Genomic DNA, 288,358 nt, shown 5'->3' with positions numbered 1-288,358 from the left:
GACTTGCCCAAAGTCACACATAATACGATCATAGAGCTAGGGCTAAAGGTGACCATTGAGTCTGATCCTCTTATGTCTCAGAGGAAGAAACTAAGACCGAGGGGGTTGGGGGAGTGGCTTCCCCAAGGTTATACAGCTACTGTGTAAAGAACAGGTTTTCTGATTTCAAATACCCTGCCGTTCTTCCTCTTTTCACAGCAATTCCTTCATGATCCCAAACCTAGCCTCAGGGATTTGCTAGAAATCCTTCACTTTTGGTCAAGAAACCACCAAATGTATGGAGGAGACCTAAGCAGTCAGCTGATTCCCCAAGCTGCTCAGCCTGAGACTCCTTTCATTTCAATGAGCTCTACACCCTATCAGGGTCCCCCACCCCCTCTCCAGTTACAAGGCGGCTCTTATCAATTGCTTTCTGGTCCTCTGGGAATAATTAGAATTGGCTCAGCCCTGGTGGCCTTTGAGCAGGATAGTACTTTTTCCTCTGCTCCTCCACTGGAGACAGGAGTCTTCTCACAATGAATCAGGTTCCATCCAAGCAGCATTTAGTAAGCACCTACTGTGCACGAGGCACTGTGCTAAGTGCTGAGAACATAACAATCTTACCACCAGGTCCCCAGTTAAGTATGGTGCAAGGTGGAGTGTGATAAGGTCAAAGGGGAGATTTAGGCGAGTACTAGGAGAAATATGAGATGAGAGGGAGCTAACTCAGAAGACATGAGCTTGAACTCCACCTCTGCCACTTACTAGCTATATAAGCAAGCCACTTCTGTCTTTGTGCCTCAGTTTTCTCATCTGTAAAATGAAGCTAATGATATTTGGTAGCATTGGTGGTAGTAGAGAGTGAGCCAGCCTTGAAGTCAGGAAGATCTGGGTTCAAGTGCTGCCTTTGACACATGTTGGCTGTGTGACCCTGGGCAAGTCACTTAACCTATTAATGCCCCAGGCAACTCTCTAAGACTAGAAATTTCCGAACAGTTGCCCACTGGCTTTGATAGAGGAAGTTTCCCTCCAGGGAGTTCCCTACAGCAATGAAATCCCTAGTCCACCCCCCCCAAAAGATACTCCCTGTCTCTTGGGTTTGTAAAGAGGAAAGTGCTTTGTAATCTTTATGAAACTATGTAAAAGGAAGATTCTTCTTATCTCAATAGGTCAATCTATCCATAGGTCAGTAAGCAGCATTTTTAAGGCACTTTCTGTGTGCTAGGTGCTGAGGAAACAGATAAAAATGGAACAATTCCTGATAGCATCAGTATGTCTCTGACTCCTTCTGGCTGTGTGACCCTGGCCAAGTAACTTAGCTTCTCAATATCCCAGGCCACTCTAACACCCTAAACCATAGAGTAGGTGCCATCTTGCATTAGTGGAGGGAGTTCCCAACACCAATTGGTCTGATCCAAAATATGTGTGTCTATGTGTGTGTGTGTGTGTGTGTGCGTGTGTACACACATACACACACACACACATATATATACACACACACATATACATATATGTATATATACATACCCATTTTGGACAAATGATGCCCCAGCCTCCTAGAGGGGAAATGACTTGCCCAAGGCCATATAGCTAGAAAGTAGTGGGCCTAGGAATGCTCCCCACCTGTAGTATTATTGATTTATTACTCATCATAATATATGATGTTGCTGGGAAGTACCTTTTGTCCTGAAGGATTCAGAAATGATTTAAAAAACAGATTTGCTCACGAAACTCCCTTACTTGCCACAGCAGTCCAGCTGCTGCTGAGACAGAACAGAGCAGCTGTGGAAAAGAGAGAGAGAGAGAGAGAGAGAGAGAGAGAGAGAGAGAGAGAGAGAGAGAGAGAGAGAGAGAGAGAGAGAGAGAGAGAAACTGCACTCCGGCCTGAAGAAGGAAGTCTAAACAAACAGTGTGTTGTTTGAAACAATGGGGAGAATCTAAGAATTCTGAGAGAAGGGTCCCCCTGAGGTCCTTCAGTGTGGCTAGCCTTCCCCGGTTTGATTCAGGGCATTTGTTTCCCGGCACATCTCCTATTTGTTCCTGGAGCTCTCTGAAGCTAGCCCGGCTAGAGTGGATGGATGACATCACGGAGGAGGTTCCTGAGTTCGCTGGATCCTGCTGTCTAGCTCAGCCTAAGGATTTCCAGGGGCAGTTGTCACAGAGAAATGGGCTTCATCCTTCCCAAAGCCCCTGTCAGGAAAGTTTCTGAACTGGCAGGCACACACAAAAAAATCAGACTCACCAGTGTTCTTACGTAAAAGAACAATAAGTTTGCTGATTTTTAAAAGTCATATGACACTCACTCTTTCCTTTGACCTGTAAGGGTGGGATGACACAGGCAAATTTCTACTGTGGCTTTCTACTTTCTGAAAGAGATGAAATAGAGAGAGAGAGGGAGAGATGGGGGGGGAGAGACAGAGAAGGAGGAGAGGGAAAGAGAGACACAGAGAGGGAGAGGGGAGATAGAGACAGAGAGACAGAACAGAGACACAGAGAGGGAGGGAGAGAGAAACGGAGAGACAGAGACAAGGGGGGGGACAGAGGGAGAGACAGAACAGACAGAGACATAGGGAGGGAGAGAGAAACAGGGAGAGACAGAGACAAGGAGAGGGGAGACAGAGACAGAGGGAGAGACAGAACAGACAGAGACACAGGGAGGGAGAGAGAAACAGGGAGAGGGAGAGACAGAGACACAGGGAGGGAGAGAGAAACAGGGAGAGACAGAGACAAGGAGAGGGGAGACAGAACAGAGAGAGGGAGGAAAGAGAAGGAGAGAGACAGAGGTAGAGAGGAGAGGGAAAGAGAAATAGAGGAGAGACAGAGGGAGAGACAGAAGGAGGAGAGGGAGAGAGAGAGATACAGAAAGAGGGAGAGGGGAGAGGGAGACAGAACAGACAGAGAGGGAGGGAAGGAGGAGAGGGAGACAGGGTGAGAAGGGGAGAGAGAGAGGAGGGGGAGACAGAGAGATAGAGAGGGAGAGAAACTCCTTTAGTGAGTCATAGAAGTGGGCGTGTTCTCTGGAGAAGTAGCTTTCATAACACCTCTCCAGGCCGTCACTAGTGGCCAGAGAACCCACATTCACAGCATTTACTCTAGCAGAAAGCAGACCCGATAGGGCACACTGCAGCTCTCCAACATGGATTTCAACAGATATTTTTCCATACCTCCTTTACCAATTTCAAAGGAAAAGTGAGTATGCAACTATTACCTTCTTCTCCTGGGGTGTGGAGTGCTCGGGATAGTTGTATGCTTATGGGACCGAATTCATTAGCGGGGTTGTAAATGAGTTCAGACAACGGAGACTTTTCGGAAGGATGTTTGGTTAGATCAGACAAATGGGCTTTGAAATCAAATCACTCACGGCGTTTAACATTTCAAACCCAAGAAATATGAACGGATGGTAAAGTTCCAGGAACGTGTGAAAAATGTGCCCAGCAAATGTTCTGGCAGATGAGATGAAATGTAGGGTGTGAGGTAGAGCAGAAGTGAGCAGGGTCCGGTAGGGAAAGTCAGCCTCTTTGCAAATGAAGCTCCGCTTCCTAGTTTTTCTGCCCTTGCTTTGATGGGCTTTGCTCTGTTCCAACATCATCTTTCAAAATGCATCTAAGATTACAAACGAAACCCCTCACACCTAGGATGAGTCTGCTGGAGAGAGAAGGCTCGCCTCTGGGGTTGGTCTGCTTTGTTTATAGATTAATGGAATAGCAGACTTTAAGAGGCTTGGAGAGTTGGAGTGGAGTGATATCTTTTTTACAAACCGGAGCAAAAAAAAAAATCTCTCTTTCTTCCTTGCTGTTATCACCCAGTGTTACTACCTGGGAGCCATTCTCCAGCATGGGAGGTGGGCGGCTAGAGCGGGAGGGGAAGGGAACGGTGAGGCAGGTATTTGTCTTCTTCGTGGTATAATTATTGTTGTATATGATTAGCTTCATATGAATTAAAAGGGAGAAGGAGTCAGCTAATTTAGGCTTTTCACAGATTGACTCAATGCGAGTATCGTTCTGGTTTTCAAATCAGGAAGAGGTTACCTGATAGTAAAGGTTGGATGAAATCTTTGCCTCCCAGTCCCCTCAACGTGCTAACACTTTCCCTGTCTGCAGGTCACTGCCCTTCTTTTCTAGCTGTACCTGAAGAGAAAGGTACAGGATTTATAAATAAGGCAGGCTCACCCCTCAGCAGCCCAAACCTAATCAGATTAAGTAATGACTGGGTGCAGCCGGAGCTGAGAGACAATCTGTTTTCTTCATTTGATAAGCTTAAAAATGTTCCTAGTGGGCTTCTACCACACCTGCTTTGCTTGTTTTTTCACAAATTCAGTTCTACTTGTATCAAATATCATTAACTGATGTGGAGGACCAAAGCAGTGGATATTAGAGTCATAGAATGTCACAGCTGGAAGAATATAGAATATCACAGCCAGAAGAGATTTTAGAACATGGAACATATACCTGGAAGGGACCTTAGAACACAGAACATAGAATGTCACAACCAGAAGGGAGCTTAGAACACAGAACATAGAATGTCACAACTGGAAGGGAGCTTAGAACACAGAACACAGAATGTCACAACCAGAAGGGAGCTTAGAACACAGAACATAGTAATGTCATACCTGGAAGGAACCTTGGAACACAACATAGAATGTCATACCTGGAAGGGACCTTAGAACACAGAACACAGTATGTCACACCTGGAAGGGACCTTAGAACATGGAACATAGAATGTCATACCTGGAAGGGACCTTAGAACACAATATCACAGCTGAAAGGTATGTTAGAATATATACTGAACATAGAAAATCAGAGCTGGAAAGGAACCTTTGAATGCAATGTCAAAACTAGAAGGGACCTTAGATGAGAGAATGGTGGAGTTGGGAGCAAGTTAGTGGGAGAACTGGAACTATCACCCACATCCCCTGCTTCTCCAGTGCAGTACGTCACAATAGTATTCACTTATTCATCCATTCACTTCATTTCATTTGTTCATTATTTCATTCATTCATTCATTCCTCCAGCCAATAATCCCTCAGGTCTTTTGGTTCTTTTCAACCTGGTTTCTGTATCACTCCTGAGAGTAGCAACTCAGGACAGAGCTGTGTACTTTCCTAATGACAAAACCAGGCTTGTATCATACTGTTTCCCTTCACACACTCTCAGTTCTAGTTCACTGGCCTGCTGCCTAGTCCTGTGCACAACAATTCATCTTCTACCTCTGCTCCTTTGCCTGGGCTGCTGACCTTCTTCCCTGGCCTGCCCTGCCTTCTTACCTTTCTACCTGGAAAGACCCTGAGCGTCCTTCAAGGATCAGCTCATGACCCACCTCCAACACAAGGCCTCTCCTGAACATTCTCACCCTTTTGGAATCAATTACTCATGTGTGTGTGTGTGTGTGTGTGTGTGTGTGTGTGTGTGTGTGTGTGTATGTGTGTGTACACATGCATATACAGATACATATGCACACACATATATAGATACATATGTATATACATACATATATACACACACACACACACACACACACACACACACACTTTACATCCACTGAGCCATGGAGAATGTCAGCTCTGTGAGGGTAAGGAATATTTCATTGTTGTACTTTGGACATAGTAGATTCTTAATAAGTATGTATTGGAGTGGTTTATCTAGGGCTAAGCTAAGAAAGTTGTGCAGTGGTATGGAAAATTCACACCAACAGAAATCATCCCAAAATCTTTTTTTGTTTGTTTGTTTACATGGCGAGTGGGGTGGGGGGGGGGGAAGAGGCAGGCTTTGTTTGGCTATACTGTTTGGCTAACATTTTAATATTTGCGTTCCCTGGGTTCATCATCCACCCGGGGATTGTGAGTGGGCTACAGATAATCCACTGTGTGAAAAATCCAGAGTTGGCCCTTTGTTAACACCTATTGGAGAGTCGGGGGTGGGGGTAGAGAAGCCAGTTTGGAATCTGAGATGATTAGCCCTACTGGCCCCATTCTTGTGACTACTTAGCTCCCCAAACACTTAGAGCAGCAGGAGTTTGGGTTCTATGCACTTTGCCAAAAAATGTCCTGTCCCTATATAGATAATTACTCAGCATATTTTTAAAAAGAAAAATTCGTTTCTGTAGTAGCTTCTGAGCCTGTGAAATTGCTCTGAATGAATGTGTGGTGAATAAACTCTATTTTAAGAATGAAGGCTTGGGGCTGGGTTGGGCTGGTGGTGCAGGGAGGCGTCTGGGCCGGTCTACAGGGAAGAGGAACAGTTCAACAAATGTTAGGGGCCTCCCTGGCCTTCCTCGCTTGTTCTTATGGAAAAAATTCCTTGATGGCTCATTTTTCAGTATTTCTATGTATGTGTGCCTCGGTTTCTGGAAAAGTCAGATCTGCCTTGCCTGGCTTTTGTTGACTTTGTTTTTCCTTATAGCCTTTTCTGACACAGTGAAAACTTAATTACTGTAGCTTGTAATAGGCGGATGGAATATTTTAGAACCCTAGATCTAAAAGGTCATCCAGTCAAACCTTCTCATTTTAAAGATGGGGAAACTGAGGCCCAGGAAGGTGACCTGCCCAATGTTACCCAAAGGAGCCTAGATCTATAGCTGATAGGGGCCATGGAGGCTAACTAGTTAAACATTGCTGTTTTACTGTGAGGTCCAGAGAGGGCAAATGACTTGTCTGAGGATGAACACTGATGATGATGACATTGAACTTTGAAAGAAAAGGGTTTTTTTTCCTCCCAACAATACTAGAGGACAGGGATTTGTAAATATTATTATTCCCATTTTACAGAGGAAACCAGCTCATAGAAGGGAAATGACTTGATTAAGGTCACACAGGTACTAAGTCACAGAGCTGGGACTTGACCCCAGAACATCTGGCTTTGAGGCCAGTGCCCTTACCACTTTCCCATGCTACTGGCAAAGCCAGTGGTACCTTAAAACAAACTCCGTACAGTTCTAGAATTTCATATGACTAAATGTGACTTACCCACATGTGCTAGTCCTTCAGGATTTCTTTTATGTGTTGTTAACCAATAATAATAAAAAATGAGGGTACTTGGCAGCATCTGTCATAAATCACCTTCATATTTGTACAGTTATTCATTTCTTTTTATTTTTTCCACAAGTCAGTCAGGGTTAAGTGACTTGCCCAGGGTCATACAGCTAGTAAGTGTCAAGTGGCTGAGGCTGAATTTGAACTCTAGCCCTCTTGACTCCGGGGCTGGTGCTCTGTCCATTGCACCCTCTAGCTGTCTCTATTCCTTTCGCTTTACCCAGTTTCATTGACTTCATTTGTCAGCTACCCATACTAATAGTTGTATTAATGATAAGTATGAGCTCCTGACAAAAAAACAAAAAAAGCAGAGATCACATCTTTCTCTTTATGTAAATAAACAAACCAGAGGAAGGCATTCGTTCGGCACCTTGGTTGGAGCCCTTATAAAGGAGTTAGAAGAAGACATAGATAGGCAAGAACAACACAGGATGAGAAGATGTGGAGGGGTCACTCTCTGCTTCCAAGAAGTTCACGTCCTGATGTATCCTTGATATTTCAAGAATCCTCAGTTTAGAGCTATAGGGGCCTCGGAGGTCAGCTAGTCAATCCTCCTTATTTTACTGAGGAAACTGAAGCCCAGAGAGGGCCTTTCTTTGGTATGAATATACCTTCCGCTAATCCAAATCCCAGCCCCTCTGTGCCTTAAGAGATGGTCTTGGTAAGTTACAGTGGCTAAAAGAAATCCAAGTGATGGCATTCCTGATGATGACCTCTCTTGAGCTAGCTCAGGTGGGCACCAGATTCCAGAAACCCCATCCACCACCATGCCCATTCTCATAGCCTTTCCAGCTATTTGGGACCTCCACTGGCAGAGGCTCTGAGAGTGTAGGATCTCCTCCATACTTTAAGGAGGAGTTGGAGGAAGCTTTAATTCCAAGGCAGAAAATTAATCTCCTTAGAATTAATATTCTATGAAGGAAAGTGTCCCCTTCCCTCACTTCCCTCCCCAACCCTCCACCCCCCCCCCGGGCCAGTAGAACTAGCATTCTAAGGGAAGGATCTTGGACCATAAAACATAGAATACTAGAACTGGAAAGAACCTTAAAACATAATATTGGAGCTAAAGGGTCCTTAGAGACCATCTAGTCAAATCTTTTCCTTTTACAGATAAGGAAACCGAGGCCTGAAGAGACCAGAACCTCCCAAGGTCAGAAAACAAGTTAGTGGCAGAACCAAGACTACAACCTGGGTCTCTAGGTCTCTGTCCACTATACCAGACTGTTTTCCAAGTTGTTATAGTCGAAGTTCTGTTTGTTGATTTTAAGACAAATGGCTACTATAATTTTTTAAAATGTACTAGTTCAAGATCTCTGCTGATAAATCCAAGGTGTCTTTTACTTGACTTATTCTCACTCCTTACTACTTCAGAGGTGTGCGGTAGAAAATGTTCCCTTACAGCTGCTAGGAAGATCAAAGGATTTGGGGTTTTCTCTTTGGTGGGGTTTCCCCGGGGTTTGACTTTAGTATTGCACATGTCATACTCTCAACAGGTTGTTGGCCTTCAGGAAAGAGGACTGCTTAGCTTTTGGTGTTGACTCAAGGGAAGTCAGAGCAAAAGAGAAAGCGATTTGATTACTGTGGGTATTAATAGACTTGAGTGCAGTCTTCGGTAACTAACCAGGGGCCACCAGTGCTTCTGGGTGACTGTCACATCTCGTGTGCACCGCCTCCCATTCCTAATGTAAATAAATAATTGGCTTCATAAGCAGTTGCTTTAGACCTCGGTATGCAGAGCTGGCCCATCAAACAGCTCCGCCGCACAGATTGCAGAGTGGCAGAGCCAGGCCAGGCTTCTGAACCTTCTCTGCAGCCTGGACCCCTGCAGGGAAGACTAGGGACCCTTTTTCAGAATCATTTTTGAAAATAAAGCAAAAGGAAAATCGCAATATAGCTTTCAAGATATTATTTGAAAAACACCCCCCCCCCAAACCTGGAAAATGGAATGTCCCACATGCAAACGACTTTAGAGCATAGAACAAAGAATGGCAAAGCTGGAAGGGACCTTAGAACACAGAACACAGATAGGCAGAGCTGACAGGGGCATTAGAACAGAGGATATCAGATGTTCAAAACAGAAGGAATCTTAGAACATAGAATACAGAATGTCAGAGCTTGAGGGGATCTCAGAAGGATGAGATGGACAGGACTTCAGAACATAGAATATTTGAACTGGAAGAAGAAACTTTAGAACATAGAATTTGAGAGATGAGAGCTAAAAGTCTAGTCCTAAATCTTCCATTTTCCAGATTAGGAAATTGAGGCCCAGAGAGGGGTAATAGTAACCCTGAGTAACACAGGCAGCAAGTGTGGTAAAGCTGGGACTGAAGCCAGGGTCCCACAACTGCCAGCCCAGCCCTCTTGTTCCACCCCACCTCTCAGTGCTGTGACATTTCGACCGGGACCTATAAATGTCTAACAAACTGAAAAAGGGGAAACGTGCTTCAGATTTTGAATAATCAAGATCGATGGAGAAGTGAAAGTGAAGCAGTATCTCTGAGTGTTCGTGAATACTTTATTAGAAACTTCCGAAGTCATGTGGGGGACTGTCCTGGTTTCAGGGGGCATGGTACCCAGACAGAGTGAACGTCTGCTCTGCTCCGTAGGCAGCTTCTCCCAGGCAATGGCATTAACCCTTTGTATTCATGGAGGGTTTCCAAAATATCTTCTTTACTAAAGGAGACCCACAGCTACTCTTGGAGATTCCCAGATGCTGTTGGCAGTACCACTTCCTGTTTATCCAGACTTGACTGAAATGAGGGAAAGGTAACTAGAAATCCCCGACAAATTTTGTTTGTAGAAAAAGGCTTATTTGGGGCCTTTTGGGGCCCATGAGGGCTCTCCAGTTGGCCCTCACTGATGCGAAGGTTGGAGGGAGGAGTCAATCAAAGCGAGTGTCTTGTTAGTGGTTAACTTTGCATTGTATAAATCTGTATGTGTGTATCTGTATATCTATATTGTGTATGTGTAATATGTGTGCACATATGTATTGCATGTATATATCTGTGAATTGTGTATTGTATACTTGTATATGTATGTGTGATATGTGTATTTACATGTGTATTACATGTGAGTGTATGCATTGGTGTATGTGTGCATGCATGTGCATAATTTATATATGTGACATGTGTGTATATCTCACATACAAATATATACACAATTTCTAATGTTTGCCCTTCTAAGATTATCTTTGAGTCTATATGTATCTTACATGGACCTACTTTTGTATGCGTGTCATCTCACATTAGAATGTAAGATCTTTGAGGGCAGGGAATGTCTTCGATTTTTCTTTGTACCCCCAATGCATAGCATAACACCGGGCACATGGCAAGCACATAAATGCCTGTTGATTGAAATACACATGCTGGGGTGTTTCTCCCCCACATGGATGTGGTCTAGACCTGTGGTTTCCTTGGAATAAAGAGCTCCCAGATAAGGAAGCCCTACCAATACAATACCTTCTCTGCTGCTTACAGGCTTTAGAAAGTTCTAGTTTGGCCTGGAACTATTATACTTCATTGTCGTAAGGGATTCCTTTGTGGGGTAACTATCAATACAGATTGGCAACGATTCAGTCTTAGAGTTGCCTCTGGAACTGAGAAGGGAAGTGACTTGGCCAGGGTGACATGGTCATTATGTATTGGAAGCAGGACTTGAACCCACGTCTCCTTGGCTCCAGTGCCAGCTTACTATCTGCTATGGCATGCTGTCTCTATATTATGTTATATTACTTTGCCTCAAAGAGAATTGTCCACACTTCTCTCCCCTTCTTCTCCAAACTACAGGTATAGACCATTTCTTATACTGTCAGACTTTAAGGTTGTATTTGTTTTTGCTAAACTGCTTCATTTTCCTTTCCTTCTGGTTTGTTACAAGGATTGGCTCAACGGGCGTGGAAGGGTCGGGAGGAATCTGTTTGGAAATGAAGGTGATATAAAAACAAAAGACATCAATAAAAATGAAAAGATGTTTAAGGGGTTTTCTGGATGTTAAGAAATAGTCTGTTTCATCCTAGATTAAGATATGGTAGATACATCATAGACTGTCAGAATTGAGAAGGCTCAAAGTCCACCACATACCCACAGGGGTCTAAAACATCTCTGATAAGTAATCATCCAGTCTTAGCTGAAATCTAGGAGTCAATGGAATATAACAACAATAACAATAATATCAGCTGCTCGCATTTATGTGGCACTTTAAGGTGTGCAGAGCTCTTTATATATGTTAAATCATTTGAGCCTCACCAAAATTATGCCTATTTTACAGATGGAGAAAGTGAGGCATAGAAAAGTTAAATGACTTGCCTACGGTCATATGGCTAGTGTCAGAGGCAGGTTTTGGACTCAGGTCTTCCTGACTCCAGGTCCCACATTCTACCCAACTAACTGCCTTATAATGAAAAGAATCAGAGACCCTGGATTCAGATTCTGGCTCTGCCACTTACTGTGAGACCATGGACAAGTCACTCAATTTCTCTGGGCATCAGTTTCCTGCTCATTAAAATGAGGGTTGAGCTCAATGACCTGTAGGGTCAGAAGGTACCAATAAACATGTATTAAGTGCCTACTCTGTGTGTGTTAAGCATCTGATTAAGTGCCAGGGATACAAAGAGAGACAGGAACTAGACCCTACTGTCTCACAGAGCTTATGATATAAGAAAGTTCTTAGGTGTTGTTGTTTTGTAAATTTTGAGCCAAAATCTGGCCCCCACCCCTTATAACATCTACCCCTTTGATCTTTGTTCCTTTGTGAAGGAAGGATTCTTTTCCCCTCCTAAGCTCCATAGAGAAAAGGTTAGTTTAACTCTGGGCTTTGCTACTAGCTCAGTGTTTGACCTTGGGCCAGTCACCCTTTCTGGGACTCAGTTTCTTGCTCTGTAAAATAAGGGAGTTGAACTAAGTAATCCCTCAGGTACCTTTAAAATTTGGCACTATAGATTTTTTGTTCAAAAGGTCTTTCCATTGATAACATTATAATATGCAGTTCCAAAGTCCTTTCCATATCAGACATTCTATTTTCTAAGGTTTCTCCTAGCTTTGACATTTTGTATTCCGAGGTTCCTTCCACCTCTGACGTTCCCTTTTCCAAGGGCTTTTCCAGCTCTGACATTCTGTGTTCTAAGGCCCCTCCCAGCTCTGACATTTTGTGTTGTAGGTTCTGAGGTTCCCTCCAATTCTGCCATTCTAAGTTCTAAGGTTCTCTCCAACTCTGACATTCTAGGTTCAAAGGCCCTTCCCAGCTCTGCCAGTCTAGGTTCTGAGGTCCCTTCTAGCTCTGACATTCTTTGATTTTGAGGGATCTCCAGCTTAGCCTCAATGACATGACTGTTTGAGGAGATCCCATGGGTGTTCATAATATTTTTCACATGCAACAGTAAAATCAATATTGGGCCTTATTTAAATTTCTGAAACCTGAAGTTGTTAGTATTGACATTTTTAAATTGTTTTATTGCTTTTATTGTTTATTGTTTTTTATTGTTTGTTTGTTTTTTGCTAGGCAATGGGGTTAAATGACTTGCCCATGGTCAAAGTAAGTGTCAGGTGTCTGGTCTGAGACTGGATTTGAACTCAGGTCCTCCTGACTCCAGGGCTGGTGCTCTATCCACTGTGCCACCTAGCTGCCCCTTTTTGTTTTTGTTTGGTTTTTTTTTTAATGACCATATTTTAAAAGAAAGTTTCTCTTTTTTAAAATTTTCATACAACAAGAGGCAAAGTCTCACTTGTCACTTAACATGCTTAGTCTTTCTAGGAAGATATGGGAACAGGTTGTGGGAGCAAGAGAGGAATGTTTTTGATCAGCGATGGTGGGGCATGGAGAAGCTCCTGAATTCTTATAGACCTCGTTGTCTTCAACAAATTATTACACTCTTGTTTTGATCTGCTCTCCCAATCATTTTACAGTTTTGGTCCATATTTTGCTTTCTCCTTTCACTGAACAATTTCAACAAAGAAGCCCCACCCTGGATGGATGCTCTGGAATTCCCCTCTCTATTTATGACCCACTACAGGCTATTTCACATGGAAGCAATTCTATTGGCTTGTGGGTCTCCCAGATGAGGTTGTCTGTAGAGGAACAGTGAGAAAGAAGGTCATAACTTTTTGAACTCTGGGCCTGGTCTTAACTAGAAGGAATGGATACAGTAGTTAGTAGAAAAGAAGGCAGGATTTCTAGAACTTTGTTACTGCTTGGGGTTAAAATTTCATGTTTCACCTCCCCCAAAGTTGTTTCGACAAAGGCTTAACTTCAACTAGGAATTTACTTTGTGAGCAGAAGCAGCCTCATTGCCACCACTGAAATTTTCTCTGTCCAGGATTGTTGGAGAATAAGGTAACCTGGGGTTTTGTATATTTTATTTTGTTTTAATTTAAGGACGATTCCAGACGGTTTAAGCTTAGAAATCAAGAGTCCAGGGAACCATAATGTCTTAGAAGTAAATTTCTGCATTTCAGACCTTTTCCTGGAACTTAACTCAAATTAATTGTTGCATATGTGTGTTAGTTTTTAGGAATCTTTTGGGGGATCTGTGTATACTTCAACAGACTGAGCTGGAACAACAAACCCCTATCTATACTGCCCAAGTATCCTAAAGAACGATCTTGACTATGAAGCCAAAGCATTTTGGGGAGTGAAAAGGAGGAGTCGGTACCCCTGGCTGGCAGCTGAACGGGATGACGGTCTGGTTCCTGGTGAAGATGCTAAGAATGAAGAAGAGATCTTCCAAAGAAGGGAGGAACCCTCAGCAGGGAGCCACCAAGGACTGTAGCATCGACTCTGATGACTGGACCAGCTCTGAGAGTGAGCCAGAACAGCTGGGCTTGCGGAACCCCAACCACCCCCAATGGCAAGAACGAGGACTGCCCCCCAAGCCACACCGGCAGCTCTGCCGCTCCCCTTGCCTGGACCAACCCAGCTTCTCTCAGAGCAGCACTCTGCAGGACCCAAAGCTTGAACAGGACAAGCAGCCCCCTGTGGACAAAGAGTACCAAGCCAAAATGGACTTCGCTTTAAAACTCGGCTATGCTGGGGAACAGATTCAAGCCGTTCTGAGCAAACTGGGCTCAGATGCCCTCATCAATGACATATTGGCTGAACTTGTGAGGCTAGGGAACAAGAGTGAGGAGGAGGGCCAGAAGAGTGGAGGGGCAGAACATGGCCACGCTGCCAAGGACGTGGCCAGCCCAGAGCTGTCCCTGGAAGATGAGACTGCAGACAACACTGAGAACCTGAGACCTGTTGTCATAGATGGAAGCAACGTGGCCATGAGGTAAGGCTAACATTTTTTTTCTTGTCTGAGACCAACCCAGGGTAAGGAAATGTCCTCTGTTGGTCATTTGTTACTAACTTAACATTTATTAAGCACTCACACTGTGCTAAGTACTAGAGATACAAAGAAAGGCAAAAGCCAGGCCCTGTTCTCATAAAGAGCTTACAGTCTGATAAGGAAAAGTCCACGGTTCTGTGGAAAGTGTGCCAGATTGAGAGTCAGGAGCCCTGCATTTAAGTCCCTGCTACTTGTCACCTGCGTGGCCTTGGCCAAGGTATTTCTCCTTTCTGGGCCTCAGTTTTCCCCTCTGTAAAATGGGAAGGATAACACTTAAGCTTGCATGATTTCCTTAAGAGACTTATTAAGATTGAACTGTTTACATTCCTGCATGGAAAGATGATATTTATAACTCATGAGAACTTTGTCAGTATTAGGGTAGTTGAAGGGAAAAAATTATATGTATGTATATATAGATAGATAGATAGAGGGCACAGGGTGAGCTGAAGATTAAGGGGTCATATCTGGAGAATAAAATTAAAGGATGAGAGAGGATGATACACGGAGAAGAAGAAAGGGAGAGGTAGAATGGGGTAAATTATCTCACAAAAAAAAACAGAAAAGAAAAGTCTCTCACAGTGGAGGGGAAACAGGGGAAGGTGAGAGGGAATGAGTGAATCTTATTCTCATAGGATTTGGCTTCACGAGGGAATAACATACACATTCAATTGGGTATGGAAATCTGTCTTACCCTACAGGAAAATAGGGGGAGAAGGGGACAAGAGAACAGGGGGATGATAGAGAGGAGGGCAGATTGGGAAAGGGGGTAATCAGAAGTAAATACTTCTGAGGAGGGACAGGGTCAAAAGAAAGAATAGGATAAATGAGAGGGCAGGATAGGATTAAGGGAAATAGAGTTAGTTTTTCACAACATGACTACTATGGAAGTGTTTTGCATAACTGCACATGTACAACCTATATTGAGTTTCTTGCCTTTTCAGTGAGGGTGGTTGGGGAGGAAGGAAGGGAGAAAATTTGAAACCTAAAGCTTTAAAAAACATATGTTTCAAAAAAAAATGTTTTCACATACTACTGGGAAATAAGAAATACAGGAAATGGGGTACAGAAGTCTATCCTGCCCTACAGAAAAATAGAAGAGGAAGGGGATAAGAGAAGGGAGGAGAGATAGAAGAGAGGACAGACTAGGGGAAGGGATATTCAGAATGCATGCCATCTTGGGGTGGGGGAAGGGGGGAGATGGGGTGAAAATTTGGAACTCAAAATCTTGTGGAAGTAAATGTTGAAAACTAAAAATAAATAAATTTGTATTTTAAAAAAACCTTGCATGATTTCAAGCTTAGAGAGCATCTAGCTTTTGCTCATCTGCCCTTCACTTTACAGGAAAGTAAGGTCTAGACAGGTCATATGGGATAGGAGTGTGGTCCTTCTGTGTGGGCACTGTTGTGATGAGAGTACTTGGTTGGCTTGAAAGCACAGTCACAATATGAACTCGTTCCTGGTGCTGTCCATGTCACTGATACAGGTTCATGTTACCTGCTGCTGTTGCTGCCTCTCTTCCCCAATTCTCTCTCCTTGGAAATTATTCCCCTTTTTTTGGGCAGGCATTCTGAAACAGCCATTAGCATAGAGCAAGGTAGATGACTTTCTAGTCTCTGCTCTCTCATTCTCTCTCTGATCCCTCTTGTACGCAAAACTAATCTTCCTACCACCACTTTCATCCTGTCTTCCCATGCCCCCACCCCACCTTCCTGCTCAGGAAGCTACATGAGCTCCCCATTACCAATGGGATGTTGTAAAGACCATTGGACGGGAGTTGGGAGATCTAGGTTCAAATCCAGGCTCCAGCTCTTCCTAGCTTGGTGGCCTTAGGGAATTTTCCTAACTTCTCTGACTCTCTGACCCTCATATTTCACAGGATTGGAAAGAGGAAGGAAAGTGCTCCATAAGAAATTGAGCACAATTAAAATGGGTATTATTATTATTATTATTATTATTAGATCTCTTCCAAACTCTATACTTTGTGTACAAGGTCCTCCATAAATTGCTCCCAACCTGCCCTATCCAACCTTGTGTAAAATTTCTAGGATCTCTAATTTCATTGGTGACACAGTGACCTTGGGCAAGTCCCTTCACCTCCCTAGACCTCAGTTTCCCCTTCTGTAAAATGAGGACTGTGGACTAGATGGCCTTTAAGGTCCCTTCCTGCAACAGAGCGGTTGCAACCCCTTTATAACTTGAGCAGATGGTTTTTTGCTATTTCTCTTTCTGAAAAGTTCGTTTCCCTGGGACTAGTCTGTACCTCTGCCAAAACTGGGTCTGTTCTTGCTGGTCACCAAAGCCTAGGTTCTTCTTAGTGTAAATGTAACAGTGTTCTTTGCCAGACTCATGAGAAAATGACCATTGAATAAGGGCAGAACATGAGAGGATCGAGGCCCATAGCCTAGACAAAATTTAACTAGAAAGGCTAGACTGAGAGGTGGCTCTTAGAACCCTAGAATGTTAGAGCTAGGAAGGATCCTATAAAAGAGAACATCTAAGCTGGATATAAGGAGAGACCTTAGAACACAAAATGTCAGGGCTAGGAGGGACCTTACAACAGGGAATGTCAGTGCTGGGAGAGGGCTTAGAACACAGAATGTCACAACTGGGAAAGGGCTTAGAACACAGAATGTCACAGTGGGGAGGCCCTTAGAACACAGAATGTCAGTGCTGGGAGGGGCCTTAGAACACAGAATATCACAGCTGGGAGAGGGCTTAGAACACAGAATGTCAGGACTGGGAGGGTCCTTAGAACAGAGAATGTCACAGCTGGGAGGGGCCTTAGAACACAGAATGTTACAGTTCAGAGAGGGCTTAGAACACAGAATGTCACAGTGGGGAAGGCCTTAGAACACAGAATGTCACAACTGGGAGAGGCCTTAGAACACAGAATGTCACAACTGGGAGAGGGCTTAGAACACAGAATATCACAATGGGGAGGGCTTTAGAACACAGAATGTCAGGGCTAGGAGGGGCCTTAGAACACAGAATGTCACAGCTGGGAGAGGGCTTAGAACATAGAATGTCAGAACTGGGAAGGGTCTTAGAACAGAGAATGTCAGGACTGGGAGGGTCCTTAGAACAGAGAATGGCACAGCTGGGAGAAGGCTTAGAATACAGAATATCAGAGCTGGGAAGGGGCTCAGAACAGAGAATGTCAGGACTGGAAGGGTCCTTAGAATAGAGGATATCAGAGCCAGGAAGGACCTTAGAACAGAGAATGTCAGAGCTGGGAGGGACCTTAGAACACAGAATGTCAGAGCTGGGAGAGGGCTTAGAACACAGAATGTCACAGCTGGGAGAGGGCTTAGAATACAGAATGTCAGAGCTGGGAAGGGGCTTAGAACAGAGAATGTCAGGGCTGGGAGGGTCCTTAGAATAGAGAATATCAGAGCCAGGAAGGACCTTAGAACAGAGAATGTCAGGGCTGCGAGGAGCCTTAGAACACAGAATGTCAGAGCTGGGAAAGCGCTCAGAACAGAGAATATCAGGACTGGAAGGGTCCTTAGAACAGAGAACCTCAGAGCCAGGAAGGTCCTTAGAACATAACTTTCTAGATCTTAGAAGGGCCCTTAGAATACAAGAAGTTAGGGCTAGAAGGGACCTTAGAACATGAAATGTCAGAGATCCAGAAAGGACCTTTGAGACCATCTAGCCCAACTACCTTCATCTTCTGTAGGAGAAGATTGCAGGCTCAAGGTCAGGAATGGAATGGCTGGAACAAGAAGCTCGTTCTCTGGTGCTCCATCTAGGCTCTTTGCATTTCCACTGCTCTCCCTGTCACTGAGGCCTCTGAACCATAAGCAGCACGTGCTTGGAAATAGGAACAAAACCGTATTTAACAAAGCGTTGTTGTCAACGTATGGATGTTCTGTTATCTTCTCAGAGCTCCCTTGGTCTTCGAGGCCACCTGCCATGTTAGTGCATTTCTGTTGTGACCTGATGATTGATGAATCCAGGACAAATCTGCAGTCCTAGTGTTGAAAGAGCTTTGTCACCTTGTGGGAGGCTGCTCTACATACATACAGTACATACATACAGTATGAGAGAACTTGTTCACACGCACCATCCCAGTCAATTAAGTGTGATTTATGTCTTTTGTGTATATGTGTGTGTATGTCATGGCATGATCTCCCTTGTGTTGATAGTCACAGATTCTTTGAGACAAAAGAGACTTAGAGTCCTTGGACCTTTAGTCCAAACCCAAGCCTCCCATTTTCCAGATGAGGAAACCAAGGCCCACAGAGAGGAAGTGACATGTGCTCAAGGTCATGTAACAAGTCAGTGCAGATCCAGGACTTAAACCCAGGTTTTCATAGCCAAGATGCATGTATGTGACATGGTTCCCCCACCCCTGCCACCCAGTTTTTAAGATGATGGCAACAAATAAAATCCTTTTCCAATCCATGTCCTAACTTTTTCATTCTCCAGTTTCCTTTCCAACTACTAAATTCTGTCTTGGTTCTCATTCTTACAATAACAGTGTAATTAACATTTTGCCTCTCCTTGGGCATTGCATAAACAACATGAGTGGTTATGAAGGATTCTCAACCAGTTGTCCCTGTGATGGAGATGTTGGCCAATAGGACGTAGTACCATCGGTGTCCTTGAGATCCTGGACAACTGTTGTCAGTTATGAACACCCAGAAATTGTAGACCTTGAGGTAGTTAATGCAAAGTATCAGAGGTGGAATCTGAAGACCCCCAAGCCTGGTATATAGTAGGTGCCTAATAAATGTTTATTGATTGATTGAGCCCCATCAATATAATACCTAGTTGATCCAAATATAGACTCAACTTCTCCCCCACATACGGCTTTTTATAATCCCTTAGTGTGGCCTGTCAGGAGTGTTATTTTTCATTGGCGAAAAATTCATCTAGTGAATGAATTTTATTAGAAATTTCATTAGAAATTCATTAGTAAATGGAGGGCTGGCTTCAGAACCAGGAAGCCCTGGTTCTGCTTCTGACATACCCTGGCTGTATAACCCAGAGCAAGTCACAGGGTACCAGCCTGAATTGGTGAAGGCACTTCCTTATCCTGGAATTCCTTATCCCCATGGAATCACAAGTCTAGTCCATTTCCCTTACATATATATCTACATCTGTTTTTATACAATGATACCTTACAGATAATATCTATAAACTATATTATATATAATATATTATAGTATATAGATTGTGTGTTATATATCTAGTATATAGAATAGATGTTATTTTAATATCTATCGTATATAATAGATATTACATATAATATGTATATATTCTTTTTCCCTTTTACAAAAATCTACCATTTTAGAAGTATAGTCTATATTTTAACCAATAGGACAGTCCCTGGCCTATTTAACTCACAGGGCCATTAGAAGGATCCATGGATATAATGGAGGAGAAAGAAAGGGCTTTGTAAGTGCAAGCAACAAACAAATACTCCAATTAATCGAAGAGGTATTGTATTTAATTAAAAACAAAATAAAGCTAAGCTCTTGGCCTCCTCCCCGCCCTCCTCCTCCTTCCCTGGTGTTTTGCCTTCCCAGACTGAGAACCCTAGCTGGGCTAAGCCTTTGTAACTAAGGAAGACGGAGATCTATGTATCCATTTGCGAATTGCTGCTCTCCCATATAACTTTCCATATTCTTTCAGCCATGGGAACAAAGAAGGCTTCTCCTGCAGGGGAATACAATTAGCTGTGGACTGGTTTCTGGAGAAAGGCCATAAAGATATTACGGTATTTGTGCCTGCGTGGCGGAAGGAGCAGTCCCGCCCTGATGCACCAATTACAGGTAATGCGTCTAAAAGACATTTATTCCCAGCTTATGTCCGAGCTTGGCTTGTTGGCTGGGAAAACGTATAGGGAGAGCAGAGCAGTCTGGGCCCCCATACACTCAGACCCCATTCCCTAAAAGAGTCAGCCTGCTGGCTTGAGGCAGAGAGCAGGCCAGGGAAGGAAGGCTCACACAGTTCTTATGGCTGCAGACATTCACATCTGTTCTCTGGCTGCTATGACCCCCACAACAACCCAGGGAGGGACCCAAATAGGTTAAGTATTATTCTGCCTGTTTTACAGATAGGGAAGTTGAAGCTCACAGAGGGGAAGGGAAAACGTGTGTCAAAGCTAGAGAGCAAGTGGATTTTGCCATTTCCAGACCTCTTTGACATTGCGCCCTTGTTGGACGATTATAATCCCCCATGAGGGGGGAGATTTGAGTATGATTGTCCCCATTTAACAGAAGAGAAGACTAAGGTTCAGAGGGTTCGGGGAGCTGATATAGGTCATGTAGCAGACAGTGGAAGAACCCAACTTGAACCCAGGCTCTCTGATAATTGGCCCAGCATTCTTCCTATTATGTCATGATGGAAGGAATAGCCCTTGCCCTGGAGAGATCAAGGGGCCAAGAGCCCAAAGGTGTCAGTTAAGATTACCCCGCAACACGTCATTAGGGTGGCCTTGGGCAAGTCACTGCATCTCCCCCAGCCTCAGTTTCCTCCTTTGTAAAATCAGAAGGGACCAAGGTAGGGAAGGGGTTGGGAGGGATGTGGGCAGGGTTCTACTAGATGGCCTAAGGTCCCTTCTTGCTCCACCTGTGATCCCATCGAAATGTTCTTCCACCAACTAGCTGTGTGACTTTGGGTAAATTACTCCCCCTCTCTAAGCCTCAATTTCTTCATCTGTTAAATAAGAAACTTGAACTAGACAAAAGTCCCTTGCACTTTTAACTTTCTAACATTGTTCTGAGGTCCCTTAAAGCTCTAACATTCTGAGTTCTAAGGCCCCTCCCAGCTCTGACCTTCTCTGTTCTAAGGCCCCTCCCAGCTCTGACCTTCCCTGTTTTAAGGCCCTTATTTCTCTGACATTCCCTGTGCTAAGGTCCCTCTCAACTCTGATATTCTCTGTTCTAAGGTCCCTCCCAGCTCTGACATTCTCTGTTATAAGGACTCTCTCCCAGCTCTGATATTCCCTGTTCTAAGGTCCCTCCCAGCTCTGACCTTCTCTGTTCTAAGGCCCCTGCCAGTTCTGCCATTCCCTGTTCTAAGGTCCCTCTCAGCTCTGATATCCTCTGTTCTAAGGTTCCTCCCAGCCCTGACATTCTATGTTCTAAGGTCTCTCCCAGCTCTGACATCTTGTGTTCTAAAGCCCTTCTCAGCTCTGACAATCTCTGTTCTATGGTCCCTCCCATCTCTGTCATTGTGTATTCTAAGGTCCCTCCTAGCTCTGACATTCTCTGTTCTGAGATCCTTCCCAGCTCTGACATCCTCCCAGCTAAGACCCCTCCCAGCTCTGATATTCTCTATTCTGAGAGTCCTCCCACTTCCGCCATTCTCTGTTCTCTGGTCCCTTCTAGCTCTGTCATTCTGTGTCCTATTGTTCTAAGACCCTCCTAGCTCTGTTCTAAACTTTTCTTTGTTCTAAGGTCCCATCAAGCAGTACTATTCTACATTCTCTGACTATCCAAGTGGACAGGGGACCAAGGGACAATGTTGAGGCTTGAGCTAGTGACCTCTACAGCAGCTGGTGGACACAGCCCCTTGGGAAGCCTGAGAGGCTGCTTAGGAATCTTATAGAATGACCGCAGCTGCAGCCCAAGTGGAGATGGGGATGAGGGTCCAGTTGGCTTTGCCCTTGATCCATGGAATTATATATAGGGGCTTGTATGCAGGTCATTTACTAACTCAGCTACAGTAATGTTTTCTCCTAACCTCCTCAGTATGTAGCCAGACAGAAGCATTTCTTTTTTGTTTTTGTTTTTGTTTTGTTTTTGGCTAGGCAGTGGGGTTAAGTGACTTGCCCAGGGTCACACAGCTAGTGTTACGTGTCTGAGGCTGGATTTGAACTCAGGTCCTCCTGAATCCAGGGCCAGCGCTCTATTCACTGCACCACCTAGCTGCCCCCAACAGAAGCATTTCTTCAGGCAGGTTGCGGCAGCCAGCTATTCTCATTCATGAGGCTGACTATGCCATTGTTTGTTCTAACTTCTTCTTTAGTCTGCTGGAAATCTTATTAAAATACAGGACTAGAAATATAACGTTTTAAATGAAGTCTTAAGGCTAATAGAAAAGCTCTGCTTTGAAGTATTTAGAACCATAGAATGTCAGAGCTGGGAGAGGCCTTAGAACACTTAATGTCAAATCTAGAATGGACCTTAGAACATAAAATGTTAGAGTTAGAAGAGGCCTTAGAACACAGAATGCCAGAGCTAGGAAGGACCTTAGAACACATAAGGTCAGAGCTAAGAGGAGCCAGCTAAGAGGAGCCTTAGAACACAGAAGGTCAGAGCTGAGAGGGGCCTTAGAACACAGGATGTCAGAGCTGGGAGGGGCCTTAGAACACTTAATGTCAGATCTAGAATGGACCTTAGAACATAAAATGTTAGAGTTAGAAGAGGCCTTAGAACACAGAATGCCAGAGCTGGGAAGGACCTTAGAACACATAATGTCAGAGCTAAGAGGAGCCTTAGAACACAGAAGGTCAGAGCTGAGAGGAGCCTTAGAACACAGGATGTCAGAGCTGGGAGGGGCCTTAGAACACTTAATGTCAGATCTAGAATGGACCTTAGAACATAAAATGTTAGTGTTAGAAGAGGCCTTAGAACACAGAATGCCAGAGCTGGGAAGGATCTTAGAGCACATAATGTCAGAGCTAAGAGGAGCCAGCTAAGAGGAGCCTTAGAACACAGGATGTCAGAGCTGGGGAAGGGTCTTAGAACAAGGAACGGCAGAGCTGGGATGGAGGAACCTTAGAGCACAGAATGTCAGATCTGGGAGGTGACTTAAAACATATACTGTCAGAGCTGGAAGGGCTCTTAGACATGGAATGTCAGGGCTGGGAGGGCCCTGAGAATATAGACTTTCAGAACAGGGTGGAACCTTAAGACAGAGAACAAAGAATGTCAGGCTCCCTAGAGATCATCTAGTCCCAACCCTTCGTTTTCCAGGAGAGGAAGCTGAGGTCCAGAGATAGGTAAAGACTTGGCAGCAAAAAACTAGTAAGTGCCAGAGCCAGGACTTGAACTCAGGGCTCCTGACTCCCAGGGTAATACTCCTTTTACTACCCAATTTAGTACCTATTTCAATTAGTGTGTGTAGAACCTGCTTCCCGGCTGGTAGAGGAGAGAGTTTCAGGTGATCCCAGCAGTTTTTCTGTAACTAGAGACAGGTGTTGAAGGAGGAAGACCGTGACTCCCAGGGTGGGCATGGGCAAGGCCACTTGGAGTGGTTCTAGGCTGTGCTGGCAAGAGCTTTGCTAATAATCCCAGCTCCCTCCCCTCTGGTGCTTTCTCATTTACAAAAGCCCTTGACTAAACACCATCCCTGGGCCATAGGTGCTCCAAGGGCTAGTATCTGTCACAACAGATAGGTTAAGAGAGAGAAAGTTATTTTTTGTTCGAGGACTCACAGCTCATGAGGGGGCATGAGCAGCATTTGAATTCAGATCTCTGGACTGCTCTTGCCACTACCACACATTACTCTGATGTTTCAGGGACTCATTATGTCCTTACTGTGGGTACTCCCTCCACCAGTGCAGATTGCAGCCCATCTCTGCCTTACCAGATAGCTCCACGAGTGTCTGTAACTGAAACTGCTGTTGTCTGGTGGCCAGCCTTCTGGTGGTAAGCTTCTCTGTTCATTGTATGGCAGATTCAGTTTGGGGTGCCCCTGGCTTGGTCTTCCAGAACTCAGTGGCAGCGCCACATCATGAAGATGCTTTGGAGAGACTTTATTTAGTAGTTTTTCATTTGGATTGCTATCTTTAGTTTTTAATCTTACCTTCATTCCCAAGTTTATCCCTTCTCTTCTTTGCCCTTGGAATGAAGAATAAAAGAGGAAGATAAAAGCAAGTCTGCAAAACTGATCCGCACTTTGGGACAGCTAGGTGACACAGTAGATAGAGCACCAGCCCTGGAGTCAGGAGGACCTGAGTTCAAATCCAGCCTCAGACACACAGTACTTCCTAGCTGTGTGACTCTAGGCAAGTCACTTAACCCCAATTGCCTCACTAAAAAAAAAACAAAAAACAAAGGAACAAACAAACAAAAAACTAATCCACACATCATCTGAGGCCAAGTATATACAGTATTCCACACCCATAGCTCCCCACCTCTGCAAAGAGGCCAGGGAGATACATTTTCCCAGCTCTTCTCTAGGACAGAGTGTTGTCATTGTAATTCCTAATAGTTTGTTGTTCTTTCTGTTGACCTTATTGTATTTCTTGGGTGGGAGGGGAGACCTCACATGAGGAGTAGTGCAGGTTCATCAATAACTGGTTGGTGCTTCCCAGTGAGGGAAGGAGCTCCCCACTGTCACTGACATGTACTGTGTTTGTCCAGCCTCCTGAGTGAACAGTACGTCTGCCCACCCTACGGCTCCTGCTGAAGGGGTCTTGACTCTCTCTGTCCCTGTTCCCACACCTACTCTCCAGCTTGCTTTTTAAGCTATCATAGCCTGCTCTTCAGTTGCCTGGCAACCCAGGAGAGTGAAAAGAGCATTGGCCCAGGGGCCTTGAGACCTGTCTTTGTGGAGTTGGCACACCCCCCTCTCTGGCCACCTCCTCCGTTGGAAAAAGGGGAGATCAGCCTTTGCTGACTCCCTCCCAGAGGTGTTCAAGTGCCCAAGGGGAGGATGGATATGAAAGGACTGGCCTTCCCATTTCTAAAGCATGGCCCTCCCTGTAGGCCTCCTCCTCCCCTGCCAGGTGTGTGGATTGCCATTATGAGGAAACTGAGGCTCAGATAATTTCTGTGACGCTCTACAGAGTCACTGCTAAGAAGTGGCGGAGCCAGAACTGAAACCCTGGTCTCTTCATTCCAAGTCCAACATCTCTCCATTCCCATATGTGGCTTGTGGCTTAGAAAACACTCTAGAACCATGGACTATCCCATTGAGGAGTTGGTTGGTTTTACTGAAATGCTTTTCTATTACCAGGGATGGCTCCATGGGAGGGAAAGGGAGAAGGGTATCTATTCACAAATGAAGGTAATCTGAAAACAAAAGATAACATTTTCTTGAATATGTAGATGATCTAACAATCTTGGACTTCCATTCTGGACTGTCTCATACCATCTAACCTCTTTGACAGATCAAGATATCTTACGTAAACTGGAGAAGGAAAAAATTCTTGTCTTCACCCCATCCCGAAGAGTGCAAGGCAGGAGGGTTGTCTGCTATGATGACCGTTTCATCATCAAGTTGGCTTTTGACTCTGATGGCATCATTGTGTCCAATGATAACTACCGGGATCTTCAGAATGAGAAGCCTGAGTGGAAGAAATTCATCGAAGAGAGGCTACTGATGTTTTCCTTTGTCAATGACAAGTAGGTTCTGGACCCTGGGGCCCCAGAGAACTCTATTTTTTTATACTTTAAAAACAGTTTTAACATTTCATTTTTAAAAATTTTTAGTTCCAAATTCTCTCCTTCCCTCCAGCCCTTCCCCGACCCACTGAGAAGGCTAGCAATATGATATCAATTATACATGTGAAGTCATGCAAAACATATTGCCATATTAGCCTTGTTGGAAAGGTAAAGAGGGTAAAAAAGCAGGCTTTGCACTCTAGAGTCCATGGATTTTCTCTTTGAGCCCGATTATCACTAGGAATACATTCACACCTTTCTATTGTGATGATTAAAAAAGTCTGAGAGAGATAGTTTCTGGGTAATTTAATCATTTTATGAATAAGGCCAGCATGTTATTAATAAAAGGATGGTTATTTGGCCATCTCTCTTAGACCAAGACCTCTTATGGTGGTGGGCTCACAGTTTATATGCCGTTTGAAGAGGAGGTGTTCCTGAGGGGTGACAATCAGCTCTGATTGGTTAACACAATGGGAGGTGGGCTATCTTGGGGTACCTGACTTAGGTCACTCAAATTTTGGTCAGAGAGACATCAATTTCCATATCACTTGTTAAGGCAAAATAGAGGATCCACATTTTCCCTGACCTGTCCAAGCAAACACAATGAGCAGGAATACACCCATTAGCCCAAACTTAGAATTCCTTTTACTGTCTGATTAGATCTTGGCCTAGGTAAATCTCTTAAGAGATTTCCCATACTGGTTGGTTTCTGGATGAGGAAGTGGAATAGGGGGAAAAAAACCTTGCTCCTGATTCAATAATTAGTTATTAAATATGAGGGAAATAATTAATTTCTTATACTGTATCTTCCAGGTTTATGCCTCCAGATGACCCCTTAGGGCGCCATGGCCCAAGTCTGGAAAATTTCTTAAGAAAGAAACCTGTGATTCCTGAACATAAGAAGCAGCCATGCCCTTATGGTAGGTACTCAGCTGAAACACTAAGTTATATGCCCAAGAATCCTACTAATACTCCCATGATTTTAACCCTTTGCAGTATGCCAAGCACTTTCCCCACAACAGCCTGGGAAGGGACATGGTGTGGTGTCATTATCCCCATTTTAGAGATGAGGATACTGAGGCTGTGCTTTGGCATTTTTCTCCATTTTGGCATCATTATGATAACAATTGTTGCCCTGGTGATAATTAAGAATAACAGTAATAACTCATGTTTCTCTGGCACTCTAGAGTCTACCGAGTAGTTTTCTCATAATGCCTCTTCAAAGTAGGCAATGCAAGGGTGATTGTCTTCATTTGACAGACGAGAGAATTGAGGCACAGAGGAGTAAAGTAGGTCAGTGAATAATCCCTTGGATGTCTTTCTCTTTTTGATTATTATTACCATTCCAGGAAGGGCAGTGTGGCCTACTGGCCAGCTTTGGGGCCAGAATGATCAGGTGCAAGTCTGTCCCGTGATACCCAATGGCACTGTGATGTTAGACAGGTCATGTAACTCTCATTGCCCCAGCAACCCTCAAAGACTATTAGTTGCAGAGTAGTTGCCAATACTCATTGGTAGACCTGCTCCCTAAGCCAGAGAAATGGGGAAGAGGATGGATTAGAAGTCAAAGGATTTGACTCCAAATCCTGGCATCTGGGCCTCAGTTTCCTTTTCTGTAAAATGAGGGAGTTGAACTAGATGGCCTCTGAGGTCCCCCTTTATAGTTCTAGATACTTGAGTTTGTAGAGTGACTCCCTTCCTAAGGGCAGCTCTGGTAGAAGGCACCTCCGATGCCTCAATGTGGTGTGCAGGTAACACTGGCATCTGGAAGGCTCAGACAGGTCCTTGCAAGAAGCTGGAGAAGCTTTAGGGTTAAGCCCAGGGAGAGACTGCATGGCTTGGAGAGGACCATCAATTAGTCAGTAAACATTTATTAAGTGCTTACTATTGGGCAGGCACTGTGCTAAGTAATCAGGATACAAAAAAAAAAAAAAAGCAAAGGCCAGTCACTGCCCTCAAGGAGCTCACAATCTAACGGGGGAGACAGCATGCAAACAAATATATGCAAACAAGCCCTATACAGGATAAACAGGAAATAATGAACAGAGGAAGGCACCAGAACTAAGAGGGATTGGGGAAGACTTCCTGTAGGAGGTGGGATTTTAGTTAGGACTTAAAGGAAGCCAGAGAAGTCAGGATGTGGGGATGAGGAGATAGAGCATTCCATGTATGGAGGATAGCCAGAGAGAATGCCCAGAGCGCAGATGGAGTGTGGAGCAGCCAGGAGGCCAGGGTCACTGGGCCAAAGAGCCTGGGTAGGGGAGTAAGGTGTGAGAAGACTGGAGGAGTAGGAGGGGCTAGGTGATGAAGGCCTTTGAATGCCAAACGGAGCATGTTGTATTTGTTCTTGGAGGCAATGGGGAGTCACTAGAATTTATTGAGTTGGGGGGAATGATATGATCTGGCCCTATACTTTAGGAAAATCACTTTGGTGGCTAAATGGAGGATGGACTAGAGTAGGGAGACACTCAAGGCAGGTCCTGCTATTGCTACTTCAATAGTCCAGGTGTGAAGTGATGAGGCCCATACCAGGTGTATTTGAAAGATGTTACAAAGGTGAAATCAGCACCCACGGCAACAGTTTGAATATGGGTGAGAGATAGTGAGGAGTCCAGGATGACTCCTAGCTTGTGAACCTGAGAGACTGGGAGGATGGTGTTGCCCTCTATAGTAAGAGGGAAAGTAGGAGGAGTGAGGGTTTAGGGGGAAAGACAATGAGTTCCATTGTGGACATACTGAGTTTGAGATGTCTGCTGAAAATCCATCGAGATGTCTGAAAGGCAGTTGGAGATGGCAATGGAGGTTAGGGCTGAGAATCATTAGCATAGAGATGCTAATTAATCTGTGAGAGCTGATGAGATCACTATGACTGGGAGTTATTTTCTCGGCCCCCAACATGAAGACCATCACCCAAATTCATGGAGGGGTAGAAGTGATCTGTCCCAGGTAATACAGCTAGTAGGTGCTGCAGTCAGGACTAGAACTCAAGGCTCCAGCCTCCTTCCTCCAGTGCCCTTCCCACTACTGAATGTCCATGTGTTAAATTCTGCCTCTGCTTCCATTTTAGCCTAAGCAGAATGGTACAACCAGAGGCTCTTCTAGCACCCCTCACCCCTTCCCCGTAACAACGAAATGTTTTCTGTGTTAAAGCTTTTGGCAAGGACTTCAGAAGAGAAGGTTCTTGTTCCCTGAGCAGAAGGGAATCAGGCCAGCCTTTGAGTTCCTTTTTTTTTTTTTTTAAGGCAATTGGGGTTAAGTGACTTGCCCAGGGTCACACAGCTAGTAAGTGTCAAGTGTTTGGTCTGAGCCCGGATTTGAAGTCAGGGCCTCCCGACTTCAGGGCCGGTGCTCTATCCACTGTGCCACCTAGCTTCCCCCCTCCTTTGAGTTCCTAAGAAAAAAAATGACCCATCTTGTGATTGACTGGCGCTTACCTATGTAGCACTTGCCCCTTTAGGAGTGAGGATCTTTTTGTGGGGATGTAGGGTGCCTTAGCAATGTGGGAGTCCAATTCTCTGCATAGGCCCTGACATTTGACCCTGGTGAGAAGTGCCCAGTGGCCTATCCCAAGGCTGAAAGACTGGTTCGAGAGCTTGGGGTGTTTAGCCCCTTTCCTGATGTGTAGGAATCTCTTCTACAGAATCAAAAACTTCCCCTTGCACCCCCATCCCTCCCAAATTCAATAATGAGGACTTTGAACTTCAAATCCAAGGTCCCGATTCCCATCCTAGCTGGGTGACCCTGGGCAACTTATATCCTCTCTCTATGCCTCACCGTCTTTGTCTGTGAATTGGAATAATAACTCTCCCACTGCTTGCTTCCCAAGCCTGTGGGGCGGAAAGTATTTTGTAATAGCCTTACAGTGCCAGAGGCATATGCGTAATCATTCCTGGTTGGAAGTTGTCTTTTCTCCTACCAAATGCTATCCAATTTCCATTTACCTTTTAAATCTAATCTTCTAAAGGTCGTCTTCTGATACAAAACTCATAGGATCCAGGGTTTGGAGCTGTAAGTGACCTTACGAGGTCCTGCTCCTCATTTTATAGACCAAGGCCGATGGAGATGAGATGACTTTATCCAAGGCCACCTAGGTAGTAAGGGTCAGGGGTAAGATTTGAATCCAGGTCCTTTGGGGCCAGAGCCAGTGTTTTTTCCCCCAATTTTTGTCTGCCTGGGTAAGGACATTAATATTTCAATCTGGAATAGTTCTTAGCTTCTTTTGGATATGGTTACAGCTTGTGACACATCTTCAGAGACGCACCTGAATCCCAGGTGTAAGAAGTGGGCTAAAAGTTTTAGATCTGCAAGTATCAGCTAGGCCAACCTCCCTCTGGCCCCCATTTTACACATGAGGATACAGAGAGGTTAAGTGACTTTCCCACAGCCACCCAGGTGGCAGTGTCAGGATTTGAGCACAGGCCCTCTGGCCCCCAAATCCATGCTCTTTCCATTGGGTCACATAATTGAGGTCTCCCGCTACACACAAGGCTGTGGGAGATGATACTTGGTTTTTGCTTGACCCTAGTGGGGAGAGAATTGAAGGGAAACAAATTTCAGCTCCTCCAGGGTGAGAGTGGAGGGGGCATATTGGGATATTGGGGGGATGGGGTTTCCTAACAAGAGCTATCATAACGGAGTGGACTCTGGTCTGTTAGGTAGTGAACTCTCCATCACTAGTAATGAAGGTGCTCCTGCAGGGTTGGGTGACCATCTGTCAGGGATTGAACAGAAAGGGATCCATGCCCTGGGCAGAGCATTAGACTGTGTGACCTCTGAGATTTCATCTAACTCAAATGTACTGTGATGCTCTGGCCATCGCCTTTGAAAATGCCGAAGGAAGGCCTAGGTTATTGCTATGGTGTAGTAGAGGGAAACTTACTCCAAGCCCTTGTTTTTCAGGCAAAAAGTGTACATATGGCCACAAGTGTAAATACTACCACCCAGAGCGTGCCAACCAGCCACAGCGGGCGGTAGCAGATGAGCTCCGCATCAGTGCCAAACTGTCAGCTATCAAAACCATGAGTGAGGGAGCATTGGCCAAGGGTGGCAGCGCGACCCCAGCACCTGCTTCCAAGAGTGAACCCAGCTCCGAAGGGAAGCGTGTCACTCCCAAGCGCCAGTCAGATCCCAGCATCCGGTCTGTGGGTGTGGAAACCGAGGAGAGGCTGCCTATCATTCGTAAACCTGAGACCAATTCAACCCCCTCCCTGGTGACGGCACTGAGTGTCCCCACACTTCCGCCTTCCAAAAGCCATGCGGCAGGTGCGCTGAACACCCGCTCTGCAAGCAGCCCAGTGCCTGGTTCCTCACAATTCACCCATCAGAAATCTTCCCTAGAACACACAGCCAGTATGCAATACCCACCCATCCTGGTCACCAATAGCCATGGCACCTCTGTCGGCTACACGGAGCAGTACCCAAAGTACGAGTCTTTGGGGGACCATGGCTACTACTCATTGATGAGTGACTTCTCTAACATAAGCATCAACAGCGGCCGTGGTGCAGACTACTACGGGGCTGAGCCGGACCGTCACACACGCAGCATGTACTCTCACAATGCCAGCCCCTGCCATGACAAACACATGAGCCATACAAGTAGTGATCCTTATTCCTCGTACAGCGATTTGTATTTGGGTGTAGTAGATGCCAGTCAGGAAGATGCTATGAAAGTGAACCGACCGTGCTCACAAAACCATCTCCAGCCTTTTTCACATGGTTACCATGAAGCCTTAACAAGAATACAAAGTTATGGTCCAGATGAACCCAAACAGGCTCCCCACAAACATCCAGCACCCCGATTAGTGTTGCATGCCCAACACCCAGTAGTTGGAGCCCGATCTAGTTGTCCTGGAGATTACCCTGTGCCTCAGAGCATCCACCCCCCTGGCACAGCTCCACCAGGCCGAGCATTGGTGATGACCAGGGTGGACAGTGTTTCTGATTCCCGCCTCTATGATGGCAACCCGATGAGGCAGAGGCGGCCACCCCTGTGCCGGGAGCAGCACGCCAGCTGGGACTCTCTGCCCTATCCTGCTGCTGCCGACTCCTACAGTTATCACTCTTACCCTTTGAGCGCCAACCTCATGCAGCCCTGTTATGAGCCGGTCATGGTGAGGAGCATGCCCGAAAAGATGGAGCAGATCTGGAGGAATCCTTGGGTTGGGGTGTGCAGCCAGCCAAGGGAGCATCACATGATCCCCGAACAGCAGTACCAGACCTATAAGAACCTCTGTAATATCTTCCCGGTTGGCATCGTTCTCTCGGTGATGGAGAAGAATCCTCACATGACTGATGCACAGCAGCTGGCAGCCATAATTGTGGCCAAATTGAGATCGGGACGCTAATGGGGGCGCCTCGTCTCCCATCCTTTCTTGGGGTGAGCGATCTGGGAAGAGAAGATATGGGGGAAAGGGGCTATCCCATTACTAATGTTCTCTTCCTCATTGATTCCGTACAGGAAAAAGGATGTAAATGGTATACTGAAGGCAGATGCTGAAAGCACCCAGATCAGATTGTGTTGTATATAGGTTTAATATTTTAGGGTTGTTTTAAAGTAAGAATTTCAAAAGCTATGTGAAAGGAGATAGCGTATCTTATTGCATGGATAGTTGACCATCAGATATCCTTAATGAACCAAATGGGGTCACAGTTCACCCTTGAATGCTGTAAGTGCAAGCCTATCGTCAGCAGTTATATTGCATGTTTGAATGTATATTTTCTGGGGTGCGTTAAGTGTGTATATATATATATGCATATATATATATAAAAATATATATAAATACTATTTTCTATTGAGATATAGATGTGCCCATCTATATCAGTGTATGTCTCTGTGTGTGTATACATATATATATAAAAAATGTGTTTATGTGTGTGTGTGTGTATATATATATATATATATATTATATATATATATATATACATACATACACACATATATGTGTATACACACATGCACACACGCATACACAGTCTTGGAAAACGAGCTCTGCATGGTCCTGAACCTACACTCAGCCATGTAGGTGGAAAGGCCAACTGGGCCATCTTTGTTGCATGTCACATTAGCAAAGAGTATCAAAGTAGAAGGGGCTCACCAGCAGTGGGGGAGATTGCTGCATTTGGTGACAGAACAAACCAGTTCCCACCCCCTCCCACAGCCCTTTGTACTTTTTCAAATGTCAACCCTTGTTGACATTTCTTTAACATTTGAAGTCTCTCGATGATTTCACTTGATAAAGCTGAGGTCAGGTTGCAGCATCCCTCTTTGGAAGAGCTGATGGAAGCGAATTTTGTTTCCCGGGCATCCCATGTAGAAGCCATGGAGCTCTGGGCTTCAGAGGCTTCCTGTCAAAATCAGGTACCATTGCATGACCTAGTTGGTGAAATGCCTGCCAGCACAAAGCATCACATTTGAAATAACTGGCATTTCAAACAAGTATTAAAGCTCGCTGGCAAACACGCCCTCATTTGGCTGGCCGGCTCTATGTTATTTACCCCTCTGGGAGCAAAAATGAGGAGCTGTAGACTCCTAGACTATGGAGGGCTGGGAGGGCCCCTCGAACATGGAATGTGATTGCTAGAAGGGACAATCAGAACATGGAATGTTAGATTTAGAAGGGACATCCGAAACCATCCAGTAAGCCCCCTCATTTTACATATGAGGCATCCGAGGTCCTGAGAGGGGGCCTAAGTTGTCCCTAGTCCCACAGTTTATAAGTGGCAATAGAGCCAAAGCTGCATCCTGTTCCCTGGGTCCCAATCTGTTGCTTATTCCTCTCCACCGCCCAGCCTCTCAGTGGGGTGGAGTGTGTGGACAGGTGGTTAGTTTTACCTTCTAGTTCAGTCATTGGACAACAGTACCAATGGCTGGTGGCATGGTACTCTCGTGTAGACCCAAAGCAGGGCCATTTTCTAGGTATGAACAACCCAGCTTTGGGAAGATAGATGTTTCATCTCTGACTTGCCATCACAGGTAGCTTAGCTTCTCACTCTAGGTCCACACACCAAAGGTGTACAATTTGCCTAGTGACATTTTTCAGATGCATTATTTGGGAAGGGATGGGAGGGGGGGCATGGCTTGTGCAATTTGTATTTTGCTCAGGGTGGAATCCTTTGTAGCGAAATGCCTCCAGCAGAGGCATCCATTGGGGATTTTGTTGGTTTTTTTTTTTCCTTAAGCTGCACTGAATGGATACCCTTTTTTGAATCTAATATATATTTCAACATTTTAAGCCAGCTCTAGAGTTTGGGAGCTGGAAATTGCTGACTTCCTACTGTAGTTTTTTCATGAAAGTTGAGAAGGCCTCACCTGGGCCTTTTGTCTCTTCATGAGAAGGTGTGACACTGCCTAAATGTTTCTTACTGTGAAACACACGGATCGTGAGGCTGCCGTTAGGGTTGTTTCTGGTGTTTTGATAAAGGCTTCATGTGCTGCTTTCTGTGTCCTCTGTCCTTGCCCTGAGCAACCGCACAGATCACTCCCAGCATGGCTTTTCAGCTCCCACCATTTACAGAGGAGAAGAACCAGTTTGAATTCTGACTCCATCCCCAAATGTGTGTGTCCATTCCATCTTTCAACCTAAATAAATCACTCCTCGAAATATCCTTCATGTGCAAAATGCATTCTCTGTCCAACAATGAAGGAGGCCAGAAAGCTGGAGTCTGGACCCAACTCTGACACTTACTGCGTGACCATGGGCAGGTTCTTTTCCTTACCTGGGCCTCAGTTTATTCATCTGATAAATAGGGGTAGCAATACTTGCTAACTCCCTAACTCACAGAATTGTTATGATGAAAGCAATCCACCTTGAATTTTAAAGTACAGGAATGATGTTACTGTTAATGACTCCATGAAAACTTACTATTATAACTCACATGTTCATACTTCCCATTGACGCCATTTCACATAAGATCACTGGATACTTCAAGGCTGGTGCCTCCAGTCAACAAAATTGAAAGATAATACTGCCTTCATGCCTAAACCGTTGAATTTGTGAAACTAAAAATCATGAAGTTTTGGCCAGCTGAGCATGGGCAGTTCTAGTCATTGAAACATCTCCATTAAAAGATCTGTAAAACCCAGTTCATCCCATTAGCTACCGTTCTTAAAAGAAGCCAAAGGCACTGATTGAAAATATATTTATAAACTCACTGCCTCATGCCCCACCCCCTACACTTCACCTTTCTTTTCACCAACATCTGTATTTCTGACCTCCAGCAGCTGTTCGTTCTCACCTCCCTCTAGCTTCCCCCCCCCCGACATCTCCACACCCCCATAGCATGTCTGGATCCAAGCGGCTGAAAGCAACACCTCAAATATCCAGAAATGACCTTTCGTTTGTTGATACAAATTGTATCTCTTTTTTTCTTGATTGTATAAAACAAGCTTGTACAAAACTCATCTCTAAACTAGTTACAGTATCTCTTGTTCCCACCCGCGATGTTTGTGACACTGTGTGTCACCCTGACCTAGCGCAGGAGTAATTTTTATTTACAGGGCTTTTTCTTTACAAACGGCACTTGTAGCTAACAGACAAACTGAGTCAACTTTTCCAGTCCCGTTTAGTACCATGTTCACAGCTAGTGTGTATATAGTTTTGAGCACAATATTGTCTACGTTCTCTTTATTCAGCTCAATGTGATCCTTGCAGAGGGATTCTCTCTAACAAATGGTCCGTGCTAATGAATCATCCATCTGCAGGTGTTTAATGATGACACCCTATAGCCACGATGGCACCAAGCCCGGCTTGGATTTTTGGCAGGTGGGGTTTCATTGCAACGGGGACTTCTTGATAAATGAATATGTGAGAGAGCATTTGTCCCCCTCAGCTCGCTTGAGCATCCGATAGTCAAGCTCATGGCTGGGGGCCTTCAGAGCCCTTTCTTTTTACTTTTCTGAAGGGGCTTAACACTTGCATGCCCTTTGGGCCTTGCTTTGGGACATGGCAGGGGTTTCAGCTTTCTCCCTGCTATACCCCACCCCAGCCTGAAAGGATGCTCCAGCCTGTTCAGGCCTTTGCTTTGTGGGGTGTGGGATCTTTGGGGTTTCTTCTTCCTCTTCTCCTACTCCCACACGACAGGAGGGAGAAGTGGGGATCTGGAGCTTCCTCCCTGAAGTTGGGGTTCCCTTTTGTTAAGCTAGCTGAGAGAAGCCAGGAATCTTTAAAAAAAAAAAAAAGAGGCCAAGCTGGTCTGCCTGGTTAGAGTGAAGGCAGCTGCAAAAGATGGGGTTAACTATGAGACACTGTCTAAACAGCTTCTCTCTCTCCCCATCTTCTCTCTTTGGAGGAGCAGCAGAACATACCCTGTCACTCTCTTTTTCTCTCTCAGTGGATCCCCATTTTTCTAGTTTCAGAACAAACCTCTTTATATAACCCCAGCCACCTTGACCTTCAATTTCACCCGTTAGTACTGGGGTCTCTTCTAAGGTAGAAGAGAGAAGAGCTGATCTCTAGAACCCCTCAGTCAACCATCTCAGCTCCCCTGTAAATATGGGCCTTTGTACAAACCCTCTTTTTGGAGACTCTAGTATCAAAACACGTTTTGTTTCTTTTAGTATGTGCACCAGGTCCAGGAGGTAGAAAACATTAGGTGCGCTGATTTCTCTGAAGACCCTGCTCAGACCTCCCCACTAAGCTATCTTTACTTTCCCCTTTAACCTCCGGCCTTTCCTTGGGCCTCATTTGAAGAGCATGGGTAATCTTCTAGGAGAACAGCATGAGGGGCTTGAAATTGGAACCAAAAACCCACTCTGTTCCTGGGTTCCCCTCTTGGCACCAACTCAATAGCCTTCTAGAATTCACCCCAACAACTAGCAGTCACATGTCCTCGTATTAGAGCTTTAGTGCGTTGTGTACGTGGACACGTAATCTGACTATGATTGGTCCTGGTGCTTGTTTTCTTGAGCTCTGGTATTTTTCGCTTGCTCCATCTGTTAAATTAAATGTTACTGTGTAATTGTTAACTTTTATGAAACCTCTTTGGGTTCTTTGGTCAACCCAAATATAATGTAAGTCTCAATGACAAGAGCAATGATGACAAAGCCAAGCACGTGCACACTCCAAACACACACAGAGGCCAAAATTGCAACCCATGGGTGAGTGCAAACAACAGTGAAATGAACCCCGACTGTGGTGTTTGTAAATCCCTCTGACGCATGCGTGGCAAGGCTTTTCCCCCTATACTGCATGGCGTGTTCCCACTAACCTGGATGTGCTGTGAGTGCTGTTTCACAAGGTTCTAATTTATTTTCAGTTTTCATGATGGAGAGATACCGTATGGTTGATGACAACTGTGAACCATGCTGCTCCTACCTACCATATAAAATTTTTGGTTAAAATTCACTGACTTCTATCTCTGTTTCTTTAAGACAACACTGAAAGGGGGGATGGGGGAACCACATAGGCTTACCTCTGACCACAGGCGGGCAGAAGTCAAAACAGTGTCATTGGGTAGAATTTGAAGAATGTATTTTGCAAAGCTATAGAAATATAAGTAGGCCAGTTCATCACAGATGTAGAGTTGGCAGAGACCTCAGAGGCCATCCATCTGATCCAACCCTTCATTTTCTAGCTAAAGGAATCAAGGGCTAGGGTTGTTTGGGGTCTTCCCCAGCGTCACACAGAGGATCCTCCATCTAGAGCTGGCAGAGTAAGTTATACATAACTGCAGTTAAACTGAGTCCCAGGAAGCATAAAGCAAGCCAAGATGAGGCCAGTTCTCCTGATTTGCAGTCCTGTGCCCTTTCCACCCCAGGACTGGAACAATGGAGTCCCCATTGCTGTGGTATTTTTCCTACTGCCACCAGCCCCTTCCTTTCCCCTCTTGCCTGTGTCAGTGCTCCCTAGGCCCTCACCTTGTTCCTGAACAATGGTTGCAGGTCCTCAGCACCTGAGAGCAGGAAAGAAAATCATGTGCCTTCTGGCCTCTGCCACGCAGCCCAGACTACATCCTCAGCTTAGGCACTGCTGAGTCACAATGCTGGGTTACACTTTGTGGCTACCAAGATGAACGAGGCTCAAAGTTTACCCTCAAAGAGCTTACATCATAGTAAGGGAAGAGAATGTTCTGTGACTTCATCATACATCAGTGTGAGGCCTCCTTCCCCTTGTGAGCTGTCCTCCTCTTAGATGGTTATGGGGATAAGGACTAGCCCTGGGAGCTCATTGCATTTGTGATTTCCAGGCATACAAACACATGTGGGTCCATACCTTCTCAGGAACTTAATCAAAGAATTACTTAGAGAGCACTGAAAAGTTTAGTTACTTTCCCAAGGTTAACCAGTTAAGGTGTCAGAGGTAAGGCTTGAGCTCAGGTCTTCTTGACTCTCATGAGACATTTTCTTAAGAGAATAAAAAAATGTCCTCTCCTGGTAGCCAACATCGTGGTGAGGATGCTTCTTTCAATTAGCTTAATTGGTACTAGGATTACCAACACACACAGTCTCTTGCTGAGTCTGAACTCAAAGCCTACCTTCCAGCTTGGTAGGCTGGTATCAGTGGGCATGTACACGAAGAACTAGAATCCAGCTGTTGTATGGCTGAGTTGGCGACTAGGCAGGCAGATGTCAATCACTCTTCTTCCCCACCCTGACCCCTTCCTCCCCTTGGGGCATGGTTTACTGTCTAGCCACTCCCTTAGCACCTCCCCCCTGGGAAGCTTTCTCGTCTTAGGGGAGGGGGTAGGAGAACGATGGATGCCCACTGGTTCTGAATCATTTGCCTAGAGAAACCCTGGTAAGTGTGTTCTCTCTGCCCTGAGAAGTTATAAATAGGAATCAAGCCAGAAGTCATGTTCTGGCAAAACACCACAGGTTTAGATTTGTCCCTTTCCCAGGCATTCCCAGTTACCCTTCTCAATTCCAAGGGTAGCACAAATAATTAAACAGCACAGTTGGTTAAAGCCTTTATCACATTTGCTGGCATAAGAAAACTAAACTTCTGAGACACTTCGACAAGTCTCCCATGCTCCAGAGAAAGGAAAGAGAGGGAGCAGGGAGAAAGAAGGAAGAATTATGGATATCCGTCTGCAACCTGAAAGGGTTTCAAGAGCACAAGATCCATCCTTATCCAACACAGCTCTTGGAGGGTTGGCAACTACCCTTTCCATGGCTGCCCCTCCATGGGACCAGTATTTCCCATTTTTGTGCCTTCTTCCCTTCCTCATTCTAGGAGTCCAAAGAACAGGAGGATCTAGTTTATGAGGCAAAATCAACCCCTACGCTCACCAGTCTCAAGTTCAGAGAAAAACTCTCCAGGGGTCAAAGAGGAAGAGGCTGGGAGATTGTTGCCCAAACCAATGGGCATCCATCTTTAACATCCTGATCTCAGCAATGCCTGTGGTAGGCATGGCCAAGATGGTGTTACACAAGGTAATATACTAAGTAATACCCCAGGACAGACTCAACAACAGTAGGCATTTACATAGTACTTTAAAGTTTGTGTAAAACTTTACCTATAAGGATCTCTTTTCAGCCTCACAACTCTGAGATAGATACTGAAGGCATTATTAACCCCATTTCACAGATGAAAGAGTTTCAGAGGTAAAATGATCCTAATGCATAGTCAAATAGTATCTGACCACAGTGATGTGAGCTTGGGGAGGGGAAGGGGCAGGGAGGAAGGAAAGAAGGAAGGCTTCCTGAAAGAAGTGGCATCCTAGAAGGATGGGTAGAATTTCAACGGCTTGCAATCACAGGGAGAAGAATTTCAGGTCTAGGGGATGATGTAAGCAAAGACACAGGTGGGAAATTATGATAGCTCCTTTCTCTCTAGCATTATAAAGTTTACAAAGTGCTTTCCTTGCAACAATCCTATAGAGGGGTTAAGGCAAGTCTAATCTCCATTTTATGGAGGAGGAAACAGAGAAGGAAGAAAAGGAAGGAAGGCATTTAAGTACCTATGTGCTAGTTAAACACTGTGCTAAGTGCTTTACAAAAAGGATTATAGAGGCAGCTAGGTGGCACAGTGGATAGAGCACTGGTCTTAGAGTCAGTAGGACCTGAGTTCAAATTAGCCTCAGACACTAACTAGCTGTGTGACCCTGGGCAAGTCACTTAACCCCAATTGCCTCACTTTAAAAAAAAAAAGATTTCATTTGATCTTCACAACTCTGAGGTAGATGCAATTATGATTCCCATTTTAAACATGGGAAAACTGAGGCACAAAATGGTTAAGCAACTTGCCCAGGGTTATACAGAGAGTAAATATTTGAACTCAGGTCTTCCTTACTCCAGGCCAATGCTTTAACTACTGTGTCCTATTCACTTACCCAAGTGAGGCAACTTGCTCAGGGATTGAGATTGTGGAAGGTCTAGAAGAGCAGAGGAGAGATTAAGGGTAACCCAGCCCATCACTGTACAGCTGATAAGTGCCAGAGTCAGGATTTGAATCCTGGTCTTCTGGCTCTTAATTCAATTCTTTCCCCAAAAGGTAGCCACTACCTTTTCTCAGAGCTTTTTAATTGTATCACTTGCCCTTTTCCACTCCCCATTTAGTTTGTGTTTAGCATTTGGGGGAGTCTGCATTTCCCTTGTGCTGTTGCTAGATCTCCAGTTTTCTAGAACAGCAGCTATCTGGAGTCATCTTAGAGATGTCCAAGAGGAAGCCTTGGAATTGTCCATTGCTACCTTCTCTTTACTGACCTTGGAGGCAGAATGCACCCTGCTTCACAAATGGGCAGTGAATGTCTTTCTGGGTCACCTCAGAGTTACGGATTGATCTTACCACTCAGTCTGACTGGGCCAACCACCTCAACTGACATGAGGCCAGGGGAGAGCATTCCCGCACTGAGAAGACCAAGGCTGAATGGCAAGCTTTCAAAAAGACTGTTAGGTGGTGTCAGAGTGCACAGAGCACTGGGCCTGGAGTCAGGAAAATCTGAGTTCAAATCCAACAGGGGAAAAATAGGGTGGAGAGAAAGACACAGTAATCATAACTGTGAATGTGAATGGGATGAACTCTCCCATAAAATAGAAGCGGAAAGCAGAGTGGATTAAAAACTAGAATCCTACAATATGTTGTTTGCAAGAAACTGATTTGAAGCAGAGAGACACACATAGAGTAAAGGAAAAAGGCTGGAGCAGAATATATTATGCGTCAGGTAAAATAAAAAAAAGCAGGGGTAGCAATCCTGATCTCAGACAAAGTAAAAGCAAAAATAGATCTAATTAAAAGAGACAAGGAAGGAAACTACATCTTGCTAAAAAAGTACCACAGACAATGAAGTAATATCATTGTTAAACATGTGCACCAAATAGTATAGCATCCAAATTTCTAAAGAAGTTAAATAAGTTACAGGAGGAAATTGACAGCAAAACTATACTAGTGGGGGACCTCAACCTTTCCCTCTCAGAACTAGATAAATCTAGCCACAAAATAAACAAGAAAGAAGTTAAGGAGGTGAATATAATTTTAGAAAAGTTAGATATGATAGACCTCTGGAAAAAATTGAATGTAAATAGAAAGGAATATACTTTTTTTTTTAGTGGTACATGGCACCTACACAAAAATTGACCATGTATTAAAGCATAAAAACCTCAAACTCAAATACAGAAGGGCAAAAATATTAAATGCATCTTTTCTCAGATCATGGTGCAATAAAAATCACATGTAATAAAGGGCCATAGAAAGATACATTAAAAATTAATTGGAAACTAAACAGCAAATCATAGAAACAACCAATAATTTTATCAAAGAGAATGGCAATAATGAGACAACATACCAAAATTCACAGGATACAGACAAAGCAGTACTTAGAAGAAATTTTATATCTCTAAATACTTACAAAATAGAGGAAATGCAGATTAATGAATTGGGCATACAATTTTAAAAACTAGACAAATTAAAAATTAGAAATCCATAATTAAACACCAAATTAGAAATTCTGAAAATCAAAGGAGAGATGAATAAAATTGAAAGTAATAAAACTATTGAACTGATAAATAAAGCTAAGAGCTAGTTTTATGAAAAACCTAATAAGATAAATAAAACTTTGGTTAATTTGATTTAAGAAAGAAAGAAGAAAACCAAATTACCTGTATCAAGAGAGTGAATTCACCCACCAAGGAAGAGGAAATTAAAGAAATAATTAGGAACTATTTTGCCCAAATGTATGACAATAGATCTGACAATCTAAGTGAAATGGATGAATATTTACAAAATATAAATTGCCCAGATTAACAAAAGAGGAAATAAAATACTTAAATAGCCCCATTTTAGAAAAAAAAAATAAATTGAACAAGCCATCAATGAACTCCCTAAGAAAAAGTCTCCAGGGCCAGATGGATTTACAAGTGAATTCTACCCAAGCAGTTAAAGAACAACCAATTCAAATACTATATAAACTAGTTGGGAAAATAGGCAAAGGAGTCCTATCAAATTCCTTTTATGACACAAATATGGTGCTGATATTTAAATCAGGAAGATCCAAAACAGAGAAAGAAAATTATAGACCAATATCCCTAATGAATGTTGATGCAAAATTTCAAGTAAAATATTAGCAAAGAGATTACAGCAATTTATCACCAGGATAATACACTATGACCAGGTGGGATTTATACCAGGAATGCAGGGCTGGTTCAATATTAGGAAAACTATTAGCATAATTGACCATTTCAGTAACAAAACCAACAGAACTCGTATGATTATCTCAATAGATGCAGAAAAAGCTTTTGACAAAAAACAGCACCCATTCCTATTAAAGACACTAGAGAACAGAGGAATAAATGAAGCTTTCCTTAAAATGATAAGTAGTATGTATCTAAAACCATCACCAAGCATTATTTGTAATGGCGATAAGCTAGATGCCTTAACAATAAGATCAGGGATAAAACAAGGCTGCCCATTATCACCACTATTATTCAAACTATTTGGTACTAGCTAAGAAATAGAGTGGTGGATCAGTGAAATAGGTTAGTAGTAAATGACTACAGTAATTTACTGTTTGATGAACCCAAAGACTCCAGTTTCTGAGATAAAAACTCACTATGTGACAAAAAGTACTGAGAAAACTGGAAAGCAGCTTGCCAGAAACTAGGTATAAGCCAACATCTCACACTATACACCAAGATAAGGTCAAAATGGGTACATGATTTAGACATAAAGGGTGATATTATAAGCAAATTAGGAGATCAAGGAATAGTTTTCCTGTCATATCTACAGAAAAGGGAAGAATTTATAACCAAACAAGAGACAGAGGACATGAAATGCAAAAAAACAAAACAAAACAAAACAAAACAAAAACCCAAAACCCGGAAAATGAAAAACCAATGGAATCAAGATTAGAAGAAAGGAGAAAGTTGGGAGATAATTTTTACAGCAAGTATCTCTGATAAAGGCCTCATTTCTAAACTATGTAGAGAATTAAGCCAAATTTATAAGAATACAAGTCATTCCCCAATTGATAAATGGTCAAAGGATATGAAGAGGTGGTTTTCAGCTGAAGAAATTAAAGCTATCTATAGCTGTACGAAAAAATGCTCTGAATCTATTGATTAGAGAAATACAAATTAAAACAACTCTGAGGTGTCACTTTGCACCTGTCAGATTGGTTAATATGACAGAAAAGGAAAATTATAAATGTTGAAGAAGATGTGGGAAAATTGGGACACTAATGCATTGTTGGTGCAGTTGTGAACTGATCCAATCATTTTGGAGAGCAATTTGGAACTATGCCCAAAGGGCAATCAAACTGTGCATACCCTTTGATCCAGCAATACCACTACTAGGTCTGTATCCCAAAGAGATTATAAAAAAGGGGAAAGGATCTACATGTACAAAAAATATTTATAGCAGCTTTTTTTGTGGTGACCAAGAATTGGAAATTGAAGGGATGCCCATCAATTAAGGAGTGAATGAGCAAATTGTGGTATATGAATGTAATGGAATACTATTGTGCTATAAGAAATGATGAGTAAGATGCTCTCAGAAAAATCTGGAAAGACTTACATGAAATGATGCTGAGTGAAGTGAGCAGAACCTGGAGAACACTGTACACAGCAACAGCAATATTGAAAGATGATGAACTGTGATTGACTTAGCTCTTTTCAGCAATACAATGACGGAAGACAATTCCAAAAGACTCATGATGGAAAAGGCTATCCACATCCAGAGAAAGAAATGATGGAGTCTGAATGCAGATTGAAGCATATTATTTTCACTTTCTTTGGTTTTTTTTCATTTTTTCCCTTTTGCTCTATTTCCTTTTTCACAACATGATTAATGTGGAAATGTGTTTTTCATGATTGCACATGTATAAAATTTATCTGAATGCTTGCCATCTTGAAAAGAGGGGAGGAGGAGGGGAGGGAGGGAGAAAAATTTGGAACTCAAAATCTTATTTAAAAAATGAACGTTGAAAATTGTATTTGCATGTAATTAGAAATAATAAAATACTATTTAAAAAAAAAAAGTAGAAATGGCCAAGTGGAAAAAAAAGGCACAAAAATTCACTGTAGAAAAGAACTCCTTAAAAAGTAGAACTGGCCAAATGGGAAAGTAGGTACAAAATGTTACTGAAGAAAATAATTCTTTAAAAATTATAATTGAGCAAAGGGAAGCTAATGATTTTTACAATACATCAAGAATCAGTCAAACAAAATCTAAATAATGAAAAATTGAAGGCAATATGAAATATCTCATTGGAAAAATAACTGAACTGGAAAATAGATCCAGAAGAGGTAATTTAAAATTATTGGACTACCTTAAAGTATGTGATAAAAAAAAGATTTAAAAAATCATCTTTCAAGAAATACTCAAGGAAAAGTGCCATGATCTTCTTCTGGAACCAGAGGGTAAAATAGAAATTGAAAGAATCCACCAATCATCTCCTGAAAGAGATCTCAAAATGAAAACTCCCAGGAATAGTAAAGTCAAATTTCAGAGCTCACAGGTCAAGGAAAAAAATATTGCCAGCAGCCAAAAAGAAGCAATTAAAATATCAAGGAGCCACAGTCAGGATAACACAAGATTTAGCAGCTTCTACATTAAGGAATCAGAGGGCTTGGAATATTCTGAAGGACAAAGGAGTTAGGATTACAACCAAGAATCACCTACCCAGCAAAACTGAGTATAATCCTTTAGGGGGGAAATGGATATTTGATGAAATAGAAGACTTTTTCTGATTTCCTGAATTACGAATTCCTGATGAAAAGACCAGAGCTGAATAGAAAATTTGACTTTCAAATGCAAGACTCAAGGGACAGCTAGGTGGCACAGTGGATAAAGCTCCGGCTTTGGAGTCAGGAGGACCTGAGCTCAAATATGGCCTCAGATATTTGACACTTACTAACTGTGTGACCCTGGTCAAGTCACTTAACCCTGATTGCCTCACCAAAAAGCAAAAAACGAAAAACAAAACAAATACAAGACTCAAGAGAAGCATGAAAAGATAAACAGGAAAGGGAACTCATAAGGGACTTAATAAAGTTAAACTGTTTACATTCCTACATGGGAAGATGATACTTGTAACTCATAAGAACTTTCTCATTGTTAGGGGAGTTAGAAAGAACATATATATGTATACTCCTATCTAAAAAATGAAATTAACGGGTAAGAGGAATGAACTGGGAGAAAGGGAAAGGGATAAGTAGAATGGGGTAAATAATCTGACATAAATAGGCAAGAAAGAGTTTTTACAGTGGAGCGGAAGAGGGGGGAAGTGGCAGGAAACATTTGAACCTTACTCTCATCAGAATTGGCTCAAAGATGAAATAAAATACACACTCAACTGGGTATAGAAATCTGATGTACCCCCTACGTGAAAGTAGGAAGCGAAGGGAATAAGAGAAAGGCAAGAGGGTAATGGAAGGGAGGGCAGATGGGGGGAGAAAGTAATCAGAAACAAAACACTTTTGAGGAGGGACAGGGTGAAAGCAGAGAGAGAAGAGAATAAACAGGGGCAAATAGGATGGAGGGAAATATAGTTAGCAATCATAACTGTGAAATTTTTTTTAATTTATTTTAAATTTAAGTACAAAATAAGAAAAGAAAAAAAGCATTACCATTTGCTCAGAAGAACATAAGAGCAGATTCAAGGTAGACATCAATAGATTTCCATTTCAGGGCAGCTAGGCAGTGCAGTGGATAGAGCACGGCACTGAAGTCAGGAAGACTGGAGTTCAAATCTGGCCTCAGACCAAGCACTTGATACTTACTAGATGTGTGATCCTGGGCAAGTCACTTAACCCCAATTGCCTAAATACACACACACACACACACACACACACACACACACACACACATATCCATCTTTTCTTTGCTTCCTTGTAGGTTTTCTTTTGTTCTCTACCGTGTACTTTTTACTTTGTTCTTTTTTTCCCCTTCTTCTCTGCCCCTCAAAAAGGCTACAATTACATGCATGCATGTGTGCGTGTGTGTGTGTATATACACATACACATGAACATACAAATATACACACATACAAACACACACATACACTTACATAGATATCTATAATCATACTCATAAATAGACATATCATCTATGTAAGACCATAACATACTTGTTTGTCCTCTGTTTCTCTAAGGGTGGATAACCTCTTCCTTCATAAGTCCAAGTCTTTTCATATTTTTCTAAGTCCACCAACTCATCATTTCTATACCACAACAATATTCCAACCTTATGTCTAGTTATTTTAAATAGCCTAAAATAATATTGATTAATATGGCTGACATATAGTGTAGTTCCTCTATTTTTCTCTTTTGATTAAATCTAGTTTAGCTTTAATTTTGTCTGTGATCATGATTACTACCCCTGCTTTTTTTTCCTAATAAATTCTATTCTTGATCCTTGTTTTATGTTTCTGTATATGTCTTATTTCCTATCCCTCCTGACTCCTCTACTTTACTTCTACCCATTGCCTTGCCTTCCTATTACTTAACCTACCCCCCTCAAAGATCTCTCCCTTATCCTCTCCCTCCCACCCTTTCCCCTTACCACCTTGTTTCTATCTGAATTTAGAAAACTTTTATAGACTTCTAAATATATGTTATTCCTTCTTTATCTCATTCCCATTAATCTAGACACCCTTCTATACCCCACTTATCCTATTCCCTCACCCTCTAATTTCTTTATAAATTTAGAAAACTTTTATTCCCTTCTAAATATACTGTATATATTGTTCCCTCTTTAACCTATTCCTGATGAGAGAATACTATAAGCCTTCCTCCCCCAGCTAATTCCTCTGTATCAGTTTTTTCTCTTACCTCATTTATGTGAAATGATTACTCTTTTTGCTTTTTCCTAAATGGTTTTACTTTTTAGAATCACATCATACTCAGGTCTACCCCAATCTTTGTTTCGAACTACTCAATTACTAATAAAAATCTTAGACATACATTTTACATTTCTTCATATAAAAATTAAACAGTCTGTCATTACTGAGTCCCTTGTAGGGTGGAGCCAAGATGGTGCAGAGAAGCCAGAAAGTTGCCTGAGCTCTCCCCAGTTTCCCTCAGAAACAATGTTAAATCAAGACCCTAAAGAGATGCTGGAGCAACAGAACCTACAAAAGGATGGGAGTGAAACAATTTTCCATCTTAAAATAACTAAGAAGAACTTCAGGAAAGGTCTATCTCACTTGGGTAAAAGGGGAGCCCAGTACGGGCAGTGTCCAGGCAAGCCAATGGGAGGCTCTTAGCCACAGCACAGATAAACAACCGAGGGCCCTCAGTCATCCTGTCTCAGCAGGCCAGCAGTGAGACCTCCAACCCCAATGCAGAAGGCTAATTGCAAGCTTCAGAAACCAGGCAACAACAGGTGTAACTATGCCAGGCCACCCCAGTGTAGTGGGCAAGCCTCTAGCACCTGAGGGCCTGGTGGACAAAGCCAGTGACCAGGCTCCTGGCCTCCAGTACAAGAAGCTTGGGACAGTGCCCCCTGTGCCCCAAAAGCAGAGCTCAACTTTAAAAGTCACAAAATAGGTCAAAAAACGAGCAAGAAGCAAAAAAGAACCTTGACGATAGAAAGGTGCTATGGTGACATGAAAGATCAAAACAGAAACTCAGAAGAGGACAGCATTGTCCATATACCTAAATCCGAAACCTCAAAGGGGAATATGAATTGGTCTCAAGCCCAAAGAGCCTTCTTGGAAGAAGTGAAAAAGGATTTTAGAAGTCAAATAAGAGAGGTAGAAGAAAAATTAGGAAAAGAAATGAGAGATATGCAAGACAGAGTCAACAGCTTGGAAAAAGAAGCATAAAAATTGACTGAAGAAAACAATTCCTTTAAAAATATAATTGGCCAAATGGCAAAAAAAATCCACTGAAAAAAACAACTCCTTGAAAAGTAGAATTGGCCAAATGGAAAAGGAGGTACAAAAGCTCACTGAAGAAAATAATTCTTTTTTTACTAATTAATTTATTTTTAGTTTTCAACAATCACTTCCATGAGCTTTTGAATTTTAAATTTTCTCCCTCTCTTTCCCTGCCTCCCTTCCCAAGGCAGCGTCAAGCTCATATAGGCTATACATATACATTCCTATTAAACATATTTTTACATTAGTCATGTTGTAAGGAAGAATTAGAACCAATAGGAGGAACCACAAGGAAGAAGAAACAAGAGAAAACAAGAAAAAAAAGAGCAAATAGTATGCTTCAATCTGCATTCAAACTCCATAGTTCTTTCTCTGGATGTGGATAGCAGTTTCCATCACGAGACGTTTGAAGATGTCTTAGGTCCTTGCATTGCTGAGAAGAGCTAAGTCTACCAAAGTTAGTCATCTCACAAAGTGGTTGTTACTGTGTACAACGTTCTCCTAGTTCTGCTCACTTCACTCAGCATCAGTTAATACAAGTCTTTCCAGGTTTTTCTGAAGTCAGCCTGCTCATCATTTCTTATAGCACAATAGTATTCCATTACATTCATATACCACAACTTGCTTAGCCATTCCCCAATGGATGGGCATCCTCTCAATTTCCAGTTCTTGGCCACCACAAAAAAAAGCTGCTATAAATATTTTTGTGCATGTGGGTTCTTTTCCCATTTTTATGATCTCTTTGGGATACAGCTCTAGAAGTGATATTGCTGGGTCAAAGGGTATTCACATTTTTATAGCCTTTTGGGCATAGTTCCAAATTGCTCTCCAGAATGGTTGGATCATTTCACAACTCCACCAACAGTGCATTAGTGTTCCAATTTCCCCACATCTTCTCCAATATTCATCATTTTCTTTTTTTTGTCATATTGGCCAATCTGATAGGTGTGATGTGGTACCTCAGAGTTATTTTGTTTTGCATTTCTTTAATCAATAATGATTTCAAGCATTTTTTCATATGATTATAGATGGCTTTAATTTCTTCATCTCAGAACTGTCTGTTCACAACCTTTGACCATTTATCAATTGGAGAGTGGCTTGTATTCTTATAAATTGGACTTAATTATCTATTTTAGAAATGAGGCCCTTATCAGAGATACTGGTTATAAAATTTTTTTCTCAGTTTTCTGTTTCCCTCTTAATCTTGGCTGCACTAGCTTTGTTTGTGCAGAAAGTTTTCAATATAATGTAATCAAAATTATCCATTTTGCATTTAATAATGTTCTCTATCTCTTGTTTGGTCATGAATTCTTCTGTTCTCCATAAATCTGACAGGTAAACTATTCCTTGCTCTCCTAATTTGCTTATAGTATCAGCCTTTATATCTAAATCATGAGCCCATTTTGGCTTTATTTTGACATATGATGTAAGATTTCAGTCTATGCCTAGTTTCTGCCATACCCTTTTCCAGTTTTCCTAGCAATTATTTGTCAAATAGGGAGTTCTTATCCCAGAAGCTGGGCTCTTTGGGTTTATCAAACAGTAGATTACCATATTCATTGACTACTGTGTCTTGCATTCCTAACCTTTTCCACTGATCCACCACTATTTCTTAGCCAGTATCAAATAGTTCCTGGTGATTGCTGCTTTATAATACAATTTAAGATCTGGAATGGCTAGGCTGCCTTCCTTAGTATTTCTTTTCATTAGTTCCCTTGATATTCTGGACCTTTAATTCTTCCAAATGAATCATTATTGTTTTCTACCTCTATAAAATAATTTTTAGTAGTTTGATTGGTATGGCACTGAATAAGTAAATTAGCTTAGGCAGAATTGTCATTTTTATTATGTTAGCTCGGCCTACTCATGAGCAACTGATGTTTTTCCAGTTATTTAGATCTGACTTTATTTCTATGAAAAGTGTTTTGTAATTGTGTTCATATAGTTCCTGGGTTTGTTTTGGCAGGTAGACTCCTAAATATTTTATAATGTCTACAGTAACTTTAAATGGAATTTCTCTTTCTATCTCTTGCTGTTAAGCTTTATTGGTAATACATAGAAATGCTGATAATTTATGTGGGTTTATTTTATAACCTGTAACTTTGCTAAAGTTGTTTATTATTTCAAGTAGTTTTTTACTTGATTCTCCAAGATTCTCTAAGTATATCATCGTATCATCTGCAAAGAATGATAGCTTTGCTTCTTCTTTGTCTATTCTAATACCTTCAATTTCTTTTTCTTCTCTTATTGCTAAAGCTAACGATTTTAGTACCATATTGAACAACAGTGGTGATAATCGACATCATTGTTTCACCCCTGATCTTATTGGAAATGCTTCAGGCTTATCCCCCTTACATATGATACTTGCTGATGGTTTTAGGTAGATGCTAGTTATCATTTTAAGAAAGACTCCATTTATTCATATGCTCTCTAGTGTTTTTAATAGGAATGGGTGTTGTATTTTGTCAAAAGCTTTTTCTGCATCTATTGAGACAATTATGTGGTTTCTGTTAGTTTTGTTGAAGAAAATAATTTCTTAAAAATTAGAATGGAGCACATGGAAGCTAACGACTTTATGAGAAATAAAGAAACAATAATACAAAACCAAAAGAATGAAAAAGTAGAAGACACTGTGAAAAATCTCTTAGGAAAAAACAACTGACTTAGAAAATAGATCTAGGAGAGATAATTTAAAATTTATTGGACTTCCTGAAAGTGCATGATCAAAAAAAGAACCTAGACATCTTCTTTCAAGAAATGCTCAAGGAACCCAGGAACTCTATGAACACAATTACAAAACACTTTTCACACCAATAAAGTCAAATCTGAGTAATTGGAAAAACAACAGTTGCTCATGGGTAGGCTGAGCTAATACAGTAAAAATGACAGTTCTGCCTAAGCTAATTTACTTATTCAGTGCCATACCAATCAAACTACCAAAAAATATTTTATAGAGTTAGAAAAAATAATAACAAGATTCATTTGGAATAAAAAAAAAGGTCCATAATATCAAGGGAACTAATGAAAAGAAATGCTGGGGAAGATGGCCTAGCCATTCCTGACCTTAAATCGCATTATAAAGCAGCAATCATCAAAACTGCTTGGTACTGGCTAAGAAATAGAGTGGTGGATCAGTGGAATAGGTTAAGTATGCAAGACACAGTAGTCAATGACCATATTATTCGATAAACCCAAAGAGGCCAGCTTCTGGGATAAGAACTCCCTATTTCACAAACAACTGCTGGGAAAACTGGAAAAGAGTATGGCAGAAACTAGGCATAGATCAAAATGTCACATCATATACCGAAATAAAGTCACGATCTAGATATAAAGGCTGATACTGTAAGCAAACTGGGAGAGCAAGGAATAGTTTACCTATCAGATCTATGGAGAACAGAAGAATTCATGACCAAACAGGAGATAGAGAACATTATGAAAAGCAAAATGGATAACTTTGATTACATTAAATTGAAAAACATTTGCACAAACAAAGCCAATGCAACCAAGATTAGAAAGAAAGTAGAAAATTGGGAATTTTTACAACCAGTGTCTCTGATAAGGGCCTCATTTCTAAAATATATAGAGAATTAAGTCCAATTTATAAGAATACAAGTCATTCCCCTATTGACAAATGGTGAAAGGATATGAACAAGCAGTTCTCAGATGAAGAAATTAAAGCCATCTATAGTCACATGAAAAAATGCTCTAAATCACTAGATTAGAGAAATGCAAATCAAAACAACTCTGAGGTATCACATCACACCTATCAGATTGGCCAACATGACAAAATAGGAAACTGATAAATGTTGGAGAAGATGTGGGAAAATTGGAACACTAATGTATTGTTGGTGGAGTTGTGAATCCAACCATTCTGGAGAGCAATTTGGAACTATGCCCAAAGAGCTATAAAAATGTGCATACCCTCTGACCCAGCAATAGCACGTCTAGGGCTATATCCCAAAGAGATCATACAAATGGGAAAATGACCCACATGTACAAAATATATTTATAGCAGCTCTCTTTGTGGTGGCAAAGAATTAGAAATTGAGAAGATGCCCATCAGTTGGGTAATGGCTGAGCAAGTTGTGGTATACGAATGTAATGGAATACTATTGTGCTATAAGAAATGATGAACAGGCTGACTTCATAAAAACCTGGAAGGACTTATATGGTCTGATGCTGAGTGAAGTGAGTAGAACCAAGAAGACTTTGTACACAATAACAGCCACATTGTGTGATGATTAATGTTGATAGACTTAACCCTTCTCAGCAATACAAGGATCTAAGACATCTCCAAAGGCCTCATGATGGAAAATGCTATCCACATCAAAGAAAGAACTGTGGGTAGGAATGCAGATTGAAGCATACTATTTGCTATTTTTTTTTCTTCTGTTGAATTTTGTTTCCTCTTTCTGGTGGTTCCTCCTATTGATTCTAATTCTTACTTACAACATCACTAATGTAAAAATATGTTTAATAGGAATGTATATGTATAGCCTATATCAGATTACGTGCTGTCTTGGAGAGGGAGGTGAGGAGGGAGGGGGAGAAAAATTTCAAACTCTAAATCTTATGGAAGTGATTGTTGATAATTCAAAATAAATTAATTTTTTTAAAAAAACAAGTCATTACCCAACTGTCCCTCCAAAGGATAAATATAAAAAGATTCAGTGAATGACTCTTGCTCAGGCATGCTTTGATAAGCAGTGAGGTTGCTGCATAATCTAAGATTCTTACTCTAACCCTATTTTCATGCTTTGAGTGTTAGGGAACGATTAGGTGATGATGATGATGATGATGATTGTCCATTTCATAAAAGTACACATGTATCTTATGAGAGGAATCTTAGTCAAAAAATAATAATGCTTGAGCTTCTTTTTAGAATTTCAATGGTTTCTATGCTATTTGCCTACAGAGAAAGAATTGATGTTGTCTGAATATAGACCAAGGCATGCTGTTTTTCTTTCTTTCTTTCTTTCTTTCTTTCTTTCTTTCTTTCTTTCTTTCTTTCTTTCTTTCTTTCTTTCTTTCTTTCTTTCTTTCTTTCTTTCTTTCTTTCTTTCTTTCTTTCTCTTCTTCTTCCTCCTTCTTCTCTTCTCTCTCTCTCTCTCTCTCTCTCTCTCTCTCTCTCTCTCTCTCTCTCTTTCTCTCTCTCTCTCTCTCTCTCTCTTTCTTTTTTCCTTCCTTAATTCCTTTCTTTTTTTGGTTATTCAAGTCTTCTTGCACAGAATGACTAATACGGAAATGTTTTACATGATTTCATATGTATAACCTATAGCAGATTGCTTACCATCTCAGGAAGTGGGGAGGGGAAGGAGGGAGGGATAAAATTTTGAACTCAAAAGTTGTTTTAAAAAAAGTTTTAAATTATTTTAACATGTATTTAGGGAAAATAATATATTCAAAAAATAATTTAAAGGGTTTAATTTTTTAAAATGCCTCCTATCTGTGGAACAATGTGCCTTATACTATCAAATGAATAAATTAATCTCCTTTCTATGAACATACCCATACCAGTGACCATGGTAGCCTCTCATTGCCCATCAAAGTCCTATTCTTTAAATAAATAAAGAACAGAAATATGTTGTTTTGGCTAATATGGATATATGTTTTGTATGTCTTGACATGTAGAAAGGTATAATATTGTCTGACTTACCAATGGGTGAGGGAAGGACTGAAAGGAGGAAGAGAATGTAGAACTCAAAAAAGAGAATGTTAAAAAATAAACATAATTTTAAAAATGCAAAAAAGAAAGAAAGAAAGAAAGAGAGAGAGAAAGAAAGAAAGAAAGAAAGAAAGAAAGAAAGAAAGAAAGAAAGAAATACTTGAGGAAAACTGCCCTGATATTCTAGAACCAGAGGATAAAATGGAAATTGAAAGAATCCACCAATCACCTCCTGAAAGAGATCCCAAAATGAAAACTGCCAGGAATATCATAAACAAATTCCAGAGTTCCCAGGTAAAGGAGAAAATATTGCAAGCAACCAGAAAGAAACAATTCAAGTATCATGGAGCCACAGTCATGATAACACAAGATTTGGTAGCTTCTATATTAAAGGATCAGAGTGCTTGGAATATAATATTCCAGAGGGCAAAGTAGCTAGGATTACAGCCAAGAATCACCTACCCAGCAAAACTGAGTATAATCCTTCAGGGAAAAAAATGGATATTCAATGAGAAAGAGAACTTTCAAGCATTCTTGATGAAAATATCAGAGCTGAATAGAAAAATTGACTTCCAAATACAAGACTCAAGAAAAGCATAAAAAGGTAAACAAGAAAGGGAAAGCATAGGGGACTTAGTAAGGTTAAACTGTTTACATTCCTACATGGGAAGATGATATGTGTAACTCATAAGACCTCTCTCATTATTGGGGTAGTTAGAAGCATATATAAACAGAGGGCACAGGTGTGAGTTGAATATGAAGGGATAATATCTAAAAAATAAAATTACGCGGTGAGAGAAGAATGTACTGCGAGAAAGAGAAAGATAGAATGGGGTAAATTATCCCACACAAAAGGGTTACAATGGAGGGGAAGAGGGACGACATGAGGAAGAATGAGTGAACCTTACTCTCACAAGAATTGGCTCAAAGAGGGAATAACGTACATATACAATTGGGTATAGAAATCTATAAAGAAAATAGGAGGGGAAGGAGATAAGAGAAGAGGAGCAGTGACAGAAAGGAGGGCAAATGGGGGATAGGTTAGTTAGAAGCAAAACACTTTTGAGGAGGGACAGAGTGAAAAAAGAGAGAGAATAGAATAAATGAGGGGGGAATAGAATGGAGGGAAATACAGTTAGCAACAGTAAATGTAAAAAAAAAATGAAGCAAGTTTCTCTGATAAAAGCCTCATTTTTCAAATATATAGAGAACCTAGTGAAATTTATGAAAATAAGAGCTATTCCCTAATTGATAAATAATCAAAAGATGTAATCAGTTTTCTGATGAAGTAATCAAAACTACCTATAGCCATATGAAAAATAATTCACTATTGATTGGAGAAATGTAAATTAAAACAATTCTAAGGTACTACCTTATATCTATTAGATTGGCTAACAGTACAGAAAAGAAAAATGACAATGTTGGAGGCGATATGGGATTAATGAGACATTAATGCACTATTGGTAGAGTAGAGAAATGACTGAACCATTCCTGTAGAGCAATTTGGAACTATGCTCAAAGGGCTACAAAAACATGCATACCCTTTGACCTAGCAATACCACTACTAGGTCTATATCTCAAAAGAATTTTTTTTAAAAAAGGAAAAGGACCTAAATGTACAAAAATATTTATAACAGCTCTTTTCTGGCGGCAAAGAATTAGAAATTGAAGGGATGCCCATCAGCTGGTGAATGGCTGAATAATATACGGTATGTGATTATGATGGAATACTATTGTACTATAAGCAATGATGAGCAGTATGGTCTCAGATAAATCTGGAAAGACTTGCATGGGCTGATGCAAAATGAAATGTGCTGTGTTCAAAGTAAAAGCAGTATTATTAAAATGATCAGCTGTCCAGAGGTTTCCAAAGTGGGTGATACTGCCCTCCTGGAGGGCGCTGGGACAATCCAGAGAGGTGATAGTAGCCCAGTGTGCAACTGGGGAGCACTGAATAAAAATAAGGGGGCAGTGGAAGCATAAGGAAAGAAGAAAATTTTGAAAAGCCATTTGTACATGTGTCATGTGTTGTATAATGGAGTTCAAGTCATAGGGATTACATTATTTTCCAAATAAGCACATAAAATGGCAAGTTATAACAGATCAGTGGTCAAGTCCACCAACAGGTCTTAACAAGCAAGTGTTGGTGGGTGAGCATGTCATGCATTGTCAGGAAGTCCAGCATGCATCAGCAGGAATATGTGCATGTAATGACTTATTTATAATACAATACTATACAGTTAACATGACACAATATTGCATCATCAAAATTTCAATGTAGGAAAAACCCCACAAATTTACAATAAATTATTAAATTTAAGATACATCATTTAAAAATATTTTGTATATTTTTGAAATGACACATACTTTTTTTAAAAAAAAAACATTAAAGGGCTAAAGAAAGCAGATTTCCAAGGGGGGGTGGTGGCACTGAGTAATTTTTTTTTTAAAGGGGCAGGTGGTAGGTCAAATAAGTTTGGAAACTTCTGGACTTAGCTATTCTCAGCAATACAACAATCCAAGACAACTCTGAAGGACTTAAGATGAAAAATGCTATCTATCCCCAGAAAAAGAACTGATGATATCTAAATACGGATTGAAGCATATATATATTTTTTACTTTCTTTATTTTTCTTGAGGTTTTTTTTTGTCTATGTTTTCTTTCACAACATCACTATTGTGGATATGTTTTACATGACTATACATGTATATATATCAAACTGCTTGCCTTCTCAATGGGAGGAGGGAAGAAAGGAGAGAATTTGGAACTCAAAGTTTTTAAAATGAATGTTCAAAATTGTTTTTACATATAACTGGGGAAAAATAAAAATAAAATAAAAGGTTTTTTTTAAAGAGAAGGATAAAAAAGGTAAACAGGAAAGGAAAAAAACCTTGTTATTCAATAAGGTTAAACTGTTTACATCATTACAAGAGAAGACAATAATTGTAACTCTTGAGAACTGCATCTTTATTACGGCAGTTAGAAGGCTTATACGTAGATAGAGGGTGTGGGTATAAGTTGATTCTGATGTGATGATGTAAAAAAACTAAGGGGTGAAAAAGTATTGTACTGTGAGAAGAGGAAAGGGGGAGGCAGAATAGGGTAAATTATATCACATGAAGAGGTACAAAAGACCTATTACAGTAGAGGGAAGGGGGGGTTACTCTCATCGGATTTGGCTCAAAGAGGGAATAACATACACATTCAGTTAAAATTTACACCCTCCCCCAGCCCCCTTATTCAGAAAGCAAAGGCAGACAAGGAATGGTCACTGCACAAGCCTGGGTCCTCTTTGTATAAAAGATGGCACTTAGCGTGCACGGTTCTTCATTTTCTTTATTGCCCATTTTCCAGGTGTCTTATTGGACGGCTTCTTGCCCATCTTGTGGGGGCTTTTGCCATGGTGGTCCAGGCCCAGAAGCCAGACACATCATCATAGCTGTCCTGAGTGTTCCACTTGGATTCTTTCTTCCTTCCACCAAAACCAAACTTCGGGTTTTGTTTGTTTTTTGTTGTTTTGTTTCATTTTTAGGCAATTGGGATTAAGTGACTTGCCCAGGGTCACACAGCTAGTAAATGTCCAGTGTTTGTTCTGAAGCTGGAATCAGACTTCTGGTTTTTGTACCACTGCTTGGCACTGGGCCCCTTCCTTCTTCATCTGCTGGACTTTGGCACCTTCCTTCTCGCCTCTCGAGAGCGACCTTCTGTCTCCCTCAAGGAAGTCCAGTTTGTCAGAGAAGCCTTTCCGGTACTTCTTGATGGCCGTCATCATCTGAGACTTCTTCTGCTGCCTCTTCTTAAGAACTTGTGTGTGTACCTTCTTGCCATATTTTCTGAGTGCTCGGAGCTACTTGGCCTTTTCACACTTCTTCATGGCGGCCTGTTTTTGTTTGTAGCTTCTAGTTGAAGCTTCTGCATTTGCTGGTCAGACTTGGCCATCTCTGCAAAGTAATCAATGCTGGGGCCTCTTGGTGTGGATCTGGTGCTGGTGGAGCCTGAGCAGCACAGCCAGTACTGCAGCCTGGGCCTGGTGGTAAAAGGTCATCTCTCTTCGGAAGTCGTCCTCGGGGTCCACGGCTCCACAAGCATCTGGGGTGCTGGGAACTCTGATGCCATGGTCACATCCAGCCTCTCCAGCCATGCCAGGTCCTTCTGGAGCTTGGCTAGGCACTAACTCAATCCAGGCGCAAACCGGGAGCTATGCATGGAGCCTCCTTGCTCCTCCCCCTGCCCCTACCACGCTCATCCCTTGTATCTCATATTTCTCTTGGATCTTGCATGTCAAATTTTCTGTTAAGTTCAGGGGTTTTTGCAACAAAATCCTGAAAGTCTGGTGATTCACTGAATGTCCATTTTTTTTCCCATTCAGGATTATGCTTAACTTTGCTGAGTATGATATTTTCTGCCACAGCCCCAATACTTTTTCTCTTCAACCTGTGGTCTTTTAGTGTCACCCTTGCTAGGTTTTATGTGATTCTGATTGTGGTTCCACCGTGTTTGAATTGTTTTTTTTTTTTCCCCTTGTTGTTCATAATATATTCTCCTTAACCTGGGGGTTTTGGAATTTGACTATGCTATTCCTGTAGGTTTTCCTCTTTCAGGTAGTGATAGGTGGATTTGTTCAATTTCTATTTTCCCCTCTTGTTCTAACACTTTAGAACAATTTTCTTTAATTATTTCTTGTATTTTTGTATCAAGATTCTTTTTTTTTTTGATCATAGCTTTCAGGCAGTCAGATTATTCTTGTGTTTTTTCTTCTTGATCTGTTTTCCAGATCAGTTGTTTTTCCTATGAGATGTTTAACATTCTCTTCAATTTTTTTCATTCTTTATATTTTGTTTTATTATTTCTTGTTTTCTTATAACTCTGCAGGCTTCCCCTTGCCCAATTCTAATTTTCAAGAAGTCTTTTTCTTCCTTAAGATTCTAGATCTTTTTCTAGTTGGTTGACTTTCTTTTCATGTTCTTGTTTTTCTTGGATAGTTTATGTTTTTGAAAAAATTTTCCTCAATCTCTCTCATTTGATTTTTAAAGTCTTTTTAAAGTTATTCTATAAATTCTTTTTGGGCAAGTGACCATTTGACATTATTCTTTGGGGTAGGAAAGGCTTTTTATTTTTTTTATGCAGTATCATCCTCTGAGCACGAACCTCATCTTCCCTATTCCCATAGTAACTTTCTATAGTTGGGTTCTTTCTCCTTTGCCTACTCATTTTTTTTTAAATTTATAACAGTTTGTTATTGTAATCATCTCTAGTCCTGGGGTATGGGGGATGGTTCCTTTGGCCTCAGGTCCTCCTTCAGTTCTCCACTTTGGCTTGGAACTGAAAGCAAGAACTCAGTCCTCCTGTAAGTGCCCACAGCCAGCAGTATCCCCACCCCACTGCTTCTGCACAGCACAGCTGGGCTTTATCAGCAGAGGTTCCCTCAATTTTCCCCACTCAGATGTCCAACTCTCCACACTGTACAGGAGGTGAAAATTTCTGTGGCTGGGGCTGCTTCCCAATCCAGCTAGCCCCAGGACTCCCTGCTTGCTGTTTCAGCAGAACTAGCCTGGGGGTGTTTACACTTCACAGGGACCAAACCTCAGGGGACTTTTCTTCAGGTCCTGGGATTTTTCTTCAGATCTTATCAGGTTGTCCCAAGAGGTCCACTATTCTGCCCAAACTCTTGTTTATTTTTATCTACCAGTCTATGTTTGCCCTGAAGTGTTATTTCGTTTTGTTTGTGAGGGAAGTCTGGAGAGTTCTGACCTATTCCACCATCTTCCAGGAATCCTCTTCTCTGTGAAAAAAAATTTTGAAGTAAATTTCTCTGATAAAGGCCTTATGTCTCAAATATATAGAGAAATGAGTCAAATTTATAAAAATAAGAGCCATTCCTCAAATGATAAATGATCAAAAGCTATGAACAGTCAGTTTTCAGATGAAATAATCAAAGCTATCTATAGTCATATAAAAAATGCCCTAAATCAATATCGATTGGAGAAATGCAAATTTAAAAAATTCTGAGGTACTACCTCACACTTATTAGATTGGCTAATAGTACAGAAAAGTAGAATAACAAATGTTGGAGGGGATGTGGGAAAATTGAGACACTAATGCATTGTTGGTGGAATTGTGAACTGATTCAACCATTCTGTAGAGTAATTTGGAGCTATGCCCAATGGGCTATAAAACCATGTATACCCTTTGACTTAGTAATACCACTTCTAGGTCTGTATCCCAAAAGAATTTTTAAAAAAAAGGAAAAGGATATGTACAAAATATTTATAGCAGCTCTTTTCTGGGGTCAAAGAATTGGAAATTGAGGGGATGCCCATCAATTGGGGAATGGCTGAACAAGTTATGGTATATGATTTTGATGAAATATTATGCTATAAGAAATGATGAATAAGATGCTCTCAGAAAAACCTGGAAAAACTTACATGAACTGATGCAAAGTGAAATAAGTAGAACCAGGAGAATGTTGTATACAATAACAGAAATATTGTAAGATGATCAACTGTGGATGACTTGGCTATTCTTAGCAATACAATGATCCAAGACAGCTCTGAAGGGTTTATGATGGAAAATGCTATGCATCTCCAGAGAAAGACCTGATGGAGTCTGAATACAGATCAAAACAGACTTTTTTTACTTTCTTTATTTTTATTGTTTGTTTTTTCTGTTTATGTTTTCTTTTACAACATGACTAATATGTAAATATGTTGTGCATCATTACACATATGTAACTTATATCGAATTGCTTGTCTTCTCAATGAGGGCAGCAGAGAGGGAGGGAGAGAACATGGAAATCAAAATTTTAAAAACAAATGTTAGGGTCAGCTAGGTGGCACAGTGGATAGAGTATTGGCCCTGAAGTCAGGAGGACCTGAGTTAAAATCTGGCCTCAGACCAAACACTTGACGCTTAACTAGCTGTGTGACCCTGGGCAAGTCACTTAACTCCAATTGCCTAAAAAAAACCAAACAAAAAAAACAGATGTTGAAAATTGTTTTTACATGTAACTGAGGAAAAAGAAAATGCTAAATAATTAAAGCAGTAAAAATCAATGTTTATTTCCTTCCTTCAAAGATTCTTTTCAACTCTAATATTTTTGGATTCTCCAGTTGTGCTATCAAACTCATGTTCTATATGTTTTAACCCAAATCTCCCTTCTCTAGGCTTCCTTACTTCTCTAACCTATGGCTTATGGTTTCCCAAGGATGCTGGGATCACATGAACCAGGACCCAAGAGGGTCAGTTTTCCTCTTTGGCAGTCTCACTTCGGGGGATATATCCTTAGCACCTACCACAACACATGGGAACACATAGATGGGCCTGGAACTGTGTTTTCCTTAGTATAAGGAGCTCCCAGTGAAGAACTCCCTCTACCAGTGTGAGTTGGCATCTCCTCGACAACTTGATAGTAACAGCTAACATTTATATAACACTTGAAGGCTTGCAAAGCACTTTACATATTTTATCTCATTTTATCTTCATCATAACCCTATGAGGTAGGGACTATTATCCCTGTTTTACAGATGACAAAATTGAGGCTGAGAAAAGTTAAATGACTTGCTCAGGATAAGACAGCTAAAAAGTATTTGGGGGCACTGAAAGATTGAGCGTGTTGTCCAGGGTCACACAGCTGGGATTTGAACCTCTGTTTTTCTGACTTGAAGCTCCTCCCCTCTCCTCCCCTCTCCTCTCCTCTCTCCCCACTTCCTCAGACTCTCCAGCATACAGTAAAAGCTTAATACATGTTAGCTAGTTCATTTCATTGATTGGTTTGGCTCCTTCCCTCCACATGGAGTTAATCCAGGAAGATCTCCAAAATAAAGCTTGCAGATAGCTCCTGTCTAGGTTTCCACAAATATGGGTAATATGGTAATTTTATATTAAAATATAACATAATATAATAATATATTAATATATTATATATTATAAAATAAAATATATGTATGAAGACATAGCAGGTATGAGGCAGCCTTTATTTTGCACCCACAGAAAAGGCAGATGATGAAAGAGTCATAGGAGCCAATGAACCAGAAACATCACACATGCATGTCACCTGTCTGACTGCCCCAGAAAGATCTCTCCATTTATCTTGGACACTGACTATCCAAGTAACTCAGAACAAGCAACAGCAAGGGGAAGTGGCAAGGTCTAGATCTCCTCCCCATCCCCACCCCAATCCACTGACTAGGGCATGGCTTAGGTCCTTCTCAAAGGGCCAGATCTCCTGCCCTCTCCCCCAGCCCCAACCCATCTACCCACAGTATGGATTCGGTCTTTCTTGTCTGCTGCTTAACGTGTAAGTCTATTCTCAGAGATTTAGGAGAAGAAGGTGGCCAAGAATAGGGGATCCAGGAACTCTCCTTTCAGGCTTACCATGTGTTTCTCTTAAAGTTATCATTGTTACCCAGAGAGAGCAGTGAAAGGGGAGGAGAGTGAAAGGGAGAAATCCCCTACTTCCTCCCCACCTTTGCTGCAATCTGGGGGAAAAAAAGGTTTAGGAGAAAAGACTCAAAGGCAGAAGGATTCCAGGGAATCCTGGAAATAAAGAGCCCAAGGGAGTGGAATTGTACCAACTTTCTTTTATAGGCCGTAAGGCAACGTGGCATCTGGTTCTGATCCAAGTATTAGGAGTTCCCCATCCGATCACTGCTTCCCAGCAATGGCCCATAGCCCTGTCATCTCAGCAGGTTGACCGGAGAACTGCTCAAATTGGTCATGAGCCCCCCTGAGCCCTTCCCATTCATACCTGCTGAGGGCATGGCCATCACTGAATCACCTGGCTCTACCACCTTGGAGTCAACCTGGAATCGGGCCTCCCCATCACTTGCCAAGTGCTGGCACTTCTGTGTGCACAACATCTCTCCTATCCCATGACACACATAGATTTTAGGACTGGAAGGGCCCTCAGAGGCCAGTTCATCGAACCTCCTCATTTTATATGAGGGAAACTGAGGCAGGGGAGGGGGGAAGGAGGGACTTGGGCAGGGTCACACACAGGAAGGGATCTCAGAGACCAGCTAGTTTCATTCCCTTCTAGCAGAGACCACAGAGGTAGGTCTTTGGACCCTTCAAACTGAGGGTCAAAGCTTTTGGCTTTGCCAAAATCATACCCTTAAGTGACCTGTGTAACTGTGGGCTTATTACTGTGTCCCACCTTCTACAGGGGCTTCTTACTTCCTCCTATGCTTTGGCAATGGGCTAGGCACGATTGATTTCCACACTCCTGCAAGATGGCACTCAAACATGGACAGAATGGTCAATTTCCAGTGTCAGCATTTATGCCTCAGAAATCCGCAAATGACCAGTCAGGGCCAGATTTGTTGTTTTGCCAACTGTGTAGACTTATGAAAATAATGGGGGAAATATCATTAATGCAGATTAAACTTTAAAGTGCATTGTTGACATTCTTTCCAGAGAGCCAGTTGTTAAAATTGTTTTAAAAAAAGAGTTGTTAAAATGGGTATAACTATGCCAAAGCTAACTAGCCTTACCCAGCAAAGCCCTCTGTGAGCGAGTGTTGAGGTGTCCCCAGTTCCACACCCTCTTGTGATGTCCTAGTTTGAAGCTGACGCTGTCTGACTGTTGGAATGGAAGGGGGCAGTAGGCGAGCCCAGCTCCTGCTAGAATCTGCCTGTTCCTTAGCGGTCCCAGACGGAGGAGGCCATTGGGCCGGTGAGCCATTTGATTCAGTGATGTGAATCCCCAAAAGGATGATGGAGTTCTATTCACTGAATGAGGGTTACGCTCCTCTCCATCCAAATGGCAGAGCTTACAAGATGGCTACCCATCTCATCCAAGGAGCCAGGAGAAGCCCTATGACTGAGCTTGTGATCGACAGTAATTTAACCAGAAGTAGCAGGTCAGACTTGTGGAAGACCTAGCTTCTCTTTCTTCTGCATTCATCCAAAGGTACAGGAACCCAGCAGTTCAACTTTTCTCTCACCTTGCAACCTGTGTGACCTTGCACAAATCCCTTCATTTCCCTGGGCCTCACTCTCCTCATATGTAAAAAGATGAGGTTAGACTCTTAGGCCTGTGAGGTCCTTTCCAACTCTAGAGTTATTACTTTATGAATGACCCTGGCAGATCCCCTCCCCTCCCTGGATCTGTTTCCTCATCTGGAGATGGTACCAGAGGGCTTCTGAGGCCCCTTTCAACTCTAGGTCTACACAGGGGTGGGAAATCTGCAGCCTCAAGGCCACATGTGGCCTTCTAGGTCCTTGGGTGGGGCCTTTTCACTGAGTCCATGTTTTACAGAACAAATCCTTTTATTATGGGGATTTGTTCTGTGAAGTTTGGATTCGGTCACAGGACTGCACTTGAGGACCTAGAGGGCTACACGTGGCCTTGAGGTTGCAGGTTCCCTACCCTGGTCTATGATGTTACTGCCTGCTGCTGAGGAAGCAGGGTTCTGGTGACTCTGACCCCCGCCCTCTCCCGCCATGTTCCCATTTTCCTCTCTTGACTCTGGGCTATTGAGAGATCAGGAGCCTGACACCTCTGTTACCACCTTCTTCCCTTTCCCCTCTGGAAGCCCAGGAGAATTCTGGGCCCCCATCCCTCTCAACCTTGCTTGCTGCTGTCCTGGATTTCCTCTGCCTTAACAGCTAAGCCTTGAGTGTTAGAGGCCTAATTTGGCAGCCCTCTTTTTCATGTCTTCCCTTTTTTCTCCTCTCTCTCTGCTTATTGTTGTTTATTCTTTTTTCCGTCCTGTCCAGCTCTTTGCGACTCATTTGGGGCCCTCTTGGCAAAGATACTGGAGTGGTTTGCCATTTCCTTCTCCAGTTCATTTTACAGATGAGGAAACTGAGGCAAGACAGGGTGAAATGACTTGCCCAGGGTCACAGAGCTAGTAAGTGTTGAAGCCTCATTTGAACTCAGGTCCTCAGCACTCTATCCACTGTGCCACCTAGCTGCCCTTCTCTCTCTCTCTCTCTCTCTCTCTCTCTCTCTCTCTCTCTCTCTCTCTCTCTCTCTCTCTCACTATCTCTCACTCCTGGCAAAGTCCTCATGTTTATAGACCAGCTTTGCCCAGCTGGGAGAGCCAATCCATGGTGATTCTCTTTATCAGAATAATTGTACACTTTATATGTTTCAGGTTTTCTTAAGGATTCTGTTTTCATTACATAGGGGTCATTATTGATAGATTTGTATATTGTTGACCCCCAGATCCTCCCAATGGTCCTTGTACTTTGTAATTCAACTCAGATTAGATTAGTATGTTTGCTAGCGAGCTAAGAAAGTCCTCTATGGTCTATTGAGGAAAGATGTTTCCTTCTATCTCATTAAAGTGGGAGGTCTTCACTTGGGGTCATTGAATGTTAATCTTTTTTTTTTCCCCATCACTGCACTTTAACATAATTGGTTTCCTTTGTAATCTCATGTGTTTTATTTTATCACAGGATTCTGAGAAGCCTTCACCAGACTGCCAGTGGTCCAGAACACAAAAAATGTGAAGAACCCCCATTTTAGAGCAAAATTTGTACGGTTGTTTTGGGGACTCAGCTTTCCTGACAGGACCAACCAAGGTCAAAAGATCCCAGGAGTTGTCAAAATGTATTTTTTTAAAAAATAAGTTCCCAGGCACCAGGTTAAGAACTGATCTACTTTAACCCCCTCATTTTCCAAGTGGGGAAACTGAGGCTCAGAAAGTGAAAATCATTTGTGCCCAAGGTCACAAGTGCTGAATCCTATAATCCTATATGGCTTTAGAGCTAAGATTCTACATTGCTAACATTCTCTAGTCTAGGGATTCTTAACCTGGGTTCTGGGAGGTTGGATTTTTAAAAAATATATTTGAATAATTTTTCAATATAATAGGTTTCCTTTGTAATATTATGCATTTGATTTTGTGCATTTAAAAACCTAATCCTGAGAAGGACTTCATGGGCTTAACTGGTCAGAACCAGAGAGCAGATGGGGCCAAAGATAGGCTTTTTTTTTTCTACGCTTCTCCTTAGCACCCTGGCCCAGCCAGCTCCTGGGTCTCAAGGGGTCCCAGTGTGTGTGTGTGTGTGTGTGTGTGTGTGTGTGTGTGTGTGTGTGTGTGTGTGTGTGTGTGTGTGGGTGTGTGTGTGGGTGTGTGTGGGTGCCCTCAAACCTTGTTATTCTTCCCCTTCTCCGCTACTGGGGAAAAAAAACGCCTCCTCTCGCGTTTCCCTAGCGCTTCGGGGCGGGTGGGGGCGGGGAGGAGCAATGTCAGCCATGTCGCCCTTGGATACAAGACATCTTTTCCAACCGACTTCCATTCTTCCTGGAGATGTGTTCCCATGGCAACCTTTGGGCCCCGACACGTAGACGGTGGAGCTGCAGAAGCCTCACGAACTGGCTGCTTTTGTCAGCCCTGGGGATCCTCCAATTCTCCCTGCACGTCCATGGAAGAACAGGAAGGAGGAGGGAGGTGGGGGGTGGCGGGTGGAGACAAGACTTCTCCCCACAGTGGAGCTAGGTCCGGGGCTGACATAGTGCAAGCCCTTAGAGGAGGTAGCACAGTGGGGGGAAACCTCCACCTACCCAGGATCGAGCTGGACTTGGGGTAAGAACTCTTGGGTTCGAATCCCAGCTCTGTGTGACCTTGGGCAAATCACTTAATTGACTTAGTTTCCTTTTCCGTAAAAAAGAGAGGGATTCTTAGCATTCAGAAAATACATGGAAGGCTATTCCAGTGGAGAAGGTGAACAAAACTGGGAAAGGTGATTGCATGAATGAGGACTGTGTAGAATTCATATCTGAGAGCCCCCATAGTGTAGCCGGGTACCTGGTGGGCACCTAGTGGGCACTCAGTAGGAGCTCACCCTTCTTTTACCACTTTAGAATTCACAAACTGACTCCAGAGGTTTGCTTTAGATATAGAAGAGTACTCAAAAGCCAGCTGGTCTGACTCCATTTTAAAGAAGAGGAAACTAAGGCTGAGGTAGGAGAGGGGAAGACTGACCCAAGGTCATCTATAGAATCCTAGGTGTAGAGCTGGATGTGATTAAGTTTAACCTCCTTCATTTTTGAGAGGGGGAAATGGATTAACAAATGAAGCCAGTGAAACAAGAGGGAGAAGAGAAAACCTTAGGAAGGAAGGGTCTCTAGTGGGGGGTGGAGATCAAGGCAGTTGATGAGAAGATGGTCAGAGTACAAAGGAAGTGCCCAGGAGCAGGGTACATGGGATCCCAGGGCTCCAGCTGGAAGGGCCCTCAGGGGTCATTCAGTCCAATCCTCTGGTTTCATAGATGCTGAAGCGCAGGGAAGATGAGTCATTTACCCAGGCAGTAAAGATCTAAGGGAGGATTTGAACCCAAGTATTTCTGACTCTAGGTCCTGCTGCCATCTCTACTACACTAAGACGCCTCTGACATGCCCAAGGTCACACTAGTAGTCAGTCTCAATCAGAGGGATGTTCTTTAGCTGCCTACTGATGTCCTCCCCAATTCCTCTCCTCTCATTGCATCTTACCTTTCTATGGTTTTTGGTTGTTGGGGGTTTTTTTTTGGGGGAAAGGGGGGGCTGAACCTGTGATTTCATCAGTGTGGAACTTCTAGTGTGGAAAGTCCATTGATGCAGATCCAACGGGACTTGAATCCATATTTCTCACCCGGTCAAGGTTCAGGTAGCTGTTATCTACCCACTTCCAGGCCACTCTGCTTCCTTCCTGCATGAGTTCAGGGCCTGGCTCCCAGCCTTTCTCTCCTCCCTGCCTCTCATACGAGGGTACCCCAACATACACGGGGATGCTCCCTCAAACAGAAACAGTCATACCTTTGATCTTGCCATCACCCATTTTCACGTTCAGGAGCTATGAAATTTCTTTACTGATTACAGTCTCTGTCATTCGCTTTCAGTTCTTCCCCAGGCACTGGCTACACTCTCCTCCTCTCCCCATCTTGAGCCAATAGTGAACCGGTTCGACTTTGCAATCAAATCCCTCGCCCCCTGGTCTGCCAGTCAATACACATTTATTAAGCGCCCACTATGTGCTAAATACTGTGCTAAGCATTAAGGATACAAAGAAGGGTAAAAGGCAGACCCTGCCCTCAAGGAGCTCACAATCTATAAAGACGACATACAACTACGTACAAACAAGCTATATACAAGAGAAATAGGAGAGTCAACAGAGGAGAAGGTACCTGAATTAAGGGAGATTGGGAACGGCTTCTTGGGGAGATGGGGTTGGGGTGATTCGTGTTGAATCTTGGGGGGATTTGGGAGGGGCAGGCAGGTAGTAAAGGGCTTTTATAGGAGATAGTCAACAGATGGGAAGGTACCCGAATTAAGGGAGATTGGGAACGGCTTCTTGGGGGGATGGGGTTGGGGTGACTCGTGTTGAATCTTGGGGGGATTTGGGAGGGGCAGGCAGGTTGTAAAGGGCTTTTAACACCAAACAGAGGATTTGATATCTGATCCTGGAAGTGATAGGGAACCCCAGGAGTTTGAGTAGGGAAGGGGTGACATGGTCAGACTTACAACTTCAAGAAAATCACTTTGACGCTCATAAGGGACCAGGCCTACGCTTTAGGAAAATCACTTTGACAGCTGAGGACGGCCTGGAGCGGGGGAACACAGGGGCTAGATCAACCAGCAAGCTACTGCAAAAGTCCAGGTGGGAGGTGATAAGGGCCTTTACGGGGGGGAGGGGGAGTGGCAGTGTCAGAGGCTAAAAGGGAGGAGTGGGGCTATACAGGAGATATGACGAAGGTATAATAGAGAGGCCATGACGAGAGATCGGGAATGGAGGAGTGAGAGTGAGAATCTGGAGGATGACACTGGGGCTGTGACTGGGAGGATGGTGGTGCCCTCAACAGTAACAGGGAACTTAGGAAGAGGGGAGATTGGGGCAGGGGCAGAGGCAGAGGGAAGACACTGAGTTCAGTTTTGGACATGTTGAATTCAAAATGTCTATGGGAAATCTAGTTCCAGATGCCCAATAGGCAAGTAGAGATGGGAGACTGGAGGTCAGCAGAGTTTAAGGCTGGGATAAGGGGATTTGAGAATCATCAGCATAGAGATGCTAACTGAATCCATGGGAGCTGGGAGAAGATCACCTACAGCAAAATTGTAGAACGGGACAAGAGGGCCCAGGACAGAGCTTTAGGGGACACCCACAGTGAGGAGAAGTAAGTAACCTGGATAAAGATCCAGCAAAGGAGACAGAAGGAATGGTTGTATAGGTAGGATGAGACCCAGGAGAAGGTGGTATCCTGAAAACCTAGAGAGGAGAGAATATTAAAGAGAAAAGGGTGATCAACAGCATCAAAGACTACAGAGAGGGCAAGAAGAGTGAGGATTGAGAAAAGGCCATTGGATTGGGCAGCTAAGAGATCACTGGTAACTTTGGAGAGAGCAGTTCTGGTTAAGTGATGAGGTCAGAAACCAGACTACAGTTAAGAAGAGTGAGGGGAAGGGAAGTGGAGGCACCTATTATAGACAGCCTTCTCGGGGAGTTTGACCACAAAGGGGAGGAGAGGTGTGGGATGAGAACTAGCAAGGGATGGTTGGATCAAGGGAGGGCTTTTTTGAGGACGAGGGAGACATGGGTATGTTTGTAGGTAGTAGGGAAGGAGCCAGTGGACAGGGATACTGATGATAAGAGTGAGGATGATCGAGGAGATGGGATGCAATGGGATCACTTGGGCACACAGAAGGCTTTGCTTTGGCAAAGATTAGGGCCACCTCATGATGTGAGACATGAGTGAAATAGAAGATAGTGGCAGAAGGCATCTGAGTGATAGCAGATAAGGAAGAGGGAAGAGGGAGCTCACTGCAAATGGCCTCAATTTTTCCAGTAAAATATGAGGCAAGGCTCTCAGCTGAGAGGGGGAGGGAAAGGGGAGCCATAGGAGGTCAGGGGTGGGAGATTTGGAATGGCCACTGTGGAAGAGTGGGACAGTGAATCCATCAGGGAGGTGTGAGGGGATTGCCTTGTAGCGGTGAGGGCCCAGTTGAGGTCATGTAACAAATCTGTAGTGGACCCAGTCAGCACAGTTTTCTCCACCTTTGTTCAGCAGCACGTTTGTAGGAGCGAAGGCAGCAGATGGTGGGAGTGATTCAAGGCTGAGGCTTGGTGGGGCAAGACTGGTTCCATCAGGGGGCAAGGGACTCAAGGTAAGAGGGCAGTATAGAGTTGAAGTGATTCACCAAACGGTTGAGATGGGAAAGGGAGATGTGTAATGAGTACAGGGGTGATGGCCTAGGAGAGAACTGACAGGGTTGAGAGATTGAAGGTCACATTGTGAATGAAGAACAGGATGTGGGGTTACAAAACAGAGGAAGAGGTGGAATGATGATAGTGAGCCAGTAAGGGAATTTCGGAGCTGATGATCATGGAAGTGGTGCATTTGTGGCTGGTGGCAAGAACAAGGGTATGGCCATCTCTGTGTGTGTAGCTGAGTTGGGGTGGAGTAGCAGGCCATGGGAAATAAGGTGAGGAACTGGAAGATTAGGGTGTTTGGGGGAGCATCTCTGTATATGCTGAAGTCCCCTAGCATGAGGACAGGAGTCAGGGAAGGAAGGAAGACTGGGAGCCAGGCCCTGAATTCATCCATGAATGAAGGAGAGTGGCCTGGGGGTCAGTAGGCAACAGACACCAGAATTCTGATTGGGGAGATATGGACTGAATGAAATTCAGAGGGGAAGTTACTGAGCGATGGAGGTAGAGAATGAGTCTGGAAGCGGCCATGGGGAGCAAGGAGTATCCCAACTCCCCCGCCTCGACCAGTGAATTGGGGGGATGAAAGTGCATCTAGTGCCAGGGAAGGAGGCAGGAAATGGAAAGAGCACAAAAGGAAGCGATTGACAAAAGCAAGTTTGCCACCTAGCAAACAGGCATTGCAGAGAGCACAGTGGGCTCTCTAAAGCTGGGCAGCTTTAGAGTGAGTCATCAGAGTGAGATTGGACTGGAGGGAAAACGAATGTGGGAGCACACAACGGATAGTGAGCACGCTTGAACGATTCCCGGGGGTTCACAATCACTGGAACACGGATAGATTGGCCCTCCACCCTAGGAGGAGGAGGAATGTGGCACTCAATGATGACATCGGGATCTTCTGGATCCTCTTCCACGGGGAGGCAGGACACCTGGGTTGATGAAATGGTGTTTTCTCCCCATTCCCCAAGGTCGGGAAACTGGTTGGCGATGGAAGTGCTTTTCTCCTCTCCGTCCTCTGACTGGAGAACCGGCATGGTGGAAAGGGGTGTTTCTTGTCCCACCTCTGATGTCTTGCCAAAACCCAAACTTGGATTACTCCCACCATCTGCCGACTCTGCATTTATTCCCATGCTGCTGAGAAAATCACAAAACTCTGTTGACTGGGTCATCCACAAATCTGTTACATCATCTCAACTGGGCCCTCACTGCAGCAAGGCAATCCTTCTACACCTCCCTAAAAAGCCAATACACCAACTATTTTAAACCTTTTCAACCCTCAAGTCTCCAAAAGCATTTCCAACCTTAGCTGGGAATCTTGCCTCATACTCACCAAAAAAAAGAAAAAAAAAAAGAAAAAAAAGTGAAGGCAGAATGCCAGGGCTGGGAGAGACTTTAGCACACAAAGTCGGAGGTGGGAAGGTGCCCTGAACACACAAGTATCAGAGCCGGCAGAAGGAGGCTTAATAGCCCAGTGTTACTTTTTCTGGGTCTGGTGAATCTGACACAAGATTTCCTCAGCTCTCCTCACTTCTCTTAGCTCAGAGCCCCCACCCAAGAAACCTGGGCAAACAATTGTTCCCCACCCCCCAGTAACCACACACTTGCAAGCACACAGTCACATTTAAGTTTTATTCAATGGAAGCGAACAAAGGAGAGAATCTGAGGAGCCCCTAGAAGTTCCAACGATAAGAGAAAAATCCTGGCAGGGGCACCTCATCCACCGGCCTGTTCTCACCAGGTCAGAAGCTTGAATGAGAACAAGGGTGTACTTTTCTCCCCAGCTGCATGCCATGACTTGGGGCTCTAAAGGAAGGGTATCTACTGGTAAAACGGCACTGGGGAAGGGGGGGAGGGGTAGCAGTCAAGCCTTAGGGATAGCTAGTGAGGTACAGGTTAGGTTCTAACTCGGGAATCTAAACTTGGGGACAGAAGCAGGAGACCCTACAAGGTCCTGGGCAAAGCATTTGAGGGGGAGGCCTAGGAATCCCCTTTGCAGCACTGTTCCTGAGGAGGCTGGTGTGAGGGTACACAGCACAAAGCACTAAGTTAGAGTTATAGCATTAAGTAAGGGATCCCTTCTGCTTGGCTGGCGCTGGACAGCGTAGTAGGCAAGAGTAGGCCCTTCTCCGGGAAGCAGAGAAAAGGAAGAAGAGATGGAAGCCAGCTATACTAGCGGTGCCCTGCTGGGGCATCAGCATCTAGTAGTGGGGTCCAAGGTGGCAAAGGCCTGGAGATGCTAGGGGCCCACGGCTTTCCTTAATGGAAGGAGAAGGATCCAGGGAGCATGCTCAAGATGCTGACGAGCTGTCTGCTCAGCCCCAGAGGGCAGGACCAGGAGCACTGGCCAAGCGGCAGAGGCAGAATTGGGCTCCAGGCCTGGCATGGGCCCCAGCAGGGGAAGCCTTCAAGTCTAAGTGGGATGACTACTTATCAGGGGCGCTGCTGCAGAGGGGATTCCTGGGCTAGGGGTCCTTCTCAGGCCCCCAACCCAGGCCAGCTCTGGGAGGAACACAGGCCAGCAGGCCTGTGTTGCAGAGCAAGGAAAGTAGGGTTTATTTTTTTTCTCCAAAAAAAATACAACCGACACTAATCAAAGTCAACTGAGGTGGGCACCTTGGTTTCCAGTGCTTGTGGGGGAGGGGGAGTGTCTGCACAGAGGGGGAGGGGCGCCCTTCCCACCCTGAGGTTAGAACAACTGGATGTTGCCTTTGAGGCTATGTAGCTCATTCTGGGTCCACAGTGGGCCTTCCATGTTGGGGATTCTCAGGTCCAGGGAACTGGGGAGAGAACAGACGCTTCAAGCTTAGGGTGAGGTGGAGTGAGGGCCGGACCCAACCCAATTAAAGCCGTCCCAAAGTGGCCTGAGATGTCTCAGGAACCAGTGGGCTGGCTAGCTAGCACCTCTTCAGAGGCTTTCAGGCAGAGCCTAGCTGCCCAGTCTGCTAATTGTGCTACTGACCACGTGACCCAAGGCCAGGTCCTAACAGACGACAAATAGCAGAGGACTCTGGGAAGACTTATCTGAGCTGACGCACAGAGAAGAAAGCCCGAGTGGGGAGATGATCAAAACAATAAACAAAATAGCACTAGGGCCTCGGACTAGACCTGGGAAGCTCCCTCCACCAATGCAAGTTGGCATCTACTCTGCAACTTAGCCTCCGACAGAGCTACCGAGAGGTTAAGTGACTTGCTCACAGCCAGGATGTGTCAGGAGGTGAGACTTGAACCCAGGGCTTCCGGCTCTCTTATGCCACAATGACTCTGCCTCCAACCAGGTCAATCAAAGCGCTAGCAGGTGGCCAAGCTCTGACCGCCTGTCATGAACAATCATGGTCAAAGAGAACAAATAACAAAACACACTTCCCTCTTCTCAGTAGAGGCGGGGGGCTATGGGTAAGGAATGTGGCACATGCTGGCAGACTCAGCTGCTAGGTCAATTTGTCTGTCTTAACTGTTTTTCTTTCTTCAGTGGAGATGGGGCAGGGGGAGGGGGTGTCGTGGGGAGGAGGAAGGATGCGCTGAGAAATGTCTGTGGTATCAGAACAAAAAGTGCCAACAGAACATAAAAAAATAAAATCCTAAGCCTTGGAGCTGGAAGGGCCCACACCAAGGGAGAGCAGTAGCAAGAAGCTACCATCCAGGTAGGCCTCAGCAAGGCCGGCCTGACTTTAGCTCCTCCTCCTCCTCCCCTGCAGGCCAGGCTGTGGCCCCAGCTCCTGGATGCCTGAGGCATCTTGAGGCCTTGGTGGTGGGGGGGGGTGGGGGGCTGGGGGCAGGGGAGGCTCAGTTTCCCATGGGATTTTTCCAAGGGGAGGAGGATGGCTCCCTGTCTATCAGAGCAGCTAGCTGGCTGTGCCCACCACAAGAGGCAGCAGGGCGGGGCAGAGATACTCACCCAAATGTGGATGAATGCGGCTCATCATCCAGTTCATGGATCACAGGCTGGTCCAGGACAGAGATCAGGGTGTAGTTCTCCACCATCAGCTCGTCAGGGTCGTCAGTCTGGCCCGGAACCTTACCCAGGGGCAATTCGCTCCAGTTTATGTCATCTGGATGAGAGGGATTGGAGAGCTCGCGCTAGGAAGGAACTTGGCAGCCAATCCCTCCATTTTACAGATTTTACAGAAGAACCTTGGCCAGAGCAAAGTGCGGAAAGGCTATGCAGTCTCACGGTGTCATTTCCTGCCCCCTCCCCCATCTCTGTCTTTCTGGCTCATCTCAGGCTCAGGAAGGTCTCACCTGGTCTCTCTCGAGGCCAGCAGCTACCACTGGCTGGCTGGCCATCAACCCCCCCAGAAGCCCTTTCCCCAGCCCTGCTCCGCCCCCTCCCCACCCCAGCAGCCCTGAGGGCCCACCCAGAAACAAGTGCCTGGGGAGCTGAGAGCAGCACCCCTCTAGTGTCTGACCCAGCACTTCCTGGGCCCCAAGTGTGCCGACGACCGGGGCCCAGGAACATGAATGTGGTTGCAGCTGTGCGTCTGGGATGGGGGAGGAAGAGGGGTGAGTGACATCGCCTCCTTCAGCTTTCCAGGAGCTGCCAACCCTCCTCTGGGGTCTCCCAGGGTAACTTGGGCCACAATAGTATGTTGCAAAAAGAAGACCCGGGTTCAAATCCTGCTTCTGACACAGACAGAGGTGTTCCGTCCCCCCCGTCAGCTGAGGGGCCCAGCTCAATCTCAGTCCTCCAGGGGGCCTTTCCCCAGGGTGTCGCCTGGGCCCCTTACCTAAGCACAGCTGCCAGGGGGAGCCCTCCAAGCCGGCCTGCTTTTCAGCGAGCATCTCCGGAGTCTCCTTCAGCACAGCCTCCTTCACTGGCTCTGCATCCACTTCCATCACTTCGGGTTCAGAGGACTCTTCAGACTCAGTCTCTTCTTCCTCCTCTTCTTCCTCCTCCTCCTCTTCCTCCTCTTCCCCGGGCTGGCGATTCTTCCTCTTCTCCATCATGAGAGCCCGCTTCACCTGCCACTGAAGGCTCTCCAGGGTATAGATGGGCCTGTGCAGGGAGCTAGTCCCTTCCCAGGGCCTCACGCTAGGGACAGGATTCCCGCCCTGGGTGTAGATGGTGCAGAGACACATGAGCTTCTCCTGCGAGTCCAGGGGTAGCTGGGGCTCCATGGCCTTTAGGACCCTGGGCAGAAGGTTGGGGGGGAAGACAAAGAGACTCAGGGAGTGGCCAACCCGTAGCCTCCCCATCTCAGCCCTCTATGGGAGAAGTGAGCCAGAGCCCTCCCAATGGCCAACCCGAGCCAAGTGTAGCTGATCCCATTTCGGGCTTACAGTTGGAGAAGGTGAGGACTGGCCCAGCAGGTGGCATCCAGGCAGACATCAAGCAGCTGGGACCAGTTCAAGGAGAATTTGCGAGGTCCCATCTTCCAGCTCTTGCGGACAGACCTCTGACTAGAGGTGAGGCGCTTCTGGCAGGGTCCTGAGGAGAGAGAGAGAGATCCTGGTGCCCAGCCCACCCTGCTGTCCAAGGCGCCTCCCCCTGCCACCTCAGGCTTGCAGGACAAACCCCAGAATCCTTAGCCTCAAAGCCTTTCTCTCTGGGGGAACAGCCCTGAGCGGGTAAAACAACTTGAGGCTAAGATGGGGACCCCTCAGTCACCAATGACTTTCCCATCTAGATCTCGCATGGCACTTAGCAATTTCCTCTTAATGTACTCTGGGACATACTTTCATCAGAGGAAAAGCTCAGAGAGGCTTACTCAGCACCACACAGCCACAGCAGGGCAAAGGCTGCCCCCCACATCTGCCTGCTTCTCCATTTACCATTTAACCTCCATTTTAGCCTTAGTCATATCTGGGTCTCATTCCTCACCAGACTGTGCCCTTCCTTCCTGAGGGTTCCTACCTACACTCAGCAACTTCCCCAGTGCAAACCTCAGTAGATGTGTATTTAAGGGAATTCAACCATGTTGGGTTGGGGGGAGGGAGATACTGCCTGTCCCCTCTAGGGGAGGCTGAGTTCAGGGGTCAGAGGGGAGATGTTCTCCACGCCATGCCCCGTGGCATCCACTTAGAAAGCAGGGCAGCTGGCATGAAGTGGAAGGAGGCAAAAGGGGAGAGAGCAGAGAAGAGGCAGCCAGGGCTAGCCTCTGGCCCTCACCAGCAGGGGTATAGACCACCACAAGCTCGTTGATCCAGCTGATGAGATAGGCTGGACGGATCCCTGTGTCCCCACAATCAGGTAGGGTTCTGAGCATCTTCTCCAGCAGATCCTGGATGAATGGGTGAGTCTGCAGGCCCTTAATGAGGGGCTGCCAGAAGTGCGAGAAGGACCTCGGCATCAGAAGGTTCACCAGATTCAGGACTTCTAAGGGATGCAAAGCAGAACAAGAGAAACAAAGGGCAGCTCAGCACCTGGAGCACAAGGCCCACTGGCCCCGGCAAAGCCCAACACCATGGCCCTTGGGCCAAGGCAGCTCCCCTCTCCAGCCCTCAGCCACCTCTTTGGCACAAAGAGAACTCCCTTCCAATTAGATCCTGTGTAGAGAGGGTGTGTGTGTGTGTGTGTGTGTGTGTGTGTGTGTGTGTGTGTGTGTGTGTGTGTGTGTGTGTGTAACACAGGTACCCAGGCAGCAGGCACTGACCAAGGCTGGGGGGTGGGGCATGCATGCGCAAGGAGCCTAGCCACATCTGCCCAGGAGAGGGCGCTCACAAGCCCGCACCTGTTGGTTGGATCTTCAGAGCTTCCAGCTGCTCAATAGTAGGGATGAGGAAGCCTTCATCAAGCAGGGTGTCCACCACGTAATTTCTGCAACAGGAAAACATGCCAGGCTTGCTAACCTCGGGGACGAGGAAGCAGGCTGAGGAGCTCTTTGCAACCCTGTTGGTTCGGTTAGAAGGGGGCCAGCCTCGATGTCTGGGAAGGGACAGCCTAAAACAAGGGACTCGGTGGGCAAGGGGATAGACTGACATGAGAGTGCCCTGAGAGAGGCGATATTCACACAAATCCATGAAGGAGAAAAGAGACAACTCGCATGGCCCAGAGAGGGGGAGGCAGTAGCCCTAGGCTACACAGCTTCTTGATTCCTCTTGTCCTATTCAATTGCATTGCCCCCTGTCCTACCCAACTCCTGAGCCTCAAGTTTTCCCCTCTGTAAAAGGAGGTCAATGGACTTGACAGCCTTGGGAGGGCCCTTCTTGAACCCTGTGATTCTTCTTCGTCTTTTTTTTTTTAAAGGCAATTGGGGTTAAGTGACTTGCCCAGGGTCACACAGCTAGTAAGTGTCAAGTGTTTGGTCTGAGGCCGGATTTGAACTCAGGTCCTCCTGACTTCAGGGCCGGTGCCCTGTGATTCTTCTTGATCTTGTTCTCCACTCTGTGTCCGACTCCTACAGCTGGCAGGGTCCCTGAGCCCAAGGGGGAAGGGTGGCGCCCACTGGCCTCTGGAATGAGTTTCCTCACCGCCAGTTACAAAGAAAGAAACTGAACCTCAGGGAGGTCAAGCCATTTGCCTAAGATCACTCTGCTATTGAGTGTCAAGGCTTTAACCCCTTCAATTTACTGATAAGGAAACAGGCCCAGGGAGGGGAAGGTCAAATAGGTAGGAAGTGCCAGCAGGATTTGCACCCAAAGCCCTGCCTCCCCCCCATACCGGTTTTCCTTGGACAGCTTCTTCAGGCGGCCCACCAATCGTTCCACCTCGCGGGTGGACTTGGTCCACAATTTCACGGCCTTGGGCAGCTGCCTCGAACGCCGGAGCACCTGTTGGCAGACAGGGCCCGGCTCAGGGATCTCCCAGCTGGTGAACCCCAGATGGTGGGTGAGCCCTGAACAATGGGCCAGAGCTCAAAGGCAGTCTGAGCACTCCCCACCATGGAAGGAGAAACCACACAGGAAGTGTTTGAGATATGCAGTGCCTGGGGGACTAGACATCACCTGACTGCCAGTGCTCTGGCCTGAGCTCAGGGCCAGCTGCCAAGTTTGGCCCATCACCCACTGCTTTAGTTAGGCCTTCTGGGTAGGCAAAAAGAGTGGGAGAAAGGTGGAAATAGGCAGAACCCCTCCCCTTGAGAAAAGAGGCAGTTAGTGTTCATCCGTGTACAGGAGTCAGCGGGAGAAGCTGTTACCCCAAAGGACCCCAGTGTGCTCATAGCCCTCCAGCACTAACACCAACTCCCCGGCCACCCTGAGGCCAGCCCCCATGACCCTGTGACCCCAAGAGCAGAGTCTGCCCTGACTGAGCTGGGAGCTGGGGGACTCAGCCCCATCTAGCCCTTTTCGCGTGTTGGCAATGGTCCGACTGCACCGGGTTCCTCCATCCTTCTGCTTGGCTCCCTCCTCTGCGCTGGCTCAATCCAAGGGCTGCCGGACAGCGCCTCCCCTGAAGCTGGTGGGAGGCGACATGCAGCAACACCAGTTTACTTACCTTAAACTGTTGCTCCCCATAGGACACCAGCAGTTTCCGGATTTTCTCTAAAGAAAGGAAAATGACAAAAGGCCTCACTACTTGTGGCCCAGAGCTGCTCTGGACACCTTGGCACCAAACGGAAAGATGATGGAAGGGGCCCTTGGCCACGTGTTTTAGACCTATGCTTGGTGGTCCTCCCTGCCTCAGATGGACATACACACACACAAGCACGTATGCACATATGTTTCAGCACACTGCAAAGAATCCTAGCTATGGAGAAAAAGGGCCTTGGCTTGCTCCTAGCAGCATGGGGGCTCCCTCACTACCTGGAGGGCCCTGAGTGGGCCCGTGCCTACAGGGCTGGTTCTATGTGTGGTCCTCACTCCTGTTTAACACGACGAAGAGGCTCTAGATGACTGTCTGGCTTGAGCTCACACTAAAGGCTCCTCATTCTGTCACTAGCTGTGTGACCTTGGGCGAATCTCTTTCCCTCTCTGGGCTTCAACAGGTTCTTGGTTTGATGACTTCAGTGGTATACCAGGCCTGGCCCAGTGCCTGCCTCCTCCTCCCCATGAGCCATACCTTGCAGGTCTTTTTCTTTTTGGGCCTCTTCAGAAAGCGGCTCCTCCTGGGGAGGCTGCATTTCTGGCTCTTCCTCCTCTTCCAATTCCTCCACTTCTTCCACCTCCTCCAACACAACTCCACCTTCATCCTTCCCCATCTCTATCTCGCGGATACGCACCCCTGTATCCCAGGGCTCACCCAAGTTATTCCCCAGCTGGCGGCACCAATACGTCCGACGGAGCCATTCCAAGACGAATTCACAGCCTATGGGAAACAGGACGAGAGGCTCATGAGGCCCGGCCAGTCATCAAGTTCTCCTCGGCCTTATTCCCACAAGGAAGTCTTGATGTTTTCTCTTCTCCAGAAATGAGCACCCTACCCCTTGTCCTAAAGCCCCCCCAAGGCCAGCCCCACCTCCAAACGGGGAAACATTACCTCTTCTGCAGGTACTTAGTCTAGGCAGATTCCTGTGAGTCAGATTGTGGCGAAGGTTCACAACCCACTCTGGGATGTGCATCTGTGGTGGGGAGAGAAAAGAAGAAGAGATGGGAGAGAGAAGGCCAGGGAAGGAGAGGGATGGGGGAAAGAGGTGGTGGAGGGGACAGCAAGAGGAAGAGAAGAGACACAGGATGGAGGGGAGGGGGACAAAGCCCCAGATGGGTCTGGAGCACCTTCCCTTACCAAGAACCTTGGCTTCCTCCCAAGGAGACCCTATTTTGGGTAGCTTCCCTGAAAAGAGCTGCCTGCCCAGGCCCAGCAGGAGGCACTGCCCATCTGTTTACACACTACTGTGTGAAATACAGTACATGGACGTGGCACCTTCTGGGGCCTTGCCTTCCTCTTCTCTTTGAAACCAAGAAAAAGCAGCCTCATTTCTACTGTGCCAAGAACACTACAACAGAGCGTGTGAGATGGTTACCCTGCAAGCTGGGACTCCTGGTCCTCACTAGGCTTGTTTACATAGTTGGCCAGGAGTGATTTATAATCTTCCCAAGTATTCTTGGATTCTTGAACCCAGAACAGTGGGATTGGGGAGGGCAGGCAATGCAGGTAATGGGGAGGTAGGTTTTGGTTCATCATAAGGATAAACTCCCAAGCAGTAAGAACTATTCTTGACTCTAAAGGGAGTGAGCTCTCCATCTCTGGAAGGCTTCAAAAAGTGACTGGATACTGGATGATCTTATCCACATGAAGGAGGTTATAGAAGAGACTCTTGCTCTAGGTAGGGGGTTAAATTAGTAGCCCTCTGTGACCCTTCCAACCTTCCTGTTCTTGGTTTCTCAGACACTCCCCCCCCCCATCAGCCCTGCCCCTGGAGAGATGTAAGTATCGTGGTGGGTTCGTGGCATGGCACATACCTCATGGGCCAGGCGTCTCAGAGGAATATTGATGATCTTCTGCTTGGGCTCAGTGATAAGATTCACAAACCTGGGGGTGGGAGAGAGGATGCCATGATTAGACCTCTGATTTAGTCAAATCATTCCAGCTGCTATGTGGAAGATGGCCCGGGGAGGGGCCAGACCATTTATGAGGCTCCTGCAATAACTCAGGGGGGAGATGATGAGGGGCCAAACTATGGGGGGGAAGGGAGGAAAGAGTTGAGAATGACTCAATGATTGCAAAGCTGAGTGATCGGTGTCCTGGACAAAAAAAGGGAAGTGTGGACCGGGGTGAAGGTGCAGAGAGGGTAGCAGGTCAGAGGGAAGCTGGAGATGGAGCTAGAGCAGCCCAGAGACAGGTTGGGTCCAGAGATGCACTGGGAGCTAAGAGGGCCTTGCAGGACAGACACAGTTAGAAGTGATATGGGGGAGGCTCCAGCAAAGGAACCTGAAAAGGCAGAGCCTGCTTGGGGGGGGGGGGAGGATGGGCCCTGCTAAGCCAGAGAAGAGCACCCAGGAGAAAGAAGTGGCAGGCTGGCCAGTCCAAGGGTGCCCAGCACCAAGGATGTGACCTGATAAAAGGTGTCGAGTTTGCCAATGAGGAGACCAGTGGGTACTTTGGAGAGTAGCTTCACTTGGGGAATGAGATCTAGTCACATTGCAAAGGGGTGAAGAATGAGAGACATGTGGCTAGATTTTCTGGGAGTTTGATAGTGAAAAGAATGGCAGCTTATATGGAATCAAGTGAGGGAGGGTTTGTTGGGGGGCCTGCCCATATTTGTCAGCCACTAAAGATGAATGAGAGAGGATGATGGTGTATTGGAGGGGAAGTGACTTGGCCAAGGCCACGCATGCACGAAGCAGCTGGGGCTTCCAAGCCTCAAGGTAAGCCTGCCTCTCCCCAGTCCCTGCTATTCCAGAGGCCCTCTGTGGAAGTCCCCCCCCCTCACCTGACCAAGGCCATCCCATAGAGGAGCACGAGCTCCTGAGTGCCCAAGGCAGAAGTTCCATCCAGGAGCTTGCAAAGCACCAGATCTGTTGTGCAGGCCACGGCCAGGGGGAGGTTGTTGCTGCATCTGAAGAGAAAAGACTCAATTAGAGTGGCTTTTATGACACAGACAAAACTCATTGTGCCCCCTCCCCCTCCCTGGGAACATCTAAATCCCCTTCAACGGGAACAGAGGTAATTGCCCCTGCTCTCCAGAAGGGGAGCCAGAGAGCTGAGATGTGACCAAGGCAGTGATGCTTGGTTGCCTAGCAACCCTTGGTTGCTTAGAGACCTCACTGCAGACCAGGGATTAGCACAGAAAGAATGAACTCGGGGGTAAAGGAGGGAGAAGGGAGGGGGCCTCTGCAGACGGGCACCGGGAAGGATGGCTTCCTTTGTATTCACTCCCGAGCCCCCCCCCCCCAGCCATTTTAACTGCTTCTCTATCAATTCTACTCCTAGGCACTCCTGCTTTGCAAATCAAGGGGGCTGGCCCCATGCCATTTCTAAGGTTCCAACCAGCTCAGCCTGTCCTCAAGGACTTCTCTGAAGGCTGCTCCCCGGGAAAACTGGCCCCAAACCTCCATTCTACCACCCTAGTCAATGACACCTCAATGGCACCACTGTACCCTACACTCGGCCATTACAATGGGTCTCTGGCCACTGAGATCAGAGTTCTGACACTTGAAAGGATCTCAAAGGCCAGAGAGGGAAACTGAGGATGAGAGACGTGACTCTTATAAGCCAAGGGCTACACAGCTAGTGAGTAAATGTCAGAGGTGGGGGGGAGCCACTCTCTTTTCATTGTACCGTTTTCCCCATGCCCATGACCCTCCAGAGAATGGAAGCTGCTAAAATCCTTGCCTTTCCTTATCACCTAGGCTAGGAAATTTTTCTGAATACTTGGGTGATCAGAAGGCACCATTTCTCATACCACATGGGTGAGTGGGATTCAGGTAGGACCATTTACCAAACTTTTTATTTTTTTTGGGGGGGAATCTTTTTTAGGGGGCTAGGAAATCTTTTTGAATACTCAGGTGATTAGAAGGTACCATTTCTCACACCAGATGGGTAAGTGGGATTCAGGTAGGACCACTTCCCAACCTTTCATTTTTTTTGGGGGGGGGGTAAAGAATAAGGCCTAGGAATGCTTAGTGACCAAGGTCACACCTGTTATAATCATCAGAAGTGCGACTTGAAACCAGGTCTCTCGACACTGTACTGTGTACGTACCTTTATATAGAAGCTTTCACCATGGCTGGAGAGCCCTTCCTCTTCACCTCCACTTTGTACAATCCCCAGCTGCTTTTCCAGCTGTTAATGGTGTGCTGGGCAGCAGAGCTGGCCCTTGAGTCAGGGTTCCATTCTGCCTCTGATACTTTCTAGCTGCCTGATCCTTGCAAAGTCACTCAGTCCCTCTGAACCTCAGTTTCCCCATCCCTAGCCTTTATTGAGATGCTTGTAAAGAGCTCCATAAACTACAAAAATGTGAGCTATTGTTTGTATATCTTAGTGCAGTTGTGAGCTTAGATGGCTTACAACTGCACTAAGACTTCTAGGATAGATAATTATGGGAATCTGCTGCCTCCCCAGACAGAATGTCAGCTATTGGAGTTAAGGGTCTGTTTTGCTTTTGTCTTTGCACAGTGTCTGGCCTTAAGAGAAAGGAAGTATGGTACACAAAATTTGGAGGAAGAGACATGGGTTCAAATGCCATCCTTTGTTTCCTGTTATTTGTGTGACTGACCCTGGGCAAGTCAATTATCCACTTCAGGCCTCAGTTTCCCCCTCCCTGGCTCCACTGCTTTGGGATTTTGCTGGCCCTCTCCACCCTCCTTCAGCTTCCTGTTGGTGTACTGGCTTTCCCTAGGAAAGGGCTGGCTTTGTTCTTATCTGTATCTTCCTATCTATAGCTTATCACAGTACCTGGCACAGAGCAGGAGCTTAATGCTTAATAAATGTTTATTGATTGATTGACTGATTGACTCGATGGCTTCTGAGGTTTCTTCCAGCTCCAAGTCCTATGTGTGACCTGTGACCAATTTACCTCTTTGTGGCTTCAGTTTCCAGAACTGTAAAACTGGAGGAGGAGAGGGGGTTGGACTCTGGGTCTCTTTCAGCTCTATAGCTAGGATGCTGTGTGTAACCCTAGGGCAACTCCCTCCCCCTCCCTAGACTTGTTTTCCCCTCTTTGGTAAAACGAGGGAGGTTGACTTGCTGGCTTCCAAGACTCCTTCCACCAGCTATGGCTCTAGAACAGCATAGTATTTATTGCTTAATTCTAGCCAGGGGTAGGTGGGAAACAGCTCACATTGAGGGGTGGGGGACTCGGGCGGACATTGCACAGGTTGCTTTAGGGAGGATGGGGGTGGGGCAGTGCGCATTGCCCACTGCCGCATTGCGGAGGCTGGCAGGGCCCATTTCTATTATGGGTTGGATAAGAGCAAGATGGGGGCGGGCCCACGGGCAAGGACCAATCAGGGATTTAAGGAACCATTCAAACCCTCCCCTCCTGTTGTGGGGTGGGGGGCTTCTTTGTCTCCAATTTGGGGGTTCAGCTTTAGACTGCAGTCTAAGGGAAAGGCTAAGACCCAGCTGGGAGGAGGGAGTAGCTCAGATGGAGGAGGGGGGAGGGGTTGGGCAGGGATGACATAAAGTTGCTTTTGGAGCATGCGGGGTACAATGCGCATTGCGGCACTGCAGATGCTGGCAGTGCCCATTTATAATATGGGCCGGGTGGGACAAAGAAAGGGGCGGACCATCGGGCAGGGTTCAAACCCAGATTTAGGGAGTCCTTCAACGTCTCCCATAGCCTTTGTTACGGGAGGCTTCCTTTGTCTCTGCTTTGGGTGTTGAGGTCGGGAGGCAAGGCACCCGCACAGGTGGGAGAAGGGAGGACGAAAGGAAAGTCAGTGGGGAGGGGGGAGTAGCTCAGATGGAAGGGGGCGGGGCTTGGGTGGGGATGACACAGAGCTGCTTTTGGAGCATGCGGGGTAGGTACAATGTTCATTTCGGCATTGCCGCATTGCAGAGGCTAGCAGAGCCCAAGTATAAGATGGACCCGGGTGGGACAAAGATGGGGGTGGGACTTCAGGCAGTGACCAATGAGAGATAAGAAGACATTCACACCCACCCTTCTTTCCTGGGTGTTGGGGGGGGGCTCCTTTGTCTCTGCTTGGGGGGGTTCAAGCCAAAGCCCAGGTGGGAGGAGGGAGGAGGAAGATAAGTTGGGAGGGGGGAATAGCTCAGATAGGAGTGGGGGTGGGGAATCTGGGCAAGGATGACATATTCGGTTGCTTCTGGAGCATGCGGGGTACTATTGCCGCATTGCAGATTCCCGCATTCACAATATGGGCTGGGTGGGACAAAGAAGGGGGCGGGGCCCTGAGCAGGCGACAATCAGAGATTTATGGGGCCATTCACCCCCACAATCTTGGTGGGTGGGTGGGGGCTCTTTTGTCCCCATTTTGGGGGTCTGGGCCAGGATTGGGGCGGGGGGGGGCAAGACCAAAGTGAAGGATAGAGTAGCTCATTTAGGGGGGTGGGGGGGAAGGGAGATATGATACAGAAGGCTGCTCCTGGAAGGATGCGGGGTACAATGCGTATTGGGGACGCTGGCAAGCCCTTTCATTACTTGGGCTAAGTCTAACAAAGAACAAGTAGAGCCCTGGGGCAGGGACCAACAAGAGATTTAGGGAGCCCTTCTGTCCTAGACGTCGGGGGGTGGTTCCTTTGTCTCCTCTTTGGGAGTTCGGGTCTGGGGGAGACGCCCCGACCCGGTGGGGGGGAAAATCAAGGTCCCACAGCGGACGCCCGCCCATATCACGTCCACCCAGCCCTCTGGCGCCCTGCCTTGCCCCGCAGTCCCTTTCGGGCTGCTCCCTTCTTCTTCCTCCCTCCCTCCCTCCCTCCCCGCCTGTCTGCCTGCTTGACTCCCTAGCGCCAGCCAGCCGGCCGATCGGCCCGGGGCGCGCCCCCCCCCCGCCGCTCACCTGCTTTTCCAAGCCGATACTCGGTTGAGCGCATGTCGCTGCAGCTCGGGGTCCGAGCAGAAGAGGTAGACCATGACCTGCTCCCACTCGGCCTTACTGCGCCAAGCCACCACGCTTTGGCTGGCCACCTGCACGGCTTCCACCTTGGGTTCTTGGGGTTGCGGCATTGCTTCAGATTTCCTTTTCCGCTGCCAGATCGCTCCGAAGGGCGCTGGTGCTGGGGCACGCACGGGCCCCTCGTCCTGATCTTGCATGCTCGCCAGGGCACTGGCTGTCAGCAGTCGGTTCACCCAGGGCGGAACGATGCCGCGCTCCGTCCAGGGCAGCGCGGGCTCCGGCCTGACTCCGCCCCGTCGTCGTCGTCGCCGCCCACGCCCCCGCCGCACTCGCAGGAGCATCCGCCTCCGCATGCCCCGCCTCTGCTTCTGCGACGAGCCCGGCCTCGGCTCCGGCGAAGCGCCCGGCCTCGGCTCCTGCGACGAGCCCTGCCCCTGCTCCTGCGACGAGGCCTGCCCCAGCTCTAGCGACGAGCCCCGCCTTCGCCGCCGCCGCCGCCGTATTCGCGTCCGCCAGCGAAGGCGCCGCCACCAATGACAGCACAAGAGCTGAAGCCACGCCCCCTCCGGGCCGTGCGCCGCTCCCGAGGCCCGAGGGCAGCTGCCTGGGGCTACAGGGCTAGGGAGGGGCGGGGACGCGCGCCCGCGAGGCGCCGCGGGAGCGAGTGGCGAAGCAGCGGGCCCAGCACAGGGTGCCCGCGCCGGGCCCGCGCATTGCGGATTCTGGGCTGAGAGGGTGTAGCGGGTAGAGGAGGACGCTTGGAGCCTCTCGAACTGCTCCCCTGGGAAATCTAGGCCTCCATACCTGCCTACTTGAGAGTCCTTGGTCAATCACTGCCCTTCCCTAGGCCTCAATTTGCTCCTGTGTGGTAGTTGGCCTAGCTGCCCTCTGAGGTCTGTTCCAGCTCTACATCTGTATTCCCCTGTGTGACCTTGACCAAGTCACTGCCCCTCCTCGGGCTTCAATTGTCTGAAAAATGAGAGCCGTGGACAACAAAGCTACGCTCCTAATGGTGTGACCTTCAACAATTCACTTCCCTTTCCTAGGTCTCAAGGTCCTCTCTTCCACATGACCTCTGAGGTCACTTCCAGTCTCAGCAGTCTCTGCTCCTGTATCTCCTGCATCCCCCACTGTCTGGTCCCGGCCTTCTCCCTCTTACTTACTTCACCTGGTGAACTCATCAGCTCTCTTAGATTTCGTTACCGTCTCTGTGCTGATGATTAAAAAAGTCTACCAATCCTGCCCCAGCCTCTCTGCTGTTCCCCAATCTTGCATCTCCAACAGCCTTTCAGACATCTTGAATTAGCTATCCAGTAGACATCTTGAATTAGCTATCCAGTAGACATCTTGAGGGGCACTAGGTGGCGCAGTGGATAGAGCACCCAGGACTGAAGTTGTGAAGACTTTTTGTGAGTTCAAATCTCGCTCAGATACATCCTAGCTGTGTGACCCTGGAGAAGTCACTTGATCCTGTTTGTCTCAGTTTCCTCATCTGTAAAATGAGCTGGAAAAGGAAGAGTCAGACTCGACTGAACAACAGGATATCTTAGACTCAATTTGTCCAAAATGGAGCTCATTATATATGTTCCCCCTTAAACCTTCCCTGCCTCCTACCTTCCCTATTACTGTAAAGGGCCCCACCCTCCTCCCAGTTCCTGAGGCTCCTAACCTAAATAGTTATCCTGGACTCCTCACTATCTCTCATCAAAATCTCCCTCCTTCCCCCTATCCAACCTGTTTTCAAGTCTTGCCCTTTTCATCTTTGCAGCATCTCTGGAATGTGCTCCCTCCTAAGGTCCCTTCCAGCTCTGAAGTTTTATATTCCAAGATTTCATCCCAGCTCTAATATTCTCCATTTTAAAGTTCTCTCAGTTCCCATATTCTCCTGCCCTCAGATGTCTTCCAGCTGTGACGGTCTCTAATCAAAAGTCCCTCTCAACCCTACCGGCCCTTGTCAGTTCTAAATTCTGTCTTGTAAGGCTCCTTCCAGTTCTTATATTCTATGTCCTGAAGTTCCTCAGAGCTCTGACATTCTCTTTTTTAGCATTTCCCTTCAGTTCTTCCCATCTGTCTTCTTTGGTTCCTCCCACCCTGACTTTCTCTGGTCTATACTCCTCCCAGTTCTAGCATTTTATGTTCTAAGGTCTCCTCCAATTCTCACAGCCTGTGCTCTAAAGTCCCACCTGGCTCTGACATTTCCTGTTTTGTGAAGACTGGGCGGAACAATTGAAGCTGAATTCAACCAACATTTTGTTGTTATTGTTCTTCATTCGTTCAGTCCTACCGCGCTCTTTGTGACCCCATGGATCACAGCACGCCAAGCCCTTCTATCCTTCGCTGTCTTCCGAAGTCTGTCTGAGCTCATGTTCATTGCTTCCATGACACTATCTATCCATTTCATCCTCTGCCATCCCCTTTTCCCTTTGCCTTCAATCTTTCCTAACATCAGGGTCTTTTCCAATGAGTCCCATCTTCTCATCTACTTTGTGTCAAGCATTGTGCTAGGCATTGTGAATACAGAGGCCCTCCAAAGCAGGTCTGCCTTCAAGGAGCATCTATTCTATTGGTACTAAACTGCATATTCATAGAACATTTGATATAAAAATCTATAAAAAGTAGGTAAGAGGCAATTTCTGGGGAGACAGTCCGAGTATGGAATGTGGCACCTAACTTGAGTCAGCCTTAACAAAAGTCATTCTGTGATGCTTTCTAGGGATGGGTCACAGCCTGGGCAAAGACAAGGAAACTAAATAGTCACCTGCACCCCTACTCCACCCCAGTTTCCCTGGCCCAGGAATTCTACCTGAGCGTGATAACAGAGCTAGGCAGGAAACCAAGCCTCCGAAGAGGAGGGGTGGATTAACCCTAATGGGTGTGAAGAGGTTCCAGGAGAAATCCAGTCCTGGCCCAAACTCAAGAATGTCTCATCACAGCCCTATGGAAGACGGCCAGCTGGAAACCTCGGGCCCTTGGGTGATCCTGGGTAAGTCTCTGCCTGTCTGTTGACCTCAGTTTCTTCCTCTGTAAAATGAAGTCCCTGCTAGCTGCAGGTCACGATCCTCATTAATAGTTAATAGGACAAACTAGTAGGACCAGTGGTCAGGTCCAAAGGATCCCTTTGCCTGACCTTTCTGGTGTGTGTGTGTGTGTGTGTGTGTGTGTGCGCGCGCGCGCACGCAGTGTGTTGGGGCACGGTGCTCTAAACAGGACAGGGAGGGAATCCTGATAAACTCATTCACATTAAGTAACTAGGGTTCCTCCTGTGCTCCTCTACCCTAGAGGTGCGAGGGCTGTCACATTTTAAAAGAGCAAGTGTAATTCTTAGCTGCCAAGTCTCTCTAAGGGTAGACTTTTAGACATCAGTCAGGGAGATATAGGGCTGGTAGTGGAAGAATATTTTAAGCAGCCCTCAGACTCCAGCAGATGTACCTGTGTGTTAGGCCGTACTGTGCTGACAGGCCTCCTGGGTACCCTCCAAAGTTTCCTGAAGGTTGGAGAAGCCATGTTGGAACTCAGGCTCTTTGGGGGCAGCAGTGTGAGGAAGGGGCAAGGGCTGGGCCTTGAAGTCACTAGGCTTCACCAGGAATTCTGCCCTCTTTCCCTTTATGGGCCAAAGGGCTAAAAGTGCTTGTCCTTTGCCTCTATCTTGTTTCAAGGAAAGAACTTGGTAAACATTAAAGAGCTTAGAAAAATAAGTTCAGTTTAATGACAATACAATTCAACAAACATTGATTAAACCTTCTGTATGCAGAGCTGGACCCTGGAGGTGTTTTGACTAGAGGAATGAGATGGCCATGTTTGTTGGACCTTTCCTGTCCCCTTCCCAAAAGTAACAGAGGAAAGACCCAAGTTCTGAGTTCTCTAGGAACTGCTAGGGTTGTCCTGCCAGTGGGCAGGTCCTCTTGCTTCTGGGCTACCTTCTGTCTGGAGGGAATTTATGACCATCACTTGTGATGCCAGAATCAGAACAGACCAAAGAACAGACAAACAGAGAGCAGAGCAGGCAAGTGTGGAACCCAGCCCAGATGGCTCAGCAGCGTGGGTAACTCTCACCCCTTGGTGTTGAAGAGTTTCATTCTAGAACCATATAACCTTTGGGGCTGATGGGAGCTCCAAAGGTCTTCTAGTCCAGTCTCCTGCCTTCCAAGATGATTACCAAATCTAAACCAAATTACATCCAAAGCAAAGGGGAATCTGTGGTCTTCTTCAAGACACTCATGGGAAGAGAGTCCAACCCCACTTCTTCATCTAACAGTCCTCAAAATCAGAGACTGTTTAGTTGTGTGAAACCTTAATCTGTCCTGCCTCAATAGACTCATCTCCTTTTCATCAGGTCTCTGCTGGAAAGAAGGTTGCCTTATTGACTTGGTCTTATGTATTTGTGTTAGTTCTCTATTTATCTTGGATTTCAGACCTTTATTGGAGCTATTTGAAGGGAAGATGGGGGAGGGGGGACAATCAACAGCTTTCCTTCCTATCCCAATTGCATTGATTTCATTTGTGCAAAAGCTTTTCAATTTCTTTTAATTGGGTGTCACTTATTTGGATGTGGAAAGAACCTTAGAGATCATCTAAAAGTGAGACCCAGAGGGGAAATTATTTGACCAAGATCACACAGAAAGGTAGTGGCAGAGCCAAGGCTAGATCGTTGGTCTCTTGGCTCCCAGCCTGGTGCACTTTCCACTGGCTCCCCCTACTCCCTGAAGGCCATTGTCGAGTTCCAAACTCAGTTTTCTCCTCTCTTGACTCATCCCAGCTCCTTTTACTTTACTCTTTTTCAACTCTCCAGTCATTCATATTGCCCCATGGCCCATGGGCAGGAAGTGTGTGAAGGGGATTAGGTTGGGCTTGGGAATCAGTTCAGTGTTGATGGTGCTCCTGTAGAAAGGGGGCAAAGGGGGGACATTTGCTGACTCAGTCCACTTTCCAAATGCCAGCCTCCTTTTGGAGGATGCTGCTGGTATGGCTATGGCAGAGTGCTGGTGCCCACTTGGTGAACCTGCACAGCTTTCTGCTACCCCCTATGTTCCTCATATGCCTGTCCTGTGTGTGTGTGTGATCAGGGGCAAGTCACTTAACTTTCCTGAGTCTCAGTTTCCATAGCTCTACAATGGAGATAATAATGCCAGTTGCCGGTAGTACCTATCTAATAGCATTATTGTGGATATAGTGAGATAATATATGTAAAATATACCGCAGACTTAGAGCTGTAGAAATGTCAAGGGGTTTTCTGGAGGTAACATTTTGATTTCATTGGCCTAGGGAACTCCTGGGGAGAAAAATCCCTCTACCAATGCAGATTGCCATCTCCTCTGTGTCTGGTGTTTTTAGTGTGTTATCTGGAGCGCTGAGAAATGAAGTACCTTGTCCAGAGGCACAAAGACATTTTAGGTCAGAGATGACCACAGACTTGGAACCTATGTCCTTCTGGCTCCAGGGCCTCTCAAAAATTTGAGATTTTTCCTGGGGATGGGGGAAGCTAAGGACTACTGAATATTGTGGAATGAGGGGCCTAACCACCAGAGAGGATAAACTGGATCCTGGAAATGAGAAGTCAGCTGTTGGTTATAATATTGGAGACATGTATGCTAAGTTCTAGAGAAGGGGAGAGGTGAAGTCTTGGTGATTACAAGTACCGTCTTCTACATAAAACTTTAAGTAATCCTGAGAGAGATTTTTGTATCATCATCAGTAGGGCACTTGACTTGGGATCGGGAAGATCTGGGTTCAAATCCCACCTCAGACACTTATTGCTTGTGTGACCCTAGGCCAAGTTATTTTGTCTCTGCCTCAGTTTCCTCATCTGTAAAATGAGGGGGTTAGATTTGCTAACCTTTGAGATCTTTTCCAGCTTGAAACTGATGCTTCCCCCCCACCCCTAACTACTAATGCCTTCCTGAGTCAAGTACCTTTTATTTATTTATCTTGTGTATCTTTATAGGCGGCCATGCTGTTCCCCCCCTTGAATGTAAACTCTATTTATTATTGAGGACAGAGCTGTTTCATAGTTGTCCTCTCCATTGCTAAAGTTTTTGAAAAAGCTATTCCTGCTCATTCCCTCCATTTCCTCACAATGTATTATTTCCCTTAACCTTTTGTAAATCTAGTTTCTGCCTTCTCCGCTCTGCTTAAACTGCTTCATCACTGGTTATCAATGACCTTGTTTCTCTGTTTCTCTGTCTGTCTTTTCTCCATCTCTCCCCCCCATATTTCTGTCTGTTCTGTCTGTCTCCCCATCTCTGTCTTCCCATCCCTGTCTTTGTTTCATCTCTTCTCTCTCTCTGTCTCTGTCTCTCTTTATCCTCTCTTCTCTCTCTCTCTCTCTCTCTCTCTCTCTCTCTCTCTCTCTCTCTCTCTCTCTTCTCTCTCTCCCCATCTCTGTCTCTCTCTGTCTCTCTCTCTGTCTCTCTGTCTGTCTGTCTCTCTCTTTCGGTCTCTCTCTCTCTCTCTCTCTCTCTCTCTCTCTGACTCTTTCTCTCCCTGGCTCCCTCTCTCTTTTCTTTTTTGTGAATCTGAAGCCAAATTTATCAAAGGATATTTGAGGGACATAGTCTCTTGGTCTTTGGTCTCAAATGATAGGCCCCAGAATGCTTTCAGATAGAGCATATTCCTCTAAGCCCGGGAGAACTTCTGGCTTACTAAACATCAAGCAGCATGAGTAGGTAAAAAGTATCAAACTCATGGCCACAAAACTCCCCAGTGAGGCCCAAACGAGATTCAAATATAATCGGGAAATGTTTAACAAAATAAATAAAAATACAGTAGAATATAGATAATGTTAATTTGTGGTTTTCTAAGTCACTCTGCATCTACAGGCATGCTTTCCATTTGAGTTTGTCACCACTGGTATAGAGGATAGAGGACTAGACCTGAAGTCAGGAAGACCAGCCTTCAAATCCCACCTGTGACACTCCCCAGTGTTACGAAGAGCTAACATAGGAGAGGCAAGGCCTACAAATGGATGATCTCTTAGTCATCCAATCCAATGGCCTTTTTCAAAGTCTGCATCCTCCTTGGTGTCATAGACTCATAGATTTCAAGCTGCAAGGGATTTCAGAAGCCATCCAATCCAAGTCCCTCATTTTACAGAGAAGGAAACTGAGGCCAAGAGAGGGGAAGGGACTTGTCCAAGGTCATACATAGGATCCTAGATCCTCAGAAACCATCTAGTCTAACCCCCTCATTTTGCAGAGGAGAACCTCACCACCTCTAGGGAACCCCTCTTCCATTTGGACTCTGTGTGGGACATACTCCATGACACCGGCAGGCTCTTTTGGCAAGCATCCATCTCCATGTTTTATAATTTCCTGAACATTAATAATAGAAGGTCATAGAACATGGCTGTCTCTATGGTAGAACCTATCAAAGAACCTTATGTGATCTCAACACAGGATAAGACAGGGGTTTTTAACCTTGTTTTTAAGAATATTTGGATAATTATTCCAATGTGATTGGTTTCTTTTGTAATCCTCTGTATTTTATTTTATGCATTTAAAAACATGATTCTGAGAAGGAATCCCTAGGCTTCACCAGCTTGATTGCCAGATGGAGGGTGTATAACACAAAAAAGGCAAAGGACCACCATGTAGGGACCTATACTGGCTCCTTCTGCCGTTACAGGCTGGTATCTTCTTTGCAATTGACCATCATAGAGAGTCACTTAGAACACTGAGCTTTGATGATTTGCCCCATTTCTGTGATGAAAACAGGGCATAGACCTTTGTCAGAAAGGGCACCTTGGGGCAGCTAGGTGGTGCAGTGGATAGAGCTCTGGCCTTGAAATCAGGAGGACCTGCGTTCAAATCCAACCTCAGACACTTGACACTTACTAGGTATGTGACCTTGGGCAAGTCATGTAACCCCAACTGCTTCACCAAAAAATAAAAAACAAAAAACAAAAAAAAAGTCAGAACGGGCACCTCCAAAAAAGAAAAGAAAAATAAATAAAAGAGAAAGGGCACCTCCGTATAATTTAGTCAAGTTGATTGGGGGATGGAAGGGGTGGTGAAGTTCAAATGCCTCACACCAGCTGAAACCATCTTTTTTCGTTTATGGTTCAGCTTAGCTTTATTAGGCTATAGTATATTCTAATGACTTACAAAATATTATTTTGCCGTGCAAATTGATTTCCTTTGCTTTTTTGGAGTATCATATACCAATCTCTAATTTATTTCAGTTGCCAAATTGTCTTGCGTGGTTTGGACTGATTCTTTTTCCCCTTCATTTGTAAAAAGCCTATTCCTACTTACTTGCAAAATTCTTTCTTTAATGTTGAAGCTCTGGATTTTGGAAACTACATTTCTGGGTGAGGTGAGCTCAGAGTCCTCAGCCAACATCCTGTGGATTCAACTAATCTATTCTTTGCCCTCTGTTTCCAAAACTCCCAGGCCGTTTCTAGGATGATTTCCTGGAGTATATTATTCAGTATTTTTGTTCATCATTTGTATTGCTGGGAGACCAATATTCCTTGAGTTATCTTGCCATGGTCTGTCTTTGAGGTCAGTTGGTTTGATTTGTAGAGATCTCAAGCATTCCTCCAATTTTGTTGTCCTTTGATTTTGCTCTTATATATATTTTTTTCTCTAGAAAGGCAGAATGGACAAATGGATAGAGGTCTGGGCTTGGAGTCAGGGGGAGCTGAGTTCAAATCCCAGATCGGACACCTATTAGCTGTATGACCTTGGGCAAGCTCCTTAGGGCATATAGCCCAAGTCACAGAGGGGCAGAAGGAGGATTCTTTCTTCCATCTTCATTTTTGAGTTTGGAATCCAAATCTCCGGATCTCTTTTTCAGATTGCCTTCTGTCTTAGTAAGCTTGCCACCTTTTGTTTGAAAGAGTCCATTCTTTCCCTTTCACTTGTCTGTGAATTCTTCATAGAGAACTTTCACTTCAATCTTTTTTTCCCCATTCCTATTCCTTCCTTCTTTTATTTCCTCAATACGACTCAACAAAGAGTTCCTAAAGTGCTCTGAGGTTTCTTACAGTCATTCTGTAATCATTTCCTGGGGTTGAATTGTCATCATTGGCAATATTCTCCCCATCTTCTGGGGCTCTTTGGCTGGCTTTCTTTCACCTAATGATGGTCATTTACTTTTATGGTTGTCAAATTTTGATTCATTTTTTCTGCTCTGGTCTCTTTGTAAGGTTTTTCCTTGTTGCATTTTCTTTCCTTTTTCTTTATTTTTCTCTTTTTAAATTTCCTTTTGTGCCTGTCTTGCATTTTGAGGGGTGAAAGGGGAACTGGGAGTTCATTCAGCTCTTTTGTTCAGGGCTAAGCCTTGGAGAGAGTGCTTAGGATCGGCTTTCCAACTGCAGGTATGGGGCGCCTAGCATTCTGGCCATGGGGTAGAGGGAGGCTAAGTTTTTAGTGGAGCTGAGGTGGAAGATGGAGTAAAGTTCCAGAGGGAAGAAGGGAGAGGGATAATCTCTTACTGAGTTTGGGACTGTTTTAGACATCCCCTTGTTCCTCCAGGTGTGTTGAACCTTAATTTGGACTCCTTAGCCCTGAATGCAGCAGCCCCTAGGCTCGCCCACTAGGTTGATAATCCTGAGCCTCCCCCACCTGCAGAACCTGGCCCTAGACATGACTCCTCTCTTCCCATCCACACAGCCAAGGACAAGTCTCTTCCCCTCTCTAATCCTCGGTTTTCCCATCTGCAAAATAGGATCACAGTCCTTGCCCTCCCTACCTTATAAGAATGTTGGGAAGCTCTCATGAGATTGTGTATATTGGTGCTTTGTAAAGTAAAAAGTAAGATATATTGTATCACTCAATGAGCATTTATTAAGCAAGGAGGCATCTGACTGTTACAGGTATTACTGTTACAGTAACTGAGGTTTAGTGGAAAGTGTAGCAGACCTGAGGCGGGAGACCTGGGGTAGAGTCCCAATTAGTTATCTGAGTAGTTATATACTAATTAGTTATGTGACTGTGGCCAAATGAATTCCCTTTTCTGAACTCAGTTTCCTTATCTGCAAACACACACACACACACACACACGCACACACACACACACACTCACCCTCTTCCCTTCCCTAAGGAAAGTATTTTAGAAACCATAAAGTACAATAGACATGTGAGCTCTTAGTTTTACTATAATTACTAACCTCTCTAAGACTCAGTTTCCTTTTCTGTAAATTGTGGAATATAGCTATACCATCTGATACAGCATTGTTGTAAAGGAAATACTTTATAAACCTTAAAATGTAGAAATGCGGATGATGATGGAAGCCATGTGTCAGAGACACACAGGGCCCAGGTATACTTTGAAGAATTTCCTCACTTTCTTGGCCCCCACCTTGGAAACTTTACTTTCCACTGGTAAGCCTATATGTCACAATATTACACAGAAAGATTTTTATTAAAAGTAGAGAAACCAAACAGAAATCTGAGCTTGAGCAAACATTCATTCCCAAGAAGCCTATAAATACTGAGTCACAGTCTTGAATCTGAGGGCTCCTTTGTGCTCCCACCCCACTTTCCTCAAGTCTTGGCTTGGCCTGCCTCCACTTTTAGGGGGATGGGTTGTGACGATGGTGGTCTCTCTCTCTCTCTCTCTCTCTCCCTCTCCTCCCCATCTCCCTCTTCCTTTCCCCTTCTCCTCTCTCTTAATTTCCCTCTGTCCTTTCCCCTTCCCCCTCCATCTCTCTCCTTCTTTGGCTTCCTCTCCCTCTATCTCTCTCCTTTCCTTCTCTCTCCCTTCTCTCACTCCTTCTTCCTCTCCATCCCCTTTCTTTCTTCCATACTCCCACCATTTTCTCTTCCCTCCTCCCCACCCCCCAGCTCCCTGCTGGTCTCCATGACTCCTAGTACACAGTGATGGACTTCTCAGCTGAGGCCAGGAAGTCTCTTTACAATCCTCCATTCTTTTGATGCCACCTCCCCAGTGCCACAAAGGCAAAGAATCTTTATCTCTCTTCTGGTTACCCCTCCTTGCCCGCCTCCCACCACCCATGCCTCTGCTCTTCTCACTATCTTCACTTTTTTCCCTGGCCAGCAGTCCTACCCATCATCATGGCATATCCCAGTCCCACTCATCACCATGACTGCCCATGCATAGGGCCATACGGAGCCCTTGGGCTGGACATATATGGACATGGGAAAGGACAGATGTCCTCATGGTTGCCACATTTTTTGACTCTTTAACTCTGCAATGGTAAAGATGGCAAACCATCCATGTCTTATGCTCAGACACAAGCTGCTGGACCTTGGCCAAGTCACTGCACTTCTCTGGGGTTCTTGGTTTCCTCCCATGTAAAGTGAGAGTTTGGGATCTGAGGGCCTCTAGGGTCCCTTCTTTCCAGCTCTAGTCTTAGGAGTCTCCAAAGAGTATTCCACAGTGGCTCTAACCAATGGATGTCGTCTGAATCTTTAACCTGCCAGGACCAATGTGGCCCTTGGCTGTCTATTCCTTTCCTTTGCTTTTGATACATGACTGATACCCCTCTATTTCTGATCAGACACTTGCTAGACAGTGGTGGTAGTAGTAGTTGTAACAATAATAATAATAATAATTATAACAACAACCACCTTTCCACGCCTCAGTTTCACCATCTGTAAAATGGGGACTTCTACTCCCTACTTCCCAGGGTTATTGGGAGGAAAGTGCTTTGTAAACCTTAAAGCGCTATAGAAATGTGAATTATTATTATTATTATTATTATTATTATTATTATTATTATTATTATTATTATTATTATTGCAGGTCCTCAGTCTCTTACTTTAGACACTCCTCCCTGCTGAACTTTGATACAGCTAATGACCTGGAAGTTGGAAGCTCCCTCTTCAGCCAGCCAGACCTGTCCACAGGGAACAAAACCACGTGTAGGCTTTCCCAGCTCTGGCCACACAAGGTCCTTCCCCATTATTATGGAGAACCCACGGCAGTGCTCATGGGCTCTAGCCCTATCACCTCTGGGTTTGGACACTATTGGACGTTCTTTTTTCGAAAGGCCAAGCAGTCCCGGGTAGAACCAGGGCTGGTGAAGACAGGGGTCTTTACTGAAGAAGCCAGGAACCCTGGTGAGAGTGAGCCCCCGATGGAGAGTGAATGGGTGCTTGGGAAGGTCTGGGGCTCTCTGCTGACAGAATCATAGAGTCATAGGCAGGTAGAGACTCTGGGGAGTGACCCAGCAGCTACTCTCTGGCTAGGGAGGTCCCCCTCCCCACCTTCTACCCATGATGTGGAGTCCTGAGCTTTTGAACTCTGTAACAGTATGTCAATTGAGCATTACTGGCTGGTCTTAGTTTGCAGCAAGTTTGTCCTCAAAGCCTTATGGGCAGTCAGCAGCTACCTCTGTAATGTGATTTGGGGATGGAGAGGTGTCAGAAGTGGCCCTTTGCCACTGAGCTTGGCAGTGCCTAAAACATCTGTCATTTGAACTTCATTCCACTGGGTTGAGAAGACTTTTCAGTCCTTTGGAGTCTGCTAGGAGCAGGGAGCCCCTGGGAGCAGGGAGAGCACAAGCCGGTATCGGCCAGTAACAGCCTAGCAGGGATTCTTTGGCTGAGACCAAAGTCCTTCAGCAATGAACACAGAATAGGTCTGGGTAGGTGGGAGGGGGGAGAGGTCCACTAGGATCTGGGAAGGGGTCATGGGAGGAACACTAGACAGGAGATCTGCCTTCTAGTCCTAACTCTATTGCCCACTTGCTATGGTCATCTCTCCTATCTGGGGCTCAGTTTTCCTACTTGTCCAATGAGGACATTGGACTGGGTAATCTCTGACGTCCTCTCTAGCTCTAACATTTTATGATTTTATAGTTTTGGCCACAGGATTTTAGAACTACAAGGGACCATCTAGTCCAACCCCTTCATTTTACACAGGAAGAAACTGAGGCACAGAATTAGGGCAGTGATCTATATAAGGCTGCATTGGTAAGAGGTAGCAGAAGCAGGATTCAAACTCCAGGCTTTTGACTTCTCTATGTTATCCTATATTGTGTGCCAGGACTGAGACTTGGATCCTGGCCTCAGCTCAGCCATTAGCCATATCGTGACCATGAGCCGCCAGGAGCTCCTTGACAGCAAGGACCGTCTTCTGCCATTCTTTGTATCCCTAGTGTTTTGCACAGTGCCTGGCACACAGTAGGTGCTTACTAAATGTTTGCTGACTGACTTAATGCTCTCTGGGCCTCATCTTCCCTATCTGTAAAAGAAGAGGGTTATTCTGGGAGACACACTGTCATTTTATGGTTCTAGATGCTGTCTCCTTTCCTTTCCCTCTCTCCCCTTAGTCATCTGTTTCAAGATCCTTAAATCTCTGGGAATGAAGGGATGTTATTAGGTGAAAGCCTCAATCTTAAAGCTTTGCAATATGGCACGGAATCATCAGGGCATTGTGTTTTTTAAATTTATTTTATTAATTTATTTTGATTTATCAACAATCACTTCCATATGCTTTTGAGTTTAAAATTTTTCTCCCCCTTCCTCCCTACCACCCTCCCCAAGACAGCACACAATCTGACATAGGCTATACATTTACATTCCTATTAAACATATTTTCACATTAGTGATGTTGTAAGTAAAAATTAAAACCAATAGGAGGAACCATCAGAAAGAGGAAACAAAACTCAACAGAAGAGAAAAAAATGATAGCGATTCAACTTCCATAGTTCTTTCTTTGGATGTGGATAGCATTTTCCATCACGAGGCCTCGGGAGATGTCTTAGATCCTTGTATTTCTGAGAAGGGTTACGTTTATCAGTATTAGCCATTGCACAATGTGGCTGTTGTTGTGTACAGCGTTCTCTTGGTTCTGCTCACTTCACTCGGCATCAGACCGTACTAGTCTTTCCTGGTTTTTCTGAAGTCAGCCTAAAATGACACACTGTCATTTTATGGTTCTAGATACTGTCTCCTTTCCTTTCCCTCTCTCCCTTTAGTCATCTGTTTCAAGATCCTCAAATCTCTGGGAATGAAGAGATGTTATCAGGTGAAAGCCTCAATCTTAAAGCTTTGCAATATGGCACAGAATCATCAGGGTATCGTGTTAACAACGATCCAACAGTATCTCCAAGAAAATGAAGAGGTACTACCCCCTGTCCCCAGGCAGCCAGGTCCCATAGAATACTGGGCTCTGGTGGGGTAAACTGATCTGTTTCCTCAGGAAATGTCATGAGGGGAGAAAGTGTGGAAGAATTCAGCACGTGAGGCTAGCAGGGCATTGGTCCCCACCTCTTAGAGCTTGAACGGACAAGGGACTTGGGAGGGGGGTCAAAGAGAGACAAAGTCCTCCCCAAAGAGAGCCAGTAGGTCTAGACCTGGGAATGTGGAGAAGGACTCAGGCTCCTGGAGGAGCCTGGAGGAGGCTGGGCAGCATTGTACAAGAGCACTGGGTCTGGAGGCTGAGAGACCAAGTGGAGCACAAATCCTGGCTATTTATCAGTTGTATAACCTGCAGTGAATCACTTCCTCTTGCTGGGTCTGCTCTTCTGTAAAATGGGGATAATAATATGCCATCTAGCTTATGGGGGGCATTGGGGTAAAAGTGCTTAGGAAACCCCCAAAGGGCTGTAGAAATCTGAATTAGTGTCATTATAGCCAAGTTAACACTTCATGGTCATGTGGAAGCTGGGCCATGTGTGTTTGTACTCACACTCGCCCATGTGGATAAAATTCGTTCTTCTTGACTTTCACTGCTGGGATAGTCAATATGGACACCTACATTTCTATCCTATCTCCTTTCCAAATGATCCTAATGACTTTGGACCAGTCATTTCTCGTCCTAGAGCCTCTATTTTACCTTCTGTGACATTGGGAAAAGTAGGGCAGCTAGGTGGTGCTGCAATGGATAGAGTGCTGGGCCTGAAGTCAGGAAGACAGCTCTTAGTGAGTTCAAATCTAGCCTCAGACACTTTCTAGCTGTGTTACCTTGGGCAAGTCACTTCTTCTTGTTTACCCTCAGTTTCCCCATCAGTAAAACAAGCTGGAAAAGAAAATGGCAAATCAAGCCAGTATCTATTCCAAGAAAACTAAAATGGGGTCACATTGGGGAAGCAAAGTCATTGTATTCCAAGTGAGACATCCAAGAGAGACATGTCTCTCCAAATTTCTCTACCCTTCCAGTCATGCAGGTCTGTGCACCTTGGAGTCATCCTTGGCCCTTCCCTCCCCCTCACTGCTGAATATCTAATCAGTTACCAAGGCTTGTTGAGCCTATCTACACATCTTTTACATTCATTCATCTTCTTCTCTCTACCAGACCTTTATCATCTCTGACCCAGATGACCATAATAGCTTCTGAACTGGTCTCCCTACATCCAGTCTCTTCCTCTCCAGTTCATCTTCTCCTCAATTGCCTGACATCGTTCCAGTAGAGCACTCTGATCAGGCAATGTGTTGTACACTAGAGTTTGAGACCCACCTCTCTACCAGCTGTGTAGACATGGATAAGTGTCTCAACCTTTGAGAACCTTATTTTCTTCATTTAGAAAGTAGGGATATTAGCACTTTACTTGTACTATCCCTCTGACAGGGTTTGGGGGAGGAAAATACTTTGCAAATAGGAGCTGGATTTATTATGTCGCCCTTCTAAAAGTGGCTTCCCCTCATTCACTGAACAAACTATAAACTCCTGACTCTGGCATTCAAGCCCTCTGCATTCTGGCTCCCCACCCTATCAGGATGGTCAATTGGAATATTCTCCAGCCTCTCTTGTCATCTAGGTTTCTCCATCTTTGTGTCATTGTTCATGCCAGGCCCCATGCCTTCCATGGACTTCCCCGTCCCTGTCTTCAGCTGTTAGAGTGTCACTCTTTTCATTCAAAGCCTAGCTCAGGCATCACCTTCTCTGCAAAGTTTTCTGTACCTGACACCTCTAGATGAAGGTTACCTCACCCTCCTCATATTTCCCATCACACTGTGCCTTAATCCATCCTCACAATGTTCTTGTTCACTTGTGTATGTAACTCGAGTCCTGGGACTCAGGTTACATGTACATGTCTTTCCCCCATTAGATTCTGTTCGCGGAGATTAAGACCTGTGGCATATGTCTTTGTATATCCAGGACCCAGCCCTAGGCCTCCCATATGGTACAAATTTAATAAAAGTCTATTGAATTGAATTAGGGTTGAATCAAGTAGGGAGAAGAACCATTCCCAAGGCTGGGATAAGAACAAATGTGGTCAAAACAATATACACAATGACTACCACACTGTGAATGGAAAGGACAACCATGAAACAGTTGAAAATGAATGTTATGAAATTACAAAGAACAAGCTTGGGGCCAGAGAAGAGGGATGAGAAGGCACCTTCTTACTTCTCTGCAGAGGCTGGGGTGGGACATTCACAGTCTGGGAAAAGACATCAATTTCAGATGTTTCTGATATATTGATCAGTTTTGCTGACTTTCCCCCCTCTTCCTTTTTTTCCTTTCCTTTCCTTTTTAAATCTTCATTATAAGGGACAGCTCTCTGGGAGGGGAATCATTTTACAGAGCAGGAAACTGAGGCTCACAGAGATTGAAGTCACTTGCCCAAGGACATCCTAAATCTTGAGCTGGAAGGAAGCTCAGAGGTTACCTAGTCCGACTTAGCATTTTACAGGGGAAGAAACTGAGGCCATGGATGTGAAAGTACCTGACCAAGGTCAGACATAGGATCAGAGATTTAAAGATTTGAGGGACCCCCAAGGCCAAGTAGTCTAACTCCTGCCTGACCAAATCCCCTCTACAGTGGTACCAGCAAGTGGTCATCCAGCCTTTTCTTGAAGGGGAAGTGAACTAGAATCGGTGGAATGGTTGGTGTGAATCAGATCCAGATGAATGGTCCCTGTGGGTGCTTCCTCCTCCCTTTGAAGATCAAAATGACTGTTAAAGCAAGTCCCAAATGTGTTCAGTGCCCTGCTCTGGACAGAGAAAGGCTCCAGGAAACTTCAAGCTAATCCAAACCCTCTTCATCACTGCTCTAGCACAATAAACAACGTGGCTGCTGCTTCTTCCTCCTCTGATCCTCACCCCATGCCTACCCCATCCTGCTTCCTCTCCCTGTTTTCTGGATTTTCCCCAGATCCTATCTTCTTATTTTACAAGGCCGCTGTAACCTCCTCCTCCCAATTCAGTCCAGTTTCCCACTCCCTTATTACCGATTCTGTTCTTGGAGGTATATCACAGTTGTGGGTCTCATCTTCCCAGGTTCCTAGCAGTGATACCTAGAAAGCATTGCCTTACTTGCATTAGAGTCTCCAGGGCACCCGGTTCATTAGCTGCCCTATTCCCATTGGTGTGTGTACTTCTGAAGCCATATGAGTTTAATTTGTGCCTCTTTTTTTGGATGTTGTCTCTTATGGATTACTGGTCCTTTCTCTGGCTCTTATTGTACTAACTAGCTCCCTTGAAAGATTCATGTGAGCTTCCTCTCCCTCCCTTTTTTAAATTTGAAGTCCTCTTGCTTTGATTTGAAAGACTTCAGGAAAATATATTATTACCAGACCTTATACTCTTTGGCTAATTGCCTCCCAGCATCAGCACCCCAGGGACAAATGAGTTAGAGCTTTGGTTGCAGCCCATTTCTAGTGTTTCCCTTCTAGAGGCAGCTAGGTGGTGCGATGAAGCAAGTGCTGGGCCTGTAGTTAAAAAGATCTAAGTTCAGAACAGGCCTCAGGAACTTACTAGCTGTGTGACAGTGGGTGAATCATTAAAAAAACCCCCGACAACCTCTGTTTGCCTCAGTTTCCTCATTTGTAAAATGAGGATAATAACAACACCTACCTCCAGGATTGTTGTGAGGGTCAAATGAGACAATAATTGTTAAGTACCTGGCACATAGTAGGTGCTATATAAATGTTAGTTGATGATAGTGGTAGTGGTGCAGGGGATAGAGTTCTGGGTGTGGCATCAGGAAGGCCCGACTGCCCCAGGATTGAACCAAGTTGGATTGTGAGTCTTGATTCGGAGCAAATGGGTCCCTTTGTGAGAAGATAGTAGATGGGTTCCCCAGCCCTCTGGGCCCACCGACATATTTTTAGCATTAACCAAGACATGCCGTCTCTTACTTTTGCATACTTGGCACTGGCTGTGAACCATGCCTGGAAGACTCTCCTTCACCTCTGCCTCTTGAAACTTCAAGAGGCTTTTCTCGATTCCCCCAATTGTCAATATCCCATCTCCCAAATCACTTTAGATTTCTTTGGTATAGAGCCTGTGGATACTTCTCTGTGGAAATGTTATATCTCCCCAATAGATTGTGAGCTCCTTAAGGGCAGGGACTGTCTCAGGCTTGCTTTGTACCTCCAAGGCCTTGCAGTACCTGGCACAGAGAAGGCTCTTATGATATATTTGTTAGTTGATTGATTCTCTCCATTTGAAGGATTAGATTTTAGATGGAAATCCACAAGTACTTGTTTCTGAAAATGCTCTGCCTCAGATTCTTTAACTATTAAAAGAGAAAAATAATAGAAGATACCATGCAGGGTTGTTGAATGAATAATGAATGAATGAAAAAGCACATATTAAATACTTGCCATGTGCTAAGTGCTGAAGAAACAATATATAGAAAAGTCAGACCATCCTTGTGAGAGAAATCATTATTTCTCTCTTGTATTTAATAACTAATTATTGAATTAAGTCCAAGGTTTTTTTTTTCCCTTTTCCACTTTGTTATTCAGAAATCAGCCCTTATAGGTTACTCTGGTAGCCTTTGAAGTACAAGGCTGATAGTGAGAGGGAGAACTCAGATCTGTCCAAAAGGTAAAGTTCGGTGAATTGCTCCATTCTGGCCTATTGTGTCTTCTCAGACAGGTATGGGAAAATGTGGATTCTCTCTTTTGTGATATGAATATAGATAAGTCTCTTTTGACTAAAACTGAGTGATCAGAGTCACATACCCCAGACCCTCATTAGAATAGGGCCACTTCTCATTATAATATTTATTCTCTCATTAGTTGTTAACCAATCAGAGCTGATTTCCACCCTCAGGAGCACCAACTCTTCCAAGGGCATATGTGTTGAGTAGGTTCCATGAGGGGTCTTTTGATCTAAGAGAGACGGCCAAATGACCATCCTTTTATTAATAATACACTAACAACAACAACAATTAGCACCATTAATAAAATGATTAATTACCCAGAAACTATATCTCTTAAACTTTTTATATGTCATATCTTGTTAGGGATCTGTAAGACGTTGAGGGCCACAGGCTGTTCGTGAGACTTCACTGATGGGCGAAGGCCCCTCTTGGGTGTTAGTACATGAGCAGAATATCCTGGCTCGGTTCTCTGTCCACAGACCTGGCACTTCCCAGTCAGCAAAACTCTGACGCTAGGCAAGCTCATACTATAAAACAATGTTGCTAGCTCAAGCGCAGTCAGCTCTAGCACAAAGATATATCCAGTATTGCTAACTTATGTATCAAGTATTGCTAGTTCATGTATCAAGTATTGGGAACATTCCGGGAACGAGAAGTACATATTGTTTTATGGGAACAGCACGGGAGAAGGACACAGTCAGGATAATGTTGATAAGGACTTGTTGATACTTTGATTGGTATTCGCATGAGAAAAATTCTTGGTGTTGTCTGCTGGTAAAGATATGTAAACCTTGTTGCTTTGTTCACTGTTACATTGTGGTATGTTCCCATGAGTCAAAGATATAAAACACTGAAGGCAGGACCAGCGGGTTGTTGCTTGCCCGCTTGAGCTGATGGCTGAGTAAACCTTTTGAAACTACATCTCTCTGTCAACTCCACTCCTTCGTTATCCGGGGACGCCCGAAGACTGCAGGTGAGTATGACCCAGGCAGCCCTCCTCAAGTAACGAGGACATTACAATATCTGCTCTCAAGGAGCTCACATTGGTAAGGAAACACATGGAAGAGTTCAACTGCAGGTCAGAAAGATCCCACAGTCCTTAGGGTGCAGCAGCAAAGCAGATGATAATGACTCTTCTTTAATGTCATTTGCACACTTCTGATGGTGAACCATTTGGCAGTGCTATGATAGCACCACCATCTGACAGCATTCTCAGGTGCATACACTGTGGGTTAGCCTAGTCTTTTCCCTGAAAGGTGACAAAGCTGTGTAAGAGACTGGATTGCTCCAGGGCAGACCTGCACAAGTTGGCAGTAGGTAGGGGCCAAAATTAAAATAGGCTAAACTTCTTTGGGCCGCAGATAGGTTTTTAGAGACAGACTGATGATGGTTGGTCACCACGTGTCACATGACAAACTGGAGAGAGTACCACAGTGACAGCCCACCCTCCAAGTTACATGACAGGCACAATAGTGACTAGTGGAAGGCAGGTTAAGTGAGGCACAGATAAAACACTCATTACTTTACTTTCTTTTACATCCTCCACATTTTTTGTGGGCCACCCAATAATCCTTTAGCAGGCCGAATATTATGCAGGTCTGCTCCCTAGGGCTAAGGCTTAAGCTAAACCTCCTTTGATTGGCCAGCTTCCTGGTAACTAACCCAAGGGCATAAAAAGCTACCCTCCCCCCCACCCTCACCTTGGGGTCAGGGCTCTTCAGATTTGGCAGCGGTATAGTGATGGGAATCACCAAACCGGATTCTGCTGACCAGATAGACATGTGCATATGGAGGCAAGGGAGGCCCATACCTACTCAAACTAAGTGCTCTGACATCTCTGCCATCACTTTTCTATGCCATGGCTAAGTAACCCTCATTCTGTTAACCGTCAAATGACCTGGGCTTGCCTTAGTTTGCTCCAGTTGTCATTCAGTTGTTTCAGTTATGTCTGATTCTCTGTGACTCCATTGGGGGTTTCTTGGCAAAGATACTGGAGTGGTTTGCCATTTCCTTCTCCAGCTCGTTTTACAGATGAGGAAACTGAGGCAAACAGGGTGAAGTGACTTGCCTAAGGTCATATAGCTAGAAAGTGTTTGAGACCAGATCTGAATTCATGAAGATGAGTCTCCCTGATTCTAAGCCCTGGTTCTATCTACCAGGCAAACCTAGTTACCCCAGTACCAAACCCAAACTAGCAGAGGAGAAATCCAAGTCAGGCCCACCCATTACTAGTGGAGAGAACTTTCATTTCATCTTCAGTTACTGTTGCCAAGCCACATTGAGGGGGGCAGTGTGCCTTCTGGGATGATGGTCGTGAGATATGAGTGGCCTGGAAGTAGGACCAGTGATCTGGGAGTGCTACCACTCCTGGGGCTCTTGGGTTTACCTGTCCATCCATGGCAGTTGAGCAGCATCTGGTGTTGATGATGGAGAGGAAGGTGGACCCCTTCTCCACAGTGATTACCCCTCAATGATGGCTATAGGGTCTGGCTTAGAAGCAAGGCTCCTGCTCTAGGGAGCATGCCATTCTTAAGACTTGAGTTAGGCGTCCTAGACTATCCCCATCAAGGTCCAGATGGGCAAAGTGTTTGTGTATTAAGTACCTCCTATGTTCCTGGCCCTAGGCTGGGTGGTGGGAGTACAAGTACAAACAATGACTGAATCTACTCATAAGGAATTTACGTGCTAATAATGGAGACAACACATATGTAAGTTTATAAGCATAATATAAAGTTAATAAATACAAATATATGGGAAATAGTAGCTACAAGGTAGTTTGGGGAGGGAGAGCACTAACAATTGGGGAGAATTAGGAAGGGTTTCATGTGGAAGGTGGGGTTTTAGCTGAGCCTTGAAAGAGGAGAGAGATTCTGTGAGATGGAGGTGAGGAGTGAATGCTTTCCAGGCATGGGGGATGACCAGTGCAAAGGCAAAGAGATGGGGGATGATGTGCCATGTGTGAGGATTAAAGAGAAGGCTAGTTTGACTGGATCGCAGAATGCATAATGGAGTGTAATGCCCACTGGAAAGAAAGGTTGAGACCAGGTTATGAAGAGCATCAAAAGCTAAGCAGAAAAGTTTGTATTTTATGTAGTAGATGCAAAGCTAACATTTCAGTACTAGCTGGTAACAGAGCCCCAGTGCCCCACTTCTTGTGGACCCCAACAATTTCCTAAGGAAACTTTAAGCTTACTTTTTGTCCTGTTTAGTCACTCAGCTCACCAAATCCCAATGCTTTCATAGGTTGTAAAGATATTTTCCTTAAATATCTCTTAGAATGATTAGAATACAATGTTCAGTTGAGATCTACTGTCTAGGACTTTGTATGCATAATTCCAAATTGTTTTCCAGAATGGCTGTACTAATTCACAGTTCCACCAACAATGCAGTAGTCTACCCATCTTCCCACATACCCCCTGGTATTGACTATTCTCATTTTTTGTCATCTTTGCCAATTTGTAGGGTGTAAGTTGAAGTCTCAGGACTGTTTTGATTTGCATTTTTCTTATTATTTGTTTTTTTTTTTTTAGGCAATTGGGATTAAGTTTAGGTCACACAGCAGGTAAGTGTCAAGTATTTGGTCTGAGGCCAAATTTGAACTCAGATCCTCCTGACTTCAGGGTCGGTGCTTGTAGCCACTGTGCCACCTAGCTGCCCCTTATTCAGATCATTCTTCATGGGGCTGTTAATAGTTTTCAGTTTTTTAAAGATATGTTCATATCCTTTGACCACTTATCTATTGAGGAGTGGCTTTTGGTATATATATATATATATATATACGTGTGTGTGTGTGTGTATATATATATGTGTGTGTATGTGTGTGTATATATATATGTGTGTGTATATATGTATGTGTATATATATATATATATATGAGTGGCTTTTGGTATATATATGTGTGTTTGTATGTATATATATATGTGTGTATATATATATGTATGTATATATATGTATGTGTATATATATATATATATGAGTGGCTTTTGGTATATCTATCTATCTATCTATCTATCTATCTATCTATCTATATATATATATATATATATATATATGTAATGGGATATATGTATAAAACCAAAACCCACTTCCCAGTACACAAATGGTCAAAGGATACACACACACACACACACACACACACACACACACACACACACACATGCATAGTCTTATGTGTATGATCATATATATAGTTGTAGCTATAGATAAATTTGTATAGATATCTGTTATCTATATATTTGGGATGCCAAACCTTATGTGAGAAATTTGATACAAGAATTATTTACCCCTTCCCAACCACCTCCTTTCTTATCCTAGGTGTATTGATTTTGTTTGTGCAAAAGCTGTCTATTTTATCTTTTATAATTGCTTCTATTCCTTGTTTGGTTAAGAATACATCTCTTACCCATAGCTGTGAGAGGTATACGACCTATTTCTCTTCTAAGTTTTTTTTAATAGCATGTTCTTTAATATGAAGGTCACATATGCAATTTGAACCTACTGTGAAAGACTATGTCTTAATTATCTTGCATCTCAGTGTCTTAACACCTGGCCAAGTGCACAGCAGGGACTAAAATGTTTCAGGGATTGAATTGCCTTTCTCCTTTCCCCATAGCAACTGGAAGCCAAGCACAAATTTCATATATTACAAGCCCTGGAGACTGTTATCACCTCAGGCCCTTTCCTCAGTGCACATTGGCTCCAAACCTTCACCAGATTGGCCCTGAAGCACGTGATTCAGGTTACGGTAAGCCCTAAGTAGAACAGCCCTCTGCTTCCAGGGACAGATCTCATGATGGTACTCATAGTTATTATAGGATACCCCCGAGCCTATATATATCCTCAGAGCCTCAGGTTACCTAAGGATGTGAGACAGTTGGGTGAAGATGTCAGTGGAAGAAATAAGGAAGTGGGATGATTGGTTTCTGATTTCAGCTAGGGAAAGAATGACATGAAATACAGACATACCTTGCAGCTATTGAGGGTTTGGTTCCAGACCACTGCAATAATGCAAATATCACAGTAAAGCAAGTCACACGAATTTTTTGGTTTTCCAGTATACATAAAAGTTATGTTCACACTATACTGTAGTATCCAATAGTATTATGGCTAAAAAAACACACATACCCTAATTAAAAATACTTTATTGCTAAAAAAAAAATACTAACCATCATCTGAACCTTCAGCGAGTCATAATCTTTTTTCTGGTGGAGGGTCTTGCCTCAGCGTTAATGGCTGCTGACTGATCAGGGCAGTGGTTGCTGAAGGTTGGGGCAGCTGTGGCAATTTCTTAAAATAAGGCAACAATGAAGTTTGACACATCGACTGAGTCTTCCTTTCATTTGATCTCTTAGAGGCCATTGTAGGGGCATTAGCTGGCCTAATTTCAATATTGTTGTGTCTCAGGGAGTAGGGAGGCCTGAGGAGGGGGGGAGCGGTAGGTGGGTGAAACAGTCAGAACACATATAACATTTACCTACTAATTTCACCATCTTATATGGGCATGGTTCATGGTACCCTAAAACAATTATAATAGTAACCTCAAAGATCACTGATCATACTGATCACCATAACAGACATAATAATAATGAAAAATTTTCAAATATTATGAGAATTACCAAAATGTGACAGAGAGACACAATGTGAGCACATGGTATCTGAAAAAAAATGGCACTGATAGACTTGCTTGATGTAGGGTTGCCACAAACCTTCAATTTGTAAAACAAAACAAAATAAAACAAAATATCTGTGAAGCATAATAAATTGAAGCACAATAAAATGAGGTATGCCCGTGGTTTATTTTGTCAGGGTTCTGTAACCTCTGACCACTGAGACTCAGGACCTTTTGAAAAAAAATCATCCCTGTCCAGCCCTTTGGTATAGTCTGCACCCAAGACTTCAGGCAGCTCAAAGTATAGCCCACTGCAGAAGGATGTTCCCAGAGACACTTATATAATAGAGCAACACAAATATGGACATACAGGAATAGCTATACTCTGCTACTCAGTTCTTCTTCCTTATAACACCTTCAGCCTTACTTCACTGGAATAATGACCAATTTAGAGAACACGAGCCTTCATAGTTTCAGGGTTCTTCCAGAAGGAACCTGCCAGCACCTTGACCTTTTCTTGTCCTGTGACATCCCAGTCTAGGTCAAAAACTTGAATTTAAAAGACCGATTCTCACTGTTGTAAACAAAGTCCCCTGAACTGCCAGGCTCATTCTGAGGAGATGATGCATTTCACCTCCTGTCGCAAGGTTTTCTGGATTCAAGACCCACCCACCAAAGTCAGGTAGGGTCTTGGGAATGGTTGAAGCCTTGGTTCCTTGAGCCACAGTAAAGAAAACCATTTATCTGAGTGTCAATTGAGGCAGTGGTTTATGCTGCCTGAGCCTAAACACATGGAGGCCATTGACTCCCCCCTCCCCCAAACTACCTGGACTAAGTGATACCTTGCCTGTAAGGTCATCTGGTCATTGCTTGAAAAATTCCATAATCTCAGAGTCGGAAGAGACCTCAGAGTCCTTCTGGTCTAACTCATACCTGAACAAGAATGCCCTCTACAATAGACCTTGCAAGTAGACATCAAGCTTGTTCTTGAAGATGTCCAGGGAGGGAGAAACCGTTACCTCTCAAGGCAACCCATTCCACTTCAGATAGCAATCATTCTGTGGCCTAGCATAATGTCTGGCACATAGTAGGCTCTGATTCTCTTCCCTTAATGAATATTTGTTGTTTGTCTTGACATTGAGCCTAAATCTATCTCCTTGGAGGTGTAAGAGCTAAGTTGCTCCCAGTTCTGCCCCTTGGGGCCAAGCAGAACACAGCTAATCCTTTTGTGTGACAGTCTTTCAAATACTTGAAGACAGAGATCATGGCCTCCCTAAGTCTTTAGTTCTCTAGCCTCCACATCCCTAGTTTCATTGGTCCTGCCTAAGCCTTCTTTTCTTCAAAGAAGAGAACATCCTCAGTTCCTTTCTAAGACAGCTGTCATGTTGCCCTTAAGGCTTCAGTTCTTTAACTGACCAGTTCCTTTGACTGACCTTGATTGTCATCCACTGGGTCAGCTGCCTCTCCCAACTTTGTGTCAGTCGTCACATTTGACAAGCGTACCATCTATGCCCTTGTTCAAGTTATTGATAAAAATGTTGAACAGCACAGGTTTCAGCATAAATCCTTGACCACCCTACTATAGTCCTCTCTCCATGATGATATCAGACCATTAGTGGGGACTCTTTGAATTCAATCCATTCAGAATCCAGCTAACTATATGTAGGATTGTCCAGCCCATGTCTTTCCATATGGTTTACAAGGATCATATGAAGGACTTTGTCAAAAAGCTTTGGTAAAATCTAGGAAAATTACAGAGATTGCATTCTCCTGGCCTTGCCTTGTGTGATTTGATCTTGTTGAAACCATTTAGGCATTTTGTGAGCACTGCATCTAGTATTTTGTCAGGAATCAAAGTCAAATTCACTCCACTCCCTTCCCTTTTTGGAAAACCAAGAAGGCATTTTCCCGTCTCCATTTCTGTGGCACCCTTTCCATTCTCCATGATCTTTTGAAGACCTCATTCCTTTGAGTATGTGGGAATGGCATTCACCTGGGCTGAGGGACTTGACTTAGATAATGAAGGCTGAGTATTCTCTTGCTATCTCCTTACTCGGGAATGATTTCTTACCCCAGGCTCCACCTTCAGTCACGATGACTCATTTGGGAGAAGTGTCTCATCCAGGGGGACCCACTGCACACAAGTATTTCTTAAGGGCCTCCTATATTGCCAGGCAGTATTCTGGGTTCTGGGGACACAAAGGCAATGGATAAAATGACCACAGCTCACAAGGAGCTTATATTCTAATGGGGGAGACAGCAATGACATATTTATAAACATATAGAATACATATACAGTGAATAAATGCAAATCTGTACCAAGAAGTTAAATCCAGGTTGTTTGGGAGAAAGGCCACCAGCAGCTGGGGGAGTGGGGGGACTCATGGAAGGCTTCACATAGATAGCTCAGCTTCATCTCAAAGGAAGAAAAGTACTTTATGAGAATGAAGTGTGGAGAAGGAAGTACATCTGGGTCGAGGGCACAAGCAATTGAAAGGCACAGAGACTGGAGATGGAGGGAGAAGCTATTCACAGAATTTGAGAGGGAGAGTAATGTCCAATGAGGCTGGAGAGATAGATTGGGGCCAGGTTGTGAAGGGCTTCAGAAGCTAAATAGAGGAATTTATGTTTTATCCTAGAGCCAATTAGAAGCCCCTAAGTTTATTAAGAAGAGGAATGACATGATCAGATCTATACTTAAAGAAAATCACTTTGGCAGCAGTGTGGAGGATGGACAGGAGTAAGGAGAGATTTGAGATAGGAAGGCCAGTTGTTGTTGTTCAGTCATGTCTGCCTCTCCCTGACCCCATTTGGTGTTTTCTTGGCGAAGATACTGGAGTAATTTGCCATTTCCTTCTCCAGCTCATTTTACAGATGAGGAAGCTGAGGCAAACAGGGTTAAGTGACTTGCCCAGGGTCACACAGCTTGGAAGTGTCTGAGGCCAGATTTGAACTCATGAACATGAATCTTTCTGACCCCAGGCCTGGTACTCTATCCAATGCAGCACCACATAGCTGTCTAAGAAGGCCAATTAGGATGTTGCAATAGTCTAGGTGAAAGGCAATGAAGGCTGAATTAGGGTGATAGCTATATGGGTGAAGATAAAGGGGCCTGGTGGGGGAGATATTGTGGAGACAGAAGCAGCAACATTTGACAACTGATTGGATATGTAGGATGAGGGAAAATGAGGAGTTGAAGATACACCAAGGTTATGAGCCAGAGAGACCTGAAATGCTGCTGCCTTTGGCAGAAATAGGAGAGTCTGGAAGAAGAGCAGGCTTGGGAAGAAAGATACCAAGTTCTGTTTTGGACATGTTGAGTTTAAGCTACCTCCGAAACATGCAGTTTGAAATGTCCCACAGGCAATTGGCAATACGGGATTGAAGCTGAGGGGAGACACTGAGACTGGACACATAGATCTAGGAGTCATTGGCATAGAGATGATAGTTAAGCCCATGGCAGCTGATAAAATCACTGAGAGAGTTTAGAGAGAGAAGACGACCTTGGACAGAACCTTAGGGAGCACCCATGATGAAGGGCTGTTATTTGTATGATAAATTTGGAAAGGGGACTGTGAAGGAGCAGTTAGGTAGGAGGAGGAGAACCGGGAGAGAGGACTATCCAGGTCAAATGAAGTAGAGAGATCAAGAGGGATGAGGGCTGGAGAACACCATTAGATGTGGCCATTAAGAGATAGGGATGAAGGATGCCATCTGCCTCCTGATGGAGAGGTGATGGATTCAGGGTGTAGAATGAGGCAGGTTTTTCTGGGCACAGCCAATGTGGGAATTTGTTTTGCTTGAATGTATATTTGTTATAAGGGTTTAGTTTTGGTTTTTCTTTTTTTTTTTAATATTGGCAGAAAGTGGGAGGGAAATAAAGTAGATTTTTGTTCATTGGAAAAGTTTAAAAAAAATTATAGATTTTGGGCTTGAAGGGACCTTAAAAGGACACTGAGTTCAACCCACTTATTTTACAGTTGAGGAAACGGAGGTGTACTTTCTGAGCAACTTAAGTTAAATGACTTGACCAAAGTCACATAGTAAATGAGATAGGATTTGAACCTAGGTCTTCTCATGTCTCTTCGTGTAGTGCCTTAAAGACTATGCCACACTGCTTCTCCAGCTGATTTGTAACTTCAGAAAGAGCAGTCAAGTGATGAGACCGAAAGTCAGATTGCAAAGTATTGAAGAGTAAGAGGAGGGAAAATGGTTGCAGTGAGGGTAGACAGCTTTTTCTAGGAGTTTGGCTGAGAAAGACAGATTAGATACACAGACAGATAGAGCATTTAGTAAGCACTTACTACAAATCAGGAAGCTAGAGAGGGGCAACGAGCCTGGCAAGGAGGTAGACCGTGTAGAGGGTGAGTTGAGCTGGGAGTGAAGCATGAGAGCAGCATGGCCTGGGCCTCACAAGAAATGGTGATCCCAGCCAAGAACTGGAGAGCAGGCCTCAAGGCATAGTCATACTCTGGGCAACACCAGGAAGCTGGAAAGGGAGGAGAGAGATTGGGCAATAGCTTCAAGGGATAGTAGGAATTAATGAAGGTTCTTTAAGGATGGTGTGACATATAAAATGTTTGAGAGATGTAGTTTCTGGGTAATTAATCATTTTACTAATTATGCTAGTGGATAATTAATGAAAGGGGTCATTGGCACCCTCAAATGCCAGAGACCCCTCATGGAACCCACTCAACACTTATATGCCTTTGGAAGAGTAGGTGTTCCTGTGGGTGGCAATCAACTCTGATTGGTTGACAATTAATGAGAAGAATGACTATTATAATGAGAGGTGGATCCAATTCTAATGAGGGGCTTGGGGACATGACTTTGATCATTCTACTCCCAGACCACCCCCAGCCTGGGCAATCTAGACAAGGATCTACCTCCCACCCTAGCCTGAGTAGAACACAGTGGGCTTCCCCACTTGGGTGGGGTCTGAACAAGATTGAGGAGAGTTAATTCAATCTCATTATCAGCAGTGTCCTTGGATGCTGAGTTGACCCAGTAGAGAATGAGGGGATAGGAAGGGAAAAAACCCTGGGATCTCCCCAATAATTGGTTATTTAACGATCATTTCTCTCAATGGGGAAGTCTTGGGAATGGTTGAAGGCTATAGAGAAGGAAGCACTAGATATGGAGAGGTTGAAGATTCTAGAGAGAGAGAAGATAATTAAGGATACAATCTGCTGAAGAAGATGGGAGGGGATGGGAGTACCTAGGTACTGAGGTTAGGCTTTAGGGCATGGGGGAAAGGAGGAATGAGTGGGAGATGCTGTCAAGGAGTTTTTAGATGAAAAGAAAGGGAAAAGAGGGAGCTCACATTGAATGGCTTTAATTTTTTCTTAGAAAAGTTGGCAATCTAACTCCCTGAAGTCCTGGCATTGCTTAGGGCTTGAACCCTACCTCTCTGTACTGGTCACTAATCCAGGTAAATTCTCCTTCCAGTGTTACCAATGAAGGTAACTTTGCCATACCCCCAGCATTTCTGCCCCTGCCTTTGACAGGTCTCTTCCCAATAGGTGGTTGCTGTCTATACCTGACTCAGGGGCGCACACTGCAGCCATCAGAGCTGAGGGAGCCTAAGATGGCTATACCCTGGGAGACTGTAGCATCTGCCTGCCTTCCTCTTTCCTAGTCCAGGCTACTCTGCCTTCCTTAAGTTGTGGTACCCCACCCTCAGCAACTTCAAGTACCACTCCCTGATCTTCTAGTGGCTTTATCTCTACCTTCATTTGTAGGCCTTGCTAAACATCCAGTCCAATTCTTGTAGGAGGCTCTGTGTCTATGGGGGTATGTGACAGAGAGAGAGCCTTACACACATGGCAGTGGAAAGGCCAGCTTACCAAGAGGGCTCAGACAATGTAAAGCTAGAGGCCCATGGCCAACAGCACTAAAGAGTCTTCCTTGCCATAAAGTATGCTAAAATATATGAGGGGCAGAGCTGGATTTGGACCTGGGTCGCCAAGGGCTCCTGGGCCCCACTTCCTACAATCTGTGCTGCTTTGTGTATGTAAGTGTCTGCCCTCAGGGATGGGATGTTCCCATCTCAGGAAATGGAAAGCTTCTGGAAGGCTTTGTACAGATGGTTTAACTTTTTCTTAGCCTGAAGATATGTTTATTTCAAGGCAGAGATATTGAATGAAATGGGATAGTAAGAAAATTTGCAATAAGACATTCTTCCCATAAATGTGAGGCATGTTCTCCCACAAATACACATATTCTCAGTGGGAAAAGATTACATATGAGGAGCCTACACATATGTGTGCTTATTTTTCAGAGCACCAGGGCCACCCCAAATGCCCCCAGGCTGCATTGACAAGGCTGGTGCAAGTATGGGCTGGTGAGAGCTTCAGTGCCCTCATCTCCACAGGAGATATAGCTGGGGAAGAGGAAGTGGAAGAGGAGGAAGAGGAGGACAAGGAGGAGGCAGAGGAGGAGGAAGAAGAAGAAGATGAGGAGGAAGAAAGAGGAGGAGAAGGAGAAAGAGGAAGAGGCGGTGGAGGAGGAAGAGGAAATACATGTGCAGGGGCAGTTCCCACCTCCACGCCTGCAGCATCCATCCCCCTATCTTCTAGTGATCCCATCTCATGGCTCTCTCTGGGCCTGCTCCTCACTGGACATTGCTCTGCTGGCCTCCCTAGGCCTGTTGGCCTGCCTGAGCCTTTTGGGCTTTGCTAGCCTCCCCAGGCTTCACTGATATTACTTTATTAGTCTCAGCATCTCTGCTGGACATTGCTCCCTACTACCCTCTTCTGGGCTCATCTCTTCAGGGCCAGCAAAATCATATCAACTTTAGGTCAAGCTGACAGATCCTGCCTATACCCAGTTAACAAAAGTTAGCTAGAGCTCCCCCAGGATAAGATTAGGTCTTTCCTTTTTGACCCTTCCATCTCCCTAAATATCAAATCTTTATATTACAAATAAATTATATAACTCAGTGTTCCAATACTCTTAATCTTCCCAAGATCCTCTCTGGCTTAGCTGCAAATGGATTTGAACAAAAAAAAAAAGAGTTTGGTGAGGGAGGTGAGGTCAGTGTTTCCCACCTATGGAACCCCAACTCCTGTCTTTCTTATGAGTATCTATCAGCTACAAAGCCTAGGGGGCTTTGGAGCTGTGTTTTGGTCTGTGAAAGTCTCAGTCTCCTGACAACATCACGCCATCAAAGGCTTTTGTAATCGGGAGACACATGACATAGTGATCATGGAGTCCAACCCATACCCCAAATGACTTGCCATTTGAGCATACCTGCTCAGTGGCCATCTGGCTCCAATGAGGCAGAAGCCATCACCTGACACAGCCTAGTACCTTTTGGACAGCTCTTATCAAGGACATTTTTCCTGACATCAAACTTTATCTTGACCCTTCATAATTTCCACCCATCACTCCTAATTCTTCCCTTTGGAGCTATGCAGAAGAAGCCAAATCCCTCTTCAGCATGACATTACTTCAAATACTTGAACAAAGTCACCTCCTGAATCTTCCCTTCTCCAGCCTAAACATCCCCAGTTCTTTGAGCTGATCCTCCCATGACACAGCCCAAGGCCCTTCCCCATCCTGGCTGCCTCCCTCTGGATGCTCTTCCAGTATTTCAAAATGGGGGTACCCACAGATAATCATGCTACTCTAGATATGGCTTGACAGGTATGCCTCTTTAAATGCAGCCCTAGAGGGCATTAGCATTTCTCTCTGCCACATCAAACCCATGACTTCTGTTGAGTTTACTTACACAAAAGCCCACAGATAATTTTTAGACAACCTGTTATCTTCCCATGGCTCCCTCTCTTCCCTGTACTTGTGAAGGTGATTTTTGAACAAATGCCCCGAATTTAAGCAACAAGTAAGGGAAGAGTCTCTCTCTAATGCCAGGAGGCAGATTCACCCTCATGGGTATGCCTGAGACTTGGCAGGAGGAAACCCATGCCTGAAATATGGCTCTGGTTGTGCACACCTCATCCAAAAGGAATAGGATCATTAAAAGGGGGTAATAATATTGTATGTTAATTATGCACCTACAATGTGCTAGGAATTGTGCTAAATAAATGCTGGGAACATCAGCATACATTGTTGTCCAACTCTTCATGACCCCATTTGGGGTTTTCTTTGCAAAGATACTGGAGTAATTTGCCATTTCCTTCTCCAGCTCATTTTACAGATGAGCAAACTGAGGTAAATAGGGTGAAGTGACTGCAAAGGGTCACACCACTAGTAAGTGTCTAAGGCCAGATTTGAACTCAGGAAGATGAGTCTTCCTGACTCAAGGTCCAGGGCTCTATACACTGAACCATCTCACCACCCATAGATATGCATAGCCTGTAAACCTAGTCATCCTCTGAACTCTTGAAAACTGCTTTCCCCAAATCTAGGCTGCATGGCAGATGGGCCTGGCTTTTTTTTCTTCTTTCTCACAAACTCCAAAAGCCAGCATTTACTCCCCCCTCCCCAAGGTTCCCATCATTTCCACCCCAGCAACCAGTTCTTAATGTTTTAATGAGAATCAGATTAAGACTAGAATTTTCCCCTGTTGGTTTCTCCACCTTTTGAAGCATGAACTGATCATTAAGGCAAGTCAGAAAGTTACTAGCAACCCTGCTTTGGGCAGAAGGAGGGAGCTCCTGCTGAGGTCTCCTAATTGAAATACCCATCCCTGTATCATGCCTTTCTGCCAAGTGTGTGATCTGCTTTATGAATTTCTCATCTGTTCCTTCTTCCTGTCCATGATTTTCTCACATGAGTATGCCATTTTCTTTTTTTGCTTTTAAACTTGTTTATTCTTTTTAAAAACCACATTTTATTGATGCCTTTTGTCTTTTATTCATTTCCCATCCCTCCCCCTTCTAATTGAGCCTTCCCTTGTGACAAAGAAGAATAATTAAGCAAAACCATCTGATATAGAATCCCTTTCTGACATGCATTCACAATTTAATCACTTTTGTCCTGTATCTCCTAGTCTGGAGGGAGGAGGGAGGTTTCATTATCCCTTCTATGGAGTCTTTAGTCCTCATTGTTTTTGTTTGTTGGGTTGTTTTCATTTTAAGACCTTTTTTAAAAATTCTGAACTTAAATACCCAAAATGAACATTTCTGTACGCACAGCAGAACACAGATTCAATATGAAACTGTGAATCTCCAGTTTATGATGCTTGGTGTTTTTTTTTTTTTAATGCATAGTAATTCCACATATTGCTTTCAAAATAGTCCCTCTTATCTGCTGCTTCTGAGTTTTCTTCATTTCTTTTCTGTGCATTAAAACAAATCAAACAAACGTTTCAATGGCCCTCTTTTTTTGGGCATCATTATTGCTAAATGCTCCTCTTTCTCCCCAATACCCTCCGTCAATTAAAAACCAAGAGAAAGAAAACAACAAAACATAGTTAAGCAAAACAAACCCACCCAATGGCTGTGTCCAAAAATGTGTGTGTCTCTTTTCCCTTGAGTCTCTACCATTCTGTCAGGAGATGGGGAGGTGGGTAACATACCACATCATGGACCCTTTAGGATCCATGTTTTGATCAGAGTTCTGAAGTCCCTTGAGGTTGGTTTTCTCATTGTTGTCTTTGCCTCAATTGTTCTGTTATTTCTCAGTTCACTCTGCTGATGTAGAGTAACTGTTCATGAAGCCTAAGATTCTTTCATATTGTCTCTTTCATAATTTCTTACAGCATAATAATATTCCATTGCATTTGTAATTTGCAATTTGCTCAACCATTCCCCAATTGATAGGCAATCCCTTCTAGTTCTTTACTTTTTGTTATTCCCTTTTAATCTTCCATTTGGAATCAGGAAGTTTGTCCCTCCCCTGTATTAGCCTCATCTTTTTTATTTTATTTTATTTTATTTTATTTTATTTTATTTTATTTTATTTTATTTTATTTTATTTGTTAGGCAATTGGGGTTAAGTGACTTGCCCAGGGTCACACAGCTAGTAAGTGTCATGTGTTTGGTCTGAGGTCAGATTTGAACTCAGGTCCTCCTGACTTCAGGGTCGGTGCTCTATCCACTGTGCCACCTAGCTGCCCCCTATTAGCCTCCATCTTAACACCCTGTCCCTTCTCTATCATTGTTTGTTTCCTTATTGAATTTAATATATTTCTGCACCAGACTATGTGTGCATGTGTTCAATCCACTTTCGTCCCTTCCTTTGTGTTGGTATAGTCTTCTCATATTCCTCAATTATGAGAAATAGCAAGGTCCATCCCTTGGTTCCTTCTTTCCATACTAGTGTATTTCTCCTTTTATCCTCCTTTCTCTTTCCCTTCTTCAGACTCTCAGAACAGAGCCAACACACTCTAAATCCTTAATTTTTTTTTTTAACTCTCTCAATACCCTTTGAAGACATTAAGGTTCTAAAGGGATTCTTGTTTCTTCTCCCACATTAAGATGTTGTCACTACATCATGATAGTCCCTTCCAATTGTTCATATTGTTTTAGGTTTCTCTGGACTCTTGTGTTTGAATTTCAAAATTCCTATTCAGTTCTGGTGTTTTTATCAGGAAGGCTTGGAAGGCCTCTTCCATTAAAGATCCATTTTCCCCCTTGAAAGATTATACTCCACTTGGCAGGGTAAATTAATCTTTGTTGTAAGCCAATAGTGTTTATCTTTTGGAATGTTGTATTCCAAGCTCTCCACTCATTTTTAGTTGAAGCTGTCAGGTTTTTTGTGATCCTGACTGAAGTTCCTTATGTAATAAGGTTTGCTCTGCTCTTACTCTTTGAGGACCAAGTAAGCTACATTTATTCCTCAAGGCTCCCAGGTACCCTAAGAGGTTGGCGAGGAGTAGTTTCTTTCTTTAGTACCATCATTGGTTCAAGCCTTCCATCAGCTGTGTTGTTCCTATTTTAGGGGTCCACATTTCTCTTTGACCACTTAGCATCAGATTAGCTTCTACAAAGGAAGATTTACTCTATATGAACATTTTCCCTAGTACCCTGGGGACATAATCTTCCTATACCATCATGGCCTCAGGGTTGGGGGTAGGAATGCTGTGGGGAATTTGGCTTAATTTAGCTCCATTCTTTGTAGCACCGATCCAACTAAGTTTACATACAAAAGTGACATTGTTGCTGGTTTTTGCTGGGCTAGAGTCCCAAAAGTCACTCTAGATCAGGCCTGCACAACATACAGCAGCCTGCCAAAGGATTTTTTTTTAGGGGGGTGCCACAAAAAATGTAGAGGAAGTAAAAGAAAGTAAAGATGTAATGAGTGCTTTGTCCATGCCACACTTAATCTGCCTTCCACTAGTCACTGTTGTGCCCATCATGTAACTTGGCAGGTGGGTTACCCCACTCTCTCCTGTTTGTCACATGACCCAAGGCAACCAACCATTGTCAGGCTGTCTCTAGTCTGAGAGGAGCGAGAGTTGTATCTTTCACTGTGTTTTCAGTTGTTTCTGGCATTGAACAGGGACAAAATGAGTGCAGCCATGTGCCAACGCAGCTGACACCCACTATGCGATGAGTGATGACAATGCAAGGGCTTCTTCCCCTCCCTCGCTGCACAGCTGCCCTCCAAGTTACATGGGTGTCTGGCGCTCTCTCTAAGGCTAGACACTCAGTTCAGTATTTCTTTGTATGTGAGCAGTTGCTATGCAGTTTTTGGTTCTAGCATTAAAGTTTTTGGGGTGACTTTGTAAAATGGATGATAAAAAGAAATGGAAGATTGAATCAGAACATAGAGTATTTAATCCAGAGTGACACATAGATACCTTTTTACTTACATGAGAGACAAAATATTGTGTCTTGTTTGCTGAGAAGTAATAGCCATTCCAAAGGAATACAATCTTCATCGCCATTTTGAATCAAAACATTTAAGCAAACTGGACACCAATGAAAAACAAATTAAAGTGTCCAAATTGTTGAAAAAATCTCAGTGGGGAACAATGGTTTTTCAAGAAAGTAAACTCAGAAAATGAGGCGGCTACTAAGGTTAGTTTTCAGATTTCTAAGGAAATCGATTTCAAACATGATTCCAGAATATGATAAACTGATGGCAGACAAGAAGTGTAATATATCCCATTAATTAAATGTAAACAGTATGAAAACCTGAAAACTGTATTAAAACTTGTACTGCTTAGCAAAGTAATTTTTTTAACATGAATGTGATTTCATGATAAATAAAAATCTTAAATAAAAGTATAATGAATTGATATTAATTGAAATTTCCCTTTTTAAAATATGGTTTATTTGCAAAATAGGTTAATCACTAATTATACCTTTACTTGGAAAGTGAGCTGCTAAAAACCTATCTGCGGCCCAAAGAAGTTTAGCCTGTTTTAATTTTGGCTCCTACTGTAATGCAGAACATTATTTTACCATTTAGGTAGTAGGGCCCTTTAAGTCATGGAAAGCAGAAATTACTGCTTAATCTTGCCCCAGACCTCTTTTCTCCTAAATCTAAACAATAGTGAAATGTACTCTTGCGTAGCTCAGCATAGCCTGTACCTCCAATGCAAATGGATAAGAAAGCTTGCAATATAATTGATTTAGATAATTATGTTTATACCAGAGACCAGGATACCTGGTCTGGTTTGTGTGATCTCTGACCCGTAATAATGGGGTGCTCGGGTGCTTGTGCTTGTACTTGTGCCCCAATTTCTCCCTAGTCTCAGAAACACTGTCTCTAACAACCATTCCCCAGCCCAAGGACACTGTGCCTAGCAGTTATTCATGCATGGGCCTCAGCACGACCCTTATCTCTCTCCCTGGTACAGCTACACAGAGCTGGGCTGCTCAGGCCCCAGCCCTCAGATCATGTCTCTGGAAGCCTCCCAATTCCTTAGTAAGTTCCTGTGTTGTGAGAAAGCTTTCCCTTGTTGCAGAGCGTTCTCTCATCAAGACAGAGGGAGAGGGGTGTCCTTGGCTAGCCCAAGGACTCTTCCTCCTGCCAGACTCCAAAGATCCATCCCCCTCCCTGTCCGGTATACTCCCTGTACTTTCTCATCCATAGCCCCCAAAGACACCTGCACCTTTGGATTACCTCATCACTGTTCCTGGCATTTCTTTCCCATGCTCTTTTCCATATAAACCCTAGCTCGACCCCTGATTGGGGCTGCTTGATTTGGGTGTGCATACCCCTTGCAGCCGCGTGCTAATAAATCCACATTTTAAATTACGTCTGGGTCTCACTCACTGATTTCTTGGTACAACACTACCTACTGCCAACTTGTGCAGGTCTGCTCTACATGATCACTCTGTGCTCCTGAGGCCTCAGTGATAGGCTGCCTGTAATAACTGGCCTGTCTTCCTGGAGTCCTAGATTCCTATGGCTCATGCTCTAGGCCTTTGCAGCTCCCAAAGTCAGAGACTCTACTCTCTGCACCTAAAACAGAAAAGGATTAACAAACAAAATAGCTAAGGAGGCCCTGTTTCTCAGGGGACCTTATGGCCTTTAGAGTGGAGAGGAGATCTTAAAGCTCTCCCTTTTACTTCATGGTCTCCCCAGATTTTGTGAGTGAAGGCATTATCTCATCCCCTCCAGATGCTAATCCAGAAACAAGAGGCAAAGAAGTGGCCTAATATGATTATATTTGTCTCACAAAAGGATTCTGGTAGGGTGCTTTCATTTTTAATTTTTGAGAATAAATTATGAATCATGAGTACTAACTGTTCTTTAAAAGTTTGATAGAATTCTCCTGTGGATCCATCAGGTTGGAAGTTTTTTCTTTGGTAGTTCCTTTATAGCTAGATCTTGTTCCTTTTCTGAGATTGGGTTATTTAAGATCTCTGTCTGGTCTTCAGATAGTTTGAGTATTTTATATTTTTGAAGGTATTCCTCTATTTCTTTTGTGTTTTCAGTTATGTTAGCATATAACTGTGTATAATATGTTCTGATTATTTTCTTTATTGTATTTTTGCTGTTATTTCACCCTTGCTCCTTTGCTATTTTGCTGATTTGATTTTCTGTTCTATTCTTTTTAATCAGATTAGCTAAGGGTTTATCAATTTTTTTGTTGTTTTTCAGTCATTTTAGTTGTGTTCAACTCGTCTGGACCCTGTATGGAGTTTTCTTGGCAAAGATACTGGAGTGGTTTGCCATTTCCTTCTCCAGCTCATTTGACAGATAAGGATATTGAGGCAAACAGGGTTAAGTAACTTGCCCAGGGTCACACGGCTAGTGAGTGTCAGAGGCTATATTTGAACTCAGGTCTTCCTGATTCCAGGCCTAGCGCTCTATCCACTGAGCCACTTGGCTGCCACTCGATTTTATTAGTCTCTTCTAAAAACAAGTTTTTAACTACAACACAGATGCTCCAGGGCCATTCTATAGTCCCAAATCTGAAAACAACAAAATAGAAACAGGGTCCTATTCCATTTTTCCTATCTGGGGTATCCAGGCAACTTGGGCCTGCTTTGAACAATAATTTTTTTTTTAAGTAAATGCTTCAGGTCCACAGAACACTCAGCTAAGAGCATGGAGGAGATGCCAAGAGACAGAGTCTAGGACAGAAGGTGGCTTGCCTCTCAATGGACTACCACCTCCATTTCAAGATCCAGGTTATGAGCTTTTGAACTGCAGCAACTTTAATATATGCTATTGGAGTTGGAACTTATCATTTCTATGTATTTTTGTCTTGAATTTATCTATTTTCCCCTCTAATTTTTAATATCTCTTTTGTGCTTATTTTAGGTTTGTTTGTTGGCTTTTAAAAAAATGAATATTCAACTTATGAATCTTCAATTTTGTTAATAAATGCTTGTAAGGATATGATTTTCCCCTTGAAGACTGCTTTAGCTGCATCCCAGAAACTTTGGTATGTTGTTTTATCGTTATTTTCTTTTACATAATTATTGTTTCTGTGATTTGCTCTTTGACCCCACTCATTATTTAGAATTTCATTTTTAAGTTTCCATGTGGGTCCATGTCTTTTGTTTGTGGTCCCTGAACCACTATTTTTATTGTGTCATGGTCTGTAAAGGATGTAGTAACAATTTCTAAATTTTCACATTAGTTTGTAATATCTCTGTGCCCTAGTACATGGTCCTTTTTGGTACAAGTTCCATATGAGTGCTGAGAAATACACACACACACACACACACACACACACACACACACACACATATTTGCCGTCCCATTTAGAAGATGCCATAAGTCTTTTAACTCTAGTTTTTTCAGCAATTTGTTCAGTTCCATATTTTTCCTTTTGTTTATCTTTCTTTCAGACTTATCCAAAACTGAAAGAGGGATATTGGAGTCTCCTGTAACTGTTGTGTTACTATTTGTCTTCTTGAAGCTCAGCTAATGTTTCCTTTATTAATTTGGATGCTAAGACATTTGTAATGTATAAATTCACTATTGACATTGGTTTGTTGTCTATGATTTCTGTCAGCATAATATCATTTCCTTATTCATCACCCCTTTTCTATTTTTTGAACATTGGTTTTTGCTTTGTCAGATAGCATATTTGCAACTCTGGCTTTTTTGGATTTACTTGATACATAGCAAATTTTTTTCTACCCCTCAGTTTTATTTTGTGTTAACTGTTTTTTTAATGTGTTTTTGTAAGCAACAGATTGTGGGGTTCTGTTTTCGTATTCAATCTGTCACTTTTTTGTTTTTTGAATGGTTTAATCCATTCACATTTAAAGCTATCAGAGTTAGGTTCATATTTTCCTCCATCTGTCTAATATTTTTTTTCAAGTTATGATTTTTCCCCTGTTCTGCTTCAAACATACTACTATGTTCCTTTACAATTACTTTAATCTTTTTCTAAAGGTGGCCCTTTTCCCACTGGCTCTCTTCTCCTCATCCCTGATCTCTTCTTATTTGTTACCCCTTTCCCTTTGGGGTTTTTTTTATTAGTTACTTTTTTTCCTGCTTTTATCTGGTTATATAATTCTTTCCCATTTTCTTTTCCTCTCAGTCAGGTAGATCCCCCTTGCCTCTCCTCTCCTTCAACTAGTCTTGTTCATTAGGATATTTTTAAAAATTCCATTTTTTGCACCCACCCCTTTCCAAAAAAAGATTTTCCTCACTCTCTTCATTATTCATCCTCTCTTCCTGTCTACTCTAGGCCTTCATTCTGTGATTCATGACCCCTATAATTGCTTGGTCTCTTTCTTTTCTCTGTGTTCCTCATGCAATCAAAGCTTCTGTCCTCTGGGCCACTGCCATTGCCTTGTAGGGCTTGCCTCATGAATTCCCCTTTTTCATTGTGCCTCAGTCCCAGAATAATGTCAATTATAGCAAGTGTCAGAGAGAACATTTCCCCATGGTAGGGCCCCTTTCCTACCATGTTTTTGATTATTAACCCCCCCTACTCTTCTTTCCCCATTTGCCTCAAAACCTCTCTTCCTTGGGCCTGGGCTCTCTCATTCCCCCAGGTGCCAGTTGCTGTCAGGAATTCCATCTCTTTCCCTCCCAGATATGATGAATAGTTCTTTCAAGTATCTCATCCTCCAGGCCACACCCAACATAAAATCTACATCTCACTTCACAGACCATCTCTCTTCACCCACAGAAGCATTCATCAGTGGAATCCTCTCCCACCATCAAAATAAAGCCTCCTTTCTGCCCTCCCCCTTTTCAGTCCTCCCCCCTCCTCCTCATCCATCTCCTGTAGGCTCTTCTCTTTCTGAGACTACAGGGGTCACTTTCTTCTCATTGCTTACCCTTGGTTTGACCCTGGCACATTACACATTCCTCTCTGTCCCCTTGTCTTTCACGTTCCCTCCTGTGTTTTCATGTAGTCCTTCAAAAAACAAAACAAAACAAAACATTGATTGACCCATAGGCAGGGTGTCACTAGATTCTGTCCATAATGCCCCTTGTCCCCACTTTTCACTGTTATCTCCATTTCCACCTTCACATCTATCTCCTTGTGTATATTTAGAAAGAAGTCTCTCTGCTGTCACTCTGTTCCTCTTGCTGTCCTTCACTGCTGCATTTTTGCACTCCTCCTCCATTTCCGTTATTTGGGGTGTTCAAGAAGCAAATATAGACAGTTCTTGCTTTATGTAAGTGGACAGTTCTATAAACCTCTTTATAAAAATGTAATGTGAATTTGCCTAGATATGGGAAAGGGAGGGAGGGAGAAAAGAAGAGAACCACTCATGATGGAGGGAGGGGTCCAGCAAACAGTTCAAGGATGCATGGAGGTGGAAGACAGAAAGACAGAGCACAGGGGAGGAGGAAAAGGGGGTGGGGGGGCAGAGCCAAGATGGCAGAGTGAAAGCAGTGACTTGCTTGAGCTCTCCCCAAAACCCCTCCAAATACTCATAAAAAATGGCTCTAAACAAATTCTGAAGCAGCAGAACCCACAAAATGACAGAGTGAAATAAAGTTCCAGCCCAAGACAACCCGGATGATTGATCAGAAAGATGTATCGCGCCAGGCTGGGAGCGCAGCATGGGTGCGCAGGCTGCAGCAAACCTGGAGCAGGCCTCAGAGGAGTGAATCAGGGCAGCTGTGGAGGTTTCCAGACTCCTCAATCCACGAATGCCACAGACAACTTAGAAGGTCAGTGGGAAAAGTCTGTTTCTGTCGGTGCTCAGAGAGGAAGGCGGGGTTTCAGCTCCATTCCCCAAGAGCATGGCCCTGGGGGGCAGCTGTTTCCCAAGCTTCTGGCCCACAGACTGAGGGGGAATCCAGTGGCTGATCAGAGAGGGACTGCAGGGATCTCTTTGCCAGTGCTGAGGCAGGAATCTCTTGCTTTGCCCGTGCTTGGATCTGGGTCATAGTTCTGGGCGGCAGTGCTGGGGTGAGGAGGAGCACTGGCTTGGTGGAGCTTGTAGTGGTTGTGGAGAGAACCCTCCTCACAGTTACAGGACAGAAAGGAATACTTGTGGTCACAGGCCAGGAAAGGAGTAAACACCTCGCGCCTTATCATACCACCTTGGAAGGACTGAAAATTTACAGGTCCCTACAAGTATCTCTGAAAACAGCTACACAAACCCCTGAAGCTTGGGACAGTACACTCTCCACATTGGAAGCAGACTCTTACCTTAACAAAGAGTTTAAAACTCAAGTAATTGGCTGGGATCATGAGCAAGCAGCGCAAAAAGAGTCAGACTATATTATCTTACTTTGGTGAAAAAGAAGATCGAAATATACAACCAGAAGAAGACAAAAGTCAAAGCTCCTACATCCAAAGCCTCCAAGAAAAATATGAATCAGTCCCAGGCCTTGGAAGAGCTCAAAAGGGATTTTGAGAAGCAAGTAAGGGAAGTAGAGGAAAAACTGGGAAGAGAAATGAGAGTGATGCAAGAAAATCATGAAAAACAAGTCAACAGCTTGCTAAAGGAGACCCAAAAAAATACTGAAGAAAATAACACCTTAAAAAACAGCCTAACCCAAATGGCAAAAGAGGTCCAAAAAGCCAATGAGGAGAAAAATGCCCTAAAAAGAAAAATTGGCCAAATGGAAAAGGAAGTCCAAAAGATTACTGAAGAAAATACTTCCTTAAAAATTAGAATAGAGCAATTGGAAGCTAGTGACTTTATGAGAAATCAAGACACTGTAAAACAAATCCAAAAGAATGAAAAATTAGAAAACAATGTGAAATATCTCATTGGAAAAACAACTGACCTGGAAAATAGATCCAGGAGAGAGAATTTAAAAATTATTGGACTATCTGAAAGCCATGATCAAAAAAAGAGCCTAGACATCATCTTTCAAGAAATTATCAAGGAAAACTGCCCTGATATAGTAAAACCAGAGGGCAAAATAGAAATTGAAAGAATCCACAGATCTCCTCCTGAAAGAGATCCCCAAAGGAAAACTCCTAGGAATATTGTAGCCAAATTCCAGAGTTCCCAGGTCAAGGAGAAAATATTACAAGCTGCCAGAAGGAAACAATTCAAGTACTGTGGAAACACAATCAGGATAACACAAGATTTAGCAGCTTCTACATTAAAGGACCGCAGGGCATGGAATATAATATTCCAGAGGGCAAAGGAGATAGGATTACAACCAAGAATCACCTACCCAGCAAAACTGAGTATAATCCTTCAGGGGAAAAATGGTCATTCAGTGAAATAGAGGACTTTCAAGCATTCCTGATGAAAAGACCAGAGCTAAACAGAAAATTTGACTTTCAAATACAGGACTCCAGTGGAACATGAAGAGGTAAACAGGAAAGAGAAATCATAAGAGACTTATTAAGATTGAACTGTTTACATTCCTGCATGGAAAGATGATATTTGTAACTCATGAGAACTTTGTCAGTATTAGGGTAGTTGAAGGAAAAAAATTATATGTATGTATATATAGATAGATAGATAGAGGGCACAGGGTGAGTTGAAGATTAAGGGGTCATATCTGGAGAATAAAATTAAGGGATGAGAGAGGATTATACTCGGAGAAGAAGAAAGGGAGAGGTAGAATGGGGTAAATTATCTCACAAAAAAAAAACAGAAAGAAAAGTCTCTACAGTGGAGGGGAAACAGGGGAAGGTGAGAGGGAATGAGGAATCTTATTCTCATAGGATTTGGCTTAGAGGGAATAACATACACATTCAATTGGGTATGGAAATCTGTCTTACCCTACAGGAAAATAGGGGGAGAAGGGGACAAGAGAGCAGGGGGTGATAGAGAGGAGGGCAGATTGGGAAAGAGGGTAATCAGAAGCAAATACTTCTGAGGAGGGACAGGGTCAAAAGAAAGAATATAATAAATGAGAGGGCAGGATAGGATTAAGGGAAATAGAGTTAGTTTTTCACAACATGTCTACTGAGGAAGTGTTTTGCATAACTGCACATGTACAACCTATATTGAGTTGCTTGCCTTTTCAATGAGGGTGGGTGGGGAGGGAGGAAGGGAGAAAATTTGGAACTCAAAGTTTTAAAAACACATGTTTTTAAAAAAAATGTTTTCACATGCAACTGGGAAATAATAAATACAGGAAATGGGGTACAGAAGTCTATCCTGCTCTACAGGAAAATAGAAGGGGAAGGGGATAAAAGAAGGGAGGGGGGAGAGGTAGAAGAGAAAGCAGACCAGGGGAAGGGGTATTCAGAATGCATGACATCTTGGGTTGGGGGGAGGGGTGAGAAACTTGGAACTCAAAAACTTGTTTAAGTGAATATTGAAAACTAAAAATAAATAAATTTATATTAAAAACAAAAAGGGGGTGGGGCAGTCACGTGGGGCTAGACATGGGCACAGACAAGAGAGGACAGGTGACATGTGGGGCCCAGGACAGACACATGGTACTAGTACCCGAGGGCCAACTGACAGAAGGCAGACACTCGGTAGATATGCATGTGGGTAGGTGGAACAGGGCAAAGGTTTCCTCTCTCAGTGCCAGAGGTCTCAAACCAATCCTCCAATCTATCAGTGGCCCAGTGATGGTCTCTTTGCATGTTCATTCTTCTGCTTTCACTTGGAGGATTTTTTTTTTTAGTTTTGTTTATTTGTTTTGGGGGGGGAGCCCCCAAGCCAAGGGGCAGTAGCAGAGAGCGCACACTACAGTACAGCACAGTTAAAGTTACACAGTAAAGTTAATACAAGTGAGTTGTAGGGGTTTTTTTTGTGGGGGGTGAGGCAGTTGGGGTTAAGTGACTTGCCCAGGCTCACACAGCTAGTGAGTGTTATGTGTGTAAGGCTGGATTTGAACTCAGGTCCTCCTGACTCTAGGACTGGTGCTCTATCCATTGCACCACCTAGCTGCCCCTGGAATGTGGATTTCTTTCAGAATTCTTAAAGTTTTATTTGCCTAATGTGAATTTACAAATTTATGTAAAGTGAGAACTGTCTGTAACTTCTTTCTGGTTTTCTATCTAAAAATGTTTCAAATGCTTCTTTGTTTTTGAATGTTCATATTTTTCATGTATCATTAAGCTCACATTTGCAGGCTAGGTCACCGTGGGCTGCATCCTAAGCTCCATCGCTCTTTATAACACATTATTCCATCCCCTCCTACATTTTTCAGTGGGTACAAAATGGTCTTGAGTTATTTGAAGTTCTCTTCCTTTGTATTTGAAGGCCTTTCTTCATCAGGCTTGTAGAGTTTATGTTTCTCAATTGAATTCTTTTTTTTTTAATTTTTAATTTTTTCCATATGCTTTTGAGTTGAAAATTTTTCTCCCTTTTCCTCCCCCCCACCCTCCACAAGACGGCGCACAATCTGATATAGGCTTTACATTTACATACCCATTAAAAATATTTTCACATTGGTGAAGTTGTAAGTAAAAATTAAAACCAATAGGAGGAACCATCAGAAAGATGAAACAAAACTCAACAGAAGGTAAAAATAAGTGATAGCAATTCAACTCCCATAGTTCTTTCTTTGGATGTGGACAGCATTTTCCATCCTGAGGCCTCTGGAGATGTCTTAGATCCTTGTAATGCTGAGAAGGGTTCAGTTTAACAATCTTAGTCATTGCATAACGTGGCTGTTATTGTTTACAAAGTCCTCCCTGGTTCTGCTCACTTCACTCAGCATCAGACCATACAAGGCTTTCCAGGTTTTTCTGAAGTCAGCCTGTTCATCATTTCTTATAGCACAAGAGTATTCCGTTACATTCATATACCACAACTTGCTCAACCATTCCCCAACTGATGGGCATCCTCTCAATTTCCAATTCTTTGCCACCACATAAAGAGCTGCTATGAATATTTTTGTACATGTGGGTCCTTTTCCCATTTGTTTGATCTCTTTGGGATACAGCCCTAGAAGTGCTATTGCTGGATCAAAGGGTATGCACATTTTTGTAGCCCTTTGGGCATAGTTCCAAATTGTTCTCCAAAATGGTTGGATCATTTCACAACTCCACCAACAATATTTTAGCGTTCCAATTTTCCCACATCCTCTCCAACATTTATCATTTTCTTGTTTTGTCATGTTGGCCAATCTGATAGGTGTGATGTGGTACCTCAGAGTTGTTTTGATTTGTATTTCTCTAATCAATAACGATTTAGAGCATTTTTTCATATGACTATAGATGGCTTTAATTTCTTCATCTGAGAACTGTCTGTTCATATCCTTTAACCATTTATCAATTGTCTGTATTGAATTCTTAAATTTAAGCATTATGTGTCTTAGAGTCTGCAACCTTGAGGTTTTTGTTTGTTTGTTTTTGTTTTTTTTCTGTAGGTTATGTGTGAATTCTTTCCATTGGTATTTCATTTTCTATTTTGAGAAATCCTGGACAATTCTCTTCTATTGTTTTCTGCATTATGGTGTTAAGGTTTTTTGTCCTATAGTATTCTTCTGGGAGATCTCTTATTCTTATTTTGTCTTTATGCATCCTTTCTTCAAGATCCATCTGTTTTGCTTACTATGTGAATATGTTTTCTTCTAGTGTTATTGGTTTTTTTGGTTTCTCTTCTTCCAGATTGTTCTTTACTTTGTGTATTTGTATTCCCAATCCATCTTTCTTTCTTTTGTTTCTTTGGTGAGACTTGCCCTCACAGATTTCAGTTTTTCTATTCTGCCTATTATTTTTGCTGTGCAGATTGTAAATTCTGCTCTCATCATTCTCATTTATCTTTTAAACCACTCAAGAACAGCATGTTACTGTTCCATGTTCTCCTCACATTCCACAGGGTGCTCTGTTTCATCAAGTGTTAGATCACTTTCCTTTGTTTTGCAGTATTTATTCATAGATGCCTGAACTCAATTATTCATCTGGAGGCCATATTTCCTTCTGTTGTTCATGTTTTCCCTGTTGATTTATTTGCTTGTGTTCAAGGTTTGAATTTTCTTCTTCCTGAGATCTTAGGTATTTTCGGACCTTTCCCTGATCCCCTCCCTACTTTATTTTCCCCTACTGTTTACTTTCTGACTCCCTCCCCTCTGATTGTGGGTTCCTTGGGGGATGGATCTCAAAGTGTCTCAGCCTCCTCCTGCACCAAGCAAATTCACAGTTCACCAGTCTAGATCTCTGTCCCAAGTGACTTTTGGTCAGTTGGAACTGGCTCAATCTGGATGCTACGTTTTTTCCCTCAGGCTTATTGGAGTTCAGCACAGCTCCCCAACCCACCACATCCCATACACAGTATTTTGTCCTGGACTCTTGTCTAGGGATCCTGTCCAGATCCCTCTGTTCCTTAGTTCTTTGACCTGGCACTGGCAGCTTTACAGTGCTGGTGCTATGGAGTTGCAGCCTCTGGTAGGTTTTTTACTCTTGAAGGGTTGTGGCTTTGCTGGCTGTCATAGCCAGGGCAAATTTCACAACCTGGGGCCAGAGTCTCCAGGGCACTGGTAAGAGGAAGGGAGGAATTGGGGTGTGGAGCTGGGTTTTGCTATATGTTGTGTCCTTGGATCTGCTAGTGCAGCCTTGCTGCTGGTAATATGGAAGGAAGATGGGGGCGGGTGCTTTTTTTTAATTAATTTATTTTGATTTGTCAACAATCACTTCCATAAGCTTTTGAGTTTTAAATTTTTCTCCCCCTCCCTCCCCAAGATGATGCACAATCTGATATAGGCTATACATATACATTCCTATTAAACATATTTTCACATTAATCATGTTGTTGGGAAGAAGTAGAACCAATAGGAGGAACCACCAGAAAGAGGAAACAAAACAAAACAGAAGAAAAAAAATAGCAAATAGTATGCTTCGATATGCATTCAAACTCCATAGTTCTTTCTTCTTTGTGGGTGGCATTTTCCATCATGAGAGCTTTGGAGATGTCTTAGATCCTTGCCTTGCCAAGAAGGGCTAAGTCTATCAATATCAGTCATCGCACAACGTGGCTGTTACTGTGTACAACGTTCTTCTGGTTCTGCTCACTTTACTCAGCATTAGTCCATACACATCTTTCCAGGTTTTTCTGAAGTCCACCTGCTTATCATTTCTTATAGCACAATAGCATTACATTAGATTCATATACCACAACTTTTTCAGCCATTCCCCAATTGATGGGCATCCCCTCAAAGGGGTGCTTTTTTAACCTTCTTTTAGATTCTTGGTATATGTTGGATCATGGAGAAAGCTGGAGTTGCTTTATCTTTGGAGCCTGGTTTCTGTTTTTGAGAGGTTTGAGAGGTTGTGGGGATCAGAGAAAATGTCTAATTCTCTATCTTGTTGCTCACATAACCCAGAAGTCAATAGCTTACATTTTCTTTGATTTCTTCAAACTTCTGATTTTGTCATTTTGAAATATATTTTGCTTCATTTTTTCTTTAAAAATATTCATATAATTCTCATGAAAATCCATTTTTTCCTTTGTATCTGCTTGTAACTGTTATCAAGTTACTCTTTACTTTGGGGGGATCTCTAAAATTACAATAATTTTTGAAACTGGGTGTATTTTCTTTAGTTTACTAATCTCTTCAGCTTTAGTTTGTCAAATGGGGCTTTGTGACGGGGTCAGCCTCTGCCCCCTGCTCTACTTTTGGGTGAATTGGTTGGCCCTGCTTGGTTTCTTTCTGGGTACTTTGGGTCCCTGTTCAACTTCTAGTTATTAGTCCCCCATTAGATCTTTAAGATTCAGAGTGCTAGATCTTTAAAGCCTTCTCTGGCATCTCAAGATAGAGTGTTAGGGACCTCAGAACCCCTGGGCCTGATTCTGCTCCTTGGAGCTTCCAAGGTCCCCACCCTGGTGCTTTTTGACTACCCTGGGGCTTTGTCAGGGGAAATCTTATGTTCTTCTTGTCTCTAGACACAGATCTTTGGGGATATCTATACCCCTGGCTCATCTCTGGTTGCCTTCAGAGGTTAACTTGTGCTGGCTCTGGCTTTGGTGCTGACCCCCTTTCTTACTGCCCTCAGGCTTCTGGCTGACCTCATCTGTAGTTCTGATGTGGAAGAAGTCTTTCGTTGTAGTTTCTTATTGCATTTCTTGATCATTATTTGGTCTGGTACAAAATTTGGAGTAAGTATCTGGGAGCTGGGTGGTCTGCCTCCTACCTAGGCAGCCACCAAGGCCAAGTCTTTCAGTGATATTTTAAATACCATAGAGAATAGGAGAGATATTACAGGATTTAAGAAGGACAAATGCTCCAATTTTCAAAAATGGAAGAAAATGGAATCCATAACCTACACACCAGTGAGGCTCGATTATGACTCCTGGCAAAATTCTTAAACATTTGGTTAATGATATAGTTAGTGAACATCAGGAAAAGAAAAATCACAAAAAGTCAGCATGTTTTCATCAAGAATAGATCATGTAGGATAGATTCCTTTCTTTATTAACTGTCTACTCTGTGTCAGACACTGTGCTAAGTGCTTTACAAATATTATCTCATTTAATCCCCACAACAACCCTGTGAGGTAAGTGCCATCATTATACTCATTTTACAGTTGAGGAAATTGAAGCACAGAGAAGTTAAGTGACTTGCCTCAAGTCTCATAACTAGTTAATATCTCAGACTGGATTTGAACTTGGATCTTCCTGACTCCGGGCCCAGCACTATATTCACTATGCCATCTAACTTCCTAGCTATAGTTAGTGAAATGCTTTTATCCACATTGTCTCATTGAGTCCTAGGACATAGGTAGTGACTGTATTATTATCCTTACAAATGAGGAAATTGAGGCCTGGAGTGGTATAATGACTTGCTCAAGATTGTATAGCTAGTCAATCATAGAGCCATACCAAGAACTCAGGTCTTCTTACTCTGAATCCAAGGTTCTTTCTACTTCACCATACAGAGGTCTGTCCTGGAAGCTGGATGAAATAAGTACAAATAGAAGACAATGAACTCATCTCCTTTGCTTAGCTTTTGTTCTGTATTCAATTCATTTATGAATCAAAATGGAGCTGATCTTGGGAATTTCTTACCCTAAGTAAGAGATAGTCGTCTAGAACTAAGGACTGTAATGCATCCCAATATACAGAAAGTACAAAAGACAGTCTTTCAAAAGACAATCTTTGCCTTTTGGCCCTTAGCTAAGTGTGGTGGCTCATAGCCTTGGCTATAACTAAAGAGCTGTCAGCCTGCCCTTATGAGGAAGAGTTTGTATAGTCACCACATCCTAGTAGACAGGAAATGAAATGGCCAGCAGGATGCCCTGCAGTGATGAAGACCAGAACCATGAAGCAGAGAAGAGCTTGGTATCCATGAGACCAGTGGATACAAGAGAACATGAAGCAAATGAGGAACATTGTCTGATAGAGATTACAAGCCTGGAAGAGATCCACATACTATACCCAAGAACTCAACAGAGATTGTATAGTATAACCAATGAGAAACAGGCCCATTGAGAACAATGAAATAGTACTGCAGTTGGTGGCCCCACAGAGTCATGAATTGTTTCTCTATATCATTGCCCTGCCTAAACGTGTTTCTTACATGTATGTTCTCCATGTGTGTTCCCTGGTCACATGTTTGTTTGTGCCTTTCTATGTATATTCTCTTTCCCTCCAGGAAAATGTGCCCCCAGACTTATAAGGAAACTAGTCTTTTGCTACTTTTCTTACTGTTCTATTTCACTAAATGCCTTTACTTTGAACTCAATGTGTCCTTTGGCTGACATATTTAGGTAAATACATCACTGGGGGCTTGTAAGCTATTTATTTTTTGAGTGGAGGCAGACCTGCACAGTACTTTGAAGCTGAAATATCTTTCCTGAGAGTGGGGATAGGACACACATTAAAGAGCAGAGTGCCTCAGACACTGTGCTGTATTATGTTATACACAATAATACAGTATAAATAAATTAGCAAGGACAGGCAAAATGATCTACAAAATTAGAAGGGTCAAATCTTTGCTGACAAAGAGGGAATCAGAGAAGGTTTTTTTAGAGAAGGTGCTTGTTGAATTGTGTCATAAACAATGGTTCAGAATGTAATAGGTAAAGAGGAAGAAGGAACAATGTGAGTAAAGGTCAAAATGAGAAAAGCCCAGAGCTTAATTGGATGCAGAAAAATTAGTAGAACAATTGGTTGGAGCACAGACTACAAAGAGGGAAGTAGTAGGAGGTAAGGCCAGAGAGGGTAGTACTGGATCAGATACTTTGAACAGGACATTGCAGGGTGGGTTGTGACTCAAAGAGAAAGGGATGATCCCATGGTTTGCATGGATTTATGACTGTGACTAGAGAAATGAGTGTCATTGTGCAAAAAGGTATCAGGCATGGGCCCCCTGGCTCTTTCCTCTCCTCCAGCCACCACCACTTTAAGCTCAAGACTTGGGAGTCATCCTATGATTTCTCTCCCTCTGCCCAGAGTTGGAGGAGGCTTACCAGAATGCTGCCAGTGACCTCCTGGTGGCGGTGTGGGTGCATTCATCTTGGCATGTCATACCCAAGCTGTTCAGCATGTTCTGGACTGGAAAATTCCCTCACCGTAGTGTATTCTATGCCATGGGGAAGATCGTTTCCAAGGGTATGTGACACCAGCAGGAAAAGAGGTGGGGAGGAAGGGGCAAATCGGGAGAAATATAGCGGTATGAACAGGGCATCTGGATTGAAATGCCAGCTCTGCTTTTATAGGTGTGTGATAGGGGGCAAGTCATGACCCATCTCTGGACCTCAGTTTTTCCATATGTAAAATAAGGGGTTTGGACTTGTTCTCTAAGGTCCTTTCTAGCTCTGATAGCTTTAAGGCCTGCAAAAGGACCCCAAAGGGCCTTTATCAGTTTGCCCTTCGAGCCAGAGAAATAAATGGGGGGGGGCATTGGGATATATAGAAATGTCAGCAGCCAGCCCTGTGTTCCCAAACCAACCTATTTCCCTGAAAGTCTCAGCCCATCAAAAGCTCCACCCAGTGATTTGGTATCATTGGAATTTGTGTGGCAATTTGGGAAGGGGTTCATAGAATCCTAGAGTGTTAGAGCTAGAAGGAACTTTAGAGGTCACCTAGGCCAATTTTACAGAGGGTGAAACTGAGCCCCAAAGAAGAGAAGTACCTTATAAGATCATAGCAAACAGATCTAGAATAGAACTTAGAATACAGAATGTCAGAGCTGGAAGTAACCCTAGAGGTTATTGAGCTCAGCTCCATAATTTTAGAGGTGAAGAAACTAAGGCCAGGCAGGGGAAATGATTTATTCAAGGTCACCCAGGTGAGAGGCAAGAAGTGTTTTCTTTGAGGAGCCCTTTACCTTGCTCTGCTGTTAGAACACCTTTTGTTTTGGTTTCTTCCTGACCCTTTGCCCAACCCCATATAATATACTGTATGGTGGTTATAGCCCTGGCAACCTGTAATGTAGCATTTATTCCTCTTCCAGGCCCTTCTTTCCCCACGCCTCACTTCCATCCCCAACCTTCACTAATTATGATGTCCAAAGCCCCTATCTTCACCTTTGAAAACCATATGATAAAGATGTGTAGAATTCTGCATCTGTGGTACCAGTGGTGTGTTGAGAAATGATTAACAAGTGGCTTTCCAAAAAACATGATGACACTTTAAGTTTAATCTGCATTATTATCATTTTTCCTATCAGTTTCTTAAGTCTAGAGTAACAACAAAACAATGAAGCCCTAAATTGTGGTGTTTGTATATTTTTCACATGTAAATGTGCACACTGAAAATTTAATAGTTGACTCTCGGAAGTTGGTGTTAGCTGGCTCCAGCATATCCCTGCGTAGTACCCATTGTGGGATGTTTCCAAGCTGCTGCCTCTTTTCCCATGAGTGTCCAGTTGTTAGCTCTGTTGTGTGCACCCAAATATTGCCTGCCCTCATTGGAGCTTTCTCTGCTCTCTTCTGATGCAGAAAGCTACCAGAAGATGATGCTCATTGGCTTTCCCTCTTGGGGTTCCAGTAAATAAAACAGCAGTCAAAGAACCATCTTAGGAAGGGTAATGAAGACAAGAAATGGCAGTAAGCTGCTCTCTTACATTTGAAACTTTAGAATCTCAGAATTGTTTGTTTTTGTTTTTTGGTGAGGCAGTTGGGGTTAAGTGACTTGCCCAGGGTCACACAGCTAGTGAGTGTTATGTGTCTGAGGCTGGATTTGAACTCAGGTCCTCCTGACTCCAGGGCTGGTGTTCTATCCACTGCACCACCTAGCTGCCCTGAGTCTCAGAATTATAAGAGACCCCAGGGGCCATCTAGTCCACTTGAACAAGGATTCCTGAACAGGAATTCCCCAGCAGCATACCTAGCAAATGGTCATCCAGCATCTCCTGAAGGCCTTTGGTGATGAGAAACCCATAACCACCCAAGGAAGCCCATTCTACTTTGGGGATAGACCTGAAAAGAAATTTCTCCTCATATAGAACCTAAATATACTTCTCTGCAACTCCCTCGTTCTTCTATACCCCCTCCTACTCCCCCCCTACCCCGTCCACTTCTCCTGGGTCTGCTGTCTGGGGCCAAGCAGAACAAGTTTCATCCTTCCGCCACATGACAGCCCATCAGATACTTGAAGACAGCTCTTCAAGTCTCCAGGTGATATCCCCAATTCTTATTCCTTTTGTAACATGGTATCCAATGCTCTCATCACTCTGGTAGGCCTCCTCTGAGTATACTTCGAAGTGTGTCAAAGTCCTTCCTAAGATGTAATGTCCAGATAGGAGTAAGGACTGGACCTGTGATTTCATTATTATAGGAAATTCATGCTTGAGAAAACTTCTACCAATGCAGATTGGTACCTTCTCTATAACGTATACTCTTAAGGAGTCTCCTGGGGATACTGAGAGGTAAAGTGACTTGCTCAGCATCATACAGCCAATTTATGTTGGTGGCAGAACATGAACTCAGGTTTTTTTTCTTTTTTTACTTTGAAACCAGTTCTTTATATGCTATTGCAAGTCACAATATCTCTCAGAACATGATACTCCAAATGTAGTCTTACCTAGACAGAGTATAGAGAGACAATCAATTCCTTCTTTCTGGATATTATGCTTCTCCTAACAAATCCAAGAAATACATTAATTAACTTTTTTTTTGGCTTCCATATCATATTCAAATTCATCTTCTAAGTCCCCCAGATATTTTGCATACAAACTTGTACTAGTGAAATTGATTTTTTTGACTCATATGTAGGACTTTACATTTATCCCTATTAATTGTCATCTGCACTAGATTCAGCTCTTCATTCTAGCCTGTTAAGCCCAAAGGTCACCTGATTCTATCACCCACAGTATCCCTTCTTCAAATATCTGAAGGATTATCATGATGAAAAAGAGCACCTGTTTCTAGCACACTGACTTCTAGAAGCAAATGGGAATTAGAGTTGTAGACTTATACTGCTGCAATATTGTAAAGACCAATCCTCTGCCCTGCCACCTGGTAGATTTGTGAGGTCACTGCACCTCTGGTCCCTCCCAGTCTGACTGTTGTCACAGCTCATCTCCATTTATCTGTGCAAGTTCCAGATTTCTCTGTTCTATTTTCACTTGTACACTTTGATAAAGGGAGGTTACCTTATTTTTAGGACAGAAATGGATCCTTCCTTGTGTCTTCTAAAGGAGATCATATTATTACATGATCTTAGGCCATCTAAAGAGGTGAAAAGAGATGGATTAAATTGTTGCATCTGAAATGCCTCTCTTCCCATCCCCATCCCAGGCTCCAGGGAGCTCCTGCTTTTGAATTAGTGTTGTCAGGGAATACCATGAACATCCCAAAGCATGGACTGGTATCTCTCTCCTCCTCAGATCCAACTCCAGTTGCTCTGGAGTACGATGTCTGGGAATCACAGCTACTCCAGGTAAGCATGGTTGAAGAACAGGAAGACGGTGAGGAGGGGTGGGGCAGGGCAGAGATAGATTTCTGAGCTACACATCCCTCACACTCTCCATTCCCCATCTGAGTGAGTGGATTCTTTCCCCAGGTTGGAGAAATGTCTGCCCACTCACTTACAGAGAAGACCTGGAGAGAAGAACTTAATCTTGAGATCAACAAATATGAATGCAGATACCCTAGGCAGTCCTCAGAGAAGGTCAGTCTTCAGCATCAATAGCTGATCCTTCATCTGACTTTAGTCAGGGTTCTATAGGCTCAGGAACTCAAAGAAATAAAACAAGGCTCCCAAAGAAATTTAGTAATAAAGTAAGGATTTTAAGAATTCACTTACTGTCCTTAGATTCAATGTTTAAGAGAGATTTATTCACCTCTCAAAAAATATGGAATCTGCAATTTGAGTATACTATGCCAGAATCCCAGGACCTCAGAGTTGCAAGGGCCTTCAGTGGCCATCTAGACTAACCCATACCCAAATAAATGGGCTTCTAGCGTTGGCTTGATTATTTTTCAAACCTGAGCCTAAGACTTCATACTTACTCCTATTGAAATTCATCATATTCAATTCCGTCTAATAGTCTATCCTGCTGATATCTTTTTAGATCTCGATTCTGCCATCCAGTGTGTTATTGCTCTTCAAAGCTTTGTGTCATCTGTGCCTTCCAAGCTGATGTCAAACGCCAATCATTCACCCTCTTCTGAATCTGCCCGACTATACCATTACCTAGCCCACCTTTTCCATCATGTCCATGAGAAATGTTTGAGAGACTTTGTCTAAAATCTAGGTAACCTATAGCAATAGCATTTCCCTGTCAAAGTAACCCTGTCAAAACACAGAAATGAAGAATCTTGCCATTTTTTTATATTGATGCTTTTGGTGTTTTAAAATAAAAAAATGCCATAACTTCCAAATAACCCCCTCCCCCTGTCCCCACCCCTACACATAAATACCCTCTAATGGTACAAAGAAGTATACTTCAGAAAAACAAATCCACATATTGCCCATGTCTGGGACATATGTCTAATTCTGTACCTGTAGTCCCCCACCTCTCTGCCCAGAGGAGGGAGGTATGTTTTACTGTCAGCTGAAGTCACAATTGGTCACTGATTGGAGTGATGAGATTTTTCAGTATTGCTTTCCTTTACATTATTGTGGTCATTGTATAAAGTGTTCTGCTTCTGCTAATTTCATTTTATATCAGTTCATAGAAATCTTCCCAAATTCTTCTGATCTCATATTTGTCATTTATCATGATATAGTAACATCCTTACACTGTAATCTGTTCTCTCACTCAACAAGAACCAATTTTGTTTCTAGGGTTTTTTTTGTTTGTTTGCTTTTTTGCTACTATGACTATTTTTGTATATATGGGACAGGCTGCTTCTTTGTGATCATGGCTTCCTTTTTGAGGTGTATACTAATTATCCCTTTAATGATGCAGTCTCAAATTTTGCAGGAATTTTGTCAAGCCCATTGACCTGTTATTCTGTTCTCTTCCCTTTTTTGAAAATTGGAATATTTGCTCTTTTCTAGTCCTCCAGCACCTCTCCTGTTCTTCAGGATCCTTCTTCTCCTTCTTCTTCTTCTTCTTTTTTTTTTTTTTAGGCAATTGAGGTTAAGTGACTTGCCCAAGGTTACACAGCTAGTAAGTGTCAAGTGTTTGGTCTGAGCCAGATTTTAACTCAGGTCCTCCTGACTTCAGGGCCTGTGCTTTATCCACTGCAGCGCCACCTAGCTGCCCCACCTTATTCTTTTTAAATAATTCATTGGGCCTCCACAGTCGTACTCTAATGGCTAGGAATAGTGTAGATGCCAACACCGATGGCATGGAGATGATCCTGGGTTCTTGAAAGTTCTGCTAGCAGGACACAGGCTCCGGGAAGCTCTCTAATACTAGAAGGACTTTGACTCAAACATTGGCAACTGCTTTTGGAGCTGAGTGTAGAAGGGTTTATTACCAGTAGGAAGCTGGCTACTTACTCAGAAATTCTTTGGCCATGACAATTGACAAATCAAAGACAAATACAAAATGACTTTGACTTGGGTGACTAGTGACGTATTTCACTTTTGTGACCCACTTCATGGTCAGAGGTACTTCTAGTGTGTGAAGCTCTAGCTATGCAAGTGAGGCTAAGTGACTGGCCAGGCCCTTGTAGAATGTATTACTGTACGTGGAAACCACAAGGAAAACCCCATTTGGGGAAGTGCCTTTCCTAGGTAGAAATATTTTTATTAAGTATAGTTTGTTCTAATCCTTTTTGTTTGCATATTGAGTTAGTAGTGTTCTTTGAAGTATAGTTGCTTATGACCTCATAGTTTGTATGCTAACCTTTGTAACTTTTAATAGAAACCTGACTGGCCTTTGTCACTTCTTCTGAGTGACTCTATGATGAAGTAGCTTCTTCCAAGGTCTTATTCAGGATAAATACCATAACTGGGTAGGCTGTCTATCTTGAGATAACAGCCAACCCCCAAGTTTATTCCATATGTGTCATCCTTAGGCTAATTATGAGAAACTCAATTGTAGGACTTCTCCTCTGCCACTCCAGATAACTATAACCTCTTTTTAAAACTGCTGAGAGTGAATATGTTCCCAAATTGAGTTGGCTGAAAGACCACTCACAAGTTTAGAAAAGACTGGGAGCTCAGCAACGTGTATCCTTGTCAATTAGCATTCCCAAATCTTTAAACCTCATCATGAAGCCAGATCTCTCTTTGAACTTCCTGTCCTTCCGTGAAAGGGAATAGAATTTATAGAGTTAACTCATAAAAAATACATGTAATCCAGCAAAAGAAACTCCTGCATGGGCCATGCTCAAAAGTGAATGGCTCAGGGAAGCTGGGTGGTGCAGTTGATAGAGCACTGGACCTGGAGTCAGGAGGAACTGAGTTCAAATCTGGCCTCAGACACATAACACTCACTAGCTGTGTGACTCTGGGCAAATCACTTAACGCCATTGCCTAGCCAAAAAAAAAAAAAAGAGAATGGCTCATTCTTCATTTTAAGTCCATCATATCCTTAGCAAGAGATAAGTGCCATGCTTCATTGCTTCATCTTTAGTCCTCTGGACTCCATGTTTTATCATAGCTCTAGATCAAATTGTTTTTCTCTGTAATGTTATTGTCATTCTGTCCTGGTTCTTCTCACTTCATTCCTTACCAGTTTATACAGATCTTTCCAGTTTTTCATAAAATTGTTCATTTTGTAATTTTGATAAGACAGTATTGTTCCATTACATTGTTGTTGTTGTTCAGTCTTTTTTAGTCATGTCTGACTCCTCGTGACCCCATTTGGGGTTTTCTTGGCAAAGATACTGGAGTGGCTTTGTATTTCCTTCTTCAGCTCATTTTACAAATAAGGAAACCAAGGCAAACAAGGTGAAGTGATTTGCCCAGGGTCACCCAGCTAGTAAGTGTCTGAGGACATATTTGAACTCAGGAAGATGATTCTTCATGACTTCAGGCCCAATACTCTTATCCACTGTACCACATTATGTTAATATACCCCAATTTATTTAGCCATTCCATAATAGCGGAGCATCACCTTAATTTTTAGTTTGGGGCTACCATGAAAAGAACTATTATAAATACTCCTATACATATGAGTTGTTTTCTTCTTTCTTTGATCTCTTTTGTGGTATAAGCCTAGTAATGATATAGCTGGGTCAAAGTTTAGTGACTTTTTGGTCATAGTTCCAAATTGCTTTCCAGAATGGATAGACCAATTTATATCTCCACCAAAAGTGTATTAGTGTGCCTGATTTCCAATAGCCCCTCCAACATTTGTCATTTTTTTCTTTTGTCGCATTTCTGCTATTATTATTAAGTCCTTGTGAAGCTTGTTGAGTGACTGCAATTGGAGAGAGTATTCTTTTTAGAGTCCCCTTGTTTTATTGCTCATTGCTCCTTTCTTCTTGCTCACCTGGGAATCCCACTAACTAAGCAAGCAACAGGTGGCTATGATGTGTTGGTTTTGTGTGGCTCCAATAAATCTTTGGGGCTGTTTTGTATACAGGCAAGTTGCCCAGTCTTTCAATGATTAGGTCAGGGCTGACTTTCCATCAGTTCTCTCTGGTGTATTGCATGGATCCTGAGATTCCTTAGCACAACTCTATCACTTTCTTTTTTTTAATTATATTTAAATTTATTTTAAACTTAAATATAAAATAAGAAAAGGAAAAATATTGCCATGTACACAGCAGAACATGAAATAATTCAATATAAAGCAATAAATTTCCATTTCAAGAAAACCTATGTAATAAATACTACACATTATTTTCAAAACTGTCCAGCTTTTCCTTGCTTCCTTGTATGTTTCCTTTTGTCCTCTGCTATGTGCTTTTTACTTTATTTTTTCCCCTTCCCCCCCCTCAGAAGGCTACAATTAAGCATGGAGATACACACACACACACACACATATACATAGATATCCCTATATATATATATACATATGCATAGATATCCATATATACATACATATACATAGATATCCATAAACATACACACATATACGCTCAAACACATATACCTAGGACTGCATTATGCTTATTTCCACTTGTCATCTGTTTCTCTGTAGGTGGGTAAGCCTCTTCCTTTATAAGTCCAAGTCTTTCCATATTTTTCTAAATCCACCAGCTTATCATTTCCTGCACTAAAACAATATTCCAACCTAATCTCATTCTATCTGAGAGATTATCTATGAGAGATTTTCCCCAATTTTTCTGCATTACCTCTATTCTTGGCTACATGTGTTTTATTTATACGGGAAAATTTTAATTTAAAATAAACAAAATTAATCAAATTATCCATTGTACACTTCAACACTGCTTTCACCTTATAATATTGTTTAAGGTCTGATACTACTGAATCTAGTCCCTTCACATCTTTTCCCCCTGGTTTACTTGAAGTTCCTGACCCTCTGCTCTTCCAAATGAACCTTGTTATTATTTTTTCTGATCCAGTAAGATAATTTTTAGTAATTGGGATGGTACCACATAAATAGATTGGTTAGATAAAATCATCATTTTTTATCATATTAGCTTTACCTACTCATGTGCAATAAACATTACTTCAGTTATTTAGATCTAACTTTGTATAAAAGGTGTTTTGTGTTTATATTCATATAGTTCCTATGTCTGTTTTGGCAGGTATGCTCTCATATGTTTTATACTGCCTAGTTATTTTGTATGGTCTAATACTATTGATTAATATGGCTGACAGTAGAGTTTCCCTATTTTTTCTTTTGATTAAATCGGACTTTAACTTTGTCTGAGATCATGATTACTATCCCTGCTTTCTTATGCAATAAATTCTATTCCTGACCCTTATTTTATGTTTGTATGTATCTCTCATTTTTATAGCATTTCCTAAAAGCAACATATTGCTGAATTCAAATTTTTAATCAGCTATCAGTTTCCATTTTATGGGTAAATTCATCCCATTCACATTCTAAACTATAATTACATGCTGTATATTTTCCTCCTTCCTATTTTCCTCACTGTCCTTCCCCTCTTCCAAGAATCCCTCCTTTATCCTCTCCCTCTACCCTTATCCCCTTACCCTCATTTCTTTCTGAATATAGAAGACTTTTATACTCTCCTAGATATATATGTATTGTTCCCTCTTTAACCCATTGCCAATGAGAGTAGGGTTCCAGAACTACCCATCCTCCTCCCCCCATTTAATCCCTCTGCATCAGTTCTTCCTCTCCCACCTCATTTGTATGAGATAATTACTCTTTTTGCCTTTTCCTACGTCATTTTGCTTTTTAGAATTACATCATACTCAGCTTTACCCTATTCTTTCTTTCAAACTACCCAATTACTAATGACAATCATAGACAGTGTACATGTCCATGTATAAAAAATAAATAATTTATCCTTATTGAGACCCTTGTAATTAGTCTTTGATCTTTACCTTATATTTCTCTTGAATCTTGTTCATCAAATTTTCTATATAGTTCTGGTCTTTTTGCAATAAAATCTTGAAAGTCTGTCAATTCATTGAATGTCTATTTTTTTCATTTAGGATTATACTTAACTTTGCTGGATATGATAATTTTGGCTGTAACCCAGTTCTTTTGCAATTTGATATATGATTTTCCAAGACCTGTGGTCTTTTAGTGTAGCTGTTGTTAGGTCTTGTGTGATTCTAATTGTGGTTTCACCATATTTGAGTTGTTTTTTTTTTCTTGTTGCTTATGATATTTTCTCTTTAACCTGAGGGTGTCAGAATTTGACTATGATACTCCTGTAGGTTTTCCTCCAAGGATCTCTTTTAGGTGGTAATCAGTAAATTTTTTTCTATCTCTACTTTCACCTCTTGTTCTAACACTCAGGACAATTTTCTTTAATTATTTTTTGCACTATTGTATCAAGATTCTTTTTTTGATCATAGCTTTCAGGTAGTCCAGTTATTCTTATGTTTTCTCTTCTTGATTTGTTCTCCAGATAAGTTGTCTTTCTTATAAGATGTTTCACATTCTCTTCTATTTTTTTCATTCCTTGTATTTTGTTTTATTATTTCTTGGTCTCTTATAACTTCACTGGCATCCCTTGCCCAATTTTAATTTTAAAGGAGTCATTTTCTTCCTTAAAATTCTAGATCTCGGGGCAGCTAGTGCAGTTGATAGAGCACCGGCCCTGGATTCAGGAGGACCTGAGTTCAAATCCAGCCTCAGACACATAACACTTACTATCTGTGTGACCCTGGGCAAGTCACTTAACCCCATTGCCTAAAACAAACAAAGAAACAAAAAGATTCTAGATCTCCTTTTCCAGTTGGTTGACTTTCTTTTCATAATCTTCTTATTTTTCTTGGATTGTTCTTACTTTAAAATTTTTTTCCTCTCAATCTCTCTCATTTGATTTTTGAAGTCTTTTTTGAGTTCTTCTATGAATTCTTTTTGGGCAGATAACCATTTGACATTACTCTTTGGGGTAGGAGAGGCTTTTTTTTTTTTTTTGCTTCAGTATTCTCCTCTGAAGATGAACCCTGGTCTTCTCTATTCCCATAGTAACTGTCTATGGTTAGATTCTTTCTCCTTGGCCTGCTCATTTAAAAAAAAATTAGCAGCTTATTATTATAATCACCACTAATCCTTGGGTATGGGGGATGGTGCCTTTGCCCTCAGGTCCTTTTTACTGTTTTTTTCTTTTTATATTTGTCCTGGGCCCAGCCTCTGTACTCCTTCCCCCTCCAAGCCACAGCTAGGGCTCTGCTCCCTGCCCCCAGTAGACTATGCTGGAGATGTTTTTGTTCCATGAGAACCCCGCAATGTTCTCCACTGTGGCTTGGAACAAAGACCAAGAACTCAGCTCTCCTGTAAATGCCCACAGCCAGCAGTGTCCCCACCCCACTGCTTCTGTACTCACCATGTATGTGGTTCCTTCTCACCCAGGTCCATGGTAGCACAGCTGGGCCTCGTGTCCCTTGTCAGCAGAGGGTCCCTCAATCTTCCCCTGCTCAGACATCTGACTCCTTACACTGTCCAGGGGGTGAAAATTCCTGTGGCTGAAGTTGAGGCTAACTCCCAACCCAGCTGCCCCCAGGGCTCACTGCTTGCTATTTCAGCAAAGCTAGCCTGGAGGTGTTTATACTTCACTTGGGCTGAACCTCAGTCCTGGGATCTTTCTTCAGATCTTCTCTGGTTGTCCCAGGAGGCCACTGTTCTGCCCCAACTCTTGATTATTTTTGCTGCTCTATGTTGACCCTGAGGAGCTATTTTGTCTTGTTTGTGAAGGAATTTTTGGAATTTTCTGACCTACTCTGAAATCTTCCCAGAATCTTCTGAATTCTATCACTCTCCTGAAGATCTTGACAATGAACTTGGGCTCTAATCCATTTCTTGCTTCTGACTGAGCTGAGGTCATAGCTAGGTGACACAAGATGGTATTTTACCTAAGAGGTTGTGTGCCTCTACATGCTTTTCATCTTCTGAAATGCCAGAGTACAAAGCAATAGGTAGCCCTGACTACCTGGCCAGCTATGGTGAAAAACCTATGGCATCATTCCCATAGCATTGAGTGCATGCACCAGAAATGCCACATGCTGGACCCATAGTGCCATCTGCTCAAGCCTCAAAGTCCCCTACAGGTTCAGCAAGGTGAGGTCAAATCACTCTAACTGTGGCTGTCACTGAGGATGGTATGGTTCTAAACTGCAGTTTGCTTCCATAGACTCTGCCTTGGTGAGGGAGGATTCAAGCCATAATCAGAGAACTACTTCTCCCACAACACCTTAGTAACTCTGCTCACAGTCCACTACTCTGGGTACTACCTGCCCTTGGGGGCAGGTCCCCTCTCTTGGGATTGATTGTAGTACTGGCATATATAAGCCTTTCTCAGAGAAGGTGGTCTCTTGATGTGCAGATTCCCCCCAGACAAAACCTCCCTGCCATGGAGATATTCTTTAGTGACACCATTTCATTTTCCCTTCAGGGGTGAGACTCACCTAAATTCCCCATCATGGTCTCTCCACTGTTTATTTTTAATCCTATTTTCCCTCAGTCCTTCTTCCCCATACATCCTTCTATTAAGAGAATAATCAAATTACTGATTCTATTATTACCATTACATCCCATTTGTCTTGATTTTTGTCTTGCCACTGGACTTAGATGACTCTGGAAGAGAGTGAGGCTGACAACTTTTCACAACTCTGCCTTACTTAAATCCAATTCATGCGCAAGTCAAGACATTACCCCGTAATGTCATTGGAACTCTTCAAAAACTCTGTGGAAGACTCAGAGCTTGGTCAGACATCAAAGATGCCAAGGTCATCCACTGTATCCCAGGCCATCACTGGTCATCTGGACTTCTGTCTTGCCACTGGAGTCCAATGACTCAAGAAGAGAGAGTGAGGCTGATGATTTTGTGCAACTCTGCCTCACTTAAATCCAATTCACACACAAGTCAAGACATCACCCTGTGGTATCATTTGTCATTTTCCAGAATGAAGGATGAACAACAACAATCAGTCAATCAAATTAATATCCCTTCTTTGCTCACATCTGGTTTAGGAGGGTGTACAACTCCTGCTCCTCTCTATCACTTACATCTTCTCTGTTCATCCAATTTACCACTGTGTTCTCCTTCCCGCAGAAGATATTGATTCAATTATAGGGGTGCTGGGGATTTAATTTACAGGATTAACTCAGCTCTTTCTACCCTTTTACTTCTCTTCAAAAGTATCCTTATATTTTTTAAAATTATTGCTGTCTTTTGCTTTTACATCACCTACATTTCCCGATGCATCCCTCCTTCCTTCCCTCAGAGAGTTTCCCCTTATGATAAAGCATAAAAAAGAAGAAAAAAGAACAGTTCAGCAAACCAACCAGCATATTGAAAAATTCTGGCAGTATATATGGTATTCTGTCCCCATAGTTCCGCCCCACCCCTCCCCTGCCTTTCATGTCTCATCTTTGGAGCCAAGCCTGGGTATTATAATTGCAGCATTCAGTTTCAATTATTCTGTTGTTCTTTCTATTTACATTGTTGTTTTTGTTGTTCAGTCATTTCAGTCCTGTCTGACTCTTTTTTTTTGGGGGGGGGGGCTAGGCAGTGGGGTTAAGTGACTTGCCCAGGGTCACACAGCTAGTAAGTGTTATGTGTCTGAGGCCGTATTTGAACTCAGGTCCTCCTGAATCCAGGGCCAGTGCTCTATCCACTGCACCACCTAGCTGCCCCCTGTTTGACTCTTCGTGACTCCATTTGGGATTTTCTTGGCAGAGATACTGGAGTGGTTTGCCATTTCCTTCTCCAACTCATTTTACATATGAGGCAACTGAGACAGTCAGGGTTAAGTGACTTGCCCAGGGTCACACAGCTAGGAAGTGTCTGAGGCCAGATTTGAACTCAGAAAGATGTCTTCCAGACTTCATGTCTGGAGCTCTATCCACTACAGTACCTCCACTACAGTACCACCTAGCTGCCCCTTACATTTTGTAGTGATTCACATGTAATAGGGTGGACTCATCATTTGGGAGGTGGAGGGCAGTCTTTCCAGCCTGTACAGATATTATCTGCCTGCTTCTAATCCAACCATATAGAAACTCCGGGAACCCAATTTCTGGCCATGAGATTCTTAGGTGTCATTACTGTGTGATGACAAAAAAAAAAAATCTTCTAATTCACTATGGAGTCCGAAATGATAACTCAGGAGTTGCTGAACTGGAATTGGGTGAATACAAATGGTGTCATCTGTCCATCTCTCATTCTCTTTTCTTTGTGGCTTCAAGGAAGCTAGACTGTTTTGAACTGACCTGAGAGCCAGGTGAGGAGAAGTGGAGCTGGTTAGTGTATATCCCTTCTTGGCCAATGGCAGTGGTGAGCCCATGGCCATCTCTGTCTCTTTCCAGGCAGCAACCTTGTGTCTCAGAGATCCAAAGTTCCTTTAGAGGTCCCTCTGATGACTGGATTCAATGGCAGAACCCAGTGGCCACCACAGCAGTAATGGCTGATGACAGTGAAAGTACCTACAGATGGATTTGGGAAGAGTTACCTGAGAACAACAAAAGTTTCAGGGAGTGGCACCACTCATGGCAAAGAGAACTTCTAGCTGTGGACTCAACAGAGATAGTGATGCTCAGGATCCATCTGGGCTCCACAAATAGTAGTACACAAAACAATACTTAAAGAGGACTCTATGAAGGGAGAAAAGGACCTCTAGGACCAGGAGTTGGGACATTTTTGCCACAATGTTCTTTACATGTGTGACTCACTGACATTATACTTTAAGTCTGAGCTCATTTTTCCCAGGGCAAGAGGAGAATACACCTACTATTTGGAGAAGAATATCTTATACCATTTATTCTTGCAATAACTTCTCAGTCAATCCCTTTTCTAAAAGCTAATTGGTATCTACTACCTAGCTGTTAAAGAGAGTATACTGCTGGGGGTTCATGACTGACAGTACTAGAACCCCAGCTACTCAGGGTTACTCTTAGAACTCTGAGGGTAAAAGTAGTAGCTGTACCCTATGGGGACTACGAAAGGTGAATGTGAGTGCCCAGTGGGGGAATGACCCCAGAGTAGGTACTAGGTTGTCATGCTCAGCAAATAAACATTGATAATACATGCACTAGACACAGCACAACATAAAGCATCACTTGGCAGGCTGATTCAGTGACCATAGCTCTAAATTATATGCAGGATACAATACATACACATATCTCATCACTACATGCCTATCAATAAAAACAAAACCACCAGCTTAAAACAATAACATCAGTAGCTTTCCTAAATAACAAAATAAAGCAACTAAACTGGGTGCACATAACTGATAGAAAACTAAACAAAATTATGAGGCAGCTACATGGCGTAATGGATAGAGCACTGACCCTGGAGTCAGGAGGACCTGAGTTCAAATCCTGCCTCAGCCACTTGACACTTACTAGCTGTGTGACCCTGGCAAGTCACTTAACCCCAACTGTCTAGCCAAAAAAAAAAAAAAAAGAAAAAAGAAAAAAGAAAAGAAAACTAAGCAAAATTAACAACAAATGTAGTTACATGATGGGCCTAATACAAAGTCAATAAGTATAACAAGAAAATAAAATAAAAGCCTTCACATAAGCGAAAGTTATCTCACACAAACCAATTTGATTTCGAAAGAAAACACGCTGGAAGGCCCATTGTTCAATTAGAATCTGATGTAAAATAGAAAAAAAAATTCTGATTTTCTCCTAGTGGATCCCTGAAAAAAACAGATCCGATATCAAGTGGCCAGGATGGAGACCATCTCCCATCAGTAAATGTGAAGCCCCCTCCCACCCCACCCCCAGCCAACAGTCCCAGACTAGGTCCCTACATGTAGCACAGCGGCTAACAATGTACCACTCCCTTGAGGCCATAAGAGTTGGTCAACTACACAAATCCCTATTTTTTAAAAATCTGATTTAGTGGTTTGCCCAGGATTTAGCTCTGGTGTAAGCCTAACTTTTTCAGGAGGGGAAATAGGCTCCCAAATTCTCACATTCATTGGCTCATTACCCCCACCTCAGCTTCCTGAGTAAAGTTGCTAATTATAGGAGTTACCACTTGCTCTAGTCTTAGCGTTTCCCCCAAAAAGAGATTTGGGGTGTGTGTGTAAAAAAGGCACTTGTATAAAAGTAAAGCTATGTGAATAGCTTTATTCACATTTAGAAAAGGGAATGATAAACATAAAAGAAATACATGTATCACAGAATGATTAGAACAGAATACAATAACTGATTACTAGTACACTCAGTTGGGGGCTAATTATCCAAGCTTTGTTGGGACATAAACAGTTTGGGCCATGTTGTCAGTTAGCCATTTTTCATATCACCTCCCTTGAGCACAATCTGGTTAAATGCCAAGCATGATCATCTTAAGATTCATCTTAAGATTCTTAATCTTAAGATCATCTTAAGTACCTGCTATGTACCAGGCACTGTGCTAAGTGGTTTACAAATATTATCTCATTGGATCCTCACAGCAACCCCGGGAGGTAGGTACTGTTGTTATTACAATTTTACAGTTGGGGAAACTGAGGCAGACAGAGGTTAAGTGACTTGTCCAAGGTCACACAGCTAGTAGTGTCTGAGGCCGGATATGAACTTAGGTCTTTCTGACTCCAGGCCCAGTGCTCTATCCCACTGTGCCAAGTCACAACTGTGAGGAGACCTGATAGAAGCCAGCATAAATCCCCAGTGGAGTGCCACAGGGATCTCTGCTTGATGCTGTCCTGTATATAACATTATTATAAATGACTTGAATAAAAGCATACAGATGGTATGCTAAGCAAATTTACAGAAGACATAAACCTGGGAGGGAGAGCAAACATACTGGATGATAGAATTTCAGTACAAAAAGATCTTGACAAGCTAGAGCTATGGGCTGAATATGATAGGAAGAAACGTAATAAGATAAATGTAAAGTTCACACTTGCATTCTGAAAATAAACCTCACAAATACAACATGGAATAAGGACAGCGAGATAGTCATTTGTTGGAAAGAGATCTGAGGGTTTTAGTGCCTTATAAATTCAATTATGTCAACAGTTTCAAAAGCTAATGAGTTCTGGGAGTGCATTAGGAAGGGCTGAGCTTCCAGGAATTAGTAGGTGAGAGTACCTCTCTCCTCTGCCCTGGTCAGACCACATGTGTGATGTTATGTTATGTTCTGTCCTCCATATTTTAATGAGGTCATTTATAAGCTGGCAAATATCCAGATGAGGGACTCTGATGAAGGACCTCAAATTCAGGCCACATGAGAACTAGCTGAAAGAACTAGGGATATTTAGTCTGAAGAAAAGATGGAGATGATAGCAGTGTCATGTGAAGTCATGTGACTATACTTGGCCCACTCGGCCCGAGACGGGAAAAGCAGGAAAAACCTCAAGTTATGGGTTGAAAGAACTAGGCATATTTAACCTGGAGAAAAAGAAGACTCTTGGAGGACACATTTGGAGGACAGTTTTGTGGAAGGCAGGGTTAAGCTTATTCCACTTGACCCAAGAGGGCAAAACTAGGAAAAATGGATGGAAGGTGTAAAGAGAAAAACTGAAGCTCAATATTAGGTAAAGCTTCCTAACAATGCTATCCAAAAGTACAATGGGCTTCCCAGAGAGATGGTGACTTCTCTCTCTTTGGAGGTCTTCAAGTAGCTGAACAACCACTTGTTGGGTAGGTTATGCTGGGAATTCCTTTCATGTATGGGTTAGCTAGATAGCTGCTTAGGTCCCTGCTAAATCTCCAATAATATGAATCTGTGATCCAAATAATTTTTTGTTGTTTAGTCGTTTCATTCATGTTCAACACTTTATGACGCCATGTGGTGTTTTCTTGGCAGAGATCCTAGAGTGGTTTGCCATTTCCTTCTCTGGTTCATTTTACAGATGAGGAAACTGAGGCAAACAGGGTTAAGTAACTTGCCCAGGATCACACAGCTAGTAAGTGTCTGAGGCTGGATTTGAAGTTAGGCATTCCTGACTCCAGGCCTGGGGCTCTACCCACTGCAGTACCACCTAGCTGCCCTCATCCTAATAATAAGAGCTATCTAATTATTAGCTGCCTTGTGATCCAACGAGTTTCCTCATATTGGAGGCTTTGGGGGTATGTTACAGTGAGGATTCTTTTGGGGGTAATGAATTAAGACTGAATGAATAATTCTGTCTAAAAAGTTCATTGTTCCATTTTATTTTTAATAGTTTTTTTTAAAATGTTTAAGTCTAGTATCCAGCTGAAAGTCACTGAAGTATATAGTATAAGATATGGGTCTTAAATTCATTTCCTGCCAAATTGCAACCCAGTTTTTTCTAAGTATGCTTGTTTAATAATGAATTCACCAAAATTTTTCTTTTCTTTTAAAAATAGTGTTAGTATTTAATTTTTTCCCAATTACATATAAAGATAATTCTCAACATTCATTTTTATAAAACTTTGAGTTCCAAATTTTTCTCCTTCCTTCCCCAAGACAGCAAGCAATCTGATATAGGTTATAAATTTACAATCATGTTAAACGTATATCCACATTAGTCATGTTGTGAAAGAAGAATCAGAACAAAAGGGAAAAACCACAAGAAAGAAAAAGCAAAACAAGAGTGAAAATACTATACTTTGATCTGCATTCAGACTCCATAGTTCTCTCTTTGGATGAAGTTAGCATTTTCCATCACAAATCTTATGGAATTGTCTTGGATCATTGCATTGCTCAGAAGAGCTAAGTCTATCAATATTAGTCATCACACAATGTTGGTGTTGCTGTTTACAATGTTCTCCTGGTTCTACTCACTTCACTCAGCATCAGTTCATGTAAGTCTTTCCAGGTTCTTCTGAAATCTGCCTGCTCATCATTTCTTCTAGCCCAATAGTATTTCATTACATTCATATACCATAACTTGTTCAGCCATTCACCAACTGATGGGCATCCCCTCAATTTCTAATTCTTAGCCACCACAAAAAGAGCTGCTATACATATTTTTGTACACGTGGGTCGTTTTCCTTTTTTTATGATCTCTTTGGGATATAGACTTAGCAGCGGTATTGCTGGATCAAAGGCTATGCAGAGTTTTATAGCCCTTTGGGCATAGCTCCAAATTTCTCTCCAGAATGGTTGGACCAGGGCACAACTCTACTAACAATGCATTAGTGTTCCAATTTTCCCACATCTTCTCCAATATTTAACATTTTCCTTTTCTGTCATATTAGCCAATCTGATAGATGTGAAGTAGTACCTCAGAGTTGTTTTAATTTGCACTTCTTTTTCCTTTTTTTCTTTTTCAGGCAGTTGGGGTTAAGTGACTTGCCCAGGGTCACATAGCTAGTAAGTGTCAAATGTTTGGTCTGAAGTTGGATTTGAACTCAGGTCCTCCTGACTTCAGGGCCAGTGCTCTATCCACTGCACCACCTAGCTGCCCCTAGCTTTAATTTCTTCATCTGAAAACTGTCTGTTCATATCCTTTGACCATTTATCAACTGGGGAATGACTTCTATTCTTATACATTTGACTCAATTTTCTATATATTTTAGAAATGAGGCTTTTATCAGAAACACTGGTTATAAAAATTATTTCCCAGCTTTCTGCTTCCCTTCTAATCTTGGTTGCGTTGGTTTTGTTTGTGTAAAACCTTTTTAATTTAATGTAATAAAAATTATCCGTTTTGCATTTCATAATGTTCTCTATCTCTTGTTTGTTCATAAATTCTTTGCTTCTCCATAGGTCTGGACAGGTAAACTATTCATTGCTCTCCTAAGTTGCTTATGGTATTATCCCTTATGTCTAAGTCGTGTACCTATTTCTACCTTGTCTTGGTATAGAATGTGAGATGTTGGTCTATGCCTAGTTTCTGCCTTACTATTTTCTAATTTCTCCAGCAGTTTTTGTCAAATAGTGAGTTCTTATCCCAGAAGCTGGAGTCTTTGGGTTTATCAAACAGTAGATTACTATAGTCATTGACTACTGTGTCTTGCATACCTAACCTGTTCCACTGATCCACCATTCTGTTTCTTAGCCAGTACCAGATAGTTTTGATGATTGCCACTTTATAATACAGTTTTAGATCTGGTACTGCTAGACAGCCTTTCTTTGGTTTTCAGAATTTCTAACCTGGTATTTAATTGGGGGTTTTTAATTTGTTCTTTTTCTAGCTTTTTTAGTTGCATGCCTAATTCATTAATCTCCTCTTCCTCCATTTTATTCATGTAAGCATTTAGAGATATAAAATTTCCTCTAAGAACTGCTTTGGATGCATCCCATAAGTTTTGTTATGTTGTCTCATTATTGTCATTCTCATTGATGAAGTTATTGATTGTTTCTATGATTTGTTGTTTGACCCATTCATTCTTTAGGATTAGATTCTTTAGTTTCCAGTTATTTTTTAACCTATCTTTCCATGGCCCTTTATTACACGTAATTTTTATTGCATTATGATCTGAAAATGATGCATTTAGTATTTCTACCTTTCTGCATTCAATTGTGAGGTTTTTATGCCCTAGTACATGATCAATTTTTGTGTAGGTGACATGTACCATTGAGAAAAAGGTATATTCCTTTCTATCCCCATTCAATTTTCTCCAGAGGTCTATCATATCTAACCTTTCTAATATTCTATTCACCTCCTTAACTTCTTTCTTTATTTTATGGTTAGATTTATGTAGTTCTGAGGGGGGGGGTGAGGTCCCCCACTATTATAGTTTTGTTATCTATTTCTTCCTGTAACTCTTCCTGTAATTTACTTACTTAGAGAACTGAATTTTTCCTCTAAGAATTTGGATGCTATACCCTTTGGTATGCATATATTTAGTATTGATATTACTTCATTGTCTGTGATACTTTTTAGCAAGATGTAGTTTCCTTCCTTATCTCTTTTAATTGGATCTATTTTTGCTTTTGCTTTGTCTGAGCTCAAGATTGCTTTCCTTGCTTTTTTTTTTTACTTCAGCTGAAGCATGATATACACTGTTCCAGCCTTTTACCTTTACTCTGTGTGTATCTCTCTGTTTCAAATGTGTTTCTTGTAAACAGCATATTGTAGGATTCTGCTTTTTAATCCACTCTGCTATCTGCTTCTGTTTTATGGGAAAATTCACCCCATTAACATTCATTTATGATTACTAGCTGTGCATTCCCCACCATTTCCCCCTGTTCATCCTTTTTCTCTCCTTTCACCTTGTTCCTCCTCACCAGAGCTTTGCTTCTGACAACCACCTCCCTCAATTTGCCCTCCAATCTATCAGCCCTCTTTTTCTTTTCCCTTTCCCCTCCTACTTTCCTATAGGTTAAGATAAATTTCTATACTCAACTGAGTGTGTATGTTATTCTCTCTTTGAGCCAAATTTGATGAGAGTAAGGTTCAAACAATGCTCATCCCCTTTCTTCTTTCCCTTTACTGTAATAGGTCTTTAGTTCCTCTTCATGTGATATGATTTCCCTATTCTTCCTCTCACTTTCCTCTTCTCTCAATACAATCCTTTTTCTTACCCCTTAATTTTTTTTAATATCATCACATCAAAGTCAACTCATACCCACACCCTCTGTCTATGTATATACTCCTTCTAATTGCCCTAATAGAGATACAGCTCTCAAGAGTTACAAGTATCATCTTCCCATGTAGGGAAAACAGTTTATATCTTATTAAATAACATGTTTTTTTCTTTCCTGTTTATCTTTTTATGCTTCTCTTCAGTCTTATATTTGAAGATCAAATTTTCCATTCAGCTCTGGTCTTTTCATTAGAAAAGTTTGACAGTCCCCTATTTCATTGAGTATCCATCTTTTCCCCTCAAAGATTATGCCCAATTTTGCTGGGTAGTTGATTCTTAGTTGTAATCCAAGCTCCTTTGCCTTCCAGAATATCATGTTCCAAGATCTCTGATCCTTGAATGTAGAAGCTACTAAGTCCTGTGTCATCCTGACTGTGGTTCCTTGATTTTTGAATTATTTCTTTCTGGCTGCTTTCAGTATTTTCTCCTTGACTCAATAGTTCTGGAATTTGGCTACAATATTCCTGGAGGTTTTCATTTTTTGGATCTCTTTCAGGAGGTGATTGGTAGATTCTTTCAATGACTATTTTACCCTCTGGTTCTAGGAATCCAGGGCACTTTTCCTTGAGAATTTCTTGAAAGATGCTGTCTAGGCTCTTTTTTTGATCATGGCCTTCAGGTAGTCCAGTAATTCCTAAATTATCTCTCTTGTATCTATTTTCCAGGTCAATTGTTTATCCAATGAAGTATTTTGTATTTTCTTCTGTGTTTTTTCATTCTTTTGATTTTGTTCGACTTATTCTTGATGTCTCATAGAGTCATTAGCTTCAACTTGCCCCATTCTAATTTTTAAGGAATTATTTTTTTCTGTTAGCTTTTGTAGCTCCTTTTTCCATTTGGCCAATTCTACTTTTAAAGGAGTTGTTTTGTTCAGTGGATTTTTTTCCATTTGGCCAGTTCTATTTTTAAGGAGTTGTTTTCTTCAGTCAATTTTATGCTTCATTTTCCCAGCTGTTGACTCTTTTTTCCATAATTCTGCTGCATAACTCTCATTTCTTTTCCCGATTTTTCTTTTATCTCTCCTATTTGATTTTTAATATCCTTTTTGAAAGCTTCCAAGAGGACATTTTGGGCTTGAGACCAATTCATGTTCCTCTTTGAGGCTTTACATGTAGGCATTTTGATGTCCTCTTCTGAGTTTGTGTTTTGATCTTCCCTGTCACCATAGTAACTTTCTATGGTCAGGGTTCTTTTCTTTTCCTTACTCATTTTTTTTTCAGCCATTTTAGTGACTTTTAAAGTTGAGCTCTGTTTGTCAGGCACAGGGAGCACCATCCCAAGCTTCTTATGCTGGAGGCGAAGGGCCTGGTTACTGGCTTTCCACACCTGGGCCTCAGAGGCTTGCGGCATGCCTGCTCTGCCGTGGACGGCCCAGCCTAGTTGCATCTCTTGTGCTGGGGTTCTGGGACTCACAATTTGCCTTTTGCAATAGAGGCTTCATTGCTGGCCTGCTGGCTCAGGACCTCAGTTGCTGATCTAAGCTGTGGCTAAGAGCTTCCTGCTGGCCTGCCTGAGCACCATCTGTGCTGGGTTGTGCTCTACTTTTACCTGAGTGAGATAGACCTTTCCTGAAGTCCTTCTAAGTTATCTTAAGCTGGAAAATTGTTTCACTCCATCTTTTTGTGGGCTCTGTCCCTCCAGAATCCATTTAGAGGCTTGATTTAATGTTGTTTCCAGAGAAAACTGGGGAGAGCTCAGTCAACTTCCTGGTTTCACCCCACCATCTTGGCCCTGTCCCTTGCCCACAATTTTTTTCTAAATTCATCAATAAGCAGCTAGGTGGCACACTAGGTAGAGTGCAAGGACTGGAGTCAGGAAGGCCTAACTTCAAATCCAGCCTCAGACACTTACTAGCTGTGTGATCCTGGGCAAGTCATTTAACCCTGTTTGCCTCAGTTTCCTCATCTGTAAAATGAGCTGGAGAAAGAAATGGCAAACCACTCCAGGATCTTTGCCAAGAAAACCTCAAATGGGATCATGAAGAGTCATGTGCAACTGAAACAACAAATTTAACAAACATTAATCTTTTATATTTATCTGATTAGTTATCCAGTATATCCATGATATTCCATTGATCTATTTCACTATATTTTTGTCCAGTACCCAACAGTTTTCATAACAATCCCTTTGTAATATACATTTGAAGTCTGAGAGTGCCATATGGCTTTGATCAACTTTGTTTTGTTCAACACATCCTTTGATATTTTTGCCTGTTTTTCTATGTAAATTTCATTTATGATTTTGTCTATTTCTTTAAAGAAACTCTTTTGTATTTTGACTGATGGTTTACTAAATATGAAGACTAATTTATTAGGTATTGTCATTTTTTATTATATTAATCCAATCCATCAGAGGAACAGTGAATGTTTCTTCAATTATTTTTCTTCCTTTATTCCAGCCATTCTAATTGTATAGTTGTCTTTATACAAGTCCTGTATTTTTGTGAAGACTAGTTCCCAGATATGTAATGGGTTTTGTTGTTATTGTGAATGAGACTTCTTTTTTTTTATGATTTCTTCCTGATCTTTATTGCTGATAAGAATGCAAATAATTTTGTGGGTTAAATTTCTATTCTGTGGCCTCATTTATCTCCACTAATTTTTGCATTGAAGTAGATTTTTCTAGAGACACTATCATATCATCTGCAAATGATGATATTTGGGCCATTTCCACAGTCAGCCCTTTAATCTCTTTTTCTTGTCTTATTCCAATTGCTAGAATTTTGTCAAATAAAGTCAATGAAATTGGGTATCTTTGTTTTGTTTCTATTCTTTGTGGGAATACCTCAAATGTTGCTCCATTGTCGATTATGTTGGCTCTTGGCTTCATGCCTTTTATTGTGTTGAAAACTCTCTCTTCTCTTTCTTTTTTAATAACACAAGTCTCAAAAACTGGAGTTGGCTCCCCAAAGTGACATACCTTACAAACATGACCATAGGTCTTTGAAAACAGAAGATTTCACTAAAAAGATAAATAAAACTAGAGAGATTTTATTGGGGGTAGGGAAGCCCCCCACATTTATTAGTTACCTACAAGCAGGGGAGGAAGAAATCTACACTGACTTAATAACGAGTGATTAACAAAATAAGAATATATGTTACTGTTTCTACCTAAGGTGTAATATGTTGTTATTGAGTCGTTTCAGGCATGTCTGACTCTTCATGACCCCATTTAGGGTTTTCTTGGTAAAGATAGTAGAATCATTTGCCATTTCCTTCTCTAGCTCATTTTACAGATGAGAAACTGAGGCAAACAGGATTAAGTGACCTGCCTAGGGTCACACAGCTAGTAAATGTCTGAGCCCAGTTATGAACTCAGGAAGATGAATGAGTCTTCTTGACTCCAGGCCCTGTGCTCTATCCACTGCAGCACCACCTAGCTTCCCAAAGATTTAACAGAGAAAAATGTAAAAATAAAGTTATAATCTTTTCTGTTATAGAGCTAGTCAAATTAGACTTTGGGATAAAAAGTATGTTATTAATCATAATAAATGACAAAAGTGTGCTGGTAAATATTTAACAACTGGCTCTCTGAAAAAAATGTGTGCAGGATATACTTTTCAGTTGAATCTGCAATGTTATCATTTTCTCCATCACTTTCTTAAGTTTAGACAATCACCACAATGGTAGCTCAAGTTTGCCAATCTCTGAGGTATAAATGCTCGTGCTGAAAACAACAATCAGCTCTGGAGTCAGTTGGAGCTTACTCTAGCACACCCTTGGCTATGATTGACACAAAGAGATATAGAATTTTCAAATATATCCATTTTTGTTAATAAAAGACATTTAACAAAGACAGGAAACAAAAAATAATAATAATAAGGATGGGAAAAAGAGAAAGGAACTGGAATTTCCAAAGGGAAAATTCCTCTGTATATAATAAAAGAAGGTTAATCCCCAGAGAAGCATAAGAAGTGATTGTCTAAAAATAAAAAAAATAAAATATTGTGTTTCCTAGCTTGAATAGTTAAAATATAACTAGAAGTTTAAGCTGGATACCCCTCTGGCCAGGAAATGTGAAGAACAATGAAAAGAAAAAGGAAAGAAAACAGATCGAGTTGATTACTTCTAACAGTAAAAGGATCATAGATGTAGGGTAAAAAGGACCTTAGAAGCTATTCAGTCCAATCCCCTCATCTTACAGCTGAGGAAACTGAGATCCCAGAGGTGAAGTGACTTGCCTAAGGTCACACATGTAGTAAGTAAAAGACAGAACTTGAACACAGCTCTTCTTCAGAGTCAATGCCCAAGCCTTTGGATCACTGTGGAATGCCACTGAATTAAAAGAAAAATAAAGAATGGATCAAGAAACAAAATCTGCAAATGTGTTTATAGAATCTTCAGTCTAGAAGTGGACCCTTAGAGTCTTGTTCCATCTGGCAGTCCATCAAGGCCAAAGCTATAGCCCTTCCTTCTACTTGTCTACCCTCTTCCTTGTCTCTATTCTTAATCTCCTACCTCACACTTGGAATCTTCCATGCACAGAGCTTTCTAGACTAGAAACCAGCATCCTAACTCATTGGCACCTCTATGCCACTGACATTAGAGTTAGTGAAATGATTAGATGCACTTGAGTGGGACTCTGCCTTTTCCTACTTGGCCATCTTCAGCTTCCCTGAACTGCCCTGATCCCTGAGTTACCCTGATACAAAGAGATGGACCAGGAAATCCAACCCATTGCACTGGTGAGAGCTTGGGGTAGGAATGTGCTAGAACTAGTTCAAACTGAGTCCCATTAAATTGAAAAGTTTTTTCACAAACAAAGCTGATGCAACCAAGATTAAAATGAAAGTAGAAAATTGGGAAAGAATTTTTACAACCAGTGTCTTTGATAAGGGCCTCATTTCTAAAATATATAGAGATTAAGTCAAATTTATAAACATACAAGTCATTCCCCAATTGATAAATGGTCAAAGGATATGAACAGGCAGTTCTCAGAAGAAGAAAGCACAACCATCTATAGTCATATGAAAAAAAAATGCTCTAAATCACTATTGATTGGAGAAATGCAAATCAAAACAACTCTGAGGTACCACATCACACCTATCAGATTGGCCAACATAACAAAATAGGAAAATGATAAATGTTGGAGAAGATGTGGGAAAATTGGAACGCAAATACATTGTTGGTAGAGTTGCAAAATGATCCAACCATTTTGGAGAGCAATTTGGAACTATGCCCAAAGGGCTACAAAAATGTGCATACGCTTTGACCCAGCAATAGCACTTCTAGGGCTGTATTCCAAAGAGATCATAAAAATGGGAAAAGGACCAACATGTACACAAATATTTATAGCAGCTCTCTATGTGGTGGCAAAGAATTGGCAATTGAGAGGATGCCCATCAACTGGTGAATGGCTGAACAAGTTGTGATATATGAATGTAATGGAATACTATTGTGCTATAAGAAATGATGAGCAGGTAGACTTCAGAAAAACCTGGAAAGACTTATGTGGTCTGATGCTGAGTGAAGTGAGCAGAACCAGGAGAATGTTGTGCTTAGTAAAAGCCACATTGTACGATGACTAATATTGATAGACTTAACCCTTCTCAGCAATACAAGGATCTAAGACATCTCCAAAGGCCTCATGATGGAAAATGCTATCCACATCCAGAGAAAGAACTATAGAGTTTGAATGCAGATCAAAGCATACTATTTGCTATTTTTTTCTTCTGTTGTGTTGTTTCCTCTTTCTGATGGTTCCTCCTATTGGTTCTAATTCTTACTTACAACGTGATTAATGTGAAAATATGTTTAATAGGAATGTATATGTATAGCCTATATGAGATTGCACGCCATCTTGGGGAGGGAAGTGCGAACATAGGGAAAGAAAAATGGAAGTGATTGTTGTTGATTCAAAATAAATTGATTTTAAAAAAAAAGAAAAGGAAGGACAAAAAAAAGAATCCTTGCCTGTTGAAAAGTGTAACAGTCTATCTTTACCAGCTTGACTTAAAGGGAAAAAAAAAGAACCAAATGTTCAGTTTTCAGTATGATTACTTCCAACTTCGAAATTGGCAAAGGCCACCAGTTAGGACTTGATCTATTGTGTAGTTGATAGTCTAAACTTAAGAAAGTGATGTAGGGAATATGTGTGTGTGGGGGGGGTATAGATATGTGTATATATATATAATATATACTTGTATTACTTCTTAAAATTCTTATTTAAATTTTTTAATAGTTCAGAATAAATTGAAAATATATCAACCTTAAAACTGATGAAATGCATACTGACATTCTAGCAGCAAAATCAACCCAGAATAATAAAATAATAAATTTGTAATTCTGTAATACTATTCATCCAGAAAGTACCTACAGCATTTTCTAGACTTTATATACTCTTTTTTGTCATTATATTTATTTATTTTTAGTTTTCAACTTCACTTCCACAAGATTTTGAATTCCAAATTTCCTCCCCATCTTGTCCCTCCCCCCACACCAAGACAGTATGCATTCTGAATACCCCTTCCCCTAATCCGCCCTCCTTTCTATCTCCCCCCCCCCACTTCTCTTATCCCCTTCCCCTATTTTCCTGTAGGGCAGGATAGATTTCTATGCCCCATTGCCTATATATCTTATTTTCAAGTTGCATGTGAAAACAATTTTTAACATTTATTTTTAAAACCTTGGGTTCCAAATTTTTTTCCTTTCCTCCCTCCCCATCCACCCTCATTGAGAAGGCAAGCAACTAGATACAGGTTATATTTATGTAGCCATGCAAAACACTTCCATAGTAGTCATGCTGTGGAAAACTAACTATATTTCCCTTCATCCTATCCTGCCCCCCCATTTATTCTATTTTCTCTTTTGACCCTGTCCCTCCTCAGAAATGTTTGCTTCTGATTACCCCCTCCCCCAATCTGCCCTCCCCTCTATCATCCTCCTGCTCTCTTATCCCCTTCTCACCTATTTTTCTGTAGGGTAATTAGATTTCCATACCCAATTGAGTGTGTATGTTATTCCCTCCTGAAGCCAAATCCAATGAGAATAAGATTCACTCATTCCCTCTCACCTTCCCCACTTCCCCTCCACTTAAAAGCCTTTTCTTGTCTGTTTTATGTGAGATAATTTACCCCATTCTACTTCTCCCTTTCTCCTTCTCCTAGTATAATTCTGTCTCACCCCTTAATTTTATTCTCCAGATATCATATCACCCCTTCATCTTCAACTCACTCTGTGCCCTCTATCTATCTATCTATCTATCTATCTATCTATCTATCTATCTATCTATCTATCATATATATATATATATGTATATATATATGTATATATATATATAAAACATATAATTTTTTTTCCCTCCAACTACCCTAATACTGACAAAGATCTCATGAGTTACAAATATCATCTTTCCATGCAGGAATGTAAACAGTTCAACCTTAATAAGTCCCTTATGATTTCTCTTTCCTGTTTACCTCTTCATGCTTCTCTTGAGTCTTGTATTTGAAAGTCAAATTTTCTATTCAGCTCTGGTCTTTTCATCAAGAATGCTTGAAAGTCCTCTATTTCACTGAATGACCATTTTCCCCCTGAAGGATTATACTCAGTTTTGCTGGGTAGGTGATTCTTGGCTGTAATCCTATCTCCTTTGCCCTCCAGAATATAGAATTAACATAGAAGCTGCTAAATCTTGTGTTATCCTGATTGTGTTTCCACAATACTTGAATTGTTTCTTTCTGGCTGCTTGCAATATTTTCTCCTTGACCTGGGAACTCTGAAATTTGGCTACAATATTCCTAGGAGTTTTCTTTGGGGATCTCTTTCGGGAGGTGATTGGTGGATTCTTTCCATTTCTATTTTACCCTCTGGTTCTGGAACATCAGGGCAGTTTTCCTTGATAATTTCTTGAAAGGTGATGTCTAGGCTCTTTTTTTGATCATGGCTTTCAGATAGTCCAATAATTTTTAAATTGTGTCTCCTGGATCTATTTTCCAGGTCGATTGTTTTTCCAATGAGATATTTCACATTGTCTTCAATTTTTTCATTCTTTTGGTTTTGTTTTACAATGTCTTGATTTCTCATAAAGTCATTAGCTTCCATTTGCTCCTTTCTAGTTTTTAAGGAAGTGTTTTCTTCAGTGAGCTTTTGGACTTCCTTTTCCATTTGGCCCATTCTGCTTTTGAAGGCATTTTTCTCCTCATTGGCTTTTTGGACCTCTTTTGCCATTTGGGTTAGTCTATTTTTTACGGTGTTATTTTCTTCAGTATTCTTTTGGGTCTCTTTTAGCAAGGTGTTGACTTGTTTTTCATGATTTTCTTGCATCACTCTCATTTCTCTTCCCAGTTTTTCCTCTATTTCTCTTCCTTGCTTCTCAGAATCCTTTTTGAGCTCTTTCATGGCCTGGGACTGATTCATATTTTTCTTGGAGGCTTTGGATGTAGGAGCTTTGACTTTGTTGTCTTCCTCTGGTTGTATGTTTTGATCTTCTTTGTCACCAAAGAAAGATTCTATGGTCTGACTTTTTTTTTTTGCACTGTTTGCTCGTGTTCCCAGCCAATTACTTGAGTTTTAAACTCTTTGTTAAGGTAGGGTTCTACTTCCACTGTGGAGAATGTACTGTCCCAAGCTTCGGGGGTTTTGTGCAGCTATTTTCAGAGATACTTCTAGGGACCTGTAAATTTTCAGTTCTTCCAAAGGTGCTATGATCAAGGGCGAGGTGTTTACTCCTTTCCTAGCTTGTGCTCTGGTCTCTGAGTGACCACAAGCAAGCTTTTCTGTATCGGAACTGGGAGGAAGATTTTCTCTGCATCACCACCACAAGCTACACCATGCCAGCACTCCTCCTTGCCCCAGGACCGCCACCTAGAACTGTGACCCAGATCCAGGCACGTGCAAAACAAGAGTATCCTGTCTCAGCACCAGCAGAGATATCCCTGCAATCCCCCTCTGATCAGCCACTTGATTCCCCTTCCATCTGTGGGCCAACAGCTCTGGAAGCAGCCGCCACCCAGGGGCTGGGCCAGGACTGGGGCTGGTCGAGCTCCTCTCACACCGTGGTCTGACACACCTTTCCTACTGACCTTCTAAGTTGTCTTTGGCATTTGTGGGTTGAGAAGTCTGGAAACCACCACAGCTGCCTGTGATTTAGTCCCTGAGGCCTGCTCCAGGTTCACTGAGGCCTGGTCTTTGCCTGCATGCCCACGCTGAACTGTGTTTCTCTCCCAGCCCAGTGCAATAGACCTTTCCCATCAACCATCCAGGTTGTCTTGGGCTGGAAATGTGTTTCATTCTGTCTTTTTGTGAGTTCTGCTGCTCTAGAATTTGTTTAGAGCCATTTTTTTTACAGGTATTTCGAGGGGTTTGCTCAAGCAAGTCACTGCTTTTACTCTGCCATCTTGACTCTGCCCCTTGTGATATAAAGAATATTAATGGTGCAGATTAAACTAAGCATGTCTTGCACACACATGCATACACACACACACACACACACACACACACACACATACACAAAGTGGTTGTTAAACATTTACTAGCACACCCCTAACTTGGAGTAAAGATACACCAAGTCCTAGGAGCTGTGGCTTACAAAACCCCCATGAACTCTCTCTTTCTGCCATGACCATTGTGCCTGAAGCACAATGCTAGTGACACACCTGGTTGTGCCTTCTCCCTTATCCTTGGAAAAAGACAGGAAAAAGGAAATGGATTTGGAGGTGTCTATTATTGCCTCATAACTGGAGGAGGTGTGGAGGGGGTGGTTGGGAGGATGCCCTGTTGTTTGGAGGTGACAGCTGCTGCCTCAGTTTGGAAGATTGACACTTCCCTAGTGACTTCTGCCTTGGGGCCCCTCCCTAAGTTCTCCCTTAGGTATAACCAGCTAAACCTAGCAGGCTTCCTTTTAACACAACAAAGAAAAGGGCCTAATCCTTTCAGCACTAATTAGCTCATCTGGTTCTTCTGAGAAGCTCCATTAAGTCCCACAAATGGACCCATAGTTGCTTACGGGAACATATTAATATGAAAGAAAACCATAGCAAGACTCAAATTAAGTGGTTAGTCTATAATACATTGTGCAACTCAAATTAATTTTGATGACTAATCTCTGTCCTGTTGAACAGATGATGACCTCCCTCCTACAGGCCTTCTCAGGAGAGGGGCAGGGGATTGATTATAGGACCAGAATGTTGCATGTGTTGTAGGAAGTCATTTTTTTACATTAATTTTACTTAAATGAGTTTCTTTGTTACAAGCACGCATACATGATGGGGAATGGGGGGGAGTGAGAAAGGCATTTTTTTTAAAGAAAACAAATCATGCAAAAAGCTGATTTTTAGAAAACACTAGTAAAATTGAGTGGCAGGTAAGTGGCTCAGTGGATAGAGCTCTAGGCCTGGGATCAGGAAGACCTGACTTCAAATGCAGACTCAGATATTTACTAGCTGTGTGACCCTGGGCAAGTCTCTTAACCTTGTTTGCCTCAGGTTCCTCATCTGTAAAACAATTATTATGAGGAACTGAGGCCTGGAGATAAGAAATGACATCTACAACTGTTAGAGGTATGATTTAAAACTAGATGTACTATTGGCAAGGGCTGTGTATTCAAGTGGTTCTCTCTCAAACTGGGCTGTTGCCCCATCACCTGGGGTCAGTGGAATGGACCTGGATGGAGGAGCATTTAACAGGTCTTTTGAATGAGCCTGTGACAGTACAGTGAATCTGAAAGTCTCTTTGGGCTGAGTTATGTCTCTGCTTTTAGGCTTGCCTGTACATGTATTATGGGATTGTCCTGAGGGCATCTGAGTATTCTCCTAGAAACCTCCCACCAGTGTGCATTCCAGAGAGAGGTAAGAAAATGCTTTGAGATCTCATCCCATCTGCCATACTTCCTGAACTGGGATTAAAAAATGGCCTCCCATGTATTAGAATGAATTTCTGTGGAGCTCCTTCGCTTCCCATTTCATTAACCACTCAGGCCAAAGAATAGAGATGATCTTATAATGATATCACAATAGAATTTTAGTTTTAGTTTGTGGGTAGTTGAACCCCCTGTGAGTTAATGAGAAGACAGACTCAAGACCTATATCTTTTACCGTGGTGTGTGAGAAGAGTACATAGCTGCTAATATATTATTTTATATATCATAATATATCACTTCACCTCTGGGATCTCAGTTTCCTCAGCTGTAAGATGAGGGGATTGGACTGAATGGTTTCTAAGGTCCTTTTCACCCTACATCTATGATTTTTTATTGTTAGAAGTAATCACTTCGATCTGTTTTCTTTCCTTTTTCTTTTCATTGTTCTTCATTTTTCCTGACCAGAGGGTTATCTAGCTTAAACTTCTAGCTATATTTTAACTATTCAAGCTAGGAAATACAATGTTTTATCCTTTATTTTTAGACAATCACTTCTTTTGCTTCTCTGGGGGACTAACCTTCTTTTATTATATACTGAGAAATTTTCCCTTTGGAAATGCCAGTTCCTTTCTCTTTTTCTCGGTTTTTTTTTTAAAGGCAATTGGGGTTAAGTGAATTGGCCAGGGTCACACAGCTAGTAAGTGTCAAGTGTTTGGTCTGAGGCCAGATTTGAACTCAGGTCCTCCTGACTTCAGGGCCGGTGCTCTATCCACTGGACCACCTAGCTGCTCACTCATTTTTTTTTATTGCTTTTTGTTTCCTGTCTTTGTTAAATGCCCTTTTATTAACAAAAATGTATATCCATATGAGATGTCTAAATGTACAGACAGGAGGATTGAGAGTAGTCATGAACAGAAATTTCGGGAATCTTGCCCATACCTGTCCAATTGAGACCGATCCCTCTTCAGAGGGAAGCAGGAGAAGGGACCATAAAGCTGACCACTCTGTTCATCCTCTGGGAAGAAGGGGTACTTGACTAGAATTATATCTTATCTGCTCCCTCGAATGTTGCTGGCCTAGGGACACATTTTTTAAGTTCAAGTGACTTCTCTGGCCGCTATTTATTAAAGGGGGAGCTTTAATACCTGAGCTTATACCCCTAGATTTTTTTTTTTGGTTTTTTTTTCCGTATGCTTTTGAGTTGAAAATTTTTCTCCCTTTTCCTCCCCCCCACCCTCCCCAAGACGGCGCATGATCTCACATAAGCTTTACATTTACATACCCATTAAACATATTTTCACATTAGTGAAGTTGTAAGTAAAAATTAAAACCAATAGGAAGAACCATCAGAAAGATGAAACAAAACTCAACAGAAGGTAAAAATAAGTGATAGCGATTCGACTTCCATAGTTCTTTCTTTGGATGTGGACAGCATTTTCCATCCTTGAGGCCTCTGGAGATGTCTTAGATCCTTGTAATGCTGAGAAGGGTTCAGTTTAACATTCTTAGTCATTACATAACGTGGCTGTTATTGTGTGCAAAGTCCTCCTGGTTCTGCTCACTTCACTCAGCATCAGACCATATAAGTCTTACCAGGTTTTTCTGAAGTCAGCCTGTTCATCATTTCTTATAGCACAAGAGTATTCCATTACATTCATATACCACAACTTGCTCAGCCATTCCCCAATTGATGGGCATCCTCTCAATTTCCAATTCTTTGCCACCACAAAAAGAGCTGCTATGAATATTTTTGTACATGTGGGTCCTTTTCCCATTTGTTTGATCTCTTTGGGATATAGCCCTAGAAGTGCTATTGCTGGATCAAAGGGTATGCACATTTTTGTAGCCCTTTGGGCATAGTTCCAAATTGTTCTCCAAAATGGTTGGATCATTTCACAACTCCACCAACAATGTATTAGTGTTCCAATTTTCCCACATCTTCTCCAACATTTATCATTTTCCTGTTTTGTCATGTTGGCCAATCTGATAGGTGTGATGTGGTACCTCAGAGTTGTTTTGATTTGCATTTCTCTAATCAATAATGATTTAGAGCATTTTTTCATATGACTATAGATGGCTTTAATTTCTTCATCTGAGAACTGTCTGTTCATATCCTTTGACCATTTATCAATTGGGGAATGGCTTGTGTTCTTATAAATTTGTCTTAATTCTCTATATATTTTAGAAATGAGGCCTTTATCAGAGAGACTGGTTGTAAAAATTCTTTCCCAATTTTCTACCTTCCTTCTAATCTTAGTTGCATTGGCTTTGTTTGTGCAAAAACTTTTCAATTTAATGTAATCAAAATTATCCATTTTGCTTTTCATAATGTTCTCTATCTCCTGTTTGGTCATGAATTCTTCTGTTCTCCATAGATCTGATAGGTAAACTATTCCTTGTTCTCCCAGTTTACTTATGGTATCAGCCTTTATATCTAAGTCATGAACCCATTTTGACTTTATTTTGGTATATGGTGTGAGATTTGGGTCTATGCCTAGTTTCTGCCATACTCTTTTCCAGTTTTCCCAGCAGTTTTTTTCAAAGAGTGGGTTCTTATCCCAGAAGCTGGGGTCTTTGGGTTTATCAAATAATAGATTACTATAGTCATTGACTACTGTGTCTTGCATATTTAACCTATTCCACTGATCCACCTCCCTATTTCTTAGCCAGTACCAAGCAGTTTTGATGATTGCTGCTTTATAATACAATTTAAGATCTGGAATTGCTAGGCCACCTTCCCCTGCATTTCTTTTCATTAGTTCCTTTGATATTCTGGACCTTTTTTTTCCAAATGAATCTTGTTATTATTTTTTCTAACTCTATAAAATAATTTTTGGTAGTTTGATTGGTATGGCACTGAATAAGTAAATTAGCTTAGGTAGGATTGTCATTTTTATTATATTAGCTCGGCCTACCCATGAGCAACTGATGTTTTTCCAATTATTTAGATCTGATTTTATTTGTGTGAAAAGTGTTTTGTAATTGTGTTCATAGAGTTCCTGGGTTTGTTTTGGAGGTAGACTCCTAAATATTTTATAATGTCTACAGTAAGTTTAAATGGGATTTCTCTTTCTATCTCTTGCTGTTGGGCTTTGTTGGTAATATATAGAAATGCTGATGATTTATGTGGGTTTATTTTATAGCCTGCAACTTTGCTAAAGTTGTTTATTATTTCAAGTAGTTTTTTACTTGATTCTCTAGGATTCTCTAAGTATATCATCATGTCATCTGCAAAGAGTGATAGCTTTGTTTCTTCTTTGCCTATTCTAATGCCTTCAATTTCTTTTTCTTCTCTTATTGCTAAAGCTAAGGTTTCCAGTACAATATTGAATAACAGTGGTGATAATGGACATCCTTGTTTCACCCCGATCTTATTGGAAATGCTTCTAGCCTGTCCCCATTACATATAATGCTTGCTGAAGGTTTTAGATAGATGCTATTTATTATTTTAAGGAAGACTCCATTTATACCTATGCTTTCTAGTGTTTTTAATAGGAATGGGTGTTGTATTTTATCAAAAGCTTTTTCTGCATCTATTGAGATGATCATGTGGTTTCTGTTGGTTTTGTGTTGATATGCTCAATGATGCTGATAGTTTTCCTAATATTGAACCAACCCTGCATTCCTGGTATAAATCCTACCTGGTCATAGTGTATTATTCTTGTGATAAGTTGCTGCAATCTACTTGCTAGTATTTTGTTTAAAATTTTTGCATCTATATTCATTAGAGAAATTGGTCTATAATTTTCTTTCTCTATTTTGACTCTTCCTGGTTTAGGTATCAACACCATATTTGTATCATAAAAAGAATTTGGTAAGACTCCTTCTTCACCTATTTTCCCAAATAGTCTATAGTATTGGAATTAATTGTTCTTTAAATGTTTGATAGAATTCATGTAAATCCATCTGGCCCTGGAGATTTTTTCCTAGGGAGTTCATCAATGGCTTGTTCAATTTCTTTTTCTGAGATGGGGTTATTTAAGTATTTTACTTCCTCGTTAATCTGGGCAATTTATATTTTTGTAAATATGTATCCATTTCACTAAGATTGTCAAATTTGTTGGCATATAGTTGGGCAAAATAATTCCTAATTATTGTTTTAATTTCCTCTTCCTTGGTGGTAGCTTCACCTTTTCATTCTTGATATTAGTAATTTGGTTTTCTTCTTCCTTTTTTTAAAATTAAATTAAGCAAAGGCTTATCTATTTTATTTTTTTCATAAAACCAGCTCTTAGTTTTATTTATTAGTTCAATAGTTTTCTTAATTTCAATTTTATTAATTTTTCCTTTGGTTTTCAATATTTCTAATTTGGTGTTTAGTTGAGGATTTTTAATTTGTTCTTTTTCTAGTTTTTTTAGTTGTATGCCCAATTCATTAATCTCCTCTTTTTCTATTTTATTTATGTAAGCATTTAGAGATACAAAAGGTCCCCTAAGAACTGCTTTCGCTGCATCCCGTAGGTTTTGGTATGTTGTCTCATTATTGTCATTCTCTTGAATGAAATTATTGATTGTTTCTATGATTTGTTGTTTGACCCAATCATTTTTTAGGATTAGATTATGTAGTTTCTAATTATTTTTTAGTCTATCTTTCCATGGCCCTTTATTACATATAATTTTTATTGCATCATGTATAACCCTAGATTTAACTCCTTCCCATCAAATGCTAATTACGCAAAAGACTATCACAAATAGCAAATAGGAAATAAAACTGTTTATCCAAGTAGATATTAAACAGAAATCAGAGAAGTTCTACAGATTAGAATATCAGAAAATACATGAAAGTGAATGAGCTCTTTAGGTGAGAACTAGATGAAATGTCACTCAACCAAGAGAGAGGTCCTAATCTCACCCAAAGAGGCATTTCCTGCAGTCTCTAGGGAAGCAAGCTGGGGCATGTGGGGGCACTGGCTTTTTCTGTGTCTGCAGATTTCAAATTCTGCCCATTTCTCTCTTCAAGTGTCTGGAATCAGTCCCAAAGAGAGTTTGGAGCCATGCATTTCCTCTCTCACAGAAGAAATAAAGAATGTCTCTACTCTTCAAAACTTTTGCATGAACTGATGTAGACACACCGTTGAGTCATTATTCTCTCTACCAGTTAGGGAAGTCTTGTGTAAAATTCTTCAGGCTTGACTGGAAACCTGGCTTATAGACAGATGAAATAATTGAGTCTGAGAGTTTATGGCCACACAATTAGTAAGTGACAGAAGTAGGATTTGAACCCAGGTCTTCCTGATTCTTAGTCTAGTGTTCTCTTCTCTTCACCAGTATGTCTTTCACCATTAACTAACTTTGTGCTTGGATGTGAAGAGGTCTAGGACTTTTGGGGTGCTGGGACCCCAAGATCACGGTACCGGGCCCTGCTGAATGAATTCAACTCAAATCTTCTTCAGCCAGAGGAAAAGTTTATTAGTGATAAATCACATTGACCAGGTGACACCCGTAAAGACGAGCGGGCATGAGAAGTTCTCAGCCTTTTGAGCATGAGATTCTCAGCCTCTGAATGAGGGCCAAGGTGGATCTTAAATACTGAAGTAACTTTGGGTGGCCAGAGAAGGGGGTTTTGGGAAATGGGTCTAGGTAAGAATTCTAATTGGAGAGGTCAGAGAGATTGAATAGACAATGGGAATAGATAATGGAGGGAACAGGAAGGCAGAAGTTTGAAAGGCATCTGCACAAAATCAAGGTGGGGCTAGGACTTTCAAAAGGAGATAAAGGAAGGCCTTTCTGGGGCCTATAGACAAGAGGGAGCCTAAGGCTTTCAAAGGGAGATGAGGGGAGTCAGTTAGGAAATTTGAAGGTTTAAGGGTTTTCTGGGTCCTGTAGACAAACAGGAGCCAGATTCTATTCAGGGCAAGGGTTGAGGGTGCATCTGAATAAGATTTAAAGGTAAGCTAGGACTTTCAAGGGAGATGAGGGTCTGGGACCTGTGAGTCAGATTCCCTTTGGGGCAAAGGGTGAAGATCTTGTCTTGGGCCCCGCCCCCATCAGATGTACCCTAGAAAGGGTAAGAAACAACATACGAGGTATGAAATATTGGACCTAGAAGGGAGAAAACCTATTGGATTTAGTGATTAAGCAGAAAGTATGTAGAAGGCCACCAGTACTACATTGCCACATGCTACAGAGAAGTCAAGGAAGATGGGGAAAAATTGAATTTGGTGCATAGAAGGTTGCTGGTAAGTTTCAGTGGTAGGTATGGAAGCAGAGGTGTGCTGGAGCCAGCTAGCACCAGTTCCCAAGAGCTGCTTGTTAAATGTTCAGTGTGAATATTTATACCTCAGACATCAGCAAATGCTACAAATCGGGCCTTGATTTATGTTAAAATTAGAAGGGCTTAAGTTTCCACAGGTAGAATAATGCAGAGATTTAAAGAACAAAGGTCCCAGGAGGCGGTACACTGTAGGTGGGCTGGGCTTGACCAATAGGAAATAAGTGGATTGTTCCAAGAAGACCCCAAAATCAAGGGTCGAGCCAGCTCAGACCAGTTAGGGTCAACCTGAGAATGTTAGTGCACCTGCTTAATGAACTTCATTACTATTATCTGACACACCCCGCATAAAATTAGAGCCTCATTAACGAGTCATGGGACATATGACCAAGGGAGGGGGAACATACTTGAGCATATCAAGGGGAAACATGTAAGGAAAGGTGTAACCTGGGAAGGGTTGGACCAATCCCAGCCTGGGAGGTTTCACACCGAATTCAACTTCATAAAAGCACACTTCCCTTGCACTCAGGGCCCACCCCTCCTGAAGAGGGGTGGAGCCCACTTCTGGCCAGAAACATCTAAATCCCCTGGACTTTCTTTATAATAAATTTTCTTGATACTAAATTTTTGGTGTCAAGTCTATTTCTAACAATTTCTTTCTTTCTTTCTTTCTTTCTTTCTTTCTTTCTTTCTTTCTTTCTTTCTTTCTTTCTTTCTTTCTTTCTTTCTTCCTTCCTTCCTTCCTTCCTTCCTTCTCCTTCCTTCCTTCCTTCCTTCCTTCCTTCCTTTCTTTCTTTCTTTCTTTCTTTCTTTCTTTCTTTCTTTCTTTCTTTCTTTTTTTGTTAATTGTCAGCCTAGACTTAAGAAAGTGATAGGAAAACATGTTAACAATACAGATTAAACTTAAAAGTCTATCGAGTACATTTTGGGGGGGAGAGCCAGTTGTTACATATTTACCAGCACACCTTCTGGATAAAATCTAGATGAAAATGAAATGTCTCTTGGTCACTGCTTAACAACCCTTGAGTTCTGTACTCAGAACATGCTGTGACAAGAACTAGCAAGCAGGATTTAGCCATGTTTACAATCTAGCCTCAGGCCAGCCTTGGGTCTGAGCCTCAGGGCACACACAGTAAGCTGGCTGGAGTTAACAAGGGGAAATAAATCCTCCATAGCCTTCCACTTCCCTACTTCCAAGGCAATTGGGAGGAAGACACTTTATAAACCCGAGTCCCCTCAAAATGTGAGCTATTGCTACTTGTTCAAGGATCTGTGTTCTGCTCGATCTCCCTCTGCCTACCCAGATTGTGTATCCTCTGTGGCTCAGTGAGAATTGCTATGGCCGCAAAATGGTGGCAGGTGTCTCTGAACTCAGCTAGGCAGGTCCTCAGACAACTGCCACTCAGCTCATACTCAAAGCTTGTCCATGTAGGTAGAACTTGGAATCCATTCCACTCCATTCACAAGCTGGGCCATGGGCTAGCTATGGAGGAGACTAAAAAAAACCAGTTACTGCCCTCAGGGAGCTTATATTCTACTATGGAAAAATAGTATATGCATAGTTACTTCTGTAACTAGAAAGTTATATGGAAGGGGCGGGACATTTAACAAGCAGGGGAATCAGGAAATCTTTCAATCAATAAGCATTTACTAAGCACCTACTATGTGCCAGAGACTATGGATTTTTTTTTTTGGCAGGGGCGTGGATGAGACCTGTAGTTTCATTAGTGTAGGGATCTCCCAGTGTGAAAACTCCTTCTACCAATGTAGATCAGGATTTACTCTGCAACTTAGAGAGCCATCTGGGGCACTGAACAGTTAAGTGACTTGCCCAGGGTCGTACATCCAGTACATGTCAGAAGCTGGACTTGATCCCATGTCTTCCTGATTCCAAGACTGACTCAATATCACCTGTCTCTCTGGAGGCACTAGTACATAAATGAAACAATCCCTGACTTCAAGGACCTTTCATTCAATTGAGGCAGCTAGGTGGTGCAGTGGATAGAGCACTGGACAGGGAGTCAGGAAGACCTGAGTTCAAATGTGACCTCAGCCATTTGCCAACTGTGTGACCCTGGGCAAGTTACTGACCCTCTGTTTGCCTGAGTTTCTTCATCTGTAGAATGGGGATAGTAGTAGCACCTACCTTCCAGGATTGTTGTGAGTCTCAAATGAGATAATTGTAAAATGCTTAGCACGGTGCCTGGCACGTAGTAGGCACTTAATAAATGTTACCTTCCCCTCCTGTGCATAGGTAGAAAGTGGCACTTTGGCTGAGCCATGAAGGAGCTAGGCATTGGAGACTGAGCATTCCTGGTCTGCCCAGAGGCACTGAGATCACCAATAAAATGTCCTCTGTGGGCAACAGTAGGCAAGCCAGTTTGGTTGGAACAGAGTGAGTGCGTGAGTATAATCAGCCTGGAGAGGTAGTCCAGCGCAGGATGGGAAGGGATTTAAACACCAAATACAGGAGTTTGCCTTTGGTCCTCTGGGCAGTATGGAACCAGAGTGGGCTGGGCCAGCATGATCTCCAAGAATCTGGGGCCATCTTGGTGTGGATGGAGCACTGGGCATGGACTTGGGAAGACCTGGGTTCAAATCCTGACTCTGACACCACTTGTGTGACCTTGGACAAGTCACCTCACTGCCTGAGCCTCAGTTTCCTCTCCTATAAAATGAGGGGTTTGGACTAGATTCCTCCTAAGATCTCTTCCTGCTTTTGATTGAGGATCCCTATGATATCCATAACATGGTGAGCCATTGGAGTAGGACTTTGTGAGGATTTAGAGAAATTTTAATTTTAATTAATAATAACTTCTCTAAGCCTGTTTCACAGTCTCCTAGTCCTAGTACTAGACAGTACCTCAGAGGTCACTTAATCCAACCCTTTTATTTTATAGAAGGGGAAACTGAGGCACTGAGAGGAGAAGAAACCTGTGAGAGATCACCCATAGACTCCTAGTTCTAGTGCTGGGAGATACCTCAAAGGCTACTCAGTCTAACCTCTTCATTTTACAGAGGAGGAAACTGAGGCCCAGATTGGAGAAAGGACTAGCCCATGGTCACAGAGATCACATGTATAAGAAGGACTTGAATCCAGGACTCTAATTCTGAGGCTTACTATCCACTACACTATGTTGCCCCTAGTTTCCTTGTCCGTAAATGGGGTAATAATGTCTGTATGACCTGCTTCTGTGGGGAAGGAAGCTCTTTGTCAGACTGAAGACACAATGAGTAGAGGAGCTATCCTTCTCATTGGCATTCCCACAGGGCATGGCCATCAGCATTGGGCTCGCAGCCACTCGACACCTTGCCATCACATGTGCTGTGTAGGAGGAATTTGGCCAAACCATTATCCCGGGGAAGACTCCCATCTCTAAGACTGACCAGGTGGGTAAGCATGGTACTTAGTGATGCTCTCAGGGCCCCTCAAGCCAGTGAGGGAACAGAGGAAGCTGGGACGGCAGCGAGCCCCAGGTTGGCACAATGAGAACTCCCTATCCCTTCCACATATCACCTTTGCCTCCCATGGCAAGTGGTCAGTAGTTCCTCTGGAAGGATAGTCAAGGTTACTAAGCCTTCTTTACAGTGATACCAGAAGGGCCTTCCAAATTCCCACTTGGCTCATGTCCAAGAGCATAGCAATGGTTCCAAGGGAGCTCAGACATTGTGTCGCCCCAACCCCTCATGTTACAAACAAGGAAGAGGCCAGAGAGGGGAAGCTATTTGCCCAAAGTCACACAGCTAGCTAAGAGCAGGGGTGGGCTCCGATGTCAGTTTAGTTCATTCCTGGGTGAAGGTGGGTAGGTTGATTTTGTACCTTATTTTCAAGGCTGGTACAGATAAACATATGGATCTTGGCTGGGTTTGAGGTAGTTCTGCCTTAAGGCAGTGGAAAAGCAAAGGCCCTTCCTTCTGTGTAGGAAGCCTAGATGGCACAAGTATCTTGTCACCCTAATGGGCTCACTGGAGACTTAGCTGAGCAGTGCTCCCTGAATATTGCCCCATCCTCTCTGAGCTGAGCTTCCTGTGGGGATCAAGCACATGGCCTGTCTCCTTTCCCTTGCTGCCCCTGGAGGGCCAGGGCCAAGAAGGGAAGGCAGAGATAGAGGACAGCATCTCTTTTGCCATCTCATATACATGCCACCTTAGCTTGGTCCTGAACCATGGGAGCTGGGGAGGAAGATGGGAAGGAGGGAATGCCCTGAGGGTGGGCCTTTCTGGATCCCACTGCAGTACCTGAAAGACATTCACTAGAAGTGTGCCAGCAGCACTGTGTTGCTCTGCTATGGGCGTGTGGCATCCCTCATAAGAGACAACATCCTGACCCTGGCCGATGGCATCGCCTCCCAGATTGTGTGTTACTTCCAGTGCAGCCACTGGGTATGATGATTGAAATCTCAGGGGCTCCCCCTTTCCCCATCCAGGTGCCATGGCACATGAAGCCTGTGTTCCAATTCCTTTGCCCTGCTCACTGCCTCGGTCTTTGCATCTGACTAATGGGTGTCCTCACCCTGGCTCAGACAGCAGAGGAATCATGAGAATGCCTGAAAGGGACTCAGAGCTGATCTGTTTGGGTGCTACCAGTTTCCTTTCTCTAGCCATCTGGGCATTCAGCCATCTGGAGTCAAGTTAATTCAGCAACACTTTTGATCAGAATTGGGGAGTAGGGCAGGGCATGGCAGGACGGAACAGAGAGGGGCAGAGAAGGGAGACTTCATTGTTGAATTCTATTAGCTGTCATCTCCAACCCCGCCAGACTTTGTGCCTGAGCTGAGGTTTAGGGCAAGGGGAGCATTCTGGGGATGGGGAGGGGGTAAGTAGGTGTCCAAGAGCGCTCCAGACTACCAGAGCAAAATAGGAATGCCAAAAAGTAGCCACAATCCTGTTGAATGGTTGGGAAATGGGAGAGAATACAAGAGACTTCAGTGTCCTGAGGTCAAGACAGCTAGAGAAAGGGCAGGCTAGGTCGCTCTCTTCCAAGCAGACCAGTACCATCCTCAGGGCATCAGGGCCTCCTTCTCCTACTCTCTACTATGGGAAAGGACTCTCACAAAGCCCACTGAGACCCCAAGGAGAAACCCCTTGATTCCAATTTGGTGGGGTATTAGGAGGGAGGAATAAGAGCTAGATTTCTAGACTGTATTGGCAGGGTGAGTGCACAGAGAGGGCTAAGAAGGCTAACATCACAGGATCTCAGAGATCATTGAGTGTAATCCCCATTTGAAGCCCATCTATAGCATTAATAAGATGATCTCCAAGGTCCCTCCTAGCCAGGCACTATGCTAGGCACACGAGGGACCGAGACAGTGAAACAGCCCCTGCCCCAAGGAGCTTATGTTCTACTGGGGAAAAACAGCCTGTCTTTAAACAAGACCTCTAAGTCCCATGTGTACCCTCATTGTATAGAAGCCCAGCTTGAGGGTGAGGGATGTGAGTTCTACCCTGACATCTCACTCCTGGATTCCCTTCCTCCTCCCCATACCCCCTCTCCTGCTCCCAGCTTCCTGGCAACTCTAGGATGGTCCCTTGAAAAAGAGTTTTTTGACATCCACGCTGATGCTCAATTGCCGCCATCAACAGCAACAAAGGAGTCAAGAACTACCCATTCTTCCAGATGCCCCAGCTTGTTGTGTGTCTAATGGTTAGGGCCTGGTTTGGTGGGGGAGTGGGGGGGACAATTCAGGAGTGGGTTAAGCCTTTGAACATTGGTGCACAGAGGGCAGGAACTCACTGCTCTTCAGCTTCTCTGAGGCCTGATTTAAGGGAGGATGAGATTTAGGGGCCTTTGAGAGGCAGCAAGAGTCGAACAATTTGGCTTCAGATCTCAACTCTAGAATTTACCGTCTGATATTGGGCACGTCACTTACCTTTGATAAGCCTCAACTTTTTCCTCTGTGAAATGAGAATCTTGGACCAGATAGTTTCTTAGGTCCCTTCCAACTCTAGAATCTGTAGAAAACCTGAAGCTAAAACTACAAGATGGCATCTTGAGCGGCCAACACATTCTTATGCCTGCCTTCAGCTAGCTCCACAACTCAGAAGGAACTGCAGAAAGCCTGAAAAGGTAGGCTGGAGAGCTTTAAATGTCAAAGTGAAGGCTTCATATGGTATCCTAAGGGAGAACCAATGTGAAGTTGCTTGAGCAAGGGAGTGACATGGTCAGACTTGGGCTTTAGGAAGATTATTTTGGCAGCTATATGGACGATGGATTGGAGAGGGGAGAAGCTGAAAAGAGGGAGACCAATTGGGAAGTTGTTACAGTAATTCAGACCAAAAGTGATGAGGGCCTGATGAGGTAAGTAGGTAGGTGGCTCTCTGTGGGAGAGGAGCTAAAGACACTGATGTGAGAAATGTTATTGTGGCAGAATTGACAAGACTTCACATCTCATGGGATGGGGGGGGTGGGCTGAGGGAGAATAAACAGTTGAAGATGACTTTGATGACTTGGGTGACTGGTTGGGTGGTGGTGACCTTGACAGCAATGGGAAAGTTCTGAAGAGTGCTAAGTCTGGGGTAAGAAAGACAATGAGTTCTATTTGCATATATTGAGTTTGAGATTTCTACAGGACACCCAGCTGGAGATGTCTAATTGGTTGTTGGTGAGACAGGATTAGAACTCAGAAGAAAGAGGGAAGGTGGATATATAGATCTGTATAAAGATGATAATTGAACCTATGGAAGTTGATACAATTACTTAAAGATGTTTAGAGAGAGAACAGAAGAGGACTCAGAACCTTGAGGGATTTGGATGAAGATCCAAAAAAGGAGACAAAGAAGGATAGGAAGAGGACCAGGAGAGAGCAGTATCATTAACACCAAGGAAGGACAGGGGATTGCCACCAGATGGAGGCAGTGGCCAATAGCATCAAAGTCTATCAAGAAGTCTGATAAGAACTGAGAAAAGGTTATTAGATTTAGCAGTTAAATGATCATTAGGAAACTTGGAGAGAAGTTTCACCTGAGTGGTGGGGCTGAAAGTAGGGATGTGCTGGAGCCAGCTCAAACCAGCTTCTGAGAGCCAACTGTTAAACTTTTAGTTTGAGCATTTACACTTCTTAAATCAGTAAATGCTATGAATCAGGGTTTGATTTACCATTGTATTGCATTTCGAGGCTTAAGAAAGTGATTGAGAAAATAATAAAAATGCAGATTAAACTTAAAAATATGTTGTGTTTCATTTTTATAGAGTCAGTTTTTGAAATGTTTTTTCTCAATTACATGTAAAAACATTTTTAACATTTGCATTTTAAAGTTATAAGTTCCAGATTCTTTCCCTCCTTCCCTCTTTTCCCCTCTCATTGAGAAGGCAAGCAATTTGCTACAGATTTATACACGTGCAGTCATGGAAAACATACTTCCATGTTAACCACCTTGAAAAAAAGCAGACCAAAAAACCAAGAATGATGAAGAAAGTTTAAGAAATGTATAATAAAAAATAATTGATAAATGGTCCAAAATATAAACAGGCAGTTTTCAGATGAAAAAATTAAAGCTATCTATAACCATATGAAAAAGGCTCAAAATCCTTATTGATTGCAAATTAAATGCAAATTAAAACAAGTCTGAGGTACCACCTCAGATTGGCTAATGTGACAGAAAAAGAAAATGTTAAATGTTGGAGAATATGTGGGAATATCAGAACACTGATACTATTGATGATCAGGTGGACTTCAGAAAATCCTGGAAAGAACTGCATGATCTGATGATAAGTGAAGTAAGCAGAACCAAGAGAACACTGTACACAGTAACAGCAAAATTGTGCTATACGAAGTGCTAACCATAACCCTAATTGCACTCTAATCCGAACCCTAATTTCCTTTCTAACCCTAACCCTAACTGCACTCAAATCCTAAACCTTAATCCTAACCCTAATCCTAATACCTTCTAAACCTTTCTAACCCTAACCCTAACCCCAACCCTAACCCTAATTGCGCTATAACCCTAACCCTAATGTTAACCCTAATTCACTTTCTAACCCTATGATCCATTTCCTTTCTAACCCTAATTCCTTTCTAACTTTAATTCTTTCTAACCTTAATTCCGTTCCAACTCTTTCTAAAGCTTTCTAACCATTTCCTTTCTAAACATTTGTAACCGTTTCTAATGATTCCTTTATAAACTTAATGCTAACCTTAACTCTAACCCTAATCTCTTCTCATCCTAACCCTAACCCTAACATATCTAACCCTAATTCCTATCCTTTCTAACCCGTTCTAATCCTTTCTAACCCTAACCTAACACTTTCTAGCCCTAACTCATTTCTAACCCTAAAACTTTCCTAAACCTAACTCTAACCCTAAACCTTTCTAACCCTAACCCTAAACCTAATTGCGCTCTAACCTTAACCCAAACCCAAATCCTAACCTTAAACCTAACCCTAATAATTTCAGATTTCTAAACCTAATTTTTAATCCTAACCCTAACCCTAACCTAATTTCTAACCCTAAACTTAATCCTAACCCTAGCACTCTAACCCTAACCCTGAAACTAACCCTAAACCTAACCCTAAACTTAACCCTAACCCTAACCCTAATTGCCTTAACCCTAATGCTAATTGTGCTCTAACCCTAACCCTAACCCTAACATGAATTGCACTATCCCTAACCCTAACCCTAATCCTAACCCTAACCCTAACCCTAATCGTAACCCTAACCCTAACCCTAATTGCTCTAACCATAACTTCAACCATAACCCTAACCCTATCCCTAACCCTAACCCTAACCCTTTCTAAACCTAATTGCACTCTAACCCTACCCCTTTCTAAACCTAATCCTAACCTTTGTAACACTAACCTTAATTCCTTTCTAACCCTAACCATTTCTAAACCTAACCCTAACTTCACTCTAACCGGGTCTAACCCCAAACCTTTCTAACCCTAGTTCCTTTCTAACCCTAACCCTTACCCCTTCTAATCCTTTCTTTCTGAAACTAACCCCAAACCTTTCTAGCCCTAACCCTAACCCTAACCCTTTCTAACCCTAATAACTTTCCTTTCTAACCCTTTCCTTTCTAATGCTAACCCTAACCCTAACCCTAATTATAACCCTAATCCTTTCTAACCCTTTCTGACCCTAACCCTAACCTTAACAGTTTCTAAATCTAACCCTAACCCTAACACTAACATTAATTGTGCCCTAACCTGTTCCTTTCTAAACCTTTCGACTGTTTCTAATGATTCCCTTATAATCCTAATCCTAACCCTAATACTAACCTTAACCCTAACTCTAACCATAACTTCAATTGCACTCTAACCCTAACCCGAACCCGAACCCGAATCCTAACCCTAACCCTAACCCTAACTCTAACTCTGACCCTAACCCTAACCCTAACCTTTTGTAACATTTCCTTTGTAAACCTAACCCTAATCCTAATTGTGCCTCTGCCCTAACCCTAACCCTTTCGAAGCCTAATTTCTTTCTAACCCTAACCGTTTATAACCCTAACCCTAATTCTTTGCTTTTCTAGCGCTAATCCAAATTCCTTTCTTTTCTAACCCTAATTCCTTTCTAACCTTAAGCCTTTCTAACCTCAAGCCAAATTGAGATCTAATATTTTCTATCCCTAACCCTAACCCTAATTCTTTTCCTTTCTAACACTAATCCAAATTCCTTTCCTTTCTAACCCTAATTCCCTTCTAACCTTAAGCCTTTCTAACCTCAAGCCAAATTGAGTTCTAACCCTTTCTATCCCTAACCCTAACCCTAATTCTAATCCTAACACTAACTCCTTTCTAACCCTAACCCTAACCATAATTGCACTCTAACCCTAACCTTAACCCTAACCATAGCCATAACCCTTTCCTTTCTAACCCTAACCTTAACCCTAATTGCACCTTAACCCTAACCCTAACCCTTTGGAATCCTAATTCCTTTCTAACCCTAACCCTAATTTGCTCTCTAACCCTAACCATAACCATAACCTTAACCGTAATGATTCCTTTCTAACTCTAACTCTAATGATTCCTTTCTAACCCAAACCCTAATTCCTTTCCGAATTCCTTTCTAACGCTAACCCTAACCCTAATACTTTCTAACTCTAAACCTTTCTAACCCTAACTCTCACCCTAACCCTAACTGACACCCTTTCCTAACCCTAATCCTAACCTTAACCCTAAGCCTAACCCTAACTGGACTCTAACACTAACCAGTTCTAACCCTGATTCTAACGCTAAACCTTTCTAACCTTAACCCTAGTTACTTTGTAACCCTTTCTAACCCTAACCATAACCCATTCTAACCCTAACCCTAATTCCTTGCTAACCATTTCTAACCCTAATCCTAATTCCTTTCCTTTCTAAACTTAACCCTGACCCTAACCATAATTGTGCTCTAACCATAACCCTAATTCTTTCCCAACCCTAACCCATTCTAATTCTTTCTTTCTAACCCTAACCCTAACCCTAACCCTAATTACTTTCTAACCCTCACCTTAACTCTAACCCTAACCCTAATTCCTTTCTAACCCTCACCCTAACCCTAAACTTTTATAATTTTTCTTTTCTAACCCTAACCCTAACCCTTTCGAAGCCCAATTCCTTTCTAACCCTAACCCTTTCTAACCCTGACCCTAATTGCGCTCTAACACTAACCCTAATTCTTTTCCTTTCTAACACTAACCCTAATCCTTTCTAACCTTTCCTTTCTAACCCTAACCCAAACCCTAATTGCACTCTAGCCCTAATGCTAACCCTAACCCTAACCCTTTCCTTTCCAACCCTAACCCCAACCCTAACCCTAACCCTAACCCTAATTGCACTCTAACACTAACCCTAACCCTAAGCCTAACTGTAACCTTAACCCTAACTGCACTCTAATCCTAAATGTAACCCTAACTGTAATCCTAATGCCTTCTAACCCTTTCTAACCCCAATCCTAACGCTAACCCTAACCCTAACCCTAATTTTTAATTGCACTCAAACCCTAACCCTAACGTTAACCCGAATTCATTTTCTAACCCTATAATCCCTTTCCTTTCTCACCCTAACCCTAATTCCTTTCTAACCCTAACCCTAATTCCTTTCTAACCTTACTTCTTTTCCTTTCTAACCCTAATTGCTTTCCAACCCTTCCTAAACCTTTCTAACCCTTTCCTTTCTAAACCTTTCTAACCATTTCTAATGATTTCTTTATAAACCTAACCCTAACCTTAACCCTTAACCCTTAACCCTAACCCTAATCTTTTCTCACCTTAACATTAACAATACTAACCCTAATTCCTTTCCTTTCTAACCCATTCAAATCCTTTCTAACCCTTTCCTTTCTAACCCTAACCCTAACACTTTCTAACCCTAATTCCTTTCTACCTTAAACTTTCCTAACCGTAACTCAAACTCTAAAACTTTCTAAAGCTAAACCTAACCCTAATCCTTACCCAAACCCTAACACTAACATGAACCGTAACCCTAATAATTTCTGATTTCTAACCATAATTTCTAATCATAACTCTAACCCTAACCGTAATTTCTAACCCTAAATGTAACCCTAACCATAGCACTCTAACCCTAACCCTAAACCTAATTACCCTAATCCTAACACTAACCCTAATTGCACACTAACCCTAATACTAAACCTAACCCTAACCCTAATTGCATTAGTTCCTTTCTAACTCTTTCTAATGCAAACCTAATCCTAACACTATCCCTAACCCTAATTGCGCCATAACCCCACTCATACACTTAACCCTAACACTAACCCTGACCCTAGTTGCGCTCTAACCCTAACACCAACCCTAATACAAACCCTAACCCTAACTCTAATCCTAATTGCACTAATTCCTTTCTAATCCTAACCCTAACCCTAACCCTAGCCCTAACGCATTCTAACCCTAATTCCTTTCCAACCCTAACCCTAACCCCCAACCCTAACCCTTTCTAAAATTAATTCCTTTCTAACACTAACCTGTTCTAACCCTAACCCAAAGTTTGCTGTAACTCTAACCTTAACCCTAACCCTAAATTCTTTCGAACCCTTTCTAACCCAAACCCTAACCCTAACCCTAAACTTAACCCTAATTGGACTAATTCCTTTCTAACTCTTTCTAACCCAACTCTAACCCTAACCCTAACCCTAACCCTAACCCTCTCTAAAAATAATTCCTTTCTAAAACTAACCTTTTCTAACCCTAACCTCAAGTGCACTCTAACTCTAACCCTAACCCTAAACCTAACCCTAACCCTAACCCAAATTGAGCCTAACCCTAACCCTAACCCTAACCCTAATTGCACTAACCCTAACACTAACCCTGACTGCACTCTAAACTTATCCTTAACCCTAACCCTAACCCTAATTAAGCTCAAACCATGAACCTGACCCTAATCCTTTCAACCCTAATTCCTTTCTAATCCTGACTCTTTCTGACCCTAACCCTAACTAAGCTCTAACCCTACCCCTAACCTTAACCCTAACTCTAATTCCTTTCTAACCCTTACACTAAACCTATCCCTTTCTAACCCTAATTCCTTTCCTTTCAAACCCTTTCTAACCCTTTCCTTTCTAACCCTAATCCTAACCCTTTCTAACCCTAATTCCTTTCTAACCCTTTCTAACCTTAACCTTAATCCTAACCCTTTCTAACCCTAACCCTAACCATTTCTAAGAAAGGAAAGGAAAGGAATCATAAAGGAAATGGGTTAGAAATGAAAACAATTAGAGCACAATTAGGTTTAGGGTTAGGGTTAGAGTTAGAAAGGGTTAAGGTTAGGGTTAGAAAGGAATTAGGGTTAGGGTTAGTAAGGGTTAGGGTTAGAAAGGAATTAAGGTTAGAAAGGAACTAGGGTTAGGATTAGAAAGGAATTAGAAAGGGTTAGGGTTAGAAAGGGAAGGAATTAATGTTAGTAAGGAATTGCTGTTAGAAAGGATTAGAAAGGTTTAGAAAGGAATTAGGGTTAGGGTTAGGGTTAGAAAGGAAAGGATTAGGGTTAGGTTTAGAAAGGAAAGGAATTAGAGTTAGGGTTAAGGTTAGAGCTAAATTAGGATTAAGGTTAGGGTTAGAGAACAATTAGGGTTAGAAAGGAATGATTAGAGCACAATTAGGGTTAGGGTTAAGGAATCATTAGGGTTAGAAAGGAATTAGGGTTTGGGTTAGGGTTAGGGTTAGAAAGGAAAGAGTTAGAAAAGGAAAGGAATTAGGGTTAGAAAGCGTTTGTGCTAGTGTTAGAAAGGAAAGGATTAGGGTTAAAAAAGGATTAGGGTTAGGGTTAGAAAAGGTTAGTTTTTTGGTTAGAAAGGGTTAAGATTAGGGTAAGGAAAGGAAAGGAAAGGAAAGGAAAGGAAAGGAAAGGAAAGGAAAGGAAAGGAAAGGAAAGGAAAGGAAAGGAAAGGAAAGGAAAGGAAAGGAAAGGAAAGGAAGAAAGGAAAGGAAAGGAAAGGAAAGGAAAGGAAAGGAAAGGAAAGGAAAGGAAAGGAAAGGAAAGGAAAGGAAAGGAAAGGAAAGGAATTAGGGTTAAAGTGGTTTAGCATTAGGGTTAGGGTTAGGGTTAGAAAGAAAGCACAATCAGGGTTAGGGTTAGGGTTAGCGTTAGAAAGGGTTAGAAAGGAATTAGGTTTAGGGTTAGGGTTAGGATTAGGGTTGGGGTTAGAAAGGATTAGAAAGCATTAGAAAGGAATTAGGGTTAGAAAGAATTTAGGGTTAGAGCACAGTTAGGGTTAGAAAGGGTTAGAAAGCATTGGGGTTAGGGTTTGGGTTAGAGTCCAATTAGGGTTAGGTTTAGGGTTAGGGTTACTAACTTTGATAGACTTACCTCTTCTTAACAATGCAAATATCTAAGCAACTCCAAAAGACTTATTATCAAAAATGCTATCCACATTCCGGAAAGGAACTGTGGAGTCTGAATGCAGATCAAAGCATATTATTTCCTCTCTCTCTCTCCCTCTTTCTTCTTTCTCATGCTTTCTCCCATTGGTTCTTATTTTTCTTCACAGCATGACTAATGTGAAAATAAGTTTAATATGAATGTATATGTAGAGCATTTATCAGATCATACTCCATCTTGGTGTGGGGGGTGGAGAGGGAGAGAGAGAAAATTTGGAACTCAAAATCTTATGGAAGTGAATATTGAAAACTAAAAATAAATAAATTAATTAATTTTTTTTAAAGGCGATAAGCAAAATCACCACCCCAACAAGAAAAATCTGTTGAAATATTTTCATAGTACACATACATTTTAAAAGTAGGCACAAATAAGCTGTGGCACAGTAATAAAATGGAATAGTATAATGTAATTAAAGTGGACAAGTATAAGGAAAGCAAAGAAATTCCCCAGATAAAAAACTGCTATAAATATTTTTGTGTAAATAGGTCCCCTCCCCCCTTTTTTTGTCTCTTTGGAATATAAAGCTATAGCGGTATTGCTGGATCAAAGGGTTTGCACAGTTTTATAGCCCCTTAGGCATAGTTCCAAATTGCTCTCCAGAATGGTTGGAGATCAGTTCACAACTCCACCAAATAATTCCAAACAAAGAGAACAGAAGCAAAATAATGGAGTCACATGAACAAAGTTTGTAAGAACGAAAATAGAATTCTGATGGGAACAGAAACTGAAAAAGTGTCATGGCACATGAGTTGAAATTAATTAATTTAAATGGAAATAGTTACTAAGCAAGTTTAGTTGTTTGTGATCATTTTCATAATTGTTACATTTCTAATAAATAAAAAAGTATTGATTGATTGTTTTTAAAGAAAACAGTAGTATGCTTTGATATGCATTCAGATTCCATCAGTTCTTTCCCTAGAGGCGGATAGCATTTTTCATCACAATTCCTTTGGAATAGTTTAGGATTGTTGTATTGCTGAGAATAGCTAAGTCATTTATAATTTATCATTATACAATATTGTTGTTACTGTGTACAATCTTTTCTTGGTTCTGCTTATTTCACTTTGCATCAGTTCATGTAAGTCTGGGTTTTTTGAAATCATCCTACTTTTCTTATAGCATCATTTCTTATAGCATATATGCTAATTCTCTCACAATCATATACCACAGTTTGTTCAGCCATTCCCCAGTTGATGGATATACTCTCAATTTCTAATTCTTTGCTACCACAAAAAAAAACTGCTATAAATATTTTTGTGTAAATAGGTCCCCTCCCCCCTTTTTTGTCTCTTTGGAATATAAAGCTATAGTGGTATTGCTGGATCAAAGGGTTTGCACAGTTTTATAGCCCCTTAGGCATAGTTCCAAATTGCTCTCCAGAATGGTTGGAGATCAGTTCACAACTCCACCAACAATGCATTAGTGTCCCAATTCTTCCATGTTGCCTCCAACATCTGTCATTTTCCTTTTCTGTCATATTAGCCCATCTGACAGGTATGAGGCGGTGCCTCAGAGTTGTTTTAATTTGCATTTTATAGAGTGAGTTCTTAAAAGGTTGCCAGTACATCCCTGGATGGAAGCCAGATTGCTAGGGACCAAGAACTGAGTAGAAGGTAGAAGGGAGAGGCAAGGAGAGTAGACAACTTTTGCTAGATGTTTGGCTGTGAAGGAGAAGGGGGTTGATAGCTCGAGGGGATGTCAGGCTCAAGTGAGGGCTTATTAAGAATGGGATAGATGTGGATATGTTTGTAGGTAGCAGGGAAAGAGCTAAGTCAAAGGGAGAGATGTAAGATTAGAGGTGGGGGAAAGGATCAGTGGGGCTAATAGAGATGAGAGGAATAAGGCCCAGGACACAGGTAGAGGGGCTGGCCTTGGAGAACAGAAGGCTACCACTTTGAGCAGAGGCTGTAGCAAAGGTGGAGAGAACAGAGTGGAACAATGTCAGGAGTTTCTGAGGTATAGAATAAAAGAGAAGAGAAATCTTATGGTAGGTGGCCTCTTTTGGAGCAGCAGGACCCTCTTGATGCATTTGCAAAGAAGGCAGGCTCCCCACCCCTGCTCTAGATCATCTCCCATGGTGCTTGTCTCACCTGTATTTCTGAGATTGATATTTGGAGCCCAAATATAGATCCCTATTAAATTCCATTTTGTTTGATTTGATCCATCATTTGAGGTCCTTTTGGACTAGAGTTAGGGATCTTGGCTCATTATCCCAAGCTCCAAATCACATGCATATCTGACAAACACTCCCTTTATGCCTCTATTCAAGTCACTGATAAAAATAGTGAACAATTTGTGAGAGGACCTGTCCCTAAGCTACTCCATAGGGACCTCCTTTTAAATGGCCCTCGATCTACCAATGGTAACATTTGCGTTCGGTCATTCAACCTTTTCCAATTTTACATGGCCACTATGAGCTTTGCCCCTCTGTACTTCCTCATTGGACTACCTCTTTCTCTTCTCCTACAGAAGCTGATTGAAAAGGAACCCCGGGACATTCTGTACACCTCAGCCCGACAGCATGCCATGCTGGCTGTTGCAAGCCTCAGGTAGCCCTAGTCTCACTCCATTCCTTGCTTTCTGGTCTTTCCAGCCCTAGGTCTGAGACTGGGGATGGTTGCCATACCCAGTGGCTGCTGTTTTTTGCCTAAGAATCTATGGTCAAAGGGGGTTGGGAGGTGAGAAGTTCAGGGGAGATATAGTAAAGGGCTGGGCCTGGGACAGGAAGACCTGAGTTCAAATCCACCTTCAGACATTTACTAGCTGGGTGACTCTGGTGACCTCTTCCTGCCTCAGTTCCTCAACTATAAGGTGGGGATTGTAATAACAATACCTTCCTTACAAGGCTGTTGTGAGGATCAAATGTGATAATATTTATAAAGCTCTTTGCAAACCTTAAAGCTATCGTTATCATCATAATCATCATTAGTGAGGATGTTAGAGGACCCATGTGGAGTAGGGTGCTCTCTGCTGAGGTGGCTGGCTTAGTGCCCACACAGCCCAGTAAAAGTTCAGGGCTTGAAACCATGGTTCCTTCTTCCCGTTTTACCAAAAATGAACCTGAGGGGCCTCTTGCTCTGTGGGAGAAGTCTATCCTGACCCTGAGGATCTACACTCCCTTGCCCTGGATTTCTTTTCCCCGTCAGCTGCCACTTTTCCCACCACTGTATCTCCTCTTGCAGCAAACTAAATCCCCCCCCCCCAGAGGTCAAAGAGAAGTTGAAACTTCTATACATCTGCTTCCGAAGTGTCTTCACTCTGCCACTGGTGGAGTGCCTGGAGAAACATACCTGCCTGATGATGAACCCCCCCAACATTCAGGTGACAAGGACATCACCAGCCTCCAACATATCATAGACTGACGTAGCTTCTATTCCCAGCCCTGCCACAAACTCACAAGCTGCTTTCTCATGAAAATATTGAAGCCTGAGGAAACAGGGCGAGGCCTTGGGGTGATCTTTCAGCCACTGGCTGGACTTGGAATGAGAACCCAGACTGTCCCATGCCCTAGTTGCTGTACAATGTGGTCTTGGCCACCGTCCCCTGGCTTTTACTCTCTGTGGACTGGAGCAAGGATATTACTGTCTGGGGGTGACAGGGGGTATGGTGGGCATGCCAAGACATAGGAAGAGGGCCCCAGAGAAATGGCCTGGGGACCTGGCTTACTTCAGAGACATTGGGGGTGGGGGTGGGGGTAAGGAGGAGCCCATCATTTGAGATAGTTATTTCTTAACTAAAATAATTGGTTATGAATAAATGACTGAGCAAATGAATGAATGAATGAATGAAAAACAATCATTAAACACTTACTATTTGCCTGCACTTTGCTAAATATTGAGGATACAAAAATAAAAGTGATGTAGTCCCTTCCCCAATGGAGCCTACATTCTAACATGGAGGGGAGGGGCGAATAGCACATATAGGGGAAGGGTAAGCTCTAGTGTGGAAAGGCAAAGGGCTAGTTAGCAGAGTAATTGAGGAGTGAGCAAATCAAGGGATCCCTTCCAGGACCAATGGCAAGACTAATTTTAGTTAAAGGACAGGAAATGGAAGGAGAAGGAGATGGTGAAAAGGCACTTGGAGTGGAAAGCGAAGCATATCAGGGACCAGCTAGATAGAGTGGGTCTTGTGTGACACACAGGACACCACAGTCCCAGGAGAAGAGTTTCGGTGCTGAAAGGGTTAGAGATTCCCCTTAGCACAGTCTCTGTTCCAGAGGCACCTCTGTAGGGCAGATGGCAAGAGGTGGGGCCCGAAAGCTACAATGGTATCATTTGCTGAAGGACACCTAGTTCCCAGTTCCAATATTAATGGACCCAGATCCCTCTCAGGCTTAGAAGGAGGGAAGAAAAGCAGTGTATGTATGTGTCAGTGTGTGTATGCTTGCATCTGTTTGTGTGTTTTTGTATGTGTCTCTGTGTCTGTGTGTGTCTGTGTATGTGTCTCTGTGTCTGTGTGTGTCTGTGTATGTATCTCTGTGTCTGTGTGTCTGTGTGTATATAGGGGGTGATTACAAAGGGAATAGGTCATCTTCACCTTAACTTTGGATGGGGACTTTAAACCCTAGTCAAGTATGAAGAAACCAGTAGCAAAGACAGTATGGGGGCATGAATACACACATATCAATACACATTTTTATCTCCATACTATATGAATCTATGGTATGCATCAATCCATCAAGGATATGTGATTTTATCACAATCTTTCTGGATCTTAGGAAATAGTCTCAGCTTGAACTTGAAGTTCAGAGAGCTAAGTGGCTTACACAATTAGTAAGTATCAGAGGCAAGATTTGAACCCAGGTCTTCCCAACTCCAGATCCATTCTGCCCAGTGCTCCACTCTGCATCTAATTATATGCCATGTCTAGGGAGAGAGATAGCAGGCCCTTGTATCCCATGTGTAGATGCTTCTTTATGACCAGATGAAAGATGTTGTCTTCATTTCTCTGCAGTGAAGCTGGTGGTATTCTTAGGAATAATGGCCTGGGTGACATTTCCATACTGCTTTCCTCAAAGCTGAAAGAAGCAGTATAAATATAATGCCCATTTTATAGATGAGTCAGGTAAGACTCAGGAGTTAAATAACCTGCCCATGTTATATAATAATTAAATTCAGGAGTCTGTAGCGAAGGTCAGGTTGGCTGGATCTAGCTTGTCTTGAAAGCCTGGGGAAATCCCTTCCTTTCTCTAGGCCTCAGTTTCCTCAGTTTCTAAATGAGAGACTCAGTGGCATCTGAGGCCCCTTCCAGCTCTAGGTATAGGATCCCATGTGTGACCAGGATAGGGCAGGATTTTAGCTGGGACCTGGAGGAAGCCAGGGAAGCCAGGAGGTATGATGAGGAGTAAGGGCACTCTGTGCCCAGAGATGAGAGATGAAGAGCTTGTTTGAGGAAGACCAAGGAGGCCAGTGTTAACTGGATCTAAAATAATAGGAATGAGTGAAATTTAAGGAGACTAGAAAGTAAGGAGGCCCAGTTATGAAGGACTTAGAAACCAAGCTGGAGACAGGTAGGTGGCGCTGTAGTGGATAAAGTGCCGGCCCTGGAGTCAGGAGGACCTGAGCTCAAATCCAGCTTCAGACACTTATTAGCTGCATGACCCTGGGTAAGTTACTTCACCCCAATTGCCTAAAAAATATAACAACAACAAAGCCAAGGAGAATTTCTATTGCAGCCTGGAGGTAATGGGGATCCGGGAGTTTATTGAATATGGGGGTGATATGGTCAGACTTGTGCTCTAGGAAGATCATTTTGGCAGCTGACTGGAGGATGGACTGGAGTAAGGAGAGACTGATGAGGCAGGCACCTGCCCCAGCAGCTATTGCAGTAGTCCAGGAGTGAGGGGATGAGGGCCTTCACCAGGAGGGTGGCTGTGTCAAAGGAGAGAAGGGGGCATACTTGGAAGAAGTTATGAAGGCAAAATCTATAGGATTTGGAGGGGGAAAGGATGAGTGAGTGAGGAATCAGATGACTCCCACGTTGTAAGCCTGGGTAACTTGGAGGAGACTGGTGCTCCCAACAGTAATAAGAAAGACAAAAAGAGGGGAGGGTTTGGTGGGAAAAGATAATGACCCCTGTTTTGACCATATTGAGCTTAAGATGCCTGTGAGACATCCAGTTGGAAGTGAATACCAGCCAGTAGCAGAAGCTAGCCTGAGGGTCAGGAGAGAGGTGAGGGATGGAGAAATAGAGATGAGAATCACTCGCATAGAGATAAGAAGGGAATCCGTGGGAGCTAAGGAGATCACCAGGAGAAGCACCATAGATGCAGAAAAGAAGAGGGGACACATAGGTACTGTGTGAAGGAAGGAAAAAGCCTTTATTAACTATACGTAAAGGAATGCAGGAAAAAGCCTTTATTAAGCACCTGCTATGTTGCCAGACATTATGCTGAACACTGAGGATAGCAAACCTTTTAAAAGTCAGACAATCCCTTCCCTCAAAGAGCATTAACACAGACAGGGGAATGCTGGCCAGTGAGTGGGTGTTTGGGTAGGAGAAGTCACTGGGAGAGGAAATGGAGCCATAAGGCAATTGACCAACATGTCTTTGCCAGGAATGAAAATATTGATTTGGTTACTTTTACATCTAGATATGTATGTGTGAGTACTAGACTATAAGCCCCCTGAGGGCTTAGACCTCTCTGTATCTCCCATTGTGTATATCCCAGGGCTAGGCATCCAGCAGGATTCCGACATATATGGATGAATGAATGAATGAATGTGTGCTTTGAGCTGATCGGGAAGGGGGGATTGGATGACCTCTGGGGTTTTCTACTGCCCTTGTGAGGGCCTCCCTGGGAGCCCCCAGACCCAGCCCCCTACTAGTGCTTCCTTTTCCTCTCCCTCCCAGGTTCTCTACGGGCAAACAATGCATGCCCTGGATCAAGTACTCCAGAGGTTCCTGTCTGAAAACCCAGACCCAGGAGAAGTACACTACATTCTGGAGGTATGGGCTCCTCCACCCCCGGATTGAAACAGAGGGCAAGGGCTCACCCTGGGAGAATAGGTCAAGGTGTATCTCAGAGTAACAGGCAGGGTCATTCATTGTGCGGAAGCTAGAGATTCTTTTAACCTCAGAGAACATTAGCCAGATCACCTGCCATAGTAGAGGCAGCAAGGGGAGAGGGAGAAGCCCTGGATGGTGAATGCTAATGTCCTCAATCTGAGTCCTAGTTCTTCTGCTAGTAAGCAGAAGTCATTTGGACTCTCTGTGCCTCAGTTACCTGTGTTGAAAAATAAGAGAGTTGCACCAGATGGCATCCAAGGCCCCTTCCAGCTCCAGATCTAGGGTCCTATGTGTGACCTCGGACAAGTCACTTAGACGCTCTGTGCCTCAGTTTCCTCCTATGTTAAATGAGGGGGTTGGACCAGATGGCCTCCAAGCCCCCTCCCAGCTCCAGAGCTCAGTTTCTCTGATCTTCTGCTTGGCAGGTCTGATATTCTATGATCTCTAACGTCCAGTGAAAAGGAAAGTCACCACCAGGGCTCCTTTAAGTAGAGCTGGAATAGGCTGCTTGTTGCCTGGAATTTCCGAGACCTTGGGAAGGCCTCTTCTTCACTCATCAAACCATTCCCCGGCTGCTGCTATTCTGGGCCTCCGATTTAGAAGTCTGCAGGGTGCCCTCTTCATGTCCCATCTCTGGCTCTCATCTACAAACTGGGAAGGTTGGACTAATTAAGCTTCAGGTCCCTTCTGGTTGTACTTCCTGTGATCTTATGACTCCTCAGGGAAGGTTCAGTAACTGCTTATAGGGGGAAAAGTTCCCAATGAAGAAGCCATTATTTTGACCAGAATGATTGAATTGACTGTTACCTCTGTCTCTTTAATCTTTCCCCAAATGAGCCTGTGGTCCAACCTCACCATCATTTCAGGTGGACCTCCTACAGTCTCTCCACAAAGACTCTGCCACCTGCCATCATCTATCTCCCATCACTCAGCCATTACAAGGAGGCATTACATTGAGGCAGCATGGCCTTAGAGTCAGGGAGACCTGGGTTCAAATCCTGCTGTAGATACTAGCTACATGGCCCTGGGCAAGTCATTTTACATCACTGGGCCTCAGTTTCCTCCTCTATGAAATGAAAGGTGTGTACTAGCTTGCCTCTGAAGGCTCTTCCAGCCCTAGATCTAGGATACTGTGAATTGGCCCCCAAGGGCTCATAGAGTCCCAACCAGGGCCAATGATAGGCTCATAGTACCAAGGAGGAAGGAGCATTCATATTAATATTATTAACACTGTACTCTGTGTTTTTAGACTCAGGGCTGCCAGAAACAATTCTGTTTATTTTAACATTGATCTATATACAAGGAATTAATTACTGAGCTTGGGGAGGGAGGGAAGGTGGGGGAGAGACAGACAGACAGAAAGAGACAGAGAAGCAGAGACAGAGAGAGACAGAGAGATCCATCCATAGTCCCTCATGACCTCCTTAAATGAATGCACTAGATTGGAGGGAATCCTTTCCAAAGATGAGAGGCACTGAGAAAAGGGGATAAGCTGAGAACAAGAGAGGAGGCATGAAACGATAGAAAGAGTGATGGATTTGAAGTCAGAAAACCTGCACCCAAGGTATGATCCTAACTTTCCCTAAAGGCCCTCCTTGGAGCTCTTCCTCCTTTCTCACCTAGAAGGGCAGCTTCTAGCTCTAATCCCTTCAGGAGTTAGAAACCAGGAAAAACATTGATATCAACAAGAAAACTGAGTTATTCCCAGGACCCCCTTAATCCATTTCCCAGAGAAATGCTTTTTCCCCACTTTGGTCTTTATATATCACCTACTTTCTAAGCTAAGGAGCTTTTTCCAGGAGTCTGGAAAGAGTTTTAGAGAGAAATATTATTTCTTAATATTTCTAGGGAAATGAAAAAATAAGTTTGAAATATGGTTTCACAATATAATCATAAATTTAGAGCTTGAAGGAATTCCAGATCATCAGGCCAAACCCTCATTTTAGAGATGAAGAAACTGAGGCCCAGAGATTGGCCTGAGGTCAAATGGGTAGAATTACTGCCAGCTGGCTGGAGCTGATTTCTAAAATTTTCAGTGTAAGCATTAATGCCTCAGAAATCGGCTTGATTTATTGTTTTGTTGGTAGAGTTAAGAAAGTGATGGAAAAATGTTAATAATGAGGATGGAACATTAAAATGTGCATACATTCCCCCCTCCACCCCAGCTGGTTGTTAAATATTTACCAGCATGGCCCTGAGACATGGAATCCAGGACCAGTGGGCTTCCCATTCCCTCACTATGGACAAAGGATCTGGGGATCTTGTTTATCTGGTTTCCAATGAAGGCCTCATGCTCTAGCTGGATCTCTTTCTTGTCCCTCTCTATCCATGGTTGTCTCCTCACCTCCAGCAAATGGTCATCTGGATGGATTCAAGACTCTCCCATGAGCCCCAGTGGGCAATGAGAAGCAGTACTATCCTTCTCAAGTTCATTGTAGAGCAATTCAACTTTAAAGTGAGTTTGGCCCCTGCCCTGCCCCTCGTAGCTCAGATCTTGTGACCCCCTTGGTCCCCAAGTCATCTTTCGCTCTCAGAGCAGAGGACTGGGCCCCTCTCCATGCCCCAACACTTTCTGCTGTGACCTCTATTAAGCCATGAAAAAATGCTCATTGGATTGGCCTGTTTCCCTGTCCCTGGCCTTTTATCAGCCAGTAGAATGCCAGTCATAAGCCAAATTGGAAGGGGGTGCCCTTAAAGGTTATAGAGAGCAACTTGCATGTGATTCAGAACCTCCTCCATGACATCCTCAACACATGGCCATCAAGCCTCCTCTTAAAGATCATTAGTCATGGAGAGATCAACTTACCATGTCCCCAAATATCCTGTTTCACTTTGTGACAGCTGTAAGTGCATTCCATTGGGTCCTCCCAATAGCCCTGAGAGGCCAGCAGGGCAGGCAGCCAAAGACAGACAATTCCCCAAAGGAACAGAGTTCATCTGTCCACTCATCTATTAACCCTCCCTCTTATCCATCCACGTGATGGTGCAGTATGGTAGAAACACTGGTCTGTGTTCATACTACCTGAATGACCTTGATCAAGACACTTATCACAGGACATTAAATCTAGCACCAGAAGAGACCTCAGTGCTCACCTTGCCCAGCCCCTTTACCTTACAGAGGAGGAAACTAGTAGAAAGTCTAGCAGAGAAAGGGAAATGAGATAGGTACATGAATACCCATAATCCCAAGTCGCTGGGGGAAATGTCAGCAGAGTGTTGAGGGTAGGCATCCTTTCGGGTTGAGTGGAATCTGGCTTCATGTTAGCACAAGCCAAGAGACAAGGTTTTCTAATGACAGCACCTGCCTAGCAAATGTCCCCGTTAGTTATTAATTAATCATTAATAAAAACCCACTCATGGGCCCTTTGCTCCATCCCTGTTTCTGGAAGGCTTTCTGGGGGCCAGAAGAGCTACTGTGATGAATGAGATACCCAGGTAGTTTCTGGAGCAGAACAGGTAGATAGATGCCTGCAAGAGTGTGTTGGGCCTGGGCCTATATGAGCAGGACACAAATAACTCTTCCTCCTTCCTTGCAGTCTAAGGTGGAGTTTACCAGGATAGGTTGCCTGGTGGGCAGGTTGGGGATGACCTGTGATGATCCCGATGAAGAAACCAGGCATCAGGCTATGGAAGGCGTGTTCTATCTCTATACCATCCTGCTTTGGCAGAAGGGTAGGCCAACATCCACAGACCCTAAGCCCCTCCTTGGAACATCAGTGGTTGGGCTCGGAGTGGGGAGGGACACTCTGGCGTGATTGTGTTTTCTCTTGGGGCTCTCTGCCGGGAGACGGAAGACTGATAGCCTTGCTCCCGGGCACGGTTGTGTCTGGCAGGACTCCACAATAATGGAGGCTGAAGCCAAACTGAAGGAAAAGACGAGGAGCCAGTTCTGCCGTTCAAACAAGGGCTATGCTTCACACACTCTCAGCTTTTTAAGCAGCTGTTCCCAGATTGTGAAGGTAACAGCCTCTAGCCAGGCAGGTGGGAGAGGGACTGTGGAGCCCACAGGGAGGATTCCTTAGGCCCAAACCTACCTCTTGTTGTAGGGCCAGACATCTCCCCAGAGAAGGAAGTGACTTGTCCAAGGTCATATAAGTAACTGGCATCAGACTCATGATTTGAACCCAGGTCTTCTGATGTTCAATGCCCTAAGTTCTAAAATCCCTTGTTTTGAACTCAGGTCCTCCTGACTCTCTAACCACTGCAGTGCCACCTAGATGCCCTTAGATAAATAGTACAGCATGTTTATTACACAAAGGAGGAAATGGAGGTTTAAAGCCTATAGCCGCCAGCCTGAGACCTCAGGAGGATGGAGTTGGGGTTCAGTTCCAGGTCTTTGACTTTGAATCCAGTGTTGTTCCCAATAGGCCAGGCTGCTTTAGATAAACACAATGTTCAAGGTCCCCTTGGAGTCAGAAAGACCTGACTGGCCTCAGATACTTACTAGCTATGTGACCCTGGGCAAGTCACTTCACCTGTATTTGCCTCAGTTCCTCATCTGTAAAATGGAGGCACACCGGAAAAGGAAATGACAAACTACATCAATATCTTTGCCAAGAAACCCCCATGGACAAAGTTCATGGGGTCACATAGAGTCAGACACCACTGAACTTCTCAACAATAACAATAACTATTTACCTAAAAGGGCTATTGTAGGGAGGTTTCATTTTTCAATCTTAAAGCAGTAGAGAAATGGAATGGACTCTCCTTATTTATTGAGCATCTCATATTTGCATCCCTAGAACCTAGTACATGGCCTGGCATGGGATCCCAGAGCTGGAGCTACAAGGGAACTCAGAGGTCATCTAGTTTAACCCTTTCATTCTACAGAAAGGGGAAACTGAGGTCCAGAGAAAGCAAAGTGAGTTGCCCAGGGTCACACATAGGATCCTAGGTCTAGAGTTGGAAGAGACTTCAGAGATCATCTAGTCTAACTCCCTCATTTTACAGAGAGAGAAACTGAGGCCCAGGTAGGGGAAGGAAGTGTTACAGGTAGAATTTGGACCCACAGGACCACAGGAGCTCCTGCCCTTTCCATTGTACCCCACTTCCTCCTCCATAGTATAAAGATGGAATCCTTGCCCTCAGGATGCCCCCCAAACAGTTAGGGAGATGGACACAGACATGGAAGAAGAAGATTTAAACCACCAGTGAAGCCCATTGTCACAGAAAGCCCAGCCCACTGGCCATCTTTGAGATGTGAATCCTAGGCCCCAGCAGCCGGCTCACTCTAGGACCATTTAGAGAGCAGCTGCTTGGCTAAGCAGGGACTCTGTGATACCATTAGGAAAGTGTTGGACTTCAGTGTCAAAGGACCCAGATTTTAACTGATATTTGCTTTGTGACCTCAGCTAAATCACTTCCTCTGATCTGGGCCTCAGTTTCCTCATCTGTAAAATGAGGATCACAATCTTGGCACCCCTCATCTCCAGGGCTGTTGGAAGGATGGTGCTTTGTGAACTTTAAAGAGCTTGAGAAATGGGAGTTGTAGTCAGGTCTGAATCACAGAGCATAATGGAGGCCATTGGTGGGGGGGTGGGCAGCATATCCCACATAGGCCCTTTCTCAAGGGAAGAGGAAGCAGGCAGGACCTGAGCACCCATCCAGACCACAGGAGAGTTCATTTAACTTCTCTAGGCTTCTGTAAAATGAGGGAGTTGGATTCAATTTCCTCCCAGTGCTCTATCTATGTTCATATGAGCCATCCCTTCCCCTTTGCCTTCCCCACTGGGGCAGGGTGGGCCATTGCATCCTTGGATTCACTGGTTCTGAGTTTGAGGCCTTGCTTTGCCACTCACTACATGACCTTGGGCATCCCTGTCTAGGTCTCTCTTTAGTCCTCTAATGGTTTATGAGCCCAGCTTCCTTAGAGCTTCAGATTCCCTCACAGCCAATTAGGCCTCCTAGTAAAGGGAGGCTCATAAGCTGGCTGGAAAGGTCTCCCTACCTGGGAGCCCAGATTTCCTAGGTGCTCCCTCTGCCCAACCACCCATGACCCTAGAGATAGGAATGCCCTAACTCCAGCCACACCCCTCCTTGAGGTCTCCATTTGTTTTTTGTTTTTGTTTTTGTTTTTTTAGGCAATTGGGGTTAAGTGACTTGCCCAGGGTCACACAGCTAGTAAGTGTCAAGTGTTTGGTCTGAGGTCACATTTGAACTCAGGTCCTCCTGACTTCAGGGCCAGTGCTCTATCCACTGTGCAACCTAGCTGCCCCTTGACGTCTCCATTTGTCATAGGCCTTTGGGAACCACTTCGACATTTCGCAGCTGAGGGATCTCATGGTGACCATGGTGGATGGCTTGCACTGTGCTATCCTCTTCCGAGCCCAGACTGTTGCCGAGATGCTGCTTAAGATCTTTGAATGTTATGAGAACCATCTCAAGGAGGTAAGGAGAGGCAAGGTTCCTTAGGACACATAGGAGATGCAAGGTTCCATTAAGTTCAGGCCATCACTATTGGGAGCCAAGAAATCCCATGCAACAAACATGTAAGCACTGGTCTGTCCAGGGCTGCACCAGAAGTTGGGGGTGGGGGAGATACAGAGACCCCAGCAGAGCTTCCCCTCCAAAGAGTTCTGAACAGTGTAGGAACTCATTTGCCCTGGCCTCTTCCAGTGGTGCTAGCCTCCATTCCCTGGAATTCAAGAAGTGAATCTGGGCAAGGCCCCAAAATGGCACATGGCTGGGTCACACTCTCTCCAGCAGTAGAGAACAACAAACATTTATTCAGCCTCTCTGCTGGTGTACAGACCTTGTTTTCACTACATGTTGGGGATGAGGAGGCAGAGAGATATGATGGATGTAGCCATTCGATAAGGGTTCAGGAAGCAGCACTAATTATTGCGTTAGCTGTGCAGAGACTCCCCATTTTGGACCATTTGGGAAGGCTGCACCACTGGGCAGGTGGCCCTCCTAGAATGTTCCAGCAACTCCTCCCCCACCAGCAGCAGCTCTTGCTGTATTCCAGATAAGCTCACACGTGGTGAGAGGGGGAGTTCTGATCACATCAGGGACAAAGTAGATTCATCGTAGCTCCTCAGTAGAGGTGCCTGCCATCCCCTTCCCTTTGAGCATGAGGGGGCTGTAGGTCTTGACCTGTGGGAGCCCAGCCAGGCAAAAGCAGCACAGGGTGCTGGGTGAGACTTTAGGGCAAGAGGAGATCGAGCTGACCCCTACCCTTAGTCTCCTGCTGAGCTAATTAAGCTCAGAGCAGATCTAAGATCGGAGTCTCTGCTCAGCCTCCCCCACCCCCAGCCACTGTTCTGCCTGTTCTCCCCCATCTGGGCTCCCACGGGTCATGGCTTCTGATCCCCAGAGAGGGGCTGGGGCTGGGGCTGGGCTTGCAATGTCCGTGTGGTCTTGCTCCAGCTTGGCAGCCAGGAAGGGTGGTCTCTCTTCCATGTGGGGCATAGATGATGCCACCAAGCAGTTGGCCTTGGGCTTTGAACTCAGTGTGGCCATGTCTGACACTCCCATCACTTTGCAGTTTTAGTTACTTCTTCTCAACTCCTCCCCTTCTCCCTCTCCCTTCTGTTCCCCAGAGGCCCCAAGTGGAACGGAAATGTGAGGACTGCAAAGGAAAGCTCCACCTGTATAAACAGAGGCAGCCACAAAATCATGGTTCACATTGCGCCTTATTTTAAGATTGATTGGGTTTGATGTTCTGATTTTTTCAATTAGCAAGCATTTATTTTCTCTCCCCCTCCCCCAATGGAAAAAAAGAAAAAGAAAACCCTTGTAACAATTAAGCACTGTCTAGGCCACTCAGAGGGTGGGCCTGTCCCAAAGCAGAGCTCCTTCCGTATCTTGAGTCCATCACCTCTCTGGCCTGAGGTGGGTAGCACCTTTATACTCTGTCCTCTGGAATGAAAGCTGTTCATTGAATTGATCAGAGGGCGTAAGGCTTTCAACATCTTTAAAATGTTGCTGTTACGGTATACTTTATTTTTTGACTCAACTCACTATACTTTAAAATTTTTATTTTGCTTTTCAGCTCTTTTAAGATTTACAAAGCATGGTCCTCGCAATAATTCTGTGTAGTAAGTAGATGAAGAAACTGAGACACAGAGGAAATTAAGACTTGCCCAAGGTCACATGGCCTCTATCCCTAAGGGATTGAAACTGGCAGAGACTGAAGCTGTTTGAGGAGTCCAATGTCAGAATCAGGCCAGGTTGCTGTTTCTCCTCCCCACCCCTTCTTCCCAACCCCCACTTCCTAAACCCTAGGAGAGAGCAATACGGGCTGCTGAGGGGGAGCATTGGCTGAGCCAGGGGTCAGGGAACCCCCTATGTGGGGACCATCCTGAGAGCTGGGACCAAGGTCCTCTGGTGTATAGATATCAGTAAGACAAGTGAGCTGGAGAGGGAGGTCCCCAAGTAAGAAAGAAATTGTAAGAAAGGAAGACGGTCCAATGGGAGAAAGAATAAAAGCAGAGGTGAAAACAGCATTGACTCCAATCCTGTCTCCACTACTCACCTAGGAGCTGGGAGACTTTGGACAAGGCTCAGGCCTCAGTTTCCTCCACTGAAAAAAAGAGAGGGTTTGACATCACCAAGGACCTTTTCAGTTCCAGTGTTATATCTGTAATACAGCATCTGATCTAAATATACATTCTTTCTTCTTAACCCTTTCAATCCAGTTTCGGACTATCATTGTACCAACTGCTCTCTCTGAATGATCCCTCAGTTGCCCAATGCAATGGCCCTTTTTCCATCCTCATTCTCCATGACCTCTCTGCAGCTTTGGACACTGTGGATCACTCTCTTCTCTCTAGGTTTTCAGGACACATCTCTCTCTCTCTCTCTCTCTCTCTCTCTCTCTCTCTCTCTCTCTCTCTCTCTCTCTCTCTCTCACTCTGTGTGTGTGTGTGTGTGTCTCTCTCTCCCTGTCTCTGTCTCTGTCTGTCTCTCTTTTTCTCTCTCTGTCTACCTCTCTATCTCTGTGTGTGTCTCTCTGTCTGTTTCTGTCTCTGTCTATCTCTGTCTCTCTGTCTTTCTGTGTGACTCTCTCTGTCTCTGACTGTCTCTCTGTCTCTGTCTCTCTATGTCTCTGTCTCTCTTTTTCTCTCTTTGTCTATCTCTGTCTCTGTGTGTGTGTCTCTCTGTCTGTCTCTGTCTCTGTCTCTCTGTCTCTTTTTCTCTCTCTGTCTGTCTCTCTATCTCTCTATCTCTGTCTCTGTGTGTGTCTCTCTGTCTGTCTCTGTCTCTCTATCTCTCTGTGTGTCTCTGTCTCTGACTGTCTCTCTGGTTCTCTCTCTCTCTCTCTTTCTCTCTCTCTCTCTCTATCTATCTGTCTCTCTCTCGCTCTCCTTCTCCCTCTCCCTCTCTTGATTCTTTTCTTACCTCTCTGACCACTCCCAGTCTGACTCACTGTATTCTCCTCCAGATCACACCCTCTAACCATAGGTATCCCTCAGGATTCTATCCTGGGCCCTTTTCTCTTCTCTTTCTATCCTACTTCCCTTGGTGATCTCATCAGCTCCCATGGATTTAATGACCATCTCTATGCTGATGATTCTCACATCTACCTATCCTGCCCTAACCTCTCTGCTGACCTCCAGTCTCCCATCTCCAGCTGCCTTTCAGACATCTCCAACTGGAAGTCCAGTATGTAGACATCTCAAAGTTAGCATGACCAAAACGACACTCTATGTTTCTCCTTAAATCCTTACCCCCTTCCCTATTGCCACAGAGGGCAGCACCATCCCTTCAGGGAATTTCTGGTGCTGGTTTAAATAGTAGTGGCCTTACTGCTTCTAGGTAAGGGTAGTAACTATTCTAGGTCTGTGGTTCTGGTTGTAAAAGCAGGAGGCTGTCTACAACCCTTCATAGCTGTATACCTGGGCCTCTTTGCTATGGAGCCACAGTGAATAGAAATAGCTACAAGTAGCTTAGGAAGATTCTTCTACCTCAGTCAGTCAGTCAGCAAGCACTTAGTAAGCACCCACCATGTGTCAGACACCCTGCTAAGCAATGGGGATACAACAAAAGGCAAGACAGTCTCTGTTTTAAGGAGCTCCCAGACTAATGGGAGTCACAATGATGTACCAGCAAGGTGCTGAGATAAAATGGAGATGAAACAGAGAGAGACAGAGAGAGACAGAAAAGAGAGACAGAGAGACAGACAGAGACACAGAGAGAGAGAAGAGAGAGAGACAGAGAGAGAGAGAAGAGACAGAGAGAGACAGAGACAGAGACAAAAGAGAGAGAGACAGAGACAGAAGAGAGAGACAGAGAGAGACAGAGACAGAGAGACAGAGAGAGAGAAGAGAGAGAGACAGAGACAGAGAGACAGAGACAGAGACAGAGACAGAAGAGAGAGACAGAGAGAGAAGAGAGAGAAAGACAGAGACAAAGACAGAACAGAGAGACAGAGACAGAAGAGAGAGAGACAGAGAAAGAGAGAGAGACAGAGACAGAGACACAGAGAGAGAGAGAGAGGAGAGAGAGACAGAGACAGAGAGACAGAGACAGAGACAGAAGAGAGAGACAGAGAGAGAGGAGAGACAGAGACAGAGACAGAGAGAGAGACAGAGAGAGAGAGAGAGAGAGACAGAGAGAGAGAGAGAGAGAGAGAGGGAGGGAAGGCACTAGCATTAGCAGGGATTGGGAAAGACTTCCTGTAGAAGATGGGATTTTAGCTAGGATTTGAAAAAAAAAACAGGGAAGCCAGAAGGCAGAGATGAGGACAGAGAACATTTCAGAAATGGGGCAGGGGGGAGGGAGGAACAGCCATTTAAAATGCCTATAGTTGAGAGATGGAGGGTCTGTGTAAAGAACAGCCAGGAGGCCAGTGTTATTGGATCACAGTGTCTATGCTAGTGGTTGGGGGTGAGGGGATGTGAGGTAGAAGAAGACTAGAGAGAAAGGAAGGGGCTCAGTTCTGAAGGGCTTTGAACACCAAACAGAGGCTTGTATATTTGATTCTGAAGGCAATAAAGAGCCACTAGAGGGGGAGAGGAGGGACATGGTCAGACCTGTGCTTTAGGAAGATCAGTGTGATAGCTGAATGGAAGATGGACTGGAGTGGGGAAAGCCTTGTGGCAGGCAGCCCCACCAGCAGCTGATGCAGTAATCCAGACTTGAGGTGATGGCAGTATCCAGGTGAGTGGAAAGATGTTATGAAGGTAAAATCAATAAGACTTGGTAACAGATGGAATGAGGGAGGGGTAAAAGAGAGGGAAGAATTGAGGGTGACACTTAGGTTATAAGAAATTTGGTGACTGGGAGGATGGCGGTGCCCTTGACAATAATAGGGAAGTTCAGAGGAGGGAGGAGTGTGGGCAGGAAAGATGAGTTCAGGTTTAGACATAGTGAGTTTAAGGGGTCTACAGGACATCCAGTTCAAGATATCCAATAGGCAGTTGGAAATATCAGATTGGAGGTCATGGGAGGTTAGGTCTGGATAAGTAGTTCAGAGAATCAGCAGCATAGAGATAATTGAATTTACGGTAACTGATGAAGTTACCAAGTGAAATAGTCTAGTAGAAGAAGAGAAGAGGGCCCAATGTAGAGCCTTAGGGCATGGCCACGGTTAATGTGTACAACCTAAACAATGAAGGAGACTGAGAAGGAGTGGTTGGATACATAGAAGGAGTGGTCGGATACATAGAAGGAGAGTCAGGATACCAATTTTATACAAACCTAGAGAGAAGAAAGTATCAAGGAAGAAAGTGATCCACAGCGTCAAAGGCTTCAGAGAGGTCAAGAAGGATGAAGATTGAGAAAAGACCATTGGATTTGACAACTAAGAGATCATGGGTAACAATGGAGAGAGTGTTTTTGGTGAAATGATGAGGACAGAAGCCAGATTGCAGAGACTTGAGAATGAAAAGAAGAGGAAGTGGAGGCATCTGTTATAGATGGCCTTTCTCAAGGAGTTTGTTATTGTCAATCGTTCATTCTCGAAGAGAACCAATGACATCAGGAGGATGATGTCTTGATTTGCAAGTGAAGTGGATTTAAGGGAGGCACAGCTGTGCAAAGTCACAAGCCTTACTCTTCCCTCCAGAGTCATCAGAGTCTAGGTCAGGACAGCTGGAGATGACCCCAGATGCAGTGGGAGACCTTGGCCTCTTTGTAAGCTAAGGTCTTTCCCAGGTCTCAGTTTGTCTGAGGCAACACCCATTCAGTGACTAAAGGCTAGGTAAGAATTAAGGCAAAAGATGTCCTAGTTTGCCTTCACAAAAGAATCCTCAAGGAGTTTAGCCACAAAATGAAGGAGAGATATGGGATGATACCTAGCAGGGATGGATGAAGTGAGGGATTTTTTGAGGATGGGAGAGACATAAGCTTGTAGGCAGTAGGGAAGCAATCAGTGAGCAGGGAGAGATTGAAAATTAGTAAAAATATGGATGATAGAGGGGGCAATCTGCTGGAGAGGATAGGATGGAATGGGATCACTTGTGCATACAACAGGTTTGCTTTGGCAAAGAGAAGGGCCACCTCTTTATGTGAGACAGGGGTGAGGATGGAGAGAGTGGCTGAAGGCCTCAGGGTGATGTGGGATGAGGAAGAGGAGGGGAGGAGAGGGAGCTCTCAGTGAATGGCTTCGAATTATTCAGTGAAATAGGAGGCAAGGTTCTCATTTGAGAGTGTGGGGAGAAGGGGAGCCATGGGCGGTTTGAAGAAGGATGAAAAGGCTTGGAAGAGCCTCTGTGGTTAGTGGGAGAGTGAGTTGATTAGGGAGGTGTAAAAGGATTGCCTTGTTCCTTAAATACTAGGTTGAGTGTGGCAAAAGCATGCCCGATCTTTGACTGTAGTCCTGTTGATTCCCCTCCAGGGGAAGGGGCAGAAATTAATAGAAAACAAGGCTGTTGATCTTGGCTTCATACAATGACATTACTGTAGATCTAGAGCCGGAAGGTACCTCAGAAACCATCTAGACCAACCCTCTCATTTTATAGGAAACTAAGGTCTAGGGACTTGCCCAAGGTCAGACATTACCATTGTCATTTCATATCTAAGATTTCAACTTTGGTGATCTTATTTCTATCTTGTAGGCATTTTGCCAGCAGTTAGGGTCAGCCTCATGGTTTAGAGGCATTCCATAAACGTGATCAACTGAGAAATTAACAAGCTTATCTTATATAATACTTTGTTAAAGCACATGTAACATTAAATAGTAGAATTTCGTAGCGCATACTTTCAAAGCAAAGATCACTTTGGTAGATTTCAGTACCTTATTCATTATCAGTTGCTGTTAACAATCTCTCCATAATCCACTGTATACTTTTCTCATTTGGTTTGAATAAAAGCTTATTTCTGACTTCCCCCTAATCTTTCCTTTGGATTTGGGGCTCTCCCTTGATTTTTTACTTCAATAGTTAGGTATAAATGTGAATTAAATTTGTAGTCTGTGGTATCCTTAGCAATCAGCAGGTTTGACAGTTGGCTTCTGAAGCCAAGTTTGGAGCTCTGTTTTCTATCAGAAGCTATCTTCTAAAAGAACTAATGGCTGTTCCTGAGGAAGAACATTTGGGGAGGTAGGGGAAGCTCTGTGGACTTGCCAAGCAGTGTTTGCAGGCTGCCTATGGGGATGGGGCCTTGGTTCAGCCCCCTTTGCCTCTATGCAGGTGGCTGAAATCAGAAAGAGGATTTACCTCTAGCTCTGTCTTATTCAAACCGTGACTGTCAAGAAGGCTGCCCTGTGGGCCTTCTCTCTACTGGTCCAATACCACACTCAGGAGCTTGTCTTCACATTCTTGGAATTCTCAATATCCATGAACAGGTTTGAGAAGGAAAAGGGACTTTCCCATGGTCACACAACTAGTAGCTATCAGGACTGGGTTTTGAAACTATATTGCAGGATCTGAAGATTTTAGCTAAAAGAAGTTATGTAGTTCCGGCCTTCATTTCACAGATGAGAAAACTGAGGCTCACCCAAAGAGATTCTCCATTTGTCTCCTTGGGCTCCCTGGTGCTTAGTCAATGGCCTGGCCTGTGGGAACACTAGCCCAGTGCATTGGAAAAAGCCCTGGGCAAGGAGTGGGGAGACTGTGATTCTAGCTCTGGTTCTGAGACTAACTTGCTAAGTGTCCTTGGACAAGTCACTTACCTTGTCTGGATGTCAGATTCTGCTTCTGAAATAGACAGAAAAGTGTAAAGAGCACTGTATTCAGTCAGAAGGTACCTCACCCCATTCTGCTACTCACTAATAATAATGATGATAATGATAGTAATGATACTAGCTGGCATTTTAATGCCATTAATAACAATGATTTAAAATAAATAGTATTTTATTTTTTCCAATGACATGTAATGATGGTTTTCAACATTCATTTTTTTAAATAAGATTTTGAGTCCACATTTTTCTCCCTCCCTTCCCTCCCCACTCCCCAAGGTGGCAAGCAATCTGATATAGCTTATACATGTGCAATCATAAATAACAATGTTATTTTAATGCTATGAATAATAATAATAGCTAGTGCTCTAAGGTTTACAAAGTACTTTACAAATATTATCTCGTCTGGTCCTAACAATAACCCTGGAAGGTGGATGCTATTATTATCCCCATTTTACAGATGAGGAAACAGAGGCACAGAGCAGTTAAGTGACTTGCCTGGTATCGCACAGCTAGGAAGTATCTGAGGCTGAACTTGAACTAGGGTCTTCCTGACTCCAGGCCCAGTGCTCAAACTACTAAGCTACCTAGCTGTAACTACATTGGAGAAGGCTCCATGTCACCCAGGTCACATATGGTGTGACTTTGACCACCAGTTTCCCTTCTTGGTGCCTTTCTGCCTGTTCCCCCATCTGGCTGAACTTCATCTTATTCTGCGGTCCCTTCTGGAACTCTGTGACTATAAAAGCCCCTGCTCCTACTTGCCAGCATCCAAATAGTAATAGTAAAAATAAGCCATATTTCTACTATGCTGAAAGATTCCAAAGAGCTTTCCTTAGGCCAGCCTTTTGGGGCTAGCATTGCAAGCCTTGTCCCTCTCTTACAAAGGAAGAGAAGCCATGAAGCTGCAAGTGGGACTGTTCTTCCCAGATATGCCCAAAGTCTCTCCCAGTGTGGGAAGGGGTCCAGTGTAGGACTAAACATCCAGGGGAATGGGGGCTGCAAGGCTGGGGCCTGACACTGACTGAGGTGCGCCTGCTCTGGCCATACTACATCAGTGAAAAGCCTCTTCTCCAAGAATGGTTTCTGGAAGGAATTCGCTTACCTGGAGCTCCAAGATGCCTGGGCCTAGCTGGTGATGCCCAGATCCTTCCGCTCAGGTGTCTGTATGCTCTCCAGGTACTGTGAGTACCCTAGGACTGTCCTCTGCCTGACCTTCCCTCCCAGTGTGTTGGGGGGACAGTCTGCCACAGAAGGTTTGCCCAAAGTTCAGTACCAGAAAACAAGGGCTGGGGGATGGGAGGAGAGTTCGTGGGTCTGGGGAGAGGGGTCTACCTTACAAGGGGGTTTGCCCAAAGCTTGGGACTAGGAGACAAAGGCTGGGAGGTGGGGGTGGGCAAAAGGGATCTAGGGAGAGAGGTCTGCCACAGAAGAGGGTCTGCCAAAGCTCAAGTCAAATTGGGGGAGAGAGGAGAGCTCACCATAGGGTGGACTAGATCCTGCCCATTTAGCTACGAATGTTCTCAGAGAGAGGCTATTTAGCCTGCTGGTGAAGGCCCCTCTGGGGGTGGAATGGTGGGGTCAGGGATGGCACACCTCAGCAGCAGCTGCCCCTAGCATCTTGCCACACTGACCGGTATGCCTCGTTGAACAAATGGGAGGGCTCTTTCCCCAGGGGGAGGCCAATGACAAAGGGCCAAAGGCAACCTCTCCCTCCCCTGGGACCCCAGACACGGCACAAGATTAACCCAGGTGAAGAGACTAAGGCCTGGGGAGGGCAGGTAAGTGGTTCAAGGCCATACAGTTCAGAAATGTCAGAGGCAGGATTTGAACACAGGGCCTGGGACCGCCAAGCTCTTGCTCCTGCTTCAATCCCACATTGACCTCTGGCTGGGGGTGGAAGCAGACAGCCCTGCCATAGTGGGGGTGGGCTTCCTTCTGTTCACTCTTCCTTGCCCCAGGGCCATGGTGGAATACAGTCGCCCCCACATCCCCGGGATTATGCTTCACTCCATATCCATGTTCCAGAACAAGGAAGAGAGGCAGAGAATGATGGCCGTGATCTTCTTCACAGAGGTGAGAACTGTTCCCCCCCCTCCAGCACCCCCATCTCCCATTCCCATCTGCCTCAGGGCAGAGGGACCCAAAACACACCAAGCTGCCTCAGCAAGTAGTGGCTCCCCTTCAAGCATAGGCTGGTAACCACTTATTGTGGATGGTGGAGAGTGCAGTCCAGGCTGGATGAGATGCTTCCTCCCTGTTCCCGGCATTTGCCCCTTGGGAGAGAGAGAGAGAGAAAGAAATCCAAAGCCACCTGGGCTGGCTTTTCCAGTTCTTGCTGAGCCCTCTGACATCAAGGATGCTGCCACAAAGCATGATCTTGGCCTACCTATGCAAGGGCATCAAAGATTCCAGTTTGTTGGTATGAGCGTTCAGCTTCCATTGCTTCACCAACATCATCTGCAGCCCTGAGAAGGTAAATGTCCCTACCCTGCACCCCTAGATGGGAAGCTGTGTTGCCAGGCCAACCCCCATCCAGGAAGCCATGCTGCCAGGCTGACCCTCAAGGGCCCAAAGGGCAAATGAGCTCCTTTGCTACTGGCCACTTGGCTGCCTCCTCAGTCACAGCTTTGCCTGTCCTTCCTCTAGGGTAGCCTGCTCCAGGCCCAGCTACCAGTCTTCCTGGATGCTCTCTATGACCCCAGTGAGAGGGTGATCATAGCCAGCCTGTGTGCCATGTCCAGTGTGCTCCACCAGCTAGGCAAACAGAGTATTGGCCCCTTCAGCCTGGATATTGCCCTCAGCCTGAGACCGTTCTTTGATAATGTGGGCTTTGTGTGTGGGTGTGGGTATATGTTACTGTCCTGTGATTGTGTAGATGTGGGTGATTGCACAGGAACGTGGCAGAGGGTGGGTTGGGACACTCTTAGGAAAGTAGCTGCCAGCCATGGCCCTTGGCCTCAGTTTGCTTATGGTCTGTTTGAGGAGATAGGACACATACAGCAGAAGACTTAGAAACATTTAAGAAGTATCATGGAAAGAGTCAAGAGCATCTTTAACTCCTTAATTTAGAGCCTGAAAGCCACTGAGTGCAACCCCTAATTTTGCAGATGAGGAAACTGAGGCACAGAATGGTTAAATGACTTGTCCAGGGTGATATGACTAGTATCTGAGACAGAATTTGAACCTGAGTCTTCTTGACTCCAAATCCAGTGTCCTGAGTCCAACTCTTAGTTTTTTTCCATATCCTGGTCATGTAACCTTGGCAAATCTCTTGGTAATCCAGTTTCCCCCTTTGTCAATTAAGGGGGTTGGAATAATGCAAGTACAGAATGAGACAGCAACTGTATGAGCATGTGTGTATGTGTGTGTATGTGGTATGTGTGTGTATGTAAGGTTGTGTGCCCAAGGGTGTGTCTGTTTGTGCTTATAGGGGCATGTGCCTGGTGGATGAATTAGTCAGGAATGATCCTGGCATTGTCTATCTGTGGAAATGTGTGTGCTTGGGGTGGGGGGGTCATACATAAGTGGATGGGTGTGGTGACGTTCTTGGGGATACAACAGGATATAGCTGGGTGGGCCTGTGGAGTAGTTTGCACGCCTTTGAGCCCTGCTTCATGCATTTCTAGCTGATGATGTATGTGCTTCTGGGTATGTGTCGATGAGGGGGAGATGAGGGGCATCTGTAAGCAATCTGAGGGAAGGGACAGTTTCATTTTGTCTTTGAATCACCAATGTCCGGCACAGGGGGACTGGACCTATGATGTCATGTCTTATGAAGGAAACTCCCTTTCCTAATGTAGGTCAGCACCTTAGAGTCTTAGAGAGTTGATTAGGGTCACTGAGAGGTTATATGACTTGCCCCTGGGGTCCCACAGCCAGTGTCAGAAGTAAGACTCAAAACCAGGGTCCTGAGGTGGCCCTCTATCTACTCTGCCATAGTAAGAGGCTGTATGTATGTGTGTAGAGGTCACAGTATATTAGTGTACACTAACCTAGCCATCCAATTTAATTCAATGGGCATTTATTAAGCATCTACTATGTGCCAGGTAGTTAGATGGCACTGCAGTGGATAGAGCACTGGGCCTGGAGTCAGAAAGATCTGAGTTCAAATCTAGCCTCTGACACTAGCTGTGTGACCCTAAGCAAGTCACTTAACCCCTATTTGCCTCAGCTGCTCATCTATAAAATGGGAACTCACAGAAGGAAATGGTAAACCACTCCCATATCTTTGACAAGAAAACCCCAAGGACAATGCTCATGGGGTCATGTAGAGTCAGATACAACTAAACAGCTGAACAACATGGGCCAGGCACTAGATGTACAAAGACAAAATGGAAACTCTACTGAGTAGATTCAGTAAACGTGAGGGTGTAGATGGGATTGCCAGTGTCTCTGTGTGCCTTTGAGTCTGTGTATGTGTGTTTACACACGAGGTTGAAGGGATGGACATGAAGGGTTGTATACAAATGTTCAGGGGTAACGAGCGTACGTGTATTAAAAGGTGGTGTTGTATGGCTGGTAGAGTGGACATGTGCAATGTAGACCTGTTCATGGGGTGAATGTCAAGTTGAGGACGTGAGTGCATGTGGTTGTGTCTATTGAAGTACATGTGTGCGTGTGTATATCTGAAGTTGACAGTGTTTATATATGTCTGTGTCTCTTCTGAGGCCATAAGAATGTGGGAGAGGAGCATGTCTTTGTGTCCCTGTGTGCGAGGCAAAATGGGAGCACGTATGTCTGCATATACTCAGAGGCATCAAGTTGGAACAAGTAGTTGCGTGTGGTTGCATGTTTCTGAATCAGCGTATGTGTGTGCATGGGGAAATGAAGGTTTATCAATGTGTGGTGTGTCTGCGCATGCACAAGATAGCGGTGTGAGTGTGTGACTGTTGTTCAGTTGTTTCGCTCATGTCCAACTCTTCATGACCCATTGGAAGTTTTCTTGGCAAAGATACTGGAGTGATTTGACATTTACTTCTCCAGTTCATTTGATAGATGAAGAAACTGAGGCATAGAGTGGTTAAGTGACTTGCCCAGAGTCTCACAGTTAAGTTTCTGAACTTGTCTTCCTGCCTGTAGGTGAGGCACTCTATCCACTGTAGCGCCACCTAGTCACCCCCAAGTGTATGACTAAGTCAAATTGTATTTCTGGGTGAATGAACCTTGAGTGAACATCTAGGACTGATGGTCACATTGGGCATATATGCAGGAGAGATGCACGTCTATGTGCCAGTGGGTATTGTTTTGTGTTGGAAGTGTGGGTACATATAGAAACCAAGGGCATTTGCAAGGTGAATCCCTTATGAAACACCTGGCCCAGGTTCAAGGAATTCTCTGGTTGCACATCCACTAGAATCAGAGCTCAGGCTCCTTGTTCCCACATCTACCTGAGGCACCCTCTCCCACAAATATGCACACCATGGTGTACAGATCTACACACAGAGAAGACACATGTGTGGAGGGAATGCCTCCCTCTCTCGATAATATGGCAAGTTGGGAGAGGCATGTACGCATCTGGAATCATTTGATCAGAAGACTTCTCTTCTGTGACGCATCTGCCATAAAAATGGGGGGCCCCTCAATCCTGTGAGCTTAATTTTTAATCAACAGAAATACATATAAGCTGCAGAATGGGTACTGATCTGCTCTGGTAGAGGGAGTTTCCTCACTGGGAGGTCCCCTTCAACAAAATCACAGGTCCAGTACTCTACCCACCCCACCCCTCAGAAAAGTATAGATGACTCCGCCATGTTTGTTACATTCTTCAATTACATGGTCTTTCATTTCTGTATGCCAGCCAAGCTCATCTTTGGTTACTGCACCAAGATCTTGTTCCTCCGCTGGAGGAATTTGGAAGCCACTATCTTCCAGAAGGGTAGCTAGGTGGCACCATAGTGCATAGAGTGCCAGGCCTAGAGTCAGGAAGACTCATCTTTCTGAGTTCAAATCTGACCTCAGACACTCACTAGCTGTGTGAACCTGAGCAAGTCACTTCACCCTGTTTGCCTCAGTTTCTTCATCTATAAAATGAGCTGGAGAAGGAAATGGCAAACCACTATTATGCTATAAGAAATGATGAGGGAGCAGCTAGGTGGTGCAGTGGATAGAGCACTGGCCCTGAAGTCAAGAGGATGTGAGTTCACATCCAGCCACAGACCAAACACTTGACACTTACTAGCTGTGTGACCCTGGGCAAGTCACTTAACCCCAATTGCCAAGAAAGAAAGCAAGCAAGAAAGAAAGAAAGCAAGCAAGAAAGAAAGAAAGCAAGCAAAGAAAGAAAGAAAGAAAGAAAGAAAGAAAGAAAGAAAGAAAGAAAGAAAGAAAGAAAGAAAGAAAGAAAGAAAAGAGAAAAGAAGAGTCAAGAGAAAAGAAGAGAAGAGAAGAGAAGAGAAGAGAAGAGAAGAGAAGAGAAGAGAAGAGAAGAGAAGAGAAGAGAAGAGAAGAGAAGAGAAAAGAAAAGAAAAGAAAAGAAAAAAGAAAAGAAAAGAAAAGAAAAGAAAAGAAAAGAAAAGAAAAGAAAAGAAAAGAAAAGAAATGATGAGCAGGTGGACTTTAGAAAAACCTGGAAAGACTTGAATGGACTGATGCTGAGTGAAGTGAGCAGAATCAGGAGAACGTTGTACACAGTAACAGCCACATTGTGTGATGACTAACTTTGATAGACTTAGCCCTTCTCAGCAATGCAAGCCATGTCCAAGTCTCATGATAGAAAATGCTATCCACATCCAGAGAAAGAATAATGGAGTCTGAATGCAGATTGAAGCATACTATTTGCTCTTTTTTTTTTCTTCTGTTTTGTTTTGTTTCTTCTTTCTTGTGGTTCTTTCTATTGGTTCTCATTCTTCCTTACAACATGACTAATGTGAAAATATGTTTAATAGGAATGTATATGTATAGCCTATATCAGATTGTGTATTGTCTTGAGGAAGGAGGTGAGGAGGGAGGGGGAGAAAAATTTAAAACTTATGCTTATGGAAGTGATTGCTGATAAATCAAAATAAATTAATAAAAATAAATTTTATAAAAGGAAAAAAAAAAGAATAGCAAATCAAATGGGGTTGTGAAGAGTTGGACATGACTGAAAAACTACTGAACACCTTCCAGAAGTCTTGAAGTTAATTGGCGATGGTCCATCATTCCCGAGAACATTCTAAGCCGTTCAAGCTCATCAGTATCCAAAATGAACTGGTGCTGGAGGGATCAGAACATTCAGGAAAATGACCAACTTTCATTCAGATCCATTCAGTTGTACCAAGGTTGTTTGAGGCATGTCTGGAATCTGAAAATGTTCCAATCCCATAGCCATCACCTGTCCATCTGGCCATCATCTACCCTGCTGGAGGGCTCAGAGATTCAGTTACATTAGGGTGCAGTGACCCTACATGAAGTCTCTTTAGTACAGTTCTTCCTTTGTGGTGATATGATCCTGCTGTTCCATGACCAGCAGGTCATGTATGCTGCATGAGTAGCTGTATGCTGCTCTGCTTACCACGTCTCCATTGGGCACTGCTAGAAATGGCCGGCTGGCTGTAAGACTTCTCTCTGATTCCAGCTTCTGGCTCAACTGAAATATTTCCCCATGAGAAGAGTGAGTACTACCATACTCTTTTCATTTAAAGCCAAAGCCTTTTTTTTTTAAACAACTCTTGTAGAAAAGTAAGCTACTCTTGCCTTGGACCAGCAAAGCCTTCTCTGTCTTGTTCCCATTAGAATTTTGGCTAGACCTCTCCTCTTGAATAGATCTTTTCTTTGGGCAAACTTCGTGGTCATTGGGCTTGGAGATTCCCTGGGCAAGCTCTTTCTAAGTCATGGTGAGCATTCCCTACACTTCTGGCTTTAATCTTTGAAATTTTCTAAGTTTAACAACTAATTTCTAAGTCTAACAACACTTTTGGTTGTTATGAGGTTCAAATGAGATAATATTTGTAAAGTGTTTAGCACAGGGCCTGGCATGTAGTAGGGGTTATATAAATGCTTATTATAGAAATGCCCCTTCCCTTCTCCATGTAGATGGGCAGGTGGGGAAAAAAACCCAGACAAGCTGAGCCCAGCAGACAAGGTCAAGTTGCATTCCTAGGCTTTCATATGTAAATGTGGTCAGCAGAGGCCTGGAAGAGGCTTGGAGATCACTCTGACATGCTTGTTGGGAGCAGAGAGCTTTTAAACTGTGCCCCAGTTTGTCCTGATCCTAAGTTCATACGTTTAGAGGTAGAAAGGACATTAGATTGTCATAAGTTCACGAGATGAGCCCTACTTTACAAATGAGGAAACTGAGGCCCAAGACTGTTGTGGTCTGAGAGGTTCAGAGACCCCTCAAGGACCGAAGTACAGGCCAGGGTCCTCTGGAATGAATTCACAGACTTAAGCATTCTTTAAGTCAAGTTGGCAAAGATTTATTGTTGCACTATACAGCGAGCAAGGATTCTCAAGGAACCTTTGAGAGACTGAGGATGGTGCTGGGGTTTATATGGGAAAGGAATGTCAGGGATATTGATTAGGTAATCCCAGGTGTCTTTGGGAGATATGGATGGGAAAGTGTAGGGAGTACACCAGACAGGGAGGGAGATTTCAGAGGCGTGGATCTTGGGAGTCTGGAAGGAGGAAGAGTCCTTGGGATAAAAATCACTCTCTCACCCAGATTTGTGTAGCTGCACCAGGGAGAGAGATAAGGGTTGTGCTGAGGCCCATGTATGAGTAACTGCTAGGCACAGGGTCCTTGGGCTGGGGAAAAACTGCCAGGGATAGTGTTTCTGAGGCTAGGGAGAAATTGGGGTCCAAGCACTGGCACCCAAGCACCCCATCAGGGCTGTTAAGTGACTTGATCATATAGTCTAATCCCCTCATTTTACAGAGGAAGCCATTTTAAGTGACCAGAAACCCAAGTCACTTATCTCCAAGGACCTGTAACTCCAAATCCAGGGCTCTTTCCACTATATGTAAGGCTGTGGATGGGTGTGTTGGTGTGTCTACACATAAAAGCAGTTATTCTCCCCCCTCCCCTAAACTAGGGCGGGGGTGGGGGGGATGGAAAGCTGAGCATCAGGATGGTGACGGGTGCCAAACACCAGGAGGCGCTCTGAGCTCCGCCATGCGCCAGCTCGTTCCACTGCGCATGCGCCCGGGGGACCGCTCTGTTCCCACGATCCCCTAGTCTTCCCTGTGTGGCGCGTGCGTTACCTTGCCTATGTCTATCTCAGGGCGACCAAAGGAAAAGTCAACCAAAGCTACCGTAGGGGCGAGGCAGAGCCTCCTCGACCTCCCCCGCCTCGCTTGGTCCCTTTGCTCCCCCGCTGCCCCAACACCACATGCCATCCCCAGCCCCGCCCCCGGAGACCCCAGGTCCAGCGGACCTAGAAAGGGGGCGGAGGGTCACTTTGCACAGCCCCTCCCCCCGACACGCCCCAAGAGCCTTTTTTTCAGTCTTAGAGCACTTGATTTAGAGCTGGAAGGAAGTCCAACTCTATCATTTCACAGATCAGGAAACCGAGGCCCAGCCCTCTCATTTTACAGTTGAAGAAACTGAGGCCCAGAATGGTAAAGAGATATAGCCAAAGTCACACAGTCATTAAGTAGGACTTGGAGCTTGGCCAACAAGGGTTCAAATCCTGCCTTTAATGTTTTACCACCGTGGGACCTTGGGCAGATCACCTGAAGTCCCAACTTCTTTTCATCTTAAATCTTTCCCCTCCCACTGCTTCCATCTTGTGGCTCGCTCCCTCCCTCCTCCCCGGCCTCCCTTTGCAGCACCGGCTGCAGTCTCGCTCCTTCCCCTGGCCAGGCAGGGGAGGTGGACTATTCCTTGCTCCCCTCTGCGACTTGAGCCTCTCCCTCTACGTCCATCACTCCGTGATCTCGCCCGCTCTGAGGTTCGCTCTGTCCATATCTATCATCCAATGAAAATTCTGGCAGCTGTTGCCTAGAGACCTCAGGACACTCTTCTTCCTCCTTCCCTCCCTCTGCCTGGCTCCAGGCCTTTCCTTCCCACTTCCTGCCCTCATCCTAGGGGGCTTCAGCAAACGTTCCTGATTCCCCCTCAAGCACCCCAACCTCCCACTTCCTCATCTTGCTCATTTCCCATGACCTCTTGCTCCACCCCACCTCAGCTGCACACACGGAGATGGTCATACCCTTGATCTAGCCATCACCCACAAATTCTCCACTTCGTATTTGGGAATTCTGAAATATGCATCTGAAATATCCACCACAATCTGTTGTCATTCCAACCCCATTCCCTGTTCTTTCTCCTCAGAGTGCCCTCCAACTCCTGAACCCATCTCAGGCCACCACCTCTGTACAGGGTACACATCCCCATTTTAGCTCCTTGATAAACTAGTTCAATTCTATACTGTCCTCTTCTCTTGAATCCCCTGCGGGTTTATCCTATTGCTGACCAGGGCCCGGAGCCCTGGATTACTCCCACCCTCCACTGCCTTCACTCCAGTGAAGGGAATTATGATTTTTTTTATAATAATCGATCTGATACATGTAATGAATATACTAATAGATTAGATTTTTCAGCATTGCCTCTCTTGTGAGTCAGACTCATAACACAGCTTAAAATGATCAAACTTTGACAAGGCTCACAATCCCTGGCATCCTTCAGCCTTCATACCTGAAGTGAAGCCAATCAAAGGTTGTAGAACCTGTTCTGGTCACAGGACTCCTGCGACCCACCGAGTAACGACCCCCAAGGACTCAAGCAATATTGCTCCCACAGGACTCCAGAATTGTTGTATTGTCTTCCATTTGGGGGTTTGTCGTAGGAAACTGTTCAAGCCCGGGAAAACATTTTTTGTAATCCACCTTCCCCCCTCCCTCCCCACTTGTGATTTATGTATATAATCTCTGTCTTCACTTCAACAAGGTGGAATTCTGATCAGAATTCCTGATTTACAAATCTGTTCCTCATAATGAAACAAATTAATTAAACAGCCACCTGATTACTGGTACTTTGTCTCTGGCCTGCTGTTTCATCATTCTCAGGTTAGAGACCAGCTCAATAAAATCCTGTTAACACTCCTATGCCTTTGTGCAGCTGAACAAAGCTACAAAGCTGGAGCAAATCACAAAACTGTGTTGACTGGATTCACTACAAATTTATGTTATGTAATTTCAACTGGACCCTTACTGCAGCAAAGCAATGCTTTTATACCTTATTTACTCCCTCTCCCACTCACCACATAGGCTCTTCCAAATCTTCAACCCTCCTCAAGCCTGCCATAGCTCCCCTTCCTCAAACCCTCTCAGATGAGGACTTAGCCTCATATTTCACTGAATATTTTTTTAATTTTTTTTTTTGATGAGGCAATTGGGGTTAAGTGACTTGCCCAGGGTCACACAGCTAATAAGTGTCAAGTGTTTGGTCTGAGGCCAGATTTGAACTCAAGTCCTTCTGACTTCAGGGCCAGTGCTCTATCCACTGTGCCACCTCGCTGCCCCCTCACTGAAAATTTTAAGGCCATTTGCTGAGAGCTCCCCTCCTCATCTTATATCACTCATATGTCTTTTCCCATTATCTCTGCCTTTACCCTATTACCATCAAGGGTACCACTGTCCTTCCAGTCACCCAGACTTACAACCTAATTAGCATCATTGATTCCTTGATGTCTCTCACCCCCCCCCCAACTTTAAGGCAAATTCCTCTACTTACACAAGCGATCCTATCCCATCCCATCTTCTGCAGCAAAGTGCCTCCTCCATCATCCCCACTCTCTCACTCATTTTCAGTCTCTCCCTGTCCACTGGAGGCTTCCATACTATCTACAAACATGCCCATGTCTCCCCTCCATCCTCCCAGCTCCACTATCAATTTATATCTCTCCTCCCTTTTGTGGTTAAAGTCAAGAGCTGTTTACAATAATAGGAACATATACTTTGTTTCCTCTCTCTTCTTAACTGTAGAGTATAGCTTCCAGTCTCATTTAACTGTACCTACTTTCTTCAAAGTTACCTTTTCTTTTCTTTCTTTTTCTTTTTGCGAGGCAATTGGGGTTAAGTGACTTGCCCAGAGTCACACAGCTAGTAAGTTTTATGTATCTGAGTCCGGATTTGAACTCAGGTCCTCCTGACTCCAGGGCCAGTGCTCTATCCACTGTGCCACCTAGCTGCTCCTGGTGTCCTTTTCTTTCTTTCTTTCTTTTTTTGTTTGTGTTTTTTTTTTTAGGCAATTAGGGTTAAGTGATTTGCCCAGGGTCACACAGCTAGTAAGTGTCAAGTGTTTGGTCTGAGGCCAGATTCGAACTCAGGTTCTCCTGACTCCAGGGCCAGTGCTCTATCCACTGTGCCACCTAGCTGCTCCTGGTGTCCTTTTCTTTCTTTCTTTTTTTGTTTGCGTTTTTTTTTTTAGGCAATTAGGGTTAAGTGACTTGCCCAGGGTCACACAGCTAGTAAGTATCAAGCGTTTGGTCTGAGGCCAGATTCGAACTCAGGTTCTCCTGACTCCAGGGCCAGTGCTCTATCCACTGTGCCACCTAGCTGCTCCTGGTGTCCTTTTCTTTCTTTCTTTCTTTCTTTCTTTGTGTTTTTTTTAGGCAATTAGGGTTAAGTGACTTGCCCAGGGTCACACAGCTAGTAAGTGTCAAGCGTTTGGTCTGAGGCCAGATTTGAACTCAGGTTCTCCTGACTCCAGGGCCAGTGCTCTATCCACTGTGCCACCTAGCTGCCCCTGGTGTCTTTTTCTTAATCCTCCTCTCTCTTGACCTCTCTGCAACATTTCACACTGTTGAACACCCTCTTCCCCTTGACACTCTCTTCTCTCAAGGTTTTCATGACACTACTCTCTCCTGGTTCTCCTCCTACCCATCTAATCTGCTCCTTCTTGATCTCTGTTGCTGGATCTTTGGCCAGCTCATGCCCACTAAAGGTGAGTGTCTGCCAGGGCTCTGACCTGGAATCTTTTCTCTTCTCCCTCTATACTATTTCACCTGGTGATCTCTTCAGTTCCCATGGATTCAGTTATCATCTCTGTGACAACAATTATCAAATCCACTTGTTTCCTAACCTCTCTGCTGAGCAGCAGTCTTACATCTCCAACTGTTTATTGATCTTAAACTGGATGTCTCATAGATGTGTGAGAAACTCAACATGTCCAAAACTGAAACCATTACCTTTGCCCCCTAAACCCTTCTCTCTTCCTAAGCTCCCTGTTACCATCAAGGGTACCAATATCTCACCCAGACTCACAACCTTGATTCCTTGATTCCTCACTTTCTCTCCCTGCCCAACATCAAGTTTATTGCTGTGTCCTGTTGATTTTACCTTTGTAACATCTCTCATGACAGCCCTTTCTCTCTCCTGACACTGCCACCACATTGGTTCAGTCCTTCATCACCTCACGCCTAGGCAATAGGCTGCTGGTGGCTTTACCTGCCTCATGCCTCTCCGCATTGCAGTCCATCCTCCACTCGACTGTTAAAGTGGTCTTCCTAAAGCAAAAATCTGACCACCTCATCCCCCCTACCTCATCAACTCCGGTGGCCCCCATCACATCTAGGATGTTTGGCATGGAAGGTATGCCATAACTTGGCTCCCCCCACCCCACCTTCCAGTCTTCTTACACCTAACACTTCCCTATCTCCCACACTCTGTGGTTCAGTAACACTTCATCCCCAGGCTATGAGCATTTTCACCGTCTATCTTCCATGACTACAGTTCTCTCCCTCCTCATGTCTTTCTCCTGACTTCCCTGGCTTTCTTTAGGTCTCAACAAAAATCCTACCTTCTGCAGGGAGCTTTTCTTAATCCCCCTGATATCAGTGCCTTCTTACTGTTGATTATCTCCAATTCATTCTATATATGACTTATTTGTACATAGTTATTTAAATATTGTCTTATGCATTAGACTGTGAGTTCCTGGAGAGTGAGAACTGTCTTTTACCTCTTTTTATATCCTCAGAGCTTACCACAGTGCCTGGAACGTAGTAAGCTCTTCATAAATGTTTATTGATTGACTGACTCCCCTGCCTCAGTTTCCTCAACTGTAAAATGATTGTGATGTGGAAGATAGAGAACTGGTCCTGCCTCTGACATATCCTGGCTCTGTGACCCTGGGCAAGTCCCTTAAGCTCTCAGTGCCCCAAAACAACTCTTAAGTCTGCATTGCAGAAAAGGTGCCAACCTGAAAAGGTAGAGGAAGTTACTTGCACCAATGAAATCATAGATAGCAGAGGCAGAGCCAAGATGGCAGAGAGAAGGCAGGGACTTGGCTGAACTCTCCCCCAAACCTCTCCAAATACCTTTAAAAATGATTCTAAACAAATTCTAGAGCAGTAGAACCCACAAAAAGACAGAGTGAAACAAATTTCCAGCCTGCAAGTTTGGCAGAAAAGGTCTGTTGCACCAGGAAGAGAGAGAGGAGCACAGTCGAGCATAGACCAGGCCCCAGCAAACCTGGAGCAGGCTTTGAGAGTGACAGAGCAGCAGCAGCTGATTCCAGAGCTCTCAGCCCATAGATGGAAAGGAGGTTGAACAACAGGTCAGAAGGAGATTATAGGGGTCTCTTTGCTGGCACAGAGGGAGATTCTGTTGCTTTGTGTATCCTCACATCCAGGTCGCAGTACTGAGTGGCAGTCCCAGGGCGAGGAGGAGCACTGGCATAGCAGAGCTCGCAGCCACCGTGGATCAGGGACCCCCCTCACAGTTCCAGGGCAGAAAAGGGTGCTTGTGGTCCCTCACAGACAAAAGCACAGGCCAGGAGAGTGGTAGACACCTCTCCTTAGATCATACCATCTTGGAAGAACTGAAAACTTACAGGTCCCTAGAAATATCTCTGAAAACAGCTACACAAAACCCCTGAAGCTTGGGACAGTGCGCCCTCCACCCTGGATGCAGAGCCCTACTTTAACAAACAGTTAAAAGTCAACTTATAGGCTGGGGAAATAAGAAAACAACAGAAAAAACTCTGACTATTAAAAATTACTATGGTAACAAGGAAGATCAAAACACACACTCAAAAGAAGACAACCAAGTCAAAGCTCCTACATCCAAAACCTTGAAGAAAAATATGAATTGATCTCAGGCCATGGAAGAGCTCAAAAAAGATTTCAAAAATTAAGTAAGAGAGATAGAGGAAAAATTGGGAAGAGAAATAAGAGTGGGGCAAGAAAATCATGAAAAATGAGTCAGCCGCTTGGTAAAGGAGACACAAAAAATACTGAAGAAAACAACACCTTAAAAAACAGACTGGGGCCTACTTATACTTTTATTGAGGGGATTTGTTCTGTGAAGTTTGGATTCAAAGGGCCACACTTGAGGACCTAGAGGGCCACATGTGGCCTCAAGGCTACAAGTGCTCCACCCCTGGACTATGCCAAATTGTAAAATAGGTCCAAAAAGCCAATGAGGAGAAGAATGCCCTAAAAAGCAGAATTGGCCAATTACAAAAAGAAGTCCAAAAGCTCACTGAAGAAAATAATTCCTTAAACGTTAGAATGGAGCACATGGAAGTTAATGACTTTATGAGAAATCAAGAAACAATAAAACAAAATCAAAGGAATGAAAAAATAGAAGACAGTGTGAATTATCTCACTGGAAAAATAACTGACCTGGAAAATAGATCCAGGAGAAATAATTTAAAAATTATTGGACCTCCTGAAAGTTCATGATCAAAAAAAGAGCCTAGACATCATTTTTTAAGAAGTACTCATGGAAAACTGCCCTGATAGTCTAGAACCAAAAGGTAAAATAGAAATTGAAAGAATCCTCCAATCACCTCCTGAGATTCCAAAATCAAAATTGCCAGGAATATTATAGCCAAATTCCAGATTTCCCAGGTCAAGGAAAAAATATTGCAAGCAGCCAGAAAAAAACAATTCAAGTATCATGGAGCACAGTCATGATAACACAAGATTTGGCAGCTTCTATGTTAAGGGATTAGAGGGCTTGGAATATGATATTCCAGAGGGCAAAGGAGCTAGAATTACAACCAAGAATCACCTACCCAGCAAAACTGAGTATAGTCCTTCAGGGGAACAAATGGACATTCAATGAGACTGAGGACTTTCAAGCATTCTTGATGAAAAGACCAGAGCTGAATAGAAAATTTGACTTTCAAATACAAGGCTCAAGAGAAGAATAAAAAGGTAAACAAGAAAGGGAGATCATAAGGGACTTAATAAGCTTAAACTGTTTACATTCCTACATGGGAAGATGATATTTGTAACTCATAAGACCTTTCTCATTATTAGGGTACTTGGAAGGAGTATATATAGACAGAGGCCATAGGTGTGAGTTGAATATGAAGGGATGATATCTAAAAAATAAAATTAAGGGGTAAGAGATGAATGTACTGGGAGAAAGAGAAAGGGAGAGATAGAATGGGGTAAATTATCTCACATAAAAGAGGCAAGAAAAAGCTTCTACAATGGAGAAGAAGAGGGGGAGTCAAGAGGGAGTGAGTGAACCTTATTCTCATCAGAATTAGCTCAAAGAGGGAATAACATACACACTCAATTGGGTATAGAAATCTATCTTACTCTACAGGAAAATAGGAGGGGAAGGGGATAAGAGAAGGGGAAATGATAGAAGGAAGAGCAGATCGGGGGAGAGAGTAGTCAGAAGCAAAACACTTTTGACTAGGGACAAGGTGAAAAGAGAGAGAGAATAGAATAAACAGGAAGGGGGGATAGGATGGGGGAAAATACAGTTAGCAATAGTGACTGTGAAAAAAAAATTTGAAACATGTTTCTCTGATAGAGGTCTCATTTCTCAAAGATGTAGAGAACTGAGTCAAATTTATAAAAATACCAGCCATTCTCCAATTGATAAATGATAAAAAGATATGATCAGTTTTCAGATGAAGTAGTCGAAGCTATTTATAGCCATATGAAAAAATACTCCGACTCACTATTGATTGGAGAAATGAAAATTAAAACAACTCTGGGGTACTACCTCATACCTATTAGATTGGCTTATAGGACAGAAAAGGTAAATGACAATGTCAGAGGAGATGTGGAAAAAATGAGACTTTAATGCACTGTAGGTGGAGTTTTGAACTGATCCAACCATTCTGGAGAGCAATTTGGAACTCTGCCCAAAGGGATATAAAACTGGGTATACCCTTTGACCTAGCATACCACTACCAGGTCTGTATCCCAAAAGAGATAAAAAAAACAAAAAGGAAAAGAACCCATATGTACAAAATTATTCATAGCAGCTCTTTTCTCATGGCAAAGATTTAGAAATTGAGGGGATGCCCATCAATTGGGGAATGGCTGAACAAACTGTGGCATGTGATTGTGATGAAATACTGTTGTGCTATAAGAAATGATGAGCAGGATGCTCTCAGAAAAACCTGGAAAGACTTGCATGGACTGATGCAAAGTGAAATGTACCATGTACAAAGTAACAGCGATATTGTAAGATGATCAGCTGTGAATGATTTAGCTATTCTCACAAATAAAACAATCCAAGACAACACTGAAGGACTTAGGATGAAAAATGCCATCCATCACTAGAGAAAGAACTGATGGTGTCTGAATACAGATTGAAGCATACCTTTTTATTACTTTCTTTGTTTTTCATGAGGTTTTTTCCTTGTCTATGTTTTCTTTCACATTACTATTATGTATATGTTTTAAATGATTACATAGGTACAACCTATATCAAATTACTTGCCTTCTTAATGATGGGCATGTGGGGAAGGAGGAAGGGAGATAATTTGGAATTCAAAGTTTTAAAAATGAATGTTGAAAATTGTTTTTACTTGTAACTGGGGGAAAATAAAATACTAAATAAAAGCTAAACATATCATTACTAAAAGAAAACAAAACTAAACTATCTTAGAACAACTCCTTCATGGGGTTTTGAGGTTCAAAAGAAACAATGGATGCCAAAAAAAAAAGGAAAAGAAAAAAATTGACTTCACCCTATAATGGTTTTAAACATCTTGGGAAGATAGTAATCATGTGAATGGTTAGGAGAGGGTGTTTGGGACTCTCTGTCAGCGTGCATGTTGGCCTCAGCATCCATCTGTCTTTCTATGGCTGTGTGCTGTTGTTGTTCAGTCATTCCAGTCATATCTGACTCTTCATGACCCCATTCGTAGTTTTCTTGACAAAGATACTGGAGTGGTTTTCCATTTCCTTCTCCAGCTTGTTTTACAAATGAGGAAACTGAGGCAAACAAGAATTAAGAACTTGCCCAAGGTCACAAAGCTAGTAAGTGTCTGAGGACAGATTTGAACTCAGGGAGATGAATCTTCCTGACTCCAGACCCAGCACTCTGTGCACTATGGCACCACTTAGCTGCCCATTGGCTGTGTGCACACACACAAAGGATGAATGTGGATATATTCTTGAATGATGCTTTGTGCCTATATATGTATGTGTCACAGAACATGTGTAGTAAGGGTGGGGTTGAAACCACTCCACTCCATTTAGCTTTGATACCTTAACTGGGTGAGAACATGTCCCACTTAGTAATAACACTCTCAGTCTTAGATTAAGTGCTAAAAGACCTTCATTCAACTGGAATTTTTTTGGATTAGTTGAGGAAATTTGGCCATGCCCTAGGGATCACCTATAAATTATCAAGAATAGTAAGAAGGAATTCATTCCAGAAATTAGAGTGAGCACAGAGTTCAGGCTAAACTCCTTCTTCTCCCTGCTCCACCCACCCACCCAAGAAACTGCCTGAGGGAAAGGAGAGACTTGGCCTTGGCCAGTTCTCCTTACCTCCTCCTCCTCGCATTGGCCAAAGGAGGACCACTTAAGCTGCAAAGGAAGATTTCCATCAATATCCTAGTGGCATCCCTAGATCAGTTAGTGTCAGCATCTACACTGAAAGACAAGCACAGATCCATGCAGATCTACGTAGATCTATCTCCCACCATGCTGATGGAAGAACTTGAGCACCCCAGGAATAGGAAAAAACCACTTGTGGCTTCCAGGAGCTGTACCACATGTGCACTCTAAGCTTGAGCTCAGTTTCCCATGGACTCTATGTAGCAGTAAGAGAGGGTATCACAGATATTTGTGAGGCCATTTTGTATGAACTGTTCTTACACCACCTTAGTAAATACCTCTTTATAAACCCTACTTAACCATTCCCCAATTGATAAATGGTCAAAGGATATGAACAGACAGTTCTCAGATGAAGAAATTAAAGCCATCTATAATCATATGAAAAAATGCTCTAAATCATTATTGATTAGAGAAATGCAAATCAAAACAACTCTGAGGTACCACATCACACCTATCAGATTGGCCAGCATGACAAAACAGGAAAATGATAAATGTTGGAGAAGATAAGGGAAAATTGGAACACTAATACATTGTTGGTGGAGTTGTGAAATGATCCAACCATTTTGGAGAACAATTTGGAACTATGCCCAAAGGGCTGCAAAAATGTGCATACCCTTTGATCCAGCAATAACACTTCTAGGGGTATATCCCAAAGAGATCAAACAAATGGGAAAAGGACCTACATGTACAAAAATATTCATAGCTGCTCTTTTTGTGGTGGCAAAGAATTGGAAATTGAGAGGATGCCCATCAGTTGGGGAATGGTTGAGCAAGTTGTGGTATATGAATGTAATGGAATACTATTATGCTATGAGAAATGATGAACAGGCTGACTTTAGAAAAACCTGGAAAGACTTACATGGTCTGATGCTGAGTGAAGTGAGCAGAACCAGGAGGACTTTGTATACAATAACAGCCTCGTTATGCGATGACTAATATTGTTAAACTGAACCCTTCTCAGCATTACAAGGATTACATTACATTACATTACATCTCCAGAGGACTCAGGACGGAAAATGCTGTCCACATCCAAAGAAAGAACTATGGAAGTCGAATCGCTCTCACTTATTTTTACCTTCTGTTGAGTTGTGTTTCATCTTTCTGATGGTTCCTCCTATTGGTTTTAATTTTTACTTACAACTTCACTAATGTGAAAATATGTTTAATGGGAATGTAAATGTAAAGCCTATATCAGATTGTGCACCATCTTGGGGAGGGTGGGGGGGAGGAAGGGGGAGAAAAATTTTCAACTCAAAAGCATGTGGAAGTGATTGTTGATAAGTCAAAATAAATTAACAAAATTTAAAAAAAAATAAAACCTTCTTAAGACTAACTGATTAAACTGGTTCTCAGTTAATAGTGTTGTGGTGAAACACACTGGTAGGGGCTCAACTTGATCACGTTAGAGTGTGACCCCTGAATGTACCCCTAGAACCCTGAGGTGGAGATGTGGCTAGGTAGCATTGCTCTGGGCCCTGAGACTCCTCTGTTACAGTGAAAGTTGGATTAAAGATGCCTCATAGTTTATGTGGGCTGTACATGTTTCCACATATGGTTGTATGTGGATATGTTCAGGATAGTGAGTAAGAATGTATTTGTGGGAATCAGTGCTGATATGTTTATGTTTACATCTCAGGAAGAAGAGGGTATTGTACCTGTATTGTCACGTGTGTAGGTAAGTGTGCAGAAGAGAATGGTTGTCTAGATATAAATTGAGCAAAAGAATAACAGGAACATATCTGTGTGGAAAAAAAGGTTATTTTGGCACAATTATATGTAGTAAGAGGAAGAGTAAGTGGGAGTAGAAAGACCTGTTGGCAAGGGGTGTGCTGGAGCCAGCTCTAAGGGCATTAGAAGAGATTGAAATTTTTAGTGTGAGCCTTTACACCTCAGAAATCGGCAACCACTACAAATCAGGGCTTACTTCATTGTTTTGTTAATTGTCTAGGCTTAAAAATGTGTTAATTAAACAGATTAAATTTAAACAATCTTGTGCATGCATTTTTTTTTTACAGAAAACCTGGTTGTTAAACATCTATCAGCACATCCTTGTATTGCTCTATAAACATTGTTTGAACTCAGCGGGATGAAGTCATCACCACACTGGAAACCTGGTGACTGGAGGCCAATAACAATGATAATAATAATAGCATAACTGACATTTATATTGCACATATTACACTATTTGAGCCTCACAACACTCCTGCCTATTGGGGTGCTATTGTGATAGTGGGTAGGGAGGACGGGGGATGTAATGCACTATACCCTGAACTGAAGTGGTAGCAGTGGAAATAGTGAAGAACGGATAGATGTCAGAAATATCGCAGAGGGAGAATTGACTTAATCTAATTGTGCATTTGGAACTGAGGGCATGTAAATATGTAGTTGTTCATATCTATACGTGCAAGGAGGTGATAGTGAGTGTGAAAGGCTGTTCTCTGTCTTGAAGTGTACAGTGAGCATTAGATGTGTGGGAATAGATTGGGGTGAGGTGTAGATTTTGTGTGTGTGTGTGTGTGTGTGTGTGTGTGTGTGTGTGTGTATTTGAGTCTGTATATGTGATTGGTGCTTAGAATAGTAATTTACTTCAACTCCTGGCAAAATCTTAGAAGGTATTAATAAAAGGACAGGTTGTGCGCATTTAGAAATGGAAGCAGTGATCCCTAAAAAGCAGCATAATCTTATCAAGAACAAGTCATACCAGACTAATAACATTCCCTTTTTTGATCAAGAGAACATTGTAGACATAATGTAACTGGATTTCAGTCAAGTTTTTGACCAAGTCTCTCATGTTCTCATTAATTTGATGGCATTGTAGAAGACTGAGTAAAGGGAGCCTGAAGGACTTAATTTTATTCAGTTATTCTCTAAATAGAGGTGATTTCTAGTTGGTTTTTGCTTATTATCATATAAAAACCTACGACTATTTTTTGTAATATGGCTCTTTTTATCCTTTTAATATTTTAGCAAATGAATCCCTGACAAAATATACAATAGAGTTTTATGGCCCTCAGAGAGCCAGATTGTTTGTTCTCTAAAACATTTGGACTAGTCTACAATCCTACCAACTGTGGATTTGACCACCTATTTTCCCATTTCAACATTAAACTTTAAAAATTTTCACTATTTTTGTCATCTTAGTGTGAGGGGGTTAGATATCCTAAAGTTATCTGGGTAATGATAATGATAATGATAATAATAATAATAATAATAATATTTATACTACTCTATGCTAGGCACTGTGCTAAACGCTTTACAATAATCATCTCATTTGAGACTCACGACAACCCTGGGAGGTAGGTGCTATTTTTATCCTCATTCTACAGTTGAAGAAACTGAGGCAAACAGATGTTAAGTGATTTGCCCAGGATCACATGGCTAGTAAATGTCTGCGACTGAATTTGAATTCAGGTGTTCCTGACTCCAGGCCTGACACTTTGTGCGCTGTGGTGACACCTAGTCTTGATTTGCATTTCTCTTATTGTTGAGGAACTTAAGCCTCTTTCATGGGGTTATTAACTGTCTATATTTCCTCCCTTGAAAATTATCTGCCCTTTTCCTTTGATCATTGCTCCACCAAGAATATATATGAGTCTTGTGAATATGCATCAGTTTCTTATAGATTCTGGATGTCCTTATAGATTCTGGATGTGTTTACTACAAATTTTTTTTCTCAATTTATTTCTTTTCTTTTAATTTTAGTATCATTACCTTTTGTTGTACAAAAATCCTTTTGTATACTTAACCTACCAATTTTGCCTTTGTTAATTTCTTCTATTTGTTTGATGAAAATGTCCCTCCTTTACAGAGTTGAGGCCAATACATGATTCCCTTTCCTTAACTTAAAAAAAAATTTAAATTCACTTTGACCACTGTTTCATTAGAATTAATTGTATTCCCATGACATATATAGCCATCTAATTTTCCCAGCAATTTTTATCTAACAGTGATATCATTCCCTTTTCCTCATTGTCTATTTTGTACCATTCATTTGTTTTTCTGTTCCTTTTACAGTACTAGTTTTGATATTTCTTTTCAAGATATTTTGAAATCTGCTAGTGCCACACAGAACCCCCCACCACATACACACGCTGTTTCCCCATTTCTTTTTCATAGTTCTTGGATATTCTTGGTAATCTAATTCCCATGTGGATTTTATATGATCTGTGTCTAATTCTAGAAAATGGCTTATTGGAATGGCCTATCGAAGCCTTTCTCTCTGCATTTAGTGACATGATCATGTAGCCTTTATTGTTTTCATCTGGTTTATATGATTTACTAAATTAGCTGCTTTTCCTGGTTGTTTTCTAACCTTGAATTCCAGTAATAAATTCTACTTTGTCATGATGATTAATTATTTTGATGTCCTGTTGCAGTCTATCTGTGAATATCTAATTCAATTTTTTGCCTCTATAAGCATTAGAAATATTGACCTATAGTTTTCTTTTTCTCAGTTTTGTCTTTGCTTGGTATCAGGACCAGAAAAACACTTGCTTCATGGAAGAAACTGGGCAGCTAACCATTTTTGTCTGTTTTGAAACAGTCTATGAGACAAAAATCTTGGACATTTGGAACTGCTGCTGCTACTCAGTTGGTCTGACTCAGTCATGTCTGACTTTTTGTAACCCCATGCGCCACAGCATACCAGACCCTTCTATCCTCCACTGTCTCTTGAAGTCTGTCCCAGTTCATGTTCATTGTTTCTATGACACTATCCATTCCATCCTCTGTTGTCCCCTTTTCCTTTTGCCTTCAATCTTTCCCGACATCAGGGTCTTTTGCAATGAGTCTTGCCTTCTCATTACGTGGTCAAAATATTTAAGCTTCAGCTTCAGTATTTGCTCTTCCAGTGAATAGCCTGAAATAATTTTTTTAAGTATTGACTGATTTGACCTCCTTGTTGTTCAAGGGACTCTCAAAAGTCTTCTCCAGCACCACAATTCAAAAGTGTTGATTCTGCAATTTTCACCTTTCCTTATAGTCCAACTTTCACAGCCATGCATTGCTACTGGAAAAACCATAGCTTTGACTATATGGACCTTTGCCAACAAGGTGATGTCTCTGCTTTTTAGTGTGTTTTCCAGATTTTAGCTTTCCTTCCAAGGAGCAAGTGTCTTTTAATCTCATGACTGAAGTGGCCATCTACAGTGATCTTTGAGCCCAACAATATAAAATCTGACACTACTTCCATTTCTTCTCCCTCTATTTGCCATGAAGTGATGGGACCAGTTGTCAAGATCTTAGTTTTTTTATATTAAGCTTCCATCTAGATTTTATACTCTCCTCTTTCACCCTTATCAAGAGGCTCCTAAATTCTTCTTCACTTTCTGCCCTTAGAGTGGTAGCTTTTGCATATCTGAGATTGTTGATCTTTCTCCTGGCAACCTTAATTCCAGCTTTTGATTCACCCAGCCTGGCATTTCACGTGACATACTCTGCATATAAGTTAAATAAATAAGGTAACAATATACAGTCTTTTGTCATACTCCATTTCCAATCTTAAACCAATCAATTGTTCCATGTTTGGGTCTAACTGTTGCTTCTTGGCCCACATACAGGTTCTTTAGGAGACAAGTAAAATGATCTGGTGCTCACATCTCTTTGAGGACTTGCCACATTTTGTTGTGATCCACGTAGTCAAAGGCTTCAGTGTAGTTAATGAAGCAGAAGTAGATGTTTTCTGGAAGTCCCTTGCTTTCTCCATAATCCAGTGAATGTTGGCAATTTGGTCTCTAGTTCCTCTGCCTCTTTGAAAAATGATCTGTTATGGTAATTCTTGGTTCACACCCTACTGAAGGCTAGCTTGTAGAATCTTAAGCATAACCTTGCTGGAGTGTGAAATGAGCACAATTGTTTGGTAATTTGAACATTCTTTGACATTGCCCTTCTTTAGGATTGGAATGTAAACTGATCTTTTCCAATCCTGTGGCCACTGTTGAGTTTTCTAAATTTGCAAGCATATTGAGTGCAGCACCTTAATAGCATCAACCTTTAGGATTTTAAATAGCTCAGCTAGAATTCTGTCACCTCCACTAGCCTTATTGTTAGCAATCCTTCCTTAGGCCCAATGGACTTCATTCTCTAGGATATCTTATCAGTATCACACCATCTTTATCAGGGATGATGCTAAGATCTTTCTTGTATAGTTCTTTTGTGTATTCTTGCCACCTCTTCTTAATCTCTTCTGCTTCTGTTAAGTCTGTACCATTTCTGTCTTTTATCATACCCATTTTCACATGCAATTTTCTCTTGCTATCTCTAATTTTCTTGAAGAGATCTCTTATCTTTTTCATTCTAATATTTCCTTCTATTTCTTTGCATTGCTCATTTAAGAAAACCTTCTAAAAAAACCTTCTTATCTCTCCTTGCTGTTTTCTGGAATTCTGCATTAAGTTGGGTATATCTTTCCTTTTCTCCTTTCCCTTTCCTTTTCCTTCTTTCTTCAGTTATCTGTAAGGCTTCATCAGACCGCCATTTTGCTTTCTTGCTCTTCTTTTTCTTTGGGGTGTTTTTGTTGCTGCCTCTTATACAATATTGCAAACCTCTGTCCACAGTTCTTCAGGCATGCTGTCTACCAGATCTAATCCCTCAAATCTGTTCATCACTTCCATTTCACATTCATAAGGGATATTATTTAGGTCATACCTATATGGTCTGATGGTTTTCTCTATTTTCTTCAATTTAAGTCTGAATTTTGTAATAAGAAGCTGTTGATCTGAACCACAGTCAAATCCAGGTCTTGTTTAAACTAGCTGTATAGATAATGAGGTTGATTCCAGAGCTATCAGTTGCCAGAGTTATCAATGTATACATCTCTGGAAAGTATACTACCAAGGTAAATGAACTTATCCACAGCATTCAAAACTTCTCCGTTTGCTGTAACCAACAGTTCCATGTATGGATGATGTGGTGGTGGCTGATGGAGCACCTGTGTTTTCTTAGTGTTAATTGTTAGGCCAAAATTAGCACAGGCAGCCCAGAATCCTTCCTTACCTTGTTTCATGTCAGCCTCAGAGGCTGTATTGAATGCATAATCATCTGCAAACAGAGAATCATGCACCAACACTCCCTCCACTTCTGTCTTGGCTTGTAGCCTTTAAAAGTTGAAGAATTTGCCATCAGTGCAGTAGTTGACCTTGATACCATGTTCATCCTCATTGAAGGCATTTGACAACATGGCTTAAAACACCATGCTAAAAAGCATGGGAGCAAGCACACAGACTTGTTCCACTCCATCGGTGACTGGGAAAGCAGGAGAGCATTGTTCAGTATCCAGAACTCAGGCAAGCATGCTGTCATGAAACTGATGTACAATGCTGATGAACTTCTCTGGGCAACCAAATTTTGACATAATTTTCCATAAGTTCTCACGACTGACAGTATCAAAGACCTTGGTCAGATCTACAAATATTGTGTACAGACCTCTGTTCTGCTCCTAGCATTTATCCTGGAGTTGTCAGGCAGCAAACACCATATCAACCACTCCTTGGCCCTTTATGAAGCCACATTGGCTCTCAGGTATGTAACTATCTTCCAGGTAAAATATCAGCTTATTAAGGAGGACTCTAGAAAGAATCTTGCAAGAAATGACTAAGAGAGAGACATCCCCACACACACACACCTGTGATTGTCACAGGACAATCTGTTTCCTTTACTTTTATAGATATAGACAATGGAGGCATCCTTGACCTCCTGGGAGATAACCTCTTCTTGCCATGTAACCCGGAATGTTTCAGTCAGCTTTTGTATGAGCAATGGATCCCCCACTTTGTAAATCTCAGCTAGAATAGAATCAGCATGAGGTGCTTTGCCATACAAAAGGAGCCTAATGGCATTCAAAACCTCTTCTTCAGTTAGAACTTCAGCAAGGGAGAGATTGACATCAACCTGAGGTAAGTGGTCAGTGGCTTCAGCATTGACTGATGATGGTCTGTTGAGAACACCATGGAAGTGTTCAGCCCATGTCTACAGGATCATGTCCTTATCACTGATCAATGTGGCTCCAGCAGCACTGAGTAGTTGAGATGCACCATAGGTCCTTGGCCCATAAATAGCCTTCAGGGCATCATAAAAGTGCTTTGGAATGTTACTATTAGCATAAAACTGAATTTCATCTGCTTTCTTACTGAGCCAAGGATCCTGTATCTCTCTAAGCTTTGCTTGTATGTTTTTTTTTTTAGGCAATTGGGGTTAAGTGACTTGCCCAGGGTCACACAGCTAGTGAGTGTCAAGTGTTTGGTCTGAGGCTGGATTTGAGCTCAGGTCCTCCTGACTTCAGGGCCAGTGCTCTATCCGCTATGTCACCTAGCTGCCCCGTGTACTTTACTTTTGATGGAATTAAATGATGCCTTCTTAAAGATGGATGAACTATCCTGCTGGTAAACCTTGCGTAGTTCTCATTTTTTCATTTAGCAGCTTCTGAATTTCCCCATCATTTTCATCAAACCAGTCTTGGTGTTTACGAGTGTTCTGACCCAGATGGGCACATGCAGTGCTGTAGACCAAATCTCTGAAAGCTGCCTGCTCCTTTTCTGCTCCACTGTTGCCAGCTGTGTGCTGGGTCAACTTTCCCTCCAAGTTAGCAATAAACTGCTCCTGCTCAGAGAAGAGCTCTAATCTGTTGACATTAATTCTTCTGGCAGTCATTTTGCCTTGGGGCCACCACTTTTGTTGACTGAATATTTAGCTTGGAGAGTATAGGTCTATGATCAGTCTAGCATTCTGCACCACACGTTGTCTTCATCACTCTCACATCCTGTCTTTTCTCCTTACAATCATATAGTCTATTAAATGCCAATGTTTGCAGCTAGGCTGCATCCAAGAAGCTTTATTGCATTTAGGCAAATGGAAGACAGTGCTGGTGATGAGAAGGTCATGAGATGCACAAATCTTCAGTAGTAAGTGACCATTGCTGTTGCTGTCTCCAACACCATTTCTCCCTAGGACTCCCTACCAAGTATGGTAATCTGAGCCTACTGTAGCATTAAAGTCACCCAGAATTATAAGCTTGTCCTCTTTTGGCACATCGATGATAAAGGTCTCCAGGTCTTCATAAAATTTTTCTTTGACCTCATCAGGGTTCATCATGGTGGCAGCATAGGCACTGATGATGGTGGCATGACGTTTTCCTGCAAGTGGCAACCACATTGTCATGAGCCTGTCATTCATTCCTTTTGGTGGGAATATAATAGCTTGTTAACTAGATTAGTTTTGATTGCAAAAGCTATACCAGCTTCATGGTGCTCCCCTTTATTGTAGCCACTCCAGAAAAATATGTATCCAGCTCCAACTTCAGTAAGCTGGCCTTCATTTGCCAGCCTTGTTTCACTCAGAGCTGCTATATGGAGGCGATACCTGCTGAGTTCTCTTGCAACAAGAGCTGTTCGTCTTTCAGATCTACTGAATTTTGTGTTGTCTATAAGTGTGCACACATTCCATGTGCCGATGGCGAGTGCAGTCGTCTCTGCAGACATTTGTGTACATTTTTTTGTGTTTCAACCACAGCGTGGGATTCCTTGCCTGCCACAGTAGTCAGGCCAGGGTTGGGTAAGCAGACAATTTTTAGGGCACTTTTTCTAGCCCCTTCCTCACACCAGGAGGTGAGCAGTATGATCCTTAAAAGGCCGCTCAGATGCCCAGGGGGCTGCCAAATCCCACTGCTGCTTCCAGTGAGAAGATGACCCGATGGTCTGGGCCGCCTGTGTGCAGGGTTGTGACTACAGTTCTCAGTGTATCTGCACCTGCTGCTTCATCACTTGCTTGTCTCCACAGGACTTTGAGATAGGTAAAAATAGTAAAATGGTATGGGTGATGTCTTTTGATTCATGTGTAAATTGGATTTAAGTGAGGCAGAGTTGCACGAAGTCATTGGCAACACTCTCTCCTCCAGAATCATCACAGTCCAGTGGCAGGACAGAGTCAAGATGGCTGGTGATGGTCCAGGATGCAGTGATGGCCTTGGCTTCTTCGATGTCTAACCAAGCTCTAAGTGCTCCACAGTGCCTGCTTCAGCTACCTTCATGGCCTTTGGAACAAATTGTTCTCATCTGCCCATTCTGCAGGGGAAGTCTTCACATGCTTGGGGAAGACACTGCCCTAACTCTCTAACGGGTTTGAGACCCCTTAGTTACCTTCACACTGGTTTAGCCCGTCTGCCAAAATGGTTTATCAGGATGTGACTGCTGCCCATGCCACAGCTTCTTGGAGCCACAGCTGAGAGTTAAGTGGAACAGGTGGACTCCAGAGGTGCAAAGCAGCCCTTGCCCCAGAGGTACTAGTCTTCCGAGAACATACCCTAAACCCATATGGATTGTGTATGTGTCTGTATGGACTGAGGATGTGTGAATATGGAGCTCAACAGCTGTATTTGTGTGCGACAGGCCCAAGATAGGGTGTAAGGGAATGGATATGCACAGGCAAGCAGTACAGATGAGCATATGGCTACATGTGATCGTGTATGAGCGTGCATGTATGTGTGTGTGTGTGTGTATCTTTGGCCATGGGACTGAGTGTGTGTTTGTGGGTGCACAGGGAGATGAGTGAGTGTGATTAGGAATGAGGATGCACATGGAGACACTTGAGGTTGCTTGTCTGTGTGTGTGTGTGGGAGGGGTGTTCAAATGGCCCCACGAGTGTCTGTATGGCCATATGTAGGTTCATGTGGGAAGAAATACTTGGGCCTGTGAGTTTGTGTGTGTCCATACTTGCAGGTGAGGTCATGTAGGTATAACACTGTATAAAAGTATATCCGTGGTGCAGTGGATAGAGCACTGGCCCTGGAGTCAGGAGTACCTGAGTTCAAATCCGGCCTCAGACACATAACACTTACTAGCTGTGTGACCCTGGGCAAGTCACAACCCCATTGCCTAATTAAAAAAAAAAAGTGTATCCATGAATGCATAAGAGGGTTTATATATCTGAGTGTGCATGGTACATTATGAATGTGAGGTTGAAGTTGTAACATTATATGCTTATATACAGCACCAATAAATGTGAGTGTATGTGAACATGGTTACATGTGCATAAGTTCATGTAGGACTGAGCGTGCACATGTGTATTATGGGCACGTGTAGAGATGGAATGATATATCTGTATGCATATGTGCATATGTAAGTTTATGGGTATACATGTAAGATTTCATGTATGTGTACTGTAAATGCTTAGAGGGATTAGAGCAGATACTTACATGGATGAGCAGGTATGCTGTTTTGTTTATGCATGAAGGTGCATATATAGAGGTGGAGGTGATTGTGGTTAAGTGTGTGTGTGTGTGTGTGTGTGTGTGTGTGTGTGTGTGTGTGAGGATGAAGGTTGTGTTTTGGGTAGAAAAGTGACCAGTATTGTTATAACAGAATTGGGCAGCGGGGAATAGAGGTTGTCTCAGCAAGACAAAGCATAGCTCTGTGTTGTTCCAAGCACTTGTTATGGCCAGAGTGGTCCCTGGTTGATTGTGTGTGCACCCCTGTATTTGTGGAAAGTGTTTTGTGTGGTTGCAGATGTAGGCCCAGAAGGGGATGGAGTGGAGAGAGAAGGAAGGAGTATATGGGTGTGTGTATTTCTGCCCAGAGGGTGAGTGTAAGCATGTGGACTAGTGATATTCTGGGTCTACAGACATGTGGGGCCAAGGGTATATAAGCAGATGCATGTGTGTGCACAAAGGGAGTTGAGTGTGAATTGGGTGCCAGTGGCTTTCTGTCTGCTTATAGGTTGAATATGCCTCTGTGGTTGTGTGGGTTTTTCTATACAAGGGAATGTTTGTGTGGTTGTCTGTGAATGACTATAAATCTCTGTGTGTGCATGTAGAATGAGGAGCTCTATTTATATGGTGTGTGTATACATAGGGAGTGGAGTGGAGATACGTGAATAGGAGTGTCTGCTTCTAAATGGCTTATATATCACGGGCTGACCGTGCATGTGTCTATATACTTTTTCTGTCCTTAAAATAACTGCAGTTTAAACAAATTATTGATACCTGTTTTTCCATCACCTTCATTTCCAAATACATCCCTGATCCAGAGAGCCAGCTTTTGCAATTAGGAATGAAAAAGAAAGAAGGGGAAAAGAGAGCTTAGCAAAATTACCCCACCCATCAATCAAGTCTGACAGCACATTCAGTGTTCAGTACTCATAGCGCTCTACTTTTGCAAAGGCAGGAAGGATATATATGTTCTCATCTCTTCTGTGGCTTTCTTTGTGTCTGGGAGGCTGAACATGCACATGTAAGGGACATGTGTTATGTCCCCTATGTAGACTATATGTGTCCACATGAATCTGTCTAGATGTGGCTCACAGGGAGGCATGAATAGATGTCTCCTTCACTCATCCTTTCACAAGAGAGACTTTGATTACTGCCAAGAGGGGAAGCAGGAGGTTGGAGCCAGAGACTGGCCACTCTGTTCTCAGAGAAAGGGTACTAACTGAGAATTTTTTCTATCTGCTCCCCTAAGAATTTTTAGTCTAAGGGAAATGATTTTTAGATCAAAAACTGAGTGCCTAATCACTCTCCCTAAATGGGAAAGGAGTATCCCAAGTTAAATATCCAAAGACTTAACTCCCCACCAAATTCTAGTTCCACAATGAATATATATAGTGGATAGCAAATAAATTCATTTATCCAAGCCAATAAATAGAAATCAGAGAAGGTATACAACAGATAAGAATATTGCAGATAGTATGCAGAGTGAATGAGTTCTCTCGTTGGTAGTGATACATCTCAGCATAAGCAAGAGAGACAGTCCCAGATCTCACCTGAGGAGAAATTCTCTGAAGTCTCCTAGTACAAGCTGAAGATCAGGAAGTGTCAAGATGCCAGGTCCCCCATACGTTGGCTTCTTCCCAGAGTCTTTCTCTTCCATCAGGGACCTGAAGAGAATGTGGAATGACATTCTCTCTCAAAGCTGGAAGACTTTGATCTCTCTTCTCTTTCAAGCTCTTGCCAATTTTGCCCCTCACACAGGCATGGAGAATTGAATAATCCTCTCCACTAATGAGGAGAATCTTATGCAAATGGGCTTTAAACCATAGGTTACATTCCTCCCCTGGGCTGAAACTCATTGCAGTCCCTTGCAAAAATCAGCTGGGACAAGCTTGAAACCTGTAACTATACTATAACTATACAGAATATACTGTATAAGCATATTTATACAGTACATACAAACATCAGCTTTTCGAAACAAGAAGAATGATTTTCCTGAGATCCCAGGTAATCGACTTTTGGTACCATTGAAACTAAAATAAAACAAACGTTCATTAACCATATATACAATAGACAGGACACCATACAGAACATCTGCTGAGAAAGTACTCAGTGACAACATGCCTATAGGACATTATACATGCCCAGTTCAGAAGTATATGCATATTCATAGTGTACAACAATTAATCACAAGCAACAAAGCATGGCTAACTAATAAAAGCAAAGCTAGCTAGCGGCAACAATGACACTCTCAATAGGCCTGCATAAAATTACAGCTGACAATAAGCATTGATGTATACGCAAGACGATTAGCAGACATTGCTATAGTATGACCCTAAAACAAACCATAGCCCAGTGAACGCGACAGTAAAGTAAAAAATCAACATACTTAAATATGCATTAATTCACACGTGCAGCAAGAAACACATGCGATTATGTGGAGGGCACACTTCTCATGAGCAATCTACTCAACACTCTTAACAGTATCTTTAGGTTTACCTGTGCCTGGTGACCGGTCTGCTGGGTCTAGTTCTCTTGTCCCTGACTCATCTCTCTGTCCTATACCAGAGCTAGTAGTTGGTATGGCTGACTGTCAAGATCATTATAGACTTACTATTGACCCCTGGACTGGCAGTCATGTCAGACTGTCTAGTAGTATGTTGGAACTCTGTGGGTTGAATCTGTCAATTCCACTCTCTAGAAGTCTCTATCTCAGTCCTGGATAGGAAAGGAGTTGCCTCTGGATTCAGTGAGTGTGAGGATGGGTTGTGCATGTGAATGTGTGTGTATTGGGGCTGAGGTTGTTGTGTGTGGCTATGGACAAGAGATTAGATCACTGTGGTGGCCATCCACCCGTATGTGCCCTCGTGTGGGGCTATGGTTATGTGTACGTATGCCCCTGGGATATGGATGAATGAAGTCATGTGTTTATTTGTATAATTAACATATGAGGCATTATGTGTATGCTTGTATGGTTCTGTGTGTGTGTTTCTGCACACAGGGATAAATAACAGTTTGTGGATTGGTGTGGTGGTCAAATTTATGAGATTCAGCCTGAGTATGCCACTGAATCATAAAATGGCAGACCTGGAAGAGAGTACAAGTCACAGAATGGAGAATTTCAGGGCCTAAAGAGCCCTTTGAACAAAGAATGTAAGAGCTGGGAGGGACCTTAGACTGCAATGGCAGAGCTTGGGAGGACCATGGACTTTGGTTTGCCTTAGGGCACACAACTAGTTAGTATGCATGTGTGCAAATGCATGGATGAGTGTGTGTGTGTGTGTGTGTGTGTGTGTGTGTGTGTGTGTGCTTGTATGGACGAGCAGAGTGTTTATGTACGTAACTGTGTGTGCACGTGTGTATGCCCAGAGGATGTGTGGGTGTAGAGAGATGATTGTGGTTCAGTATGAGATGTGCCTTCATGTACGGCTGAGGGCAAAGGAGGGGAAAGGCTTTGCATCTGGTGCACCATGCTCTTGTAGTCAAGCTCTTACAAGTGAGTATCAGACAAGAATTGGGCATTCTAAAGCAGATCTGGGGCTCCCCTCTGGACCAAGTGCCCCTAGAGAAGCTAAAGAAGTGGGTCAACTTGGAAGTGTGGGCTGGAATCCAGGCCTCGTTCTGGATCCTCTGGACTCCTTTCACAGAGTGTCACTGACCCCCTACTTAAGCCCTGGTGGACCTCTGTGACATTTGCAGGTTGGTTGGGTAAGGGCTGTGGAAAGATGTGCTGACATTGCCTAGGTAAGGCATTGACCATGCCTGTAGGAATGACTGTGTAAGTGTGAATGCTTTGGAGGGACCTTGGGGGGTACCCACACGTGGCACAGCCACTGTGTGTGTGGGCCCAGACAGTGACTATCAATGGCTCCTGAGACCACCCTGTTCCTCCATGTCCCTGGCTGGACCCCAGGCATTTGTCTGATGAGCCCCACCACCATGCAATCTTTCCCTGTACCTGTGTGGCTGCCAGGAGAGAGAAACTGAGGTAGCACCGTCTATGTCTTTGGAACCCTGGTTGGCAGCATCAAGGGCAAGGAGTTACCTGTGCTGACAGACCAAGTCTGCCAGAGCCTCATCCCCCTGCTTTTCCACCTTATGGACGAAGAAGAGGATGTGGTGAAGGTGAGTTGGCCACCCTGGGCCTCCCTGCCAGGCCACCCACTCCCCAGAGGCAGTGTGGTGTAGCGGAAAGAGGGTTGAGCTTAAAGCAGAGAGACACGGGTGCACATGGAGGGTTTCCTTGGCCAAATCATTTAAGCCTCCACTTTCTTGTCTAGAATGATACTTGTACTGTGTACATACCACGTAGGCTTGAGCTTAGAGCTAGGGTAGCCATGTAAAGCATAGAAGGAGCATACATGAAGATGGGCCCATGTCGAGACCCCTTCCCATGGGCCTCTGGCTTCTAGTGGTTCCAGCTTGGGTCTTTGGTCCCCATGATAGGGGCAGTGCAAGGATGGGCTGTGTCAAAGAGGATGGGGAAGAGGGTTAGCAAACCTCCCACTGTCATTCTTTCTCCTCTCCCTCCTTTCTCTTGGGAGAAAGGCCCCTGCTTGCCCTGCCTTCATATCTCTCATCATAGAATTTAGAAGTGAAAGGTCTCACCTCATTTTACAAAGGAGGAAACTGAGGCTCAGACAAGGCAATGATGTGACCAAGCAAAGTTGCTGCATGCAAACCCAGGGCCTCTGGCTGCAAGTTCTGTATCCTCGCCAATACACAGCACTGCTCTTAGCACCTCAGCCAGCAGAATCGCCCCTGGAGTAAACATAGTCAAGTCTTCCACCCCCTGACATATGGCAGCCCATGGAAAAAGACTTGGGAAGTTGAGATGGAATTTCTTAGGTTTGTCTTTGGGCCTGCTTTCTGATCTTTTTAAGGTCTTGCTTTTTCCTCTCCTTCATTTCCCTCCCTCCTTCCTTCCTTTCTTCTCTTTCCTTCCTTTCTCTCTTCCTTTCCCCTTCCTTCTTTCCTCCCCTCCTTTCTTCCTTCTTTCCTTCCTTCCTTCCTTCCTTCCTTCCTTCCTTCCTTCCTTCCTCCCCTCTCTCCTTCCTTTCTTCCTTCCTTCCTTCCTTCCTTCCTTCCTTCCTTCCTTCCTTCCTTCCTTCCTCCCCTCCTCCCCTCTTTGCTTCTTTTCTTCCTTCCTCCCTTCCTTCCTTTCTTCCTTCCTCCCCTCCTCCCCTCCTTCCTTCCTTTCTTCCTTCATCCCTTCCTTCCTCCCTTCCTCCCCTCCTTCCTTCCTTCTTCCCCTCCTTCCTTCCTCCTTCCCCTCTTTCCTTCCTCCCCTCCTCTGGATACAACAACCAGCCACTTCAGAGTCTGACCAGGATGATGAGGCCCAGCCCACTGTCCCACCAGGGGTTCCAGAGCCCCTTTCCTCCTCCCTCTTGCCTCTCCAGTCCAGCCTCCTGGCCTTCTGTTTCCTGTCTCCTTCTCCCATGAGGTCCCAGAGAACACAAGCAGCAGCTGTGAACCAAGCCCATCCCCTTTGGTGACAGGAAGAAGAGGCCTCTGGGCTCTAAAACTGGGCTGCTGCTTCACCTTTTTGTAGCCCTTCTCTCCTTAGTCTCTTGAAAAATTTCCAATCCTGACCAGACTGAACCAAGGCCCAAAGGTGTTTGATCCTATGTGTGCCAAGAAAGGGCCCAGAGGGGACCCAGAGGCCAGGCCAGTGCTGGGGGGCTCAGAGACTCCCAAAACTTCATAAAGGCCACCCAGTCCAGCCCATACTTGACTGAGAATCCCTACTCTGACATCCCTGACCATTTGTCCTCTGGCCTTTGTCTGAATGACTTTCCCTCCCCAGAGCCATCCTTCTTACTGGAGGCTAGCTCAGAGTGTTACAAGCAAACTCCAGTGCATGGAGCTTCAATCTTCCTGCTGCTCTCTCCCCTGGTTTTGTCCTCATCTTGCCTTCTGGGACCAAGTTGCATGAGCCTAATTCCTGCCCTACATGGCAGGCTCTCAAATACTTCAAGATCTCAAGGACATTTTCTTACTCATTCTCTGTGCATTTGTGTATTGACATCTCAGGCCCAGAGTATTCCTATTGTGCCTTTTCTTGGCTAGGGTCTCCTCCAGATTACAAAGCTTCTCCACCATGCCAGAGCTGGTTTATTAGGTGTTTGGGAACAGTTTTCTCATTTCCCCTCCATTTTCACCTTCTCCTTGGTTGGTTCTCTCCCTCTTTTCTTTTTTTTTTTTCTTTCTTGTGTTACACTGTCCACTTCTTAACAGGAAGGTATTGAAGGCCAGAGGTGTGCAGATATCTGAGGATGCATGCTTTTCATATGTAGAAATGCACGCCTGTATCTGAAGGTCCACACATGGGTAAATGCATATTTGGCAAGCAGGGCCGTCTTGTAAAAGCCAGCCCTGACATTCACTTGCCCTCCACTTCCCAGAGTCCAAATTCCTTCAGGACATATGGGCATGGCTATTAGGGGATAGAGCCTGGCTCCAACCTCACTGCCAAGCTCCTCTATCTCCTTCCCTTCCCAAACCATCTCCCTGTATCTGGGCTTTGCCATCTGGACGGGGCCCCAGGGTTCTCAGCCTTAGTCATCTTCCTCTTAGCTCTGTGCCCCTTCCACCAAGTTCTGCTGCTTCTTCTTTCAAAATCTTACATTAATAGCGTTGCCAATGGTGCTGTCAGCTCATGCCCTCAGCACCTCACTCTTGGCCTGCTGCAAAAGCTTTCTAACTTATCTCCCCTCCTCCAGTCTTGCCCCCAGATAATCTGCCCTGAATACCACCTTACCTAAAACCTGGCTTTCATCATGCTACCCTCCTGCTTAGAAACCTACAGTGGTACCCAATTGCCTACAGGCAAAAATCCAAGACCCTAGCCTGCAATTAAAGGCTTCCCATAATCTGGCCCCACCCTGCATGGCCAACCCAAGCTTTCTTTACTTGACAATCTAGCCTCTGTGCTCTAGTCAAGCTGGTTTCCTTACTCAGAGAGGCTCTGGGAGGCCAGAACAGAGAGGGGGCTCAGTGGCCCTGGGAGCCAGGATGGAGAAAGAGAGGGGGCTCAGAGGGGCCTTGGAAATTAGAATGGGGAGAGGGCTCAGAGCAGCCTGGGAGACCATGATAGGGAGGAGGCTCAGGATACCTCTGAGGCCCCTGGCATAGTGATGACTGTGGTTATCCCAGATGTATATATTGAGCACAGAGAGAAAGAGAGAGAGAGAGAGAGAGAGAGAGAGAGAGAGAGAGAGAGAGAGAGAGAGAGAGAGAGAGCTGAGTCCCTCTTCCAACCCATGGCCCACCCAGGGCTTTCTCTGACCCTGGCTTCCTGTGTGTTGAAGAACGCCAAGTTCGCCTTCTTCCGCTGTGCCAGCTTCCTAAACTGGGCAGAGCCAGAGAAGCTCTTCCGTCGAATTGCCTGGGAGGAGGGCCTGCTGGGGCTGCATAGAGTCTGGAAGTGTTTTGGAAGGGAGTGGGTCTAGTCGGGGGGTTAGAAGTAGGGGGGTGGGCATTCATCTGGGAACCTCTACTCTCTGCCCAGGCTCAAGGTTCAGAGCTTCGTGCTCTTATCCTCTAGGCCCTTTTCTCAGGGCCCCTAGGGCTTCATGCCAGGTGTCCCTTAGGTGCCAGTACTTGGCAGGCTAAATTGATGGTACTGGAGAGCCTGGGCCAACCCAAAGGCAACAGGGCTGCTCTTGGATGCCAGGTCACCATAACCTTCAGATTTCTTTTCTCTCCCCACTAGATAGAAAACTTGTTCTCCAAAGTGGGCCTTTTCCTATCCCAGGCCCTCGATTATGTCCACAGCAAACAATGGAGCATACGGACAGTTGCAGCCCTCTGCATAGGTACTGCCCCAGCGCCAGGCCCCTCGCCCTACATCGCTACTGCCTCGGTGCCAGGCCCTTCTCTCTCCACTGCTTCCTGCCTCTGGCCCTAGCCAAGGCCACTCTAGAGTGCCTGGATGACTCCACTCCTTGGCATCCATAATGACCAGCCCCCTTCCCTACTGGCTACTACTGACTCTCCTTATTAGGACTGATTATAGAATCAAGATCTGAGAAGGGCCTCAGATGCCCCCTAGTCCTTTCCCTATTTTATGGAGGAGAAGCCCAGAGTCATTAATGAGCTTGTCCAAGGCCCCAGGTGAATAGAAGAGCTGAGATGGAACCCCCCATCTTCTGACCCCAAATCCAGTCCTTTTAACCCATCTGTCAATAATAGCCATACAGCAAGAGGTTTCAGGAAAGTCAGGGTGGGGGTGAGTGGCAGAAAGATGGAAGCCATTGGGTGGGAGTGCTTTCAGCTGGGTCCTGATGGTCCCTGGATGATCCAATGTGCTCATTATCGCAACACTCATTGGGGCCCAGTGATGGAGATGCTTTGACCTGGGTTCTAGGACCATTTCTGCCATTGACACAATGTGGAATATCAACAAGTCACATCCCCTTTCTGGAGCTCAGTTGCCTTATTTGTCCCCAGTCATCCTGACCACTAGACTCTGATGACCCTGGAGGGGAGAGTGAGGCTGGTGACTTTGCACAGCCCAGCCTCACTTAAATCCAATTCATTTGCAAGTCAAGACATCTCCCTCCTGAGGTCATTAGTCTTCTAGAACAAAGGACAAGCCACAAGCCCCCTCTCCCAAATTACTTTGGAAGCTAAAGCCATCACTTATTCAGCTGGTCAGTCTCCTGGCAGGAGTAGAGAAAAGCACTGGATCAGAACCCTAGATCTGCTACTGATTAGCTGTGTGACCCTGGGCAAGTCTTTTCTCCTCTCTGAGGCTTAGTTTTCTCCTCTGCAAAATGAGACCCTAAAGTTTCTTCCAGATCTAAATCCTATGGTCCTTTTAAAGACATATCATGTGTGAGGTAGATCTTAGTTCCTTAGACCTGTCTCAAATTGGGTGCTGCTCTCTCTTGGGCTCTGGCTGCCCAAACAACATCTGGGAACCTCTGGATGGGGAGTCCACTGTCCTGCTAATTGTTAATGTTGACTGCCTCCAGAAATTACCTTGTCAGAAAATAAACATTTATTAAGCACCTACTATGTGCCTGGAACTATGCTAACAGCTGAGGATACAAGGAAAGGCCAAAAACAAAACAAACAAACAAAAACCTAGTCCCTACTCTCAAGGAACTCACAGTCTAAGGAGAAAGAGGCACGTCCAAACAAGATACTGACAGAATCAATTGGAGGTAATCAACTGAGGGACTTATTTGCATATGTGGACTGTAAGCTCCTAGAGGGCAGGACCTTTTTTTGTTTATCCTGGGGTCCTTAATAAATGTTTATTGAATTGAATTGGCTCCTATCCCATCCCACCCCATCTCATCCCATCCCATCCCATCCCATCCCATCCCATCCCATCCCATCCCACATCCCATCCCATATCATCTCATCTCATCCCATCCCATCCCATCCCATCCCATCCCAAACCTGCACCTTACTTGAGGTAGCCTCCAACCCTGAGGCCTCCACTGCTTTTCCCTCTCAATAAAGGGCACACAATCAACTTGTTGCCTTATGCAGTGCCCAGGATCTTGGCTGAACAAGGGGTGATTCTCCTGCATCAAAGTAAGTAGGAGTGCTGGGGTTTGGTGGGATGGGGGCAGGGGGGGACAGATCTTCTGGGGTGATTTTTGGGGCCTGAGGTTTAGGAGGGAGGTGGTAAGTGTATGCTAACATTGGACATCCATAATGCTTCCCCACATATCTCTATTGAAGAGGGTCAGCGGGGCAGGCTTCATGTATGGGATGAAGAGAGTAAGCCCCACTTTTCCCCTCTGTAAAATGGGGATAATCAGACTTGCCCTCCCTCCCAGGGCTCTTTGGATCATGTAGAAATTGGCAGAAAATATTACTGAGTTCAGTCAAATGTAAAGCCCTGAATGTGGAGGCTTCTGGATCTGCATTGAAATCTTGGTTGTGCTGCAGACTAGTCATGTGACCTTATGGATAAATGGAAAAAATACTGACTCTGAAGTCTGAGGGCCTGGGTTCAAATGTTGCCTCTGATGCTTACTATTGATATTCCCTAGGGCAAGTCATCCCCCTCCCTGGGCTTCAGGGATTGGCCTCTGAGGGCCCTTCCGGCTCCAAGGTTCTTAATTTTTTTGTATCCTGCCTGAAGCTGATGGACATCATTCTTAAAATAATGTTTTGAAATAAGTGAAGGATTTCCCTCAAAAATTTCAATTAGAGGTTAGTGAAAATAAAGCTATATATACATACATGCATTCATTTACACATATATTTTCCCCGACCTAGTTTGTTGCTCCCTTGAAATCTGTCTGCAGATCCATTAGGAGGGACCCTTTGTGGACTCAAGTTAAGAACCCTTGCTATAGGGGCAGCTAGGTGGTGCAGTGGATAGAGGATTGGCCCTGGATTCAGGAGGACCTGAGTTCAAATGCGGCCTCAGACACATAACATTTACTAGCTGTGTGACCCCGGTCAAGTCACGTAACCCCATTGCCTAACCAAAAACCAAAAACAAAAACAAGAACCCTTGCTATAATTCTAGGATCCTCTGTGTGACCTTGGGCCAGTCCTTTCCACTAGGCGGGCCTCCATTTCCTCCTGCGTAAAATAACAGGGTGGGAGCTGGTGTCTGAGATCCATCCTAGCTGTAGATACCAGATTACATGATATTGTTCTAAATGTTTGATCCTATGCGTTCTTTCAGCTTCAGTTTCCTCAGTGAAACCTCACTGAGATCTTGAGCTCTGGCTTGGGCCTCAGATAAGACCTGGGTTTGATTCCTGGCTCTGATACTCAGTAGGTAGGTGCTACTGGGTCGGTCATTTCTCACTGATCATCATCAGTTTCCTCATCTGTAAAATGGAAATCATGACACTTGTGCTACATATCTGAGAAAACAGTTGGGAGGAAGGAGCTTTGGCAGCCTTAAAGGCCTAAAGAAATGGAGGGTGAGGCCTGCACCTCTGCCCCCCAACTCAGAGTCCTTCACCCTTTCTGCTTTTCTTTCAGCTTTTGCCAAACTAGAAGAAGATGAGGAGAAATTCATCCACCACCTGGCATCGGCCCATTTCACCAGCCTGCAGAAGGTGACTCAGCTGATATAGGCCTTAGCCTTTGACCTTGACCTTATGCTTCAGCCCCTCTGGGGCTTTCCTGGAGCAGACAATCTGTCCATTCCCTCCCCCTACCAGGTGGACTCTTCCCTCCCCCAGAAACTATTAAAGACATTAGCCTTCCCTCCAGGACCTTTCTCCTCCTCTTCCTCCACTGGGCCAGGCCTAGCCTGGAGGCTGCTGCTTCCTTTTGGCCTACCAGGATCAAAGCTGTGTGCTGGGCAGGGGAGGGAGGAGGCCCCAAATTAGATAGTCCTGTCCACATGGAGGGTAGAGTGGTTTAGGGGAGTCAACCAGGACCAGAGAACCAAAGCCTAGTTTTATAGGCCCAAGCTCAGTTCAGAAAGTTACTTTCCAGTTTCTTGTTTAGTTTTCTGCTGTTGTAAGAGTGTGCATGTATGATCTATACCTCATTATTTGTTGTCTCGGGGAAGAGGAAGGGGAGGGAGGCAGGGAGAGAATTTGGAACTCGGAAATTTTAAAAACAAATGTTTAAAAAATTTTATAGGTAATTTGAAAAAATATATGAAATTATTAAAATGTTCACATAAAATGTGTGTGTGATGTGTATGTGGCTTTAGGGGTGGGGAATGGGATGTAGGGGGCAGACTTTAACTTGCCTACCCCACTCAACCACTGGGAGCCCCCCAAATGAGAATGGTCAAAGTAAGGCCCTGTAGCCTAGTGTTGGCTGTCTTTTGTGCACATGAAAAGGCTAGACTTGCAAGCGAGTTGAAAGAGGAGACAATAACCTTCCTTCCTGGGCAGAGCATGTTTTAGTAAAAACCCACTCTTCTACTTAAAACAACAAAAAAGATTTAGGATTCCAAATCTGGGGAACTCTGACCCCACAGTGGTTTAGTGGTTCATAGATAAATCACCGCTATCAGGTTTGTCTGCTAGCCTGCCAAGATTAAAATTGGGAGGTATGGAGAGCGCTTACCTTAAGCTAGTGTGACCTCTGGACCTGGCAGAAGAGCCGGGCACAGGTAGGACACATGTTGTGGCAGTAGAAAGGACAATACCTGGCAATCCATTAGATATGGTGGCGTGGGGAGTGAGGATGCCCCCAAGCTGTCAAACCTGAGTAACTGGATACTGGTGTTCTGGAAGAGGAGTAGGGTCTGAGAAAGAGACGGCGAGTTCTGTTTGGCCCAGAGGATAATAGATTTTGAGCATGGAAGACTCCATGGAGTCCAACCTCCTCATTTTAAAGAAGAGGAACCTCACATGCCTATGGGAAGTCCAGTTGGTGCTGTGGGACTTGGGCTCCAGAGACTGGTTGGGGCTGGATCTATAGATCTGAGAACCATCTGGATCTAGATGATAATTGAACTCCTGGGAGCTGATGAGATCACCAAATGAAAGAATGCAGAGAGAAAAGAGAGCCCCCCATGGAGGACAGAGCTCAGAGGCCACCCACAGTTGCCTCCCCCCACCAAACATTTTCTTCACTACAATCCTGTGAATTAGGTAGTGAAAGTATTGTTATTCCCATCTTGTCCATAAGAAAATAGGCCCAGGATCACACAGCTAATGCTGGAGCTGAGATTTCCATTTATTCTTATAGGATAGCTGGGACTGAGACTTAGGTCTCCCAACCCTCAACCAGGCTGGGGAAGGTCATTACCAACTTCTTTGGGGGGTGGGGGGCAGGGTAGGCAGGATGGACAATGGAAGGGGATGAGAAAGTTTCCTTCCCTGCACTCCTGGGGTACCAGGCAACTCAGGCAAACTGTTCTGAACATCATTTGGTTTCAAAAAGCATTCGCCTGCAAAACTTCCATCCAGCCCACAAAATATGCATTGGCTTGGGCCCCTTGTCCCAACCTCCTCCCCCCTTTTCCTGCTCTTCATTTTCCCCACCTCTGAGACCCTAGTGTCTGCTAGAAGCCAGCATACACAGAGCACCCTCCCGCCCTCCCGCCCTCCCGCCCTCCCTCCTCCCCCCTCTGCAGCCTTCCCTGACAGATTCCAGGCAACCCCAACCCAGAGCAGAGTTATGGATGCTAGTCTCCTCCTGGCCTGCTTTTGTCATTGTTCGGGGGCCTGATTTTCATTAACCTGGCTCTTGATTGCACTACAGGCCAGAGTGGGGGTAGGTTCAGGGGCTCAGGCTGGATGTTTCTGGCTGCCGGGACACAGGATAACCTGAGGCCAAGGCTGGGGAATGATCTGAGGAGAGGACAGCCTGAGCAGGTGGCCCTGGCTTAGACTAGCCTGAGAGAGTTTCCAAGAATTCTCTCAGATGGGGAGCTGGGCTGGGTCTTGGCAGTAGACATTAAACCATCCCCCTCCTCTTGTATGAAACGAAGCCTTCTTTCCCTCTGCCCCACATAGTGGAAGATTTTGGACCAGAAGATAGGTCAGGCACCTGGGGGGTGGGGCTGTATCCAAAGGGGAATACTAGTACACCTCCTCACCCCCAAAGAAGAGTGAACACACCCTCTTCCCAGCATGCCTTAGGCCTGCACAAACCTGCTGAGAATAGATGCTCAAGGCTTTTGGCAGGAGGCCCAATGGGTCTTTGGTAGGTCAGTTGGGGGTGGGGAAGAGTGCCGAGGCTAGTATATACTTTAGGCACTAGAATACAACGGGAAAGTGGGTCAAGGGAAGGCAGGTCAAAGGTTGGCTTCTCTTGTCAGTCCCCTACCTATCTCCAGGATCCAACTGTTCCCTTCCTGAGCTGTGGCTTGTGCACGGCCTCCTCCTTCCCAGTACTGATGTGGACTTCCTAGGCCAGCCGAGGTCCCAGTTCCTCTCTGTATAGGTCAGAGCTGAATGGTCATCAGCCCTGTATTATTCTTGGAAGGAGGACCCCTGGGGGCTGGACATTCCAGGAATTGTGAGCACATCTGGGACTCACATCTATGAAGAAGGAGCTTCATATTCTCTTCTTCTTGCCTGGCTGCATTCAAGGAATCAGGGTGTCTGGGCCATGCCAAAGGCGTGGTCAACATGTTCAGGTCCATAGGCTAAGTGCCAAGGGTGGGGTATGGGGGAGCCTGGGAGCTGCAGGGCTTTTACATGTATGGGCCAAGATTTATCCTAAGCCCTACACAGTCAAGACAGAAAATTTCTTTAAATGCCCCCAGTCCCTGGGCGAGTCAGAGGGCCCAGGGCAACCCCACTTATTCCACCCAAGTTGCACATACAAGTGCTGCTGGGGTGCAGAGTAAGTCACTCATTTCAATATACATACATTGAATGCCTGTACCACATAAAGAACTACTCTGAGCCATCAGGAGAGATACAGCATCTAAAACATGGTTTCTGTCACTATGGCATTCACAGTCTAAAGGGGCTCAAGACACCAATATATAACTATAAGCCGCATTATTACATGAGACCCCGGGTCCGAGTTCCTCATTTTACAATGGAGGACACTTAGGCCCAGGAAGAGCAAGATACTGGCCCAAGGTCATGCATAGGATCCTAGATCAAGAATTGGAAGCAATCTTTGAGGCCATCTCATCCAATCTCATTTTACAGAGAAGGAAACTAAGGCCCAAAGAGGGAAAGTGACTTGCCCCTAATCACATACAGGATCTTAGTTCTAGAGCTGGCAGAGACCTCAGAGGCCAGCTATTCTAATCCCTTTCATGTTACAGAGAAGGAAAGTGCAGGGAGAAGTGACTTGCCCAAGGTCACACATAAGATCTTAGATCCAGAGCTGGCAAGGACCTCTGAGATGTCATTTTACAGATGAAATGAAGCAGAGGGTGGTAAAGTGATGACGTGGTATGTATCTAATGCTCCTTTATATGATCTCTGGTTGTTTGTACCCAGTTTGGGTTCCTATCTACTTAAATCATACTGTGAGTCCCCATTGTTCTCTGAATCAACAAAGTCATTACATGACATACCACTAGACTAGCAAATATTAATCAGATGGCATAATATCATCATAGTGGGAAAAGGACAATTTACCCCAAATAGCAATACAGGGTAAACATCAGGAAAGTACATTAAACACCAAACACTCTTTCTATCTGTGGCCCAAAGTAAACCAAACTGTGGGGATGGGAGGCTGGGAGGCCCACCCCATTCTGGAGCCACACCAAGGCTATCAGCCTAGCACTCAATCTTGGATAGAAGGAGCCATGCCTTAGAAACATGTCCATGGGAGAGCCACAAAAGTCTCTCTATCTTAATGTCAGGGTCCCCACTGTCTCCTCGGCCAGCAAGCCTTCAGGATTCTGCAGCTACTGCTCTCCAGGGTGAAGTTGCCACAGCATGATAAGGCCAGGCTCTGGAAGAGGCAGAGGGGGAGAAGTCTCAGTACGTGCAATAGTGTTCGAGCCTTGATGCCTCTGGAGTCTGGCATCAGTAGTCATGGTGATTGGAAAGTTCAAGAGACATAATTTCTAGATAATTTAATAATTTTCTTAATAATGCCAGAATTTTAATAAAGGGATGGTCATTTGGCCAGCTCTCTCTTAGATTAAAGGCCCATATGGTAGCAGGCTCACAGCTTGTATGCCCATTGGAAGAGGGAACACCCTGTGGGTGGCAATCAGCTCTGATTGGTTTATAATTAATGAAAGAATGACTATTACAATGAGAGATGGAAGCTATTCAAATGAATTTTGATTATGTCATTTACTTCTAAGTTACTACCCCCTCCTTTCCTTGGGTAATCTATTCAAACCTGAGTAGAGCACAATGGTTTTCCCACCTGGGTGGGCTCTTAGTCCAATCTACTTATCGGTAACATCCTTCAAGAAACTGAATTTTTGAAATCAGGACTTTAGAAAAAGAGGCAAACTCTGGATCTCCCCAAATCATTGATTATTAATAATCATTTCTCTCATAGGTGAGGAGGGGAAAAGCTCTATGTCTACAAATCTTGGTGGGAGGACATGTTACATGGGGCCTCCTTGCCTCTGCAGCCTTTTTCTTTCCCCTTATCTCATCTTCTTTCTCTTCTTCTCTCCCTTAATATTTGTCCTTCTCCACCATCCACCCACGTGAGTTTGCACTAAAAGTGCAGCTTCCCAACAAAAGTCTATCTGGGTGAGGTGGAGCATGCTGGGAAGCCCAAAACACATTTCTGGAAAAGCAGTTGAGACCACCCCCACCCCCACCTCATGAACAAAGCTTGAAGTTGTTGAGAAGTAAGATTGATGTGTCGGAGAAAACCTGGGAGTCCTTCCCTCCACGTGCACTGCAGAACAAAGGACTGTGTGAACTCCGTGGAGTGAGTCATTTCCATGTAGTACCAGGAAAAGGTCCATTTCAAAGCCACTGATAAGTTAGAGAGACAGTAGTCAACAAGGGCAACTAGGCGGCGCTGCAGTGGATAGAGCACGAGGCCTGGAGTCAGGAAGACTCATCTTCTGAGCTCAAATCCAGCCTCAGACTCTTACCAGCTGTGTGACCCTGGGCAAGTCACTTCACTCTGTTTGCCTCAGTTTCCTCATCTGCAAAATGAGCTGAGGAAGGCAATGGCAAATCACTCCAGTATCTTTGCCAAGAAAATCCCAAAGGGGGTCACAGAGAGTCAGACACGATTTAAATGACTGAGCAACAGTCAGTAACATCCTACACTACAAGGGGCCAGGAAGGGTGAGGTCTGAGCAAAGCCTACATTGTATTAACACCTTGGAGGGAGCAACTTGGGGTCAGAAGCGTAGAAGCCTGTGTCTGCCAGCACCACCCCTACCCCCTGTGGGGGGTACATTAACATCTGCCCTTCCTCTGGGGACAGATGTTTCAGCACTGCTGAGGGGAAAGCACCCCACTGAGCCCATGCTCATGGAGCTCAGATTATGACTACTTCTGCGGGCAGCTGAGGCCAAGTGAAAAAATGTGTCATGGGGGTTGAGATGCTGAAGTCCCTTAGTATGAGGGGGCAGAGGTTGGTTTGGAGAAACTTTGAGCCATGTACTGAACTCCTTGAGAAAGGAGATGGTAGTGTGGGGAAAAGGACTTGAAAGCCAGTGGCAAGAAGGATCGGGGAGCAGATATTGACGTAGGTGAATGATGGCAACAGAGGGAAGGCCTGGAAGAAACAGGAGGTAGTGAGAAATTGGCCAATTCCTCTCTGCTGTATATGTTGGGAGAAAAAAAGAGAGGCCAGTAATGGAGAGGCCAGCCATGTTTTTCCAGCATCGCCTGGAGCCGGCTGGGTTTCTGTGAGTGTGAGAAGGTGAAAACAGCATCGAAATGCTTCAGAACCCTGTTCAATGCATTGGCCAGGGGCAGCTAGGTGGCAACGTGGATAGAGCACCAGCCTGAAGTCAGGAGGACCTGAGTTCAAAACTGGCCTCAGACCAAACACTTGACATTTACTAGTTGTGTGACCCTGGGCAAGTCACTTAACCCCAATTGCAAAAAAAAAAAAAAACCCAAAAAACAAAAAACAATGCATTGGCCAAACAGCAGAGGACCAATGGGGAATTATGACAATGGTCTATCATCAGAGAGATCATTGGTTCAGAATGAGGCGGGTATGGTCAACATAGCCGTTGGTTTTGTTTGCCTATGCTTTGTCATAAGGGAGAAGTCTTTGAGGGGAGTAGTGGTGTAAAAAAGAGAGAGTCAATGAAACTTTTTTTTTTCAATAAGAGAACAGAAGGCTGAGAAGGAGACATTTCAAATGAAAGTGGAGTCTGTTAACAATAGAGTAAGGATCCAGCAGGGATGAATGTAAGGTACTTGAGGGCAGGGACTGTCTTATTTTTGTCTTTGTACCCTAAGTACCAGATAGCACAGTGCCCAGCACAAAATGGACAGTTTTTTATAAATGGGTGTTGAATCGCAATTGAATTGAATTTGTCGGGATTTGCACCTGAGGAGGGGGTAGGGCTCAGCTACACTGGGATCAGATTTTGGAGAGAAGTAATGGAGAAAGGGGTCATTTTCATCTCAGGACAGGGATGAGGGGAGGAGGTAAGATTTGGCTAGCCAAAGGACTGTGGAAATCCTAGTTGACTGGGGGCCCTAGCCTGCTAGGTATGAGACAGGAGCATCAGGATTCCCAGGCAGGTTGTTCTCTCTACAAAGCTGTATGTGGTGGTAAAGGAACATTTGGGCTCATTGGCCGAGTCAGTACATGCCTGACTATAGGGTTTCTGGAGCTAGGCTTTGGGCAGCTCAGGGCCAGATGGCTCTCTTCCAAACTGGACTTCAGGCTGGACAATTTGGATCTGCATCAAGTGACTCTGGCCTGGGCACTCTGGTCTAGGTCAAACAGCTCTCTGAGTTGGACTCTGGTCCTGCTGTGTGTGGGGGAGAGATTTCAGAGCAGGGATGGAGTCTCTCTGGATGTTGATGGTTGGCTGTAAGAACTGGGTGTCAAAGTCTTTGGTTAAGCCCTAGCTCTTTCTCTTTCTCCCATTAGGGCTTGCCTTTCTCTTTGTGATTGGGGTGGTAAGCAAAGAGGGAGAAGCATTCATTAATGGTGGACCCTTTCCCATGAAATTCAAGGTATTAATGATCATGGAACCTTAGTATTCAAGGGCTATTCTCATTCTACTCATCCTCATTCTGCCTTCTGCTGTCTTTGTGCCTTCATTCCAGCAATTTTTCCTTTCTACCCTCCCTATCCCTCACCCCACTTCAAGCTAAAAATGATATCTGCCTCCAAAAAAGATCAATAAGCATTCATTAAGCACCTACTATGTTCCAGGCCCTGTGTAGAGACAAAGGCAAAGAAGGAAGCAATGCCTGCTCTCCTCCCATTTTGCCTAGCTCTCTCTGTCTCCCTTATCCAGCTAGGTGGCCCAGTGGACTTGGAAATCAGGAAGACCTGAGTTTCAATTCAATCAAGTGATCTGGGCAAGTCAATTAATTTCTCCAGGCCTCAGTTTCTTCATCTATAAAATGGTGATGATAATAATAGCATTTCATAGCACTGTGAGAATCAGATGAGATATACTATAACATATGTAAAGCATTTGCAAACTTTACAATACTATCAAAATGTTAGCTATTGGTTATTTTAATTAAAAATTTTTTTTCAATAAACAGAAACCTATTTTGCCTCCACTCTACCTTCCCCCTCATTAGAAAAGAAAAAAGAAAGCAAAGCCCTCATAACAAATATACTAGCTATGCAAAACCAATTCCTGCATTGGCCATGTCCAGAAATGTGTGCAGGGCAGCTAGGTGGCGCTGCAGTGGATAGAGCACCAGGCCTGGAGTCAGGAAGACTCATCTTCTGAGCTTTAGGGAGGAGGGTAGTATGTACTGTCTGCTGTCCATTCGTCCACTGTGGTTGTGGTAGGTAATTGCATCAATCAGCTCCTGAGTCTCTCAAAATGGTTGGTCTTTGCAATGTTGTTGTTGCATAAAGTTATCATCCTGGTTCCACTGCTCACTTCACTTTGCATCAGTTCATCCAAGTCTTCCCAGGTTTCTCTGAAACCATCCTCTTCATTATTTCCTACAGCACAATAGTATTCCATTCATATACCATAACTTGTTTAGCCATTCCCCAGTTGATGGACACTGTCTTAGTCTTCAGTTCTTTGCCACCACAAAAAGAGCTGCTATTAAAATTTTTGCATATCCTTTTCCTATTTTTTTTTGGATCTCTTTGGAGTGTAGGTCTAATGTTGATATCATAAGGTATTATTATTATCTTGTATTATGTTTGTGTAATGGTAGCTTGGTGGAGCCATAGTGCACAGAGCCCTGAGCCTGGAGTAAGGAAGACCTAAGTCCAAATCTGGTTTCAGGTACTTACTAGTTGTGTGACCCTGGGCAAGTCATTTCACCCTGTTTGCCTCAGTTTCCTCTTCTGTAAAATGAGCTGGAGGAGGAAATTGGCAAACCACTCCAAGTGTCTTTGCCAGGAAAACCTCATGGATAGTACTGGCATGCTATGGGTCATGGGGTTGCAGAGTTGGACTCAACTAAATGGTGGAACAATAACAAAATTATCCTTGTGAACATGTTGTAGCCTCTCTACTGGACTGCAAGCTCTTGGGATTTGCAAGGACTTTGGAATTTTTTATTACTATATTCCCAGCACTAAACATAGGGCTTGCTACATAGTAGGTGTTTTAGTAGGTGCCAATTAAATTTTTGTTGAATTGGATCAAGTTCTGTGATCCTCAGAGAATGGGATACTTCAGGAATAGTGGATTTTCCCTAACTGCAGGTCTGCAAGCAAAGAGTGGATGAGCATTTCAACGGGATGTTGTAGAGGAGAGAAGACCTGAGTTCAAATATGGCCTCAGACACTTACTAGCTGTGTGGCCCTGGGCAAGTCACTTAACCTCTGCTTGAATCCACCGGAGAAGGAAATGGCAAACCACTCCAGTATCTTGGCCAAGGAAACTCCATAGATAGTATCGGTGTGCTATGGTCCAGGAAGAGTCAGATATGACTAAAAAACTGAATGACAATGAAGGAAGCATCCCACTTCAAAAGAGGCAATGTGACATGCTCCTATGACCCATTTCCACCTTTTAATGATAACATCTAGTGAGGAGAGTCCCTAATTTTATAGTTAGTCAATGTTCTAGAATGAAAACCAAGGAGTTCTAACTCCCAACCATCTATATGGGATAGATCAATCAGGGTGGGCATCATTTCTTCTCCAAGAAATTGTAATGGCATTCCCCAATAGACAAATGGTCAAAGATAGACTGAACTGTTTTCAAAGGAAGATTTGCAGACTATAAATGAGCACATGAAAACATTTTCCAGATCACTAATAATAAGAGAAATGTAAATTCATCCAGGTTTTATCCCGTGCCAATTGACAAAAATAACAGAAGATAAGATCAGTCATTGTTGGAGGGGCTATGGTAAGACAGGCACATTAATGCACTGTTGGTGGACCTGTAAAGAGGTCTGATAGTTCTGCATTTCCATTTAGAACTATGCTTTTTAAAAAAATGTGAAATTGTCCACATCCTTTGACCAAACCATCCCACTGCTAAGAATAGACTCCAAGGAGCTCAAAGACAGAAACAAAGGTCCAATGAATCCCAAAATATTCATAACAACACTCCCTGGTAGCAAAGAACTGGAAACATAGTAAGTAGGTGTCCATTAATTGGGGAATGTCAAAAATACTCCACCAACTATAGCATATCAACACAATACAAGATTATTACGCAATAAAAATTATCAATATAGATAATTCAGAGAAACATGAAAAGATTCATATGAACTGATGAGAAGTGAAGTAAACAGAACTGAGAGAAAATATACATAAAGATTACAATGTAAATTAAAGATCACTAAAAAGACAATTAAATTCTGATTAATGGAGGGAAAATAAAATCCTGAATAAGAAATAATAAAATACACCCTCTTCCTCATAACAGAGAAGTCGTGGGGAGAGGGGCAGAATATTGTATAGTTTGATGATTACTGTGTCTGCATTTACATATTTTTGCTTAGTTGTTTTTCTTTGTCCGAAGGAAGATCCCGCCATGTCCTAGTACTCTAAGGTCATTAATCCTGCTCTTTCTGCACTCTCCTCTCTTCCCAGTATTGGTCCAATCAATCAATTCCAACTCCATTCTCAAATCCCTTGCCTCTGTCCTATCATCACCTTGCCTTGCCAAACCCCAACTCGGAATTACTCCCATCGTCCACTCCTATTTGTCTGCTGCTAAACAGTGCTGCAGAAAATTTGTTTTCTAATACGAACTGGACCCCCACTTAAGCAAGGCAATCCTAGGCTTCCTTAATTGATTCTCTAGTACAATGGTGTCAAACTCAAAGAGAAACTCTTTTTTGTTCAGTTGTTTTAGTCATACCCAACTCTCCGTGGCCCCATAGATCATAGCATGCCAATATTGTCCATGGAGTTTTCTTGGTAAAGATACTGGAGTAGTTTGCCATTTCCTTCTCTGGTGGATTGAGACAATCAGAGGTTAAGTGACTTGTCCAGGGTCACATAGCTAGTAAGTGGCTGAGGCCAAACTTGAACTCAGGTCTTCCTGACTCCAAGTCTAGTACGCTATCCAATGAGTTGTCTCTTAAATAGAAACAGGAATCACTAAACTGTACATAAGGATCCCTGCAGGCCACATATTGACTTAGAAAACCACATATTAATATTATTTATGTTCTATTGTATTTTTATTTATTTTGTTAAATATTATCCAATTACATTTTAGTCTAATTTAGGCAGCACTTGAGAGCTTTTGACACCTCCCACCCCACAGTGATTATTCCAACATCTCCCTTCTCTTCAAGCCTCCCACAGAACTCCCTTCCATCATCTTCTCAGCTAAGGACTTTACTCCATGCTTGCCTGAGAAAATAGAGATGATTCTCCATGAACTTCCTTTTCTTTCCTCCTCTATTTCTCATAATGCTTTGACACAATCCCCCATTCTCTCCTCCTTTACTTCAGTCTCTGATGAAGAGATGGTTCTTCTCCTGGTCAAAGTCAACCTTTCTAATTATGCCTTTGATCCTATCTCCTCCCATCTTCTCCAGCTACAATCATCCACTCTCTCAAATCTTCCATTTCTCCTAATGTGCTGGTTTCTTCTTTCCCACCTACACACATTTCAGGGTTTCCCTTATCCTTCAAAGACCTCTACCTGACTCTACCATCCCCTCAAGCTATTGTCTTAAACTTCTCCTTACTTTCACAATCAAATCTGCTTCTACTTTCTCTCCTCTGATTTACTTCTTATCGCCTTGGAATCTGGTTTCCAACCTCAATACTCAACTGAAACTTCTTTATATAAAGTTACCAGTGATCTCTTAATGGCCAAATCCGATGGCCTTTTCTCAATCCTCATATTCCTTGGCCTCTCTTCAGCCTTTGGCACTGCTGATCACTTCTCCTCAATACTCTCTTCTCTCTAGGTTTTCAGGATGCTGGGCTCTTTTGGTTCTCCTCCTACCTCTCTGACCACTCCTTCTCTGTCTCCTTTGCTGGATCTTCATCCATATCCATATCCCACCCTCTCACTACCCATGCTACCCATGGTTCTGTCTCTGGCTGTCTTTTCTTAGAATTATCATCCATCATCATCATCATCATCCTCCATCGTCCATCATCAACTGTCTAGAGCTGGTAGAGAGTTCAGAGGCCATCTAGTCCAATGTTGAATTTTACAGAAGAGAAAACAGGCCCAGAGAGATATAGCAACTTACCCAAAGTCACAGAGGTATACCTTATTCTACACCCAGTTGCCAAAACAATATTCCTATGGCACAGGTCTGACCGCCTCCCCCTTCTGCTCAGAAAACTCTAATGGCTCCCTATTGTATAAGATACAAATGCCTCTGACACTGAAAATCCTTCACAACCTACCTTGCCAGCCTTATTACATGTTACTCTTCTTCATGTAAAATCATAACTTTAGATCAACTTCTAATGCCTTCTCCCTCATTTCTTCCTGTTTAGTTTGTATCTGTTCAGTATCTAATTATATTTACACGCACATACACATGTGTTGTGTTCTTGGTTAGAATGTAAGCTATTTAATCATTTGCATCTTTGTTTACTGGGCACTTACCCTACTGCCTGACACATAGTAGGCATTTAATAAGTGTTTATTGACTGGTTGATTGGTTGATTGGATGGAGGGAGAAAGTGGAAATGACTGTGATGTATGAACAGAAGATACCCACAAAAGATATTTTTAAAAAACAAATGCTGGGGGAAGGAGTGAGTTCCCCCCTTTGGAGATCACACACAGGCTCAATGCCTATTCATTGGGATGATTGGAGAGAAGATTCCCGCTCAGGTAGGAATCTGGAGGTGCCTCGTAGCTCTGTGATTTGGGGCTTCTGTAAATTTCCAGTCTAGTGGTAGGAGAGGGGTGGGGGTGTGAGGGGGAATGTCTGGACAGTGGATTAACCCTGGAGGGAGCTCCAGGCCAATTTGCCCCTCCTCTCAAATCTTTCATGGTTGGAGTGGGGGTGGGGCACCAGCTGATACTGAAAGCTTCGGATGCCTGGCCAATCCCCCCCACCCCCTAAGTCAGAGCAAGAGAACTGGCTTGAGGCAGCCCCAAAGCCCAGAAGAAGGGGGAGGGAGGGGGAGCATGGTTTGTGTCGAGGAGACTGGGGCCTCAGCCAACGTCAGCACAGGCCCGAGTCAAACAGCCTATTCTCTGAGCATGGCTAATCCCCGAGGAAACAGCAAGAAAGATGAGTGGGCAGCAACAGCTGGATGTGGCCAGGAGCACATCTGGCCTGGAACATGTGTTGTCTTCTGGTCCTCACCTCCCCTCTCCTCCTCCCTAGGGCTTGTAGGATTCCAGGCGGCTGCTAAGAGCATTGTCCTGGGGTTTGGGGCGGGGGGGAAGGAGCAGAAATGGGGGCTCTGTTGTTCCAAATTTCCAGTCTTGTGAATTGGCCCGGAGCCTGACCACCTAACTTCCTGTTTTCCCCCCAGCCGCCTCTCCCCCTCCCTGTGCTCAGGCCTGGAGCCGAGCCTGAGAAGGAAGGAGGAGCAGAGAAGCTGGCCCCGGGCTGGCCATCCTCTGCTTCCCCACCAGGGGCGGGGGTGAAGTCTGCAAACCTAATGAGGGGGAGAACCCATGTAGCCCCTGCATCTGCAGCCACCAGAGGCCCTGGGCTCATTCCTGCCTGGACACACCAAGAGAGGACAGCTCCAGAGGAGCTCCGCTGGCCCCCTCCCCCCGCCAGCGCCCCCAGCCCCTGGCCACAGCCAGCAGACCTGATCGAGTGAGGAGTCCCAGCCTAGGCACACGGTAGGGAGGCATGGGGTGCAGGGAGCCGGGGGGCTCAGGGACACTCGGGGAGGGAGCCAGAGGCCAATTACCCTTGGAAACAGGGTCCCCCAGCAGGAACAGGCTGGAGCCAGGACAGGCTGCTGGACTTTTGGGCTAGTAAGTGGAGGGCTTATCTGCAAGACCACGTTAAGCCTCTTTTGTTGTCCGTTTTGCCTCAGTCCTTTGCCCGATCCGCTCATTCCCCTGCTCTCCTGAACAGCACGGTGGCAAGAGTGAGCACAGTGGATGAGGGTTCATGGGACTCTGCCATTTACCAGTTGGATAACCTTGGGCAAGCCACTTAAACCTCTCTCTCAGTCTTCGTTCATCGAAGTGCTTTGACTGAATGCTCTCTAAGGTCCCTTGAGCCGGGTTTGAGCCCTGCTTCTGCCAGCTTGGTGGCACTCAACCAGCTATTTCCCCTCTATGGACCATGGTTTTCTTTTCTTTTCTGTCAAGCAAAAGGTTGAGTGAAATGATCCCTGGAATCCCCTCCTGCACAAAACTTCTCTGACCCCTCTGCCTGGTCCCTAGTCCACCCTGCCTTTGACTCCCTCTTTGGCTAAAACCATGGGGTTTAACCTGCCTGGTCAGAAGCTGTTGGTGCCATTGCAGGTCCCTGTGGAAGATAGGTAGAGGTAGCTTTGTGTTATCCAGCAGGGTGACAGCCCTCCCTGCCCCCCATCTTAGCTCAGTCGCCTCCTCAAGGTTCCTCTGGCCCTGGGCTGGCTCCAGCTCCTCAGACACTCCCCACACCCACCCAGCCACTTAGTACCCTTGTCACCAGGACTTAGCCCCCAGCCCCACCCCCCACCCCCACTCCCAGTTCTGGAGCAGGGGCATTTTGACTTGCTTCTACTTGAGCTTCTAATGGGGGAGGGGTGGGGGAAGAGGAGGAGGGAGGGATCTATGGAGCAGGAGGGAGGGCACCTTTGTACAGGCTTCACAAGTCCCTGATGCCGCACTTAACATATAGACCTAGTCACACGACCGCACCCTTGGCACAGCAGATCTAGAGGATTAGCAGTTCTTGCAGACTCAACAGGAGTCTCTTTGAAGCTCCCCTAGATTCCAGGCTCCCAGGGATGCTAGGGGTGACTTGCGTGCAGAAGGACCTTCTGTAAGTGGTGGGTGACCACAGCTGGCTCAGCCTCCAACTAGGTATGTGAGCAGATATCGACTTCTCCTGTGAACAATGAGGGAGGTGGGTGAGGTGCTACCTAAAGTTTCCTCCAGCTCCAATGCTCCCTGTTTGAAGGTATCTTCCTTCTCTGACAGCCTTTGTCCTAAGGTCCTTTACAGCTCTGCCATCCTGGACTCTAAAGTCCCTGCCAGCACTAATATTCGATGTTCTAAGATCTCTTCAAGCTCTGACTTGTTGTCTTCAAATTCTCACCTTCTAAGTTCTAAAGTCCCTTCCAGCATTGACATTCTTTGTTCAAAGGTCCCTCTGTGTTTTAAAGTCTCTACCAACTCAGACTTCTCATGTTCTCAGGTCCCTCCTAGCTCTAACATTCTACGTTCTAAGGACCCTTCCTAGTTCTGACATAAGGTTCCTTCCCGCTCTAGTATTTGGTATTCTGAGAGCCTTCCCAGCTCTAATGTTTTACATTCTAAAGTGTCTTCTAGCTTTCCTATTCTTGGTTCTAAGGTCCTTTCCAGATCTGACATTTGATCTTCTAAAATCCTTTCTGGGTTGACAGTCTCTACATCTTTCCTCAGTAACCTGGAAGGGGGGGGGGGGAGAGAGAGAGAGAGAGAGAGAGAGAGAGAGAGAGAGAGAGAGAGAGAGAGAGAGAGAGAGAGAGAGAGAGAGAGAGAAGAGACACAGAGAGAGACGGAGGGATAGAGAGATAGAAACAGGGAGACAGAAACAGAAGCAGAGGGACAGAGACAGAGAGACACAGAAACAGAGAGAGTCAGAGACAGACAGAAAGACAGTCAGACAAAGAGAAAGAGAGACAGATAGGAAGACAGACAGAGGCAGAGAGAGACAGAGAGACAGAAACAGAAGCAGAGAGACAGAGACAGAGAGAGACACAGAAACAGAGAGAGAGAGAGAGTCAGAGACAAAGACAGAGAGAAAGAGAGCTAGAGACAGAGAGAGAGTCAGAGACAGAGAGAAAGACAGACAGATAGGGAGACGGAGGCAGAGAGAGAGAGAGAGAGAGACAGAAGAGACACAGAGAGAGACAGAGAGAGAGAGACAGAGACAGAGACAGAAACAGAAGCAGAGAGACCGAGACAGAGAGACACAGAAACAGAGAGAGAGAGAGAGAGAGAGAGAGAGAGAGAGAGAGAGAGAGAGAGAGAGAGAGAGGAGGGAGGGAGGGAGGGAGGGAGAGAGAGAGAGAGAGAGAGAGAGAGAGAGAGAGAGAGAGAGAGAGAGAGAGAGAGAGAGAGAGAACAGCAGTGACCGCGAAATCCTCCCTCTTCATTTGGAAAACTCATTCAGGATTAGCACACTTCCTTGCTTTCCCTGGTTCCCTATCCTGACCTCTCTGGGATCTGGCTAGCTTCTCCTCTGCAGTTTACTAGCTAAGAGATTGCGCTTATATTTGCTGCGACCCTCGAGGGCTCACTTTCCTCCTTTACATAATGTGGACCATAATACCTGCATGCCACTGACCTCAAGGGATCGTTGTGAGAGAAGCTCTTTGTGAAGTTTGAAAAAGCACTAGACAAAACTGGTGTCGTTATCCAATCTTTGTTAAGAACACCTCCTTCTGAGATTAGACCCCCTTCCTCAGAAATGTATGGTGCCCCCCGCCCCACCCCTTCCCCCAAAAGTTTTAACCTCCTAACCAGGGCATTCAAAGACCTCCCCAATTAGGCTACAGTCCTCTCTTATTCCTCTTTTTCCAGGAGCCCAGCTCATGGCCGATCCCTTCCATCCAAGAAAGGCTCATGTCCAAGGTTGGGGCTATCTGTCTTGGGAAGCCCCAACTTGGCTTTTGTCCCAGATCGGCCCCCAGGTGGATTTCATAGAATGTTAGAGCTGGAAGGGAATTTAGAATAAAGGAAGAGCTGGGAGGCAGCTGAGAACATAGAATGTCAGTTAGAAGAGAGCTTAGAACATAGAGCATTAGATTAAGAAGGATTCTTACAACATGAATGAATGAATGAAATCAAAAGCATTTATTAAGTTCTTACTATGTGCCAAGCAGTGTGCTAGGCACTGGGGATGCAAATACAAAAGCAAGGACAGTCCTTGCCGGCAAAAAGCTTCACACACAGGGAAGTGGTAACCATGGAGGGCCACTTTGGTTAGGAAAGTTAAAACAGTGGTAAGTCCACAGGTGAGTAAGTAGATTGACACATCCCAACCAGGCACAGTAGAAGAATTGGTTCACGGTTTGGAGTTTGTGTCCTGGTTATAGAATTGGAGGGGAGAATGTGGGAAGGGAAGGGAAGGAAGCTGCCTTTAGTGGGGGGGGGGTGGGAAGGTTGTGGGGCAGCTAGGTGGCACTGTGCAGTGAATAGAGCCCCAGCTCTAGCATCAGGAAAACCTGAGTTCAAATCTGACCTCAGACACTTACTAGCTGTGTGATCCTGGGTAAGTCATTTCACCTTGTTTGTCTCAGTTTCCTCATCTATAAAATGAGCTAGAGAAGGAAATGGTTTGCTTCCCTCACAACAACTTTGGAGGGAAATAGCAACAGTAGGATCACCCCCATTTTACAGATGATGAAAGGGACTTGCCCAAGAAAACATTGGTAATAGATGCCCAAGGTGGGATTTGAATATGGTTTCTTGACTTTAAAGCCCAGTACTCAACCCATCTCTGCCTCTAGAACATCGACTCCTTCTGGTCCTTCCAGACTGACCTCATTTCTGATGCTCAGGGTTGATCCCAAAAAGGTCAGTTTTCCCTTTTGCTCATGCTTGCATTCTAGTATTAAATTCAGGGGAAATCTGAAGAAAATTAGATATGGCTCTTGCCTAGGATTCCTCAAATATTGTCCACAGCTCCTGTATGCACTCAATCCATAATATGAGTATTGGATATGAGGCTGCCTTTATTTTCCTCACCACAGAAAATGCATGAGGTACAAAGCACTTAGCAGAGCCTATGCCTAATAGACTCCCCTTGAAAGTAAAGGAACTTGGGTGGGCTGCTGAACAAGCACTCCCCATTCACCCTTTGTCTGCATGGTCTAAGCAACTGACAGTATTATTACTGAGGGTCGGAAAGGTCCAGACTTTGTAGATTTCATGACATGGCTTTGGTCCTGCTGGGGTGGTCTTTCTTTTCCAAGTACTCTGTTGAAGAAATTTTCTCCTTCTAGGAGGCTGGTCCCTGACTCTCAAACTTAAGAACTCAATCACTTGGCAACTCTACAGCTTGGGAACTCTGGAACACAGGATTGCTCACAAGGTAAAAACCCCAAGGTTGGGAGTATCCACCCTCAGAATTACTAGTCTCTGACCTGTACTCAGAAAAAGAAAGAGAAAAGCAGAAGGTAGCTAGAAACTTGAGGCCCCCTCTCAGACTCACTTAGTCAAGTACTCGTCACTTGTCACTTGCCATGTGCTTCTCCTGCAAGTCATCATTTTCTGTTCCTGGGCAGAGGAAGGAGAAATCCCCTCCTCCCTTACTCCACTGTATTCTGTCCTGGAGGCCCAAGGGAGAGAAAGTGAGCAAAAAATCTAATGTAAAATGTTACTGTTGCTGTTGTTCAGTCATGTCTGGCTCTTTGCAATCCCCATCTTTGGGGTTTTCTTGGAAAAGATACCAGAGTAGCTTACCATTGCCTTCTCTAACTCATTTTACAGATGAGGAACAGAGGCAAACAGGGTTAAGTGACTTGCCCAGGGTCATACAGTTAGCAATGTCTGAGGCTGGATTTGAACTCATGAAGATGTCTTCCCAATTCTAAGCCCAGAAATCTATCCGTGGCACCACCTAGCTGCCAATAATATAAAATGCATATGGATAAATGTAAAGTCTTACATCGGGTTCAAAAAATCAATTTCACAAGTTAGTAGATCAGATAACACTAAATTCCAAGGAAATCCGAATAAAGCCCAATATGGCTTGTATCTAGAATTTCCCAAATGTGAGTAAGAGGGTTCCTAACTCCTGCAGAGTAATCTACATATAGGTACCAGATACAAGGCAATCTTTCTTTTACCCACCACAGAAAATACACAAAATCAAAAAAAAAAAAAACTTACCCAAGCTCAAATCCAGTAGCATAAAATTCTAAAATAGTCTGTTGGATGCCCTCAGGAAGGTAAAGTACTTTGGCAGCCTTCTGAATAATCCCCATTTGCCTGCACCGTCCAATACCTGGAGGTTGACTCATTTTGAGTCAACATTATGATGTAGCTTCCAAAAAAGCTAATGTGAATTTGGGCTGCATTAAGAGGGATATAACTTCCAGGAACAAGGAGGTGATGGTCACACTGTATTGTGCCCTGGTCAGAAAATATCTGAATTATTGTGTTCAGTTCTGGATGTCACATTTTAAAAAGGATATTGATAAGGCATAAACCATTCAGAGGAGGGCAACCAAAATGATGAAAGGTGTTAAGTCCATGCCCTAGGAGGATGAATCAAAGGAGCTGTTGATATTTTGCCTGGAGAAGACAAGGCTCGGTGTGGGGATGTGAGAGTTGTTATGTTTGGGATAGCAAATCTGCCTGGTCCCAGAGGGCAGACCCAGAAACCATGGGAGGAAGTTACCAAGAGGCAAATTTATGTTATGTAAAACTTTCTAATGATTCAAGCTGTCCAAAAGTAGAATGAGTTGCCTCAAGGGGTAGTGAATTTCCCCTCATTGGGAGTCTTCAAGCAAAGACTGGATGACCATTTGTAGGGTATTTTATAGAGAGGATTCTTTTCTGGGTTGGACTGCATGGCCACTGGGGGCCCTTCAAACTGAAACTCCCTGATTTTGTTGATATGGGGGGGGGGGTCTAGAATAGAAAATGAGAACAAGAACATTATAACTGGAAAAAAATCTTTGAATACAGAATATGGAGTTGGGAGAGGTCACTGGTTCAATTCCCTTATTTTCTAGCTACGAAATAGACATTGAGGCCCAGAGGAAAGTGACTGGTCCAACTGAGGTCCTCCAGGTAGCACAGTGGTAAAGTTGGGATTGGAACCCAGTGTAGAGCAGGCTTTCAGAATCCCAGCTCTCTTCACCATTTTTGCTCTCCTGCCCCCAACCGTTTACCTTCTCAGGAACTCTGTTTCCCAGCCTAAGCCTGGAGCAACTGGGGTGACAAGACAGGGAGGGCAGGGGTGGGGAGCCAATCTGGATCTCCAGTGGACCCAATCCTAATGCGCCACTTCTTCTTATCTGCAGAGCCGAGTGGACCCAGAGTCAGGCAGGCAGGTCATGGAAGGCTCGGGAGAGAGGCTGGTCCTCAACGTGGGGGGCGTGCGCTACGAGACATACCACAGCACTCTGCGGGCCTTCCCTGGCACACGGCTCTACCAGCTGACGGAGCCCCCCATGGGTGGCACTCTGGCCCGAGAGGTCTTCTTTGACCGCAGCCCCCACCTCTTTGGCTACGTACTGGGCTACTACCGAACGCGCCAGTTGCACTGCCCCCCAGACATATGCCGGGCAGTGCTAGAGGAAGAGCTGGCTTTCTGGGGGCTGGCCGATGCCCCTTTGGCCCCCTGCTGTTGGCTGAAGCTCAGTGGTGGTGATGGACGGGCTGAGGACTTCCACGCCTGGGAGGAGAGTGAGCTGGGTGAAGAACAAGGCCTGCTGGGACCCATTGAGAGCCCCAACTCCACCAGGGCCCAGGGAACCTGGAAACCATGGCTGTGGACTCTACTCAACCAACCCTGCTCCTCCCTAGCAGGCAAGGTAACAGTCTTGGCCCCACAGACAGGCTCTGTACCCTCCCCTCCCCTCCTGCCCCCTGCTCCAAGGGCCATCCCTGGGGCCTTGGGCTCAGTCCTCATTCACCAAACATCATTCCTTTCTGGAATGCATATGATATCATGCCATTTAGGGTCATCCTATGCTCTAAAGTCCCTCCCTGCTCTGCCATCTTGGGCTCGCAGCTCTACCAGTCTTTGTTCCAAGGTCCCTCCTGGTTCTGTCATCCTTTACTCTAAGGGCCCTCCCAGCTCTAATGTTCTCTACTCTCTCTCTCCTAATGACCTTTCCAGCTGTACCATTCTGTCCTTATGCTCTGATATGCTACGATTCTCTGCTGCGTTCTTTCCCTCACTTTCTAGTGCAAACTGGGGTCGGCCCCAGGTGCTGAAGCAGCCCTTAAGTAAAGAAGCCAAGCAAGCCAGGTAGAGTGTGTCTGGGAAGGCTTCACCAAGGCTGGAGCTTTCCCAGCAGGGGCTTGGGGCCCCTGGGAGGGGGGCTTGGGGCAGTGCTGCCTGGGAGGTGCCTGACAGGTTTCTTCCCCTCCCACAGTGTGCTGCCCTCCTCTCCATGCTTTTCCTCCTGGGTGTTCTGGTCATCTTCTTCCAAGAAACCTCGGTGCAGCTGGACTACTTTACGTCCAACTTCCGGCCGCTGGAGCCCTGGGATGGTGAGAAGGAAGGCCTGCCCCCACCTCAGGCCCCAAGCCCAGGCCTGGTGTACCAGCGGGCCCCCCACCTTCTCTACCTGGAACTGCTGTGTGTGCTGTGGTTCGGGGCCGAGCTGCTGGCTCGAAGCATCTCCTGTCCCAACAAGGTCAAATTCCTGCGCAGCCCCATGACCCTGGTTGACCTGGCGTCCCTCTTCCCTGTGCTGGTGGAGCTGGCTGTGGGCCGGCGGGCCGAGCGCCACCCTCGCCTGTGCTTGGTGCTGGGGGCCCTGCGGGTACTCTATGTGCTTAAGCTGGGCCGCCTCCTGGGGCTGGTGGAGAAGCCACTGGCCCTGCGGGTGCTGGCTCACACACTGCGCTCCTCCTGGCGGGAGGCGGGCCTTCTGCTCTTGCTCTGGGCTGGAGAGATCTTGCTCTTTGGCTCTCTCTTCCTGTATGGGGAGCTGCTGGGCACTGGCCACGGCCAGGGCCAGAGTGAGGTGCACTTTGCTGACATCCTCACCTGCTTCTGGTGGACAGTGATCACCCTCACCACTGTGGGCTACGGGGACATCTACCCCATGTCCGCCTTAGGTCAGGTCACAGCTGCCATCACAGCCATGGCGGGTATGCTGACCAGCGTCCTCCTGGTGCCCATCCTCCTGGTCCGCTTTCAGAGGTGCTACGCTGTCGCTCTGGCCCGTCAGAAGCTGAGGCCCAGTGGGACCCTGTGATGGGACAGGCCCCAGGCCCCTCGGGGAGGTGGGATGGGACCCCAGGTGCCTGCCCTGACTATCTCTGCACCCCAGGGAAAGCTTAGCAGGAAGGCCACCCGCCCTCCTGTCCCTGCCCACCCAACTCCATGCCCAACATCACCAGGCGATCCCTTACCCTTCTCCTGCTTCATTAAACAGTCTTACAGTTACATCGTGGCCCAAGATGATCAGGGTCAGGTTCAGGCCCACAGTGGCATTGCTAGGGCTTTTTGGAGGGGTAGGCGGGTGTCAATAGCTTGGAGTCACTTGCCCTCTGTCCCCACAACACCTCACAGTCATAGATTGAGGGCAGGAAGAGATCTTGGAGGCCATCGAGTTCACCCCCCTCATTCTGCAGATGAGCAAACTAAGACAGCCAGAGCTAAAGTGACTCACTCAGGCTCACCCATCCCATATGCGCCAGAAGTGGAATTTGAACCCAGGTCCTCCTGACTCCAAGTGCATTACCCTAAGCTGCCTTCATCTCCTGAAAGGGTAGGAACGGATAGTGGATGGACCTTCATGGTTCTATGCTCCTTAGCCCCTTATTCTCACCCCACCATCCAGGTCCTTATCTATAGATGAGGAGAAGCTTATCAGCTATCTACATGGTCTTGGCGCTGGTGACTGAAGAATTGGAGAAGTTGCAATTCCCCAACACGGACACTAGGTGTCAGTGGCAACGCTCTCTAAGGTGGTGGTGGGGGGGTACTAGAGACATTCACAGAGTAAGATCATAGGATTTAGAGCTAGAAGGACCCTTAGAAATGACCTAGTCTGACCCCCTCATTCTAAAGAGGAAGAAACTGAGGCCCAGGGAAGACCTTGCCCAAGGTCACAGAGCAAAATAAGCTGGGATTTGAACTCAGGTCCTCTAGTTCCAAATCCAATGCTCTTACCAGTGCCCCCCACCTCTCCATTGGACATTCTGGCAGACTCCCAGCAATTTCTCCAGCATTCTTCTCCCTGTCCCATAATCCTCCAGGGGACCGAAAGGTCCCATATATTATTGCTTATGTAGCAGCCTTGTGCTTCCCAGGAAGGGGAATGAGCTTTTGTAAGCAGACGAATTGTTATCATTAGCCCTGTCAGTATTATTTGGTTCCCCTTCCGGTGTCTCTATTAATGTTTGTATCCCCATTTGACAGATAAGGAAACTGAGGCTCAGAGAGGTCTCACTTCCCATCCCTTCTCTCCTGTGTCCTCACTGTGAAGAAGGTAGGGCTGGAGCTAGCCCCATTTAGCAGGTGCTGAAATTTTGGTCCAGAGGGTGTAAGCAACTCACTCAAAGTCAAACGAGAGAGTGTGAGAGCCAGGATTAGGCTTCAGGTCTCCTGACTCCCAAGCCCAAGGCTCCTTCCCCTCTATAAGACCGTTATCAACTTGTTGGGTCAACAGTCTATCAGCAAGGGCCTAGGTGATGAGAAGCCACAGGCTGGGTGGATCCTTAACTAGACAGGATCAAGAGCTGTCTACACAGGTCAGGAAAGAACGCAAGCTGTGGAAGCTTTGAAATCATCAACTGTAATCCTCCCATTTCTATAGATGGGAAAACCAAAGCCCAGAGAAGGAAACAATTCTCCAATGGTATATATGTACAACAAATCTGTGCAAGAAGACAGCTTGACTCAGTCACATGATCTAGAGCTGAAAGGGGCCTCAGAAAGAGTCTAATTCTTACTCTACAGAGTTCCTTTGGCCAATGTCATCTCTGACAATAACCAAGTCACAATTCAAACCCAGATCCATTGACTCTAAATGCAGTGCTCTTCCCACTATTTTCAATCCCTTTCATGCCCTCTTCACAGTCTCCTCTGCTCCCTAGACTCCATTGCCCAAGCCAGCTCTAAGGCCTGGCCTGCTGGGGTCAACCTTCCTGGGCACTAAATCCCCAGCCCTCTTTTGATATTGACTGGGACACAATCTTACTACATCACTCAACTACTTAAAGAACATTCTGTAGCTCCTTATTACCCTGGCTCAAACCACCAACTTCTCAGCTTGGTATTCAAAACCTTTCACAATCTGGCTCCAGCCTACCTCTCCAGCCTAATGGCACATTATTATCCTTCACACACTCTATGAGCCAATCAAACTACCCTATTTGCCATTCTCCAAACTCAGCATTCCCTCTCTGGCCTTTGCAGAGGCTGGAGTCCACTCCCTTCTCACCTCTGCCTACATGCTCTCCATCCTGTGGGAAGCCCTTCCTATTCCCCCATAGTTATCTGTGTTCCCTTTTACCTTTTCAAATTATTATGTATATGCTTATCTCTGCATGTTGTACCCCACCCCCAAGCAGAATGTAATGTAAGCTCCCTGAGGGCACTAACTATTTCCTTTCTGTCTTTGTATACTCAGCTAGTACAGTGTCTTAAATAAATGCTTGTTGAATTGGATTGGATTGGATTGGATGGAGGTGGGGGAAGGGTCATAGTCATCAGCAGTGGAGGGCAGCAGCCCTGGAGAACCCCAGATCTGGGTGCCTGAGGTCATGAGACAGAGTTCTGCTTCTGTGTCTTGTCATCTGCTTCCCACAATATCAACCAATGGAAAATCCCTCCAATGTGTCTACCCCAACCAAGGAAGTCTAGTTTCCTGTGATGAGTACATTTCTATCCATTCTTTCCTGCATGGGGTGAGGAACGGGAGGAAGTGTCACAGATGGAAAGACTGAGGCCCAGGGGAGAGAAGTAATTGCTGAGGGTCACACAGTAAGTTGGTAGCAGAGCTGGGATTTGACTCACCATACCACCAGCAACTCTCAATTTCCAGTCTATGGCTCTGTTATCTGCATTAGGCTATTCTCAACCTGGATTATCTATAACATTGATTCAGAAAATCACCAAATTTCCTCATTGGGAGGAACTTCAGAATTCATTTAGTCCAACTCATATCTTCTGCAACAGGGCTTCTTAATTCGTTTTGTGCCACAGACCCCTTTAACAGTCTAGTGAAGCCTATGCAACTCTCTTTAGAAGAATGCTTTTAGGGGCAGCTAGGTGGCGCAGTAGGTAGAGCACCGGCCCTGGATTCAGGAGAACCTGAGTTCAAATCTGGCCTCAGACACATAACACTTACTAGCTGTGTGACTGTGGGCAAGTCACTTAACCCCATTGCCTAGCCCCCCCAAAAAAGAAGAAGAATGTTTTTAAATGCAGAAATAAAATAAATAGGATTACAAAGGAAATGAGTTAGCTGGAAATGAAGTTATCATAATATTAAAAGTTCCACTTTTAAAGACCCTACCCCAAGTCTCTTTATAGACCTCCTTGGGATCTGTGGATCTCAGGTTAAGAGCTCCTACTTTACGACACGTCCAAATGGTCAAGCAGCTTTTTCTGAAGGATCTCCAATGCAGGGGAGCTCACTATCTCTTGAGGCAGCTCATTCTACTTTCAGACAGCTTTAACTGTTTTAGGAAATTTTCCCTGAAATCAAAGCCTAAAATTGTCCTTTTCTAACTTCTCTCCACTGTTCCTGGTTTTGCCCTCTGGGCCCAAACAGAACAAGTCTAATCTTTTTTTTTTTTCCATCTGACAGTCTTTCAAGTACTATCATGTATCCCCTGAGTATTTTTTTTCTCTCCAAACATTCCCACTATCTTCAATTGATCCTTATATGATCTTCCTCTGGATAACCTCTAGTTTATCAGTATCCTTCCTTCCTCGAATGAGGCTCCCAAGAACAGAGCACAGTACTCAAGATGTGGTCTGATCAGGTCAGAGTAATAGGAATATCACTTCCCTAGTACTGGACACCACGCTTCTCTTAATGCAGTCCAGCTTCCCATTACATTGATTTGCCTGCCAAATTACATGGTTGACTTATATTGAGTTTGTAGTTCATAAAAAACCTCATATCTTTTCCAGATGAGTTGCTACATAGTCTTGCCTTTCCCATCTTGTTCCAAGGTAGCTCTTTTGAACCAAGATGTTTTTGAGAAACTTCTTCTGGGCCTGCCAGGGGTGAGGGTACTTTGCCTATTTTATGTCCTATAGGCAGATACGAACTAGGTTCAGAACTGAGAGAGTCTGGCCTCCAGTGAGAGGGGGCTAGGCTCCCTAATTGTACACTCTTTGGTTCATTAAATCCCTACCCTGATGTTCTAAGGGATGATATACTTATTGCTTAGGTCATGGCTCATATCTAAGGTTTCCCCCCAAAAATGAGGGGAGTAAAAAAAAGTGCTCAATTACAATACGAATCAAACATGAGAAGTAATTTCTTCCTATATACAAAAGAAATGTTAATGTAAATATATATAAAATAGGACACTCACAAGGGTGTATTTGACAAAAACAAACTTAAAACAGAATTCAGTAACTTTTAATGACTGTTACAATTGGCTGGGAAGCTGATACTTAAACCTCATCAAAACATAAAACAGTTTGTAGCACTGCTAATTAGGCATTTTGTATTTCACCTTGTCTCTGTACTGTCCAAATGCTATCCTAGTATACGTCCGTTGGTAAAATGGTCAAGCTTAGCCCAATTCTCTTGTAGATGAACATCTTTTATAAGACTGCTAGAGTAGTTGTCAGGAGACTCAGAATCTCTGTACCTCTTGAACTCAAAAAGTCACCTTTTCAGGATAGATATTTGTTTGGCTAAGATCAAGGGAGAATAAATACAAACAGACAAAAACAAAAACACAGGGTCAGGATTGTCTAGGTAGGATGTGTGATTTAGATGCCATGTGATCATGGCCACATGGAGGCTGGGTTGAGGTGGGATGGTGTCAAATTGCCTCCCCCCACCCCCATTCCCTTTCAGGAAGTAGCTCAAAACAGTCCTGACCCTATTTGTAGCCAGAAAGGAAAAGAGAGGGTAAAGGGATAATATCTCCCTTTTATAATCCATTGTGTCATCAGTTCTTCCCACTCTGCGGGCAATAAGGGGACTCTGTCATCTCAAAGTACATATGCCTGGAAGCAGGCCCTAAAGCTCCCATGTGATCACTAGAACCATGAGTGGTACCTCTGAGCATGCTCTATGGGCAATTCAACCTTTTTATACTTTCATAGGATTCCAGATTAAGGGCTTTAAGAGACCCCCAAGACCATTTTGTCCAGCCCCCTCATTTTACATTGAGACCCATAGAATTGAAGTGACTTGTCCAAGGTCACACATAGGATCATACATCCTAAGAGCAGAAAGGGACCTCAAAAACCAGCTAGTCCAAGTTCCTCATTTTATTGATGAGGAAACTGATTTACATTTAACCTGAATAGATTTCATTTTATTTGATTCTTACCATCTGGCCCATCAAGAATTTTTTGGAACTTGTGTCATCCGATGTATGAGTTATCCCTCTCAGCTTTGTATCATCTGAAAGTATGATGGCCTTTTATTGATTAAAAAAAAAAGTTAGACACCACAGGGACAAGCACAAATTCCTAGGACATTCCACTAGAGACCTCTTTCTGTCAAATCACTAATGACCACACTTTGGATCTGGCCATTTGCCCAGTTCTGAATCAATCAAACTGTACTCTTCTTTACATCTCTTTTATCTTTTCCTCAAGATTCACAAGAGAGACTTTATCTACTGTTTTACGAAAGTGGCAAAACAAATTGAGGTCCATGAATGTAAAAGAATATTACTGTGCTGTAAGCAATGCTGAATGCAGAGGATTCAGAGAAGCTGGGAAAGATAGAGAATGATAACAACGGATGCAGAGTGAGATCAAAGGAAACAGAAACAGAAAGGAAGACTATGAAAATTAAAATGGACTCAGCCCTGGTGGTGAATTGAGAAAATACACTTCTTTCCTTTCTTTGCAGAGGTGGGAGAGTAGGTGTATAGAATAGCACATACACTGTCAGATACCGTGTTGGCAAGTTTTGATGAATTATTCTTTTTCTCTGTCTTTTTTCTTTGTTACAAGAGTTATCTTTCTTTGGAGGAAGTTGGAGAAGTATATTTGGAAATGAAGGAGATGTAAAAACAAATTATACTGACAGGAAATGGGGCTGAAACATTGATTTCATTGACACAGGGAACGCTTGGGCAAGGAAATTTATCAATACAGGTTGGCATCTTCCCTGCAACTTAGAGTACCAAAGATTGCCTTGAGCACAGAGAGGTTAAGTAACTGGTTCAGGGTTACACAGACAGTATGTGGCAGAGTTTCTGGTTTCCAGAGCAAGTTTTTTACCCACTATGCCATGCTGTTGATTTACCATTTTAAAATACAAGTTTAATTTTTTTTATTTTTTAATTAATTTATTTTGAATTATCAACAATCACTTCCATAAGCTTCTGAGCTTCAAATTTTCTCTCTCTCCCTCCCCACCTTCCTCCCCAAGATGGCATGCAATCTGAAACAGGCTATACATATACATTCCTATTAAACATATTTTCACATTAGTGATATTGTAAGGAAGAATTAGAACCAATAGGAGGAACCACCAGAAAGAGGAAACAAAATACAAGTTTAATTTTTAAAAGAGACCAATGATGTTTGAAGAGACCATTTAAGTTTTGCTATGGAATATGAGCATTAACATTACATAGATATTTAATTAAAGACATATCTATATCTCCATCCTATGGCTATCCATATAGCCACATATGTGCATATATTCCCACATACCGTATATGTATCTATAAATATGTGTGTATGTATGTCCATATATGTGTACATAAATGCCTAAGGCAATGGATTTTATCATTAGTTTCTTGGATTATTTTCTCCTGTGAATTTCTGGAATTCCCACTTGCAATGCTTCCTATATTATAGGAAGTTTAGTGGGCAGACATATGGGGACAATATCTTCCCTCCTTTTTCCTATTGATCACCATCTTCTGGATCCTCTCTCCACTCACAGTTTTCATGATACTGCTCTCTCTTGGTTCTCCTCCTTCATGACTGACGGCCCCTTTTCAGTCTCCTCGGCTGAATCATTGTCTAAGTCATGCCCACTAACCATGAGTGTCCCTCAAGGCTCTGTCCTAGGCTCTCTTCTCCTTTTATGCTGTCTCTCTCAGTGATCTCATCAGCTCTCATTGGTTCAACTATCATCTCTATACAGATGACTCCAAGATCTGTATATCCAGCTCTAACTTCTCTGCTGACCTCCAGTCTGGGATCACCAACGGCCAATTGGATATCTTGAACTGGATGTCTTATAGGAAATTCCACACTCAACATGTCCTAACATTATCTTTCTCCCTAAACCCTCTCATCTTCCAAACTTCCCTGTTATCATTGAGGGTACTATCATCTCAGTGAACAAGACTCAAAACCTTGGGGTTATCCTCAACCTCACACATCTAATATGTTGCCAGGTTTCCTTTTTCCTCTAACTTCACAATATTTCTCATATATACCTTTGTATCTCCACTCACATAGCACCACCCTGGTTGCATTCTGCCTCCTACATTAGAATGAGAGCCCCTAGAGGGTAAAGAACATGTTTTTTCTCTTTCTTTGTATCCCCAAGTACTTAGCAGAATGTCTGACACCTGGTAGGTCTCAATAGGTGCTTTTTGATTGATTGATTGATTGATCAGATTTGCAAAGCTCCTAAAAAAATGCATTCTTACTAACCCTTCTTAGGTGCACTTCATCCCTGGCCAGAATCCTGTCATTGCTCTATTTTAAACTGTGGTACAGAAATACAAAATCCATTCTCAAAAGTAATGTTGCTATTATTAGGTATCCATTTCCCAAATCTGTCTCTTCTTTGCTGGGCTGCAGTGATAGAAATATCACCTGAACCCTTAAGGTCTTCAGTTCCTTGCCCGTGAACTCACGGACATGATTAAAAATTATAGAATTTATATAAATTTAAAATTAAAATCCTTTCTAATTTCCATCTGGTAGTATGTAGTCAGCCAGTTTGATTACTCTTTGGAGACTCTCTATGAAAAGTATAAGATACATAGCCAGAAAGCCAGGAGACCTCTTTGTTGTTATCAGCTGACTCAACATCTGCCTCAGTGCCACTCATCAGGGAGTCACTTCTTCTTCCGCTGATCCTGGCTGGGCAAGCTCACATGTGACAGCACCTGTAGAGCTGTGCCATCATTCCTTGGAGAACAGGCAGCTGCTTCCCTCTAATTCTGAGTATCTAGCTCCTTACTCTTCTAGAAGAGCGTCAGATTTGTTTCTTATCTCCAAGTATTCCATGGTACTTCTTCTCTTGCTCCCCTTTGTAACATTATTCCACCTCACAGACTTCTGATATAGAATATTATTCTGTTCTCTCTCAGATAGGGCAGCTAGGGGGCGCTGCAGTGGGCCTGAAGTCAGGAAGACATCTTCCTGAGTTCACATTTGGCCTCAGATACTTCCTAGTTGTGTGACCCTGGGCAAATCACTTCATCCTGTTTGCCTCAGTTTCCTCATCTGTAAAATGAGCTGGGGAAGGCAATGGCAAACCATTCCAGTATCTCTGCCAAGAAAACCCCAAATCTGGGTCATGAACAGTTGGACACAACTGAAAAACGACTGAACAACAACAAATTTTGTCAGATCCTTTTTCTTTGTCGTTTTCACATTGAAGTCCTTTCATTTTTTAAAAGGAATATTTCATAATCCCTGATAACCTGGAGAACAGAGAGATCTTCCTGGAACCCCTATACCTTCTGTTCCAGTAGAGAAACCAGCTTATACTTTGAGCATACATAGCTGTCACTTAACTATGGCATAAATGCAAATATTACATATTCGATGAAGGGTCTCACACTTTTCTCCCTTCTCTCCATACTTTTTGGAAATGAGACCCTCAGTCCTTGTCTTCCTTGCTTATAGTTCCCCTGGGAAATTGCTATGGTAAACTTCTTGGGAGGGTCTTCAACTCTGGATTCATTAACTTTCCTCTAACCAACCACCTTGTTACCTTATTAACAATTTGAGAGCCACACCCGTGGGAATGTTCCTTGCACCCCATTAACACTTCTAGACCCTTCCTCATTCACCTTCACTTAGCAATCTTTTGAGGCTCACACCATCCAAATTTATTACCCAGTCCAGATCTGGGTGGCTATTATCTCTTGATACCCTCCACATCCTCACACATACACCCAGGACATTCTCCTTCCATTCTCAATGACTTCAGTGCCTACATCTTATCTCACCTCCCTTGGATATCTTCACCCACCATCTACTTCATTCAGGTCTTCCTGTCTCTCCTACTCCAATCTATTCTCCACACAGCTACCAAAGTTAATTTTCTAAATCATAGGACTTAATTTTGTCACCAACCCCCTCCCCCAAAAAAGTTTTAGTGTCCAATTGTAAGAGAAGTAGAAATGATAATAATTCAATTCTAAAGTTTCATCTTCTATGATACAGATGGGCAAAGATGACAAAAGATGAAAATACCAACTGTTGGAGGGGATGTGGGAAGACAGACACATTGATATTCTATTGGTAGACCTGAGAATTAGTCCAATTGGGAAAACAATTTGGAGTTGTACTAGAAAAATCACTAAACTGTACATGTGCTTTGACTCAGCATTTCCATTACTAGGCATAAATTCCACAGAGATCAAAGAGAAAGGGAAAGATCCCATACATATGAAAAATATTTCCAGTAGCACTTCTGCAATATCAAAGGCCTACAAAGAAAATGGTTGTCCATTGATTAAGAAGTGACTGGAGATACTGCACGGGAATATATCGGCATACACCATAAGTAAGAATGAATATTAAGAATTCAGAGAAACATGGGAACTGATGCAGAGGGAAGTAAGCAAAACCAGGAGAACAAGTTAATGCCATGACCACCTTCATAGAAAGAAAAATAAGATTAACCAATTTCAGACCTCTGGTCAGTGGAGTGACTAATTGTGATTTCAAAGGACTGAGAGTGAAATATAGCTCCTGCCTCTCAGTGGAGAGGGGGCCAACTATGAGTGAGGAATGAGGCATGTGAGGATAAAGGAGAGCAGTGGAAATCTAGAGCCGTGTACAGAAATGAGCATCAATAAAACAACAACAGAAATAAATATTTCAGTGGCTCCTTATCGCCCCTAGTATAAAACACAAAATCCTTTGGCATTTAAAGCCCTTCACAATTTGGCCTAAGCCTTTCATGTTATTCCATCAAACCTACTATACATTCAGTCAATCAATCGATTGATCAATAGATCAACAGTGCCTACTACGGAACAAGCATTTTCCTGAACTCTGAAGATACAAAGCCAAAACATTCTGTGGTCTCAAGGACCTTACCCAAACTAGACATTTTCTGCCTCCATGCCTTTGAATAGGCTATTTCCTGTGCCTGGAATGCCTTCCATCCTTTAAAAAAAATGTATTTTGGGGGCAGCTAGGTGGTGCAGTGGATAGAGCACTGGCCCTGGAGTCAGGAGGACCTGAGTTCAAATATGACCTCAGACACATGATACTCACTAGCTGTGTGACCTTGGGCAAGTCACTTAACTCCAATTGCCCCCCCTAAAAAAAAAAAAGAAAAAGAAAAATAGGGAAGTTGATGGAACAGATTAGGTGGAACAGATTAGGTACAGAACATAGAGAAGGAAGCAAACACAGTAGCCTAGTGCTTGAAAAACACAAAGAATCCTGTTTCTGGGATAAGGACTCACAATTCAACAAAAACTGCTGGGAAAATTGGAAAGCAGTCTGGCAGAAATTAGGTCTAGACCAACATCTTATACCATATTCCAAGATAAGCCCTTCAGAGGTTCCCAAACTTATTTGGCCTACCTCCTCCTTTTTTAAAAAAAAAAAAATTACTCAGCAACCCTCTGGGAATCTACTTTCTTTTACCCTTTAATGTTTTTTTTTTCAAAATTTTCATCACCAGAGGCTACTACCCACCCCCCTGGATCTTTCTAGTGCTCCCAAGGGGGTGGTATCGCCCACTTTGGGAACCTATGCGTTAAAATGGACACATGGCTTAGACATTAAAATTCACATCCAGTTCTCTGGTGGGGAGGAAGGTAAGCATAACAAACTTTTAAGTTTAATCTGTACTCTTAAAACTTTCTATTAAGCCAAGACAATAATCAAAACGATAAATCAAACTTTAATTTGTGGCATTCACTTTCTAATTTCTGAGGTGTAAGTGCTCACACTAGAAATTTAACAATCAGTTCTTGGAGTTCATGATCAAACAAGGAGAGGTCCATAGAAGATAAAATGAACAGTTCTGATGACATGACATTAAAAAGATTTTGCGCAAATAAATTGAATGCAGGTCAGATTAGAAAGGAAATGAGTAGTTGGGGAAAATATTTGTAGCAAGGGTCTCATTTCCAAGATATATAAAGGCTTGATTCAAATGATTAAGAATTAGAGCCATTCCCCAATGGATAAATGATCAAAAGATGCGGACAGGCAGTTCTCAGGGAAACGTCCTCCTTTCTAAATCTGCCTTTCAGAGTCCCTGGCTCCTTTCTAAGCCCAGCTCATGTCATTTCCTAGAATGCCTTCCTACACCCAGATTATTTATATACACACTATTGTGCTCACTGGGGGCAAGGCATTTGTGATTTGTCTTTGTATTACGGGTCTCAAAGCATACTGTACGTGTTTAATAAATGTCTGGTGAATTTTAACATTTAGAGCTGGAAGAGATCTCAAAGAACAATTAGTTCCACCCCCTTCATTTCACAGAGAAGGAAACTGAGGCCCCGAGAAATGAAATAGATTGTTCAAAGTCCCACAGTTAGTAAGTGGCAGAATTCTCCAAACCCCATATCCAGAGGTGTGGCCACTATTCCTTGCCTGTCTTGTGCTGTTTCCCTCCCATCTGGTCCTCTTTAAGGAAATCAGGCTGTAGAAGCCTAATTGGTGATGGGAATGGAAGTGAAACAGAGAAGCCCTGTCAAAATTCTTCCAACTCCTGCCAGGTCTGTATCCCTCCTCCAGTCTGGCTGCTGGAGTTGCTGGGCTGAACAGCAGAGGGAGAACTTGGCCAATGAACAAGCAGTTTATCTGGCAAGGTGTTGTCCTAGCTTGCAGGGCCACAGACATGCCACCATCCGGGGACAGTCAGAACGTCATCACCCTCAGGAGGCCAAATCCACAGGGCTGGTGTGTGTGTGTGTGTGTGTGTGTGTGTGTGTGTGTGTGTGTGTGTGTGTAAGAGAGGAGTGAGGGAGGGCAGAATGGCTCAGGCCAAGACTGCTCCTCCTCCTTTCACCCCTTACTGGGCCAGTTAGAACCAAATGGAGCACAGAATGTTAGAGCTTGGAGGGCTCTTAGAACATGAAATTCTGGGATCTGAATCCCCAGGACTTCAGGTTCCATATCTAGGGTTCTTGTCACTATGCCTTGCCTCTCTTATGCCATCTTCCAGCTATCTGGTTCTTTTTTAAGGAGATCAGTCTATAAGGGGCCTGGGTGGGGCAGAGAAGCTCTGACTGAATTCTTGCTCCTGATCTCAATCTCCATCCTCCAGACTGACTCCTGTACTTCATGAACTAGGCAGCAGAGGGAGCGCTTGGCTACCTGACAAACTGACCGCAGGGCCACGGGCACCATCTGGAGCCTTGTTTTCTCATCCTAAGGGCAGCCAGAAATGGCCCCGATTTTCTGACTAAAATCAAAAGCTCCAGATTTAGATGGGACCTCAGAGGCCATGGAGGCCAAGATGAAAATGTTGGATGATGAGAAGCTGAATTTAAGCTCTGGTTTCATTCTTGTCTTTCCCCCCAGCACTCAGCAATGGCCTTTTCATATCATAGGCATTTAATAAATGCAGGGTGGCCTGAATTCCAAGGAGTCCAGTCTGACTGGGACTTGGAGTACATGATGTGAAGGAGTGAAATAGGTTGGAGCAAGCCTTGTATATTGGGCAAATGAGTCAAGATTGTAGCCCATAGGCCACGGGAAGTCATTGAATGTTTTGGAGTGGTGGAATGACATGATCAGAGCTGTACAGGAAGAAGATCATTTTGTGGTATCTGGGCAAAGGCTTGATTATAGAGGGGAGAGTTCAAAGGTCAAGAGACTAAGAGGTTACTGTGACACGTTTAGCAAGAGACAACGGGTCTGAAATAGTGCATTAGCCATGTAGGAAGAGAAAGGACAGATGGAAGAGGACAGATATATCAAATATCTCTTGACAGATCTTGGCAACTTATTAGAAAGGCAGAGTGGTACAATGGTAAAAAAAGCTGGATCTCTCTCTGCCACCTTAGACAAGTCACTTAATGGCTCCAACCTCAGTTTTCTCATCTGTAAAATGAGAGAGTTACATAAAGATTGGCTGAAAGAACTGGGTATATTTGCCCTGGAGAAAAGAAGACTCGGGGAGGGAGACATGATAACCATCTTCAAGAATCTGAAGGGCTGCCATGTGGAAGAAGTATTATATTTATAAATGTGTGTGTGTGTGTGTGTGTGTGTATATGCATATATATGTTTATAATATAATGCATATTGTATTATATATAATATATAATACATGTATATTTATTTCATTAAATATTTCCCAAGAAGTCTAACACTTTTTAACATTTTTTAAAATTTTGAGTTCCAAATTTTCTCCCTCACTTGAGAAGGCAAGCAATATGATAGCAATTATACCTATGAAGTCATGCAAAGCATAGTTCCACATAAGCCATATTGCAAAACAAAGCACATACACATATAAAAACTCAGGAAAAATAAAGTTTAAAAAGTATGCTTCAATCTGAACTCAGAGTTTATCCATTGTCTCTCACTGGAGGTGGAGAACTTTTTTCTTCATGGGTCCTTTCTAATGGTCTTGGATCATTGCATTGATGAGAATAGCTAAGTCATTCACAGTTCATCATACAATATTATTGTTACTGTGTAGAATGTTCTCCTGGTTCTGCTCACTTCATTTTGCATCAGTTCATATAAGTCTTTCCAGGTTTTTCTGAAAGCATCCTGCCCATCATTTCTTATAGCACAATAGCATTTCATCAAAATCATATACCACAACTTGTTCAGCTGTTCCCTAATTGAGGGGCATTCCCTCAATTTCTAATTCTTTGCCACCACAAAGAGTTGCTATAAATATTTTTATGTAAATAGCTCTCTTTCCCTTTTTTAATGTATCTTTGCAATATAAATCTAGTAGTGATATTGCTGGATCAGAGTATACCCAGTTTTATAGCACTTTGAACATAATTCCAAATTGCTCTCCAGAATGATTGGATTAGTTCACAACTCTGCCAACAATGCATTAGTGTACCTATTTTTCCACATCCCTTCTAGCATTTGTCATTTTCCTTTTCGGTCATGTTAGCCAATCTAATAGTGTGAGGTGGTACCTCACAGCTGTTTTAATTTATATTTCTCTAATCAATAGTGATATAGAACATTTTTTCCTATGACAATTAATAGCTTTAATTTCTTCTGAAAACTGCCTGTTTATGTGGGATTAAACTCATTCTGCTTGGTCCCAAAGAGCAGAACTGGGAGCAAGTGGGGTAGAGGCAGGGATTGAAAAGAGGCCAATTTAGGTCAGAGGCTCCAAATGGAAAGAGCTGGAGGGCTTCCCATTGTGGAGGTCATCAAGCAGAGGCTAGGTGCCTGTTTGTCTGGTCTATTTTATGGTGGATGCCTTTAAGGGCCCTCATAGCTCTCAAATTCGGGAACTCTCTTTGCATGACTAAATTACTTCAAAGAATTTTTGCGGTCTGAAATCTATGATTCTTTGATTAGACGTGGGGGTAAGGAGGAGGAAGGAGCCAAAGGTGACTCAGATGACCAGCTTGGGTGACCAAGATGGCAGTAACCTCAGCAAGAGGGCTGGGTTTAGATGAGATCTTGAATTCTGTTTTGGCCATGTTAAGTTTGAGATGCCACAGGGAAATCCAGCTGGTGATGAGGAAATGGAGCTTATGGGAGAGGCCAGGCTTAGACATTTGGGAATGATCTTCTTAGAAATTATGGATGAAGCTGTGTGCCATAAAAAACCAACTATAAATATGAAGAGGAGGTTTATTTGCCACCTTCAAATATTTAAAGGGCTTTCCTGAAGAGGGACCAGACTTGTTCTATTTGGCCCCAGAAGGCAAAACTAAGAACAGTGTTGGAGAGGCAGAGGTTACAAAGAAGCAGATCTCAGCTCAATTTAAGGGGAAAAAACTTCCTAATGGAGACAGCTGTTTAAAAGTAGAATGGGATGCATTGGAAAGGTAGTGAGTTCCCTGTCACAAGAGGTCTTCTAGCAAAGCCTGGATGACCATTTAGTGAAGATGCCTGGCACACAGTAAACACTCAACTGATGTTTGTTGGTCAATTGACAGTAGAGAGGATTCATGCTTCGTGTATGGGTTCAAATCAATTCGACAAATATCGGTTAAGTACAGAACCCTTTGTTTGCCCTCATGTAGCTTACAATCTAGTAGGGGGAATAAGACACATAATACATTATAAATTCATTAGTCATCATGGATCTTGCTGGGGAAGCTTGGTGCAATTAGTATGATGTCACCTGCAAAAGTAGCACTAGGAGGATCTTTTCATCTCCTGGGATATCCTTTTGCATTCAGATCTCAGGCAAGACAACCTCCATGAAGGTGGTAGACACCTTGCATGAGCTCATTATCTCCCTCTTTCTTGCAGTATCTGTGTAGCCTTGTGCAAGTCTGCAGGTCTCCCTGGTCCTTAGTTTCCCCCTCTGGAAAATGAGGGTGTTAAACTAGATGGCCTTTGAGGGCCCCTGTAGCTCTAGATCTAGGATCCTGAGCAAGTCATTTCCCCTCACTGGGTCTCAGTTTCCTGTTTTGTAAAAAGAGAGCTTGGACAGGATGGTCTTTGAGGTCTCTTTCAGCTGTAGAGTTATGTGTGACCTTGAGTAGGTCACTTTCCTTCCCTGGGACCTAGTTCCTTCAGCTATAAAATGACAGAGTTGGACTCTATGCCTCTGAGGCCCTTTCTAGATCCAGAATCTATGATCCAATGATCCTCTGCCTCACTTGATGTTAATAATCAGAAAATCATTGACTAGATCGGTGTCTGCATTTATCAAGGAATCCTGTGTAATCTTAATATGTGCATGAGACTCCACACGCACATGCTTAACCAAAAGAGATTGTCTAACAATTCATACAAGAAAAACCAAATGGATGAAAAATGCCTATCATGCAGACCGATATGCCAATGAATGGCCCATCCATTGAGTTATTCCATTAGTACATCTACTTGGATAACCCCTA

At 43.6% G+C, this 288,358-nt stretch overlaps 3 protein-coding genes and 2 pseudogenes across 5 annotated transcripts; 3 read left to right on the top strand and 2 right to left on the bottom strand.

Annotated features, from left to right (window-relative positions):
• The first annotated feature begins 13,508 nt into the window (after positions 1 to 13,508).
• Positions 13,509 to 37,010, top strand: ZC3H12B (zinc finger CCCH-type containing 12B). Its single transcript, XM_020967203.2, has 5 exons — positions 13,509 to 14,270; positions 19,968 to 20,107; positions 25,399 to 25,633; positions 26,486 to 26,592; positions 30,572 to 37,010. The coding sequence occupies exons 1-5, from the start codon at positions 13,675 to 13,677 to the stop codon at positions 32,014 to 32,016; spliced, it is 2,523 nt and encodes an 840-aa protein (XP_020822862.1). The 5' UTR covers positions 13,509 to 13,674; the 3' UTR covers positions 32,017 to 37,010.
• A 19,889-nt stretch (positions 37,011 to 56,899) lies between these two features.
• On the bottom strand, positions 56,900 to 64,033 carry LOC110194753 (putative rRNA-processing protein EBP2; annotated as a pseudogene).
• A 3,482-nt stretch (positions 64,034 to 67,515) lies between these two features.
• Positions 67,516 to 85,880, bottom strand: LAS1L (LAS1 like ribosome biogenesis factor). 3 transcript variants are annotated; one of them, XM_020967215.2, is made up of 13 exons: positions 84,998 to 85,880; positions 80,968 to 81,093; positions 79,997 to 80,066; positions 79,074 to 79,155; positions 78,657 to 78,902; positions 78,093 to 78,139; positions 77,319 to 77,428; positions 76,390 to 76,475; positions 75,828 to 76,034; positions 74,999 to 75,146; positions 74,446 to 74,849; positions 73,617 to 73,770; positions 67,516 to 70,852 (listed from the first exon to the last, which is right to left on the bottom strand). In XM_020967215.2, exons 1-13 carry the CDS (start codon positions 85,405 to 85,407, stop codon positions 70,441 to 70,443), a joined length of 2,502 nt encoding a protein of 833 aa, XP_020822874.1. In that variant the 5' UTR covers positions 85,408 to 85,880; the 3' UTR covers positions 67,516 to 70,440. The 3 variants fall into 3 exon arrangements, with proteins under 3 accessions (XP_020822874.1, XP_020822875.1, XP_020822876.1); XM_020967216.2 differs by having other exon boundaries at positions 78,837 to 78,902; positions 84,998 to 85,561; XM_020967217.2 differs by lacking the exon at positions 67,516 to 70,852 and adding an exon at positions 71,337 to 72,498 and having other exon boundaries at positions 84,998 to 85,542.
• Positions 85,881 to 87,922: 2,042 nt separating this feature from the next.
• Positions 87,923 to 250,720, top strand: LOC110194754 (maestro heat-like repeat family member 5; annotated as a pseudogene).
• Positions 250,721 to 263,614: 12,894 nt separating this feature from the next.
• Positions 263,615 to 274,640, top strand: LOC110194768 (voltage-gated potassium channel KCNC1-like). Its single transcript, XM_020967288.2, has 4 exons — positions 263,615 to 263,971; positions 268,282 to 268,370; positions 270,310 to 270,822; positions 271,390 to 274,640. Exons 3-4 carry the CDS (start codon positions 270,343 to 270,345, stop codon positions 272,218 to 272,220), a joined length of 1,311 nt encoding a protein of 436 aa, XP_020822947.1. The 5' UTR covers positions 263,615 to 263,971; positions 268,282 to 268,370; positions 270,310 to 270,342; the 3' UTR covers positions 272,221 to 274,640.
• Positions 274,641 to 288,358: the final 13,718 nt, after the last annotated feature.

This window comes from Phascolarctos cinereus, unplaced genomic scaffold (assembly GCF_003287225.1).
Source record: "Phascolarctos cinereus isolate Bilbo 61053 unplaced genomic scaffold, phaCin_HiC Scaffold_8;HRSCAF=390, whole genome shotgun sequence".
NCBI lineage: Eukaryota > Metazoa > Chordata > Mammalia > Diprotodontia > Phascolarctidae > Phascolarctos > Phascolarctos cinereus.
Note: the sequence above shows the minus strand (reverse complement) of the source record. Positions and strands in the feature narration are given on the sequence as shown.

Bases quoted from the DNA above. Each gene is read 5' to 3' on its own strand.
- LAS1L (XM_020967215.2), bottom strand. From the start codon at position 85,407: ATGCGGAGGCGGATGCTCCTGCGAGTGCGGCGGGGGCGTGGGCGGCGA. The intron at 81,094-84,997 runs GTGAGCGGCGGG...TTTTCTCTTCAG, and splicing joins GTATCGGCTTGGAAAAGCAG to ATGCAGCAACAACCTCCCCC. The intron at 79,156-79,996 runs GTATGTGCCATG...TCCCCACCACAG, and splicing joins TGAGACGCCTGGCCCATGAG to ATGCACATCCCAGAGTGGGT.
- LOC110194768 (XM_020967288.2), top strand. From the start codon at position 270,343: ATGGAAGGCTCGGGAGAGAGGCTGGTCCTCAACGTGGGGGGCGTGCGC. The intron at 270,823-271,389 runs GTAACAGTCTTG...CCCCTCCCACAG, and splicing joins GCTCCTCCCTAGCAGGCAAG to TGTGCTGCCCTCCTCTCCAT.
- ZC3H12B (XM_020967203.2), top strand. From the start codon at position 13,675: ATGACGGTCTGGTTCCTGGTGAAGATGCTAAGAATGAAGAAGAGATCT. The intron at 20,108-25,398 runs GTAATGCGTCTA...CCTCTTTGACAG, and splicing joins CCCTGATGCACCAATTACAG to ATCAAGATATCTTACGTAAA. The intron at 25,634-26,485 runs GTAGGTTCTGGA...TGTATCTTCCAG, and splicing joins TTTTCCTTTGTCAATGACAA to GTTTATGCCTCCAGATGACC.